The sequence below is a fragment of the Peromyscus californicus genome, unplaced genomic scaffold (assembly GCF_007827085.1).
Source record: "Peromyscus californicus insignis strain IS unplaced genomic scaffold, ASM782708v3 Scaffold_20__1_contigs__length_68692818, whole genome shotgun sequence".
NCBI lineage: Eukaryota > Metazoa > Chordata > Mammalia > Rodentia > Cricetidae > Peromyscus > Peromyscus californicus.
The window spans coordinates 54,275,277-54,546,770 of record NW_026294503.1 but is presented as its reverse complement, the minus strand read 5'-3'; the positions used below and the strand labels follow the sequence as shown (position 1 = coordinate 54,546,770).

The following is a 271,494-nucleotide window of genomic DNA, read 5'->3' as shown; positions in this document are numbered from 1 at the left end:
TTTTGAATACCTTTAAGTCATTGTTCTTAATGTAACTTTTCAAGTGAAGTTTGTGATTTAATACTTAGCCATTGTTTAAGACAGTATCTTTGACTTCTACATTATAGAAGAGAAATTGAAGTCTTGAAATTTGCGTCTCTAACTTTTGTACATGGTGACCAGTCATTTGTGAACCTTGACATCTTATAATCATATTACTTAGAGCAGATGTTTCTGTAAACCCTCTGAAAGATGTTACACATTGTATTTTGGTATTTTTACTGTGTCTTCTTTAGAGTGTATGAACATATTTGTCAGGATCAGATGAATTATGTAACAAAGAAACCTCAAAGCTGTTATGAAGGATAGTTCATAATTACTTTTGTAAAAGAAATGGAAAAGCACTTGAAATATAATTTTACTGTTTCATATGTATTTTAAAAAAGAAATAAAGTGATTATAAATAATTTTATCTGTTACTAACGAAATCCCTTTTCCAGATTTAATTTTTGCAAGATAAATATGAAACTTTTCTTGAATGTGAATTAAGCATAGTTTCCAGTTGCCTTTAATACTCACAGAGGGGGACAGATAAGCGCAGCCCACTTCTGCGCCATCGTAAGTGCCTCTTAACAAAGCGCATTTTACTGAGAGACAAATATAACAGGTTGACTGAATGGTTTCCACGGTTGGAATGTAGCTCAGTCATAGAACATTGGTCTAGAAACCTTGAAGTGGGCTCCAACATCAACAACACAACAATGAAAACTGTGACCTGGGATAAAAGCCTTCTGCTACGAACATCCAGAGACACAGAAAAATGGCTTCTGTGGTTAGCTCGGATGAATGGGCAGCTGTAGAAATATGGTAGGACTAGAAAGACATGCTTGATGATGAAACAACAGGAAACAAAATTAAAAAATCTAGACAGAAACCCCAAATGGCACGGGTAAGTTTCCCTGGCTGTCACTGCAGCTGACAATATTTTAAAATATGCTTTTCTTGAAATTAAAAATAATCATCCAATTCTAAAATTACCATAAATTTTAGTAACAGAAATCAGTTGCCATCATTAATATATTTAATGAGTCTGATTAATAAGGAGAAAGGCTTTGGTGTAACACGAATTCCTAAATGGTCTTTTAATAAAAAAAAAACCCGGTACCAGATATTGGTGTAAATGCTGAAAGATGAGAGAGGCAAAGGATGAGCCACCTCTTACCTCTAGGACTTCCCAGCCTGAAAAACTTTAGTTCCTGTCTCCTCATGCCTTATACACCTTTCTCTACCCACCATATTACTTACTTCCTATTGCTGGAACTGAAGGTGTATGACATCCCACATACTGGGATTAAAGGTGTGTGTCACCACTGCCTGGCTCTGTTTCCCTCCTAGACTGAGTCAATCTCATGTAGCCCAGGGTGATTTTGAACTCATAGAGATCCAGACGGATCTCTGCCTCCTGAGTGCTAGGATTAAAGGTGTGTGCCACCACTGTCTGGCTTCCGTGTTTAATCTAGTGGCTTGTTCTGTCCTCTGATCTTCAGGCAAGCTTTATTTGATATACAATATATCACCACACTTTCGTGTGCTCAGTTGGTTCTCTGGGGAAGTATCTTTTTAATATAAATTTCCACATATATACTAATAAAATGTTTTCCTTACACAAAAGGGCCACCAGATTGCACAGCTCCAGCAAGTGTCACTCACAATGTACATGGTCTGTCTGAATGGTGCCACCAGGAAACACAAAGGCAAACACCATTGCTTAGTAAATAGTAAGGTACAGAAGACACAAGTGAAACCATAGAACTTCCTTAACTAGAGGCTATCGCTGAAAGTTCAAATCAACAAGAATTTAAATCCAGGTTATTTTCATTGGTGATAGTGCCTGGAACAAACAGAACATAAGTCATGAATCAAGTTTGATGACATACCTTACTCCTACTCTGTATAAAACTTTAAAGATGATATGACCATTTTTAAAAAGTGGGAGAAAGTTGTGTTGATACACAGTAGTTAATGGCAGAGAACGACATCGCTCTAAACTTTGAACTATATTCAAGTCTGAGCTTTTATCCTACACAAGTCATGAACTATGGGAGTACATACTTCAAAATACTTTCACATACACTTTCCTTAATCTCTAAAACAGTTCCTCACTTTCATTTAACAAAGACGGTAATCGCAATCAAGAAGTGAAATGAAAACCCAAGGTCACGTAGTTGGAGTTGGGTTTCAAATCTAGGTCTTTCACCATCAGGTACACATACATGTTACAACCTTGTGCTTTGCCAGGGGGGTTCATTAAACAGACAATGAGATACAAGAAGATGGTTTCCTCTTGGGTAAATCATCAGACTCTCGCTTGCAAATGAAAATCAACTGTGCCTGGCTGACCTAGCGGTTAGTTAATGTGTGTACCACTGTGTAACCAGCACCACTCCCACTGGTAACGGCTAAAACCCACAGATGCCATAAATGGTTTTGAAAGTCAGAAGATCAATGTCTGTGTGCATCAAATGGCAAAGAACTAGACAACCGTGATCTGACCAACAAATGAGAGAAAGAAAGAGAGAGAGGGGGGGAGGAGGGAGGGAGGGAGGGAGGGAGGGAGGGAGGGAGGGAGGGAGGGAGGGAGGAAGGAAGGATGGAAGGAAGGAAGGAAGGAAGGAAGGAAGGAAGGAAGGAAGGAAGGAAGGAAGGAAGGATAGGAGGATTGGCTTAAAAACTGTTCAGTGTGCTGAATGAAATCAAATCCAGACACCCAGTTAGTCACTGTTTCATTTTAATTTTCTTATTTCAGTCTTTGCAACCCCTTTTCTGTATTTTCTATATAAGCCTTGATAAGTATTATTAAAACTTCTGGATTTCCATAGAAAGGTTCTGTGATGTACAGTTCTGCCTCTTTAAATGTGTTTATGGATGCCCTATACTTACTCACAAGCCTTTAAATGAATTTTAAATGAGTAAAGCGGTAGCAGAACAGATGGAACTCTGTGAAAAGTAAAAACAGTTTGAATTTTGACCCTACTCTAACAGACACAAAAAAATGGATTCCATGTATATACCCTCTGCTCTGCTCCTCCAGTCCCACCCATGATTCCAAGCTGATCCTATAGTAGATTTCCTCTTGCAGGGGCTTTGGAAGACCAGCTTGGCCCCCACCCTACTCCTTCTCATGGCCTCACTATTCTCCTAACCTCCTGCCACTTTCTCAAAAACTCAATTCTTGTTTGTTTACCTAGATCTTCCATTTTGGAACACATTGGATCTCCCTGGGAAGGGGAAATAGAATAGATTCTTGTGGGTAGACTGGGGGAAGGTGAAGATGGGAACAGGAGGGATCAGACGGGGGGGGGGGGTTTACAGGGAGAATTGACTAGAATTTGAGGGGCAATGTGGAACAATTGCAGTGGGAACCCCATGGATCTATGATGGTGACCCTAGCAAAGATAATAGGGGATATGGAGCCTGAACTGGCCATCTTCTGTAACCAGGCATGGCTTCCAGTGGTGGAACTGGGACACCAACTCAGCCACAGGAGGTACTGGGGTAATGGTGGCATAGAACTTGTTTGAGTGGCCAACCAATGATTGGTCCAACTTGAGGCCTATGCCATGAGAGGGAGCCCATGCCTCACACTACCTGGATGACCAGGAACCAGAGGCTGGATAGTCCAGAGACCTTGAATAGAACCAAACACAACTGGCAAAAAAAAAAAGTAAGTGAAATGACTCCTAATAACACTCATAGATTGGTGCCTGGCCCAGTTGTCATCAGAAAGGTACCACCTAGCAACTGATGGGAGCAGATGCAGAGACTCACAGCCAAAGACTAGGCAGAGCCAGGGGAACCCTGCAGAAGAGGGGGAGGAACAGGAGCCAGAGGTGATAAGGATACTATGAGAACATGACCCCACTTAACCAACTAGCCAGGACTCATAGGGGCTCACAGAGACTGAACTGACAATCAGAGATCCAGTATGGGTCAGCACTAGGTCCTCTGCATATATGTTATAGTTGTGTAGCTTGGTCTTCTTGTGGGACTCCTAACAATGGGGTGTCTCTGACTCTTTTGCCTACTCTTGGGACTCTTTTCTTTCTGCCGGATCTCCTCGTCCAGCCTTGATAGGAGGGCTAGGTGCTTAGTCCTATTGTAACTTGTTTTGCCAGGTTCGGTTAATATCCCTGGGAGGCCTGCTTTTTTCTGAAGGGAAATGGAGGAGGAGTGGATCTAGTGGGGAGGAGGGGTGAGGTGGTGGGGATGACTGGGAGAAGTGGAGGGAGAGGAAACTGCAGTCAGAATATAATGTATGAGAGATGAATAAAAAAGCCTCACTTCTTGCAGGACAGTCTCTTCTAAAAAAAATTTTTAAAAAATTAAAAAGGAGGGAGAGAGGACAATTGGGGCTGGGCCTGTGAGGAGCTGGGAGGAGGAATGGGTGTGAATATGATCAAAATATATTGTATAAAATTCTCAAAGAATTAATAAAATATATTATTAAAAAACAACATTCAATTCTCAGGTTTCTACAGACTTTCCTGTTTAAACAGGAAGCAATCCTTAACAAGGTTGTAATGGTCAGGGATATCCTTCACGCTCACACTCCTTTCTCCCTCTCTGACCTTTCCCAGATTGTAGAATGATTTGATGCTGGTACTGGGGCAACACACCAAGGCATTGCAGCACACCTCACACCCCTATAATCTATCTTTCCAGAACATTGATGTTATTTGCTCCTCTATCATGCTGGAATGAAAAACCCACATCTAGGCACTAGTTTTTGTAGACTCTCCATATCCAGGATGTCTACTACACACCTCTGGAAAGAAGGCAGCCTCTTCTACCAACTCTAAGTAGGATCATCTTGACTACTCCCTGATCCGGTGCTTGTGCCCCATTTCCTTGCCTTTCTGATCCAGGGTGTCTCTCAAGACAGGATCAGATCCCAGAAATTACCCAGAAGCTTTCATGAAATGCCTTACAGATTATTTCCTTAAAAATTCTAATCTAGAACCTGCTTCTAAGGCAAGAAGACTGTACTTGTGTGCCCACTTAATCTCTCAGTCCTCCCTAAACATTAGTGGGGTCAGGGGAAGACCTCTAAGAACTAGAGGATGTTAGACTGGTGTCTTAGGGTTTCTACTGCTGCAACAAAACACAATGACCACAAAGCAAGTTGGAGAGGAAAGGGTTTACTAGGCTTACACTTCAGCATTGCTGTTCATCACAGAAGGAAGGACAGAAACTCAAACAGGGCAGGATTCTGGAGGCAGGAGCTGATGCAGAGGCCATTGAGGAATACTGCTTAATGGTTTGCTTCCCATGACTTGCTCAGCCCACCTTCTTGTAGAACCCAGAACCAGCAGCCCAGGGATGGCACCACCCACCATGTGCTGAGCCCTCCCTCATTGGTCACTAAATGAGAAAATGCTTTGCAGCTGGATCCCAAGGAGGCATTTCCTCAGCTGAGGCTCCTTCCTCTCTGATGACTCCAGCTTGTGTCAAGTTGACACACAAAACCAGCCAGTACAATTGGTTCTGATGGAGGTGGTATGGAAAGAAAAGCAGACAGTCATCTCCGGAAGCAGAATTGTCCTTTAATCAGAATGAAAATCCAGACTCTCTCTGTGGAAGGAAGATGATGCACATGTGCTGTGGTGGTGTTGGGGTTTTATAGGATGGAAAAGGGGGAAATGTGGGGCTAGAAAAGTCCATCTGCAGGTCAGTTTCCCTGCAGTGGGAAAGTGGCTGATCCCAGCTGGTTTGCTATGTGATTCTCCTGATTAGAAATTTTCACAAATGTTTTCTGTGAAGTCAGCTTTCCTGTCCAGAGCTTCTCAGTCCACCTGAGGTTTTTAGGTCATCAACCCTTCATTCCAGACCCTGAAAACAAATTAAAAGAAGAGGGATATTGTGTTCTCTCCACAAAAAAAAAAAAAGCTGGGGGGTTGTCAAGTCTCATGGTATCAGGGAAGACGAGGGTCAATTGGACCACAGAGAACTAATTCCTTTGAAGCAAGCCTTAGAGGGAGGCTGCTTAATCTCAGTGGAGAAGGTCACAGTCATAGGTCTCCTGTAGCTCAAGCTGAAAATGACTCTGCACCTCTGGTCTCTCTGGAATCTTGAGAATACATAGAATGTGGGCACAGATTTCCAAGAGAACCTAGGGAAGAGAAGTCTGTGCCTCTTGTTTCTGGGCCCAGCTCTGGGACCTGAGAGCCAATGCTCTCCAGGAGAACCCCACTTGATGGCAAGTCTTGGGTGAACTCCTACTTTCAGAACTCTGCTTGCTTTCTCCATGCATGTGAACTGCATGACTTAAGCTTAACGGTACATCTTTTACATTTGTTTCATATTTTAAAAGTACTTACTTAAAAAAAAAAAGACAAGAAACTAAAAAGCAAAAATTGAAAAGAGATCAGTCTAAATACTAAATAATTAAAGTCACTGCATCAATGTCACATGAAGGAATTAAAACAAAGCAAATTCCTCTCAGATTAGGTTGGCCAAGAGTGAGCCCAAATTTGAATTCTCTACATCTTGGCCAGTGTCTTTCCTCTCTCTGTAGTCTGTGGTTACTGTCCTGTCTTTGCTTCTTGTCTGCTGTGTGTGTGTCTGATCTGTCTGTCCTTGTGCCTCATCTGAATCTGTGCAGAAACCATGAGAAAAAAGATAAAGAATTCTTTTTTTTTTTTTTTTTTTTTTTTTTTGGTTTTTCAAGACAAGGTTTCTCTGTGTAGCTTTGCGCCTTTCCTGGAACTCACTTTGTAGACCAAGATGGCCTCAAACTCACAGAAATCCGCCTGCCTCTGCCTCCCGAGTGCTGGGATTAAAGTTGTGTGCCACCACCACCCAGCTAAGATAAGGAATTCTTTACAGAAATGTTAACAGAATTTTACAACCAAAGAACTTACTTAATTGACACCAGTTGACCTGGAACCTTGTGTTGGACCATTTCCACTATCATCATGGTATTTCTTCAAGTTATTCTAATTCTACCACTTTTATTATATTGTGACCTAATAATAACTGTTACTTTGTGGATGATAATTTAGTCCATATAATTCAAAATAATTTAGATTATCTTAAGTACCAACGATTGTCCAGCTAAATTAGTTCCTTATATTTTAAGAGCATTTTATTTCTCCAATGTGCTGGGACTACACACTTCATTTTTCTTGGAGTCCAGAGGGTCTGGAGTTCTTTCTCAAGCACAAACCCTGTTCCAGATGTGGCCCTGACGGTGGGAAACACAGCCTAGAAGGAATGTCCCCTAGTGTAAAGCGAGCCCACAAGGGCAGGGAGTGTAAAAGGAAAAATTCAGATAAGGTGGTCGAAGATACTGTTTGATCAAGCTCTGCAGGCCATGATTCCTCTGGTGTCTAGCTAAACAAAACATAAGCAACAGTGGGAAAAATAAGAGTTGTTCATTCTGGAAGTGAGCCAGGGCCTTTTGTCTTTGTCTACTATTACCCTCCTTTCCAGAAGGTCCCTGTGGTGCCCATGGCTGCACTGGCCATGGAAAGTGGCCCTAACATGGGGCTTGAAGGATGTTCATCTATTCAAAATGCAAAGCCGTTTAGGTTTAGACAAAGAGTGTGTAAGCTTGGGGAACTCACTGATTCATGACCCATTAATACCCAAGAACATGAGGAATTCTGAAAAACCTTTGGAAACATTATGTCTCTTTACTTAATTATATGTTGAAGTTAAAAAAAGTTAAAATTAATGAGGGTGACAGATCAAAGTTTAGTCACTAGTACTGAGCATAATACCTGGTTTCTAGAAAAGGGAGTTTGAGATCCTGAGAACTGGCAGAAAATAGAAAAAAAAACCTGTAAAACAGAAACATGAGCAAGGTGAATTAAGGCCTGTGAAATCCTTTAGCATTTGGCACGCTGTTACTATTGCTTTGGAGGCCCCAAGAAACAAATCTAAGTTGCCTGCCAGGAACCAGATAGTAAACAGATTGCTGTCACCTTATTTGTTTTGTTGGCTTATGAAAAGATAAATTCTGGTGAGGCCTCTAAGTGTTTCAAATGTAAAAATGAGACCTTGCCTTTTCCTAGAGCTAACAGGCTTCCTACTGTGATAAGTAAGCTCATAAACAGATTTTTTATGGGGGGGGAACACTCAAAATTACCATGCTGTTATTACAGACTTAAAAATTGCTTTTTACTATTCCTTTGTGCTCTATTGGTGATTTTTAAAAAGACTTACTTTTTCAAGGACTAATTTCAATGATCAAATACCTATGTCTCATGATATTAAGGAAAAAACCAGTAACTAAAGGTTAAATGGATATGAAATATTGAAGATTTTTTAATGAGAAAGGATTTACATATGAAGGTTTAAATCAGTGGTTCTCAACCTGTGGGTCAAGACCCCTTTAGGGGTCACATATCGGATACCATCCATGTCAGATATTTACATTATGATTCATAGCAGTCACAAAATTACAGCTATGAAGTAGAAACAAAATAATGTTATGTTGGGGTCACCACAATGTGAGGAGTTGTATTAAAGGGTCACAGCATTAGAAAGGTTGAGAACCACTGGTATGGTATGTCCAGGTTTAATATATTTATATGTTATAAATGTTATATGTTATATGTGTGTTTAACATACACACACATATAGTTTGGGAAGTTGTAATAGAGGTTAAAATGACTGGATGTTTTCAGAATGGAAAGGAAAAGAAGGTTTATAGAAGTTTTGAGCATGTTGGTTAAGTGATTCAAGGTATATAAAAGTTAAGACTTAAAGATGATAGATATAATATTAAAACTTCAATGTTTAGCATATTTATGCTAAACCTCTACTTAAATTAATGAAGTTCTTATAAGTTATTAGCCTACCCTTGGTAACAGTTATAAGAACTGGCTAGTAATGCTTTACAAAAATAATTAAAATCATTATAGATAAAGGCTCAAAAATTTAAATCTCCCTTGTTTGAGTTAGGCTGACAACTTTCCAAGCCTTATTTTTGCTGCCACTTAAACCTATGAGTCTGATTGAGCTGTTGACAGAAACTCATTGGACTGCTGTTTTTATTGTGAGGATCTCAAAATAGGTTAAAATAGACATCGATCCTGTGGATACCAATAAAACTTGTATTTCTTTCACCAACTTTGGGAAATTCGTGTCTCTCACGGCATTTTTTTATAACCCCCAAAGACAAATCATAATTGAACAAGCTCATTTATTACTAAAAAAATTAAATATATAAACAAAAAAAGGGGTAATAATGATTAACTACTCAGGAACAACATGCCAAAGCAACTGTCTTAGTTAGAATTTCTATTGCTGTGAAGAGACACCAGGACCACGGCAACTCTTACAAAGAAAATATTTAATTGAGGTGGCTTACAGTTTCAGAGGTTCAGTCCATTATCATCATGGTGTGATGTGGCAGCATGTAGGCAGGTATAGTGCTGAAGAAGGAGCTGCTACATGTTGATATGAAGGCAACAGGAAGGAGACTGACTCTCTGGGTGTGATTTGAGCATATAGAGACCTCAAAGCCCACCTCCACAGTGACATACTTCCTCCAACAAGACCACACCCACTCCAACAAAGTCACCTCCTAATACTGCCACTCCCTTTGGAGGCCATTTTCTTTCAAGCCACCACAGCAGCTTATACTTTAAATTTTAAAAATGTTCCCTCTCAGTTTTATCCTTACACCTACAGAAAAGCATCCCAAGAAACAAAAAGTTTTATTGAAACTCATGGTTTTATACAAGCTCCCTCAAGGACCCAACCAAGGTCTGGGTCCCATTCCCTTCATAACTTGGAGCTTAGACCTCATGTCTGCACTTTCCTATAGGCTTCCTCTGGATTCCAAGAGGACTGGTAATGCCAAACAGTGAACTGACACCAGAAGACAACTTGGTAACAAAAGAGAGACCCTTTCCTGAATTCCAACTGCACATAGACTGTCACATCACTTCTAATTCTTATGCCAGTTACCAAACTTCTTTTCATTTCACTGAGTCCCTGAACCTTATTTCATGGACTTGTTGCAGTACTCAATGCATTAATACCCAACTCTACTTTTATGATATTAAAAAAACCCTCCCTTATAATAAATCTAAATATCCAAGAAAATTGGTAAAGAACCTATCACTGGAGTATAGTCTCAACACAACTGTTGACCTTGGACAATTCTATTTGTTTAAACATTCTCATTAGTCAACAGTTTGCCAATAGTTTGCAGGTGAATTACCAAGCACCTTACAAAGTCTCAATTGGTTTAATAGTTCACATGATCAAGATAATAAAATCCTAATAAATTAGGTATTTATTGCTTTTTAATAGTCCATTTCTGCATCCAAAGAATCCAGAGAAGATTTTTTGCCCAAGAAAAAGCTGATTATATTATCAACACTACAAAATCAGAATGGGGGAGGTGCTGTGGTCCAAGTGATCTGCAGTTCTTTCTTTCTCAAGCACAAACCTTGACCCCAATGTGACCCATGACTGTGGAGACCTGTCCTCCAAGGCAAAACAGAGCCAAAGGGGCATGGAAGTATGGAATAAAGAACTCAGATGGGAGGGAGGTGTCAAAGATTCTGTTTGATCAAGTTCTCCTTCCTGTGCTATCCCTAGTATCTAGATAAATAATATAATCAGCAGTGGGAGAAATAAAAATTGTTCATTGAAGTGAACCCAAAGTCTTGTGTCTCTGTCTACCATTATCCTCCTTTCCAGATATGTAGTTTGAATGTAATATAATCTCATAAGCAGTGGCTCTATTAGGATGTGTGGCTTTTTTGGATTTGGTATGGCCTTGTTGGAGGAAGTGTGTCACTGTGGGGGCAGGTTTTGAGGTTTCCTATGCTCAGGATACCACCCAGTGAGTCAGTCAACTTGCTGTTGCCTACAAGATGTAGGACTCTCAGCTACAGCTACAGCTACAGCATTATGTCTGCCTGCATGCTGCCATGCTCCCCGCCATGATGATAATGGACTGAACCTCTGAAATTGTAAGCAAGCCACCCCAATTATATGTTTTGCTTATAAGAGTTGCTTTGGTCATGGTGTCGGTTCACAGCAATAGGAACCCGAAGTAATACACCAGGTTTCTGTGATGAACATGGCTGCCCTGGCTGTGGCACATTTTAATTATAATTTAAATGCAACTATAGTAATAGCAGTATTATAGTCACAACTTTGCCACAAAATTGGAATTCTATCATTAATTGAATTGACTTTAGATGTATTTGATAGTCATATCTTTTCTGATAAGTTCAAATCTATGTCTAGTTTGCCTATAGCAATGGTACAACTTACAAAAATATGAAACATACTCATCATATACATATTTTTTTCATTTAGCTGTAGACAAGTAACCAGAGCTTGACAATCATTCTTTTCCTTACACTGTCAGTGCTCCTAGGATTGACCCATTTTCACTCCCAACATATAGAAATACTATATGAAGTACTATATAAAATGCTATATGAAATACTAACTTCTAGAAGGCCCATTATAATAGGGGTTTAACACAATAAATTATGACACATTGCATTAAAAATAATTCCTTACTGTATATGTACCAAACATTCTTTACTTATTTGTAGCAGGAATCTTAACAGTTCTTATTAATAAAATCAAACCTGAGGCCAGTTATTGGGGTGAACACTGGAAGATCAGAGAGACAGAACAGGCCACAGCCACCTCACCTCGCCAGTTCCTCAGCTGGTCCTGTTTCCTCAGACTGGAAGCTTCTCAGTCCTCATCCAAAAGAATCTCAGCTGAACTGTGCTGCTCAAAGCCTAAAAGCTTAACCAGCCAAATGCTTCTAGTTTCTGGTCCTCACGCCTTATATACCCTTCTGCTTTCTACCACCACTCCCTGGGATTAAAGGCTCACTTTCTGGCATTAAAGGTGTGAGTCACCACGCTTGGCTGTATCCTTGAACAGATGGATTTCTGCCTCTGGAATGCTAGGATTAAAGGTGTGTGCTACCACTGCCTATCCTAAGTATCTAGTGGCTTTTCTGTTCTCTGACCCCAGATAAGTTTATTAGGGTACACAATTTTTTGGGGAACACAATACCACCACACTTATTTATTCTCAGCTGACTCGTAGATTGTTTCCATGCCTTGGCTTGCGTGGCTAGTACTGAAATGAACATGGGGAGGGCAGATATTTTAGGAGCTGAGGATATAACCTTCTTTGTGAATATACCCAGAAGACAGATTACTGAGTCATATGGCAATTCTATTTTTTAATTTCTTAAGAAACTCTGTTCTCTTTTCTATAGAAGCTTCACCAGCCTACATCCCACCAACAGTGTATCAGAGTTCCCAACACTTATCTTTTTGATCACAGCTGTCATAATGGGAATGAGTTGATGCAGCAGATGAGAATTATGATGTAAGATACAGGAAATGGGGAGGCGTAGACCTCAGAGTATAAAGTAGCAGGTATGCAGAATGAGCCGATCTGGAGCTCCAGTGCACAGCATAACACTATAGATAAAACTGTAGGGTAGTGAGAGAGTCTTGTTAAATAAGTAGTTTGGAACTATGTGAGATGAGAGATTATTCATTTTCTTTATTGTAATAGCCATTTTACTACCTATATGCGTTATAGACTATCACGTTTTAATCCATTCCCTCTCTAGCATCATGTTTTTTCCTGGTTTCACTGTCATCACTAACACAATATACAAACATCTTCACGTCGATTGTCTTTCTCTTTCTCACTGCTATCACTGGAGAAGAAAACAAAGTGGCCACTAGAAAAGAGGGCCACAAGGGAAGTATTCAAAGTATGCAGTAAGAAAATGTACAGTTTTCTGTAAAATATGAGGTCTAGAGATGAACGTTAAGTGGGAGTGGAGGTGGGGTGGGGGAGGGCTGTGTTTCCACAGGACAGTAGGTGGCAAAGCTGAGAACTGGAGCCCAGCTGGAAGGTCACTGGCCCCACTCTGGACAAATCAAGCTTCCTCAGGGAGAGCAGTAGAAACTTCAAGAGAAATAATAACACTGTGCCTGCAGGAAAAGACGTAAGGTCTAGAGAGTCCGGGGGTCAGAAGGACTACCAGGAGAAGACTTACAACTTTCCCTGCATCCTAGTCTATAAAGTGTATGAAATATAGGAGGTACAGAGATCAATTGCTCCCATTGACCCCCTCCTGCTGTAAGAGCCAGAGGCATCTGGGAGATATATCATGCAGTTCAGGGCAGCTGGGCCAGAAACAAATCCCTATACTGTTCATTTTATCTTTGAGTCTATAACTTACTCTCCACTCTTGCATACATGTCTCTTGTTTTTTTAATTTGCAGTTATGTCTTAGAATTGTTGTTTCTCTGACCAGTCTACATAAGGTATCATTTCTTTTAATTTTTGAGTTTTATAATATATTTACAACATCCCTTCCTTTCTTCCCTTTCCTCCCTCCAATTACTTCCATAAACTCCTCCTTTCAAATTCATGGACTCTTTTCTCATTACGTGTTATTCCATCCATAAATGTATATGCATATGCATACATATACCTAAATATAACCTGTTCAGTACATACAATGTTACTCATATGCATGATTTTTAGGGCTGACCATTTGGTATTGGATAAACAATCGGTGTATTCTTCCCTAGGGCAGACTGTTTCTCTTGCTGCCAATATTCCTCAGTTGCCTATAGTCCTTGGTGTAGTGCTGAGGCCTCCTGGGCTTTTCTCTTTCCACTTTGGCATGTCCAATAACATCATCCTTGTTCAGTTCACATTTGGGCAGTCATGTTGGAAAGACTTGATGTGTGCAGGATCTGACATTACTAGGATGCACGATCTCACAGCAAACTCTTATCCTTATACTCTCTTCTTTTTGCTTCTTAATTTATACTCTTCCGTAGATGTAATAAGATAGACCACATGTTAGGAAACAAAGAAAGTCTCAACAAATTTAGGACAATAGAAATCACATCCTGCATTCTGTCTGATCACAATGGATCAAAGCTGGATATCAACACCAAAAAAAAAAAAAAAAAGACATGAAGCACATAAGTTCACAGACAGTAAACAGTACTGCTAGCCAAAATTGAGTGAAGGAAGAAAACAAAATCAAAATTTTTAAATTCCTAGAATCGAGTGAAAATGAAAACATAACATACCAAAATAAAAGCAGGCATTAGCAGGAAGTTTATAGCACTATGTGTCTACATTTTTTGAAAAAAAAATGAGAGATCTCAAATTAATAACTTAATTGTGCTCATGAAGGCCTTAGAGAAATAAGAACAATCAACTCCCAAAAACATAGATGGGAAGAGAAAATCAAACCCTGGGCTGAAATGAATGAAATAGAGATGGAAGGAAGAGAGAGTGTGAAGTTGAGTGGGTAGGGAAGTGGGGAGAACCTGAGAGAAGTTCGAGGAAGGGAAAACATGATCAAAATTTTTGTATGGGAAAAAAATCTTTGAAGAAAAAAATAATGGATCAAGTAGTTGATACTTTGAAAAGATTAGCATGCTTGACAAACTCTAGCCAAACTAATCAAAAGAAAGAGACGATCCAAAATTCAAATCAGAGATAAAAAGGGAGACTTACAACAGATGTGGAAGAAATTCAGAGAATCATAAGGACATACTTTTAAAATCTGTATCCCACCAAACTGCAAAACCTAAAAGGAGTGAATGAATTTCTTGACATAGACAACCTACTAAAGTTAAATCAAGAAGTAAATAATTTAAATAGACCTAGTGAGATAGAAGTGGTAATTAAAAATCTCCCAATAAAACCTGACCAAGACAGGTGACAATTCAATGTAGAATTCTCTCAGACACCCAAAAAAGAACTAATATCAACATGGCTCAAACTGTTCTACAAAACAGAAAAAGGAAGAGACCTTCACAAATTATTTTTAGGAAGTCAGTATGACTCTGATACTAAAACAAGATAATGAACCAAAAAAAAAAAAAAAAAAACCTACAGGACATTATCTCTCATGATCATAGACAAAAAAGTTCTAAATAAAATATTTGCAAACTGTATTCAAGAACTCATCAAAAAGACTATCTGAAATGATCAAATCAGCTTTATCCCAGAGATGAAGGATTATTCAACACACATAAATTTCACATATAGACTAAAGGACAGAAATCGCATAATTTTTCTCAGTAGATACATAAAAGCCTTTTATTAAAATCTAACATCCATTCATGACAAAAATCCCGGAGAGACTAGAGATACAGGAGACATGTCTTAATACAATAAAAGTAAAATACAGGAAGCTCACAGCCAACATCATCTTAAATGGAGAAAAACTCAAAACATTTCCACTAAAATTAGAAACAAGACAAAGCTGTCCGCTCTTCTCATTAGTGTTCAACACAGGACTTAAAATCGTAGCCAGATCAATAAGACAAAGGAAATGAAGTAGACACTGTGGTAATATATTGTGCACCCCAATAAAGCTTGCCTAGGGATCAGAGGACAAAGTCAAAGCCAGCCACTATATTAAACATAGAGGTCAGGAGGTGGTAGCACACACTTTTTTTTTTTTTAATTTATTTTAATTTATTTTGCAATACAATTCAGTTCTACATATCAGTCACGGATTCCCTTGTTCTCCCCCCTCCCGTCCCCCTCACCTTCCCCCCAACGCCCCCCCCCATTCCCATCTCCTCCAGGGCAAAGCCTTCCCCACAGACTGAGGTCAACCTGGTAGACTCAGTCCAGGTAGGTCTAGTACCCTCCTCCCAGGCCAAACCAAACAATCCTGCATAGGCCCCAGGTTTCAAACAGCCAACTCATGCAATGAGCACAAGATCTGGTCCCACTGCCTGGATGCCTCCCAAACAGATCAAGCCAATCAACTGTCTCACCCATTCGGAGGGCCTGATCCAGTGTGGACCCCTCAGCCATTGGTTCATAGTTCATGTGTTTCCATTCATTTGGCTATTTGTCCCTGTGCTTTATCCAACCTTGGTCTCAACAATTCTCGCTCATATAAACCCTCCTCATTCTCGTTGATTGGACTCCCAGAGATCCACCCAGGGCCTAGTCATGGATCTCTGCATCCAGATCCCTCAGTAGTTGGATGAGGTTTCTAGCACAACAATTAGGGTGTTTGGCCATCCCATCACCAGAGTAGGTCAGTTCGGGCTGTCTCTCGACCATTGCCGGCAGTCTGTTGTGTGGGTATCTTTGTGGATTTCTGTGGGCCTCTCTAGCACTTTGCTTCTTCCTGTTCTCATGTGGTCTTCATTTACCATGGTCTCCTATTCCTTGTTCTCCCTCTCTGTTGTTGATCCAGCTGGGATCTCCTGCTCCCCCAAGCTCTCTTTCCCTCGACCCTCGCCTTTCATTACCCCCACTCATGTCCAGGCTGTTCATGTAGATCTCATTCCATTTCTCTGTCATTGGGCGATCCCTGTGTCTTTCTTGGGGTCCTGTTTTCCGGGTAGCCTCCCTGGTGATGTGAGTAGCAGACAATTCATCCTTGTTTCATGTCTAGTATCCTGCTATGAGTGAGTACATACCATGTTTGTCTTTCTGAGTCTGGGTTACCTCACTCAGGATGATTTTTTCTAGATCCATCCATTTGTCTGCAAACCTCATGATGCCATTGATCAGTGAGTGAGTTCAAGGACACTCAGGGAACTGAGCTAGGCATCGTGACACAAGCCTTTAATCCCAGCACTAGGAAGGAAGGAAGATGGCAGGGCACAGAAAGGTATATAAGGCGTGAGTAAACAGGAAGTCTCTCTCTTGAGGCTAAGAATTTCGTAGAGGTAAGCTAGTGGCTGGCTGTTCTGTTTCTCTGATCTTTCAGTTTTCACCCCAATATCTGGCTCCGGGCTTTTTTATTATTATTATGATTATTATTAAAAGACCTTTTAAGATTCGTGTTAGAGGAACCAGATAGGAAAGGAAGCAACAAAGCATCTTTGTTTGCAGGTAATATGATTCTTTATATGAAGGAGCCTGAAAAACTCAACCAGAAAAATACTACACCTGATAAATACATTCATCTACATAGCAGGATACAAAGTTAACCCTCAAAATCAATAGCCTTCATATACACAAGTGAGAACCCATTGAGAAAGAATACACCCAGTCGCTTAAAAAAATAAATCTTGGAATATAGCTAACCAAAGAAGTGAAATTAAACTTTAAAACACTGGAGAAAAAAAGAGAGAGAAATGATCATAACATGGAAAAACTTTCCATGCTCACAGACGGGCAGGTTTAATGTAAAGATAGCCACCCTACCAAAAGCAATCTACATTTTCAATACATGCTACATCAAAATCCCAATGCAATTATTCTCAGAAATTGAAAAATATTAACGCTAAATTTTATATGTGATTACCAAATATATGGGAAAGGCAAAATCATACTAAACAACATCAACAGCAAAATCACTGGAGGCCTCATCATTCCAGATTTCAGGTTATACTACAGAGCTATAGTAAGGAAACCAGCAGGGTACTGGAATTTTTTTAAAGGCTCATTAAATTGAAGACTCACTTATAAACCTACAATTCTGGTATCTCCTCCCCTTGGCACTGAACAAAATTCTTCGATGACACTGTTGATTAACCATTTGGTGGTTGGTTCAGAAACACAATGTTCGAGAGCAAATAATACAGTGTGGAAGGAAACATTCCATGAATTGTTTCTTTAAAAGAGCAAGGTTGGCGGCCCCAGGGGCCTAGAATGACCAGCATGGCTACCAACCAGGCCCACAGCCAGGTCTTTGGCTGACCCACCCTAGCATCTACCCCATCTAGGACCTGCTGCAGCAAGTGAAGGGACTGGTCCTGTGGAATGATACCCACAAGATCTCCAAAACTCATGGCAGCCACAGGATATCCCAGAGGAGTTCTGGTGAGGATCCAGTAATGATGGTGTACCAGAAACCAGAGGCCTTGAACCAGAACAATGACTCATTGGAATAAACACTTGCCAGTAAAACTGATGGGACAAAGATGTCTACTATATGACACACTGAAGCCTCCATTGCCACCAAGATGAATGAAGAGATGTTGGAGAAGCAGGAAAGAAGGAGATGCAGAGATTTTTCTGTTGTGGTGGTTTGTGGTTTGGTTTGGTATGGTTTTGGTTTTTTTGTTTTGTTTTTCTTTTTGCTTTTGCTCGCTTGCTGGCATACTTTGATTTGTTTCCTTATGTGGGGGCAGGGGTGACAGGGATGAGGAGAGGATATATAGGGGTATGGCAGGTGAACAGAATTGGGATGTGTGATATGCAACTCCCAAAGAGTCAATAAAGAAGTTAAATTTAAAAAAAAAAAAGAGCAAGGTTAGGTGCATCTGTGTGAATGGGAACAATTTTCTTAAACCTCCATAAACCACAATCTCGTAGACTATCTCTTCCTCAACTTGGATGCTGACATGGGTCTTTCATGTATTTTTTAACCTCAGAAAGACAAACATGGTATGTACTCACTCATAGGAGGATACTAGATGTGGAACAAGGATGACTGGACTGCTACTCACATCACCAGGGAGGCTACCTGGAAAACAGGATCCCAAGAAAGACACGGGGATCGCCCAATGATGGAGAAATGGATGAGATCTACATGAACAGCCTGGACATGAGTGGGGGTAATGAAGGGCGAGGGTCTAGGGAAAGAGAGCTTGGGGGAGCGGGAGATCCCAGCTGGATCAACAACAGAGAGGGAGAACAAGGAATAGGAGACCATGGCAAATGAAGACTACATGAGAATAGGAAGAAGCAAAGTGCTAGAGAGGCCCACAGAAATCCACAAAGATGCCCCCACAATAGACTGCTGGCAATGGTCGAGAGACAGCCCGAACTGACCTACTCTGGTATTTTTTAACCTCAATGGAGTTCACTAAGCTTTTCAACCTAGTCCAGGAACAAGTGGAAGTGGGGTGATACTCTGGCCCAATGTGCCCATTGCTCAGGCAGGCCCTGTATTGTCTCTCCTTCAGTCATGCCCGGCTGCTAAGAAAACACTGCGTTGAGCAACAGTACTGGTTCATTACTTTTATAAAACTTACATGCATTTAACTTTGTAAATTTGTATTCTATATACCCATCTATACACCTATCTAGTCACAGATACATTGAGCATTAAATGTGCTAAAAAAAAATCACTTTAAAATAATTACTTGCAGAGAAGTCATTGAAAAGACTTTAACAAAGATCAACTCTTAAATGAACCCTGGCTTTGTTAAAACAATTTCCAAAGTAGCCAAAGTGTGAAATACAAAAAGCAGAAAACATGAAACAGTATGTTTAACAAAACCTAAAATCTCAGATCTTAAGATAGTCATAAAATGTCACTACTAGCAGACATTCTATAAGAATGTCTGATTGCTGTAGACACAGAAATTTGCTTCTGGTTTTACACTGGTGTCTTTAAACTGGAACTTTCTAAAAAGATGAACTCACTTTATGTTTTTGTCATTGAGATGAGAAATTAATTTCTCTTATATTCATATCAGCTTTGATCTAAGTAAGTGTTAAAGACAGACTCAGTTCTCAAAACTAAAATAATCCAAAGAGCTGAGAGTCCTACATTGTGAATGAAAGGCAGCAAAAGTGAACTTGTTTGAGCTTCTGAGACCTCAAAGCCTACTCCCACAGTGACACACTTCCTCCAACAAAGTCACACCTATTCCAACAAGGTCATGCCTCCTAATAGTGCCATCTCTATGGAAGAAATATTCAAACACCTAAGTCTATGGGGGCATTCCTATTCAAACCATCATATATGCTGACAGGATTGAGTCTGAAAGTTGGATATGGTATGGACAGGATAAAGTCAGTTGTATACAGGGGACTAGGTTGGCATGAGGGTTTTGTGTCCTTGTCCAAATCTAAGATTAGGGACAGCATGGATGGGGTTGATCAGAACAGGTTAGGGGCAGTGGATGTGGGACCCAGGATAGATCTAGGGATTGGGGATAGTATGTGGAAGGAAGGATCAGGGAGACTCACCTGGATGGGACCTGGTGGAAGATACACAGGACCTAACAGGACACAGAGGTTAAATGTGGCAGAAGAGGAATGAAATCGGGTGGTAGGAGCATGAATATGAGTGTTTAGTTGCATGCTTGTCTTTGTAACACGTGTACTTGGTGCAGGTAGATGTCAGAAGAGGTTGTTGGACCCGCCCTGGAACTGGAGCTAAAGACAGTTGTGACCCTGGACCTCTGTAAAAACAACTGTTCTTAACGACTGAGCCACCTCTCCAGCCCTATGAATATTTTTAAACTACACAGGTAAACTCAACAGATCCAGATCCTACCAAATTGAAGCTTAGTCTGCAAGCAGAAAATATGTATCAATCTTGAATGTGGCAGCATTTTAATATACTGTGTAACAGGAAGGCCTAACCTGGTCTAGGAGAGATCTCAACCAGCAGAATGTGTGTCTTAGCTGAGAGTGCAGAACAAGAAGGTCTAAGGTCTAAGACAATGTCCAACTATAACCGTGTCATGGTGTGAATGTGACGTGTCTCCCCAAATCAGCCCATTCACTGAATACTTGGTCACCACCTGGCGGCACCCTTGAGAAGTGGTAGTTTGACAGGACATCCATTTCTTCAACAGACTAATCCAATTATGTGTTTATACTGAATATGTTTATCAGGAGGTGGGGGCCACCTGATGGTGGGAGGTGGGTGGCTGAGTGTGTGCCTTTGTCCATGACTGACATATATCTGCTTCCTGGTTGCCACGAGCTGAGTAGTTTTCCTCTACCATGCTCTTCCACTAAATTGTTCCTACCTTTTCACTGGCCTTTAAACAACAGAGCCAGTTGGTCATGAACAGAGACTTCTGAAACCGTGAACTAAAATGCATAGCTCATAAATTCACTCAAGTGTCTTGTCACTGTGATGATAAGTAACTAACACGAGCAGTACCCAGCAGTGAACACCGACTGGGCAGAGTTCCCGGGAACTTCAAAATTGCTGGTTGTGAGTGGAACATAAAAACTGGCAGTGTGAGGAGCAACAAAAGATGAGGAAGGGAGCTAGGTGATCAGCACACAACATGAGGAACAAACTATGATGAACTTGGACTGCCTTCTTTTTGTGTGTATGGCCATGCATACATGTATAGACATCAGAAGAGGATGGACATGAGTACACATGTGTATGCAGATGTGTGTGCCTGTGAGCACATATGTAGAGGCCAGAACAGGAAGAGGGGTGTCTTCTCTTATCATTCTTCCTTATTCTCTTGAAACAGAGTCTCTCACTGAACCACAATTTTGCTGTTTGGGCTAGACTGACTGGACAGCAAGCTTATGAGATCCACCCATTTTTCATCTCCTAATGCTGAAGTTATTAACGTGCACAGCTATGCCTGGCTTTTTAATTAATTAATTATATTAATGTGGGTGATAGGCACTCAAACTTGGGTTCTTACACTTGTTATAGCAAAGGCTCTTACCCACTGAGTTATCTTCCAAGTCCAACACTCGGACTTTCTAATAGGAAAATGAGTTGTCCATAGACAGAACTTCTTGGTTACAATTCTAAATACTTGGAAAATTACAGACATGACTTAATGAGAAGAAGAGGGTACAAAAGAAGAACACTATTGATTTAGGAAGAAGATTCAGAAGAGCTTTCCCCACATACTGAATCTAAGTAACTGAGAATCTAAATAGCTATGCCAGGCAGAAAGATATCAAGCTCAAATCATGAGTAGTTCAGAATAAAGAGATTAGGTTATTGGGTCTTGAAAGGAAGGTTTGGAAATAGTTATAGGAACAGTACATGACCTAAGGTTGATACTGAAGAGCCAAATCATAAAAATAATAGTTATGCTAATCAGTTATATATGACAACATGAAATATACATTTCAATAAATGTATGTCCTGGGGCTTTAAGGACAAAAGGGACAAGTCACATTCATGAATAGGGAGGACCTTGGATGAAGAAAAGAAACCCTTCCAAAGCAGTTGGCCTGGGAATTAGCAACCTGAAGATGGCCATGATCTGACCTAGAGGTGAGTGTGATGTGACTAGATGAGCAATCCCTGATACCTTTGAGATGCCGCAGGAAATTGGGGCAAACATTTAGAAATATCTGAGGCTGTTTAAGGCTTCTGACCATCCCTCTAGAATACAAATGTCACAGTGGAAATGTTTAGGAAAACAAGAAGAATGAAAGACTTAATCAGAGAAAAGGTACCCCAAAGTGTGGTTCGATTATAAACCTGGGATTTATTGATCAGGTCTAAGCAAAGCAAGAAAACAGTAGATTCTGCTTTACATCTGGCAGGAGGTGAACCCCAGCTCCAGGGCTGCTGCAGACTGGAAAGGATGTCTGATGTATAAGGATGAGAGTGAAGCAAGTTTCCAGATCTCTGGATGACAGCAACAGGATGCTCCCAAGGAGTTATCTTCTTATTCAATTGCATGACCCAACATGCATAATTATGCTGAATTTCTTTGACAATGTTAACAGCTTTCTGAAAATGGAAGACTAATAGCTCTTAGTCAGGGCTGGGAGCATGAGTCAGTTCATCCCTAAAGTGTCACTCCCATCTTTTGTGGGCCAATCTTCAAAGCAAGCTCTCCAATATAAACTATGTGTTTTTATTTCCCTCTGCTCAATGGCATTTAACTTCGGGGGGCCGGGGGGATGGTGTGTATTCCTACCATACACGGAGACTTCAGATGAGATAGCCAGCCTTCAATTAATCGACTCTCTTCTTTTAAGTCGTTTCTGACAAAAGTCAATTTATGCCACCCATTTGGGCTCAGTGAATCATTGCTGCACTCTTTTAATATTTTCCTATATCAGGAAAGCAAGGACTTACAGGATTGACAGTGTTCAACATTGCTTTACATAACAGCATTTGTTCGCCTCAGATAAGAAAAGTTTCATAATGTCAGACAGCAAAGACACTGAGTTATGGAGACTATCAGAAGAAAGTGATCATCCAAGCTTCTCAAGAGAAGTAGCGCTAAATGAACTTTGTCCCAGGGCTCAGTGAGTCCACTAATGCAAAGAATCTATCTCATTTGAATAATAAAAGTGGTTTAAGGAAGGAAGGGGCTATTTCATCTCACAATTCATCGTGGTGGGGAAGTCAAGGCAAAAGGGGGTTGAAGCACTTGGTCAAACTGCATCTACCATCAGAAGAGAAGAATTCATCTAGTTCACAACTTCTTCACCTTCTACAGTCCAGGATCCTCCTGCTGAGGGAATGATACCACCCACAGTGGGCAGGTCTTTCCACTTCAATGAGTATAATCAAGATAATGCCCAGAAGAAATGCTCAGAGGCCCATCCGTCAGCTGATTCTAGCTTCTGTCAAGTTAACAACACTAGTGGCCACAGACACTCACACCAATTTCAATTCATCCAGGACTCCTGATGCTTCCCTGACCCAAGGGGAAGTCAACCAAGTTGCACACAAACCTCCCAAAATACCCAATACACAAAACATTCATGGTCCCAGAAATTCTTACATTAATCATTTTTCTTGAAGACTTCAGCAAGCATATTAAAAGGAGAAAAAGAAGTTGAATGAGACAAATTTAGAACTAAGGTAAAAAAAACGAAGAGGTACAATATGTAGAACAAGATCCTGAGAGGCATAAAAGTAGAGGCTAAAAATGTGATGGCAAGCAGGAGTCATGTAGAAGGAGCAGCCTCAATCTCTTAGTGACCTGTGCAGAAGAGAAGAGGAAAGGAATGGAGTGTATAACTCAAAGATCACTGGAATTTTACCTGAAAAATGGAAAAGCAGGCCTAAAAAAGTACAATAAGAGGTATTGGTGGGAGGGAATGACAAACATGAGAACCTGAATACACCAGGTAATGACTTATTCAGAATTACTAAATTAAAATATGGTTCTGTTAGAAGTTGAGAGTTAAATGAACCAGCTATTATGGTTGATGTACTAAGGGGGAAAAGTTGGACTAATTTCATGGTCTGCTCTTGGAGCTAACACATTTGGGGAAAAAATAGGATAAATATGAAGGCTTAAGCATCTATAAATTTTAACTTTCAGGAGAGATATTGAAGGCATTACAGCTTAGTGAGAAAATACATTCTTAATAGACAATCCTCAGGTAAACAGTAGTAACCACATGACTGAAGATACCCCCATGCCCTAGAACCATAAATGATGGTGAATGATCATAGTACATCACAGGAACTTTTGGTGTCACAAAATACACTTAAAAGTGATGGTGCATTTCACTTGCCCTCAACTTGTTCAAAGTAGAACATTTTTCTGACCTTTAAGCATAATAATTTATTCAACATATTTTATAATTGTTTGACAGGAAGGATCAATAAGCTCAATAAGAATCAACAAGTCCAGTTGCTTGATAATAGTCATTCTACAAACATTTCAGTCACATCTGCCTGTACAATGTTGCACCTCCCAGTAGAAAAACTAGTGTGTCTGGTAGATATGATACACACAAAAAGGATCTGGTAAATGTAATATACACAAAAAGTGGGTGATTTTTCTTTCACCCAGAAAAGATAGATGCCCAGCTTTATCCCCTTATTGTAGTTCACATTAACATTGAAATTGTTTTGCATGGTACAGAACAACACTTTCCAAATTCCCCCAAAGCCTCAATTTAAATAGCAACTGTTCACATCCATAGTTTCTGCTACCTGAAAAACTTAAGAGCCCTACCTTTCTTCATGCATACCTTGGTGTTAGACCAAATCTTTTTCAAGACTTTCTCTCAATACCATTTGGACATTTGTTGTATCAATGATCAGCATTCAGCTTCTCATAGTTTCTGTTCTCCAGTCCCGACATTAAGGATCTTACAAGCACAAATGAAATAGCCTAATAAGCTCAAGGCCCACTTATTTATCAGAAATGGGCAGCACAAATTATTTTAAATAAGAGATAGAAATGAAAAGGTATGACATCAAAAACTGTTTTTCTTCATTTCTACAGTATGGTTATATACAAAATAAAAAGATTCTTAAGAAGAGGAGGAAGAAAAGGGATAGTGAGATAGAGTGTCATACTCATAACATTCCTAAGAATAGTATTCATATTCCTAAGAATAATGTAAGAATTTCAATGGACTTGGGTGTGGTTCATTGGTATTTGTAGGCTCAACTTTTGATCCTTAGCAACACAAAACTTGTTTTCTCTTGGTGTGCTCACCATGTATGTCCTATTACAGTACTGCCTGGTGAACTGTGTGTTTGTATCAAAAATTATTTTTTGAGATAATCAATAGCAGAGTAGAGTGAACTATAATAGATTATTTTTCCAACATGAAGTTAATTATATCCACAAAATTCATTCACAGAGTTTCCCTCGAAAATTTCCTCAGGAAGACACCTGGTGACTCTGGGTTCCTGCTATTTAGAGAGATTGCTTCATACTGTTATTTAGGTTCTGAGCCTTGGGAAACTGCATATATTTAGACATGTTTTTATAGCCCTCCATTATTTGCGTCTAGAGTAACTGGCACATGTTTGGATGAGAGAGATTGAATGAGATTCAGTTTTGATATTTTCCAACTTTGTTTCTATTACTTTTCTTAAAGGAGGAAGGTTAGCATGGGCTTATGGTTTCAAAAGGTTTTTGTCCATCATTCTGGGGAAGGTAGAGAGTGGCTCATATGCCAGGAGCAGCTGGTGGAAGAGACTTCATATTGCCTGGACTGGAATAAGACACTGGCAATCATCATCTTCAAAGACATACACTCAACAACCTGCTCCTGCCAACCAGTCTCCACCCCCTCTGAATAAACAAACCAATCATCAGTCTTGAATAAAATTAAGACAGGTTTTTCTAGCACCTAGACATTGGCTGGTAGAGTCACTTAAAAGAAAAAGTTCTGAAAACAATTTTTTTTAAATAGTCCTCTATCTGCTTTTTCAGCCTATCATGTACAGAAGGTTATCTTCACTGGCATAACATTGCTACTCTGAACTTCTTTGCTGTCCTTCCAGCCTTGTCCCCTGCTGGAGATAGTTGCTCCAAACCCCAGTTAAATGAGTAAACACCTCTTTCTGAAAATTCAACAAGTGCAGTTATTCTTGCTGGGACTCCTTAGCTCTTACATACTTTTGGTTTTGCCTGCAAAATCTTTGTGCACAAATGATTTGTGGCATTTTATGCTCTTTGTGGATTCTTGGCTCATTATTAGAAAGCCCTCGAGGGAGAGAGCAATAGATATTCCTAATAAATAGTCATGCATTTTTATCTTAAACTTTGTACCTATACTCAACAAAATGCTTTGTAGACTTCCTTTGACAAGAGGTTACATTTCATGTTACTGCTCTGTCACGTTCTTAGAATGCATCTGTGAAGTGAAGATCTCACTTTCTGGTGGCAAACGTGATCCAGTAGTGACAAGCACTGCCAAGCACCCATGCATTCTGCTGCACTGTGCTGAGCCAGTTAAACACCAAATGAAGTGTAATGCAATGCCTAAAATTTTCCATTCCTTCTGGCTTAATTCACATGCATCTGCAGAACAATTCACTTGATGAAATAAGTGCCATTCAAGTGTAAAATATTTTGAAAATAAAATTACTCGGAATTACCCAAACTGAATCCACAGTTTTTCAGCATTTATTATATACCAAAATTGTGCTGTGTGCTCTCAAGAACACATTATTTTTTTTTCTTCCAGGAACTCAGAATCTAGTGTAGAGGAGAAATATAAGCCATGTAAGATAAACTCAGTGAATTGTACAATAAGGTAGAATGAAGGAGTTCTGGGAAAGGACAATGGTGTCCTGCCCCAAGAGTTTACAAAATGTCTTGACAGAAGTCTACTGGAGCTAGCTCAAAACAGAATGACTTATGAGTCCATTACGAGTCCCAGGTTCATTTGTTTCAAGTATACACATTGCTAAGCTTTTGTTGTTGATCAGCATCTATGCACAAGGCTGGAATATTCATTAGCTATTTAAATGCAAAGTAACATTAATTATGAGAAAAAATGAAATATCAGGTAGATATAGAGATAAACTAGTACAGATGCAACAAACATTCATAATTCTGGTCACCTGGCCTGGTTTGTAGAATTTCTGTTTTCCAAGGAAGATATCCAGGATCCACAGGCATCAAGCCATTACCATGAACACTGTTGGATACTTCGACCCATCAACCTAAAAAAAAAAAAATGAGAATCATACACTAATGAGGATAACCAAACACAAATTTAGTCAGTATGAAAGTATTTCCAGCCTTAAAATTTTAATTATTCTACATTTTGTTTTATACATTGACAGCCATGTTTATAGATGCACAGATTTTGGATCAGGGTTTGTTTAAGTCTGTGGCAGATATTATCAGATCAACAATCTACCCTAAAAAATGATCAAAAAAATATAAGTCTAAATAAAATATCTAAAATCTTTGGATTTTAAGTCTATCTTCATGTATGGTATGTGCAACTATGTGTTGTTTCTATGTGTTTATGTTATTATTGTTTATATATTACCAAATTGGAAATAAGTGAGTGTTCATATAAATTCAAACCACTAAATCAGCCCACATTCCTTTTAGCTCATAGTCTAACAGGAATTTCAGGGTGGAGAATGCTCTAGCTATTGCTGACCCCACAGCTTAAGCTTGGCCAGGAGACCAAACATTCTTAGTAAAGAGACAGTAGTGGTGAGGGTCAGGGAGACTAATTCAAATCAGTGTGAACAAGTTGGAGAAAAATCGATGAATTATTGCAGGCCATCCTTTGGGCGCACCAACGTAGCTGTTGTTCTAAGATGTGTTTCTAGGAAACAAGGCTAAAGGAAACAGGGAAATACTTCCCTAAGATTAGATATTGCTAGATGCTTGTTTCGGTAGTTCACATGCTCTGGACGTTACAGGGAAGCTATAAAAGAAGACAATGGGAACCAATCACAACCAAGCTAAATTTGGAATTTTAGTTTCTCAACAACAGAAATAAAAACAGTCCAAAAAGCCAAGGAGACTTTATAGTCACAACGACAAGCACAGTTAATAATGTTAATGCTAGGAATAATACATTTCCCACACAGATAACAACCTACCACCTCAGAGAACCTGGAACTCTCAATCACCCTCAACTATAAATAATTAGGCATATGAACTTTACAACCACAAACCAATGAACATATCACCACCCTAATATTTATTTCTCTAGCAATAAAATTAGGACTAGCACCATTTCGTTCATGATTATCAGAAGTAGAGGATCCAAAAGAGGCAATGTATGTCACAGGTGTGGGAAATCATACCCTGGGAAAGAACTAACTACAGTAGGATTCTAAGAAACAAGGCTTTGCCCATCTGCCCCACCCCCACTGCAAAAAGGGAAGTCACTATAAGAAAAATGTCTCATTCTCTGGAGAGGATGGGTCTTCAGTTCCAATGATGGTAACCCTTAAAGAATAGCACTTCCCAAGATCTCCTAGGAAAAGTCACCCTTAAGTCATTACAATGGCTGCTATAGTGTCTCATGACTCAACATGACACCTAGCAATAATAAATTTTCTTTCAAATAATTGACTTCATTCTCTACCTTAATTAATAACCTAGGATTCCTCCCTAAGTGAACTTAAATAGGAACCAATTTTGCTTAGAATTCTTGAGAGCTAAAGAACTTAACTCCAGTCCCAGCCTTGAGGATAGCTCCAAGTATGGAATAGTAACAAGATATAACTTAGGAGCTAAGAAACATTCCTAAACCTGTAGCTTATTTCTATAGAACATATAGACATCTAGCTTGCTTATAAATTATAGAAGTCAGGGTAATGCTGATATATGAGCTTTAAGAAGATTATAAATATCTTCAGATGTTTATTGACATTCCAGGGTGGATAAAGACCTACCCTACCCATGTGAAAATACTCAAAAGTTATTATCAAAAACAAAACTTTTAGCTCTTTGAGTCCCCACAGCCTCAAGAGTATCTTAAAGTCTTATAGCAGTCTGAGTATCATGAAGTCTTAAAACCAACACTTCATGATACTCAGACTGCTATAAGACTGTAAAACTTAACAGTTCTCAAGAAAAATGTCTTAACTCTTAAATACAAAGATGACTTCATTTATAAACCTAACAGTGTGACAACCTTACATAATATCTTGTATTTCTTCATTACTTTTTTTGGCACTATTGATACTCATTACAACCTCATTCTATTTTCCTTTTAATCTATTCTACATTTTGATACTTTCTTAATGTTTTTATTTTATAATCCAAGGGATCTCACTCCCAAGAGCACAACAATTGCTCGCCTAGAACAACCACAGTCATGGACTTTACTTGCCCTTGTCCTTTCTGAGCCCATTGGTTGTCATAACCACATTACTCTTGCTTAGACCTTGTATTTTTATTTTTGTGAATTATCTGTCTTGTAGGCTATTATAATTTCAATTTAAACTCCTTGTGACTGAGAGACTCCAAAGAGCTCATTGACAGAGGACCAATGATTCCTTCACAGTTGATGGATGAGGCAGGGAGAAAGGTTCATAAGCTTTCTAGGCAGGTATTTATACCCCTGCTGTGGGATGGTCTGTATGTCAAATGCTCTGATTGATCAATAAATAAAACACTTATTGGCCAGTGGCCAGGCAGGAAGTATAGGCAGGACTAACAGAGAGGAGAATTGAGAGAACAGGAAGGTGGGAGGAGACACTGCCAGCCGCCGCCATGACAAGCAGCATGTGAAGACGCCGATAAGCCACAAGCCACGTGGCAAGGTATAGATTTATAGAAATGGATTAATTTAAGATATAAGAACAGTTAGCAGAAGCCTGCCATGGCCATACAGTTTGTAAGCAATATAAGTCTCTGTGTTTACTTGGTTGGGTCTGAGTGGCTGTGGGACTGGCGGGTGAGAGAGATTTGTCCTGACTGCGGGCCAGGCAGGAAAACTCCAGTTACAAATGGCGCCCAACGTGTTGGCAAGAGTTTCCACCTAAAACCTGAGTAAAAAGATTCTAAAATGGAGCTAAAAACAGTTCCTAGTTGTCTCTTTCAAGCTAGTGGCAGCCTGCATGTTTGACCTACTATGGCGGGTTCCTGGCATGCGTGCTTGACCTGCAGTATGGCAGGAATGAGGCCACTGCAAGTGGCACATTAAGCTGCGTGGTGGATTTAGCCTTCGCTAGTATAAAACAAAAAGAGGTTTCTGGGCTACACGCTGCTTTGATAGAAGCATAGACCCACTATTTCTGAGAGTTGATGGCTCCCAGAGCTGGCGGAAAATGTACCACCGCCATGTTAGGAAGCTGAAGTGGGAGGAGCCAGCAGCCACAGTGCCCGTTTCAGGCTTAGAAGGCTGCAATTTAAAGCAATAGGCTCAAGGTAATATAAAAATTAAGCCATGTAAAGATGGCTACCACACAGAGAATCTGGATTATGTTCTCTTTGATATTCGTAACTGAAGAAAAACATTTGATTGCAAAAGCTGTTGAGTTATGCCAAAATGTATATTTTAAAGGTACCTTGACTTCAAAATTTGGATGTAAGGATATGTTGCTTTGGAAAGGAGGCTCTGCTTTTATTTCCACAGAAAGCAAGAGGCTCTGGATTTGTTCCAGATTAAGATACATCAGGTTTGACCAGCCAAGACCCCCTGAAAGGTCTCCGATGACACCAAGGCCCAGATGATCCAACATCCAGAATGGTTTCAAGGCAACTGGCTCAGACAATACACCCTCATGGACTACTCCAAAATCCTAAATTTTTCTTTGTGTCCCCATAAGATACAGTGCCCCCCTCCAGCAGGAAGTAGTAAGAGAAGCTACACCCAAATTCCCAAATATACCAAGCTGGCTTTGGAGATTTGCAAAAGTTAAAACCTTCCTTTAAAAAAAAGAAAAGAAAAGGGGAAGTGCTGTGGGATGGTCTGTATGTCAAATGCTCTGATTGGTCAATAAATAAAACACTGATTGGCCAGTGGCCAGGCAGGAAGTATAGGCAGGACTAACAGAGAGGAGAATTGAGAGAACAGGAAGGTGGGAGGAGACACTGCCAGCCGCCGCCATGACAAGCAGCATGTGAAGACGCCGATAAGCCACAAGCCACGTGGCAAGGTATAGATTTATAGAAATGGATTAATTTAAGATATAAGAACAGTTAGCAGAAGCCTGCCATGGCCATACAGTTTGTAAGCAATATAAGTCTCTGTGTTTACTTGGTTGGGTCTGAGTGGCTGTGGGACTGGCAGGTGAGAGAGATTTGTCCTGACTGTGGGCCAGGCAGGAAAACTCTAGCTACATACCCCCTTATCTATATTTAAGATATTATGGAAGTTTGATTATTAACTCATGGATCCTCTTAAAGATTTCTATGACCATAGCTCTTAGGGGGCAATTGTGACAAGAACATGGGGGAATATTATAAAATTAATATATATAGGATACCACTGACAGAAAAAACTGGCAACTACTCCACACCAATGTTGACTTATAACAGAACACACAAAGAAACAAAGTACCACACCACTGTCCCAATATGCCCAGCATAGGTGCTGTTCAGCACATAACTTAACCACAACTCTCCAGCCCACTTCCTTGCTCAGAACTGCACTCACTCTCAATAAACCAACTCTGTTCCTACCAGTATCCACATTCATTATTCTGGAACTTAAGAATCTAGAAGTTACAGTAGGTACCCTGCAGACCAAATTATTACTTAAAAAACTCCTATTATTCAAATTTCTGTGTAGTTCTTTACCATACTGAGTTGATCTGATGTATGAGATCATCAGGATACTGTGAAAATAACATTGCAGCCTCTAAACTTAAATATGTATCTGTAAAAAAAAAAAAATGGCTTCCACCTTCTCTCATCATGTCCTCAGTGGGAACCCATCTTCTACTTTTACAAAACAATCAATTTTATGTAGGAAACTATGGGATGACAAGATAACATTTTGTTGCCCATAAGACTGCCTTTCAAGACCTATGCTTTTATCCCATACAAACCTTGAGATGACTGTAGCATGGGATGACACCATGACTTTACATTCAGGAGATCAGAATAACAACATTTGAATTCATATCCCATAGGGACATTGCTTTGTGTTTATGAATTAATTAAAACAGTGAAAGTTAGCACATATTTGGTTCATAAATGTACAGTCCTGCTATAAAGTATGGGGGGTGACATTGTAGCAGCAAATGAAAGCTAAAATGCTGATGAAAGATCTAGCAAGACAAAGGCTTTAAAGACATTACTAAAATATATCCAATGGTCTTTCAAGATATGAAGATGTAAAGAATAGCATTACATGGTGTGTATTGCTATTAATCTCTTTATTTAAAATTTTTTATTTTACATATCAATCACTGTTTCCCCTTCCTTCCCCTCCTGCTAATAATCTCTTTAACAACTGCAACCTCTATTTTAGCACATGAGTTGGTCCCAGCACTAAGCTTCCTCGTGATCTATTCCTCTCCAAGCTACATGGTTTTTATTTCTTTATACACCACTTGTTGTTCATTTTCACTATAGACCTGCATAGGTATTCTCAGTGATAATCATTCCACAGCCTTAACATTAACTCTCTCTTCAAATTCCTCTTCCAAAAAACTAGCCCACCATTTTTAATTCAACTTTATGCAAGTTCTCAGAACATGGATAGAATGCAACCATATTCTCTGCTACAACATCACATAAATGACCCTTAGCTCTGCTTCTGATACAGCCCTTTTCCTTCTCTGAAACCTCACAACCTAGGCTTCTACCTACCATATTTCTCTCAGCAATTTTTTTTTTGGTTTTTTCAAGACAAGGTTTCTCTGTGTGGCTTTGGTGCCTGTCCTGGATCTTACTCTGTAGACCATGGTGACCTCAAACTCACAAAGATCTGCCTTGGCTCTACCTCCTGAGGGCTGGTATTAAAGGCATGCACCACCACTGCCTGGCTTCTCTCAGCATTTTTATCTTCTAATTTCTCACTAGAATGACCCATTAAGTTCTACTTCCAATATTTAACACTATTTCTATATTAAAATTTCAACCTCACCTACAAAATAGTCCAGAACATAAAGCCACATGGGTAGGTTTGGCATATCAATACTCCATGCCTGGTACCAATTTCTGTATTACTTTCCTGTTGCTATGTTAAAAATAGCATGAATAAAAGCACCTTAGAGAGGAAAATTGTTTGTTTTAGCTTATAGTTCCAAAGAGATAGGGGCCATCATCACAGAAAAATATGTAACAGGCAAGAAAAGTATGATGTCAAGGCAGAGAGCTGGAAGCTCACACTCAATCCACACTCAGAAAGCAGAGAAAATGAGCAGGGGGTGGAACAAGGCTCTAATCATCAAATCCCACTTCCAGGGATGTACTTTCCTTAGCAAGGCTCCATCTCCCAAACATTCATAACCTTTCAACACAATGCCACAAACTATGGAACATGTGATCAGATACGTGCACCTGTAGGAGCCATTTCTTTTTTTTTTTTTTTTTTTTTTTGGTTTTTCGAGACAGGGTTTCTCTGTGTAGCTTTGCGCCTTTCCTGGATCTCGCGCTGTAGGTGGCTGAGTGGAGCCATTTCTTATTCAGACCTCCACAGACTTACTGGGTCCCTTTATGTCTTCCTCTACTGGAGGTTGACACATTTAAATTAATCCCATCTGCCTGCTTTTCACCACTACTCCTTTCTTGAATTGGTGTATCAGCAGAGTTGCCTATACTAGCCTGTTTGGACCACCAGTGGCATGAAATCTGTCCTAAAACTTGTTACAAATATTCCGGTGGGATCGAGGGAATGGCCTTTTGAACATCATCTGCTTAGAGCATGTTGATCCTGGATGGGAGAAAAGACTGAGTGATCAAACAGAGATAGTGGGACAAGCATTCACTGTTTTCTACAACTGTTCAATAAGGCAAAGGAATGAGTGTTTGGAGTCTACAGTTCCTGAAATCTGACCCCCTGGAAAATCGTCCTGTTAATGTAGTACAGACCTTGCCCTTCCTTTTCCCTGTCAGTGTAAACAAACGTTCTTAGAAACAACTTCACCTTACACTAAACCTGCAAAGCTGATTAATTGATTTGAAAGCAGTATTTCTTGAAAGATTAGAATGTTTCAAGCCCTGAGCATAATTTCAATTTATCTTGGGATATCTTTAACCCCTTACCCATTTCTTGCCCACCTCTGTGTCTGACCAAACAATTTTGTGACCATGAAGGAGAACTGTAAAGAAGCTGTGGATGTAAAGAATGATTAGAACTGAGGTGCTATGGAAAGATCAGAATGTTGCAGGTCCAGAGCTTAATTACCTTATCTCAGCCTAGCCTTAGCTCCCTAAATGGTCGCTTCTTAACCATCTCAGTGTCAAAACTAACATCCTGCTACTCACTAGTGTGCTACTTAAAATGTTTTGGAATGTGTTAACTTAGCAGACTAAGTTAGCTAGCTTCCACCAACTCAAAAGCTAAGAATGTCATCAGACAACATCTGATGCCTATAGGAGAGCTTCCTCTCTGTGTGTGTAACTGCCTTTCTGATGTACCCAGTGATGCATTTTTAAGTTGTTTAGTTATGGTTGCCTTTATTATGTTGCTATAAAACTTCATGAAACTTCCTTCACATGGGAACATGGAAACTGGGGAAATCTAGCTCTGTGTTTCCTAGAACATGATCACTCAAATTTGGCTCCAGAATAAACTTGTAAGAGCTGTGTTTTTTTGTGTTGACATAACTAACAGGTGAAATATTTTGGAATGTATTAACATACTGTGGCAGGCCAAGACAGTGCAGAGATTCCTCCATCTTGTATTCTTGCTGAGGCTGTTTCAGGTTTAACTAGAATTTGATCTCCTTAATGGAGAATCTCATGGAAAACTACCCAATTCTACTCTGAGGTCAAGATACCCTAGACAATTTATCTTGACTTCTGTTAAATTGCTTGCTTGTGCAAATCTCCCCCTCCAGCTAACTGCTTATCTGGGCTTCTGTTAAATTGTTTGCTTACACGAAACCCTCCAACACCTGCAAGCTGCTAAGTAGATGCCAGGACATGAATTCTGCCTTCAAAAACTCTGTGCTCTGGACACTCAGTGCTACACTGGGGCCCCAAAAACCTAAGTATGGTCCCAGCCATCTGGAAAAAAGACTTTCAGTTAGTTAAAAACTGTGTCTGAGTGGTCATCTCTGGTGGGCTCCCCATAATAATACCATGAGCTTCCATCAAGCAAAAGGCTAAAAATGTGATTGGATGAGATCTGAACCCTATAGCAGAGACTTCTTCCTGTGACTTCCACTTAACTGATAGTCCTATCAATGCATTTGAAAGGTAAATTGATTTGTAACTTTGTTTGTTCTGTGACTATAAAAACTCCATCAGACTGATACCACATCGGAATTTAGGGTGACCCAAATCTATATCCCTGGTCTATGATCATGCATACTTGATTCCAGAAAAAAACTGTCTTATTTTCTTTGAAGGGACAGTTGCATTGCCCTGTCAACATCAGTTTGAGGCTCTTTTGAGATATTTGACCTCTTTGGGAGTCATCTGAATTGCTGCCTTTAGGGTTCTTTTGAACTCCTTGTGAGTCTGCTGTTCTCTTAGGGAAACTTACACTTTGTAATTTTATGTTAGCAACCAGCAGCAGTGTAACAACCCCTTTAGATGAGGAAATATTCTAAAAAGAAACATGTATCTTTTCCTTTTCTATCAGACTACTGAAACAATGGTTCCCAAAGAACCAACTTTCCTTTAGAATCCTATGGGGGTTGAGGGGGGAGTGTTGGAGAAAGACTATTGAGTGCTTGTCAGAGTAAAACCTAAATTAACATATTTCTATATAAACTAAAATTTACATATTCTCTCTTTCTCTCTCCCCCATCTCTCTCTCTCTCTCTCTCTCTCTCTCTCTCTCTCTCTCTCTCTCTCTCTCTCTCTCTCTCTCTCTCTATTTCTGTGTGTGTGTGTGTAAAATTATAACAATACTGTAGGAAAGTAGAGAGAAACCAAGAATCTTCTCTCCCTGATTTCATTAAACTATAAATTATCCCCATTTTCCTTATGAATTTGTTTTAAGATGTGATAGGTTTATGAATCTAAGTGATTTATGTAATAACAGGTAAGAGATATAAGGTACACAGAAAACAAAGATATTAGTGTTATCAGTATTACTTGATGTAACCTTGGGAAGTACTCAGTCTGTGTCATATCGATGATCCCTACAAAGACATTTAGCTGACAAGCATTTCCTAAATTTACAGTGATTTTTGTAAATATACTCTGAATTAGTGTATGTATATGTATAATTTTATATTAAAGCAAGAAGAGGCGCTGGGCAGTGGTGGCACACACCTTTAATCCCAGCACTCAGGAGGCAGAGGCAGGCAGATCCCTGTGAGTTCAAGGCCAGCCTGGTCTACAGAGTGAGGTCCAGGACAGGCTCCAAAGCTAAAGAAAAAACAAAAAACAAAAAAAAAGCAAAATGAGACAAACTTTTATTTACTTTCATAATTCCTTAAAATAATTTAGTAACAAATTTGTAATCACTTCATTTCTTCACTTTTAAAAAATACATTGCAGATGAGCAGTGGTGGCGCACGCCTTTAATCCCAGCACTCGGGAGGCAGAGCCAGGTGGATCTCTGTGAGGTCGAGGCCAGCCTGGGCTACAGAGTGAGTTCCATGAAAGGCACAAAGCTACACAGAGAAACCCTGTCTCGAAAAAAAAAAAATTGCATGTTGCATTTGCTATTCACAACATGACACATTTTAAATACATCTACATGGTGTGTGTGTGTGTGTATGTGCATGTATGTGTGTGAGTACATGTGTGTGTGTGTGTGTGTGTGATAATTTTTCATTTATAAAATACAGGTCTATTATTCCTATCATTCCCTCTCTTTTTCTGCTGCAGCCTTTTTTCAAAAATAAGTTATTCAAGTTCCTTATCTTAACCATGCCGAGATGAAATGCAGGAATTGGAGTTAATTAGAATTGAGAACTGAATAATCAGTCATTTTACAGGAAAGCTGCTTTCACCTTTTAAAGGCCCACAGAATGCCTCCAAAAGACTAGCCACAGAGATGGGAAATCTGATCTGTTTCATCGCATCATAATTTGCACTAATGTACAAAATGCATGAGTTTGCATTCAATTCTCTTCTGCGGTGTATTTGGAACTATTAACGAGTCAGTTCTTATAAACTGTCAAAGCCAAGTCTAGCCTGTTTGCACTGCTGGAGCAAGGGGTTTTGCCCTAGAACTCCAGCTACAGAGCTCCATGAAGACTTCAGATTTCCATTGTTAGGGTAACTCCTATTCTCTACTCCTTTATCGCCTTTGGTTTGCCAATACGGTACATTGAAGAATTATAATTGGCTGTTCCCCCTGACACTCATATTAGTTTATCTCAGATTTTTTTAAATCCCTATTCACATTGTCGATCAACAGAAGACAGACATTTCTCTTGTATCATCTGTAAGCTCTTGACATTTATTTGCACCTTCTTTATGATGTATCAATCAGCCATATTTGCACCTTCTTTATGACATATCAATCAGCCACTTCAGCCTGCCCTACTTTGAACAGTCCCATGTCCTAATCTTAGAGACATAGGCTGAGGGGTTCATTTGTTGTTGTTTTGTTTTGTTTTGTTTGTTTGTTTTTAATTTCTTAGCATATGAAAGGCAATCTTCTATACACAAGTAACTTTACATTTCAATTTTACATCACAATGAAATCTTTTCTGACAGCTCAAGCAAAAGTTAGGAATCCAGAAATAACATTGAATTTGATTGCCTGTGGGACTGTTAGTGTTTCTCTATTCAGGTGACAATCAAAGGAGCTGGAGTCTTTAAAAATCTGTATCTTCACATGTAAAGCAATGAAAAAACTACTCCTTGTCTTGGGGACCTTTACATATTTATATCCTGGATCATGCCTGGCTTTTCATAGTCAAGCCTCTTTATTCATCATTTTTAAAAAATCTCCTTACATAGACAACTTTTTTAAAAAATTTCTTTACATATACACTTTAAAGGGAAATTTCCTTAAACAAGATTTGTCTGATATTTAATTACATGTAAGTTAATGTGTTTAATAGAAATATCATGGATACCATGTTAGCCAGGTGATCAACATATAATTACACATGGACTGATGTAAGAGAACAGATTGAAAATTACACAGAGAAAATTTAAGTTCATTTATAAGGAAGGATTCACACCTCCCCAGGAAGGAACAGCCTACCACTCGGGGCTTTGATAGTAATACGAATGGAGCCCTGCCAATACAATGTGTTTTATTATTAGTTGATAAAACAGTTTCCTGTGTTTTTTTCAAACATCCTTAGTGTTAACAATCTCTTCTCCTCCTTCTTTCTCTCTCTCTCTTCCTCTCTCTCTCTCTCTCTCTCTCTCTCTCTCTCTCTCTCTCTCTCTCTCACTCTCTCTCTCTGTATTGACCTTTCATTCCCCTCTCCTCCTATCTCTCTCCCATTTTCTTCTATTGCCCTTCATGGCAACCGTTTATTTCCTACTATCTCCTTCTTTTGAATCCTTCTTTTCCCTCCTACATAACCCCTTTCTACTCTCCTGGATTGTATCCTTATTTAAGGTTATCTATACAAATCAAAATATTTTAATCTATCAAATATAGACTGTGAATATATTTCTTGTTACAGCAATTTTACATAAAGAAAAATACACAGTAGAAATGTGCTTCCCATAATACTGCTTTCCCAGCCCCAACTTAATTTACAACAAATTCTCCATCAATAGTTTCATGAGTAATTGCCCCCCTCCTGCCACAGCTTACTTTCTATTGTTTGTGATAAAACATCATGACCAAAAGCAACCTGAAAAGGTCAAGGATTATTTGGCTTTGGTGTTCTGATCGCAGTCCATCATAAAGGGAAGTCAGGATAGGAACTCAACATGAGAGCCTAGAGGCAGGAACTGATACAGAGATCATGCAGGGATGGGTGCTGCTTACTGGCTTGCTCCCCATGGCTTGCTCCCCATCCTGCTTTCTTTTTTTTTTTTTTGGTTTTTCGAGACAGGGTTTCTCTGTATAGCTTTGCGCCTTTCCTGGAACTCACTTGGTAGCCCAGGCTGGCCTCGAACTCACAGAGATCCGCCGGCCTCTGCCTCCCGAGTGCTGGGATTAAAAGCGTGCGCCACCACCGCCCGGCAGCCATCCGGCTTTCTTATACAATCCAGAGCAACCTGCTCAGGATAGTACCGCCATAGTGTGCAGAGCCCTTCCACATCAATCATTTAATCAAGCAAATGCCTCATGGGCTTGCCTCAAGCTGATCTGATTGGGGTGTTTTCTCAGTTGAGGTCCTCTCTTCCCAGATGGCCCTATGCTTATGCTGAGTTGACAAAAAAAAGGGACCAGCACAACCTGGGTAGGAATGTGTTTCTCAAGATCTGGGAGGTTTTTATATATAATTTTATAGAAAGTGTTTTTGTTATGCCATGTGGATGCTGAGAATAGAACCAGAGTCCTATAAAAGAGCAGTCAGGCATATTTCTTAACTGCAAAGCCATCTTTCCCATCCTGCGCACTCTACCTGTTACCACCATTGTTAGAGTCAGAGATTAGGCCTTGGCAGCCCTAAAACTCTAGGCTTGGCCACTTGTCCTCTGTTAGCCAATGGAAGTTGACAAATAATGATGAAAAGCAGAGAGGTGGACAGACAGACAGACTAAGATGGACTTAAGTGTCACATTATAGAGACAGGAGAAAAAGAGGTTTAATGGCCACTGCCCACCCGAGTAAGTCTTTAGGTTCCTGACATGAAATTCAGGTTTAAATAGAAGGGAAGACACATAACTAAGCAGTCATGCTCAAGAGGGTCCCACCCATCATCATTGTTTCAACATCAGTTTCTCCTGCAAGACGATCTAGCAAGTTGCAAGAACTATGAGAAATTTCTTTGAGAGAAATTAGCTTCCTCTCCATATGACAAAATGTCCCAACTTGTTCTTCCTCCCAGCGTGAGACTCCTGGAGCAGTTCCAATTTCTTGAGATCCTTTGTTTCAGCAGTCCTCCAGCCCAAGGGGGCGGGACCTAAATGTCTGTAGAATATCTTCCTTCCCTTGGGGACAACTATAGACTTCCTAGCGATACCAAGCTGCTTTGCGAAGATAGTACAAATAAATCTCTACAATTTCAAATCACTGATGTGAAAACCAGATGTTACTGATAAAAAAGTATGTGATGCCTTTAAAATAGTTCACAAGTACAATAGACCTAGCATGACTTCCTGTGATGATGATAACCCTAAATAAAAAAAAAAAAAAAACCCGTCATCTACTTCCCAATTACTACTCCAATAAAATAAAGAAGCTAAAGTTTTAATGCTACTTGTAAGATAATAGATCCTGATCTATAGTTTTCCTGGAGACAACATATCCTTCAACTGCTGTATTTCAGTAATTTCTTATTACTTTCTTTGTGTTTAGTTTCATTTTACTTGACTTATGAAATCAAAATTCCTAAAGTAATTTTATTGCCAAAATTAATTTCAATAAAGCTAACCACTATGGAAAAATTCAATTTTTAATCTTCTCATGAAAATTAACTCAAATTGCAGAAGCTAATCTGCAAATTGGGAGGAGGCAAAGCAGACTGAACAAGCCAGTAAGTAGAACTTCTCCACACATTTGCATCCAGGTTCGGTTCCTGTCCTGACTTCCTTCAATGATGAACAGTGATTTATTTATTTGGTATAAGCCAAATAAACCCTTTCTTCCCCACCCCCTTGCTTTTGTTATAGTGTTTCATCACAGCAATGATAACCCTAACTAGGACAGACATTATTAATGTTTTCTTTGGTACATATTTGGAACTGTTTGCTCATTGATAATCTGCATTCTTTGACCACATTTATTCTCTTTATAAAGCTCAGGCCATTCTCTTTGATCATCAGCATTCCACTAAAGTGCACACAGAAGTTCCCAACTTGAAGTTAATGCACATAATCTGATAACGTCATCTTCATGCTCTGTGCAAATGACAGGTACCACTGCTGGAATTCATCATCCATTCCTGTTGGGTAGCCTATACATCAGCACTAGCTCATCAGTGAATGTTGCTACTTTGAGCATGTTTCAAAAACAAATTTCTCTTTCAAAATATCCATGTGTTCAGTTTAACCATGATCTCATTATAAGCTTTCTACATTTCCTGATTCTGGTTTCTTGGCTTTCTTTATTTAACCAAAACTCAGAAGTATCATTTATTGGCAATGCCAGAGTGCTAGACAAGCCCCAAGAGATAACGGCAAGACAAGATACAAATCAACAGCAAAGCCTAGATTTTTTTTTATGTCACTGGTTATGACACAAAGTTACTAGTATTTAAAAAGAAACATTTCACATGAAATTTTGAACTTTAAATGGAATATCTAGGCCCTCAGCACCATTATTAAGCAACAGTAATGATGGACTTTCATTTGGTAGTGCCAAGAACACTTTTGATCACATACTTTCTACTACCTCCTATTACAATATCATCTCCACCCTTTCTTTATTCACCTACCACTCCAAAAATGTGGATTTCAAGCCTCAACGAAAAAAAGAATAAAATGACAGCTTAAAATGGTTAGATGAAGATCTACCCATCTTGGTAGCTAGGGATGACTTTGTGAAGTGATCATTTATCGCTGCCTGGGGATGCCAGCCTCCAGCAGTGCAGGGCTCAAAGGGAAGCCACAGAGTCTGCATGTACTACACTTTTCTATCTGAGGGGGTTGAGGGAAAAAGACACTCACACTCTCTCTTGATGGTTTCCTTCTTTATTTTCTATTCTCCTACGTTCTTCTGTGTTCTTTCTACTGTATACTTTTTTCCTACAGCGTTATACCCCAACAAAGTTTTTCAAGCGATATAGGAATTATAATGTGGTTACATTCTGTTTATCAAGTAAATGATTACAATGAATACAAAACAAACAGTAAAAACAGCATGTTTTCCATATCCCTTACATGATTAAACATTTTACATACTATAGATGAAAAACAAATTATCCCAAGAACCTACATGCATTCATACCCAAGCAATTTGCTATGGATTAACTGTGTAGGCAAGCAAGATATTTTCAGTCAGGTCTTTTACTGGCAGACTGAAGTTTTGCAGTTACAAAGAAAGGGCCAATTACTTTATTGCTTATCTTGAAAGATAATCTTATAAGAACTCTTAAAGGAATCATAATCCTAAATATTTATATATGAAAAAGAATCAGTCAGCTCTACTTTAAATCTTTAGGGTACACACACATTCATCAATTGTTTTTTGTATCAGGAGGTTGAGGGCAGAAATGGGTATAAGGAATTAATTATCACCTTTTGATCATCAACCAATCCTATCCAGAAAGGTTCATCAGCCAATGATAATTGGGCTGCTTTGTTTCTGTTCCCTGACTGTGATGAGTTCCACATTCAACTATGTGCCTTTATAAAACTTTAGATTATCTTCTTGGGTTTTTCACCTCAAAGCTATTTGACAAAAACATTTTAGTCTAACTTTAAGTTATTTTCAAAGCTCTGTTTTAGCTATGATGAACTCTGAAACCTGTGGACATATCTCCCAACATTAAGATTAAAAGAATTTAAGCTAGCTGGGCTACTAGGACTCAACTGTTTTTCTTAATCATTAACCTAAGCCACAGTCTATACGGCTCCTCAATAGGAACTCACGTGTTCTAGCTGTGTGACACTTCCTTGTTTTATTTTTATTCATCAAAACTCTGTATAAAGTAACATTATTATTATCAAACACACAGTACAGCTTAGGAAAAAATCGTCTTCATAATAATCCACAGGTAAGTATATCCAGTAGAATGGGATGTTTCCGAGAGATAAAGACATCACTTTACAGGCAGTGGGGATCTCCCCTCACCCATTCCCACCATACCAGATAGCAGAGAAAGATAGCAGCAGCAAACATGTAAAGGTCCAGCAAAATCAAAAGACATTCTGAGGCCTAGGCCCCAAGGCACAGACTGGACTCCCCACCATCACCCACTGCAGCCCCAGTTACAGGCCAGCAGGCAAGACTTCTGTGGGCAGATCTTTCCACCATCACTTCCTATTGGACTCTATAATATACAGGTCCCACTCTGTCCCCCAAACCCACCCACCCCACACCCAGGACTCATCAGCTCCCTGAGACACAGACTCTGCCAGCTCTAATTGGACCAAGAAGTAAGTGACTGTTCTCTTTGCTGGTCAGCCCAGTCTCTAGGCCCTAGAGCCCAAGGCACAACTTGTGCCCCCCTACCCCCACCCATTGCAGTCACAGCTGCAGGCCAGCAGGCAAGACTCCTGCAAGAAGGCCTTCCCACCACCACCACACATTGGATCCTATAATCTACAAGTCCCACCCCGTCCCCCAAATCCACTCATCCCCCGAGATCCCAGTGGTTCCCTGAGACACAGGTGATTTTTGACAAAGAGAAGCCAAAACTGTACAATGGGGGGAAAGCATCTTCAACAAATGGTGCTGGCATAACTGGCTGTCAACATGTAGAAGAATGCAAATAGATCCATATCTGTCACCATGCACAAAACTCAAGTCCAAGTGGATCAAAGACCTCAACATAAATCCAGTTGCACTGAACTTGACAGAAGAGAATTTAGTCTTGAATGCACTGGCACAGGAGACCACTTCCTAAACATAACACCAGTAGCACAGACACTGAGAGCAACAATTAATAAATGGGACCTCCTGAAACTGAGAAGCTTTTGTAGGGCAAAGGACACAGTCAATAAGACAAAATGATAGCCTACAGAATGGGAAAAGATCTTCACCAACCCCACATCTGACAGAGGACTGATCTCCAAAGTATATAAAGAACTCAAGAAACTAGACAGCAAAATACCAAACAATCCAATTAAAAAATGAGCTACACATCTAAACAGAGAATTCTCAACAGAAGAATCTCAAATGGCTAAAAGACATTTAAGGAATTGCTCAACATCCTAGTCATCAGGAAAATGTGAATCAAAGTGACTCTGAGATATCATCTTACACCTGTCAGAATGGCTAAGATCAAAAACACTAAAGACAGCTTATGTTGGAGAGGATGTGGAGCAAGAGGAATGCTCCTCCACTGTTGGTAGTGGTGCAAACTGGTACAGCCACTTTGGAAATCAGTATGGTAACTTCTCAGAAAATTGAGAATCAATCTACCTCAAGACCCAATGATACTTCTCTTGGGCATATACCCAAGGCATGCTCAATCATACCACAAAGACACTTGCTCAACTATGTTCACAGCAGCATTATTCATAATAGCCAGAACCTGGAAACAACCTAGATGCCCCTCAACCAAAGAATGAATAAAGAAAATGTGATATATATACACAATGGAGGATTACTCAGCTGTAAAAAACAATGACATCATAAAATTTGCAGACAAATGGATAGAATTAGAAAATATCATCCTGAGTGAGGTAACCCAGACTCAGAAAGGCAAACATGGTATGTACTCACTCATAAGTAGATACCAGACATAAAGCAAAGGATAATCAGACTACAACCCACAACTACAGAGAAGCTAGTTTACAAGGAGGGCTCCAAGAGAGTCATATGGATTGCCCTGGGAAGGGGAAATAAATGAGATCTCTGGAGTAAATTGGGGGTGAGGGGGGCAATAGAGAGGAGGGGATGGGGAGTGAGAACATGAGGGAACAGGATGGTCAAGCTGGGGGAGGGGAGGAATGAGAGAGCAATGAAAGAGGTATTTTGATAGAGGGAAACATTATAGGGTTAGGGAGAAAACTGGTGTTAAGAAATTTTCCAGGAATCCACAAGGATGACCCCAGGTTAGACTACTAGCAATAGTGGAGAGGGTGCCTGAATTGGCCTACCCCGGTAATCAGATTGGTGAATACCATAATTGTCATCATAGAGCCTTCATCCAGTAACTGATGGAAGCAGATGCAGAGATCCACAGCCAAGCACCAGGCTGAGCTCTGGGAATCCAGTCAAAGAGAGGGAAGAGGAATTATATGAGCAAGGGGGGGCAGGGTCAAGATCATGGTGGAGAAATCTACAAAGACAACTAAACGAAGCTTGTAGGAATTCACAAACTTTAGACCACAGCTGTGGAAACTGCATGGGACCAGACTAGGCCCTCTGCATACAGGAGACAGTTGTGTAGCTTGGCCTGTTTGAGGGGCCCCTGGCAATGGGGTCAGGATCTATCCCTGGTGCATGAGCTGGCTTTTTGGAGCTCATTACCTGTAGTGGGATGCCTTGCTCAGTCTTGATACAGGGGAGAGGGGCTTGGTCCTGCCTCAACTGAATGTACCAAGCTTTGCTGACTCTCATGGGAGGCCTTACCCTTTTGGAGGAGGGCATGAGGGTTAGAGGGCAGGCAGGGGGGAGCAGGAAGAGGGATGAGAGGGGGATATGTAGTTGGTATGTAAAATGAATAAAAAAATTCTTAAACAACAAAAAAAGACATTCTGGGGTCTGGGGTCTCAGGGCCTTGCCTATCTGAGATTCACCCATCAGGGAGTTTCCTTCTGATGGGCTGACTCCTTGAACTTCAATTGCCACCTGCTGCTCCTCTGACACGGCCACTGGCCACCAGCAATCTTTACTTCATGAAGATGTCACTTGATGTATAAATATAGAACTAATATCTGAAGAATAAGAACACTTCTTAAACGCTATACCTTCCACAAGGATTTTTAGAAGCCAGTTTCTTCTGAGATAGACAGGTCTAGGGGCATAATGACCCAGATAGCAGTATCTTCCAGAGTTTGGGGCTGAATGTAGAAGAACTGAGGTTTCAGTACATAAAGTGGAAAATCAACTACGATAGGATCTTCACCAGGTCTGCCATGTCAGAATCAAAGTAAAATCTGTCCCATTGAGTTAAGCCAAAGGGGAAGATTATCAGACACAATACACAATCTAATTTAAACAAGAAACTGTGAGGAAGTTACCTATCAGCCTTGCCAACTCATTGCATCTGAAAATGTGTATAAAAATTAAAGGTATGGAAACAAAAGGTGGTGATGGCACACACATTAAAACTTAAATGAATTTTGTTTGGCCTAATATACTTTCAGGGTGATTTCAAACAGAACATCTGTCTAATGTTCTTTATGTGGAATAGGTTTGGGCCAGGGGATTTACCTAAATTGAGAGATTTAGCATACATCAAGTCCTGGGTTTAATCACCAGCAAAGCATAGATTGGGTATGGTGGCACATGCCTGTAATCCCATCATGCAAATTCTAGCACTCAGATACCAGGAGGACCATAAATTCAAAATCATTCTTGGCTATATAGTGAGTTTGAGACCAGCCTTGGAAATATTAGACCTTACTTATTTTTTTTTAAATCAACTCACAAAAACAAATGCAGGAAAAGACAGCCAAATCCCTAAGAATCCCAGTTTGAGGAGTAAGTTTAGTAAAAAACTGGTTTCTCTTAAGAGAAAGCACATTAAAATGCTGTGACTGTATTTACTAATGTTAGCCTATACCACCTGGGGAAGGGTATTTTTATGTATATAAAGGGATGACACATCCCTTGGGTATGGAGGGGTTTTTTTTTTTTCTCCTAACTGCTGTGGGATAATGCTCTTGTATACTGGTTTAATAAAACACTGATTGGCCAGTAGCCAGGCAGGAAGTATAGGTGGGGCAACCAAACTACAAGAATGCTGGGAAGAGGAAGGGTGGAGTGAGGAGTTGCCAGCCAGACACAGAGGAAGCAAGATGACAAGGCAACACTGAGAAAAATTACCAAGCCACATGGCTAAATATAGATAAGAATTATGGGTTAATTTAAGTGTAAGAGCTAGTCAGTAATAAGCCTGAGCTAATGGCTGAGAAGTTATAAATAATATAAGCCTCTGTGTGTTTACTTGGGTCCAAGCAGGTGCAGGACTGTGGGTGAGAGAGATTTGTCTGGACCGCATGGGGCCCAGCAGGACCTGAGTAAACTTTCAGCTGCACCCAATGATGTAAATTCCAAGCCAGCTGCAGTCTGTCTTCACAACTAGGTTCCCTTTACTCTGAAGATATTTAATGCTGCAGCACAGGAACTTACCTACAGCACATCTCTAAATGTTCAGACTTGTCTCTTTTCTCCCTTCCAAAAATCTCCAAATTGAGTGCTGTAGTCAAATACAGGCTTTCCTCTTTCTGATGTGGATTGAATTTTAGACTGTAGATCAGTTGCCTACTTCCTCCTTTCCAGTTCTCTGATGTTGTAAAATCAAGGAACTGAAACTTGGTCAAAATACAACAGAACAGAACAGCCTTCTAAGTCAATTTTATTTTACTAATAGGAACACAAGATTTGGAAAGTAGCTGCCTACAACTCAATATACTTCAGAGCATTATCTTAGTTTCTACTGGTCTCCATAAGGAATGATACAAATGCAAATAACAGTGAGTGCTAAACTAATTATCTCATTTATTTATCTGAGAAATAAACATGGAATACTGTTTGTGTGTCAGATACTAGAGATAAAGTGATGAATAAGAAAATACTATAAAATTACAGGATTAAAAACTACTGCAAGAAAGTAAAAAACATTCAGGCATGTTGCCATGCGCCTTTAATGTTAGCACTTTGGAGGAAGAGGTTGGTGGATCTCTGTGAGTTCAAGGCCAGACAATGTTTCATAGGGAAACTGTGATAGATAGATAGATAGATAGATAGATAGATAGATAGATAGATAGATAGATAGATAGATGATGGATGGATGGATGGATGGACGGATGGATGGATGGAGAGAGAGAGAGATTACCAAGAAGAACTCATGCTCCATCAGGAAGGAACTGCCATTTCTTTGGAGGGATTTGACGTATAATATCAACAAAGCCCTGTCAGATCTTTCTGTCATTGCCAGTCACTCTCCTCACTTGCAAAACTAATCCCTCTCTCCTAGTGCTTAATTCCATGGAGACACATCCAGCAATATTCACCTCTTCCTTTGCCTATTATTACTTTTCACTTCAAAAATTATATGTTATTAGAGACATAGATAATTGGGCCTGAGGAATTTCAAAGGAGAAAAAAATGAGTTGGTCTCTGTCATTCAGAGAACTTACAGAGCAAAAAACTTCTCCAAGTAGGAGGGTCTTCCATCCATGGTCCCATTGAAAACTCTGAGACTATTTCTCCTTTCAAAATCTGGGAGCATTTTCCCGAAGGCATAAATTCTCCCTCGTTTCCTCATATAAAACTATCTCCTCTGAGAAACTCAGAGATTCCACTAAAATCAGGGCCAAGACAAGGCTGTCCACTCTCTCCATATCCATTCTATATAGTATGTGAAGTTTTAGCTAGAGCAATAAGACAACTTAAGGAGATCAAGGGGATACAAATGGGAAAGGAAGAAGCTAAAATATCGCTATTTGCAAATGATATAATAGGATACATAAGTGACCTCAAAACTTCTACCTGGGAACTTCTACAGCTGATAAACACATTCAGCAAAGTGGCTAGATACAAGATTAACTCAAAAAAATCAGTAGCCCTGCTATATACAAATGATAAACAGGCTGAGAGAGAAATCGGGGAAGCAACACCATTCACAATAGCCACAAATAATATAAAATATCTTGGGGTAACTCTAAACAAGCAAGAGAAAGACCTGTATGACAAGAACTTCAAGTCTTTGAAGAAAGAAGTTGAAGAAGATATCAGAAGATAGAAAGATCTCCCTTGCTCATGGATCAGTAGGATTAATGTAGTAAAGATGGCCATTTTACCAAAAGCAATCTACAGATTCAATGCAATCCCCATCAAAATTACAACACAATTCTTTACACACCCTGAAAGAACAATACTCAACTTCATATGGAAAAAAAAAGATAGCTAAAACAATCTGCACAATAAAAGAATTTATAGAGGTATCATTATCCCTGGTTTCAAGCTAGAGAACAATAGTAATAAAAAAATAAACACATTGATCAATGGAATCGAATTGAAGACCCAGAAGTAAATCCACACACCTATGGTCACTTGAATTTTGACCCAAAAAAATGCCAAAATTATACAATGGAAAAGAGAAAGCATCTTCAACAAATGGTGCTGGCATACCTGGATGTCGGCATGTAGAAGAATGCAAATAGATTCCTATCTATCACCCTGCACAAAACTCAAGTTCAAATGGATCAAATACTTTAAAATAAAACCAGATACACTTAACCTAGAGAAGAAAATGGGGATTAGCCTTGAATGCATTGGCTCAGGAGACAAATTCCTGAACAGAACACCAATCTCACAGGCACTGAGATTGACAATTAATAAATGGAACCTCAAATTGAAAATCTTCTGAAAGGCAAAGGACACTGTCAAAAGGACAAAACAGCAGCCTACAGAATGGGAAAAGATCTTCACCAAACCCACATCTGACAGAGGGCTAATATCCAAACTATATAAAGAACTCAAGAAACTAGACATCAAAAAACCAAATAATCCAATTTTAAAAATGGGGTACAGATCTAAACAGAGAATTCTCAACAGAGGAATTTCAAATGGCCAAGAATCACTTTTAAAATGTTCAACACTCTTAGCCACCTGGGAAATTCAAATCAAAACAACACTGAGATTTCATCTTATGCCTGTCAGAATGGCTAAGATCAAAAACACAACTCATGCTGAAGAGGATATGGAACAAGGAGAACACTCCTCCATTGCTGGTGGGAGTGCAAACTTGAACAGCCACTTTGGAAATCAATATAATGGTTTCTAAGAAAATTGGGAATCAATCAATGTGAAGACCCACTATAACACTCCTAGGCATATAAACAAAGAATGTTCCACCATACCACAAGGACGTTTGCACAGCTATCTTCATAGCAGCTTTATTTGCAATAGCCAGAAACTGGAAACAACCTAAATGCCCCTCAACCAAAGAATGGATAAAGAAAATGTGGTACATTTACACAATGGAGGATTACTCAGCTGTTAAAAACAATGACATCAGGAAATTTGCTGGCAAATGGATAGAACCAGAAAAGATCATCCTGAGTGGAATAACCCAAACCCAAAAAGACAAACATGGTATGTACTCACTCATAAGTGAATATTAGCTATAAAGTAAAGGAGAACCATGCTACAACCCACAGACCCAGAGAAGCTAAGTAACAAGGAGGGCTCAAGAGAAGAGGTATGATTCTCACTGTGAAGAGAAAAATAGAATGGACATTGCCGGGGGGAGGGGGGTAGGAAAGGGAAATCGGGATAGGAATAGGAGGAGAGAGAGTATTGGGAGAGACAACTGGAATCTGGGAACATCTCTGGAATGAGCTAGAAACTTAGAGCAATGGAAATTCCCAGGAATCTATGAAAGTGACCCTAGCTAAGACTCCTAGCAGTAGGGGATACATAACCTGAACCAGTCATCTCCTGTAACCAGGAAAGACTTCCAATGGAGGGACTGGGACACCAAAATCTTCAGCCTACAATTTGTCCTACCTACAAGATGTGCTGGGGTAAAAGTGGCACAGAAATTATGGGAGTGACCAACTAATGACTGGTCCAGCTAGAGACCCATACTCAGATAGGGAGTTCATCCCTGAGGGACAGGACCCAGAACCAGATACCCTAGAGACCAAACATGAATGGCAAAAAAAAAGTCAATGAAATGATTCCAAATGATATTCTGCTATACTCACAGACTGATGCCTAGCCCAACTGTTGTCAGAGAGGCTTCATCCAGCAACTGATGGAAACAAATACAGAAACCCATAGCCAAACATTAGGCAAATCTTGGGAAATCATTCAGAAGAAGGGAAGGAAGGATTGTAGGACCCATTGGAGTCAAGGGCACCACAAGAAAACCCACAGAACCAACAAGATTCATAGGGGCTCATGGAGACAGAACAGACAACCAGGCAGCCTGCATGGACTGACCTAGGCCCTCTGCATATATGTCACAGGTGTGTAACTTGGTTTTCCTGTGAGATACCTAACAGGAGCTGTCAGTCTGTTATCTACTTTGGAGACCCATTCCTCCTACTGGATTGCCTCATTTAGCCTTAAAAGAAGAGGAAGTGCTCAGTCTCACTACAACTTGATATGCCGTGACTGACTGATGTCCATGGGAGGCCTGTCTGTTATCTGAAGAGAAACAGTGGAGGAGGAGTGGGTGGGGTGGGAGGTGGGGAGGAACTAGGAAGAAGGAAGGGAGGGGAAACTCTGATTGGGATGTAAAAACAATAAATAAACAAACAACAAAGTGATTTGTTTGTGCATCGAGTTGACAAGGGGTAGAGTTTCGATGTTTGATTATCAACTTGGCAGTTTAGAATCTCCTAAAATAGCCTCTGCATATGTTTTTGAGAAATGATCTTAATTGGATTAACTGATGTAGGAAGACCTTATCACTGTGACACCACCACTCTCTGGGCCTGGGGTCCTGAACCGGATGAAAAGGAGAAAGCTAACTGGCTCTAGCATGCACGCTTTTCTCTTGACTGTGCAGGCAGCGTGACAAATCGCTTTACATTCCTCCGCCTTGACTTTCCCACCATGATGGCCTGTAACTGTAAGCTAACATAACCTGCTTCTTCTATGAGCTGCTCTGGATTGTTTCATGCCACCAGGAATGACACTGACATAGCCATCCAATTTCTTTCTCTTGGAATTTAGAAAAAAACGTATATTTCCAGACAAACGCATATTTGAATTTTTCTGTCTCAAAAATCATCATTTTTCCTGTGTTGGTTTGGGAGAAAAGTAAAGGACATAAATATATATGTGTGTGTGTGTGTGTGTGTGTGTGTGTGTGTGTGTGTGTGTGTGTGTGTGGTTTTGCTTTTGTGACTCTCTCTATATAGATTCTAGTACAAATATTTGTTTTCCGAAATAATATCTCACCATGCCTATTATTCTGTGAAAGCCACTTGTCCTTTCAGATATCCAAACACTGCAAACCATTAAAAACTATTTCGAAGTAAAAAGTTGATTGTTCTAAATCGTTAATCTTATTATATATGTATGAATAGGCAGATGGAAGACTGGATATGTAGATGATTCAGCAAATAACTGGACAGATAAATGATAATTTTACATCTCTGAAAAATGTTATGTGTTAGTGTTGCATTATGCTTTTCAACATGTTTTTAATGAAAATATTATTAGTAATTAGAATATAACCAAGAATATGTTAATATTAAATGAGTCATTCAACCCAGAAGGATATACATATTTATACCTTTTAATGTAGTTGGACAAATCTCTCCCACCCACCTGTTCCCAAATATCCAGTTAGAGGCTTAATATTAATTACAAACTGTTTTGTCTATGGCTCAGGCTTATTGCTAGCTAGCTCTGACATCTTAAATTAACCCATTTCTATTCATCTATATTTTGCCACTTGACCATGGCATTGCCGACCTGCTGGCATCTTGTTCTTTGGGCATCTGTGTAGTGGGTAGCTGTTTGAGCCATGTCCTAAAGCCCCACCCCTACCTAGTGAGGCAGCTGTAGCTGTTATACCTGCCTATGACCTTGAGGTACCAGCCCCTGGGGCATGGCTACCAGGGAATCTTAAGACTTGGGATGCACATACGCCCTCTCTTCTTATCTACCTTGTGGTTCTGGATGGTGAGATTGTGGACCAAGCCATTCAGCGTGGGACATAGCTCAGCTTTCCTGGACCCTACAATAAATCTCTCATGGTTGTGAGTTTACCCTCAAATAAATTCCTTTGATCATTAAATAGACTCTATGGATTAATCCCAATACATCTGGATGGCACCTGCCCTGACTCCATCCTTCTTCCCCCTGTCTCCCTGCTTGGATTTCCCACCTGGCTCTTATCCTGCCTTACCATAGGCCAAAGCAGCTTTAGTTATTAACCAATGGGAGCAACATATATTCACAGCATACAGAAAGACCGCCCCACAGCATTTTAATCAGAACACCAGTGACTTAATTTTTCTAATATATTTAAGACACGACCTGGAATAGAGAAAACACAATGTATGTACTTATTATATAAATTGTTCTTTGAAATACCATGAAAGAATACTAAACTTAGTAACTAACAAGAATTTTTATATAAAAGATCATGGTTGACTGAAGAAGAGTAAGTATTCCCCTCCAAAAAAGGTAAATTAAACTTTTTAAATTCTTTAAATTAGCATCTAAGATGCTAGATATCATGACACTTTGGATAAAGTATGTTTTGGTGATTCCCCTGCATCTGCCTTACACCCCTAAGAGCTCTCTTTCCTTGTGTACCTTCCCTTACCCTAATCTCTCTCGTCTTTCATATCCTACATGTCCTTTGGCCAACTCCTCATCCTTCCTCATTATCTATTATCTATATTTTATCTTATTTATATTATAATAATGTTATATAATATTTTATATATTATCACTTCATCTCCTTTCTAGTTTTTTAGGCTTTACCTACATATCACGGGAACTAGCAACAAGACAAATAGTTTTAAATATCTCTGAAGATCCTTCAAGCAAAATCTCAACAAAAATCCATTCCCTTTCATGAGTTGAAGTATAATTTTTAATATTTCTTAGGATAAAGATGACATCAATAAAACAACATACCCCAAGAGAGGTTCCAAAATACCTCCCACTGAATATGAAGTACGATGTGGTTCAATCTTACCAGGAGAGGTACAGTATGAGTTAGCATACCACGAGTGTCGTACTGTACATCCTGGGCATTAGTAATACATGATTATGTTCATTGGTTTACCGAATATCAGAACACTATTAAAGCTTGAAGAACTATGTATGGAATAAATAAAAAGAAGACACCATTGATTAGGTCTGAGTGTAGTCATATTTGTATTAGGAGCCTTAGGAAGAAAGTCACTAGCAAAAAGAAATCAAAAATTTCAGAATATTCTCCAATTTCTTCTACCTTGGAGACAGATATAGAGGCACGGTATAATTTTTAATAGTGGATAAGTTATGAAAGTATCTACATAAAAAATTAAAGCAGGATTTCTCTAACACTGATTTTCATCTGGTAGAACCTCTACCAAAGGAATTTTGCACAGTTCATTAACAAGTAAGTACCACCTGGGGCTCTACTGGGAAATGATAATGCCAAGATCCAGCCAGACACTCAAAGAAGCCAGGAACCAAAGGCCTCAAATTTTATCCCCGTTGGCTACACCAGCATTACCAGCTTTGCTTGTACATTATAGCAGCATTCGACTCTAACAATAAACCACAGATTGGGGGCAAATTGTAAAAGAAGCGTTTACCTCCTCAAAAACACTAAAAGTAACATTTTCAGACGGTCCAGCTATACCAGTCCTGGGTATGTAGTCAAGGACCCTATGTCAGCATACCACAGAGATACCCAATCATATGTGCTTTGGGCAGCACGATCCATAATAGTTATGGAATCATCTGATACCATCTAAAGACAAGAGATTAAAGAGTGCTGTTGCACAATGGCATTGTATTCAGCTGCAAAGAAGAATAAAATTATGTAATTTTTCAAAAAGAAATGTATGGAACTGGAGATAATCATGTTTAACAAAATAAACCAGACTCAGGAAGATAAATGTTGCATGTTGTCTCTCATACAAAAAAAAACCTAGATATTCAAAAGATGTGTAAATAAGACTTGAAAACAACAGGGTAAGTTCTTGAGAAGAGGAAGAGACCCAAAGAGAGAGAGTCGAAGGGAAAGGGTAGGTGGTCAGCAGTATGATCATGTAAAGTACATGATGTACATGAATGAAAATACCAAAATGAAATCCACTTTGCATAATAATTATACATTAATGAAATATTTAAAGATATGAATAAGTTAATAAAAAGAAGCCTCCTATTTAGTGCCTGCAGCAGCTCCCAGAGGACAGATTCAAAGAGAGGGACTTGACAAGACACCAAGTTCTTCCCAGGTCTCAGTAAACAGCCCTCTCTGTGGGACCCATTTCCCCCTCTGTCTTGCCAACAAACCCCTAGAAGTATCTGTGGCAACCTCATCCCCACGTATTTCAATTCCAAGCATAACTGCCCTTTTCTCCCTTTTTCTGTCAAACTTCTTGGGCTTTTCTTTGGGCTTTTCAATATTCCCTCACAATATTGTTGCTTACTTTCTGTTGCTGAGTGATCTATTTGCTTCCTATGTTTTCAGACCTTCCCTCTGTTCAAAGGACTTGGAGGCTGCTTCTATCAAAATTAGGAATAAAGCTTAGCCTCCATTTCTACCTCCACTGAGTCTGTCTCCCTCACAATCTTAAAACTTTGGGCCAAATGGAAGTAGAATTGAAACTTCCTAGATGAATACAGATTAGCAAAAGTAGGGCGGAGTCCTAAGAGGAAAGGTGGGGAGGTATTGGGAGAATATGCATCTGGACTTCTTTCATTGGTGGTGTATTGGGGATGAGATTTGAGCCTGCCTCTGTTGAACGAAAGTTTAGTTTAGTTCTCTTTTTGCTGTTGCTCAACCTTGGTCAATTTCAAATTAGGTATGAAGAGTTGATAGGTCAGTCTATCAGACACTCACGTTGAATTTTGATTGGAGGAATGGGCTCATTCCAATTTAGCAGTCACCAAGAAAGCATGGGACAGATTATCTGGTATACAAATTGTGCTACCCAAGCTAGACCTGGGAATGTAAGGATGATGCAGGTGGGTGGGGATCTGAGAGGCCCCTCATGCTCAGGTCACATGATCTTAATTAGGCCAGGGCTGTGGGGATACTGTAGAGGATCCGGGTCTAGGTAACTCACCAGGCTGAGCAGGTACTCACGAATGATGGTGTTGGGTAATGATCTGGGGCACTTATCTGGCTAGACTGGGCAATGCCAGCTAGGCTTCAAAGTATGGGAACCACAGGAATAGGTAAGGTTTTGGGGAACTCAATAGGATGGGCTGATGCATAGGGTACTCAACCTAAGCTAGGCCTTCCGGGAGTGTGTGGATAACACAAGCAATTGGGGATCCTTGGAAGAACTCAGAAACATATGTGTCTTTATAAACATCTCTCTTTCTCTCAAAGGTAGAATTTATTCTATAAATATCTGACCACCAAAATTAACATTTTTGTAATGTAAGGAGTTCATTATTGCACCTACCATGATATCACTCTCCCTTGTACAACCACAAATGTATTATAAATTTAGAATCGGTGGCAATGTCCCTTGAGGGACATTCTTTTAGTATTTCAAACTTAAATATGATAACAACTGATATTCTCTTAATCAATGTTACATTACATGATAAATAAATCAAGGAATGAAAACACAAATATCTGTGCAAACACATTCTTAACAAAATATGACAGAAACACTCATGTCAGTTATGATCCTCATTTCTGCAACTGGTCCTGTGGCCTTAGCTGGGATTCATAATTATCTTCCTCTACTCCCCATTCTGTAATTCTTCCACCCTAGCAAGCACCACAGCAGGTCTTGTTGGTTCTTTTCCTGGAGGAGTGACCCACACCTTCATTCCTGAAGGGTTTGTTGTAGACGAATTTCTAAGTGGTCTTATTAAATAAAAAACACAGAGCCAAATATAGGGATGAAAGCCTTACAGATCAAGGAAATAGGAATAGCCACCAGCTAACCTTACCTCACCACACCGTAGCTTCCAAAGTGAGCTACTTCCTGTCTACATGCACCTTTATTTATTGCCTTGCTGTTCTGCCCTCTCATTGGCTCTTAGCCCAGCTACCTCACTTCCTTGTCACTGCCTGTCTGTACAGACCTCCAGGTCTCTATGGTTGGTACTGGGATTAAAGGCGTGTGTCACCACGCTTGGCTCTGATCCCTAGTATGGCCTTGAACACACGGAGACCCTGCCTGCCAAGTGATTGGATTAAGTGTGGGTGCTACCACTGTCAGACTTTTGTGTTTACTTAAAATAGCTTGCTATTTCCTTTGATCTCCTGGAAAACTTTATTTATTAACATATATATAAAATATCACCACATCTCCCCTTTTTTGTCTAATAAAAATTTTTAAAAAGTTATAATTAATATAAGAAAAACTATATACATTAAGCACAATAACTATATGTAATATATAGAAGCAATAAATACATCAACAATGTCTAGTCCATTTGCATTTGACAAATTCAGAGGAAATATTCCATTATCTATTCTATTTTGGTGAGTCCAAAATGTACCTAATTCACTTTCTATCCTAATTTGTATTACCAACAGAAAACTATCTTATAATGTCTTTGAAATCTAAACACTTTACACTTCGTTGGTGAGTTTCTTTTCTGAAATTTCTTAACAAGGAAAACTAACTACAACTATCTAATCTTCAACTCCCTCAGAGACCCAAGAAGGAAATAATATTACCTAGTAAAACAAAAAGTGCAAACAAGCAACTTCCAAAAAAAAATGTGAGTTGACAGAAACAGCTAGCTGCCTGGACAGTCACCCAAAATTTCTCTGCATGTTGGGGCATCATCTTCAGCCTACAGGCTTAGCATATCTGACAGACTAATTTGTGAAGTAGGCCTACAGCTCGACCTCACATTCAGTGCAAGTATTCCATGTACCAGATAAACCTGAATTCCACCAGTGTCCTGTCGTGATTCAGGATTTTAAATTCTGGAAATTGCTGGTGTTTTTGGAATTCGGCTGCCTATTCTTCTCAGTTTGTGGATGGCTTCATCTCAGCATCCTATTCTTCTCCACATCCCATGCCTCTCAGCTTGTGGATGGTTTCATCTCAGCATCCCATTCTTCTCCACATCCCATGGCTTCATCTCCTTTATTAAATGCCAGTCTACCATTGAGAGGTGAGACTCTGTCAGCCTAGTTACTCACAAATAAAATTCCACCACAGTATGTGCCCTTCACCTTTACGTGGATTCTGGAGATCAAACTCAGGTCACTTGGCTTGCAGAGTAAGTGCCATTATCTGCTGAGCCATTTTGTTGTCCCTCTTCTGATTTTCATATTAAATTTATTAGGTGTGATCATCTGTCCTACTTTCCAGGATAATAAAGCAAGAGAAGTGAAGAAGCCTGCCAAGGACCACAAACCTTGTTGGTGGAACCAGATCGCAAGTCAAATTTCAAGATACAAAGAGCCTGTTCTTCTAACTACTCCCAGATTCCACTCCAAAGAGCACATAGGTGAGTCTTAAATGAAGGAAATTCAAACAGATCATCAAAAAGACATTTTAAATGAACTCACATATATGTGATTCTATTAATAACATTGTTAAGAATATACGCAACATATATGTTAAAAAATTATTTATTCAGATTTGGAAGGAACATGGCAAAAATCAAAATTCAAATCAGTTTGAGCCAGGTTTGGAAACACATGCCTTTAACCCCAGTACTTGGGAATCAGAGGCAGTTAGATATCTGTGAGTTCAAGGCCAGGATGGTCTATATAGTGAGTTCTAGGCCAGCTAGGTCTACATATTAATACCTGACCTCAAAAAATTTAAATAGGGCCTTGCCTTGGAGGAGGTGAGAATGGGGGATGGGTTGGAGGGGAAGGCTGGGGCATGGGAGGAGGAGGAGAGGGGGATCTGTGTTGGTATGTAAAATAAATAGAAAATTTCTTAATAATAAAAAAATTTAATAGGAATAGAAAGATTTGATTAGCTTCTAAATTCAGGCTTTAAAAATCTATAATTCAGAAACTAGTAATCATAGCTATTTAACATCAAAGCCAATAAAGTATCACATAGTTAACATTTAAAAAAAGGACATGGACATCATTGATCACTAATTCAACAATGCTGACTGAATAACCATTATGCGCCATAAAGTCATGACCCTGCTGAGTCTCTCCTGCCTAGAAGACATCTAGAATTTTGTATTTGACCTTGAGTGGACCTTCTGAGAAGAGGTCTGTGCAAAGGTGAGACTGAGGTGACTAAAGACTAGACATGAAAAAGCAAAAGGAGCTACCTTTGCTATTTGAGAGGCTGGTAGCAAAGAGGGGAGTCCAAACAGCATTGTTTCAAATACAAAATGGACTAAAATCAATAAAATGTTTAAAAGGGTGGGCACCTCTAGACATAAACCATTCTAGATGGAAGACCAACATAAATACCAAAACACAGGCTGGTCGGGTGGTAGTGGCGCACGCCTTTAATCCCAGCACTCGGGAGGCAGAGGCAGGCGGATCTCTGTGAGTTCGAGGCCAGCCTGGTCTCCAAAGCGAGTTCCAGGAAAGGTGCAAAGCTATACAGAGAAACCCTGTCTCGAAAAAACCAAAAAAAAAAAAAAACACAGGCTGCATAACTGAAGAGGTAAACAGATTCCCAGCACTGGGAGACTACCGGAGCAAAATCCCTACAGAGTTTCTTCCAACTTTACTATTATAACTCTTAAAATCTAACAACCAAAAAAATCATAAAGATATTACAGTAACTACAATATCTAATTTCATTAGACACTCATTAGTTGCTTCCACTGGGAAATATTTTAGTGACATTATGTTTGTACAATTTTGCTGTAAAAGTAAAATAAAGCTTTAAGCTCAAAAAAATAAATAAATAAAAGCTGCCAAGCCTTCCAATAAACTCACTTTATTCAGAAACACATTAAGACAATTCTGCTACCCTCAAAATATTGTAAAGTAGCACTTAATTAAAAATGATCCAGAACTTAGCAAAATAGAAGGAAAAGCCCAAGTTATAATATAAGTAATCCTTCCTGAGAGGAATAGGGTGATCAAAAAAATTTATGAGTAACTTTATGATGTTTTAATGGGATTTTAATTAATATATTCCAAGATCACTTTTAAAATTTTTCATCATGTCTTAAATTATACTATCTATGTTTAATCAATGGCAAAAATAACATTGCCATTGTGAAACTAGTTTTTAATTGGTGTTGAACCTTTATATCTTTTGAAATTATTACCCTTAGTAAATAATATATTAAAGTGTTGCCATCTATAAGAATTATTAATGTTGAAATGCTTTTAGAAGCAACCAGAATTACTATACAAAGGACTCAGAAATTCAAAAATATTCTACCTAGTAGGTTTGCCATTGCCCCACCCCTACCCCAACAGCAGGAAATAATTCTAAGAACATGACACCCACTTTCCCTATAGGTGAGGTGAGTGATTTTTGGGTTTTTCTCGGGGTTATGGATAATTGTCATCTGTAGGTGGTTGGTAACAAGTTGCTAAAGGGTTGGAGGCAGAACAATAGAGATTAAACTCAGGGGTTTAATTTGGAATAGAAAAAAGGGGGATAGGAATGATAGGATTAAAAGGTAGACTATCAGTTTTAAATAATTTACATTGGTATGGATTCTTGTATATTTATACAAATTCAAAGTTATTTTTGTCATATGTTTCTACTTCTGTTGGAATATTTTTGTGTGTTGATGCAAATTAAGGTTATTTTGTCATGTTATATTTTACATTTTTACCTCTGGTTAAGATAATTTTGCATATTGTCAAAATTGCAGTGTTATTGTCCTTATACTGCACATCTGTTTCTACTTTTGCATAAGGTATTACCTCTACAGCTTGTTTATTTTTATAATGTGAATCTTTGTTTCTTATGCTACATAGTTTAATAAGAATTACAGGTTAATAATCAACCATGTTTGTCAGACTTATAGTCATGTTAGTTAGGTTTTCAAGATCATACAGAGATACATTTCAGATAGAAAGGCCATCTTCAAACACTTCAAAGACCTACAGAATATGGCATTTAAAATATTTTAATAACCTAGAATTCTTTTGACATGAGACATGTTCACTCCTGACAGCACTGATCTACTCCCAAGAGAATGTTGGGCAGCAAAAACATTCCACATGGAGTTTGTTTCCTTTTGGTAAACTGGCCTCTTGGGCAAGAAACTGCCCTTGCCTCAACTGCTGACAGTAAGCACACTATCCAATATGAACAAGCAGGAAAAAAAGAAAAGCAACTGCTGAACTTTGCAAAGACAGGATAGGACTGTCCTTCAAAATTTCCTGCTTCTGAAAAGGGTCTGTCAGATATTCTAGGCCTGTAAGTCGAAGTTTGTAGCCCCAATGTTGCAGAGAAACCTTGAGTGACTGTCCAGGCAGTCAACTGTTTCTGTCATTTCTCGTATTTTTTGGAAGTCACTTGCTTGCACTTCCTGCTTACTCAGGTAATATTATTTTCCTTCTCAAGTCTCTGATGAAGTTGAAATCTAGGTAGATACAGTTACAATCCTCCTGTACCTTAGCTAGGGACAGATTAGGTACAAAACTCAGATTCTTCAGGAAAGGACAACTATTGGAGTTATCTCTTAAAAAATGTCTATTACCTATGATCTGGACGTCTAGGATGTGTTTCTTACTTGATAATTCTTATTGTTGTATATAGTTTCAGTTTTTGTTAGGATTATCACCTCTCCATCCCTCTGGACAACCCATGTTAATAGTTCTTATTGTTATTACTAGGTTGGGATTAGAACCTTCCTTTTTATTTCAGACAAAAAAGGGGAAATATTGTGGGAATTCCACCATTTGGCTCAATGACCAATTGGATGGAGCATTTTGGTCTTATGGGTGTGGTCTGCTCTGAGGATACATGACACCTTAAAAACTGTGAGACAGGAGTTATAAGCTCTTTTGAGTGGTCAGAGCGGAGCAAGCCACTGAGAAGCGAAGCTTGCAGTTTAGTTCTCATTGCCCTTGGGCAGAACGTCAGGACAAAAGCTGGATCAGCAGCAGCATCTACCTTGTTCTATGTCATGAGTGTACCTTATAGATTCCATTCCTTAATAAGTCTTACCTGGCCCCTTACCTCAGTGTCCCTCACTAAAGAACAATACACCAAAGCTCTTTATTATTCTATTGTAATTTCATTAATCCTTACAAATAATGTTACAAAATAAAACTCAAACAATAAATTTGAATAAAAAATTGAAATCACTTGTGTACATTATTTGACAAGGTATGGGACTTATAGGATGCTACAAACCAGTTTCTCTCTTGAAAGATCTTATATTCCTATGAAAAGTAAGAACACAGATAACTATGACAAGAAGGTAAAACAACTTTCTGGAAACGAAGAAGAGAAAGAAATGGTACTCCAGGTTTTCAACAATACTTCAACCATTGGGGAAATGATGGGGGCGGGGAATGTAGAAATAAAAGAAAAATCTAAACTAAGGCATGGGGCAGGAGCATAGAGGACTCTCCACTCTGGCTGGAACACTACTGTGTCTGGTGAAGAATGTTTGAAAACTACTTTGCAACATTTTAATAAAGGATTTCAACATAAAATGTATGGAACTACACTTTATCCTTAAACTAGTATAAAGGGTAGGGGTGTGAAGCCCTGCCCCAACCCTCAGATTCTGAGTAACTCTTTAGCTATAGTGCCAGGTGATGGCCACAAATTGCCAGTGTAGTAAAGTGTATCCCAGAGTTAATTCATAACAATTAGCATTTAATGTTGTATCTGTACATTTCTCTACATTTCTTTAAGCTATAAATGACACAATGTGTTTGTGTGCATGTTATAAAATTTCAACTTTGTAATAGATTTGCTTTTATGTAAGTTAGTGATAAAGTGGATTTCTATTGTCATTTATTTAACAAACTTGTGATTTTTACTTACTTTTTTCCAGTATCTCTGGGCAATGAAGTTTATCTGTGAGCCTTGAACTTACTATAAATAATTTCTCCTCAGGAACTGGAGGTCAGTAGTGAAATAGTAAGACAGTGTTGGGTTTATCAAGAATCTAAAAAAAGAATATTTACAATAAACAAAGGAAAAGTCACAGGAATTAGACAGCAGGATGAACAGGAAGCTTGATGGGCCCTTGAAAGGAGGAAGCACAAAACCCATTGTCTGCTGTTCCCACTTCAAAATAGAACAAAGAAAGGCATCTTGCCGCATTTTTTGGAGAAAACTTGGGACAGTTTGCCTTAAGATGTAATAAATAGCACATTCATTTGGAAATACTGAGTTCTCCTTACTTGGTTTTTTTTTACTTCCAAATAGTGTAACAGCATTTTAAAATCAAATGAGCTTTTCTACATGGCCAGCAACTTACATCAAAGATTTCGTTTATGCATTTTACATTATTATTTCTGAACTTTATGGAAGTATTGGGGTATTTAATTTTAAATTTAAAATTACAAATTAAATAGAATCCGAATCCTTCCACAGGAAGAAAAGTAAACAGCTCAAATGATAACATCTTCTACCACAGTCTGTTCAGTCGGAACTTTAGTCAACATGAGAACCAGGACTTTTTATTTAGGGGAGTTGTTTCTATTTGGATGGGGTTTGGATTTTTCTGTGATTTTATGTTATGTAGGTTTTAACAGTTCTCCTTGTTCTTGTTGTTATTATTGTTGGTTTTGGTTTTGGTTTTCTTTAATAATTGTAGCCTAGGAAAAAAAACTGTATCTTGAAGCTAAGAATACTATTGGTCCAGTGGCATAGTATTCTAGGGTATCATAACTCACTCACAAATGAGGAAGAATCTGCCTGATTATTTTTGAGCAGGTGAAGATATACCATTGTGAGTGGGTCTCCTGCAGCTAGTTATAGTTAGTACAGACTAAGGTAAACAATAGTGTAGCATAAGTCCTTTGGACCCTCAATAGTCAATGTAGTTAGTATTCTATATGTTTTCAGTTATCACAAAGGAAATAATGTAATCTCCACAATGGGAAATTCTGTTGGTTAAAAACAATATTCCAATTCAAATGCACAATTTGAGAAATAAGAGTACATGGACAATAGGCTAATACTTCATATTTAAAGAAACTAGAAAACCCATAACACAAAAACATGGAGCTGAGTGAATTCTGGATTGAAATAAACCCAGAGAGGAGAGAGAGCAAGCAGGAAAAAGAGGGAGAGGGAGAAATGGAAAAGGAGGTGAAAGAAGGAAGGAGGGAGGGAGGGAGAAAGAAAGAGGGGATGGGGGAGATGCCCATACCTAGGCCGTGTATTTAGGAGACATGAATTTGGGTGTGGGTGTTGTATTTAAGGATACTGCAGCTTACAGTTCTCTCTTGCTGCGATCATGCTCTATGATTATACAGCAAGCGTGTGTTAAAGGCTCTTAGATGAAGGCCATGCGCTTTACAACTTACAGCTTGATTTAGCAGGTAGACAATAGCAGATTTAACATCAGGATGTTATGGCTTATCAAAATGCTTTAATCTTTTTTAGATATCATTTAATCTTTATCTTTTATGTTTATGCGTGTTTTGCCTGCATATACGTCTGTACACCACTTGGTGTGCCAGGTTCCCCATAGAGGCCAGAAGAAGGCATCAAATCCCCTGAAGCTGGAGTTACCAATGTTATGAGCCACCACGTGAGTGCTGAGAACCAAACCTGGGTTTTCTGGAAGAGCAGTCAGTTCTCTTTACTGCTGAGTCATCTCTGCAATTCTAACATTCCAATATAGCTTTAATCCTAAACCATTTATTCTTCTAGGTTCCTTACACAAAATATTGTGCGTCTGTGTGTCTCTGTGTCTGTATGTGTGTGTGTGTGTGTGTGTGTGTGTGTGTGTGTGTGTGTGTGTGTCTGTTTCTATGTGTGTGAAAGTGTTTGTGTGTGAGTATGTCTGTGTCTGTGTGTGTATGTATGTGTACATGTGTTTGTGTGTCTGTGTGTAAGTATGTATGTGCATGAATGTGTTTGTGTGAGTGTGTGTGTGTGTGTGTGTGTGTGTGTGTGTGTGTGTGTGTGTTATGATAATCATGTGCTCAAAGAAGCCAGAGGTCGAAAACAACCTTTAACAAAACAAATAGCTCAAAATTTTGAAAGCAATGTATAACCCTGGCATTATGTCTTTGGTCATGTGAAAAAAGCCAAGAACATTCCTCCCAGGCCTTTGCCCTTCCCACAAAGATAATGTGGACTGACCAGGACATTTCTTTCATGACCTTGCTTTCAAGCTCATTCACTTATCATAGTTGATGCAATTCTTTCTAGAAGACCACTTGGTCGGAAGAACATCCTGTACTCTGCTCCATCCTTAGTTCACAGCTTTCTTAGGCAGGCTCCCACAAGTCCCCCTTTCTGTTTTGCAGAATGTCAGAGAACGAAACATATGCATACACAGGTTGAATTCACTTTAGCGCCCAATGTTGTATACACTGGATAATTATTTGTTATGGATTACAGATACATAATTATGAATAATACTAACAAGGCAGGACCCACAAAGGGCATGGGCCCTACAAACCATCATGGCCAGTACATATGAGTTACAGAAATGTTACTGAATTCTTCATGTATGAAACCTAACTGGTCTTGTATGTTATGTGAGAAGTTGGAATATTAAAGGAGTACATGTCAGGAAATTGTTTATAGCCAATGTAGCCTTGGAAGCAGTAAATAATAGCTGCTTGATTTTTGAAGGACTGCCCCTCTCACTTCACACAGTTCCTGATTTATCTCTGTCAGTATGGTGACATTAATGTTTAGTAGTTTTGCTAAAGACACATGCAATTGTCCATATCTCTTTCTGCATCCCTACTACAAGTCCAGATACAGAGTGGAAGAACACTACAGCACGCAACAGCAACCACAGTGGTAGTAGGATCCAACACATGAAAATTATCGTCAAAACCAGCAGGGACAGCTCATGAGTGCCACGGGTGATACACAGGCTGTTCAGGCAAGATGTGCAAAATACTACCACATGTGCAAAAAACCACAGACTCCTGCAAATTCCTTTTTATCAAAGCTGCAAAACAATTATTACAAAGGAATGCCCAACCTGCAGGAAGCTTTTTCCCAGCCTTCCCCGTAACATTTACAGTCGAGCTACAATTATTAGGCACATCATTGTTGCACGAATCCTAAATGGTCTTATAATAAAAACCCAGAGTCAGATATTGGGGTAAATGCTGAAAGATCGGAGAGACCAAAGAACAAGCCACAGCCACTTTTCACCTCACCAACTCCACAAATTCTCTTACTGAATGCTTCTGAGTCCTCAGCAAAAAGAGCCTAGTTCCTGTCTCCTCAGGCTTTATATGTCTTTCTCTGCCCAGCCATTTCACTTCCCATCTCAACCTTCCTAGTGCTGGGATTAATGGCCTGTGTGCTGCCCAATACTGGGGTTAAAGGCGTGTGCCACCACTGCCTGGCTCTGTGTCTTTCCTAGACTGGATCTATCTCATATAGCCCAGTGTGGCCTTGAACTCACAGAGATCCAGATGGATCTCTGCCTCCTGAGTGCTAGGATTAAAGGTGTGTGCCACCACTACCTGACCTCTATGTTTAACTCTGTGACTGGCTCTGTCCTCTGATCTTCAGGCAAGCTTTATTTCTTAGATTACAAATATCACCACACATCATTGCAGTTTATATATATATAGGCAGTGACTGAAAAGAGTCATGGATACTATGGGCAAATGATGGTATCATCCATTGAGGAGCCACCATATCTGCTGAATGGCTAATATCATCTCCTATCAGAGTATAAAAAGCTGTTCTCACACCCAAGGCCCATTAAGTTGCCTTGGAACAATTCATTAATGTTAAATGTCCATTGTAGGTTTTAAAAAAAAGTTTCTCATTGGAGCCCTAGTTGTACCAGTGTCTAATAAATCTTGAAGTTGACATTCTTTTATCAACACCTTACACTCAGGTTTCTGTTCAGAAATTAAAGTATTATACCAAATTTAAGTGTTAGTACTGCCAAAGCTCTGACCCATAAGTACAGCATGGTGTTAGAAATTATATAGGCAATAGAAGCAGTTGCATAATTCTTTCTATAGCAGGTAAATGGACCACTTTATCTACTGATGCCAAATTGACCTGTATAATTTGAATCTTTGGTGGACATTTAACCCTTTAAGGGTACAACTACTTCTTCCCAATAGGATCCCCATGGGTACTTCTGAGAGAAGACCAAATATCCCAGTTTGTATAATCTGTACATTTTAATCATGAGTTAAAATTAAACTTATATCATTTTTAAATCAGCAGCTGCATTGCCAAAAGTCGCTGCAAGACCTCCTAATTTAAAATCTGTTGATTTCCCTGCACTGTTGGCCAGGGCCTTTGGAAGGGACCTGTCAACAAGTTTTCCAGATCAGTTAGAGGCTTGCCTTGCTTATCAAATTTATCAAATTTAGAATGACATTGATTACCCAGTGCCTTCCTTTTTTACAGTGGGGGCCAGATCTTGGTGCTTTTTTACATTATTCTCTCTCTGTCTCTGTCTCTGTGTCTCTCTCTCTCTCTCTCTCTCTCTCTCTCTCTCTCTCTCTCTCCAATCTGTTTTTATGTGACCCGTTTTGCCACAATTAAAGCATTTTATTGTTTTTCTTTCTGGTTGAAAACAGCAACTAGAACAGTGCTGTGGTAGTTTGAACGTAATTGGCCCCCATAAGCTCATAGGGAGTGGCACTATTAGGAGGTATGCTTTGTTGGAGTAGGTGTGGCCTTGTTGGAGGAAGTGTGTCACTGTAGGGGTGGGCTTGAGGTTTTATATATGCTCAAGCCACACCCCGTGTGTCAGATCACTTCCTGTTGCCTGCTGATGAAGATGCAGCTCCTTCTCCACTCTCAGCTCCTCCATCATCATGTCTGCCTGCATGCTGCCATATCCCACCATGATGATAATGGACTGAACCTCTGAACTTCAGGCCACCCAGTTAAGTGTTTTCCTTTACAAGAGTTGCTGTGGTCATGGTGTCTCTTTACTACAATTGAAACTCTAACCCTAAGACAAGTGCATTATAAGTGGGGGAGCCCATATCTGTGCAGGCCCTGATATATTCCTCCAAAGATCTCCCTGCAGCCCATAGAGGGTGCATAACCCTTTGACATTCTGAATCAGCCTTATCAAAAGCCATAATATGTGGTACAATATTTTGTTTGTGTTCTGACAAATAATGCTTGCCTGGATATCAGAGGGCAGCGCCAGTCACTAGTTAACCATAGAGGCTAGGCAGGGGTGGCACACATATTTAATCCCAGCACTTAGAAGCAGGAAGATCAGGAGTTCAAGGCCACTCTGGGCTACATGAGATTGACCCAGTCTAAAAGAGAAACAGAGCCAGGTGGTGGTGGTGCACACCTTTGATCCCAGCACTAGAGAGGTGGAAACAGGAATATAAGGTGGGTGGAGACAGGATCTTGGACCTATTCAGTCCGAGGATTCATAGAGACAAGACTGCCTATTCATTCTGAGACTTCATAGAGGTAAGAATATCCTGACAGCTGACTGCTCTGCCTCTCTGATCTTTCAGCTTTCACCCTCAACATCTGACTTGGGGTTTTTATTGTTAAGACTAATTAGGATAATGCTTCAAGAATATTTATGAACATATCACTGAGTTTGGCTTGAGATACAGTTTTCCTTATATTTTTTTCACATAGTTTAGCCACAAAGTCCACATAAGGTTCTGAATTGCCCTGCCTAATCTTGCTAAGGGAAGGTGGATCTTTTTTGGTGCAGTAATTTTTCCCAAGCTGTAATGCAACAAAAACGAACTTGATTTATTTCTAAGTCATCATACCAGAGTTGTCTCTCCATTCTCGTCCAATCTCCTTTCCCTGTAAGCTGCTCTGATCCCCGTAGCAAATACAGAAATCATCTTGTCAGCGGTATTTTCTTTGGGTGGAATCTCAAAGTACTCCTCAGGCAAACTCTCATCTGATTTCAGCTCAAGCTCCTCCATTTTCTGTTTCCTAGATACCTTGCTTCTTTTCTCAGTTTTACTTTCATTAGTGGTGTCTCCAACTCTGAAGCTGCTGAGGAGGGGAGTCTCTGCAGCAATAAAGACATCGAATCACCAAGAGACCAAATGTGCAGTGAATGGCCTCTCCCTTGGGGTGAGTGTGTGTGAAAGTCCCACCACCTCTTTCCAGTATTTTTCCCTTAATGTCCCTTGTGGGGGTCAGAGGAGCCAATAACAGACTTTAGTGTATTTCTTCAGGAGTTGAAAGTTTGCCCTAGAGGATCATACTCCAAAAGTCTTAAGCAAAGCCCTTAACAATTTAAGATAATTCTCAAACTTAACTTCTACACTTTCACGGTAATTTTGCCCCATTTTTGCTTCCCTGACGATCTTGGTACTCAACCTAGGTAGGATTTCCATATTTGGGGGAATCTCTACCCTGCTCTTCAAGCCCCATGCTGGGTACCACTTGTCCACCTGCCCCATTAAAGTTTCTGTGGAGCAAAGGATGTGCCAAAGACCTTGGTTGGGTACCAGGGGACTCCAGGTATTTGAGCTTGAGTAATGCAAACGAAGCCCTTCTCATTTTTATCATTAATGAAAGCAAAACATGAGGTGATGGATGCTCACAGTTAACTTCATCAAACACAAGTAGAGCCCTTGCTTACACCTTGGTTACATCTTACCATCTTTGGTCATCTGAAAAAGAACTAAAACTATTCCTCCCAGGCCTTTGCCTTTCTCACAGAGATAGTGTGTACTTACCAGGGCATTCCCTTCATTCCCTTGCCTTCAGGTGCACTCAATTATAATTTATGCAGTTCGTTCTAGAAGGCCACTTGTGAGAAGAACATTCTGCACTCTACCACACCCATAGTTCACAGTAAGTTCACAGCTTTCTTACACAGGCTCCCCCCACCCCGAGTATTTGTATGTTAAGGATATACTCACATAAATAATATGTTACATTGAACATAGTACATTTGTCTCAGAGGCAGGAAAAGTAACAAGGGCTATAGGTACCTCTCTAGTCAAACAAAACCAAAAGGATAATAAAGATTTTGTTTAACTTAATATGAGATCACCTAGACAGAGAGAATTCATTCACTAAAGATACTTTCTCTCAAACTTTCCGAAAGCATTTATAAATTTAAATAATTTATAAACATGGACACTAAAATAAAGGAATAAGTAAATTCTTATTGTAATACAAATCCCCATTTCTGTAACAACATGTTAATGCTAAATGGTTCAAACAATGATGCCTTGAGGAACATTTAAAGTAATAATGCACTGCCACCAGCTCATGCTTACAGTCACTGAATGAAGCATAGGAACAACTCCAAGATAAAAGCCTATTATTTTAAGGGTGACTGTCCCTTTACCTACTACTCTCTGAATGAAAGTGACTGTTCAGTATCCATTTCCAGAATAGGAAAACACTCAAAATAGATTGCTAATGCCCAAATCAAGGCAAGAGACCAGAATATGTATTTCTTCAACAGGTCCAGGCTGCTATGAAGGCTGCTCTGCCACTTGAACCACATGATCCAGCAGACCCAATGGCACTTGAGGTGTCAGTAGCAGATAGAGATGCTGTCTGGAGCCTTGGTCAAACCACTATAGGTGAATCCCAGAGGATCCTCTTGGGACTTTGGAGCAAAGCTCTGCCATCATCTGCAGACAACTATTCTCCCTTTGAGAGACAGCTCTTGGCCTGCTATCAGGCCTTAGTGGAAAACTAAATGTTTGACAATAGGCCACCAAGTTACCATGCAACCTGAGCTGCCCATCATGATCTGAGTATTCTCTGACCTACTAAGCCCTAGAGCGGATGTGTATAGCAGCAATCTATTATCATATGAAAGTAATAATACCTGGTTGGACTAGAGCAGGTTCTGAGGACATAAGCAAGTTACATGAAGAAGTTGTCCAAATGTATCAGTTTCTACTCATAATGCCTTCTGTTAACAAGCTTTATCTATAGCTTCATTGGGTGTGTCCTATGAGCCACTGATTGAGGAAGGGAATGCTAGGGCTCAGTTTACAGATAGTTCTATACATTCTTTAGTCACCATCCAGAAGTGGACAGCTGCATCATTAGAGTCCTGTTCTAGGACAATCATAAAAGACACCAGTGAATGGAAATCTTTAGTGTGCAGAATTTTGGTTAGTATACATGGACTTACATTTTGCTTGGAATGATAAATGGATATATGTGTTATTTACTGATTCATGCTCTGCAGTCAATGGATTGCTTGGGTGGTCAGGAACTTGGAAAGGGCATTGTTGGAGAATTGGTGAGAAAGATATCTGGAGAAGAAGTATGTGGACAAGGATGTGGAGATACGTGTGTCCTATGTAAATACTCATCAAAAAGTGGCTTCAGAAGAGGAGAGATGCATTAACCAAGTAGATAGGATGTCCCATTCTTTGGAGAGTCAGCTTCTTTCCCCAGCCATTTCTGTCATCACCCAGTGTGCCCATGCCATGGTGGCAGAGATGGAGGTTAAGAATGGGCATGACGACATGACATTAACTCACCAAAGCAGACATGGCCACTACTACTGCTGAGTGCTAGATCTCTTGGCAGCATAAAACAACATTGAGTCCCTAAAATGGCACCATTACACTAGTTAGTGCTTGATGGTTGGTTGACCACACTGGACCAAGTCCTCCTCAGAAAGAGAAAAACTGTGCCCTTACTGGAATAGAAGTTTATTCTGGTTGTGAATTTGCCTTTCCTGAACATAGTGCTTCTGCCAAAACTACCTTCCTCGAACTTTCAGTATTCCTTATCCACTGCCATTGTATTCCATATAGCTTTGCTTCTGACCAAGGAACTCACAGCCAAAGAAGTACTCCAGCAGGCCCATGCTCATGGAATCCACTGATCTTACCATGCTCTCTCCAATCTTTAATCAGCTGGCTTCTTAACATGATGGAATTGTCTTTTGAAGACAGGGTTACAGAGCCAATTAGACAGCAGAAGCCTGGAGGGGTTGGGCAGGGTTCCCTAGAAAGCAGAATATGCTTTGAATCATCATCCAGTATATGGCACAGTTTGTCCCATAAATTCACAGGCCCAGTAATCAAGACATGGAAATGGGAGTGGGTTTTGCTCTCTGTCACTCCTACTGATCCACTAGGAAAATGTTTGTTTCCTGATCCTTTGAACTTAAATCCGGCTAATTTAGAAATTTTAGTGCAGATAGGGGAATACTCCTATCAGAAAACACAAGGGTCATGCCTCCAGGAAAACCTGTTGATGTTCTAGCTGAAGTCAAGTATAGATTGGGTAGTAGAAGAATGTAGTTGTAAGTACTAACAAAGGCCACGTGACTAGTTGCAGAAATGTAAGTTATAACTGACAAGAGTGTTTCTATCCTATTTTATTACAAAGGTGTTTGTTCATATATAGACATACTTTAAGGATGTCTGTATTTTTCTTTCCTCTATTTCTTTATCCTATACCACAACATCAATTTGGATAATATCAGTGGTTTTCAGATTTAAGTTAGGAGGCACTAAAAGAATATCTTTCTAGGGATGTTGCCACTGATTACAATATATAATTTTTGAGGTTGTACCTGGGAGAGTTATTTCATGTTAGGGGAAATTATGGCCTAGTTATTTTTTTGTTTGAAAATTAAACATGACATCATGAGATGTGATTGTGTGTTAAACTGACATTGGACATGCAATGGCTAATCTTGATTGTCAAATTTACTACATCTGGAATTAACTAAAACTAAGGAGCTGGACAGGCCTATGAAGGCTTTTCTTTTTGTTGTTATTGTTGTTTTGTTTTGTTTTGTTTTGTTTTTCAAGATATCGTTTCTCTGTGTAGCCCTAGCTGTCCTAGAACTTTGTAGATCAGGCTGACCAAGATCCACCTGTCTCTGCCTTCTGAGTGTTGGAATTAAAGGTGTGTACCACCATACCTGGCTGGATTTTCTTGACTGGATCGCTTGAAGACCCAACCTAAATCTGGGACACACTTTCTGGTGACAGCCTACATAAAAGGACATGGAAGAAACTAGCTTTTGCATTTTGGCTGCTTGCCCTCGCTATCACTGGAAAGTCTGTGACTCAGCACTCCACTGGTATTAGAGCTTTCTTCTTTGGGATTCCAATGTAGACTGAGACCAGCAGATCTCTAGGATCTCCCAGAGATGCTAACATCATCTGATTTATCACTGCTAATTCATCATTCGTTACTGCTGAGTCATCCATTCTCACAAACTGAACAACTATGGGATCTTTGATCTTTCTGTCAGGAGATCTATTGCTGGACTACTCAGATCACAGCTTATAAGCCACCCTAATAAGTCATAGACACACACACACACACAGTCACCTGTTCCTTTAGAGAACTTTGACTTATACACACATTTAGGTCTATTCTCTAAAGATGATTTTGGAAATCTTGTCACCATGATGTGAGTTCAGTTGAACTTTCATCAACAACTATTCATACATATCTATGTCTTTGAATCATTGTCTGGCATATGGCACTCACACTGTTACATCTTCACATGCAAACAGAAACACAGTCTCTGCCATCCTAGGATTTTTCCTCTTTCAGGAAGTAACAAAGAAGTTCAAGTAAGAAGACAGTGTTTATGGGGCCCAACCTGAATTGAGGTTAGTTGAATGTAGGTGGACACAAAACAAACAAACAAATGAAAAAAACCCTAAGGCAGCCTCCCAGGGATGGTGGATTCTTGTTCCCAAAAGACTCTGAAAGGAGCAATTTCAGGAATACACAGGGGCACGTATATAGACAGGACCAATAGGGAAAGAGAATAAACTATGAAATACCCATATTAAAAAATACTCAAGCCAACATCTGTTTAAGGGACTTCCAGCCTTAGGCATCTTCCATGCCAAATATATAAAGCTGGTCCTTTTTTCTTCTCGGTGACTTGTTCTTCTGCCTTTCCCAAGTGTTCATGTCCTTGTTTGAGCCAGAGAATGAACTCAACATTCCACTAGACAACGACCAACATCCCACTTACATTTCTTGGGATCTCTGGTCAAAGATTTAAGAAAACTTCAACTCAAGGTCATTTGCCTGACTGAAATTTAAAGAAGGACTTTAAAGTGGTCACGACTTAGCCAGTACTCCATGGGCCCCTACCAAGGGAAGGGACACTCCAACCATAGATTGTAGATGTAACCAACCGTCTTATTAAATATGAAACACAGAACCAATGCAAAGAAGAAAGCCAAGAGGTCAGAGCTAAGAGCTAAAAACCTTACCCTTCCTCTCGCGGTGGTCCTGCCTCTCCAAAAGATACCTACTTCCTGTGTCTGTCTTTTTTTATAGAGTTTCTGTTCTGCCTTCTCGTTGGTTGTAAACCCAACCACATGACTGCCTTGTCACTGCCTGTCTGTACAGACCTCCAGGTCTTCTATGGTTGGTATTGAGATTAAAGGCGTGTGTCTCCATGCTGGCTGTATCCTTGAACACACAGAGGTCTACCTAGCTCTGCCTACCCAGTGCTGGGATTAAAGGCATGCACCACCAATGCCCAGCTTCTGTGATGGCTTGCTATTAGCTCTGACCCCTGGGCAACTTTATTTATTAACATACAAATAAAATCACATTTCAGTACAAATAAAATATCACCATAATAGATTAACATAGTAGGAAACCCAGTTAGTCCCCCCACCTCACTGGGAATAGAGATAGTAAGGGCGTGGGCCCTAACAGATCAAAGTGCTTTTAAGTTTTGATGCTTAAAGTGAAATTTCTCCTTTAATAACCAGGATAGTGGCTTAGGCCGCCACTCCAAAGTAAAGGGACAGAACAAACCACACTGAAAGAAAAAAAAAAAAACCAGACCCCCCAAGAGTTCCCACTCAGTACACCAGAAAAAGATCCATTGGGACAGACCCTCTGTGCAACAGCTTCCTCACCTTGTACCTGGCCCCTAAGCTGTGAATAGCTAAGCAGAGGCAGCTGGGAGCAGGCTGTCTGCTGGAAGGGAAGACTCGCTCAGTTCCCTTGGATGTTTTTCAAGCTCTTACAGCATGTAGGCAGAACCTGAAGTCGTCTTAAATTCTTCTGGCTTGCTCAAATTCAAATGGAGGCTATGAGTGAGGTATGAGGGCAGGTCTGTCTCTGCATGGGAAAGCTTCATTTGGCACAGGCATCACCGGGGGCTTTGTCTGGTTTCCTAGAAGCTACGTGGCTACTAGAGGCTTGCCTCTGCTTTTCCTTGGAGCTTTCAAGAGGAGAGGTAAAAATGTTCAGCCTCAAGGAGTTGTCACCATCCGTCTTAGTCAGGGTACAAGGGCCATGGTGAAAGATCATTACCAAAAGCAAGTAGGGGAGGAAAGGGTTTACTTGGCTTACAATTCTGTACCATCAATGAAAGAAGTCAGGACAGGAACTCCAACAAGGCAGGAACTTGGAGGCAGGAGCTGATGCAGGGGCCATGGATGAGTGCTGCTTACTGGCTTGCTCTCCATGACTTGCTCAGCCTGATTTCTTAATAGAACCCAGGATCACCATCCCAAGGATGGCACCACCCACGGTGGACTGGACCCTCCCTCATCAATCACTAATTTAGTCTTGCCTACAGCCCATCTTATGGAGGCATTTCCTCAACTGAGGCTCCCTCTTCTCTGATGACTAAAGCTTGTGTCAAGTGGATATAAAACTACCCGGCAGCCGGGCGGTGGTGGCGCACGCCTTTAATCCCAGCACTCGGGAGGCAGAGCCAGGCGGATCTCTGTGAGTTCGAGGCCAGCCTGGGCTACCAAGTGAGTTCCAGGAAAGGCGCAAAGCTACACAGAGAAACCCTGTCTTGAAAAACCAAAAACTACCCGGCACACCATATGTGAACTCTGAGGCAAGGGCCGAGGTGGCAGACAAGGAGTCTTCATTAGCTGACTGCAGGACAGACAACAAATGGCCTCTTCACAAAGACACTCCTTTGCCAGCCTACACACACTCTACCCACTTATTGTTTGTGCAGAGCTCTCTGCTGGCCTTGTAGAAGACTGGCTCTGGTCATCTCTGGTCTGATGGATGACATTAGATTTGAGGCTAAATCACAGATGTGATGTTCACTTAAACTGTAGTTGTATCCCTCTAAAGGACTCTAGCCTGCTTATCTGGGAACTAGCAAGGAATGTGATGAGTACCAGAGGCAAACCCATGGGCTGCCTGTTAGCTGTGTCTGAAAATGTACCAGTAGGCCTGGCTTGTGAAAGTTCAGAGAGAAATTTGAAAGTCCATTAAAGACTCTACCAGGGCCTTTCATGTAATCTATGGTTCTGGTCATCTGGGACCAAAGAAACAGCTGCATAATTCTTAATAGAAGAAACTAGGACCACTAAGGTGCACCCTTAAATTTACTGGGACAATGGATACTGGTAATCTAAGGCTGAAGAACCAGATATGATTAGTAAGAGAGAAATACCATTGAAGTAAATCTTCTGGGAAGTGTTTCTTCAGGGTTAGTACACAGAGGTTGTCATCCAGAGATGGCCAAGGATGCATCTCCTGCTGGCAGTTAAACTTGGTAATATGGAAGATTCTCCCACATGATGCTGACTTTGGTGGCATAAAAGCTACAGGAAATGCCAAGACCATGGGATGACCACCAATGACAGCAGCTATGGAGCAGAGTAGGACTGAGTAGATGAGATGTACTGTGGAGGGCAAAGCCAGAGAGATGGAGCTCAGTCCCTCTAGAACCAGAAAATCATGTGTGAATCACAGATATTAGACATTGAACTATTTACTTTTGGATTTTTTTTTCTGTGGTGTGATTATAATTATGCCATGGTTCTTCCCTTCTGGAATTAGAATTGTCAGCTGATCTCTAAAAAAATGACTAGAATTTCTGAGTTGGTGGGTCAATAGGTCCCAGAATGAGCAGATACGTTGGCTTTCAGTCTCCCCGCTGTGTATCAATGGGCTAAGAGATGGAGCCTGCCCAGCTCCCTTCTGTGTGTGTCTCTGTCCCCAGTTCTGTAAGTGATTTCTAAATCATATGAGGCTGGAGCAGAGCAGCACCTATTGCATAGGTGAATGGGGCTTCTGGTTTGTACTAAAGGAGGAAACTGGGAGAAGTTAGGGGGATAAGGTGTAGAAATCTCACTACTTACTCTAACTTCTCCTCAGGACAGGTAATACCACACTAGCTGCTCACCAGTGTCAAGCTAGACATGCCCATCTGGTGGACTAGGGAATGAGGGTAAGAAGAGGGTAACCCAGACTCAAGGATTCTCTCTTTCATCCTAAGCAAATAATTTTGAGGATCTTGAAATACAAAATGGAGGAATGGGGGATGGTGGGGTACTGAGTTGTGGGTAAGTTGTGGAAATCGCAACACTTAGTCCTCAGGACAGACCAAACCACACTAACTGCTCACCACCAACAGGCTGGAGATGCCCACCTGGCAAACGACAGAATGAGGGTAGAAAGATGGCAACCTGGCTTAAGATTTCACTGTCTCTTCTCCGTCTCATGGGATACACTGGTTCCAAGAAAGTCACCACTCAGCTGCCTTCCCAAACTCTAGGCAGAATTAAATCATCTATACTCAAACAAAAACCCCTTTCTTTTTCCAGGAAGCATGACCCCAATATTCCACAAGATGTTTCCTTGCAGGAATTCAGACCCACCTATATTCACTTCACAGAATCTCCTTCTTAGCATAGCCTAAAGAAAAACAGAGGGTAATAAGCTTTTGGGGCTAATTGCCTCCATTTGCACACATACACACAAGCAGACTGTGAAGACAGCCATTGGTCACCCCAAGTCTAGCCATGGTCTCAGGTTATACATTGGTAGAGGCAGAAACTTGCTGTGGGATGTTCTGTATGGCAAATGTGTTGCTCTGATTGGTTGGTAAATAAAACACTGATTGGCCAGTAGTCAGGAGGAGGAAGTATAGGCGGGACAAGGAGGAGAATAAAGCTGGGAAGTGGAAGACTGAGTCGGAGACACTGCCAGCCGCCACGATGAGAAACAGCATGTGAAGATGCCGGTAAGCCACAAGCCATGTGGCAAGGTATAGATTTATAGAAATGGATTAAATTAAGCTGTAAGAACAGTTAGCAAGAAGCCTGCCACGGCCATACAGTTTGCAACCAATATAAGTCTCTGTGTTTACTTGGTTGGGTCTGAGCGGCTGTGGGACTGGCGGGTGAGAGAGATTTGTCCTGACTGTGGGCCAGGCAGAAAAACTCTAGCTACAGAAACTTCTGTAAGCTTGATCTTTCTTGATCTCACCATGAACTTATAAAGCCAAAAGGAAGGCTGTCAGTCCATTTCCAGTACATGACCCAATAGATTAGACTCACCTTATCTACAGTCTCCCAAAACAGGGGCACCAGCTGGGGACCAAGTGTTAAAACACAAAAGCTCATGGCGGTCAATTCACAGTCAAATTATAATGGGGCAAGTCAGGACCAGAATCTGCTGAAGAGCTTTTATGGACTGTCCTGCTCATGCTTCCTTTGCTCACTGCACATCTGCATTTTGTTCTGCATTTTGTTCCCCTTTTCTCTGTAATGAATTAAATGACTTTTTCACAATGAATTTTTTTCTTCTTTAAGCTTATCTCCAACATGTCAGCAATAATTCATCACCTTGTCCCATTATGACTTTTTCACCCAGAAGTCACTCTGAACCCATATTTTCATTCAATGTGAGTCTGAGTGGATTAAGAGGACAAGTTTTATGCAATTCAACTATATTTTTTATTCAATGTAAGTTAAAGTTATACAAAGGCATGTACATAAACCCTACACTGAGGCCAGATGGCCTTCAAGCATGGATTTAAATCACAGTCTTGTAACAAAGTTCATGAACAGCATTATGTGTTTTGCATAAAACAGAGAAGATACAGGGCATAGGCTTCTCAGTGTATCCAGAAATTATTAGCTCACAGAGACTTCACAGAGAAGGAGCTATCACTGTCTTACTAAAAGTACACAGTTCGGTATAGCTCATGTTGTCCCTGATGACCCTGAGCAAATAAGGCAAGGAGAATGAAATGCCTACTGTTCTGTTTTCCACCTCAGGCCACATGCTTCTGTCTGGTCCCAACATTGCATTTTAACCTTATGTCTAAAAGAAGCAAACAAGGTATAAAAAAAAAAAAACACAATGTGAGAATGGAAGGAGTATAAAAAATAAAAAAGAAAAACCATGCTTGCTGTTTTATTCTCCTTCTCTGTCAAGGCTCCAAACTCTCCAAGTCCTTAGGTATACCCCTGTCCTCCACAGGAGGATACACTATTCTGAGCTTCACAGAGAATCAATAAGGCGTGAAATTTAGAAATGATTTATTCCAAACACAAAAGTGTTTAAAGAGTATCTACAGGAAAATGACATCTACAAGGAAATATTAGAAAACTGTGCTTATTCAGGAGGGAAACAAAAGTCTGTGGACAAATATAACACTCTTCTTCAAAGACATTAAGGGCATTTGTTATAGTCTACTTTGGCTGCTGTAGCACATACCCGTAGGCTGAGCCACTTTAAGAACAGCCCATATATTTCTATCACAGAATTTTGGAGGCTGGAATTCTGAATTTAGGACTTCTGCATGGTCAGACTCTAATAAAGAGTCTTCCACGTTTGAAATTGCCCTTTTCATGTATCCTCCTATGAAGGCATTGAGAGTCCCTTTTGTTACAGCATAGATCTCATAATGAAACCAGCAATTTTCACAGCCTGCTTAGTTCCCCAAAACCAACTTCCCAATACCGTTTCTTTGTGAGCCAACACTTCAGTATGGTAAAGAGAAGGGGAAGGGAACGGAAGTAAGGACAGCCAACCAACAAGACAGAGTGAAAAGTTTGCTAACTCACAGCAGTTCAACATTAATTGGGAATTCTAAGAAATTCTATTTTTCTCTTTTACTGGGAGTCTTACAAAACAAAATAATATCATATTTCAAATAGGATTTGCATGGTCCTATCAGCAGACCGATTAGTTGAATAGATGTCCTCCTTTGTTCCCTTCAAACCTTGGGATTTTATCTTTTATAATATGATTTAGAGGCATGCTGTGGGCAAAATTGATTTCTGGAAAAGGGTGTATCTCTAAAGGGCCATTTTTTATAGCTTTGTACACAATTTTATTGATGCCCTAATCTTGAAAACCTGCCGAGATGGCTCAACTTGTAATGAAAAATCCTTAACTGCTGTACCTGTTTGCTTGGAAATATCAACATTTCTGTCCTGTTTAAAGCTCATAACTCACTGTGACCCTAAATCTAACACTGTACAGATCAGCTTAACCATTAGAGCACTAGACTGTGGTGATGTACATTTGGAATAGAACTCAACTATACAACGCTTGAAAATGTTTTCATTGTATATGATATCAAGTTTTTAAATTTTCTCATGTTAGTTTATTTTCATTCATAATAATTATAAAGATTGGATAAGCTAATAGAGAGATAAGAAAACTAGATCTGTCCTTGGATGTCTCATATATGTTCTTACCACCTTGAAATATAATTATCCAAGTATGAAAAATAAGGAGACAAAGTGATGTGAAAAAGATTAGCATCAATCCATTAGTAGTAGGTGATTTCAAAACCAAGTTTTTCCAATAGACAGGTCATCTGGGCAAAAAAATAAACAGAAAAACATCAGAATTAATTGACATCATACATCAAATGAGAATAGCAGGTATCTACAGAATATTCTATCCAAGCACCAAAGAATATACCTAGAATACACAAGAATACTCAGCAACACATGAAATTTTCTCTAAAATAGACCACATCCTGGGACAAAAATAAATCTTTATAAATTCAAAAAGATTGAACCCACTCTGTGTATCTTATCTAACCACAATGCAATTAAACTTAAAATTGACAGCAAAACAAAACAAAAACCTTCTAATAAATACATAAACTCATGAATATTAAACAACCAATTACTGATAATGAATGGGTTAGGGAATAAATCAAGAAAGAAATAAAAAAGTCTTCCTGGAACTAAATTAAAATGAGAACACAACAAACAAAACCTCTAAGACACATTGAAAGCAGTACTACAAGGGAAATTTATAGCTCTAAATACCTACATCAAATAACCAGAGTTAGCCTGTTCCCATTCCTTTATGTCAGCCATGTCTACCTAGAAACACTGTCTGGGACTCCCAGTGGCCACACCAGGCTGGGACTCAGGCAATTTTCACTCTCCTTCCTGTTCTCCATTACAATCTCCCCTGTTTTATCCCAAGTCTTGTAGCAGCCTGCCTGCAGATGCCCCTCTACTCACCCTACCTCCATTCCTTGGGGACTCAAATGAACTGCTCAACCATCCCTTCTAATCCATCCAAATTCCTTTGTTTCAGCCACTGTCCTGGCTAGTTTACGTCAACTTGACACAAGCTAGAGTCATCTGAAAGAAGGGAACCTCAATTGAAAAAATGCCTCCATAAGATCATAAAGGCATTTTCTTAATTAGTGGTTGATGAGGGAGGGCCCAGCCCATGGTGGGTGGTGCCCTCCTGGGCTGGTGGTCCTGGGTTCTATAATAATGCAGACTGAATAAGCTGTGAGGAACAAGCCAGTAAGCAGCAACTCTCCATGGCCTCTGCATTAGCTCCTGCCTCCAAGTTCTGTCCTGACTTCCTTTGATGATGGGCAGCAATACATAAGTACAAGCCAAATAAACCTCTTCCTCCCCAACTTGCTTTTTGATCATGGTGTCTCATCTCAGCAATAGAAATTCTAACTAAAACAGCCACCCGTAACTAGAAACACTTTCTACCTACGACTCACAGTGGCCACATTGAGTTGGAACTCGGGAAGGCAAGTCACACTATTCTACCTGTCCTCCTTTACAGTCTCACCTATCTCACCCCCAGCCCTGTAGCATCCTGCTGACGGGTGCCCTCCTCCCTCCTCAACTCCATTCACTGGAGAACACAACTCTTAGTACAGAACAAGAGTCCCCCCAGTCCTTTCACCTTTGTCTCTTCAGACATATTCTTTGTCTTACTATAACCCACTTGCACCTTTCCCACACCACACCACCAACTCCCTGGGGACCCCACCTCTTGGTGTGGCCAGGATTCCCTTAGCCCTTTTGCACAACCACTCTCAGCCTTTCCTCTTAGGCCATCTCTATTCTTCTCTGCCACCCACCAAGCAGCAAAAGCACTCTCTACCAGATGACCTATAGACACCACACTTTCCTGAGGTCCAGCGAGTGCAACAGAAACCAAGGAATGGAACGCTCACCCAACAAAGGCAATATCAGACATCAACGCCCCAATCATCATGATTCCACATACTCAGTTACTAGTGCAAAAAGACCAACATTAATACCCAAGACAATTTACCTCCACCAGAACTCAGCAACCATACTAAAGCAGGCCTTGAGAAGTTTAATATACCTGAAGCATAGAAAAAAAAACTTCAAAATAGCAACTATGAATATGTACAAGAACTTAAAAGAGAATATTGATAAATCACATAGTTAAGTCTGTGACATGAACAGTGGAATGAGATAATTAAAACAGTTCAAGACATGAAAGCAGAAATAAAATCACAAAAGAAAACCTAAACAGAAATAAAACTGGAAGTGAAAATTTGGGGAAGTCAAAACCCTCAGAAGCAGTCCCCACCAAGAGAGTACAAGACATGGAAGAGAGAACATTGGGCTTCAAAGACAAGGTAGAAGAAATGAATGCCTCAGTCAAAGGAAATGTTAAGTCTTAAAAAAATCCAGGCACTAAACATCCAGGAAATCTGGAACACTATGAAAAGATCAAATCTACAAATAATATGAATAGAGGAAGGAGAAGAAACCCAGGTAAAGATATAGAAAATATTTTCAACATATTCATTGAAGAAAATTTCCCCAACCAAGAGAAGGAGGTGCCTATCAAGGTATAACAAACATAAAGAACAACAAATAGATGGTATCATAGAAGAAATCCCCCATGACATATAGTAATCAAAACATTAAATATGCAGAACAAAGAAAGAATATTAAAAGCTGCAAGAAAAAAAACATATAAAGACAGATCCATCAGAATAACACCTGAGTTCTCAATGGAGACTCTAAAAGCCAGAAGGGCTGGACAGATGGTCTACAAACTCTGAGAGATAAAGATGCCAGCCTAGACTACTATACCCAGCAAAACTATCAATCACAATTGACAGAGAAGAAAAATATTGCACAATAAAACCAAATTTAAGCAGTCTCTATCTACCAACCTCACTATACAAATGGCACCAGAAGAAAATCATCAATCTGAAGAGGTTAACCGCATGCAAGAGGACACAAGGGATGAATAATTCCCCTGAACAGTAAATCAAGAAAGGGAGGAAAACCCACACTGGACTAACAAAGTAAATACTGCTCATTGATAATTCTCAATACCAATGGTCTCAACTCCCTAATAAAACAACACACATAAACAGAATGGATATGAAAATAGAATGAAGCTTTCTGCTGCATTCAAGAAACACACTTTGCCATCAAGAATAGACATTGCCTCAAAGTAAAAGGATAGAAAATGGCATTCCAAGCAAATGAGCCAAAGAGTTAGCACATTTAGCTATCCTAATATCTGACAAAATAGACTTCATACCAAAACTAGTCAGAAGAGAGAGTGAAGGACACTACATACTAAGGAGAAACCTAACAAGAGGATATTGCAATTCTAAACATTTATGCAACAAATGCCTAGCTATTGGCCAGTCAGCTTTTTATTACACCAATCACAGCAAATACATCTTCACACTGGCGGTAGTGCAAATTTGTACAGCTACTATGAAAATCACAGTGATAGTTACTTAGGAAGCTGAGACTAGGTCTCCCTCAAGATTCAGCTATACCACTCTTGGGCATGTACACAAAGGACTCTATATCCTACTACAGAGACACTTGCTCATCAATGTGCATTGCTGCTCTTCATAATATAGTGACCTTGTTCCAAATTCCTTATGTGCATCTAAAAATATCATAATAAACGTAGTGTGTGTGTGTGTGTGTGTGTGTGTGTGTGTGTGTGTATTAGTATGTGTATTTGTGTATGTATGTAAAACATCTTAAAACTCTTAAGTGTCTGGTAATCAGCTAAAGATGTTTTCCTCAGCTTAGTCTTTGGGGTTCTCCCAAATGTGATCCTGCTGCTTCCTCAAGAATTGTCTTCTCCATGAACCTCATCTACACCCTTTCTTCAACAGAAATGTTATTTTGCATCTCCTGACACACTCAGATTTCCCATTAATCTTTCATCCTGAAACTATTTTACATCCTTTCAAGGACTCCTGGAAAGCTTAATTTTCTACCTGATCCTCTGTATATGGAGTTTTCCTTTTTCTCTACTCTCAGTACATGCATTCTCTTAGTGGTGCTTAGCATATTCCAAGTAGTGTAGGTGAGTATTCCTCAACATTCTTGATAGACTTGTAAGACATCTTAAGAGAAAAACTTTGTTCAGGACAGTATGTTTCTTTGATCTGCTATCTAATTATTATTTAAATGTTTCAAACATTATTTATTTTGCTATAATAATTGTTTTAAAACAAGTGGCCATGTTCATTATTTATTCCAGATAAATATTTTATTAGTGAAAATGAGCCTTCAAAAATTCAATATGGTTTGTTTTCATCTATGTTTACAAATTCAGCTGTCCCTCTCTACTAGGTGAAAGACTGATATAAACCACGTGTGAATTTGATATTTCTGTATTGGATTTCTGACTTGAAAGAAAATGGTACCTTTCCACCATTTATCATTTGAACAGAATCAAGAAGCACAGACAAAAGATTTTTCCCTTATGTATTGGCATAAAATGTTTGACCTTATGTGTACATAAAACAATGTTCTTCTGTAATTCAAGTACATTAACAACTTGAAAAGTAACTTGGTGTAGAAATAGATTTCAAAATCTTAGTGTTAACTGCCTACTTTCAAAGCACCATTCTGTGCCTGAGACATAGATGGCTTAGAGGTTGAAAGTGCATGATAGTTTTGTAGAGAACTGGTGCTCAGTTCCTAGAACCCATGTTTGGTGGCTCACAACCACCTGGAACTCTAGCTCCAAGGGATCTGATGACATCTGGCATCTGCAGGCACCTGCACTTATGTGCACATAACCACACACAGCTATAACACATTTAAAATTAAATATAAAAACTTTTAAATGTTTTGATAATCACTATTTATTATCATTATGAATAACCAATTTTTAGTTTAAACTCTGTGAAATACAATCCATTGACATTTTGACCAACTGCTAAATGTTACATGTAATTCAGATCTCATCCATATTACTTCCGAACCGGTTTTCGGGCCACCTGTATTTTTTCTCTCTGGTTTTCCTTATCTTAATTTCATAAGACTCAGCTTCCTCCTGTGTTTTAAACTTTAAAAAAAAATAAATTCACTCACACTAGGATTGTGGGCACTGGGCTATTTCTCTGAAGGTGAAGGTTTTGCTGCCATTTAGCATAAAGTTTGTTATGGCTTCACCGATATCATGGTTCTTTTGCTTTTTTCTTTCTCTTTATATCCTGCCTTCTCCTAAAGGGAAGTGAGGTGCCTTCATTTGTCTTTGTAATCTACATTGTAAAAACATTTTAGTACTAATCTGTAGTAACGAGGATGTCCTTCAGGTGATGTCATACGTCAATTATTTATTTATATTTATTTCCTTATTTGCCCCTGAAAACACCTCTTCTGAAAAATAATCCTGGAAGGTAAAAATCATACATATCTTATTATGTATGTGCATTTATTTTTATTTGTACTATTGCTTGAGGGAGGTTAATGACTATGTTGGTGCTGTAGAAGAATTTACCAAAAGAAATAAAGAGTAATGTTCCCTCACAAAATGAAGACAGAGTTTGATTTTTTTGCATTTTTTCAAAAATAAAAGAAGAACTTCAACACACTTCAAGATTATCATATGTGTTCTCTATCTATCATCTATCATCTATCGATCTATGTGTCTCTCCCTCTCTGACATGAAATGTGCCGCTACTGTATGAAGTTCTTGATTTTAGCATCAACATGGTTCACTCCTTGGTACCTTCAAAACTTCTCCTGAAAGTATAAATATGCTAATTTTATATATTGTTTTGCAACTAAATATTTTAGATATATCAAATTTGTTTTTCAAGTGAAGTATAAGGTAGGTAAGTACACACACATTTATTGGGAAATAGGAAATAGCATTGGATTTTTCTGTAGTCAACAATAGCAATTCTGATGAAATTCATTTTGCTTAAAGGTTTCCAGGGAGCACAGAATAAAGTGTAATCCCCTTGCCCTTTGCTGGGCTCCCCAGGAGCTACCTGCTTGTGCCTGATTATTAGAACCTGTTCTAAGCACTTACCATTCCCACCTTATATGCTCTCTGAAACAACGGTGCACATTCCAGCTTTGAGTTCCTTCTTAACTTCATTTTTCCTGCTCGGAACACCACTACCTCTCACCGTTCCCCAACCAGATTGTTCATTGTTAGGTCTGAAACAGAAGTTCTGTGCTTTATGCTATTTTAATTTCTTATTCTCTCTGCCTTCTCTCCTGCTGGGGTGCACAGTTATTTTGATGACTAAGGCCATTTTTTGTTTAATTCACATTCTGTCTCTAGGGATTAGCACAGGACTTTGCCTTAGCTGTGGAGACTAGCTCGAGTTATAGCTGTGGTACTGCCAGATGTGAATGACAAGACCCAACAGGATCACATGATCTTCAAGGAAATTAATGACATCCCAGACTAGAGTACAATAATAAAGGGACAAAAATCTTTCCAGACAACAATATAAAAATCAAAATATCTGACATTAAAAAAACCAAAAAAGGCATATAAAGAAACAGAAAATACAACTTAGAATGAAGATAAACATTGATCAGTTGAAAACAAAACAAACCACAATGATATACTACATATACCCACTTAATGACTAAAATTTAAAAAAATCAAAAAGTCAGCACATTTTAACAAAATGGTGGAAAATTGAAACTTTTATGTACTACTGGTAGGAATGTAAAATAGTATAGCCACTTTGGAAAACAGTCTGGAAATTCACTAAACAATTGTGATAGTTTGACTAAGAATTCCCCTAGTAGGCTCAGGTATTTGAACACTTACTCGGTCCCCAGTCAGCAATGCTGTTTGAAGAGACAATGAGGAGATGGAATATTGCTGGAAAGGGCATCACTGGGGGCAGGTTCTTATGGGACTCATAACAAAAGGAGCAGGGGCTGTCTCTGGCTCTTTTGCTGGCTTTTGGTACCCTATTCTTCATACTGGGTTGCCTTGCCCAGCCTTAATACAAGGTGAGGTGCCTAGTCTTACTATAACTTGATATGCCATGTTTTGTCAATATCCATGGGAGGCCTGCCCTTTTCTGAATAGAAATGGAGGAGGAATGGATAACAGGGGAGGCAGAAGGGAGGTGAGGAGAGGAACTGGGAGGAGAGGAGGGAGAGAAAACTGCGGTCAAGGTAAAATAAATAGATGGATAGATAGATAGATAGACAGATAGACAGATAGATAGATACATACATACATACATACATACATACATACATACATACATACATAAAAAGAAATAGAGAAAAAAAGAAAAGAGTTTATAGCCTTGCTCCTCTTCCTATCTGTTTCCTCTACTTTGTATTTGTGGTTGAAGATGTGATCTCTCAGCTTCTTGTTCCTGCTGCTGTATCTGCCACAGCTTATTGCAATGCTTGCTAAACAAAGGTTAGCAACAGCCTTCATGGGCAAAGCAGTGTTCTATGCCCCTTTTCCTTTCTGAGTTCTTATTTTGAAGAACAGAGATATATATTATTCAAACATAGTCATTTATTTATAAATTAGTCCATTTACAATTCTGGAAACCCTGTCACACATCATTTTAGTAGATTATCTGCAGGAATATAAATTCATACGCCTTATTTGCTATTAAGTGGAAATGCAAACCTTCCTTTCAGTGCTCTTCCCACTAGTCACCTACTACAAGGGGAAAATCTAGAAAAATATAGTCTGCCCGGACTCCAAGAGTTTATAGTTTGGTATTGGTAGAATCAATTGATAGGTTCACCCCCTGAGTTTTCCCCCATCAGACACTCTACCTTTTCACCATAAAGTAAAATGACCAGTAACACCATCTGGCTCCAGCATCAGTAATAGTTTGTGTAGTTTGACATAATCTGTGATTTTGAAAAGCACTAAAATAGAATATAAAACATTTCTTAACTCATTTATAAAATAATTTATTCATAAGGATGAAAATGATACTAAATAATGATCTGGAAACCATAAACAGAGAGAATGATTGTTCATTGTTGACGTAGAAAGAAATTAAAAAAACAGCAACAAGAATTCTGCCAGGCATGGTGGTACACACCTTTAATCCCAGTAACCAGGAGGTACAGGCAGGAGGTTCAATAACAGTTCAAGATTGGGCTGGGTGGTGGTGGCACATGCCTTTAATCCCAGCACTGGGAGGCAGAGGCAGGTGGATCTCGGTGAGCTTGAGGCCAGCCTGGTCTACAGAGCGAGATCTAGGACAGGCACCAAAACTACACAGAGAAACACTGTCTTAAAAAACCAAAAAAAAAAATAAATTAAAAAAAAATTTAAAAGAAAAAAAAAATAAACAAACACTAGTCGGGCTGGCAAAAAAAAAAAAAAAAAAAAAAAGAAGAGTTCAAGGTTATCATTAGCTACACAGTGATTTCAAGGGCTACACAGTGATTTCAAGGCTAGCCTTGGCAACTTGGTGCCCTGTCTCCAAGCACACACACACATACAAACACACAAACACACACACATATACAATTGAACAGTTTTTATGATGTGCTTTTTTCCTTTTTAAAAAAGAGTTTTTATTTTTATTATTTTATTTTATTTTATTTTTACTTTAACAGTAGTTTTTTTTTACTAGTGTTGATGACATCCCTAGCTATGGGCTTCTGACTGTGTTTAAATGCTGGTTGTATCCATCCCTCCTGTACAGAGAACATCAAATATAATAAGAAAGTGGTTAGTTACACCCTGTTTGAGTCAGTATTCTATTGCTGTGAAGAGACACCATGACCATGGCAATTCTTATAAAAAGAAAGCATTAATTTAGAGCTTGCTTACAGTTTCAGAGGTTTAGTCCATTTTCATCATAATAGGGAGCATGGGAGCATGCAGGCAGACATGGTTCTGGAGAAGTAGCTGAGGGATCTACATCCAGATCTGCAGGCAACAAGAAAAAAAGCCACTGGTCCTGGCTTGTGCTTTTGAAAACCTCAAAGCTTACCCCCCAGTAATACACTTCCTCCAACAAGGCCACACCTCCTAGTCTTTTCAAATAGTGCCACTCCCTGATGACCAAACATTCAAATCTGTGTGCCTATGGGGGCCGTTCTCATTCAAACCACCACATCCCCATAAAATACTTTGCACTTTTGCACCACTGGGTTTATCCTGCCTGGTTAGTAGACATTGTTTGACCCAGGAGCTACAGGTAAGTAAAGCTATTCATAGTAAATTCTTCCTCAACAGCCTACACAGCATCTTCTGGCACTATGCAAGCTCACTAGCATGTAGGAAGCTTCCAACCCGGTTCCTGCTTGGTTTTTCTGTTTCTTTTTGGGTTTTTTTTGTTTTGGTTTTGGTTTTGGTTTTGGTTTTTTGGTTTGGTTTGTTTTGGTTTGGTTTGGTTTTTGGTTTTTTAAGACAGGGTTTCTCTGTGTAGCTTTGGAGCCTGTCCTAGAACTCACTGTGTAGCCCAGGCTGGCCTTGAACTCACAGAGATCCGCCTGCCTCTGCCTCCCAAGCGCTGGGATTAAAGGTGTTTGCCACCACCGCCCCGGCTGGTTTTTCTATGTTTCTATCACTGAGGTGTATGGTGTTTTCAGTAGTAGTATCTTAACATCTAGCAAGGGTGCCCCTGGAGGTAAGAATAGGGTGTCATAAACCTTGGAAATACAGTTCAGTTGTTTTTGAGCTACTCAGTGTGGGTGATGTGATCTAAACTCCAGTTCTCATTATTGACTACCAAGTGCTCATAACTACTGAGCCATCTCTCTAGCCCTCTCTTGCCTTTCTAAAACAAAGTATTCCCTAGAATTTTTTTCTTCCACTTGGCAGGATTATTATCTTACTTGTCAAACAGAAATTGAGACACTAAATTGTCTATGTTTTGCCACTTACAAAAAAGTATTTCCCACAATCATTGTTTCTCAGTAACTATCAACAATCCATGTTGGAACAGGTTTGGTAAATGAGCAGATAGCCATTTCTGATTTTGCCAAGACTTCAACCAGTGTGCTTCACCACAACTGGCTGAGGGTAGCTCGGGTCTGAGCAGGGGCCCGCAAGGCCACAGGCAAGCAGCTTTTTCATGAGTTCATACCACGAACATTGGGCGCCAGATGTAGCAGGAATCTCAAAGAGTCTTATTAATAAAATCAAACCTGAGCCAGGTATTAGAGTGAACTCTGGAAGATCAGAGAGACAGAACAAGCCACAGCTAACCTCACCTGGCCAACTTCTCAGCTGATCTTGTTTCATCAGACTGGAAGCCTCTGAGTCCTCATATCTGAATGGCTCTCAGCTGAACTGTGCTGCTCAAAACCTAAAAGCTTAACCAGCCAAATGCTTCTAGTTTCTGGTCCTTATGCCTTATATACCTTTCTGCTTTCTACCACCACTCCCTGGGATTAAAGGCTCACTTTCTGGAATTAAAGGCGTGAGTCACCATGCTTGGCTGTATCCTTGAACACATGGATTTTTGCCTCTGGAATGCTAGGATTAAAGTCATGTGCTACATGACTATCCTGTCCTAAGTATCTAGTGGCTTTTCTGTTCTCTGACCCCAGATAGGTTATTAGGGTACACAATATTTTGGGGAACACAATACCACCACATACAAGAATCAATGCATTTTATGGATCTACATAACAGTCAAATAATGCTGTGGGATGTCTTTGTGTACACTGTAACTATGTTTTACTACCATTGGTTAATAAAGAAGCTGCTTTGGCCTATAGCAAGGCAGAATATAGCCAGGCAGAAAATCCAAGCAGAAATACACGGAGAAGAGGGCAAAGTCAAGGAGAAGCCAGTGAACCATCCAAGAAGCAAAATGTAAAAGTACCAGTAAGCCACCAGCCACATAGCAATACATAGATTATTAGAAATAGGTTGCTTTAAGATTTAAGAGCTAGCTAGCCAATAAGCCTGAGCCATAGGCCAAACAGTTTGTAATTAATATTAAGCCTCTGAGTAATTCTTTTATAAGCTGTTGTGGGATTGGGCAGGACAGAGAAAAGCATCCATCTACAGTGGCCATGACTTCATCATTCTAAGGATGATGATTTAAATAGTGATCAAGTAATTGTCTCTGAACAGGCTTCAAGCTAACCAACAACAACAGATGAGATGTTTGTGAGTGCCATGTGGTTCCTGGGAATCAAATCTGGGTCCTCGGGAAGAAGAGTCAGTTCTCTTAACTACTGAGTCATATTCCCAGCCTTTGCATTCTGTTTTTATTTAGTAGGTTGGATTTTTTGTTTGTTTTGAGACAAAATCCAGCTATGAAGCCTAGAATAACCTCAAACTTGGATGAGATTTAAGAGAAAAAAAATATAGCAGATGTTCATGAGTACTATTCACTTTTATCATGGAAATATGCAATCTAATATCTTTAAAATGTATTTTGAGATCTATAATAGTTATCATTTTAAATGTGCAAAGATACTAATACAGTAAGGAATTACTGGCAACTGTAAACATTGTTCTGAAAAATGTACATTCCCAAAGTAATAAATTTTACAGATTTAGTAGTTTTAATTCAGTCAGAATGGACCTATTTTCTTCTAATTCAGAAATCAAGTATCTGACCTGCTGGTAAAACTTTTAGTTATAAACATTTATTGTAAATCTTAAATGAGCTCTTCTTTCACATTTAAACCAAAAATGTATATTCCTTAGTGTTTGGATGGAGAGTTCTAGCAACACATCCAGGTCCATTTGATTTGGATGTCATCTAACTCCTGACTTTCGCTTTTTTTTTTTTTTCCTGATAAACTGTCTATGGGTAAAAGTGAGGTATTGAAATCACCCATTGTCACAGTGTCGGGGTTGATGTGTAGTTTTAGAGTTAGTATTTTTAATGAAATTGCGTGTTCCTGTTTTGGTGCACATACATTTAGAATTTTATTTCAGCGGTTTTTTTCCTTTAATGAATATGAAGTGTGTCCTTTCTGATCTCTTCTGATTATTTTTGTTTTAAAGTCTGTTTTATCAGATATTAGAATATCTACATCTGCTTCTTTCTTTCTTTTTTAGTGGTATTAATTCGGTTAAATTGTTTTTTTTTTTCATTTTTCTTTATTAAGAAAATTTCTACTCACTCTACATACCACCCACAGTTCCCATCTCCTCCCTCCTCCCACTCCCTAGCCCTCCCTCCCAAGCCACCCCACATTCCCACATCCCCCAAATCAAGGTCTCCCATGGGAGTTAGCAGAGCCCGGCACACTGAGCCTAGGCAGGTCCAAGCCCCTCCCCACTGCACCAAGACTGTACAAGGCGGCACACCACCGTCACTGGGCTCCCAAAAGCCTGCCCATGCACCAGGGACGGATCCCGATCCCCCTGTCTGGGTAACCCCCAAACCGTTCCAGCCAAACAAACGTCTGCCTTATGCAGAAGGCCTAGTCCAGTCCCATGGGGGCTCCACAGCCACTAGTCTACAATTCATGGGCTTCCACCAGTGTGGCCGGTCATCTCTACATGTCTTCCCATCATGGTCTTGAGGTCCCCCGCCTGCAGAATCCCTCCTCTCTCTCATCAATTGGATTCCCAGAGCTCATCCTGGTGACTGGCCATGGATCTCTGCATCTGCCTCCATCAGTCACTGGACAAAGGCTCTGTGATGACAGTTAGGGTATTCACTAGACTGGTCACCAGAGTAGACCAGTCCAGGCACCCTCTAGACCACTACCAGCACTCCCAGGTGGGGCCATCCTTGTGGATTCCTGAGAGCCTCCCCAGCACACTGCCTCATTCTATTCCCATGATGTCCTATCTATCATGGTATCTCCCTCCCTGTCTACCACTCTGTCTCTGTTCCAGCTCAACCCTCCCATTTCCCTATGTTCTCATCCCCCACTCCTTGTCCTCCACCCCACCCCCCATTCTCAGTCCGCTCATGTAGATCTCATCCACTTCTCCTTCGCTGGGCCATTCATGTGTCCCTCCCAGGGTCTTTCCTTTTTAGCCAGCCTCTTTGGAGCTGTGGGTCATCGGCTTCTTTCTTAGTGGTATTTGCTTGTAATGAATACCTTTCTCCATCCTTTTAACCTGAAATGGTGTCTACCACTGACGATGGGGTGTATTTCAAGGAGACACTGATTTCCTTTCAAAGATCAATCATGTTTACTAATTCAGTCTATTAGCCTGTGTCTTTATACTACAGAATTGAACCAGGGATATTCAGTTACTACTGAAAGACATGTATTAGTTCCTGTCATTTTATTGTATTTTTGTGGTGTTTTCTCAAGTCTCTTTTGATTACCTGTCCTATCGTTTTTTTATTGTCTATGTTCTCTTGAGTATGTTTCTCCTTCTCTGCAGATTGAATTATTCCTTCTAGGATCCTCTGTAGAACTGACTTGGTAGTCATGAATTCCTCTAATATGTTTTTATTACAGAAAGTTTTTAGTTCTTTTTCAATTTTGGTAGAATTTTTTTCTGGATATCAGATCAGAGTTGACAGCTTTAATCTCTCAAGACATGAAATATATCTTTTCAGGCCCTTCAAGATTTCAATCAAGTGATCAGGTATTATCTAATCGGCTTGGCCTTGGAATTGACTGGCTCTCTTCTCTTGCACCTTTAAAAAACTTTTCTTCTGTTTTCCTACTATTTTAACTCTAATATGTTGTGGAGTGTTTGTTTTCTACCTCACTCCAGTCAAAATAGCTATCATCAAAAAAAATGGCAATAAATGCTAATGAGGATGTGAGGGAAGAAGATCCCTCATTCACTGCTGGTAGAATGTAAATGTGTCTTCAGCAACAGATATTTTCTTCTACCTCTGGTTGGCGGTGACCATGGGCAACAGAAATAGGCTGTGTAATATTTACCCAAAACCTGGATTTTTGTAATTAATGTGGGTACTTTGCAAAAAGATAGGACTTTGTGTATTAAGCAATATATTTTGATCTTTTGGGTTCATTTCTTCCAGCTGTGCAAGAGTCGTGTGAGAATTCTATTCTTCATTGTGTAAACAACAGCATGAAAAGCCACAGCATCCTGAAACTTCTACAGTGTTTAACATGCGGTTCAGTTAAAATGTGGAATAATATAAAAGCTTAATTCAATAAAATATTAAGTACAGACTTCATTTTGGATTACTTCAGGTTGAATATCAAAAGATATATCTTTCATTCTCTAAAAGTTTGAGATTGTTTAGTTTCATGAGGTCGAATTTATCAGTGATTGATCTTAGAGCCTCTACTAACAGCTTTCTGTTCAGAAAGTCTTTCCCTGTGCCTGAGTTCAAGACTGTTTCCCACTTTCTCTTCTACCACACTCAGTGTGTCTGACCTTGTGTTGAGGTCTTTGATCCATTTTGTTCAGTTTTGTGCAAAGTGATACTTATGGACCTTTTTGCAATTTTCTACATGCCGTCAGTCATACAGTTGAAAAGCACCTGTCTAGGAAGCTGCTTTTTGTTTCCTTTGGGGTTTTGGGTTTTTTTTAACATGGTGTATTTCTGGCCTCTTTATCAAAAATCAGGTGTGCATATATGTGAGGACTTCTGTCTGGGTCTTCAATTCAATTCCATTGATCTACTCATCTGTTGTTATACCAATACCATGCTGTCTTTGTTACTGTAGTGATATAGTATAATTTAAAATTGGGGCTGATGATATTATCACCAGTTTTTATTATTCAAAATTGTTTTAGATATCTTGAATTTCTTTGTTTCCAAATAAAGCTTCTGTATAGCAAAGGACACCATCATTTGGACAAAGAGGCAGGCTACAGAATGGGAAAAGATTCTCACTAACTAAACATCCAACAGAGGGGGCTAGTATCTAAAATATATAAAGAACTAAAAACAACTGGACATAAAAAAATTAAAAACAGGGTACAGATCTAAACATAGTATTCTCAAAAGAAGAAACAATACAAATGGCTGAGAAGCACTTAGACATGTTCAACATCTTTAGTCATCAGTAAATGCAAATCAAAACACTTCGAGATTCCATCTTACATCAGTCAGAGTGGCCAAGATCAATAAAACAAATGACAGCTCATGCTGGTGAAGATATGGAGTAGGGGGAACACTCATCCATTACTGGTGAAAAGTGCAAATTTGTACAATCACTATGGAAGTCAGTATGATTCCCCAGGAAAGTGAATCAATCTACCTCAAGATCTATCTGTATCACTCTAAGACATATATCCAAAAGACTTTACATCCCCCTAAAGAGACACTTGCTCAACCATGTTTACTGATGCTCTATTTGTAATACCCAGAAATTGGAAGCAGATAAGATGTCTGTCAATAGATGAGTGGATAAAGAAAATGTGGTATATTTACACAATGAAATATTACTCAGCTGTTAAAAAATAAATTCGATCATGAAATTCGTAAATAGATGGATCTAGAAAAAAAGCATCCTGGATGAGGTAACCCAGACCTAAAAAGACAAATATGGTATGTACTCACTTATATGTGGATGTTAGCTGTTAAATCATTGATAAGCAGGCTACAATCACTATACCCACAGAGGCTAGGTAGAGACCCTAGAAAAGGCAAATGGAATAGATAGTTATAGGTGCGTGGGGAAGGAACTGGAATGGGAGAATCAAATAGTAAAGGGGAGGGAAAAAGGACTGAGCAGGATAGGGCTCGGAGGAACAGTTAAAACTAAGGGACATTTGAGGGGTTATATGGAAATCTAATACAGTAGAAATTCCTAAAATATATACATATATTAAGGTAATCTAAATGGAATCACCAAATAACAAGAGAGATGAAGCCCCAACTGGACATCTCTCATCACCAAATGGATTACATCTAATCAAGTTGTTGGCCAAACTCCCAAACAACCTACGCTATTGCCAAGGCTATTGGTTACTCTCCACAAACTTATGGTAAGGTCCTATTGCTGAAGACCACACTTACACAACTCACTGGACACGGAGAAGTTGAGCTGGTGCCTACCTACAGCCTTCACCCCTACTGACTAGTGTTCAGGGTACTGGAAGGTATTCTGCATGCTACCAAAGGGTTAAGAGTGAGCACAAGCCTACATTCATAATCTAGAAGCTATCACCAATTGATAACTACTCGAAAATGAAAAATCAGTTTTCTCTCAGTCACACTGGGGAGATAAACCATTCTTAAGGCCCAGCAATAGATGGCCAACACAAAGCAAACTCAATAATATGTTTTTTGGAGATTTTTATTTTGTTATTATTTTTGTCTCATAATACTCTGTCTCTGCTTTTTCTTTTCTTTTCTTACCCTACAGGTCTTTCACTTGTATATTATGGTTTTTGATTATGATTTTTTTTTTGGTTTTTCAAGACAGGGTTTCTTTGTGCATCCTTGGCTGTCTTGGAACTAGCTCTGAAAACCAGGCTGACCTCAAACTTTCAGAGATCTACCTGCCTCTGCCTCCCAAATGCTATGGTTAAAGGTGTAAGCCACCACTGCCCAGCCAGATTACATATTTTTTATGAGACTCCAGTGTTTGCCTATGTGTGTGTGTGTCTGTATATGTTTCTGGTGATTTTTCTTTGGCTCTTTGTTTTCCCGTTCATTTATTTGTTTTGCCCTATTCTGGTTTGTCTGTTTCTTGTCATTTTATTTTTATTTTTTAGATGCCTGTTTGTTTTCAAATGAAAGAGAGCAAAGAGGTATGTGGAATTGGGTGGTTTAGGAGGTATGGAGAATCTCAGGGGAGTTTAGAGAGGGGGAACCATCATCAGAATACACTGTATGAAAAAAATTTTTCAATAAAAAAGCAGGGGGAAAGGCTTGATATTTTATCAGTGTTAATACATATTGCAATTATGGAGTAACTACTTTTTCTTGATATTAAAATGATAGGAGTCATGTTCAATTTGTCTCTCATGTTAATTGAAGTAAGTGACAACAGAAAACACAACTAAGAGCAACGAGGAAAGTCACTAAAATCTGACTTCATATGGTCTCAAAAGTTCACAATAAAAAAGAAAATCCATAGCTATTTTCCATTATGTGTCAGTTATATACTAATTTTTATTTCATAAATTCATTAATACTTTTGACATTCATTTTCTCTTCTAACTTCCTCCCAGCTCAACGAAGTATCTACCTATTCCAGTGAATTGTTTCCCCCCAACCAAAAATGAATACAAATATAGGCAGAAATCTGTTTAGCATCCACTACTCAGGAATGAAGCAAGGGAAAATTCCGAGTCTGAGACCTATGTCAGCAAACTTCCTGCAGAGTTGCATATTTTGCTTAAAAATCATCAATTTTCTGGTTATCGTGTTCTCCTTTACCTCACTAGCACTCAGAGTCACACTGCAAAAGACAGAGCAACTGTGTCCTCGCCGTCGCCGCTCCCATTACTTCAGACGAAAGCACTGTGCCATCCAGTGTCCAATTTGTTCAAGTGAAGACGTCTTCCTTGTACTAGGTAAGTGCACTTTGGGATACTTGAGCATGAAGTCTGAGAGTTGCTTTAAAGAAGGTCTGCCTAAAAGGTACTATCAATAAATTTTAACTTTTCCCTAGAAATATTTACGAAAATGATAGCTAACTATCTCTCCTACTTCTTTCACGCTAATATCTGGTTTATAAAGCTATGCGAATGAATATTTACAAAGAGAACTGTCTATTTGTGGGATTCACACAGCCTAAGATTTTTTCATTTCCTATTTTCCTGTTCATGCTTCCCTTAAAATTTGCTACTAGCTAAGAAATCTTCATATTGGTAGAATGTCTTGTTTTTCATTTACATTTTAGGGAAAAAAACCTGAAGGAGGAGGAGGAGGAGGAGGAGGAGGAGGAGGAGGAGGAGGAGGAGGAGGAGGAGGAAGGAGATGGATAAGGAGGAAGACTTAAGCATAGAGGGTGCAACATAGCGAACTTCCTTTGTCTGGCTCCACTTTCTAAAATGACCCTTTTATCTGCCACAGATAAAAGGAAGAACTATGCCTCTCCTTCCTTCCTTTATTTGGCCAAATGCATAGAAGACAGTTTCTTTCACAGTAAATGCTATTTGGGTTTTGTTTGAGTCGCTTTTTCATCAACAGCAAAATCTGACATTTTTCCATCAGTGGGGAGAGTCAGCCTGGCAAATGCCTCCCTTTGAGGTTGACTCTGGCTTGTTGTTTACAGTGTTTGGAAACCAGGTAGGGCTCCCCACTCAGGGAGGTAAACCTCTTCTTTTCAAACACACATGGGAGTATACTTGGTGGTAGCCACTGACTTTTCCTTCAAATAACAAAACTGTTCACACAAATGTCGTTTGTAATTCACTACAGTCAACCAAGTAATGGTTTTGTCATTTTTCTGTCTGTGGCCAACAGTTTCATTATGTTTCATAATGGCACTGGAACATTAATCGCTGCTTGTCCCAGTTTTATTTTAAATGAGACAGCAGAACTGTTCCATGAATGCTTGACCTCATTCCACCCAGTCTGCACCATGCTTGCTTGCAAACACATTCTAATGTATTTCAGTTGAGGGTACTGAAGCTTTGTCTAAAAGGGAGTGCCTAATAACATTTCTGTTCAGTTTGAGCCCTTGGCCCACCTTCCTTCTCCATTACTTATCTTCCTCCATTGCTCCTCATGTTTACAGTAGCAATCAAGTTAACAGTAAAGCATACTTTACGTTATATTTCCTCTTTTTCAGGGATTTCTCAAGCAGCCATTTAAGAATATCGATTTCAACTAATAAAATCTGTTTCAACCAAGCATAGGGATTAGATGACTTCAATGGACTAGAGCATTTTATAAAACCAAAGAACAAGAAATGAAGACTAGCATCATAAGGGACAGGGATCAGGCCAAAAATCCCAATAACCTTGGTCACCTCCTTGCTCTAGCTTTGCCTCCTTATTTCTCTACAACAATTCCTTTTTCTCCTCTTAATATTTGACTTCGTGGAGTCATGCTGTGCATACCTCAAGTGATACTTAAACCAAATTCCAATTTCTGTGCCCAATTCCACCACACAGGCCCATTCTGGGCCCATTAGATACCCATGACATTGCCTGTGAACAAGAAGTTTTCGTTATTGTGATGGCTATTCTTGGTGGTCGACTTGACTATATCTAGAATGAACTATAATCCAGAAATGGAGTGCACACCTGTGATCCAGATCTTGAGGCAGGAAAACAACATACCTTTGATCCAGATCTTGAGTCTGGATGGCACATGCCTTTAATCCAGATCTTGAGGTGGGAAGGCACATCTGGATTAATTTAATCTGGGCCACATCTTCTGCTGGAAACCTATATAAGGACACTGGAAGAAGAAAGGGTTCATTCATTCTTTGCCTACTTGCCCTCCTGTCAGCAAATACATTCCTTTGGATTTCTAGCACATACAGCTAAGACACCCAGCCTCAGGGGACTGAGCAACTACTAGATTCTTGGACTTTCCATTTACAGCTATCCATTGTTGGACTGCAGCCTGTAAGTCATTCCAATAATTTGTGTGTGTGTGTGTGTGTGTGTGTGTGTGTGTGTGTGTATGTGTGTGTGTGTAGAAAGAGAGAGAGAGAGAGATTCATCCCATAAATTCTGTGACTCTAGAGAATCCTGACTGTCTTAGTTAGGGTTTCTATTGCTGTGAAGAGACGCCATGACCACAGCAACTCTTATGAAGGAAAACACTTCATTGGACAGCTTGCAGTTCAGAGCTTTGTTGTGCAGTATGCTGTATGCTGTATGCAGTACGTTGCTAACATTTCTGCACTTACAGCATTCTGTGATGCTCATCATTGCAAATGTACTCGTAAATATGTGTAGTGTTTGACACTGTAGACTTATTACAGAAGATGCTAGCTTGATTTTTAAGGAAGCTAAAGAAATAAATGATAGGCCCAAGTAATTGCATTGAATTAAATATTTTATATTGAAGCCATAGAATTGAAAACAAAAGATAACCTACTATGATTTAAACTATTGTTTAATAGATTAGCCCATTTACCAAAGAGGACAGCTACAGAGAGACATTGGATAGTGGAAAAAACTACAGAATTAAATCAGCCTATATACTTTAAGGATGTGCTGACCTCAGAATGGAAACCAAGATATGTGTTACATTGGGGACAAGGTTTTGCTTTTGTTTCTACAGGAGAAGATAAGCTGTGGGTACTATCAAAATTGATAAAGGTTCTATTTGAACAAGAGAGACCTCTTAATTAGAAGAGGTGATAGTTCATCAACCAGCATGACCATCCTGTTTAAACTAACTTATACCACTAACAAATGCTTTTCATTTAATCAGATATAGCTTGCCAAAAGGGAACCTCCCCTTGGGAGTCTTGGGGAAAGGTTTTTGTTTTTGTCTTTCAGGAGAATGAAGGCTAAGGAATCTAAAGAACACTGTACAAATGAGGCATCTGAAGAAAAGGGACAAATCATTTAGAAAAAAATGTCCCAAGAAAAAGAATAAATTGGCCTATTGGTATATCACATATAAAATTTCATAAGTCTTCCTAAATATTTGTTTCTGCTCTTCTCTACAGACATTTAACACAAATGGTCTTTTTGTAGTCACAGTACAATTAAAATTTAAAGCTGGCTTTGGAGTTGGAGAATGGCTCTCTCCTTTTTAAACCCAAGCATGTTGTTAAAAGGAAATTGCAAAATCTCTGTATCATGCCAGAAGAAAGAGCCATCTTCTGATATGGGACAGAAGAAAATGAAAAAAATTAATGGACTATTCTATTGCTACTAATCTCAATTCTCTGGTTCTATTTTGATTCTTTAAACTTTTCTTAAGGTATGAATTTTATATCAAAATTTATAAGATTAATATATATTAAACTTTCATTATGATATTAATGGTCATATAGAGTACTAATTCTAGAAAAAAAGGATTCAATTAGCTGCCTATACATGTTTTTGTGTTCAAGTCTCTATCAGTTTTCTGCAGGGAATCACGACCAGGCCTCATATTGAATTTGAAGTCTCCAGAAAGATAATGGGGCCCTACAACAACGATTCCACGTGGACAATAATAATAATACCACTAAGCTGACAAACATCACCCAAAGATCAGCATTGGACTACAAACTGCTCAGAACAATTTTGAGATGGCTAGCTGAGATGATCCAGTTTCACAGACTACTTGAACAAGGACTTGAGATAAGCTCTGAACTTTGGCATTATGCAGAAACTGAATAACAAATGATATAGCTACCTTCCCTAGAACTTGACAATTAATCCAAAATTTTTCTTTTCAGAATCCCTTAAAGATGCCTTTGCCCACAATTAGCAGGAAGTAGCCTAGAACACTACGCCCACATTCCCAAAAAAAACTGGATTATGGATATTTGTCTTTGTTTAGAGATTAGTTACAAATTGTTATTGGTCATAGTCAATATGTTTATAAAAAAGGGGGAATAGAATATAGATATGACAGGATGAAAGGGTAGATTATTGAATCTACTTTTCAAGAGCAACAAACTTGTTTAAAATGTTTTACATTGCTGAACAACAACTTGCTTAAAATGTTTTACATTGCTGTAGATTTTAGTTTATTACAAATTTAAAGTTAATTTTGTCATACTGTATGTATATTTCTACTCTTGTTTAAAGTATTTTGTTTGTGCAACTCATTTGAAATAATTGTGGTGTATAGTTGAGAAATACAGATAATTAATAATTAGTCATCTATGATAATCAAACTTAGAGTCACATTAGTTAAGTTTTCTAGGTATACATAGATATATTTCAGTTAGGTAGGTGATCTTCAAGCACTTCAAAGACCTACAGAATATGGCATTTAAAATGTTTTAAAAACTTAGACTTCCTGGACAATGAGACACGTCTGCTCCTGGCAGCACCGATTCACTTCAAAGAGGAAGATGGGCATTGAAGACACTCCATACGGAGTTTATCTTCTTCTTGGCAAAAGTTAGCCATTTGGGCAAGAAACTGTTCTTGCCTGGACTGCTTGACAAAATGTTGTATTGACTGGACATGCAGGACCCATGGAAAAATGACCACTGAATTTGCCCAAAACAAGGTGAAATGGTCCTTCAGGTTTCTGCTTTGCAGAAGAGACTGCCAGACACTCTACAGGACACAGAGAGAAGCGACTGAGAGACTCTAGGACTATTGGCTGAAGATGGATGCCCCAACGTTACAGAGGAACTTTGGGTGACTGTCCAGGCAGGCAGCTGTCTCTATCATTCTAAATTTTTGGAAGTTGCTTACAATGCATTTCCTTTTTACTTAGGTAATATTATATCATTCTGGGGTCTTTGATGTAATTGAAGACTAGATAGTTATAATTATAATTTTCCTTGGTTATGATAAAAGTTTAATTATATATGAAACTTTAGACTCACAAATAGAAGATAAATGATGGAGTATTTTCTTTAATTTTGCCAAATACAAAGAGACTAGTTATTGTAACTGCAATTCTTGCTTGATAACTGTTCTATGATATGTAATTTTACTATGTTAAAGTTAAAACCTTCCTTTTTGATTAGACAGAAAAGAGGAAGTGCTGTGGGATGTCTTTCTGTATACTGTGAGTATGTGTTGCTCTGATTGGTTGATAAATAAAACTGTATCGGCCTATGGCAAGGCAGCTTAGAGGGAGGCAGGAAATATAAGCAGATAGACAGGAAGAAGAAAGGAGAGGAGAGAGACACCAGCTGCCACCAAAGGAACAACATGCCAGCAGACTGGTAAGCCACAGAACACGTGGCAAAACATAGATTAAGAATTATGGGTTAATTTAAGTGTAAGAGCTAGTCAGTAATAAGCCTGAGCTAATAGCCAAGCAGTTATAATTAATATAAGCTTCTGGGTGATTATTTTATAAGCAGCTACAGGACCACAGGGGCTGGGCGGGACTGGAGAAAACTTCTGGCTATAATTATCATGGTGGGACATGGTGGCATGCAGGCAGACATGGTGCTGGAGAAGGAGCTGAGGATTTTACATCTTGATACACAGGCAACAGGAAGTGAACTGGGACACTGGGTGTGGCTTGAGTATATATGACACACTTCTTCCAGTGAGGCCACATCTATTCCAACAAAGCAACACCTCCTAGTAGTGCCATTCCCCATGAGCTTAAGGGTGCCAGTTACATTCAAACTACCACACTGACTAATAGTTATCAAGATTCTGCCTTGATGACAGGGGAAATTGTCAGAGAAATTAGAAATGCTAGAAAGGTCAAAAGGATATTTCTACTAAGATATAGGTTCTGTTACCCCATATGTAGACATCAAACCACGTTATACTATAATGGTCTTGTCATAGAAGACTACTACAACTTGATATGCCATGTTTGGTTGATATCCATGGGAGGCCTACCTCTTTCTGAATGGAATGGAGGAGGAGTAGATGGGGGGGGGAGCAGAGGGGAGGAGAGAGGACTGACAGGAGAGGAGGGAGAGGAAACTGCCATCAGGATGTGAAAATAAATAAGTAAACAAATAATAAATAAAAGTGGCTCTCTACATTTCCAGGTTTAAATGACTAGAAAGGCTTCAGATTCAAGGCATGACCAATCCTTCCTTCACATTTCAGGATATTACAGCCAAAACACAGCTTGCAAGACAGCACTGAAAGGGCATATCTAAAAACCAGCCCCTGTGAAGTCTCACGGAGCCATGCTCATCCTGCCTCCCAGTGTTCCAGTGTTTGGATCATGTCGGTTCCAAACAATGTGTTTCTGCAAGCTTCCTGGTCCACTCAAAAGTGTTATATTTGGGAAGACAAAAAAAACAGTTTATAGAAGGATGTGAGAGACTTAGAACCACTGCCAGTCTTCATATATCTTTTCCTACAATTGAATTTGGAACAGTTCTTACCTTTATAATAAAGGCATTTTACTCTATATTGAAGGCTGAATAATTCCTGATTTTACAATATTTTAGTGCCTATCACAAAGTCACCACCCTCCCTTCATTCACTACTTTCTGCTGAAAGCAAACATTTTCTGCTTTATTGCATATTTTATTAATTCCTATAATTAAAAATTCTCTTCCTTTTCCCATCTCTTTCATGGCAACATCTTTCCTTTTCAAACATCCCTCTTTCTTGTTCCCAAATTGCAGACAAGGGGTGGGGAGAAGACAGTTGAATAATGTTGTGAATTTAAATGCATCTGTTGCCATAGGAACAGTAGCCACTGAGTGTGGAGAACCACTTGTGGCTGCAATATATGCAGGAGACCTATTACCAAGCTGGAAACTAATTCCATAAACAGTGACAAGAGTGTGCACATTGAGAGAAAATTACTTACTCTGTTGGGAGGAGGCAGGAAACCCAAAGGAGGTACAGGTGGCCATGATCGTGCCTGTTGCCTAACAAAATGGCTGTTTTTCAAAGAGTTCTCTGAAAACAATTTGTAGCAACCTTGACTACAAGAAAATAGTCAAATGATTATTTCCTAGGATTCCTAGCCTATGTCCCTGTGGGCTAGGTGGTGACCGCAGGATAAATATGGTGCCAACCTTGCCTTTGGCAAACCACTGCCAAACTGCTGACAATTTAGCACCACAAAATTCCGAGTGGCGTGCAACTCCAGGAGGTCTTGGCCACTTCAAAAACAAAGAACCTCCATTAAAATCTTGGCACCGTGGAAAGAAAGCTGTAGCTACATTTCTCATTCTTCTCATTAAACAAGATCAGTCATTATTGCTTACCCTCTGGGTTTAAAAAGGTGGGAGAATATCTTCACGAGCATTGTTTTCCTCTCATCTTAAGAAAAAACGTTGGCAGAGAGAAAGCTAATCACATCTATAGCTCTGATTTTCCAAATAAAAGCTGAGGATGGGGTACACCACCAACAGAGAGTTGGTGGGGCAGTACTGGCAGTGCTACTGTGCCTGAAAGGCAATGGAAACCAAGGACTGAGAATTTCCAAAAGTGCCCTAGAGTGACAAGCCTGACAAATACAGAGTTCTCCAGAAACAGAACTGATCAAATGAAAACACACAGGCACACATGGGATTGATTACAGTGGCCTACAGTCCAGCTACTCCAGAAATAGCTGTCTCTTGAAGGAAATAGTGTTTGATCCACATGGCTGGATGTCTCAGCTGGTCTTCAGTATACATCAGAATCCTGAAGAAGTAGACCCTAATAATTCCAACGAAGGAACTTGCCATCGAGAGCGAGGGCAAACAGGCAAAAACACAAAAGCTTCCTTCATCCATGTCCTTTATATAGGCTGCCACCAGAAGACTTAGGGTGGGTCTTCTGACCTCATAAGATCTGGATTTAAGGTATCAAATGATCCAGTTAAGAAAAACCCCTTCACAGGTGTTTTAAGCCCATCTGCTTAGGTTTTAGTTAATTCCCGAGGTAGTCAAGGTAACAACCAAGAACAGTCATCCCAGAAGTGACAGCATAGGAAGAAAACTGTGCTGAACCTGATAGAGCCTCACAGAGCCAAGCATTCTCAGGTACCAACTGGGACACTAGTGAATAAAACAGTCAGAAGCCAAGCAGGGAGAGAACACGCAGCCAGAAAGAGTAAACAAGAGAATGGCAGCACCTTCCACTCACCCTCCAGGCCCCAGACACTGAAATCCCTAGAGGTGGTAGCCGGCATGTGGGTGTCTCAGAGTTGGAAACTCTGTAGAACACTGAGTTCCACGTAGACTGACAGCTGCCTTACTTCTACTGCCCACTACACACTCAATGGCACAAGACAAAAGAGAGGTGGGGAAAACACATTTCACTGGTAAGGAGGAAATGCTAAGTGGTGTTAATGTTTGGGTGGGAGCTCCACCTCAACCCCTGGCACCCTGGCATCCCTATACCCAAAGAAACTGGAATGTTTGGAAGGAGTCTGGTGGAAGATCCACCTCAACTCCCCTCCCCTGTCCCTTTCCCTAAACCTACCCCTTTAAAGCCTGCCAAACACAGCTCCTCCCCCAGAGAGGCTCAAGACCACTCCCACAGGGTATATAAGCTGCATCCCAGAAAACAAACACATGATTCTTCCAGTCTCATGTCCCCGTCTCCTCTCTGTGGGGCCCCTTTACCCATTAAACCTGGGCTTTTCCAATGCGGTCTAATTCAGTTTGCTGAGGGGGGGGGGGGGGGAGGCCTTCAGGGTGCAAAGACCAGTTAAAACATCTTCTATTTCATTTTACTTCCTCCTCTTTATTTTACACATTTGCATTTGTATTGTTCCTTTTGTTTTAGCTTGCACTTTGCCTGAATAATAATTTATGACTGTCCTTTCTTTTTCCCCATCTCTAAAAGGAAAACCCCATGCCCAACAGTAGATGGCCAACACAAATGAACTCAACAGCATCTTTGGAGGTACTTTGTTAAATCAGGGCTTTATTTTAAAAAAAAGAAAGAAAAGAAAAGAAAAAGAAAAAGGAAAAAAAAACCCAACCTTATAGGCCCTTTATGTGTATATTATGGCTTCCAATTTTGTGTTTTTATGGGATTCCTGTGGGAAATATGTGTATCTTGTGCTTTTTCTTCGGTTTGTTTGGTTGTCTTGTCCTATTACAATGTATTTGCTTTTGTCTTATTTTATTTTATTATTATTCCTTAGATGCCTGTTTGTTTTCTAACAAGAGACAGAAAGGATGTGGGTGTGGGTGGGAAGGAGGTAGGGAGGAACTGGGAAGAGTAAGGGGAGGGGAGACCATAATCAGAATATATGCATGTAAGAAATGTACTTGCCAAAAAAAAAATAAAGAATAAAGCTATAATTCGTGAAGTGAGGCAATCTATCAAATAAAAATGAGCACCAACAGCTGGGCAGCTGGGCAGTGCAGACAGTTAATCCCAGGACTTGGGAGGCAGAGGCAGGTGGATCTCTGTGAGTTCAAGGCCAGCCTGGTCCACAGAGTGAGATCGAGGACAGCCAAAGCTACACAGAGAAACCCTGTCTCGAAAAAAATAAATAAATAAATAAAAATAAATAAATACCAACAGAAGCATCACCTTTTGTTGACACAATGCCAAGCAGAAGAAAGGTTATCAGCACTAGGGGAATATTGCTGACTCTCGCTGAATATCAGCACTAGAGGAATGGGTGAGCATCACTATATGTCCAAGATCTCTGGAGTAAATTCAGTAGACCAAGCATAAGAATCCATAAGGTATACAAATGAGGTGAAATAAAAACTAAAGGAACAGAGCATCCATTCAATGAGTTTATATCAGAAATTTCCTAAATTTGGTGAGTCATCCAAGCAAAAAAAAAAAAAAAAAAAAGAATCTTCAAATAGACATGATCAAAGAAGAACATCTCAAATCATATCATAGTCCAAATGTCAAAGGTACAAAGTAAACGAACAACATTAAAAACTGCAAGGAAACACAAACTCATCTTTAAAAGGCAGATATATAAAAATGATGCCAGACTTCTCCTCAGCAATCCTAGAGTCAGGGAAAGAACAGGGTGATAAAGTCCAAGCCTTTAAATTAATTTACTACCATTACCACCCAACAATGCAAGACACAGAGATTGCATTTAAAATTAATAGAAAAATAAAGGATATTGAAAGATAAGTACAAACTAAGACAGGTCCAGACAATCAAGACAGCACCACAGAAAATGTGCCTTATCTATGGAAGAGGAAAAATAACAGTATTCAGAACATAGCAAAAAAAATTTAATGCGAGAAATAGATGAATATAGATGAACTAAGAAAAATTCACCAGTGTAGAAAACAGTTAACCATCCATATTAATAGAGTTTAATGAACAGAACAAACACTAACACATCCAATCAGAAAAATAACTCCCAAAGTATTGGAATTACCGAAGTCCCTCAGTAATAATCTTACATGCAAATGTCCTCAATGCCAATTAAAAGACAGAAACTAGTTGACTAGATGAAATGCAAGATCCAACAATCTCTTATCTTTATGACTCACTGGCAATGATACTCCCTGAAATTTTTTTTCTTTATTTATTTTATTTTACATACCAACCACAGTTTCCCCTCCTTCTTCCCCTCTCATTCCCTTCCCCCACCTCCTTTCTACTGCCCCCCCCCCATTCATATACTCGTTCAGATAGGGTAAGGGCTCTCTTGGGAATCCACAAAGCATGGTATATGAAGTTGTGGCAGGACCAAGCTCCTCTCCCCTGCATCAAGGCTGAACAAGGCATCCCACCATAAAGAATAGGTTCCAAAGAGCCAGCTCATACATCAGGGACAGGTCCTAGTCCCACTGCTAGGGACCTCACAAAAAATCAAGCTACACAACTGTCACCCAGATGCAGAGGGCCTAGGTGGGTCCCATGCCAGCTCCCTATCTGTCCATCTAGAGTCTGTGAGCTCCCACAAGCTTCCTTTGGGAAAGCTTTGTTTCTGACACCTCCTTTCTCATATAATCCCTCCACCCTCTCTTCAACTGGACTCCAGAGCTCAGCCCAGTGCTTGGCTGTGGATCTCTACATATGCTTCCATTAGTAACTGGATGAAGGATCTATGATGACAATTAGGATAGTCACCAGTCTGATTACAGGCAAAGACCAGTTCAGGCACCCTCTTATACCTATCAGAATGGCCAAGATCAAAAATGCTAATGATAGCCTATGTTGGACAGGATGTGGAGTAAGGGGAACATTCCTCCACTGCTGGTGGGAGTGCAAACTTGTACAGCCACTTTGGAAATCCGTATGGCAGTTTCTCAGAAAATTGGAAACCAATCTACCTCAAGACCCAGTGATACCACTCTTGGGCATATACCCAAAGTATGCTTAACTTTACCTCAAGGACACTTGCTCAACTGTGCCCTGAATTTTTTTAAAAAATAGCTTAGTAAGGTAGTAGAAACAAAAATCAGTCTAGCATAGCTATTCCAGTATATGATAAAGTATATTTCAAATCAAAATTAAAACAGAAAGGCCATTAGTAATAAAAGCAACAATTCATCAAGAAGAAACAACAGTTGAAAATACATACACATCAAATTATGGGGCTCCTTACTTCATTAAACATGGTCAAAGGGGCATGAAATGTCATATAGGCCCAATACAATGAGACTGGGAAATTTCAAGATCAAACTTTCCAGAGAAGGCAGGCTAAAAAAAAATTCAACCTATACAATGAGACTGGGAAATTTCAAGATCAAACTTTCCAGAGAAGGCAGGCTAAAAAAAATTCAACCTAGAGTCTCCAAAGTTAATATCATATGTCAGTTGGATTAAACAGATGATTAAATATTCCATCCAACAGATACAAAATACATATTCTTCCAAGAAAACAATGGTACTTTATCTAAAATAGATCAGTTCCTAGGTCACAAACCAAGTCTTAACAAATACAAGGTAATCAAAATAATTTTGTGTTTTATCAGATCATAGAAAAATAAAGCTAGACATTTTAACAGCAAGAAAAACAACAGAAGTGTAAGAGTACTTGGAGAGTGAATAGCACATACTTCAATGAAAGGAGGTCATGAGCGGTAGTGATGCACACCTTTAATCCCAGCACTCGAGAGGCAGAGGCAGGTGGATCTCTGAGTTCGAGGCATACTAGTCTACAGAATGATTTCCAGGACAGCCAGAGCTACACAAAGAAACCCAGTCTCAGAAAAAAAAAGTAGAAAGCAGGTCATTAAAGACATCAAAAATGAAATTTTAAAGTACCTAGAATAAAGTACTAAATTAATAACACCCCTTTTCAGAATCTCTGGTTTATGGCTAAGACAGTTATAGGAGAAAAATCTGTAGCTATGAGAAAGAAATGAAAAAAATGGAGATATTTCAACTAAACGACCTAATACAAAATAAGAACAAATCAAATATAAAAGAAGTTAATAGCTGGAAATAATAAATAATGGCACAAAATAGAAGCAATATATAGAATCAATCAAACAAAATTATAGTTTTTTGAAAAGATAAACAAATTTGACAAACCTTTGCCAAACTAACAGAAAAATAGAGAAGACTCAAAGTAATAAAATTAGAGTTCCAAAGGGAGCAGGTTCCAATGAAATCCAAAAGAATATAAAAAAAACTCTGAAAAATTATATTTTTAAAGGATAAAAAATGCAGAAGAAATGAACAGTTTGCTATGAACATGTGACCCACCAAAATTAAATCAAGTGTATATAAACAACTTAGATATGTAACAAACAAGGAGTCAAAGTAATAATAAAACATTTTCCAGCAAAAACTAATACCCAGGACTATATGGATTCACTTTTAGATTCTGTCAAACCTTTAAAAAAAAACTTACCCAAAGATCCTCATAGTGTTCAGGAGACTAGAACACTGCCCAACTCATTCCATGAAAGCAGTATTAACCTAACGTCAAAACCAGATAAGGATACCACAAAGACCAAACTATAGACCAACTTCTTTGATGAACACAGATAAAGATATGTGAATAAAATACTGGCAAACTGAATTCATAAACTGAGAAAGCATATGTAGCTGGAGTTTTCTCCAGTCCTGCTCGGGCCTGAGGTTAGAACAAATCTCTCTCACTCACCAGTCCTGCAGCCACTTGGACCCAAGTAAACACACAGAGACTTATATTACTTATAAACTGAATGGCTGTGGCAGGCTTCTTGTTATCTAGTTCTTATATCTTAAATTAGCCCATTTCTATTAATCTATAAGTAGGCACATGGCTTGTGGCTTACCGGTACTTTTATATCTCACTTCCTCTGTGTCTAGCTGGCAACCCCTGACTCAGCCTTCCGCTTCCTAGAATTCTCCTCTCTCCTTATCCTGCCTACATTATACTTCCTGCCTGGCTACTGGCTAGTCAGCATTTTATTTATCAATCAATCAGAGCAACACATTCAGAGCATACAGAAAGACATCCCCAGCAAGTATACACCATGACAAAGTTGATCTCAGCCCAGGGATGTAAGGTTGTTTCAATACACATCAATAAATGTAATATGGTATATAAATAGACTGTAGGGCAGAAACTACACAAATATCACAATGGAGACAGAAGAGGCCTTTAACAAAGTTAAACATCCTTTCATGATAAAAAGGCCTAAGAGAAGCTAGCAATAAAGAGAAAATATCTCAACATAATGAAGTCTATGTGCAATGAACATATAACCAATGTTGTACTAACTAGGGAAAATAGAAAGTATTTCCTCTAAATTCAGGAGTGTGACAAAGGTGTCCACTCTCTCTGTTTTTATTCACTGTCTTCACTAGAGCAGTAAGGCAAGAAAAAGAAATAAAAGAGGAATGAACAGAAAAGGGAGAAGTCAAATTATCTGTATTGGCATGACAAAGATCCTAGAGATTCTACAAGAAAACTCTTAGATCTGATAAATATTTTAGCAAAGTAGCAGGATACAAAATCAGCATATGAAAATCAATTGCCTTTCTACAAAGCAATAATGAACGTGTGAAGAAAGAAACCAGGAAAAAAATCCTCAGTAACTTTTTCTAAATGCTTGGGGATATACATTTCCAAGGAAGTAAGAGACCCTTAGAAGGATGAACTAGACACACCAACAAAAGACACTGTAAGTTTGAAAGCCTTTCATCCTTATGGATCAGTGGAATTAATATTGTGAAAGTATCTATTTTTACAAAAAGTTATCTACTGACTGAATGTGACTTCTGCTGTGGGATAATGCTCTTGTACACTTGTTTAATAAAACGCTGATTGGCCAGTAGCCAGACAGGAAGTATAGGCAGGGCAAGCAGATGAGGAGAATTCTGGGAAGAGAAAGGACAGAGTCGGGAGTTACCAGCCAGACACAGAGGAAGCAAGATGACAAGTCAGAACTGAGAAAAGGCACCAAGCCACGTGGATAAACATAGGTGTAGCAGAATCTTAAAGGGTCTTATTAATAAAATCAAAATTGGGGTGAATGCTGGAAGATCAGAGAAGCATAACAAGCCACAGCCACCTCACTTTGCTGATTCCTCAACTGGTCTTGTTTCCTCAGACTGGAAGCCTCTGTGTCCTTATCCAAATGGATCTCAGCTGAACTGCTTCTTGAAAGCCTAAAAACTTAACCTAATCAAATGCTTCTAGTTTCTGGTCTTCACACCTTATATATCTTTCTGCTTTCTGCCATCACTGCCTGGGATTAAAGGCTCACTTTCTGGGATTAAAGGCATGAGTCACCATGCTTGGCTATATCCTTAAACACACAGAGATCCAGGTAGATCTCTGCCTCTGGAATGCTAGGATTAAAGGCATGAGTGCCACCATTTTCTAGCCTCTGTATGTAGTGGCTGTTCTGTTCTCTGACCTCTGATAGATTTATTAGGGTGCACAATATTTTGGGGAACACAATACCACCACACATAGGCAAGAATTATGGGTTAATTTAAGTGTAAGAGCTATTCAGTAATAAGACTGAGCTAATGGCAGAGTAGTTATAATTAATATAAGCTTCTGAGTGATTATTTTATAAGTGGCTGTGGGACTGTGGGGCTGGGCGGGAACAGAGAACCCTTCCGGCTACAGACTTCCATCAGAATTCCAATGACATTTTTCACAAAAATAGTAAAACAATCCTAGAATTCATATAGGATCACAGAAGACTTCAGATGGTTAAAGCAACATCAAGCAGAAAGGACAATACTGGAGCATTTACAATACTTGGTCTCAAATTATACACAAGAGTCATAGTAATAAAAAGAATACAATACTGGCACAGGAGCAGAAATGCTGAGCATGGAATAAAACTGAAGGCCCACAAATAAACCCAGAGAGCTTCAGATACCTACTATTCACAAAGGTGCCAAGTTTCCAACAAAAACGGGGCTCTTCAACAAATGGTGCTGGGAAAACTAGATTTCTGCATGCAGAAGAATGAAACTAGATCCTTGTCTCTCACCTGTACAAAAAAATCAATTGAACATGGGTTAAAGATCTTAATTTAAGACATGAAATTGAAGCTACTAGAAGAAAACATGCGAAAGCACTCCTGTGTCTAAACAAAGGCCAAGGCTTCCCCACAAAGTTCCCTCATCTCAAAGGAAATAATCCCCCAAATGGATAAATCAGGTTCCAGGAAATTAACATTGTTCTTCTGCACAGCCCAGGAAACAATCAACCAGAATGAAGGGTCCATTTACATAATATGAAAACTCTTGGCCAACTATGCATCAGACAAGGAGTTAACATCTAGAACCTATAAAATCGAATTCTAAGAATAAAACAGGAAAACTATCTAGTCAACAAATGGACTAATGAACTAACAGAAAGTCCTCGAAAGAGGAATCGCAAATGGCCGGTAAGTATTTGAAAAACTGCTCATCATCTTTAGGCACCAGGGAAACACAAATCAAAACTGCTTTGAAATCCTAGTTTACTCCGGGCAGAAATGGCTATCATAAACAAAACAAAGGACAGTAAATCCTGATGAGGAAGTGAAGAAAGAGAAACCCTTACACATTATTGGCAGCAACGTAAACTGTTTCAGTCACTATGGACATAAGTCTGGAGATTCAAACACCTAAAAATAGGATTACCATATTACCCTGGTACAGCCTGGGTACAGCCTGAAGGACTCTATATTGGCATATCACATAGGTATTTGGGCACCATGTTTATTGCTGTACTATTCTCAATAACCAAGAAATTGGACCAGGCTAGATACCCATTAACAGATGGATAAAGTGTGGCATATACGTACACAGTGGAATTTTATTCCACTGTAAAAAAAAAAATGAAATTATGGTATTTGCAGGAAAGAAGATAGAATGGAAAACCATATGTTAAACCAAATATCCAGTCTCAGAAAGAAAAACAATAGAGGTTGCCCCTAAGATGGGGGATCTATATTTCAATTTATACGTGATCTAAAAGTAGAAAGAAAACCATCAGAGAGGGGGAAACAGTCTAAAGGGAGGGGTGAGGAGAGAGGATAATGCAGTAGATGTGACATGAAGACACAGTAGGATTGACTATCTGGGAAGTGGGAGAAGGCTGGAAAGAGTGGGGGAAGCTGGTCAATAGAGCACAGCAAGGAGACGAACAGCAAAAAAGCACCCTGAGTAATGAAACCCCTGACTTCAAATGCCAACACAGAATTTTAGTTAAAAGAACCGAGCCTACGCTATACCTAAAGAGATAATAAGGAATAAAATGGCCTACATCCTTTATGCAATACCCAGAACTAGAGCCCTAAATGAGAAACTAAAGGGCCTCATCTGTCACAACCAGAAAATGATTAATGACCTTTTTGTGGGCTTATCTCATTATACTAGCTTTTTAGTATTTTTTTTCTCTTGTTCGCCAATGGAATAGTTTTGTGAACACATAGAGGTTCATAAGAAGATTTAAAGAATTGAATTTAAGTTGGAAAAAGATGCACATTACTAAAGCAATTCATTGTACCAAATTTAGCAACTGAACGTGCTCTGAATGTGATCAACATTTCCAAAGGCTGTGATTTCTACATCTTTAATTAAAATGCTAAGTTACTGAGCTGAATTGCTAAAGTACTCATCCTGGTTTCTATGAACCCCATAAAGATGTTCAGTCATGGCTTATAGTAGAGTTTGTGTGGTAGAAACAATTACGATCAGAGCTTTCTGTTAAGTTTTGAGTCCAGCTTGACCTGTAACTGGCTGTGTGACCGTAAACAAATCCCTAAAATCCATCACTTTCATCATTGGCTAGGCTCCCTGATTTGGTGCAAAGGGGCTCAGAATGACAAACGCAATTTCAAAATGCAAGTAAGCCATAAGGTGACTCTACAGACCCAACCTCTCTGGTGTCTTATCACTGTTACCTTCCTAGCGAGACCTTGTCTAGGCCACTGCTGTGCCCAGTTTCACTGTGTCTTCTTAGCTGTGAGCCCCACCCAGCACAGTACATAGCCCACTCATTGGCTTTCTGTGTGAATTCACTGGTGGTAGTAGTATAAGCTCCACAAAAGCAGAGCATTTTTCAGTGCTTTCCCTTAGATATAACCACAGACCTAAACAGTAGATGTTTATACAAATTTTTAATTCATCAATGCATCAGAACAATTCATTGCCAGGTTTCTTTGTTGTGGATTTATGTTTCATTCATTTGTGTTTTGTTTTGTAGCAGCAGGGAGGATGTGGTGTGGGTTTTTGCTTTTGCATGGTTTTTGTTCTGAGACAAGGTCTCATGATTTAGAGTTAAGGCTGTCCTTAAACCCATTATTCTCCTGCCTCACCCTCCCAAGTACTATGTTGACAGGTATGTACTACTTCACCCAACTTATTGCCATTAAAAAAAAAAAAAAAAAGAACTTTCAAAAATTATAGAAAACCATTAAGGCTTCTGATGATAATTGGTAAAGTTAGCAGAATCCAGTGAGACAATCCACAATTGAGTCCATACATGCTTATACATGCCCATATTCCCTGCACTCAGGACACTGAAGCAGGAGGATGGACGGTTCAAGAGCAGCCTGGACTGCATGTAAGACTTGTAGTGAAACAAGCACAAAATAAAAAACAAAACAGAGCCTAGAGTCATGCTTTTAATCAGAACAGCGGAATGGCCACCGTCTCTCTGAAGAAGTGGAGCCTACACACTGTGGCACTCGGAGCTTGAGGTTTTGTAGGGCTTGAGTTGGAGAAAGGGCATATGAGGGTTTGGGGCCCAGTGGATTCTTTTCTGGCCTTAGCTCTGCCTCTGCAGTTACAGATGGGAACTGTCCATGCTGGCAATTTTTCTTGAGTCTGCAGGGAGGTGAGGAGGTGGTTCTGGGCAAGTGTTTGCCAGGATGAGATCTTTTTACTCTTTGGTCTCCTGTCGTCACTTCCTGTCAGGGCATGGGAAAGCACGCTACAATGTGCATCAGCTTTCATCTTCAGCCTCACTGGCGTCTCTCAAACGTCTTACAAATTAACACTGTCACTTGAAACCTGTAAGACTATTGTTTTCTCTCATTTTTATTTTATTTTTTAGTTTACACCGTTTCCTTCTAGCGTTTTCTTACTTAGTTTGGTTGCTACTTTTGACTCAAAATGGTGCCAGTGTTATGAGCAAGCCCCAATAAAAATCAATTAGTCATGACCTGCCTGGTCTCCTCAACAAATTTGAAAACCAAAACATCTTGTCATGAGGTCTCATCATTTCTTATGGTCTATTGTGCTATTTTTAAAGCCCCTAATATAGTCTTTACAAAGAGACTGTAGGAAAAGAAGTTAGAAAAAAATTCAATCTCAATGAAAATCAAAATAAAGCCAAGCAGAATAAAATAAAAACTCTCCCAGAAGTCTACCATAGATGGCCTTCCAGCTTCCCCACTGCGGTCAACCTTTATATTGTCACGATCATATCCTGAGTCATGCATCATACAGGAGTGCACAACATCTGATAGCTATAAAATCAAAGCCACCAGTTTCACCTGGATTTCTATCTGTCAGTCTGTGTACTTTCCAAGTAACATGAGTTTATGAAATAGTTATCGATTATGATATAAAAATTCAAGTCATTTCAGTCAGACAATTCTAAAAAATTGCTGTGTGCTCAAATGACAAAGAACTCCCACGTGAATTAAAGTGCACAGTGTTGTGTATGTGGTCATAAAAGAGCTTCCGGGTAAGCAGTACCCTGTGTTTTCCTTGTGAAACTTTTCCCTCGCTGCTAACCGACTTATGTTACAGTGTAGAATGTGTGGATACATGAGAACTTTAACAGCCCCCAGCCAAGCACTGGTGTGCTGATTCGGGGCCTGTGTACACACCATGTGTCCTCATCCATGCAGAAGCCATAGGATGATTCCAGGTGTCTTCCCTCAGTTTCTTTCCACCCTATCTTTGATACAGAGTCTCTTACTGAACATGAATCTCACCAATTAGACTAGGTTGGCTGGCCAATGAACTAGAGGCATCCATTGACTCTCCAGAGCTTGGATAATAGATGAGCGCCAGCACACCAGCTTTTTACATGGATGCTGGCCATCTAAACCCACATCCTTAAGCTTGAACTGTAGGCACTCTACCAGACTGACCTATCTCCCTAGTCAACAATACTTCATTTTAAGGATGAGAAATTTAAAAAAAAAAAAAACAGTAAGTACAGTCTTTTTAAATGTTTCTGCCATCACAGAACTATTTCAGAGATGCAGGAGGCATCTCTAAGGATTCTTTCCACTCAGAAAGAGGCCTGCAAAGTGATTCATTTCTGCCGGTGAGCAACAGGGAGTATGAGGTAAAGAGAATATATGTATGCCTCTCTAAGACACAGTGAATTCTTCAAGTAAGCGAATTATAACCTAGCATTGCTGTACCTTTAATGATGATCATAAGAGACATTAAATAAGCATGAAAGGTTAACTATGTGTGAGGAATACCAAATTAAGCCAGAGTAAAAGTTATTATTCTATCCTATTTCAAGAAATATTCATCAGTTCTTCCACAAAATTCTCCCCACTCAAGGGATCAACAGCAGATTCCAAATGTCACATGTAAATTAATGGTGTGAAAGTATTTTTAGGGCTGGCAAAATGACTCAGTAAGTAAGAGCGCTTGCTGCTCAGGCTTGACAACCTGAGTTTGATCTCAGGACCCACTGTAGGGGAGAACGGACTCACACAAGTTTTCCTCTGACCTCTACATGTGCATCATGGCATGTGTGTGGCCCACACACAGAGAAGATAATAATAATCAAATAGCAATAATAATATAAATAAATTTAAATACCAGCATGCAGGAGACAGGGACAGGCAGATTACTATGAGTTCAAGGCCAGTCTGACCTACATATCAAGTTTGGGGCCAGCCAGGGCTACATAGTATGACCCTGTCTCAAGAAAGAAAGAAAGAAAGAAAGAAAGAAAGAAAGAAAGAAAGAAAGAAAGAAAGAAAGAAAGAAAGAAAGGAAGGAAGGAAGGAAGAAAGAAAGAAAGAAAAGAAAGGAAGGAAGGCAGAGAGGGGGGGAGAGAGAGAAGGGAGGGAGAGACAGACAGACAGGCAGACAGACAAACTGGGAGGCTGGTGAGATAGCTCAGCAATTAAGACCTCTTCCTTCTCTCCCAAAAGACCTGAGTTGAACTCCTAGCACTGACATCAGGTGCCTCACAACCACCTGTGACTCCAACTCCAGGGTATCTGATGCCCTCTGCTGGCTTCTGCAGACAATTGCATCACACACACACACACACACACACACACACACACACACACACACACACCACACACTTAGAGTAAAATTAAATCTTTTTAAAAATTTTTAAGCATTTTTAGCAGCTGTGGTGTTTTGAATAAGAATTTCTCCTAGAGGTACACATTTTAAAGCTTAATCACCAGGAAGTGGAACTCTTTGACAGGATTAGAAAGACTAGGAGGTATGGCCTTGTTGATGTATGTGTGGCCTTGTTAGAGAAAGTGTGCCATTTGGGGTTGGCTTTGAGGTTCCAAAAGCCCATGCTAGGCCCAGGTTATCTCTCTGCCTATAGATTAGGATGTAGCTCTCAGCTACTGCTCCAGCGCCATGTCTGCCTGTATGCTACCATGCTCCCCACCATGATGATAATGGACTAACTCTCTGAAACTATAAGCCAGCCCCAATTAAATGCTTTCCTTTATAGGAGTTGCTGTGGTCACGGTGTCTCTGCACAGCTATAGAACACTGACAAAGACAGAAGTTGGTACCAGGAGTGGGGTATAGCTGTGACGGCCCTGATCATGCTGCTTGTTGGTGGAATGTGGACTTTGGGACTTTGGATTAGTAAAGCAGTTGAACATGTTAAGTGGGTCTTAATGGGCCATACTAGTAGGAATGTGGAAGATAGTGGTGAAGAGAGAAATATAGATTATGACAGCCTGGTTCAAGAGGTTTCAGAGGAGAAGAATATTAGTAAGTGGCCTAGAGACCATTCTTGTGATATTTTGGTGAAGAATGTGGCTGCTTTCTTTCCTTGTCAAAAAAAAAATCTGCCTGAAGCTAAATTGAAGAGTTTTGGATTAACAGCATTGGCAGATGGGGTTCCAAGACAACCTAGAATTAACTGTTGCGTGGTTATTAGTGGTCACTCTTATGCAGATCTATAATGAAAAGGAGCAAGCTGAGCAAAGAAAAATACAAAATGTACAGTTTGAAGAGAAAAGGAGCACCAAGAAGTGTAATGGAGCTAAGTCCAGTGCTCAAAAAGCTAAAAAATAAAAAGTAAATTTAAAAAAGCCTGATGGTAAATAGAATAAAAGGAATGGTGACCTCAGGGCAAGGCCCCACCTAGCTAAGCTTCCAATTTAATTACTTCTGTGAAAAGTAATTAAAGAAATATTTAAGCAGTGAAGGAAATGATCAACAATAGAAAGCTAATGCAGATATAATTGAACCAAAGGAGCCATGATCCAGCCCCAACAAGCAGCAGAACCTGGCAGCTTAGACCACATGGTTCTGGCTCTAGAGTCAAAGATACAATAAAGGAGTTATGGAATCTTCCTCCATGGTTAAGGAAAGCTGGTGAGGCCAAGTGTGTGTCAGGAGTGCATGGAGGCGCTGAGAAGCCATTTCATGAAGCTGTAAAGGTGAAGCCTGGATTGCCTTGAAAACCACAAGATGTTGGAGATGCCAGAGTTATGGGATACCTACCTAGGAAAGCTGTTAACAGGGTGGAGAACCAGCCCAAGAGAAAGAAGTGTGTTGCAGTCAACAAAGTTGAAAGGAGTTAGAGATCTGAAGAGCGCTTTGACATCAGACATGGAGATGCAGAGTTTGGAGTTTGTCCTGATAGTTTTAGGTCTTGCTTTTGTCCAGTATTTCTTCACTTTTCTCCCTTTCCTCCCTTTTGGAATATAAATGTATATTCTGTGCCACTATATGTTGGAAGTATATGATCTGCTTTTTTATTTTACAGGGGTTATAGTTAAAAGATTCCTATGAGTCTCAGAAGAGATTTTGAACTTTAGACTTTTAAAGAGTGTTGAGATTGTTATAGACCATGGGGACTTTTGAAGTTGGGCTGAATGCATTTTTGTATTATAATGTGATCAAAAGCCTAAGGGGACCAGGGAGTAGAATGTGGTGATTTGAAAAGGAATGGCCCCATAAGCGCATATATTTAAATGCTTGGTCATTAGGGAGTGAAGTTACTTGAGATATATTAGGAGGTGTAGCCTTGTTGAGGTAGGTATGGCTTTGTTGGAGGAAGTGTGTCACTAGGGATGGGCTTTGGGTTTTTCAGCAGCCCAAGCCAGGCTCAGAGGCGCTCTCTCTCTCTCTCTCTCTCTCTCTCTCTCTCTCTCTCTCTCTCTCTCTCTCTCTTCCTCCTTCCTTCTCTCCTTCTTCCTGCTGAGTGCAGATCTGGATGTAGAACTCTCAGCCCCTTTTGCAGCTACTATGTCTGCCAACATGCCGACATGCTGATAATGGACTAAATCTCTGAAACTGTAAGCCAGTCCCTAGTTAAATGTTTTCTTTTATAAGATTTGCCATGACCACAGTGTCTCCTCACAGTGATAGAACCCTGACTAACCCAATGTCTCTACTGATTAAATAGTGGCAAGTGCTATTGTGGAAGTAACCACTTTTTTATTTGATTTGATTTGGTTTCTGCTCTACAGAAGATTATTCACATCTAGCACTGTCAATCCAACCATGATATTTAGAGATATGGCCTTTAGGAGGCAGTTAGAATTAGATATGGTTATTCTAGTAGCATTTCGTGTTTGGATCCTACTGGTTTTATGAGAGGAGAGAAACAGAATATGTACACTCTCTGCCTGTCATCATGTGGTTGCACCAGCAGACAAGCCATCACCAGATGTAGTCCCCTAACACTGGATTTTCATCCTCTAAAACTGTGAGATTTTTAAATTTTAAAAAAGCCTCTTTTCTATATCAAATACCTAAATACCTACTTCTGACATTTCTTTATAGCAATGAAAAAACAGAAAGATGCACAAGAACTCTGTAAGCTGCCCTCTCCTATTCCAAGGTAGCCAGCCAAAGTTCTTTTTCTTTACTACTGATTTAGTTATTTTACGTGATAGCTAGTTTCAATTGTCAACTTGACACCATCTAGAATGATCCTGGAAAGAGTATAATTAAGCTTGGTCTAGGTCGGGTTGGCCTGTGGGCTGACTTTGGGAGATTGCCTTCCTTATGTTAATTGGTGTAGGAAGACCTAGCCTGAAAATGGGCAGCACCTTTCCCTGGGTTTACATTCTAAATTATATAAGGGTAGAGAGCGTTAGCTGGGTGGTAAGCATGTGTGTGTTCATCCACACTCTGCACTCTGTTGTGGATGTGACTAGCTACTTCACCTTACTGCCTTGATGCGGGACCTAAAACAAGACCTCTCTCCCTGGAGCTGCATTTTGTCTGGTACTTTATCACAGCGATGCAGATGAGACTGGACCACTTACAAAATGACGGGTTTCACACAGATTTGCTCATATGCATATGCTGTGTAGATATGTGGAACTTCACTCATTTTTGCCCCCATTGTCCTTTCTGGTCCCTTCTCCCACTCCAATTAGTCCTCTTATTCACAAATCTAGATCCTGCCTATGAGCAAATATGTTCTTCCCAAGCAACTCATCTTCTACTTTCATGTTATATAACATATTTTAATCTAGATTTTTTTTCTAAGTCTGTCTCAGTTTGATTAATATGATCTCCAGTTCACTCATTTGTCTATAAAGGATACAATGTAATTCTTTATGACTGAATACAATGTCATATTTTCTTGTCCATTCATTTGTTCGGTGAACATCTAAGCTTAACTAGTCAAAGCTCTAATGATGCCCCTTGTCTCTGGCTATAACAACCACAAATCCCCCTCTTCTCAATACTTGTGAGGGGCTGTGGATCTATAGAATAAAATATAAAACTCATGCCACATTTCTGTCTATGTGTAGATCCTGATAAATGATAAATATCAAGACATGTAACTATTGTCTAAGAGAAATTGGAACCTTCTATCCACTAGTACTGGTTGTTACAATGGAACTCACTTGAGACTAACCACCAAACTAGATTAGAAATTCTATACCCAGTAACAGTCAGAACTTACTTTTAAAAAAAATATTTAACCTACATCCTGACATTTGGCATATAAGTACCTCTCCAATTCCTCATCCCTAACTAGAAATGAAGGAGATCATTCATGAACCAACTGACCATATTAGATGCCCATTGTTCTTGGTACTGCTTCCCATGAAACCTTCAAATTCCATCTATTGACCTACAAAGTCTTTATTCTCCCTCTTTGCAAAGGCTGCCTTAACTTCATCCATAGATCTCATCCTCATTGCCCAACTGTCGAGAATTCACTCTATATACAAAATATGAGTTAGCATGCCACACTAGTATACATACTTTACAGAAGGCCTTGGGGCTCCCAGGCCAGAGTCAAAAGATTCATGAGGCAGAGAAAATGAGTCTACAGCGAAAGAAGTGCCTGCGATGAACACTTGAGGATTGTTGAAGTGAAATCAGCATTTCCAAAGGAGCATCTCCTTAAGTTTTCAGCCTATTTATCTCTTTAAATTTTTCAGCCTAAGTGTTTAGTACCAGTTTAACCTTACTCATTCCACAACCCTGCAAAAAAAATTATTACAGTGATAGCAATCACCAGAGTATCAGCGTTTCCTTCCGCAAACTCCCCAGTTCCCACAGTGAAACATGAAAATCACCAAATAACATCTGCAGGAATGGTGGGTTGCTTTGCAGGGGGCTAACCAAAGCGCAGAGGATCTGAATTCTTATCATCAATAGTAAGCATATTGGCTCCTTGCTCCAAAGGAAGATGCTATCTTTATATTCCACCACTGTTTTCTGTACAAACACTCATGAAAGGATAGACCATAACAAAGGCAGTGCGTACCTCTTCTCACATGATGTTCAGAAACATAAATCCATGGAGAAATATCAGAGTGCTTCATGGACACATGCACACATACATGAAATACATATGTGAATACATATGCTAATAACCCTTTGTTTCTGTATCCTGGGCTTTTTTTTTTTTTTTTTTTTTTTTTTTTTTGGTTTTTCGAGACAGGGTTTCTCTGTGTAGCTTTGCGTCTTTCCTGGAACTCACTTGGTAGCCCAGGCTGGCCTCAAACTCACAGAGATCCACCTGCCTCTGCCTCCTGAGTGCTGGGATTAAAGGCGTGCGCCACCACCGTGTCCTGGGCTTCTTTAAGAAAAAAAAAATGATGAGGGATACGAGGATTAAGTCAAGACTATCATTGCAAATTTCGTCTCCCCTCCAAAGCTCCTACCCCCACCCGGAGCTCAATCACATAAACCCGCACGGTGGTGCACGCCTTGAATTGCAGCACTCGGGGAGTAAAAGCAAGAGGATTGGAAGTTCACGGTCATTCTCAGCTATAAAGCTAGTTTGAGGCCAGCCTACACAAGTCCTTGTCTCAAACTTTAAAAAGTAAATGATTTCAAATATTTAAATGTAACAAGAAACAGTACTTGAAAATAATTGTAGAATAAAGATGATAATTTTTGGAGGGGGCATAATCACATTAAATGATGTTACTTAAGTGTTCGAGACGCTTTAGTTTCTGAAATACTTAAAAATTCAAGTTTTTATTATCTTAGCATACACACACATACCACATATTTCCTTTTTTTCACTGTGTTCACTAAGAAAGACGTATGCTTAAACACATAGATGATATTTCTCTGTATTGATCCTGCTTTCTTACTCATCTGACTAGGAGGCCAAGTTACAAATATTAGGATTGCCTCTTCCCTAATTAGTACAGAATCATTCAAGTTGAAGTTTAATACTGAGGACCCACCTGAATGTAGCATGAATCTTAAAGAGTCTTATTAATAAAATCAAACCTAGAGCCAGGTATTGGGGTGAATGCTGGAAGATCAGAGAAGCAGAACAAGCCACAGCCACCTCACCTTGCCAGTTCCTCAGCTGAACCTGTTTCCTCAGACTGGAAGTCTCTCAGTCCTCATCCAGAATGAATCTCAGTTGAGCTGTTGCTCGAAAGCCTAAAAGCTTAACCAACTCTAGTTCCTGGTCCTCACGCCTTATATACCTTTCTGCTTTCTGCCATCACTTCCCAGGATTAAAGGCGTGAGTCACCATGCCTGGCTGTTTCCAGTGTGGCTTTGAACTCACAGAGATCCAGATGGATCTCTGCCTTCAGAATGCTAGGATTAAAGGCATGTGTGCCACCATTTTCTGGCCTCTGTATCTAGTGGCTGTTCTGTTCTCTGACCCCAGATAAGTGTATTAGGGTACACAATATTTTGGGGAACACAATATCACCACACCTGAAGGACCACAGATGGTACCCTGCACAGAACACAACTAAAATTGACCTGTTGGAGGCTCACTTGTGCAGTATGTGCATCTACGTGATTAGATTATGGCAGAGCGCATCTTCTCTAAGCGATTGTTCTGACTTTAATCAGGCTTAATCAGGAGGAAGAGCAGAAATGAGCCCTAAGATCAAAGTGAGCAGCAGGTGAGTCAGCCAAGTGAGCAAAAGAGCGTGCTTCTAAAGTGAGAAGCAGAAGAATCTTTTGGCGCCAAGTAATAGAATCATCAAAATGAAAAGAATATTTAAAATTGCCTAATTGACCCTTCCAGAAGATTTCTCACAACACCCAATCTCAACTATCTGTGACGGTCTCTGCATAATGTATTTTCAGAAAATATGGGCTCAAATGTGCTCTTTCTTATTTTTACTTTATTTTTACTTTGTGTGTATGGGTGTTTTGCAAACATGTATGTCTGGGCACCACATGTATGCAGTACCCATGGAGCCAGAAAAAGGCATCAGATCCCCTGTGACTGGAGTTACAGACTGTTGTGAGCTAGTGTGGGGGTGCTGGGAATTGAACCCAGATCCACTGCAAGAGCAGCCAGTGTTCTTAAGTGCTGACATCTCTCCAGCCCCTCAAATGTGTTCTTTTTTTTTTGTTTTGTTTTTTTGTTTTTTTGTTTTTTCGAGACAGGGTTTCTCTGTGTAGCTTTGCGCCTTTCCTGGAACTCACTTGGTAGTCCAGGCTGGCCTCGAACTCACAGAGATCCGCCTGGCTCTGCCTCCTGAGTGCTGGGATTAAAGGCGTGCGCCACCACCGCCCGGCAAATGTGTTCTTTATATTGAGCCAAAATATAAAGCCTTCTGCAGGTGGGAGGAGAGAGGTAGCTCTGCCCCACTGGGCTGGATAACACAAGGCTACCATTTCTACCACCTGACTGTCCTCTAAGCCAGTGGTTCCCTGATTTGGGTTGCTTGGCAGCCATCAAGGAAGACTGAGTGTATACCAGCAAAGTTCTGATCCTCCTTGTCTCAGATGTTGCTTGGACGTTGGAAACTGTAATGTCTCTCCCATACAACCGGAGTTGAGAATCATCATATTTGAAGAGTTTTCTTGCTTGCAATAGGTTTGATCCCTTTACCAAATAAATCCTTCCTTCTTTCTTTTTTTTTTTTTTTGTTTTTTTTTTTTTTTTTTTTTTTTTTGGTTTTTCGAGACAGGGTTTCTCTGTGTAGCTTTGCGCCTTTCCTGGAACTCGCTTTGGAGACCAGGCTGGCCTCGAACTCACAGAGATCCGCCTGGCTCTGCCTCCCGAGTGCTGGGATTAAAGGCGTGCGCCACCACCGCCCGGCTCTTCCTTCTTTCTTAGTTGTTCCTCACATAACATAATTTCCAGACGCCCTTACCTTGCTTATCCTGAATGTTAGCCACCGTGTAAATTTATTTTTTTTTAATCCTTATCTTATGTGTATGGATGTTTTTACTGCACGTGTGTCTGGAACTGGAGATGTCATCGTGAGCCTCCACGTTGGTGCTGGTAATTGAACCAGGGTCTTCCGGAAGAGCAATGTGTATTGCTTACCATCTCTCCCACAACTGGCATGTTCTCCAGAGGACTTACCATCGGGAAATAACTTCTCATTCTTTGCTGTCTGAGTTAAGCTCATGGTGAAATAACTAGACAGCACTTGGGAGACCACAATCAGTTTATTCCCAAAATCCTTTTCATGTGAGTCAGTGCTGAGCCATGAATCCTTAAACACAAACAGTGAAGTTTATTTTCTGATTCGCTTTTATCCCACATAACTTTCATCTTGTTAGCCTACTTTCATTCATCCCTGTCTTATTAATTTCTAAATTAATCACTATTTGGTGTTTCTATATATGTAATAACCTAGGGCTGGTATTAGTTTAAAGCAAATAGCATACTTCTCTTGAGCACAGACTCTGAAGGACACCAAAACACTCAGGAATCAAAACAATGACATTTCAATGCAATCACTTAAAACTTAAAAATCAATTCAAATAAAATCTAGAGTAAGCAAAATTATCAAAATTGTAAATGTAACCTTTCTTTGCTTGTTTCATGACCTGGTGCTATCATGCAATGGAAGAGTTGTTTCTAAGCAGCACAAGCTAGGCCCATCAGACCTCTGGACATGTCTCAAAGAGTCTATTGGGCTGACGACAACAACATAAGACCTATGGACAAAATGGTGTTTCATAGCACTATCACGATTTCTGTTTTCAATTTATTTGTTTCTTTTTCCATTTGGTCTGTAATATGGGAAGATACTTTGGTATGCGTATGAGGTGCACACACTTTTCCTTTTGCTTAGCACTTCAATAAGGTACCTTGTGGTACCAAAACAACAATTTTCCACACTCCCAGATTCATTATTTGCAAATATTAACAAAAATTAATTCATTATTAACACCCACAACAAATGCTGGCAAGGTTATGAGGAGAGAACCCTCATTCATTCTTGGGATTGCAAACTGGTGTGGCCACTATGGAAATCAGTGTGAAGAATTCTCAAAGGGCTCAAAATAAATCTACCCTATGACCTAGCTGTATCACTCGTTGGCATATGCCCATGGGACTCAACATCCTACTCCACAGACACTTGCTCATCCATCCATGATCATTGCTGCTCTATTCACAATAGCTGGGAAATGAAAACAACCTAAATGTCCTTCAAACAGCAAATGGGTCATGAAAATGTGGTGCGTAGAAACCTAGAATACTATTCAGCTGTAGAGAAAAATGAAATTGTGAAATTTTCAGGTAAGCGGATAGAACCGAAAAATATTATACTAAGTGAAGTCAGCCCAACACAGAGAGACCAAGGTTTTCTCTGATTTGTTCTCTTCGATTTGTTGTCATGTTTTCTTATTTGTGGTTCCTAGCTCGAAATCTTCAGATGTGAGTATATAACCTGGAGTAGCTGCAGAAACCAGGAAAGCAAAAAGAAACATGGGGTGGGGGAGAAGGGACTCTAGATCGGGAAGTAGCAGGATATAGGTGAGATAAAGGGGGAGATGAGGGGAACTTGAGTTTGGGAGATAGAGGAAGGATATTACAGAAGGAGAGGGAGGAGGGGAATTACAGAAGGAAAAGGAGGTGAAGGGTAAATAGCACTAAGAATGCTCAAAATAGACATAAGGAAATATTATTTTATACTGACCTAAAATTACATGTAAGCATATGCATGTATATATGAAGTTATACTACTTTGGGTGACAATCTAACAAAAACTCCTGTTCCAGGCATGAGAAATCTCCTTTTGAGTTGCTGGTCAGAGTAGTCCAAGGAACATAGGATATTACTGTTGCCCTTGGTTGCTCCAAAGAAGATGGAAGTAAGTTCCTATTGCTAAATATTCCACATACTTTGGACACAGGACTTAGAGTAATTGATCTTGATCTAATCCATAAACCTCCTCCCAATGACTAGTTTTTATAGTACCAGAAGATGCAATGAAAGCTACCCAGCTATGACACCCATGAACCACAGCAATGGCCATTACGGCAAGATGTCCCTAAAGGGGCAACAGTGGCATTCGTATATTGGTGGAAGCCAACCGCTCTCTCCCTGGACTTAAGATTCAATAAACAGAAGGGAAATAATGTCTAGTACTAGAAACCTAGCCAATTACTGAGGACTAGTGAGGCTGTGGATCGTAGAGAGGAACACACTACTGCCACTTCACTAGACCATAATAATTCCTAACTGCATGTAAAAACATATCCTTACACTGCTGTGGGATGTTCTGTATGGCAAATGTGTTGCTCTGATTGGTCAATAAATAAAACACTGATTGGCCATTGGCTAGGCAAGAAGTATAGGCGGGACAAGGAGGAGAATAAAGCTGGGAAGTGGAAGGCTGAGTCAGAGAGACACTGCCAGCCGCCACAATGAAACACAGTATGTGAAGATGCTGGTAAGCCACGAGCCACGTGGCAAGGTATAAGTTTGTGGAAATAGATTAATTTAAGCTATAAGAACAGTTAGCAAGAAGCCTGCCATGGCCATACAGTTTGTAATCAATATAAGTCTCTGTGTTTACTTGGTCGGGTCTGAACAGCTGTGGGACTGGCAGGTGAGAGAGATTTGTCCTGACTGTGGGCCAGGCAGGAAAACTCTAGCTACACTACACTCTCAGGTAAGTGTAACTCTCGCTTTGTACCTCATTAAAGAAGCTTCTCTTTGCAGAAAACAGAGACCATCACAGAAAACCACAACTAATCATGGGATGCCCAGCTCCATTGGATTCATCTATAACGAAACTCCTATACTGAAGTCTTAAGACACATTTCAGAAGAGGAGGAAGACCAGAAAGTCTCCCGCAAAATCGTGCTCCCCTAGAAATGACCAGGAAGCTCCATCCATAAAACCTCAACGGAAGGTATGACTCTGAAACAAAATCTGAACAATGACAACACCAGTTGACTGCTGTGGTGGTTTGAATGAGAATGGCCTCTGTAAGGGCATATGTTTGAATGCTTGGTCCCAAGTGGGTGGAACTATTCGATAAGGATTAGGAGGTGTGGTCTTATTGAATAAGGTGTGTCACTGGGGGTGAGATTTAAGGCTTTAAAAGCCCACACCATTCTTCTTAGCTCTCATTCTCTGCCTTGTGACTATGGATCAGATTTAAACTCTCACATACTGCCCCAGTACCATGCCTGCCTGCTGCATGGCCCCCTCCATGATGATCATGGACTTAACTCACCCTCTGAAACCATAAGCAAGCCTCAATTAAATGCTTTCTTTTATAAGTTGCCTTGGTCATGGTGTCTCTTCACAGCAATAGAACAGTAACTAAGAGTAATAAATGTAGCACAGCTCACCTTAGAGCCAGTGTTGAAGAAACATACAAAACACCCTACTACCCACCCCAACAGAAGTACCCAGATTCGGCCACTGTAGACATGGAGGTTAACGCTATGCAGCAAATCTGCTCCAGTGCCAGTGAAGTTCACGCTGCACATAGCAAGCTGTGGTTCCTCAAAGGCTATATGGGATTTGCCAATCTTCCAAATCAAGTATACAAAAAAGTCAGTGAGGGCTGGAAAGATGGCTCAGCAGTTAAGAACATTGACTGCTCTTCCAGACGACCCAGATTCAATTCCTAGCACCCACGTGGCAGCTCACAACTGTCTGGAACCCCAGCTCCAGGGGACCCGACACCCATGGCAAAACACCAATGCAAATAAAATAAAAAATAAATCATTGAAAAGAGGATTTGAGTTCACCTTGTGGTAGTAGGTAAATCTGGACGGGGAAAGTCAACATTAATCAACTCATTGTTCCTCACAGCTCTGTAGTCTCCAAAGTATCCAGGGCCTTCTCAGAATAAAAAATACTGTACAGGTGAAACAATCCAAAGTTTTGATCAAAGGAGGTGGTGTTCAGTTGCTGCTGGCCACAGTTGATATCCCAGGATTTGGAGATGCAATGGGTAATAGTAATTGGTAATAGTAATTCTCGATGCTGATAACAGGGTGCAGTGTTGTTTATACTTCATTGCTCCTTCAGAACATGGACTTAAACCACTGAGTTTACAAAACTCTTGCATGAAAAAGTGAATCTCATCCCACTAATTGCCAGAGCAGACACATTCACACCAGAAGAATGCCAGCAGTATAAAAAACAGACAATAAAAGAAACCAAGGACATCACATTAAAATACACAAATTTCCAGAAACAGATAATGAAAAAGAAAATAAGGCTGGCTAAAAAAAACATCAGGTACCATTTACCTCCTACTGTGATAGGTAGTAAAGGTATCATCAAAGCCAAAAGAGTCAGAGGAAGACAGTGCCCTTGGGGTATGGCTAAAGTTGAAAATGGTGAAGATCGTGATTTTACAACTCTAAGAAATACATTGATAAGAACACACATGCCGAATGTTACTAATGATGTACACTATGAGGGCAAAAAACTAGCAGGGGTGACTTACAATGGAGCAGATAACAAGAACAAAGGGCAACTTACTAAGAGCCTTTTGGCACAGACGGAAGAAGAAAGAAGGGAACATGTAGCCAAGATGAAGAAGATGGAGATGAAACAAGTGTTTGAGATGGCGGTCGAAGAAAAAGTTCAAAACCTGAAGGACTCAGAAACAGAGCTCCAGCGGCGCCAGGAGCAAGTGAAAAGGAATTTAGAAGTACAAAAAAGACATCATCAGTTTGAAGTCAAAAAACACAACCTGGGAAGCCCAGCAACATCTTTTAGAGCAACAGAACTCTTCAAGAATGTTGGAAAAGAACAAGAAGAAAGGCAAGATCTCTTAAACTCTATTGACCACCAACTATGTCTTAGTTGCCAATATGCCAGCTTGGACATTAGGGTTTGCTGTCCACTTGACCACTTTGCACCAATTTTATCCATATAATGGATTTAATGGCATGACAAAAATTAGTCTCTGTTGTTGTTCTTAAAGGAGATAAAAATGCCTTAGATTGTCTGAGGTGTTGTACACTTAGAAATTAACAGCTCTAAGTACCTTTCTACATTTTCTTTTTTTTAATTAAAAAGATGTCTTAAATTTAATACAAAAAAACATTTTACTGTTGTATAATTATATACTGATAGTTTGATTGTTTATAGAATATTCTAAAATAAAAAGACTCTGGAAGGTTTTCATGTTTATAGAATATTCTAAAATAAAAAGACTCTGGAAGGTTTTCATTGATATAGTGCCATAATATGGTACAAACTACACTTCTCTGTGATAATTATAATGCAGAGGTTTCATTCAACACAGACTATATACTTAGTCTAACACAGTGGTTCCTTTTTTTTTTTTTTTGACACTTCCATTATTTGAAAGTACACATGGAAAAAAAACTATGTACTTACAGTGCAGCTAGAACTTTTTTAACAGTCTTTCTTGCTGTGTTTGTTTGTGTGTTTGTTTGTTTGTTTGGGGTTATATATAATGTGTGTGTGGATGGGTGGGTGGGTGTGGGGGTGCTCTTTTAGCCAGAATCTCATTGATGCTTCATTTTTTATTAATTATTTTTCTTTACATCCCAACTGCAATTTCCTCTCCTTCCTCTCCTTCCATCCTCCACCCCCTGTGAATCCACTCTTCCTCTCTTTCTGTCCAGAAAGGGACAGACCTCCCATGGTGTCAACAAAGCATGGCATATCAAGTTGAGATAGGACTAAGCTCCTCCCCTCATATTAAGTCTTGGTAAGGAAACCCAGTATGAGGAATAGGTTCCCAAAAGCCTGCCAAAGAATCAGGGACAGGCCCAATTCCACTGCTAGGAGTCCCACAAGTAGACCAAACTACACTATTGTCACATATGTGGCCTCTATGTCACATAGAGGGCCTAGGTCGGTCCCATGAAGCCTCTTTAGCTGTCAGTCCAGTGTCTGTGAACCCCTCTGAACCCAGATTAGTTGTCTCTATGGGTTCCCTTGTATTATGGAATATTATTTTAACTAGGCAAAGATGTGTTATATTTGTTTATGCTGCAGAATATTACTTTAACTGTGTTAAAGGCATGTTACTTTTGTTTATGCTGCATTTGTTTAATTATGTAAAGATGTGTTGCATTTGTTTCAGCTTGCCTGCCTAAGGTGAAACAAGGTGATTGGACTAATAAAGAGCTGAACGGCCAATAGCTAGGCAGAGGAAAGGATAGGCAGGGCTGCCAGGTAGAGAGAATAAATAGGAGGGAAAATCTAGCTTGAGAGAGGAAGAAGAACAAGAGAAGAAGAAGAAGAAAGGAGATGCCCTGGGCCAGAAGCCAGGCAGGCCACCAGCCAGCCAGCCATAAAGACAGCAAGAAATTAAGAAAAGGTAAAAAGCCCCAAGGCAAAAGGTAGGTAAAGCGAAACAGGTTAGCCGGGCGGTGGTGGCTCATGCCTTTAGTCCCAGCACTCGGGAGGCAGAGGCAGGTGGATCTCTGTGAGTTCGAGGCCAGCCTGGTCTACAAAGTGAGTTCCAGGAAAGGCACAAAACTACACAGAGAAACCCTGCCTTGAAAAGCCAAAAAAAAAAAAAAAAGCGAAACAGGTTAATTTAAGTTAAAAGAGCTAGCCAGAAACATGCCTAACTTAGGCCAAGCATTCAAAACTAATAAGTCTCTGCATCATGACTTGGGAGTTAGTTGGTGGCCCAAAAGAAAAAGCCTACTTACTACACCTTTGTGATGGTCTTGAGCCCCCTGGCTCATATAATTCTTCTTCCCTCTCTTCAACAGTATTCCCAGAGCTGGGCTCAGTGCTTGGCTGTGAATCTCTGGATCTGCTTCCATCAGTTACTAGATGAAGTCTCTCTGATGACAATTAGGGTAATCACCAATCTGATTACAGGAGAAAGTTAGTTTAGGCACCCTATCCACTATTGCTAGGAGTCTTAGCTAGGGTCATCTTTATGGATTCTTGGGAGTTTCCCTGGTACCAGGTTTCTCCTTAACCCCAAAATTCACCCTCTATCAAAACATCTCTTTCATTACTCTCCTCCCTCTATCCCACCCCCAACCCAGTCTCTCAAGTTCCCATCCCCACCCACCTCCAGTTTACCTAGGAGATCTCTTCTATTTCCCCTTCCCAGGGAGATCCATGAATTTCTCTCTTTGGGCCCTTCTTGTTACCTAGCCTCTCTGGGGCTGTAGATTGTAGGTTGGTTATCCTTTACTTTACAGCTAATACCCACTTATAAGTGAGCACATACCATGTTTGTCTTTCTGGGTCTGGGTTACCTCACTCAGGATGATTTTTTTCTAGTTCTATCCATCTGGCTTTAAATTTCCTGATGTCGTTGTTTTTAACAGCTGAGTAATACTCCATTATGTAAATGTACCATACTTTCTTTATCTATTCTTTAGTTGAGAGACATCTCGGTTGTTTCTAGGTTCTGGCTATTATGAATAATGCTACTATGAACATAGTTGAGCAAGTGTCCTTGTGATGATTGAACATCCTTTGGATATATGCTCAAGATTGATATAGCTGGGTCTTGAGGTAGATTGATTCCCAATTTTCTGAAAATCAAATTGACTATGAGATACCATCTTACACCTGTCAGAATGGCTAAGATCAAAAACACTGATAACAACTTATGCTGGAGAGGATGTGGAGTAAGGAGAACACGCCTCCACTGCTGGTAGGAGTGCAAACTTGTACAGTCACTTTGGAAATCAATACTGCTTCATTTTATAATAATATTTACTTTAGATATCTTCATAAAATAGAATGCTAAAATAGAATATAGCATCTTTCATATAGTAGGAACCAATGAGGAAACTTTCCTTTAACTCTATTTTTATGCTTTACAGTAAGTAGCAGGAGGAGAAATGCATTTGTAGATCATTTCTAGGCAAAATGTGAAGCTACCAACAAATCTGTTACTACCAATACTCAGCCTCTTTGTTTTACTAGAAATGGGAACCATGGCCTCTTGAAGAGAAAAAAAAAATCACCATTCTGCACTTAGCTGCATCTATATATCACATACCTGTATTTTCTGTTTGTACTGTACTGTCATAAACAATGTTGTGACCTAACAGGTAAAAAAAAGAAAGAAAAGAAAAGAAAGTAAGACACTCTCCAATGTGGAAAAGAGAAGTCTCACAGGGTTCTGTCCTTAAATAAAGAGCTACTGGCAATTAAAGACTGTGAGAGGGAGAATTAGTCTTCCCCATAGGTCTGAGCCTCCTGGATTGTTATTTAATTCCAAGGGGTTGACCCTAAAAGCATTCACATATAAGCAACACTAAACATACTCAACAGGTTGCATTTATGTAGTTATTCATATAAATGTGTATGTATGTGTGAAGAGAGAGAGAGAGAGAAAGAGAGAGAGAGAGAGAGAGAGAGAGAGAGAGAGAGAGAGAGAGAGAGAGAGAGAGAGATGGAGAGATAGATATGGATATAGATATAGCTAGGGATATAGATGTAGATATAGATATAGAAAGAATGAGAGGCCATGAATGAATTTAAGAAGGAAAAAGAGTGTGGGACATGGGAAGAGTTGGAGGTAGGAGAGGGAGTGGGAAATGATGCAATTATATTTTAATTAAGTAAAAAAGATTTTAAAATTTCAAAATATATATTGGTCCAAGAAATTCAAGTATAAAACTTAGTTCTGTGATTGAAAGAGTTTGGTTGAGTGAGAAAAATCTACACGTGCTGGGGATGTTGTACCTCAGTCAGTAGTGTTTGCCTGGCACACAGAAGTCCTGGGTTTGATCCTCAGCACTTCATAAACTGTAAGTGATAGTGCATTCTTGTAACCCCAGAACTTGGGAAGCTGAGGCAGGGTGATCAGAAGTTCATGATCATCCTCAGTTACACAGCAAATTCAAGGCTAACCTAAAACTCAAGAGACCTTACCTTGAACAGAGAAAACTTAAATGAAAAAGTTAAGATACATTTCTACATAGTAACTTACATCATCCCTTCTTTTGTATGTAGGAAATACTTATTATTTACAAAGTTAAATTATACTCTTAACTTTATAACTTGTTATAATAACTCTTCACATACAGGATAAATATCAGGAAGCTTACAGCATTCTGTAATCTATATTGTCTCTATACTTCTCACCTACACAGAGAAAAAATTACTAATGGTTTTATTTATTTCCTTACAGCAGTGCCTCTACAAGAAGTTTTTTTTCTCCAGAGTGCCACACAGAATCAAGATGTGGAAGTTATAGAACATCACACTTTTAAGAGAAACACTGAAGAATTTTCTATGTACTGCAGATGGTCAGACTCAAACATGAGTCAGTGATTTCTCTATAACTAGAAACATCTAAGCAAAAGATTACACACTTCAGTGATATACATCCTAGCTGATATTCTAAAGAATAAGAGAAGTGAAAGTTAGCTACAATGGCAAGTTTTGTATAAAATGTTAATATAATGCAGAACTAGAGGGGTAAGAGCATCAGAGGAACCTGGATTCTGTTGCTCTGGGAGTCTTCCCAGCTCTGGAAAACTGTGTAGCAGAATCATAAATTTCTATAGAGTAAAATCAGTGGCCCTTTCAGCCTGTTTCTGTTTGTTAACTTGAGCAAAGAAAGACACTTGGGAAAGAAAGATCTACTTATTTTCATGATTTCTAATCCCAGAACCAAACGTAGTTGGAATGGCCCCAGCCTCTTTCTAAACACATCTTATTGTCTACCCTGCAGAATTCACTCTGTCTAAACTACCTTTTGAACTGTAAATTCCATGAGCTGACTACATACATGTAAATAAGATATCATGTTATTCTATTTGTTCCAAGACTGCCTATTTCTTACCAGAGGGAAAATTGAAAGTCATTTTTGTCTCCACAATTCATTGGACAAATTGAATTTAGAGACAAACAATAATAAAATATTAATAAATCCTACAAGAAAAAAAAGTATTCACAGAGATCCAAAGGAGGTCAACTAAAAAGAAGTATTGGGGGTTTTGCTAAGTGGTCTTGGCTCTTGGAGGGAGAATTTTCAGCCCAGATGAGAAAAGTTCATTCAAACTATATTTACATAATACATACACAGAATTATGTGTATTATAGGTTTTTGTAGATAAGCAGTTACTAGTATGATTTCTAACTTATTTTATACTCCTCCCTCCTTCTTCTGTACTAACCACCCTTCTCCCCTCCCTAAAGATTTTCTCCATGGCTGATATGAAAAGTTAAATTATAAAATTTTTAAAAAGGAAAAAAAAAGCCAGGCGGTGGTGGCGCACGCCTTTAATCCCAGCACTCGGGAGGCAGAGCCAGGTGGATCTCTGTGAGTTCGAGGCCAGCCTGGGCTACCAAGTGAGTTCCAGGAAAGGCGCAAAGCTACACAGAGAAACCCTGTCTCGAAAAACCAAAAAAAAAAAAAAAAGGAAAAAAAAAAGATTTTCTCTTTCCAATGTTCCCAGTCAGATCACTTGTACCCTGCCATTCCCATCTCTATTGCTTCCCAATTCCCCTAATCTGGTATGGTCCCTTTTCCCTTGTCTGATTTCTGCAGTTACTGCAGGATATGTATTCACATTTGAAGACTTGGAGCTAAGGGCCTCCAATGAGGGAGAACATGGGACATTTGTCTTCCTAGATCTGAATTACCTCACTTAATACGACCTTTTCTAGTTCCATCTGTTTACCTGCAGAGTTCATGGTTTCTTTTCTTTACAGCTGAATAACATTCCATAGTGTATGTCTAACACATTTCATTATCCATTTATTGGATGAAGGACATTTAGGTTGTTTCCATGTCCTAGCTATCGTGAATAGAGCAGCAATGAACGTGACTGGGTGTATCTCTGAAGTAGGTTGTCAACCTTGCCATATGCCAAGGAATAGCATAGCTGGGACATATGGGGGATTTGTTTTTAGCTTTTTGAAGACTCTCTACACTTATTTTCATAGTGGCTGCACCAGTTTAACGGCTCAGGACACTGAATATGGATTTCTTCTTCACTGCATCCCCTCAGCATTTGTGGTGAACTGTTCTGTTGATCTTGGCTATTCTAACTGGGGTAAAATGAAATCTCAAAGTTGTTTTGATTTACATTTCCCTGATTACTAGTAACAGTGAAAAGTTTTGTGATATTTCTTAGCCATTTTTTTTCTTCTTTTGAGAACTCTCCATTTGGGTCCCATTTTTCAAGTGGGTTATTTGCAGTTTTGTTTTGTTTTTTTCATTCTTTGTTTTTTGAGTTCTTTGTATATTCTGTGTCTTAATCCTCTGTCACATGTATAACTGACAAGGATTCTCTTTCATTCTCTGGGTTTCTTTTCACCCAGTCAATTGTTTCTTTAGCTGCCCACAATCTTTTTAGTTTTATAAAGTTCCACTTGTCAGTTGTCAATTGTTGGCCTTAATTCTTGGGAAAATAAAGTCCTATTCAGAAAGTCCCTCCCTACACCCAATATGGGGTACTGCCTATGTTTTCTTCTTTCTAGTAGTTTCTGTGTTTCAGCTGTCATGATTAGGTCTTTCATCCATTTGAAGTTAGTTCTTCTGTAAGGTGATATACACAAGTAGCATTATTCAGACTGAGCAGGTCATATTTAGGAATACATATGTGTATACATACATATATGCATATCACAATGAGAAGAGAGGCCATTAACTTGAAAAAGAGCAAGAAGTGGTATAAGGGAGGGTTTGGGGGGAAGGGAAGGAAGAAATAAGGAAATTATACTGTAATCTTAAAAACAAGAAAATAGGCCGGGCGGTGGTGGCGCACGCCTTTAATCCCAGCACTCGGGAGGCAGAGCCAGGCGGATCTCTGTGAGTTCGAGGCCAGCCTGGACTACCAAGTGAGTTCCAGGAAAGGCGCAAAGCTACACAGAGAAACCCTGTCTCGAAAAACCAAAAAAAAAAAAAAACAAAAAAACAAGAAAATAGGAAGAGAATACTCAAACGTTTAAGTGGTTACTGTTTAATATCAGTTGACTTACCTACTGGTTATGATAAGCAGAGGTGGGGCGCTTCTATCCCTGAATTTATTTGTTCTTTAAGATTAACTTCCAGGATATATTTAACATAAATTTTATCTTCTGTTATAATGGAAAATCACAACAGTGTTTTTTGAAAGTGATGTAAGTTTGTAAGTGTTTAGCCAATTGATCTGTCTTTAGGACATGTCTGTTGTTTGAAAGTTAAGAGTCTGATGGATATAATACAAGGAAGTTCATATTATGAAGTCTATTTGCTGAATGAGGTATTTTAAAGATTATCTGGAAACACCAATCCCTGAGAGCGATCACTTCACCTTATTAACTTTCCTTAATTAAGGAGACTACTTACAACATAATCATGTCTCTCCACGAGAATTTATTTGGCACCCTGTCTAAGCACTTCCAGATTGGTGATCCAACAAAGCTTAGAATATCAATACTTAAAATTAAGCTTTGGAATTAAATTCTCAAGTGAAGCAGGAAGACAGGAATGAAACAATCCACCCTATTTCTGGGACAGGAGCAGTAATTCTGAGATTGTTTTCTACCTCAAAATCGAGACAAAGATTCCCATGCTTATCATTGATCCCTCTTCTTCAACCCTTTTTTTTCTGTCTGTAAATCTCCTCAGACTAGGTTTTTCCACAGGTCTCAGTTCTGTTCTCTACAGTGCATCCTAGTTATCACTACAGAGGCTCTGGCCATCTGCACACAATGCTGCAATTCCTTCAGCCTTGCAAAGGCTCTTTTGACCTGGACCTAAACTGACACATACTTCATGGCTTTCTGAAATGCGTTCACTCTGCAGCTCACTTTATTTAAACTACTTCAGAGATTCTAAACATTACCCCTAGCAATGTTTCCTCCAGTGAGACTGACAGTTTGCTGGAAACATTGGCTATTTGATTTTATGACTCCATAAGAAAGATATACTTTCTTCACAAGTAAAAGAAACAGTTGTTTCATATTTAAGTTATATATTAAATCATTAGATATGTGGCCACCCACTCCTTTGCCATCGTGCCAAGCCTGCTGAGGGGTCACCATGAACAAGGCCCACCCTCCCGAACTGGAAATTTATGAACCAGAAGTTATCGCTGAAGTTAAATGGTGGCAGACATGGATAAGGAATACCACGGGGCTTTGATCTTTATGAATCTTGTGATTGATGAGTGTGTGGAGATGGGCAATAAAATAACATCGGCATGGTGGTCACAAGAGGAAACAGCATCATCATGTTAGAAGCCTTGGAAAAAGTCTAAACAATGGCTGTTCACAATGGCTGTTCAGCAGAGGAGTCCACATGCCTCCCCAAAGGGCCTCTTTGACTGGGGTATAGAATTGGCTCATGTACATTTTCATATGACACTTTTTGATAAATAAACTTTTGTGATACTCAAAAAAAATTATTGGATGTATAATAAATAATTCTTTGGAAATTAAAAGCAAAAGTCAAGGTGACTAAATTGTAGAGCTTCCTGAATTTAGATATATTCCTTCACTGCGTTAATTGCATTATTGGAATAAAAGACTTAACCTCAAAAGGAAAAAGAAATAGTAGCAAAAACAGTGCTAGGACTATTAACCAGTGGTAAAGCACTGGCCTAGCGTGGGTAAGGCCCTAGTCTCAGTCCCCAGCACCAGGGACACGTCAGAGGTTTCTTGCATGTGAGTGACTCTATGACACTATGACTCTATGCTAGTATCCAAGACAGATTAGCGGCATTGACTTCCAAAGGTTTTTCTCACTTCCTCTAAAGAAATGAAACATGTTTTAAATGCCTCCTTTCATCGTCAAGCTGAAAATTAAATATTCTGACTCAAAACAGAACACTTGCAACCTTTTTGCTATAAAACACTGTTGAGAAGAAAGTTAACTATAGCATGGGAAGGACTGGGTCACGGTCATTCTGTCTGACTTCAGACTGATTACACCAAGCAATACAATCAGTTAGTGATGACAAAAAAATGGTAATATATCTCTATATATAGATATAGATATAGATATAGATATAGATCCTTTTATATGTTGAATGATCTTAATTTTAAGCACTCGGTTATGATTTGATTGCTGGACTTTTTAAAAACAAATGTGTACAAGAAGGAGCTGGAAACGGATCCTTCTACACCATAATGCTAAGAAACCAAGGCAGTGGGCAGCATACTAGAGCTGACCCTGTTGGTGGGGGAGGCAGGTGAGCCAGCCCTGAGGTGTGAGAGCAGGAGAGCTGACTCTGCCCCCCACTCTCCGTATGCCATTTGGTGGCATGGGTGGAGGAAAGATGCCCCCCACCCCGCCCCTTGCCACCTGCAGCAGACTGGAGAGCTGGCCTCAGAGGCGTGAGAGGGGTAAAGCTGGTCCTGCCCCTCACCAACTGCAGCACTCACCCTGGGCAAAACAGTAGAGCTGGCCCTGGTGGTATGGGTGCACGTGAGCCAGGCACGAGGGCATGACAGCAGGAGAACTAACTGTCCCCCCGCCCCACCCCTTGATGCCTGCTGCATTGGGTGAGCTAGCCCCGGCAGTGCTGGAGAGCTCGCTGGGGTGGTGACAATAAGGGAAAGCTGGCAGGCTGACCAACCCAGCTACCACCCAGGCCCAGAACCAGGACTGCAAGGTAGCCCACCCCAACACCCACCTCATCTATGAACGGCTGGAGCATGTGAAGGGGCCAGACTTGCAGATCCAAAACTGCAGGATCTCCATGACACAAGGCAACAATAGGATATCCAAGAGGAGTCCCAGCGAGGGTACAGATAGTGTAGCAGAAGCCAGAGGCCTCAAACTAGACCAGACTCATTGAACACTTAAAAGTAAAGCTGTATGGACTAAAGGGTAAACTGTGTGACTCACTGTCACACAGCTTCCATGCTGAGATTTTTTTTGGGGGGAGGGGTTGTTTTGATCTTGTTTGTTTGGTTTGATTTTTGTTTGCTTTTTGTTTGTTTTGGTTTGGTTTTAGGGTTTTTCTTTTAGATTTTATTTTATTTTGAGGAGAGTTTGCAAGGGCAGAGAGTGGATACAAAGGGATGGGGAGATGAATTGAATCGGGATGCAGGATGTGAAATCCACAAAAAATCAATAAAAAGTTAAAAAGAAAAAATAGCTGAGACAGAACAATCATGCGTTCAGAGCCAGCTTGTACTACGTAGTGAGAGTCTGTCTATATGGCACTCAGTCTGAAAGTCCAACAATGGCAGGATGGTTAAAATAGATAATGAATAAAAATTGAAGATATACTTAAATATACTAATGCAATGTACAAAAATGTTCAGGTTTCAATATAGTGTTAATGCTGTAAGCCCAATGTAATAAAAATATATATTTGTAAACCAAATGTAAACATACATTAGCTCTTAAGTTTGTCTTCCATATATAGGTAAACACAGGTTCATTTATGAATAGATATGAGTTGCATTATACTTATATATCTACATGATTTTCCATGTGCTTGCTTTATATCTTGGAGTTGAAATTACTGGTGCTTTTTGCATTTTTGTTCCAATTTTACATTTATTTTTATTTTCTGCATGTTACACAATGAATATTATATTAATTGTATAAGTAACTAGAGGATTTTATAAACCCATATAGCTTGACGTTTGCACCCATTTTTCTTATGTGGTGTACCAGATACAGGAAACTGCTGGTGTAGATTATTTTCAGAGGCATGAAAGGACACAAGTGTTGGTACTAACTTAATGACTTTTCTGCCTTCTATCTGTTTTCGTCAATAATGAAATCACACGCTAGTTTTTAGGTGAAGCAGTCATTTTGTTCTATTAATCAAAAATGGGAGTGACAATGCAGTGTGTCAGGAGTGCTTTTAGGCACAGACTAAATTACATGCACAAATTCTGAGTGTCCGTTATCTAAAATGTTAGTGATCGGAAGGACTTCAGACTTCAGAGTCTTGTCACCCTGAAATATTTGCATATACATAATGATTCAACTAGGGAATGGAACCCAAGTCTAAATATTTTTTAAATGTGCAAGATTATGAGGAAGTCGGATCTCTCATGGTTTGAGTGTAACCGAACAAGCTTCCTTGTGAAGATGCCGTCTTCTCAATTTTTATATACCCATAGCCTCAAGGATATTCTATGTAATATTTTCAGTAATTTTGTACATGAAACAAAGTTTCATGATGTACGATTTTTCCACTGGGATCATCACTGTGGTACCCAGAAAGTTTCAAGTTTAGGAACATTTTGAATTTTAGATTTCAGATTAGGGGTCCTTTACTTGTATCATGTCTAAAATCATCACCAAGATACTAAAAGGATTTGAGTAAAGAGAGGAGAATATTACTGAACTCGAAGTCGAATGTACCCACTTGAAATCTTAGTTTACTTCTTACAGCTCTTACATGTTTTCCTGTGACCAAAGTATATCAAACAATACACTATGCTTTCCCTCCTCTGAATTCTTCAGATGTTGTTTATGTAACTTAGAATTCAATCCAATATTTGCCTAGGGCTGGTCTTTTGTTTTTTGTATGTGTTAGATGGCCTTTTCCAAAGATAACATAAACAAAGCAGGGTCCAGATAATATTATGCATAAGCTGCTGACACAATGATGTGTGCAGAGCTGGCTGGTTCCAGGGGTGTAAGTGTGAGAAGATGGTTCCATGGGTACAAGTGTGAGAAGATGGTATCCTCACAATGGAACTTGTTCGGTTACACTCAAATCATGAGAGATCTGACTTCCTCATAATCTTTGCACTTACGCCTGAATCAGTTCCTTCAATCATCAGTCACAGCATGTTTGACAATGATTCTGATGTACATAATCCATTGTTATTTATAATAATTATTGAAGGGCTCTAGCATGCCCAAGTCTGGCAAACATGGCTCAGGGTGGGGGGATTGCCCTTCCCCTCCCCCCTCCCTTGCTAAACTGTTACATTATATTGCTAAAGCTAGCCACCAAGGTCCCTTATTTGGCCACTTTGTTATGCCTGACTCATTCCTGTGACTGATCACCAAGGTCCAGCAATCAAAATTAATTATTTTGGCTAACCTCATTAAAATACCCAATCAGAACTTACCAAGACGTCCTAGCTCATTCTTACACAGACCTCCCCCTTTTCCCTATAAAATTAACACTTTGCAAATCTATTTGCTACTGTTTCTGCCCAATTCTGATTCAGCCACCTTGTCTCTTTTCCTTGCTTAATAGAGGATCTCTTTGTATTTGGTTTGTGCTTAGAAATTGGTGTTTGGGTATGGTATGTTCCCAGTCCCGGGTCCAGAAGGGAGCACCCCACAGTACATGGGTCCCTTCAATTATGTCTTATCTGATCATGTGCCTAATGCTTAATTAAGCATGGAATGCTTTATTTAGGGAGCATATGTGAAAATCAAAACTAAAAGATAAATTTAGAGCAGGTTTTCTTGACATTTGTTTTGAATAATATGGGGCCATTAAAGTATTCTGTTTAAAAAAGCAAGGACGGCTGGGAGACAAAGTACTTGTGTGAGGTCCAATTGTCATACTAGGTTCAATTACAATATCAAAAAAAAAGAAGATGGGGTGAGATGGTTCTGTGGCTAAACGCACCTGTCTAGCAAGCCTACGCACATGAATTTGAGCCCCAGAAACCACGTAGTAGAAGGAAAGACCCAACTCATGAAAGCTGTCATTTGATCACTATGTGTGTGTGCACACACAAACAAAATGAATGTTTTCAAGAAGAAGATGATGATGACGATGATTTCCATGATAAAAATAAGAATGAAAATTGTTGACTATTTCAGCAATTCTTGGGGCTTCACATTGAAGCCATGAATAAATGAGCTGAATTTTGACTAGTGTACCATTTCTCAACAAAATTATTTTGTTGTGTAACATTCAATCTCATCTATCAAGCATACTTTAGGGATTGTGAAACTCATAATTGCATTTCCTCTTTCTTAAAGGTCATACCAAATATTACACTTTGTTGTCAGGTTACTACCATATGGTTTAGGGTTTAAATAAAGCAAATTAACTTCCTCAGTCTGTTGTGTCTACAGTTCTCCTTTGGGATCTGTCGCGCAGGTCTTCCTAACCTTCAGTGTCTAGGAAACCAACTATACAATTTATATATCTTGATGTTCTTAACCAAGAGTCATTTCATTTGCCGGAATTTTGGCTGGCAGCCTTCCGTTGACTCATATGTGTCTCAGATGTGTGCTGCATTTCTCTGGCTCAACTTTAGAATGGTAATACTTAAAATATTCTACCCAAGAATGCATCTATCAACACCAAAGGATGCTGTAAATTACCCAGTGATACTGCTCACACACTCAAAAAAAAAAGGAGAGAGAGAGAGAGAGCAATGGAAAAGAACATCTATTTTGATAAAGAACAAAACCTCCTGGCCATACTTAAAACATTAAAGTCTGATTTGCAGCTGCTTCTTTCTATTGCTCTGCAAAAACAGAAAGACAGTAAAAGCATAGAGCTGGAATAAGGTTCTGGATGCCATAGCAACGGCATATTCCATGATGGCATTATGTACCACCTGGCATGCTCCTGACTAAAGTGAAATATTTTGTCTCCGGATTAACCAAAATGGGACAAAACATAGACATAAAACAACAATCACATTAAAGCAACCTACCGTTGGAGCATGAGGCATCAATCACTTTTATTTTCCTAATAATGTCTTTTTGTGCTACCAGATGTTAGCACCATGTCAAGATTTATGAGTAGAACCAAACTCTGAAGTATTCAAAGAGTAAAAGAAAAAAATGTGTATTATCAACCTGCTAAGAAGACCTTACTGAAATGGATCTCAGTAAGAAATTCTAGCTAAACCCTCAGTGTATGCATTCAACAGAAGGCTGAAATAGAGGAAACATAAAGGAAGACTGGCTATGACCTTGGACTAGACAATGTGTCACCACTCTCCTACCTTCAAACCCAGTGCTCTTGTGACAAAGATGCATGGCATTTCACAGCATTAGTATTGAACCAACCACAAAAATAAAGGTCTTGATAATTTCTATCTTCATATCAAAAGTAGGTTTGGACAATCTACCCAAGTAGAGAAGTGTGGACTTAAATTCAACCCCAAAAATATTGGTATGTATCACTAAGCATCTATTGACTGAGAATATGACCTATATAGAATACTACAAATATTGTAGGGTATATATGCATTGTCTATCAGCAAACATCTCTGGCTTTCTCCTTTAAGAATGCATGGAGTTCACACTGCTTGATTAATTTGAAATTAAGCATGGACATGTGCCTTGTTTGGACCGAGAGAATGTGAGTAATAAGGAAGTGTGTCACTGTCAGGCAGACATCATAAGAGCCAAAGTATCATTTGCCAAATCGCCTCTCTACTGTTCCTGACATCAGAGAAGCACATGCAGAAATAGTCTGTATCACTTTGGGTCCTTGAGTCACCCCTTGAGAACTCAAAGCCCTGCTAGCCAAGGTTAGACCTGAAATCCAAAAGGAAAAATCTTTGTACATTCCAAGGAGTTGGGCTGTTGGTTACCACAGCATAATTTAGCCTCTCTTGTCTGATAACCCCTTTTAAAGCACAAAGTACAAGCCACATTAAGTATCATTCCACCTTTGCTTCAGCATAATCGCACCATCAAAATGTCTTTCATTTCAGTTAATAAGAAAGAAAATCATGTGTCACAAAGGTAAAGCAACTTGTCCAAGAGGGAGCAGATGGAAAATGACTAAAGCTGCAAGCCAGGCTCTGAATCATGCTTTTCCACCATCCATACAGCCTATTCTTGAGGAGGATTCTAGCCAGATTAAATTTTAAAAATATGTAACATAAAATTGTGAAGAAGCAATTGTGTAGTTTCTACCAGAAAAAAAGCTCAGTTTAAAGAAAAAATCTTCCCATAAATGCAAATATGAAAACAATTTGTTGGTTATTTGTAGCCTTTTGTGGTCCCATATGAATTCTTGGATTGGTTTTTAGATCTGTGTAAAATGCCATCAGAATTTTGATGAGTATTTCATGGAATCTGTAGGTTAAATTTGGTAGTATAGTCATTTTCACAATGTTAATTCTGCCAATCCAGGAGCATGGAAGTTCTTTCCATAGTCTTGTGTTTCTTTTAATGTCATTTTACAATGTCTTAAAGTTTGCAATGTAGAAGTCTTTCACTTCTTTGTTACCTTTTATATTTGTTGGGGCTGTGTAGTAGATAGCTGTTCCAGCTTTGACTTTGAAGCATTGCCCCTAGTGAGGCAGCCGGGAACTGACATGCCTACGTATGACCTGCCCCTGGAGCATGGCCAAGATAGGGACCCTTAAGACCCTGAGATCCATACATGCCGCCCCTCTTGGCTCCTGGTGATCCTGAATGCTAGATTGCAGACCAAGTCAGAGTTCTCCAGAGAACCACACTGAACTGCACCTCACCTCTCCCGGACCCTGTAACTGACCCGTTTACTGGTTGTAAGTTACCCCGAAATAAACCTCCTTTTAACTACCAGATAAACTACGTGGAGTTGCTTTGTTAAATCACTGCATTAGGGGAATTTTTTTTTTTTTTGGTTTTGGTTTTTGGTTTTTTGTTTGTTTGTTTGTTTGTTTTTGGTTTGGTTTATTGAGACAGGGTTGCTCTGTGCAGCTTTTGGAGCGTATCCTGGAACTCGCTCTGTAGACCAGGCTGGCTTTAAACTCACAGAGATCCGCCTGCCTCTGCCTCCCTAGTGCTGGGATTAAAGGCGTGTGCCACCATCACCCAGCTTGTTGGGGCTATTATTAATGATATATTTTTTTCTAATTTTTTTCTCTGAGCACTCATTGTTGGTATATATGAAGGCTGCTTTTGATATTGATTTTATATCCTGAAATGTCATTGCAAGTGAGAATTTTTTGAGCAGGAAGAGCACAGCTGGGGATATGATAGTAACTGACTTTAATTTATACTACAAAGTTATAATGACAAAGACAGCATGGTACCAACATAAAAATAGACAGATCAGTAAAAAAATAATAATAATAATAATGATCCAGAAATAAACTGACAAAACTGTGTCCATCTTATTTTTTTATCAAGATACAAAACCACGAAGTGGGATAAAGACAGCCTATTCAGCAAATGGTGCTGGTAAAATTGAAAACCAAATATCTACCTACAGAAGAATCCAACTAAGTCCATGTCTTTCGTCCTGTACAAAATCAACTCAAAGAAAATCAGAGACCTTATTTTAAAACCTGAAACACTGAAACTTCTCGAGGGAATATTCCTCAAGATGTTGGGGTAGGAAGACACTCTGAAAAGAACCCAGGAGCTACCCTGTTTGTGAGGTACTGCCCCGACTCCCATCCGCTGCTCCCATCTCTATAACCACAGGCCTAGCTCCAGAGCCGTGGTTTTGGAGACGTCTTTGCCTGTACAATTCAATGGCTCATTCACAGCTTTATCTGACCTTGTTCTGATCCTGCAGCTCCTCCACTGGCCCAGTCTGTGGAGTGACAGGCTCTCACACCAGACACACAAGCAACGAATAAAGTACACATTCCCAGGTCAAGTCATAAAAGCAAAAATAACATGAATAATGAAACCTGCCTGTCTTCCATCAAAGTGGTCCCTGAGGAGAACTACCAAGACGAACCCCGGGACACGGAATTTATTTTTAAAAAAGAAATCATTAAATTTATCAAAGAATTCAAGGAATTTAAGGGAACACAAACAAAAACTTAGTTTAATCCCAAGAGGATAACAAGAAATGTCTTTGTGATGTTTAAGAAAACACCAATACACATCCACATTAAATGACCCCTGACAAGCAAATTCAATAAATAGGTGAGCATTCAAAACAATACAAGCTGAAATGAAAGCTGGGTGCTGAAAAACTCAGTATCCCAATTAGAAACTCAGTTGAATGAATCAAGCAAAAGACAGAATATGAGGACCTGAAGATAAAGAAGATACAGACCAAATGGAAAAAGAATGTAAAAATGTGTTTCAAGCACGGGAATGGAGCATTGAGGAAATGTGGAACACTGTGGTAAAATCAAATCTTTGTCATTTCAGAGGCTACACCCATAAAGTCTCACCAACATGACTGCCTAAACATGAGGTAAACCAGGAGAACGACAAAAGCCATGCCGAAGTGGACAGAGGAAAACAAGGAGGCCCCGTCCCTCCACACCGAGAACTACAAGAAACTAAGGAATGCCAAGAGTGGGGGAAAAGGTGTATTCCCCAGGGAAGTGCACATCACTTGATTATCCACTGTCAAATGGTCATCGGTGAAAACATCCATACATCGATGAAAACATAACATTATACAGACTGAGCAGGCTATACTTAGGAGCACACATGTGTACAAACATACACATATGCGTGTAACTACAAAAATAAAAAAGGAGGAGTTTATGGGAAGGCTTGGGTGGAGGAAAGGGGAGGGGGAAATGGTGTCATTATATTACAGTCTCAGAAATAAAGAAAAAAATCAAATCTTTGAATTGGACATAGAAGAAGGGTAAGAGCTCAGGACATTGGCAACAAGATCACAGAAAAAAATTTCCCCAAACTAAAGAAAGAATCACCCATAGAAATACAAGAGGCATGCCAAACCCTAACTTGACAAGACCAGAAAAAGGTCTCCTAAGACATATTATAGTTAAAACACTAAATATACAGAACTATATGTGTGTGTGTGTGTGTGTGTGTGTGTGTGTGTGTGTGTGTGTGTGTGTGTGTGTGTGGTGGTATTGTGTTCCAAAAAATACTGTGCACCCTAATAACCCTAATAAACCTATCTGGGGTCAGAGAACAGAACAGCCACTAGATATAGAGGCCAGAAAATGGTGGCGCACACACCTTTAATCCTATCACTTGGGAGACAGAGATCCATGGGATCTCTGTGAGTTTAAAGCCTTACTGGAAACAGCCAGGCATGGTGACTCACGTCTTTAATCCCAAGAAGTGAGCCTTTAATCCCAGGAAGTGATGGCAGAAAGCAGAAAGGTATATAAGGCGTGAATACCAGGAACTAGAAGCTTTTAGCTGGTTAAGCTTTTAGGCTTTTGAGCAACACAGTTCAGCTGAGAGCCATTCGGATGCGGACTCAGAGGCTTCCAGACTGAGGAAACAGAATTAGCTGAGGAATTGGTGAGGTTGAGGTGGCTATGGCTTGTTCTGCTTCTCCGATCTTCCAGTATTCACCCCAATAACTGGCCTCAAGTTTGATTTTATTAATAAGTACCTTTAAGATTCATGCTACATATATATCATATATATATATATATATATATATATATATATATATATATATATATTGAAACTTGCAAGAGAAAATAATGTCACAGTATATGAGGCAGACCCCCAAGGGTTTTCTTCTGACCTGTATACACCATGACACATACCATGCCGTGCACGTGACCACTTACCCCCTCACACTCACAAAAAAAAAGTCTTCTGTGTCTACCATCACCTCAGTACGACATGTGTTCAAGAGGGAGCTGTATTCTGAGTCAATAGACAAGCAAGAAGATGTCTGTCAATCTCACTTTGAATCTGTGACCTTCAACTCTGAAGGCAACCTATTCACACCTAATTATACTAGTTTTTAGAAGTTGTTAACCCTCACAGCACAGATTGTCCTTGTCACGATGCAGATTGTCACCATAACTTCACCTTTGTTCTTCAGTGGTATCTTTGAGTATTTTTGTTTCATGAGGCTTTGTTTGGGCATTTTTTTTTACCTTTTTAGTCTTTTGCTTATATGCTATGGTTTCCGATTTTGTGTGTTTATGGTATACGTGCATGCACGAGTGTGTATTGTGTGTGTGTGTGTGTGCATGTATATGTGTTTCTCGTGCTTTTTCTTTGATTTTCTTTTCCTGTTTATTATATTTTATTCCTGTTTGTTTTATTGTTTGCCTGTTTGTTTTCTAAAGAAATAAAAAAAAAAAAAAGTGTGGAGTTGGATGGGTAGGGATATGGAGAGGATCCGAGATTAAATGAGGGAAAAGAAACTAGTCAGAACATACTGTATCAAAAAATTTTACAGAACCGAGAACCGTTCCTATTTAGTTTGGAACCCACACCAGGGCACAGGACAGGGTACTGCTGGTGGCTAGTGTCAAGAAAAAATCCCCCACCACCACCGCCACCACTCCGTGTCCAGTGTCATCAGGCTAAGAAGCACACTTACATACAGACTCACCGAACCTGAACGATCTTCCTGCAAAAGTGATCCTCCTCTGCCCTCTCGTGGCCAAGTTCCGCATCACACATACTTTTAAAGCAGAGGCCAACGAAGAAGGCTATTTGGAGATGGTGTTGGTCAGTGACAAAGCAAGGGGCAGAGGGGTGTTCACCGTGTGCTGTCACTGTGAAGAAAGTCTGGGATGGCTAGCGGAAGCTCTGCTTGGGTCTGTGGAATGATGGAGATCCTAGAAAGACACCAAAGTAATCTTTGGAGCAGGGACGGGCACAAGGGAAAGGCACGGTGGGCGAGGGGCCATTTCCAGGGCGTATGTTTTAGAATTTAGAATTATGGAGCTGGAGAGATGGCTCAGGGGTTTAAGAGCCCTTGCTGTTCTTGCAAAGGACCCCGATTCAGTTCCCAGCAACCACATGGTGGTGCACAGCCATTTGTAACTCCAGTTCCAGGGAACCCAACACAAAAATAAAATAAAAATTTTAATTGAAAGTTGGGATTACACACACACACACACACACACACACACACACACACACAAAATCATGTTACATTTACCAAAGTCAACTTGAAGCAACTTCTCCACATGGAAATAAAATGGCTCAGGGCATCTTCTGAGCCACTGGGAACAAGGCTTTGGAAGGACAGAGTTCTGTGTGCAGGTGGCAGTATGTTTTAAGATCTCATGATACTTGTATTCATTTGCACCATGGGTGCAAACACACACACACACACGGGGATGGGGGGAGTAATGATAAATATAAATTTTAAAAGTAAAATGCATGCTATCATACCAAATGTAGATAAAAATGATTTACCTCTTTTTCTGTTCTTATGCTCCTGTATTAGGAAGTATTAACTAAAGATGTCAATACAACATTGCGACATAGAATAGGGTCCCCATGCCAACTTCTAATTCATGCTTAGTTACAGGCACTAAAATGTCACCTTCCTCCCTTCTGACCACAACTGTGTGTGGTGTGTAAAGACGGTCTGTTGTGGGATGGTCTGTATGGCAAATGTGTTGCTGATTAGTCAATAAATAAAACACTGATTGGCCATTGGCTAGGCAGGAAGTGTAGGCGGGACAAGGAGGAGAATAAAGCTGGGAAGTGGAAGGCTGAGTCAGAGAGACACTGCCAGCCGCCACGATGACAAACAGCATGTGAAGATGCCGGTAAGCCACGAGCCATGTGGCAAGGTATAGATTAATGGAAATGGATTAATTTAAGCTGTAAGAAGAGTTAGTAAGAAGCCTGCCACGGCCATACAGTTTGTAACCAATGTAAGTCTCTGTGTTTACTTGGTCGGGTCTGAGCGGCTGTGGGACTGGCAGGTGAGAGAGATTTGTCCTGACTGTGGGCCAGGCAGGGAAACTTAACCTACAACGGTCCCCACGCAACAGGTAGGGAACTGGAGGGTGGTGTTTCTGTGACCTCTTCCAGTCAAAGGTATTCATGTGCTTGTCCTGGGGGAAATGAGGATATGCACACCAGACCTGTGTGTCACCTTGTGAAAGTAAGAATTTGGTGCATCTGAACACACGCCAAGAGTGGAGACAGACCAGAGTCCCTCTCAACACAAGCACATATCTTCACTCAAAAAGAAAGCCAACCCCCACCAAGAAGGAAAGAGTCATGCTCACCCCTCAACCTGGCAAAAGTCTGAAGGTCTTCTGGACCCATGATATGGCTAGGGATGCCAAGGGCACTGATGTCACTGAGCAACTCAGGCCAGTGTCTTCTATCTAGTCAAATGGGGCATTGTGTAGGGTACATAGGAATATGTAGGGTATATAAGAATAAGATAGGAATATAGGAACAAGGTAGGAATATAGGAATAAGATAGGAATATAGAAATAAGATAGAAACATAGGACTAAGATAGGAATATAGGAACAAGGTAGGAATATAGGAATAAGATAGAAACATAGGAATAAGATAGGAATACAGGAATAAGATAGGAATATAGGAAAAAGGTAGGAATATAGGAATAAGGTTAAGGGATGGAAACTGACAGCCATCAGCTTGGCCAGCACAAAGGGATTAACCTTTAACTGGACCCTTCCATGTTTTATGATGGGCAGATCTGCCAACAACCCAAATGTTAGTTTTCTTTTACTAAAGATTGCCCTTTGTAGCCGTGGGGTTAGCTATTCTTCCACAACCCCCTACCACTCACGACCGAAACCGAAGTTAACTTTTAATGAGTTCTCTGTGACAATCTATCTGCCTTGGGTTGTTTCGTATTCCACCCCACCCCCCATGAGAACCCCGCTATGTCAGGGGGAGTTGCAGGTTTGGGCAAACATTAATTAACTGAGTCAGGGAGGGCTGCAGGGATATACAAATATTGTTTAACTGAAACCTTGTTAATGGGAAATTCTAAAAACCTAAAAACAATTTGTCTCCAAAAGTTTAACTTCAAAATTGTAAAAATTCCTTTGTCCATGCCTAATGCTTTCCCCTTACTATAAAAAGGGGCTCTAACCCCCCTACAGCTGCCGCAGCCCCAGAATCCCCAACACTGGCTATTGTCTCAGCTAGCTGATAAGCTTTTGTGCCCCACGGTGATATTTCCCACTTTTTCCCCCTCTTTGGTTTCTGGAATAAAGTCTGCTTCTGGTTTAACAGGCTTTGATGGTCTGTCCCCCATTATTGCATGACCCTGGACCCAACAATTGACCTCCAAATACCTCGATAGAAGTTCTCATTCTACAAGCCATATCATGTATCATAGAATTCAGTCATTATCCTGAATCCCATAAACAAATGGCAATTTTTATAGTGAGATCATAGGAATTTAATCATTTGTGGTTGTGTGGCCTAAGAAGAAACCACCCGGCATGGTGATAGATGCCTTTAGTCCCAACACTGAAGGAGGAGGTCAAGGATAGGCATATTTCTGGGAGTTTAAGACTAGTCTGATCAGCCAGGCGGTGATGGCACACGCCTTTAATCCCAATACTGGGAGGCAGAGGCAGGTGGATCTTTGTGAATTCAAGGCCAGCCTGGGGTACAAAGTGAGTTCCAGGAAAGGCACAAAGCTACACAGAGAAACTCTGTCTCAAAAAACAAAAACAAAAAAACAACAACAAAAAAGATTAGTCTGATCTACATAAATAGCTCCAGGCTAGCCATAGTATGACCCTATCTCAAAAACAGAAACATGCCGGGCGGTGGTGGCGCACGCCTTTAATCCCAGCATTCGGGAGGCAGAGCCAGGCAGATCTCTGTGAGTTTGAGGCCAGCCTGGTCTCCAAAGCGAGCTCCAGGAAAGGCGCAAAGCTACACATAGAAACCCTGTCTCGAAAAACCAAAAAAAAAAAAAAAAAAAACAGAAACATAAGCATAAAGAAACTGTTTTTCATTAAGTGGAACCCCACATGAAATTATAAACTGCTGGGTCCCTTCTGTGTGCAGAGTGTAAAATCTAACTTAGTCATGCCAAAATAATAATAATAATAATAATAATAATAATAATAATAATAATAATGATAAATTCAGAAACCTACTAATCAAATAGAAACAGAAGTGAACAGACGATTAACATAATAAAGCCCACAAAAACTAATAATTTTATGTATAATATTTTGTAAGCCACATTAAATGAATTTATAATAATATTAGGAGAAATGAGCAAGTTAGGAAACTCTCAAGCATTTTGATTAATAAATTAACCTTTTACCTGCACTCCAGTACTATTTCACATAAAGATCCCAACTGTTCCTACTCACTAAAGACTCTACAAAGGTCTCAAGTTCCTTTTGGTTTTTTTTTTATCTTATTTTGTTTTTGTTATGGTGTCAAAAAACCAGGAGCTAACACCAAGATGTGGCAAGAGGAAAAAAAAAATTATTTTAGAGCCAGGCCAAACTTACAGGCTCCTTGAGAGTCGGAGAATGAAGCAGCCAGGACTGAAAAGCAAGGGAGCCTTTTCATAGTCAAGCTCACGCCTGAGGTGCAAATGATTACAAAAACAGAATTTTTGCAGTTAGTAATTTAGTTAGCCATCAGCCAGTTCCCTTAACAAACCATGAAACATTTTACGGTCAGCTAGTTCTCTTAACTTACCGTGAAACAATGGAAACAATTTACGGCGTGTAAATCACGAGATTATAGAGGAAGAACAAAAGAGCAAGCTGACTGACCTTTAGCTGAGGACATGATTAGAGAGGAGAAAAAGGAACAACAGAGAAATAAATCAAAGTCTAACACTGTTGAACTAAAAAAGGAAGAAAAAATGGAATCAACTGGCCCTTACCAGTTTTGTTTTGTTGTGGGAGCCTGCTGGAGTACAGCTCCAACCTGCTCCTACCTTTGGAAGGGTTCTGGGGTGGAGGAGAGAGGAATAAGGAAATACCAGGTAGAAAGATAGAAAGAGACAATAAGAAAGACAGAGACACAGGATAGCTTCGGGAGGGTCCTGGGTCAATACCCAGTCGCCCAGAGCTTTATTCAAAAGAACTTTTTATAATATGCCAAGGGGCGAAGCAAAAGACCTCCCTCTATCAAGATCAAAGCACACTGAACAGCCAAGTAGAGATCCTTTTAAAACACTTGGTACCCACGCACACCTGGTACCCACGCCTGTGGCCAAATCACCCATTATGCAGCCCTGCTGGGTAAAGCAAGCTCAGATTCTTTGACCCTGAGTAAGACCTCACTAGGAAGCCTCTGTGGGCCATCACATTTTGTTTTCTTTCTTCTTGGGGTAAATGTTGTTTAGACTAGGAAAGACTCTAACCCACAGTTACTACTGCCTTTCACCCAACTTAAAGGTTTATCATACCAGGGCACAAACATTACTTTTGAAGTGGCTGTCTTCATGGTTGAGCACACAAGAAGGGCCCTCTTTGGGTTGGGGTAAGCCACTTTGTATACTATTTCCAGGAAGGCAATTCTGGTTATGTAAATGAGAGCATTTATGTGGTATCAGGTTACAAGTACTTCTGATTAGCTGTCTAATTCTGCCACTCCGTGGCTCGAGTTGGGTAAAGAGGAACTCCAGCTTTTCTGCCCAGGAAATGCTTTATGAACCTTGATTGAAACTGGAACCTGTACCCTATCTGCCCATCTGTGCGCTCGCGCTCTCTCTCTCTCTCTCTCTCTCTCTCTCTCTCTCTCTCTCTCTCTCACACACACACACACACACACACACACACACACACACACATTTTATTGTTTTATGCCTAGTCTTTTGCTGGCATGTATGTCACTGGGTGTACCACAGGCATGCCAGGTACCCTAGGAGACCTTGTAAATCCTGGAACTGGAGTAACAGTTGGCCATTAGTTGTTTTGTGGGTAGTAGGAACCAAACCCAGGTCCTCTGGAAGAGGATCTAATGCACTTAACCACTAGGATATCTTTCCAGCCTCCACTCCCTCCCTTCCCACCCCCCAGATGTTCCCATGCTGTTCTCCGAATCACCAGCTGTGCAGAAGAATATATGTAATGTACATGAACTCTATCCTACCAAAATGATCCTGAGTTGCACCATCCATTTAAAAACATAAATGAAACATTCCTGTAACTGCAGGCTCCCTCCAAACATATCTATGGCTGTGAATACCTCCATTCCCTTTTCTTATGTTTTACCATGGTTTTGTCTGCTTGTATGTCTATGCACCACATGTGTGCCTGGTGCCTGCAGAAGTCAGAAGAAAGTATTAGATATGCTGGAGCTCGGGGTGCAAATGTTTCTGAGCCATTGTGTAAGTACTAAGAGCTTAACCCCAGTCCTTTGGAAGAACAGCCAGTGCTCTTTGGGGTTTTGAGACCAGGTAACTTGGGGTGTAGTGGTATTTGCTCCACCTATGACCTTGGGCTATATGGATCAAAAGAGGCAGTGCTTCCTGCCTTCATATGTGACCTCTTAAAAGGAAAGGGAGAGGGGTCACATTCTTCTTGACTGTCCTGGAATTCCCTTTGTAGACCAGGCTGACGTCGAACTCACAGAGATCCACCTGCCTCTGCCTCCTGAGTGCTGGGATTAAAGGCGTGCACCACTACCGCCCAACTGTTACAGGCACGGAGTGTGGTGCTGGAGTTTCTGTAGTAGAACCGGAAAGAGTAACGCGGGGAACCCTGTGTCAGGAAGAGCGAGGTAAACAGGATAGGGGATGCTGAGCACTGCCGGTGGAGCAAGATGTAATGGACCACAGGTAACGCCACGAAGCCACATGGCGAAACATAGATTAATAGAAATGGGTTGAATTAAGTTGTAAGAGCTAGTTAATAATAAGCCTGAGCCATAGGCCAGACAGTTTGTAATTAATATAAGCCTCTGAGTGATTATTTTATAAACAGCTGCGGGACTGTGGGGCCGGGCAAGACTGAGAAATCTTCCGGCTACACTGGGGTGTCCTTACTATGTAACTGAAGGGGTTAAAGTCTCCCACTCTCACAACTGAATTTAGGTTTCAGGTCCCTGAGAGGGGCAAAACAGGTGTCTCTCACAACAAAGGGCCATTTATCCACAACATCCTCGAATTCAGGGATGAGGAAGAGAACACATACAAGGTCTAAGTCAGCCCCACAATGTCTCAAGGACAAATCCTGCAGCTCCCATCTGAGTCATATCCAGATTTGCCCACACTTGTGCAAGTATGTCCAAAAATTGGTAAGATTAAACCTCAGCCCATTAAAAGTATACTAGTGTAACTGCTGCTTGCTTAACCAATTATGTTTGAGATGACCCAACTGTTCCTGAAACTCCCCTAAACTATGCTTAAAAGGACCTGTGTGCCTTTGTTTGGGGTCACCATTTTGTACAAGTGGCTGACACCCCCTCCTCCATATGCTGGCTGTTTCTGCAGAATAAATGCTCTTTGCTTTTCCATACTATTTGAGTCTGGGGTCTTCTTCAACGTTTCTGGACCTTACATAACCATGATAGCTAATCTTGGTTTAGGTTAGGTCTTGGGTTAACTAAAAGACAGCATGTCTGTGAGGGATGTTCTTGATCTGCTAAAACTGAAGTCAGAAGATCTCCCCTAAAACACAGGTGACACCACCTGTTGGCAGCCCACGTTAAAGAAAGCTCAAAAGAAAAGTCTCTTGCTGTTTGCCTGCTTGCTTTCACGACCCACTGGCGCGTTCTTCTACTGTGTTTCTGCTACAGTGGCTACTACTGCTGCTTCTTCCTTTTGCCGGCATCAGAACCCTGCTCCTTCAAACGTTCCAGAATGTACTGAATCCTCCAAGCCTTTGGTGCCAAATGGTGGCAGCTGCCAAAGCACCTAGCTTCATTAGCTGAGCTGCCACTGGATTCTTGGCTTTTCCAATGTGAAGAAGGCCATTGTTGGATGACCCAGCCCATATTGTGTAAGCCAATCAACCTCTCTTTCTGATATAGATATATATAGATATATAGATATATATATATATATATATATATATATATATATATATATATATATATATGCAATGGCACAGAGAGACTACTGAACTAGACCACTCCATGGACAGAGAGAAAGATTTATTGGGGGGATCATCTGTCAAGGAGGGGAGGGGGGTGGGGTTTGCAGAGAGAAAGCAAAACTTTGGAAAAGCAAGCAGATTTTTATATGACAGTCCACGGGGCATGAACCTGAGCTGATGTAGGAATCCGGGAGTGAGATAACCTTACCAGAGGTAGCTGGCCTTTGGGGGGAAGGCTAAGGGGGACTCCTGGAGAATTAGTTCTTGGTGAACAGGAACTACTTTAAGAGATCTGCTTTTCAGAAAATTGGGAATAAGTCTTCCTCAAGACCTAGTTATACCACTCTTGGGTAAATACCCAAGGAATGCTCAATCTTACCACAAGGACACATGCTCAACTATGTTCATATCAGCATTATTCATAATAACCAGAACCTGGAAACAACCTAGATGCCCCTCAACTGAAGAATGGATAAAGAAAATGTGGCACATATACACAATGGAGTACTACTCAGCAGTAAAAAACAATGACATCATGAGGTTTGCAGACAAATGGATGGAACTAGAAATATCTTGAGTGAGGTAACCCAGACTCAGAAGGACAAACATAGTATGTACTCACTCATAAGCGGATACTAGATGTGAGGGAAAGGATGGCCAGACTGCAACCCACAACTACAGAGAGGCTAGCTAACAGGGAAAGACCCTAGGAGGGACACATGGATGACCCTGCAAAGGAGAAGTGGATGAGATCTACATGAGTGGACTGGGTGTCAGGGGGTGACAGAGGGCGAGGAGTGGGGAATGAGAACATAGGGAAATGGGAGGGTCAAGCTGGAACAGGGACAGAGTGGGAGGGCAGGGAGGAAGATACCATGATAGATGAGGACATCATAGGGATAGGAAGAGGCAGGGTGATGGGGAGGCTCTCAGGAATCCACAAGGATGATCCCACCTTCGTCTACTGGCAGTGGTCCAGGGGGTGCCTGGACTGGTCTACTCTGGTGACCGGCCTAGCAAATAACCTAGCTGTCATCATAGAGCCTTTGTCCAGTGACTGATTGAAGCAGATGCAGAGATCCACGGCCAGGCACCAAGCTGAGCTCCGGGAATCCAATTGTTGAGAGAGAGGAGAGATTCTGCAGGCAAGGGATGTCGAGATCATGATGGGAGGATGTGCAGAGATGATGGGCCACACTAGCAGAAGCCCATGAACTGTGGACTGTTGGCTGTGGAGCCCCCATGGGACTGGACCAGGCCCTCTGGATACAGAAGATGGGTGTTTGGCTCGAACTGTTTTGGGGGAGAACCCAGGCAGGGGGATCGGAATCTGTCCCTGATCTATGGGCAGGCTTCTGGGAATCCAGTGCCTGTGGTGTGATGTCTTGCACAGCCTTGGTGCAGTGGGAAGGGGCTTGGATCTCCCTAGGCTTAGTGTGCTGGGCTCTGCTGAGACCCCATGGGAGACCTAGATTTGGGGGATGTGGGGTGGCTTGGGAAAGAGGGGTGGGAGGAGGGAGGAGGGGGATTTGTGGATGGTATGTGGAGTGAGTAGAAAATTTCTTAATAAAGAAAAATGAAAAAAAAGAATAATTTAAAAAAGAGATCTGCTTTTCTAATAAACAGAAGCCTTTAGGCTCCTTTACCCAGTAGCAATCCTTCTGTTTAACTACCCAGAATCCTTCTGTTTAGGATGATGTCACCTGCATTGTCATTTGAGGGGGAGGGGTTTGAACCTGACAATATATATTCATTCCATTGCTTCTGTTCTCTAGAAAAATCCTGATTAACTGAGTAGCCAATCACAACCTTGAACTCTTGATCCACCTTCTCTATATTCTAAGTACTAGGCAGACTTGCAGGTGTGCACCATCACATCCACTTCATGCAGTACTGAGGCTTGAACCCAGTTCTTCATACAAGCTGCGCAAGCACTCTCCCAACTGAACTACGCCTCCAGCCCTGTTTATCTTGGTATGTGTATGAAGTGTGTATGTATGTAGGCAGGTATGCACACACGCCCACGTGCATACATTTGGAGGCCACAGACTGGCAGCAGGTGTGACAGGGTGAGACAGTGCAGAGTTTCCTCCATCTTGTATTCCTGCTGAGGCCATTTTAGGTTTGACTAGAATTTGATCAGGGATGCCCCATGGAAAATTACCCAACTCTATTCTAGGAACTTGAGGTCAAGATGCTTCAGCTAACTTAGCTTCTGTTAAACTACTTGCAAAACCTCCGCCTGCAGCTGCCAAGCAAGATACCAAATATGAGTTTTACATTTAAAAACCCCTTAATCTAAACACTCAACATTACACTTTGGATCCCAAAATACCTACATGTAGTCCCAGTGGCTGGAATAAAGTTTTTCAATTGGCTATAGACTGAGTGTTCTTCTCCAGTGGGCACCCTGTAACACAGATATCTCCTTCAATCACTCTCCACTTTATATACTGAGGCAGGGTCTCTCACTTGAACTCGGAGCTCACCTATCTGGCTAGGCTAGCTAGCCACTTTGCTCCCATGGATCGCCTGTCTCTGTCTTCAGCTTCTGGGATTACAGGTGAGGTGAGCCACCACACATGTCCATCATTTATGTAGGCTCTAGAGATCTGAACTCTGAGTTTTGTATCAGCTGTACTAATCAGGGTTATCTAGATGAACGGAATTTATAGAATGAACCTATATGGGGGTGGGGGGCGGTATTACAATGGTTTACCAGCTCTGTTCCTGCTAGTCAAACAATGGCTATCTACCAACGGAAGGTCCAAGATTCCATTAGTTGTTCAGTCCACAAGACTAGATGTTAGCTCTGATGCCAGTGAAGGAATGGACTTGCAAGAGTGAGAGCAAACAGGCAAAGAGAGAGCAAGCTTCCTTCTTCCATGTCCTTTACATAAGCTGCCTGCAGAAAATGTGGCCTAGATTAAAGGTAGATCTTCCCACTTCAAAGGCCCAGATTAGAAGTGGATCTTCCCACTTCAAATGATTTAATTAAGAAAAAAATTCCTCACAGGTGTGCCCAGCCTGGGTTTTCCTTAATTACAGATGTAGCTAAGTTTAACAACCGAGAATAGCCATCACATCAGCTGAGCTGGCTCCCAGATCTGGTTTTGGGTTTTGTTTTGGTTTGGGTTTGTTTTTTTTTTTTTTTTTTTTTTGGGGGGGGGGGGGATAGCCGAAGCTGGTTTCTGACTTTTAGCAATCTTCCTGCTTCAGCCTCCCAATGGCTGGTATTACAGGCTTGCACCACCGTGGCTATCTGAAAATATGACTTTTTGAAGAGAAAATAAAGAAGAGCTTTGCCACTGGGGTCATAGTGTCTGCTTAAAAGATGTCTGGTAAAAATAAATATCTGCTTGTTTTACCATCAAAGAAAGCCTGCTTCTCCGGGCACCTGCAACACCTGAGTGAAGCAATTAGTTGCTATCCTATACCCACTACACCCAGGCGTTCCAAAGGGCTGGTGTCCCTGCTGCTCAGTGGGAATTCCTCACCGACACAAGACACACACACACACACACACACACACACACACACACACACACACACACACACACACACACACACACACTACCAGGCAGCTGTGGGGAACTGTAGCTAGAGTTTTCCTGCCTGGCCCACAGTCAGGACAAATCTCTCTCACCTGCCAGTCCCACAGCCGCTCAGACCCGACCAAGTAAACACAGAGACTTATATTGGTTACAAACTGTATGGCCGTGGCAGGCTTCTTGCTAACTGTTCTTATAGCTTAAATTAATCCATTTCCACAAATCTATACCCTGCCATGTGGCTCGTGGCTTACCGGCATCTTCACATGCTGTTTGTCATCATGGCAGCTGGCAGTGTCTCTGACTCAGCCTTCCACTTCCCAGCTTTATTCTCCTTCTTGTCCCGCCTATACTTCCTGCCTAGCCAATGGCCAATCAGTGTTTTATTTATTGACCAATCAGCAACAGGGAATGTTTTACCTAAACAAGAGAGGCTGAATTGTACAAGACAAGTTTACAACCCAGGGGGGAGGAAACCAGCCCCCCCCATCCCCATGGCTGCACTTGGGTGGCAAAGGTATGCAGGACTTCCTTGCATTTTACTAACAAAACTGGCAACAAACAGCCCTCTATAGACTTCAGAAAGTGCTTGCTCTCGTTCAGAAGCTCTGTTTATAGGCTGAAACAGCTGTTAACTGGAAGACTCAGAGGGAGATTTCACTTCCTGAGTTGGTTGGGATGACTTTCAGAATGTTGTGGGGTCCCCTGCACCCTCTGTGCTGTGGCCCGCTGCTCTTGACCTCATCTACGACAGTACAGTTTCCACCGCTGTGTGTTAGGATCTGACTTTGCTTTGTTAAGCCTGCAATTGCCGCAGATCCGCCTGTGAGGCTGGGAAGAGGGCTCAGTGGGTAAAGCGCTTGCCATGCAAGCGTGAGGACCCTCAGCACCATGTGAAAAAGCTGGACATGCCTATAACCTATAACTGCAAATAACTCCGGTGTTGTGTGGGATGGGGGCTAGACAGGAAGATCCATGGAGCTTGCTGGCTCCCGGCCTAGCTGGATAAACATGAACTCCAGGTTCAGAAAGAGACAACTGTCTTACAGGAATAATTTGGAGAGTAATAGAGGGATCTTCCCCCAGGTGCACACACTGTGTGCTCATACTTACATATTCCCATGCACGCGTGCACGTGCACACACACAAACACACACGCACACACACACACACATGCACACATGTGTGTAGTGCAAATTCTAATTGGTCTTAATAATAAAAACCTGGAGTCAGATATAGGGGTAAATGCTAAAGATATAGGGGTAAATGCTAAAGATCAGAGGAGCTAGCCAAAATCACCTCTTACCTCCATAACAACTCAGACCAAAAAAAGGGGTGAGCTCCTGTCTCCTGCCTTATATTCCTCTCTCCGCCTAGTCATATCACTTCCTATCTCCACCTCCCTAGTGCTGGGATTAAAGGCATGAGCCTCCACCAACAGGCTCTGCTTCTCTTTTAGACTGGATCAATCTCGTATAGCCCAGGGCAACCTTGAACTCCTGATCTTCCTGCTTCCTCCTCCCAAGTGCTGGGATTAAAGGTGTGTGCCACCACTGCCTGGCTTCTGTCATTAACTAGTGACTAGCTCCACCCTCTAATCTCCAGGCAAGCTTTATTTGTCAGAGCACAAACAAAATATCACCACATACGTGCTTATTAAGGTAGAGAGGGGTTGAAGACCCCTGACACAGACCTCTAGCCTCTACATTCATGCATATTCACAAGCACGTAGTCCCTAAAATAATCTGCAACTTTTAATAGAACGTTTTTGGTTGTCTATGACAGAAATTAAGCTAGTTTCAAGGGGATGAAAGAAAATTATTGACATAATCAAAGAGTCAACAAGGTATCAGGTATGGCTGGATCAAGAGACTTAAGAGCATCAGGAAGCCAGCTATTTCCATCTCATGACTCAGATTTCTTTGGAGTTGATTTTATTCTGTGGTTACAGCTCCCTGAGGTGATGAAAAAGAGCCCAGCAGCTCTGGATGGCATGCCAATGGTTCAGAGAAGCTGTGAAAGTGATCCTATTCAGTGTACTAGTAAGAATTTTGGTGGTTCTGGGGACAGTGGGGGTCATTTGCTTTTGACATGCTAGACCAGTGGTGGTACTACATACCTGTAATATCAGGAGGCTGAGGCAAGAGGATCAGAAGAAGTTCAAGGGTATCCTTGTCTACATTGTGAGTTGGAGGCCAGCCTGGGCTACAAGAGAGCCTGTCTCAAATCATAACTAAAGACAACAAACAAAACGCAGAGTGGGACCAAATGCCCTTGTTCTCAGCACTTGAGAGCAAGAGACAGGTAGACCTTGCAGTTCCAGGATGATCTGGTCTACATGGTGAGTTTCCAGCCAGCCAGGGCTACACAAGTGAGACCTGTCTCAGAAACAAAACAGCAGCAGAAGGAAATGGGGAAGAGGAGGGTGGCTTCTTGCTCCTACAGTAAGAATTACATTTGGCCAGGGGACCATGCTCAGGTCACTTGACTCTTGTTATGTTACTTAATGTTGCCAAAACATCTGTTTCATACAGTGTTGGGAATCAGTCCTAGGGCTTCCTCATGTGTACTGAATTAAAGTGAAATCTCTAATGCTCATGACTAATTCTTGTTTTGTTTTTCATCACAGCACCCATCACTTTGTGCTATAAAATGTTTACATTCTTTTACTTCTTAAAAAATTTTCAATTTAAAGGCTAGAAAGTTGGCTAGGTGTTTAGGAACACTTGCTGCTCTTAGAAATGACCTGGGTTCAATTCCCAGAACTCACATGGCAGCTTACAATTGACTGTAACTCCAGTTCCAAGGGATCTGAGGCTTCCTCAGGCACAGCACACTCATAGTACACTTACGTACATGAAGGCCAAATATTCATAAATGCATGCATAAAAATAAATTATGTATGTATATATAATACATACAAAAATTTAAATACCTTAAAATTCCATTCACACACATAATTTTATTTTATTAAAGTATGTTTGTGTGTGTGTGTCTGTAGAGATGCAGAGTTAGAGGACTACTTTTTTTTTTTTTTTTTTTTTTTTGGTTTTTCGAGACAGGGTTTCTCTGTGTAGCTTTGTGCCTTTCCTGGAACTCACTTGGTAGCCCAGGCTGGCCTCGAACTCACAGAGATCCACCTGTCTCTGCCTTCCAAGTGCTGGGATTAAAGGCATGCGCCACCACCGCCCGGCTGAGGACTACTTTTGAGTATCACTTCTCTCCTTCCATTGTGGGTTCTGGGTACCAAATTCTGGTCATTGGCTTTTGGCACAAGCTCATAAAGCTTATTTTGCTGGATAAACCATCTCACTCACCATTTTTTACTTCTTGCAGTAGCATGTTTTAAGCCATCCAGGGTTACACAGAGAGACATTGTCTCAAAACAAAAATTCAGCAATCACAGGCATAGTGGTGCGCACCTGTATTACCAGCACTGAAGAGGTGAAGGTGGGAAGATCTGGAGTTCAAGCTAGCCTGCACTACAAGAGATATTCTCTCAAAAATAAGGAGAAACCCATCCACAGTATTTACCATTTACTGAAGTATTAAAACAGAAACAGAAGGAAAACATCATGTTCTTTCAAAAGGAAAAAGAAAATGCCAATGATCACCTTGTAACACTGCCCCATTACCATACTCTCTTGCCGGCTGATGAATAAGAATTTCTCTTGGGTTCTGCTTTCCCACATCAACCTTGACTCTGCCCCGCATGCATACCCATTTAGATTCCCAGACCTCAAAAGAAACTGTGGATTAAATGGCTGGAGAAGAGTAGGTAGGGTTAATGCAGCACATTTGGACAGAAACTGTGTTTGGCAAGTATCAAATGTCTTGAGTTTCTTTTTCTGGGCACCAGAGTTGACAACTTTATTTATGACCATGGAGATTATAAAATTGGTGCCATCTGGCCAGAGCTGTAACATCCCTGATGGCACAGATTTCCCATTCTTCTGTCAGCACAGCAAAACCAAAATAGTGGCACACATCTGCAGTCCCGCTGGGGAGATTGAAGCAGGAAGACCAGAAGGTCAAGGTCATCCTCAGCTGCACAGCAAGTCTGAGGCTGGAATACAGGAGGCCCGGGAGAGGGAAGGTGACATCGGAGTATAAACCCCTGATTTATTTTGTACTTGCGTCAATCTGTAAAGGCAGGTGACTGTGAACTACAGCTCTTAGGCTCTATTGCCACCTAGTGGTACACTGCTGTTATCTTGAGACCCTGTCATCCTCAAGGAGCTATTGCTGTAAAGAAACACCATGCCAAAGGAAACTTGGGGAAGAAAGGGTAAATTTTGCTTACATTTCCATACACATCAATCGCCAATTAAGAAAATGCCCTACAGCCTTGACTACAGCCCATTCTAATGAAGGCGTTTGTTCCCTCCTCTCAGATGACTTAGCTTTATGTCAAGTTGACATGAAACTAGTCACCACAGCACCTAAATGGGTAATCTTGTCCTCTTTTGTGGTAACTGCCATGGTGCCCCCATTTCAGTCTCTGCTTCTTCAGAGAGTCGAAGATCTCGTCCACACAACGGTTTTATGTCTTTCCTTTCTGTTGCTCAGAATATTACAGCAGCCATGCTTGTCCTGTTGAAAGGAAAATGGGATTCGAGTCAGTTTCACTGGGGAACCATTCACTATGTTGTAGACAAGTTATCCACACTCTCCGGCCTCAGTTACCTCCTATTTTGGATGAGAATAGTAACATCTGCCTTATAGAATTGTTACTATTAAATCAGTTAATATAAGACCTGGGGAGATGGTTCATTGGGTAAAGTGCTTGCCTCGAAAGCATGAACAGAGATTGGCAGCACCCACATAAAATGCTGAGCTTCAGGGTCAGCAAGAAAGCCTGTCTCAAAGAATAATATTGTGCACTGGAGAAATGGCTCATCAGAGAGAAGTGCTTGTCTTACAAGTCTTGTGAGCTGAGTTCAACCCCCCGGAACCCACAGAGAAAGCCATGTGCAGTGGTATACATCTGTAATGCCAGCACTTGCACAGCGAAATGGGAGACAGACACAGGAGGATCAGGCAGGAGCTTATGAGCCCGCTAGCCTGGAGTACACAACACAGCAGAAACAAGGGAAACATGGCAAAGAAGGTGGAAAGAGAGAGATCTAGTTCCTGAAAGAAGTTATTCTCTCTCTGTCTTAGTTAGGGTTTCTCTTGCTGTAAAGAGACACCATGGTCACAGCAACTCTTAGAAAGGGAAACATTTAATTGAGTTCACTTACAGTTCATTAGTTCAGTCCATTGTCATCATGGTACGACATGGTGGCATGCAAGCAGATGTGGTGCTGGAGAGGTAGCTGAGAGTTCTACATCTTGTGCAGGCAACAGGAAATGGTCTCCGACACTGGGCGTGGCTTGAGCATATATGAGACCTCAAAGCCCGCTTCCACAGTCACATGCTTCCTCCAACAAGGCCACACCTCCCAATAGTGCCACTCCCTTTGGGGCAATCTCTCTCTCTCTCTCTCTCTCTCTCTCTCTGTCACACACACACACACACACACACACACACACACACACACACACACACACACATGCAAGGCAGGGGATGGAAAGAAAGGGAGAGAGGGAGACAGAAAGGCAGAGAGAAAATAAGCAGCTAATAAACTTAAGCTCACAATAGTATCCAACACAAACATTAAATTGTTATAAACACTATAAATTTCTATCACATGCTTCCTATCACGATAGCAAGAGCATCAGTGCTTAAGTGGAAACCCAGGGGTTCAAGTACTTCATACTATTTTCTTTTTTTTTTCTTTTTTTTTTTTTAGTAAGGTCTCATGTATACCATGTCAGCAGCAACTCACTATATCGCTAAGGATGGCTGTTGTTTTTCATTAAATTCAGTAGCTGCCTCTTAAGCAACGGCTGTCCTAATTGGCAATTGCAACTCTGAAGGTACCAGTTGTGGTTTGGCCACACTGGCCTTAGCCAGGCGGGAATTCTGTTCCCTCAGGCACTGGCTCTATCACAGTGCTAACAGGAACTTTATCTAGATCTCTATCCCTCTATAAAACTTAGGACTCAAAGGTTGAGGTGAAATTCTGCTCACTCAGAGAGGATGAATAGCAAGTAGCTAACTTTCTCTCCTAATTCGCACTCCCCAAATACAGGGTGTCCTTCTGTTCAATCCCCACTTAAGAACCCTAGCTACACATGGTTCTTCTCCCTACCATTTCCTGTCAGCTAGTTGCTGACTCAGCCTCCTGACCCCAGATTAATTTTAATCAAACAAATGTAACACGTCTTTGCATCACTAAACAAATATTCCACAGCATAATCGAATGTAACACATCTTAAATTAGTATTCCACAACAGATGACCTTGAACTTCAAATCCTCCTGCCTTCATTGTGCACCACCGTGACCAGTTTTTGCAGTGCTGGGGATGAACCCCAAGGATTCAAGCATGCCAGACAAGCACACTTCCAAGATAATCTCCAGTCCATTTTCTCTTTTTGTTTTGAAAGGATTCTTCTATATAACCCAGGCTGGCTCCAAAACTCTCCGTCCTCCTACCACAGCTTCCTGAGGATTACAGATGTGCAGCACCATGCCCAGCACTAAATAACCAAAATTCACTTTATGATGTCACAGTGAAGCATTGTGATATAGTATTTGAAGATTGTGACGTCATAAGGAAACATCAAATGCTACAATGGGATTTTGCTTGTGTCAGAATAATGATTTATGATATCCCAGGTCAGCTTGGTAGTATAATGGTACACTGTGATGTCATAATTTAATATTGTGATGGCATAGTTCAGCATTGTTGTGCCATCATCACATGGTGATGACATGATGGGTCATTGTATTGACTCAGTGGAATAGGGTATTTTGACGGTACAATGCATATACGGTGATGCCCAGTGGCACATTGTGGAGCACTGTACTGTCACAGTGGACATTCTAGTGTCCATTGGGGCACTGTGAGATCACCTCACAAGAGCCCTGTGGTATCATAATATCACATGATGGTACAACGGAGCCTTGGATTATCTCACTTTACCTTTGTGACATAACAATGAGTCATGTGATGTCACATTCGAGTGTTGTTTTAACACAATGGTACAATGCAATTGCCTAACGCAATGCTGTGATGGCAAATGGGTAATACGATTCCACAATTCATTCTGTGGTGTGCCTGTTTAATTTTACATGCGTGAGTGTTTGCCTGTGTGTATGTCTATGAACCACATGTGTGCCGGGTGTACTCGGAGGCCAGAAGAGGGTGCTGGATCCCCTGGAACTGGAGTTACGGACCATTGTAAGCTATCATGTGGGTGACAGGCTAGAACCCAGGTCCTCCAGAAAAGCAAGAGCTCTTAACGTCTGAGCCATGGCTCTACCTTGTTTTATGTCAGATAAGTATAAATGCCCACCTTTTAGTTTTTGGAGATGTGAGGGTGTTTCTTGATATCCAAATCACCGGTAGGCATTGACCTGTTGATGTCTGTGGTGGTTAGAATAGGAATGGCCCCCATAGGCTCATATATTTAAAAGTTTGATCATTAGGGAATGGCACTACTTGTTAGGGATTAGGAGGTGTGGCTTTGTGGGAGGAGGTGTGGCCTTATTGGAGGAAGCGTATCACTAGAGGTGGGCTTTGGGGTTTCAAAAGCCCAAGCCAGTCCCAGAGTCTTTCTCTTCCTGCTGCCTTTGGATCGGGTGTAGAACTCTCAGCTCCTTTTCCAGCACCATGTCTGCCTGCACGCTGCTATGCTACCTACCATACTGATAATGGACTAAACCTCTGAAACTATAAGCAAGCCCCAATTAAATGCTTTCCTTTGCAAGACTTGCTGTCATCATTTTGTCTCTTCACAGCCATAGAACACTAACTTAGACGATGTCCATCTGTAAGACATTGTTTCTCATCGCAGTTAAGTACAGGTGTCGATCCCTGAACATGACCTCAATGAGTGTATGTCTCACTCAGAAGACTTAATAGCATGGTGTGTGTGCACAGATTTCCATGTGCTGTGGACAGAGGAGGACATCAGAAGTACATAAAGTGTATTGATGTTACTTTGTGAGTCATCTGTTAGATATCAAAAACCACATTATAGAGTTGAGAATATAGCTTGGTAGTAGAGTGCACAGGGCCTAGGTTCAAACCCCAGAATGGGGTGGGGTGGGGGAGGTGGTACCTAGCTGGAAGCAGATGCAGGAGGAGGGTGAGGAGCACAAGGTCATCCTCAATTACATAGTGAGCCTGGGCTACATGGGACTGTCTCAATAAATTAAAAAATGGGGCTAGGAAAATGACTCTATAAAGTACTTGTCACACAGCTTGAGGACCTAAGCTTGATCCTCAGAACTCATGTAAAAAAGACAGACTTGGTAGTACCCGCACCCCTCCATGAAGAAAGTGGGTCCCAGGGTCTTGTTGGCCAGCTCCATGAGAATCTGTCTCCAAAAGTCTGTTCTGTCCATGGCCTGTGTATGCCTCTCCTCCCCCAACATCACACATAAGGTGAAGTAATGGAAGAAGAAACAGTCTGGTTTACACACACACACACACACACACACACACACACACACACCATATACACAGCATACACACACACACCACACACACACACCATACACACACACACACACACACACACACACACACACACACCACACACACACACACACACACCTCACACACCAGACTTCATGGGCATTTAAGCTAGGACATTATGACTTAATTCCAAATTGTCTTCATTAGCTTAAACAAGCATTAAGAATCAAGTCTCTAACTGAAGCCAAGCCCTCAAGTGTCTAGTGTTTCTTGGTGACTGGGAACAGCTCCTCACATTCAGAACCTGTTCACCTTGGTCCTGAACTCGCTGCCAGGTCATCGAGCTGCCCTGTGTTAAGGTCTGAAATCAGGTTCACCAAGAACCTCGTCTCCAATGAGCGAGGTACTGAGTGGTAGAGGACACTTGAGCCCCTGATCTCTGCCTCTGCCTTCTGTACGTTCACACACAAGCATATACACTCACACCCCACAACTGGATGAAAGGATGCTTAATGGTGATTGCTAGGTATCGTCCTTGATGTTTGTTTCCTCCAAAGTTCCTAGGTTCTCCTTTCGCACAAATAAATTGTAGAAAGGTTTGTTGGTTGGCATTTGACTCCTGAACGCAATTCAATACTGCTGATACTGACTCATCCAGCCTACACTAGCCCACCACAGATTACCGGTGATGGGCGAAAACAAGTCATTTTGGACTCCACACCAGCACTTGAATGTGTGTATAAATCTGTGTCCACACTCGGTATTTGACCTCCAGTTTCAGCTGCCTGACTTTGAAGCCTGACAGACTCTTTTGGGTTCAATGTGCACCAATCACCACACAGATAGTTAAACACTGGCAGGAGCAAAAGGGATTTTTTTTTCTCCTTTCCCAATTAGATATTCACCTGGATACCCTGTGTCTGCACTCTTACTGGTTAGATGCGACCCTAGGCACAGCTGTCTGCCCTCTTTCTGATTGGCTGTGCTCCCCCTGGTGTTTATGATTTCCTGATTATCTGCCAGCCTGAATACAGGTGTCCTTGTTTTTCCTAATTAGTTGAAGCCCTGGCACAGGTGTTTTCAATTTCCTGATCACCTACAGCCCTGAGCGCAGGTGTCTGCAGTTTCCCTGATTAGCCACACTCCTGAACACGTGCTTTTGCTGTTCCAGATTAGCAGCCCTCAAGAGCACAGCTGTCTGCACTTCTCCTGACTAGGTGTGACCTGGGGCACAGGTGCACTGCTTTATGAGAACATACGTGATCACTCCTGTAATACTGAATCCATGCACAGTCCTTTGCCTGTATTTTCATGTGTGCTGCTTGACTGGGAGAAGGAGAGAGCGCAAGAGGAGAGAATGAGAGAGAGAGAGAGAGAGAGAGAGAGAGAGAGAGAGAGAGAGAGAGAGAGAGAACAGCAAGATTATATATGAGAAGAGGGATGGAGATCAGAGATACAGGAGTTGCAGAGAGGAGAGAGACACAGAGAGAGAGAGAAAGATGGAGAAAAGAGAGGTAGGAGGAGGGAGAGGAGAGAGAGAGGAGAGATGAGAGACACTAGAAGGAAAGAGAAGAGAGTGACAAGAGAAAGAATGGAGAAGAGAGAGAGAGAAGAGCAAACGAATGAGAGGAGGGAGAAGTGAGGTCAGGGGAGAGGAGAGAATGAACAATGAGTCAGAAGAGGGAGAGAGGAAAGAGAGAACAGAGTGAGGAGAGAGGGGAGACAGGAGGAAGTGAATGTGTGGAGAAAAAGAAGAGGAAACAGGGAGGGTAGATAGAAAAGGGAAAGGATGAGAGCAAACAGAGAGAAGAGGGATGAGATCAGAGAAAGAGGAGTGAGAATGACGAGAGAGGAGAAAGAATGTGAGGAGAGAGAGACAGAAGAGAGGTGAAATCAAACGAGGGAAGAGGGACAGAAAGTGATGAAAAAAGGAAGAGAGAACAAAGAGAAGAGAGAGATCAGAGGGAGGAGAGTGAGAGAGAAGAGAGCAAGGCAGAGAGGAGAGAGAGCGGGAGAGGAGGGAGAGGGGAGAATGGAGATAAAAAAGAGAATATAGTGAGGGCAGAAAGGAGGAGGGGGTAGAGACAGGAGGGAGAGGGGAGACACAGGAGAGCAAGAAGGCGAGAGACACGTTCACCATTTTATACATTACAGTAAGAGCATAGACCCGGGGGCCCAATTAAATAAGTCAGAAAAGCAGGGTTGCTCTCAGAGAAGAAGCAGCAGCCTCATTCCTCAACCAAGCAGAAGGAAAGACAGAGACAGGAAGTACTGGGACTGTGGAGACAGGAGGCACTGGGACTGTGGAGACAGGAAGTACTGGGACTGTGGAGACAGAAGGATCCCTATGGTTCACTTCTAGCCAATCTAACCAATGGGTAAGCTTCAGATAAAAGAGACCTTATGTCAAAAAACAAGCTGGAGAGTGAATGGAAAGATACTCAGTGTTGACCTCTGGTCTCCACACACATGCACTCATACCCAAACATACATATACACACAAAAATATATGAGAAGGAGTTAAAAAAAACAGAAATAGGGCAACTGTACAGATTTGGGTAAAAACCCATCATTTCTTCAGACTATGGACACATTGTGTGGTCCAGAATGACCAATAAAGCTCATAAGGATGCTGCTGTTTTTCTGCCCCATGTTGAGCACCAAAATGTTGTTGGCTGTTTTTGCTCTTGGGGGGGGTCACCACCCAGCTCCCAAATAAATCGCACATGGAGGCTTATTCTTAATTATAAATGCCAGGCATTAGCTTGGCTTGTTTCTTGCCAGCTTTTGTTAGCTTTAAATTATCCCATCTACCTTTTGCCTCTGGGCGTTGTTTCCTTTTCTTACTTCTGTATATCTTACTTTCACTCTTACTCCATGGCTGGCTGGGTGGCTGGGTGGCTGGCCTCTAACATCTTCCTCTCGTTGTTCTCTTCTCTTTCTTCTTTTCCTCCCAGGTTTCTCCTATTCTCTCTGCCAGCCACGCCTATCCTTTCTCCTGCCTTGCTATTGGCCATTCAGCTCTTTATTAGACCAAGCAGGTATTTTAGACAGGCACAGCAACACAGCTTCACAGAGTTAAACAAATGCTACATAAAAGAATGCAACACATCTTTGCATCATTAAATAAATGTCCCACAGCATAAACAAATATAACACACTTTAAAATAATATTCTACCACATACATTGTTTTTTTATGACAGCCTACTGAAGAAATGGAATGAGCAACTGAATGTGGGTTTTCTAAAATGGGGCATTAAAAGCCTTAAGAATGAGCTCATGTATTTCACAAGCATGCTAACACTCAGCATGAGTAGGAATCAAGAACTAACACTGCTACCGCCTTCTGTCAGAATTCTTTTTTATTTTATTTATTTTATTTTTATTTTTATTTTTTATTTTTCGAGACAGGGTTTCTCTGTGTAGTTTTGGTGCCTGTCCTGGATCTCGCTCTGTAGACCAGGCTGGCCTCGAACTCACAAAGATCTGCCTGGCTCTGCCTCCCAAGTGCTGGAATTAAAGGCGTGTGCCACCACTGCCCGGCTCTGTCAGAATTCTTAATGTGAACATGGGTTGTGGCTCCATTTATTTAATAAAATTGGCACTAACAATGAACACAACTAGCTGCTAGCCTGATCGTAAAAGTAGACCACCAGCTCAGCACCCTTGCAACCCTAACCTGAGAAAATGGGAGTGGCTAAGGGGGAAGTAGTTGCCAGATTAATATAGCCTGATCTTCATCAGCAGATTCTGAGCAACATATTCCCCCTGGCACAAACAAACAAGAGAGCTTTCGTGGAGAAAGAAAAAGTGTCAAAGCTTTGGCACGGAGCACAAAGGTGGTCCAGCAGCACTGTGTAGAAGGCATTTCTGTCCCAGCAGGAAGCGGAAGTCTTACTACCTCAAACACACAACAGTGCACCCCATTCAGTCATTAAGAACAGCGTAATCTACCATCATACGTATGAAAATGTCTCTTAGGGCAAGGCTGCTTAAGCTGGTGGGCTTCCCATAGCAAAAGTGGACCTTGCCAGGAAGAAAATAGTTTCTTTTATTCATTTATTTATTTATTCCTTTGTGTAGACAGTTTTTGTTTGCATGCCTGGTACCCACAACAGACAGTAAAAAGGTGTCAGGTCCCCTGGAACTGTAGTTACAGATGGTTGTGAGCCACCATGTGGGTGCTGGAAATGGAGCTCAGGTTCTCCAGAACAGCAGTCAGTGCTCTCAACAATTTATCCATCTCTCTAGCCCAAAGGAAATATAATTCCTTAACAGCCATCAAAAGGTCAGAGTTGGGCCAGGAGGAGTGATACACACCTGTAATCTTAGCTGAGGTAGAAGACTGTCATAAATTTGAGGCCATCCTGGACCATAGAGTGAGACAGTCTCAAAAAAAAATTGTTTTAAACTCACAGTTGAAAAAGCAATCTCTAACAAAAGACAGAATGCAGGACAACAACCAAGTAACTTAAAGTGGCCTTGAGGTCATAGAAGTCACACAGCCCCAGCGAATGAGGGTATCAATCCATCAACTTGAAGGACCACAACCCGCAAGTCCTGCCTAGTGCCCCCCACCTCTAATATTACAGGAGGCAAGTAGCCAAACAACAAGTATGATATTTACCAGACATCTAGAGTCATCCTTGACATCACACCTCCCTGGAATTTTACCTTTAAATATCTTTCAACCCCCAGCCTCGGGAAGTAGAACATGTCTGTCTCCCAGGACCCCAAAATACAGATCTGGTCATAGGCTCCTTCCCTTCATCTTCAAGGAGCATCCTGATCTCAGGATTAAAATGGAGATGCTATGGTGGCCAGGTGTTTCTTCCCACTCACTTGGAACAATTCTCCCCATCCCCCGAGAGCCTTTGGTTACAAAGGCTTTTTAGCCAAACTGTCCATGTATGCTATGTGTCATGCTCTGTTGTATCTCATCCAATCCTCCAACCTTCTCAGAAACTGTGATCACACAACCCTATCATTGTCCTAGGAGGGCCCAGTAGCAGCAGATTCGGGGAGTCCACAGCATTAAGGCCTGCTTTCCCAAATACCTGCCAGATAAACCCAGAACTGCTAGAACAGGGTGGGGCTCCTCTCCTAACTTCTGTTCACATAAGGCTGTCTAGGCCAAAGCTTCTTACATGGTTTCTTCTCATGGCCTCTTTCACCCCAGAAATTTTTAGGTATACTCAGGTATACAGGTATATAAAATAGGTACATGACTCAAACATTTACTGATAATAAATCATATAGAATTGTGTTTTAACTTTATTTTACAACAATTCTCTGATACACACATAAATTTTAACATTTAAGACAAAAAGCAAAATCTGGATGTGCTTGTTTAATTTTAGTTTTATTTAATAAGATATTAAGTCTTGGCTGAACTTTGGATATTCCATTTTTCATAGTTGATTTCACAGTTTAGATATTATGATCAATGCTAAGAATGTTGCTATAGCACAAAATGGCAGAAGTATGTTTGTCCTAATCCCAAGCCAAAATTTAGTCTTTTTTTTTTTTAATGAAACTCAAGTCAACCCAAAACCTCCCTCCTCTCACCACATGCACCAACCCAGGATCATGTCCACTCCTACCTCTAGCTATGCTCTCCCTTTTATCAACAATAAACTTTCCCCACCATACTTAGGAGCAGTCATCTCCTTCCTTTTTATTTCTTTCTTTCATTCAATTGCACGTTCAGAGACTTTATACAGTTACCAAATTTTTCCCCACAACCCACACATTCATATGACCGCATAAATAGAATACAGTGACAGACCACAGATGATGAAAGTCGAGAAACTTGCTTAGATGTATCCTATCAAGGGTATCACAACCTGTAGCAACCTGTTGCTGGTCAGATGCCTCTCTAACCTGCGGTTCCCACTCCCAACCCTGGCCAGTCGTCCAGTGCACCCACTCTGTGGTGCTCCGGGCCAGTGGACCAGATGTGCATGCATCCTTGGAAGGCGCCAGGCAGCCAGGCACTGCGCTAGCCAGCCCGCGCCCCAATGGGGTCCTTCGGGCCATTGCCGGACAGCCCAGCTCGGGGTCCTGGTGCGGTCGCGTAGCAGCGGCAGAGACGCGGCCAAGCCGCTACCGGAGTGCGGTCGCCTGTTAGCGGGTAAGCCGGCTGCCTTTGTGGTCCAGGGGCTGTGGTGGGCGAGCGCATCGGCGGTGTCCCGGGTCCCCCGAAGCCGAAGCGAGGACAGAGTGCCTGGAGAACCCGCCTGAGAGGTGGGGCGGAGGGAAGGCGGGGACCGGGCCGAGGCCCGACCGCAGTTCGCGAGTCCTTTAGGGGAGATGGTGGTTAGGCCTGGTGGGCGCCTAAAAACGTTTGTCACACGAAAGACAGTTTGCCCCCCTAGACCGTGAGGACAGTGACAGTCACTGAGGGGTTCCTTCGCGAATCGATAGATGGGGTTTGGCTTTCGAACGGACCACTCCCTTTGCAGGATGGAGGTAGAAGGGGGCAGAGTCCTCGCGATGCTCCTGCGTGAGCTGAGGCCGTGGCTGTGCGGAAGGAAATACAGTCAGCCGTGCCAACGCGGGACCCTGTTGTTGTTGTTGTTTTATGCCAGGCTAGTGCCCACGCCTGTGTCCTAGCCCTCACTGCAGCCAGTTGAGCCCGCTTCAGTGTCTGCTCGAGTTAATGATCAGTGAGTGCGAATTCCTGCCGCTGTGCCTTGGTGTAATTGCAGTACGCCCAGTTAGCGAAGAATCTGGATTGTTGTGCATTCCTGTTGTGCAGTTTTGTTTGCCGAGTCTTATTTGGGTGTGAAGCGAGTGGACCAGGCTAGAGATGGTGTTGCACACCAGTGTTGACGTTGAGTGGTAGTGCTGTCTTGTACTTACGGAAATATGAGGAGTGTGAGTTTGTACAGAACTAAAGTACTGTTTATGTTTAACATGTAACATTCCTATATGCCCTAGTCTCCTATTTACAAACCTAATGAGCAGTTAAAGATCAGAGTTCAGGCAGTGAAGGACAAAATCTTGGTGTGGGTGTGGTTTGTATCATCTACATTTAAGAAACGGTTGAAACTACTAGAGCAGCATTTCTCAACCTGGGGGTCATGACCCCTACGGAGGTCAAACGACCTGTTCGTAGGGGTCTCCTCAGAACATCGGAAAACAGAGGTATTTGCATTACAATTCATAACAGTCGCAATATTACAATTATGAAGTAGCCATGAAAATAATGTTACGGTTGGGGTTCACCACATCATGAGGAACTGTATTAAAGGGTCACAGCCTTAGGAAGGTTGAGAACCACCGTCCTGGAGGTTAAAAATAACACCTGCAAAAAAAGTTTTGAGGAATACCAAGGTGACGGGAGTGTGAGGGAGCTACTGATGTCAGCAAGGTGGAAAGGGAAGGTGGGTCGAGAGTGTGGGCCAGGCACCATAGATTGTGTGGTTAGTGTCATCTCAATTTTACCCGATATCAGCCTTACCATGTGACTTAGGCACTGTTTGCTGTAGTTTGTTGCTTTGCATTTTACAAGTAAGAAAACTTGTATGTGGAACTTGTATATCTAGTATGGAAGGTAGGAGGGGAGGTGTGGCCCGAGCACACCTGCAACAGGAAATGACGGGAGAATCTAGAGGCAAAGCTCCAGCCCTAAGACTCAGCAGATGGTGGCCAGGTTGTCAGGGTGGGTGTCTTTGGGCGTGCGCCATTGGCTGTTCAGGAAAAAAAAAGAAAGTAGATTTAGTTGAAGGGAATAGATTTAGTTGAAGGGAGATCTCATCTCTAATGGTGGCCTCTTGTTGACTTTTCCAGACAGTGACAAGACTCCAAGGCTGGCTCTTGTCTACGGCCAGGAGCTAATGGCAGGGGACAGAAGCAAGCATTGTGAGCTGGACCAAGAAAAATATGATGCTCATGACAACGTGAAGATCATCTGTCTGGGAGACAGCGCGGTGGGCAAGTCCAAGTATGTTGGGAGATTAGGGAAGAGAAAACGATCCCAGAGTGGATTGATTAGAAAAGTCCTCCAGAGATGAAGAGTGTGGTTTCTATGAGCTGGTGAGGGGGAGCCTCGACTGGAGCCCAAGTGTGTGTGGCTGAAGAACAGCCTCATGTCTTTAACCATATTTATGAGGAAATGGGAAAGAGTCGAAGGGACAGAAATCAGGGAGTTTTCTGAGACCTGATGGAAGTGGTAGAGTGGGTCACCCTGGGAATGGCTGGAACAGTACAGAGTGCGGAAGTGGAAATGTTACTACATGTGTGAGGTCGAAGGATGGCTGGAGTGGGACAGTGGGAATGGAGAGAGGAATGTGACCAGTAGAATAAAAGTGGTAAAGATGCTTTCTTGGAGGGACTCCCTGAGTTGAAAGCACAGATAGCAACGATGATTGGCTGTGATGGTGTTGAAGGATTATTCTTCCTTCTTCAGTGCCTGCCTGTGCAGGTGTAGAACTCTCCACCTGGAGAGCCGAAGAGAGGTTCTGCAGTCCTTTTGGCTTATCTCCATTGGGCATCCTACCTCTCACCCATTTGGGGTGAGGAGGTGAGGGTGCATGCCCATTTCTGCCTTCAAGGAATGAGGATAGAGTTGTTCCTCCGTAAATGTCTGATTTAGTCTTCCACCCCACCAGTTCCCAGATCACCTCACATTGTACTTCAGACTCAGCTGTGAGGAGTTCCTAGAGGCCTTGCTAGTTTTAGGCCAGCTTCATGGATCCACATTCATTTCTCCACCTTACATTAAACTCCTCTGTCATATTTTACAATTGCTTTAACCTCAACAACATCCCATACAATTAAAGTAAGGATATGGAAGATTACCCTTGTCCACACTTGAATTTAGAACTGCTACAGGAGCTCGGCGGTGGTGGCGCACGCCTTTAATCCCAGCACTTGGAAGGCAGAGACAGGCAGATCTCTGTGAGTTCGAGGCCAGCCTGGGCTACAAAGTGAGTTCAAGGAAAGGTGCAAAGCTACACAGAGAAACCCTGTCTCAAACCCCCCCCCCAAAAAAAAAGAACTGCCACAGGAAACCAACGTGGCAGGCAAGGGGAGACCAGATTGTTGACTTAATAACTGATAGACCTTTAGAGAAATGGAACTGGAGAGAAGCCCAAGGAGCACCTCCTCGGTCAGCTTTAGCCTAACTTAATGCAGTTTAAAAACAAACTAAGTTGTTAACAGACCATCAGAAGACTAACACAGTTCTGGCCTCTAGGACATTTTTTTTTTTTTTTTTTTTTTTTTGAGCTGAGGATCGAACCCAGGGCCTTGTGCTTGCTAGGCAAGTGCTCTACCACTGAGCTAAATCCCCAACCCTTAGGACATTTTGAAGACAAGTAGTTCCCAGCCCCTTTCAGACCTCAAGCAGAATGTTAGAGAGACCATGGTAGAATCTGTCTAGAGGAAGCTGGTAGGGAAGAAAACCTCATTTCAGTTTCAATGGGACTCAAGAATTCTCCGCCAGTTTTCAGTATTTCTAGGCCCCAAGGCCCTTCTCCCAGGTGGTTCTAGACTACATCATGTTGACCTTTGAAATTAACAATCATAAGAGTGTTAAAATCTATTTGTTTGTTTTTATTTAAAACGTATATACGCTGTTATATAAATCATATATGTGTATGATTTTAATATCTTTCCAGGAGGTGGGAGGTTTGTTGTTTTCTTCTTTGTTTAGATTTACTGTATGGTCTGACTGGGAGTCAGTGGCTGTGAGAGCAAGAAAAGGTTTCAAGGCTATCCTGTGGCTCCAAAATGTATACTAAGTGAAGCGTGTTAGCTGTGCTCACCGTCAAGTGTTCAGATACAGGCTGGGCACCAGTGCCCTGCTGGGACGTTGGAAGCTAGCAGTAGACTAAGGATTCACACACTGCTGTGCTGCATACTCTGTTCTGGTTGATAGAGGCGTTAAAGGACATCCACTAGTGTTTCTGTTGGGGTTCTGTACAGGACAGAGAGGGATGGAAGAGTACAAGCTGGGTGGAACGTCTTTCCTATTACAGAGTCGCCTTCCTGCTCAGGTGACATCTGAGCAAAGCCTTAAGGAATGACAGAGTCTTGAAAATAACTATTGATTGAAGAATAGTCTTCTTGGCCTCAGTTTCCCCTGCATAGACAGGGATAATTCTATGTATAACAGTGTATGAGATGGAAATAATAGATCAGAGAGCCTCATGCAAATTGACCCCTAGAGTGACACCAGCAGTTTGGTTGTGTGGGCTTGGTAATGGTGATTCCCATGGTGCAGGCTTGACTAGAAACTGTGGCTGAAAGTTCACAAGACCTAGAAAGTCTCAGGTAGCTTCGAAGTTGTCAGACAAAGGGTGATAAAGCAGGGACAAGAAGATAGAGATGCTACGTGACCTGTGACCTCACACATTTCCCTTACAGACTCATGGAGAGGTTTCTCATGGATGGATTGTATCCTTAAAGACTTGAAATGTCCTTCGTTCCTGTGGCTTTTCCCACTCTCGTGCATCATAACCTCCAGTCCGCCCCTTTAGAGCAGCAGCCCAGGAAACACTCGTGGGCTTGCTTCACACCAGTTCCTCACTGGCTGACCCAAACTGCATCATATAATCCAGGCTGTTACGTCCAGAGTTTACTTATATTGGGGTTTCTACCAGGGAGGCAGGAAGAGTAGTGGACAGTACTTAGTCTGTATCAAAAGCCTGGATGCAAATCTTACCTCCTTCTTAGTAGTTCTGACTGTGGGAAAATCATTTCACCTCTTTCCTGAGAGCCTAACACGTCTTTGGTAGGAATAAGCTTTAAAAATGTGGGGTGTCAGCTTTTCCCTCATCCTGTGCACTGTCCCGTTGTACAGATTTGGAGTAAGGAGCTGTAACTGAGACTTCTTAAAGTTCCCTAAGTGGACCCCTGAGGGCTGCGTGCAAGAAGTGCAGGACCTATAACCCTCTCCCCTGACCTTACCCCCAGAGCCCCCACAGACTCAGACCTCAGTCACTCAGTCTATACCAAGGACCGCTCGTCTTGCTTCAGCTTCGCCCATTAAACTGTCCACCATATTTCACCTTGAGAGATGCTGTTCCCTAGGTATTCTGTCAGTGTTTCGCACACAAGTAACTTCAGTTTGTAAATACTTTGTCAACTGCCTGGCCTGTGGGTGGTTTTTACTGTGGGACAACCATGATGCTCTAGCCTATCAGAACTCTGTCCATGAAAGACTCAAAGTATCCACAGTTACATCTTCCAGCATCATGACACCACTTAAGACAACTTTTCTGTAAAATCCTGCTCCATATTACCTCACACTTAGGTATCCAGGACATTCTCCAGGCCCTGTCTTAGACCTTGTGCCACTGAAGCTGGATCTGTCTGTCGTAGGATTCATTTAACTTGAAATCTAACTTCTTTATAGGGAAGACAGAGTCAGGGGGATAGCCACAAATTTGAGGCCACCCTGAGCTATATTGGAAAAACTGTCTCAACAAAAAGAGCACCAGGCATGGTGGCACACGCCTTTAATCCCAGCATTCAAGAGGCAGAGGCAGGTGGATCTCTGTGAGTTTGAGGCCAGCCTGGTCTATATAGTGAGTTCCAGGCTAGCCAGGACTACAGAGTGAGACCTGTCTCAAAAGATTAAGAAAAGCTAAGTAAGGAGGGGGCCCATTCTCTCACACAGACGCCCCTTTCCCCATTCCCTTGCCTCTTTTTATTCACCTTTGCTCCTTAACCTGCATCCAGTCAGCCACAGCAACTGTCCACATATGCTCTGACTCTGTATAAACACACGGCCACAGTAGACGGCAAGACCATCCTTGTGGGTGAGCAGCATGGGCCCCCAGGCCACGCTGAGTGGGGGGTGAGGGTGGTAGGAAAGGAGGCTCATGGGAGAGTGAAGAAGAAAAATGGGAAGTCAGAGCATTTATGGAGGCACACAGGACGTACAGTCTCCTAACACCCAGGCCAGGACTAGTGTGCAGGCCAGGATGTAGAAAAGCAGACACTGGAAGACTGTTCTGCCAGAGGGAAAAGGAGTGCAGATACCTTTGACAGGGAGTAGACTTCCCCATTGCCGGGATTATCATTCAGCCAGTATCAAGAAATATATCTGTGGCCTGACCACTTCTCAAATATAGGACATGACCTTCCCATGGGGTCACTAGGCCACATATCCTGACTGTCCACCATCTGTGGAAACTTCCGTCTTGGGGCCCCATATCTTCAGTGTAGGGACAAAGGGCACCTACGTTCTCCCTTCTGGGACTCTCATCTGCACTGTCCTTCCTTCCTTCTGGGTCTGGGTCTTCCTACACATAACACTGCATACACACCTCACAATACATGCATGTTTCTGCATAGAGACCTGCATGGAAATGCTTGGGGCATGTGGGGGGTCTCTCTGCCCTCCAACTCCCCATCCCCATTGGGCAGACAGAACTGTGTTCATGTTGCAGACTTCTGGGATACGGCAGGCCAGGAGCGGTTCCAGAGCATGCATGCCTCCTACTACCACAAGGCTCACGCCTGCATCATGGTATGAAACCAGCGGGGTGGTTAAAAAAAAATGGTGCTAGGCAGTTTGGGCCCAAGGGGTAAGGAGACAAGGGGCTCATCAGTCCTGAGCCCCACTACCAAATAAAGATATATAGGAGAGGGTTCAAAGCCACCCAGGCGCTTCTAAAAAAGAATATGCCAGAGGAACTGCCCTCAGATGGGGGCAGATAAAAGAAAGGCAAAGAAGCTGGGCTCCTGTAGCCATTGTAGTGTCCAAAGAAAACATGGCTGAGACAAAGCCGTAGCTGGTTACTGATGGAGCACACCCACAGTGAAACTTCAAGACTACCCTCAGCCATTACCCACTGCTTCTGAAAGACCTTTCCCTCTCAGACCAGCCCTCGCCTCCCTCCCAAGCACTCACTATACTATCTAGGATAGTTACCATGGGTTCCCCCAATAATGGATGGCTTCAGGTAATAGACAGCACAAAAGTCCCCAAAAGTTGGTGTGCACAGAGCTCAAGTGAGATTGAAACTCTGTTTCCTGGGAGTTCCTGCTTCCCAGCTCCCGGGCTCATTTTCTAGGCCACCGCTCTTATATGCTTTGAAGAAATGTGTTTTTCTTTTAATCCATGGAGAAAACATTCTCATGAATACCATGCTAAGCATCTGTGGCATGAGTCAATAGACTATTTAAGGTTTGATTCAGTTTGGCTTGGATTGGGTTTGGTACTAGGGAATAAACCCGGACTTTGTGCATACTTAATGTGTGTTCTAAGGAGCTGAACCCCAGTCCCATAGTCTAGTTGTCTGAATTATGAACCCTAGGGATTGTCACCAAGTGAGAACACTTTGTCAGTAAGAGCTGGTGTGGAATGGCAGCTAGAAGTCAAGGTTGGGTGCCAAAAGAGAACCAGGTAGGAGCTGATTGGGTTGGTGACAGCTCTATAAGTCACTCTGGCTCTAATCACAAAGGAAGGAAGCAGGTGCTGCATCTCTGATAAGAACACACGGGCTGGATAAGTTGACACCACTGCTGTAAGTCTGCCTACAAAACGTTAAGTTTGCCCTGGCATTTTATAGCATTTGACACCACCTAACCCATCTAGCCCTACCTCCTACGATACACATACCACTGCTCTCATTATGAATGGGTACCATCTCATCCATAAGGAGTAGCACAGGGGGATACAGAGAGGCTGATCCATTCTTCTCACCATCCCCCAACTGCTCTTCCTTCTGCAGTTTATACTCATTCAATGAAAATGTTGCTTGTGATCAGTCTCTTCTTAGTTGCCAGCATCTCCATCAGCCTCCTCTGATGGTTTAGAGTTGCTCTTTCCTGTCTACATGCACAGGACTCTTGACTACTTGTGGTACATAGACTGATAGTGGTGTGCACATAAAGGCCACCTGGAGGAGCTTGTCAGCTAGTGAATGAGGACAGTGAGGGGGTCACAGAAAGGACTCATCACCTCTTCTTCCACAGTCCCTTAAGCACAAAAGCCCTTGAGAACCTAAAAATTCTTAATTCTAATAACCCAGGGTACTAAATATAAAAGATGGTGAAATAAGGCAAATGGAGCAATGTAACCCCAGAAATCACACACACACACACACACACACACACACACACACACACACACACACCGAGTTGGGGGCGGGGGCATCAGCCATTTTAGTTTCAGTCCTGCTCTGGCATTTGGTATTTGAGCTTACCTCTTTTCTATCTGGGGCTGACTTCACCTGTGGTGTGTGCCCATTGGTTTCTCATGGCCCTCTTCTGGTGCTGGTCTGAGTTTACATACACCTATTTGGGTGCGTGTTGTCTGGAACTGATAAAGTACTTTGACACATCTAAACTGTCTTTTACCCTCCGTAGGTATTTGATGTCCAGAGGAAAATCACCTATAAGAACCTGGGTACCTGGTATGCAGAACTTCGGGAATTCAGGCCGGAGATCCCATGCATCCTGGTGGCCAATAAAATTGATGGTGGGGCCACCCCTGCACCTGGGTGACAGTAATTCCTGGGGACCCAGCCTCACACATTTCCTTCTTTCCAAGGATGGGTAGCCTTCAGTCATTTTTCATTCCCAAGATACTCCCTTCCCAGTGGGGATGCCAGCAGCAAAACCTGCCCTCCCAAGACACAGATCTCTGTCAACTGACTGCCCCTTCCCTGCTTCCTAGCACAGAGCCTCCACTGACCCTCCTTCCAAACTCTCCCCTTTCCCTGGGTGGACGGGCCAATGCCCTGCTTCTTTCTGCAGCAGACATACAGATGACTCAAAAGAACTTCAGTTTCGCTAAGAAGTTTTCCCTGCCCCTGTATTTCGTCTCAGCTGCCGATGGTACCAATGTTGTGAAGGTAATGGCAAACGAGAGGCGGTCTGCCGAAGTGGCTTATGGGTCCTGGAGTTCCAGGGAGGAGGGAAGGGAAAGGAGGAAAACAAGGACAGTGGGTGGCTGGATGCAGCAGAGAGGACCACATTTGGTGAGCCAGAGTCCACTGACTGTGGGATCAGGGTGATGAGAAGGCACAGTGAAGATTATAAGGTGGTCCAAGACCCTGCCCACTGCTCTACTTCTGCCATTTCTGCCTCACCTTCAGCTCTTCAATGATGCGATTCGATTAGCTGTGGCTTACAAGGAAAGTTCCCAGGACTTCATGGATGAGGTTTTACAGGAGCTTGAGGTAAGTCAGGCCCAGTTTCAGGTACGATAGAAAAAGTAGATGATTTCTTCAGAGATGTAAACGCATAATCCAGCAGACGAGTCTTGCCTGCCTTTGCTACCACTCAATGCCTTAGAACTGTAATTGGACAAATGCAGGATCAGCCCTCACCTATGACCTTGTTCACAGAACTTCAAGTTGGAGCAGAAAGAGGAGGATACACCAGACCGAGAGCACAGTGGCATGGTCAAGAGCCCATCTCCTTCTTAATCAAGAGGACACCCACACGTGGCTGAGTAGGGGTATCAGGGAGCCATTTGGAATGCCCAACATCTCTGGAGAACCTCTCCAGGCTACCCCTGCTCAACTTCCTGCAAACCCACTGTTCTGTGGTCCATGATGAGGTCAACACAAACACACTAGATAGGCATGATATCCCACCAACTTCCTACAGCAGGATGAGGGATCCATGTCTTTCGAATCTCCCCACCCCACCAGCAGCCTGGCAGTGTAGAATCAGTGAACATGCTCATGTTTTCTTCATGTAATGTTGTCTTTCATCCCAAACTGACCTCAGGGATTCTCCTTGCTGCTGACAGGACTGCTGACCCCTAACTACGCTGTGTCCTGCAGAATCTGTGACCTCTGTCCCTTTGCCCTCTGAGTCTCCCAACCAACTTTTTCAACAATATTTGGACAGACGACTGTTGATTCCAGATTTTTTTAGTGCTGTTTCAGGAGCTGTTCTAGGTCAGGTTGAGAACACAGGAACAGGACTCTGTTGCAGTCACATGAAAACACGCCAAGTCTAGCCATATCTGGTCATATCCGCACATTACTATTGCCCACCACGTGAACAACAGCTTCTTTTGAAGCCTCCATCTCAGGGTAGAAAGTGTTCCTCCACTTGTCTAGCATCTTCTGTGGGTGGCAGGAAATGGCATGGGAAGAGCTGCCCTGCTTCCTGCAGCTTGCTAGCCTGCACTTACGATTGTCTTCAGCATCATTTCCATTGTCTTTATTATTTTGTTTGTATTGTTTCCTTTTGTACAATAAAGATTAAATTTCATAAACATTAAGTGTCTTAGTTACTTTTCTGTTGCTGTGACAAAACACCATGATCAAGGCAACTTAGAGAAGAAAGCGTTTAATGAGGATGAGTTTCAGAGGGTGAGTCCAGGGCCATCATGCTGGGGAGCACGGCAGCAGACGGAAGGCATGGAGCTGGGGCAGTAGCTGAGAGTTTACATTTGACCCACAAGTACAAGGCAGAAAGAACCAATGGAAATGGTGAGTGGTCTTTTGAAGCCTCAGAGGCCCATCCCTAGTGACACACCTCCTCCAAGGCCACACCTCCTCCAAGGCCACACCTGCTAATCCTTCCTAACAGTTCCACCAACTGGGGACCAAGCATTCACACATGAACTAATGGGAGTCATTCTCATTCAAACCACCACACTAAGTATCTTTGTGTACTTTGTGGTCTGAAATATACAAAGAAAAACATCAACCATACTGGTGAAGGAAGACTGCCTTGATCTGCTGCCATGCTGTAGCCCAAGTCTTGATTGACTACAGGAGACCATTTCAGTGGAATTTATTGTTTGTGTGTTCTTTAAGTAAATATTGATTTAAGATCTCAGCCACAAGTGTGTTTCCCCTTTAAGTAAAATGATACATGTTCAACTTCGACTTCTGATCAGGGATTTTCAGGAATGCATTACTCAGATGAGGTAAGATTTCTAGAACAAAAATAAAAACTTGTTGCTGAGCATGGTGGAACATGCCTTTAATCCCAGCACTCAGGAGGCAGAAGCAGGTGGATCTCTGAGTTCAAGTCCAGCTTGGTCTACATAATGAATTCCAGGCTATCCAGAGCTATAGAGTGAAACTCTTCCTAAAAAGAAAAAAAAATAATTACTGTAAATGATTAATAAGCTGGGTGGGTGGGTAGGTGTGTATGTGTGTGTTGCACATGTGTGTGTTGCTATTTTGGGCATTGAACGCAGGACCTCATGAGCTAGCTAAGTGCTCTACCACTGAACTCCATTCTAATCCAGTAACTATTTCTTTTTATGTAAATAGCTTTGTTGAGGTAGACTTCATGTACTAAAAAAAATGTACCAGTATTGATTTCACATAGTTGAAAGCAGAGCCTGAGAGGCAGTTTTTAGATGGCCTATTGGGGCTGTTTTCTCCGACGAGGGAGGGGAGGACTGAGGGTTTGATCTTGGCTAGAGGCCAACTTTACTACCATCCCCAATCCCAACTCTGAAGGACAAACTGTCCCAGATTTGGTCCTGCCTGAAGACCAGAGGACTGTCAGCAATTGCATGAGGCCCAGGAGACAGCTTGTATCCTCCAGGGCCAAGTGGCTCCTGCTTTAGCTCAGACACTTCTCTGGGGAAAGTGCCTTTATCCACTAGCACTGGAGTTGGGGTCAGGAGGCTCATAAGGTACCAACTACTACACACCAGCTGTCATCAGACTACGTCTTGGTAAGTTTTAGGGGGTCCATTGTCATGCTTTATGATTTAGCTGGTTTTTGAAGGGACCAAATTAAAGAGACTAAATAGGGACATAATGTCTGAGATGAAATTCACATGACTAACCATTCAGTGCATTTCATAATCACATGTGGTATACCTGCCAATTCTGTGTGGTTCCATCACTCCAGAGTGAAATCCTTACCAATGAGAAACCTGTGTTCTGTCTCTGTGGATTTGTTAATTCTGAATATTTCATATAAGTAAAAACATACACTATGTGACGTTTTGTATCTAACTTCTTCCACTTTCATCCAGAGCAGAGTGTAGTGGTGTGCCTTTAATCCCAGCACTTGGGAGGCAGAGGACTCACTACATGGTGAGTCCCAGGACTATAGAGAGAGACCGTGCCTCAGATATAGATAGATAGATAGATAGATAGATAGATAGATAGATAGATAGATAGATAGATACAGAGAGAGAGAGATTCATCTATGCATCATGTACTTTGTTTCTTTTATGGCTGAATCATGTTCCAAAATGTATATATTAGACAATTTAATTGTTCATTCACTGATAAATATTTTCAATTTTTATCTATTGAGAATACCATGGAGCCAGGTGTGGAGGCACACACCTTTAATCCTAGTACTCAAGAGTCAGACACAAGCAGATCACTGTGAATGATCAAGGCCAGGCTGGTTCATATAGTGAGTTCCAGAATAGCCATGGCTATACTGTGAGCCCTTGTCTCAAAACTTAAACAAAAATTGCAAATTTTATCACAAGTAGATCAGTATAATCTGAGGAATTTTAGTCAACTATTATCATCAAATATATATCACCCTGAAGTCCCATTCTCCACAGACCTTATATAATTTATTCAGACCTTCCATGACTTGGCTTTAAACTTCAATGGTTTTGTACTCTCTGTGCTTTGAATGAGAATGGCCTCCACAGGCTCATGTATTTGAAAGCTTGGTAGTTGGTAGAACTATTTGGAAAGGGTTAGGTGTGGCCTCATTAGAGGAGATGGGTCACCAGAAGCAGGTTTTGATATTTCAAAAGCCCAGTTACCCCTCTCTCTGTCTGCCTCCTGCTTGACAAAAAGGGATATAAGCTCTCAGTTACGGGCCCGCCATGCCTGCCTGCCTGCTGCCATGCTCCCTACTATGACGGTCCTGAACTCACTGTCTTAGTCACTGTGGCTGTGATGAAACCATGACCAAAGGAACTTGGAGAGGAAAGGGTTTATTTGGCTTATGCTTCCACATCACTGTTCATCAGTGAAGGAAAGGAAGTCAAGAAGGGCAGGAACCTGGAGGCAGGAGCTGATTCGGAAACCATGGAAGGGTGCTGCTTACTGGCTTGCTCCTTATGACTTGCTCAGCCTGCTTTCTTATAAAACCCAGGGCCACCAGCCTAGGGATGGCCCCACCCACAATGGGCGAGGCTCTCCCCCATCAATAACTATTTAAGAAAATGCCCACCTGCTGGATCTTATGGAGGCATTTTCTCAATTGAGGTTTCCCTCCTTTCAGATAACTCTAGCTTGGGTCAAGTTGACATAAAACTAACCAGTACACTCACTCTCTGAAACTGTAAACCTCCAATAAAGTCTTTCTTCTATAGATTGACTTGGTCATGGTGTCTCTTCATAGCAATAAAACAGTAACTAAGTCTTCATCTTCTATTTTTCATTCCAAGGACAAAAATCTTGTTTTATTACATAAAATTGATCCTTATCTAAAGTACCTCTTTTTTTAAAACACTTTTTACAAAAAAATATGAACTCATACTTACATCCTTCTCAATAATTCCCTTGTACACATTTACTATTTCTTTCCCTAAATAAGAATCAAATCCAAATAGCATACATGGCACGTTATAGCAAATTAAGATTACCTATACACATACTTTTAATCACCAAGCTTTTTTCCTGTTGCAAGTCTCAAGCAAACTTTTTCTCCCCTTGGACTTTTCTGTCTTTTTTTTTTTTTTCTCCCTGTGGTTAGAAAAAGAAAAAAAAACATTTTAACAAGAGCCATGGGCACATTATCAAAATGATCTGGATGTGAGGGCATACTCCTTGAAAACAAGGCAGAAAAGAAAGCACACTCAGAGCCCAAACTCTCCACGTTAGCCCTGGAACTGCAGTTTGAGACAACAAAAGATATTTAGCAGAGTCTTTTAATCCTCTGCAAAAGTCATGCACGATATTACTTCATGTTTTCTTTTCCGTCTCTTCTTCCTACGTTTCCCTGCATGTGTAGCATTGATCTGCCTCTAGAATCTTCTGTCCTTTCAAACCTCAATCTTGTGTAACTTTTTACTGTGTTTGGCCAGCTGTTCGTTACTAAGTGTAGCTTTACCATCCCATGTCCCAGTCACTCTTTGGTATTTAAGCCCAAATACTCCTTCATCTGATCTTTTAGCCTTTCTAGAAACACTGTAGGCCCTTCTTTTCCTTACTGTATATTAAAGGTTTTATCTGTAGTCTAGGAGTACTGGTTTTCCAATCCCTCTTATGGCCAAGTTTCAAAGATCCCTCATGTGGCCTCGATGAACCTCACTGTTATTATTCCAGGTGTGTTGTTGATTGAGTTTTTCTTTTTTAAATCTCTTTTCATCACACCCTACTCAGCCACAGCACTCCTTTTTTATCGTTAATTTTTGTGGTTTTTTTTTTTTTTAGGGGGAGATGTTAGATTTATGTGTATGAGTATTTTGCCAGCATGTATGTATGTGTACCATGTGGGCTTTGTACCTTCAGATTCAGAAAAGGATGTCAGAGCCCCTGGAACTGAAATTCACAGGTGGTATTGAGACACCATGTGGGTGCTGAGGACCAAATCCAGGTCATCTGCAAGACCAAAATGCTTTTAGCTGCTGAGCCATTTCTCCAGCCCCCAAAAGATTGTGACCTCCACTTGAACAGGGATCTTGTCTTTGTGTTTTGCCTACATGTAAGTATGTGCAGACAGCCCTTCTTACCATCCCCTCTGTTGACCAGAGAAGGCAATACTCAATGCTGACATTAGGGGCTGGAGAGATGGCTCAGTGGTTAAGAGCACTGATTGTTCTTCCAGAGGACCAGGGTTCAATTCCCTGCCTACATGGCAGCTTACAACTGTCTGTAACTCCAGTGCAGGGAAAACACCAATGCACATGAAATATAATAAATAAATTTTTTTTAAATACTGACATTAACTCAGGTCAGGTACAAAGTTGGGGCCCAAGGTATTGATCCAATTGACCAGACATCGCATATGGATGTTCTATCAAAAGCCTTAGTTCCCTTTATGAATTTAAGACCTCTGAACTGGGAAGGGGGATGTTGACAATACTTTTCTTTTCCCACCCAGGAGAATATTGCTGAATGAGAACATCAGTTGAAGAGATTCCTTTGTTGAGAAGGAAAGACTTGGGTAGCCTGTTACTGTTTGAGGTTCACTCTTAATTTAGAGATGGCGGGATAAAGAGCACCTGGTACCGGAGCTGGCCATTCAGAACTGGAGCTCCCAACACAGATGAAAAGAGAGGTGATCAAGAGGACCCCACTTACAAGGAGCGCTTTCTATTCTGTTTACTTTATTGCTGTTGTTTCAGAGAAAAGAGGGCCCCAGGTTCCTTTCTCCAGCAAAGATCATAAGCATCTCCTCCACACTCTTGGTCTTTTATCATTAACATATTCTATAAGTTCACCTACCTAGTGTGCTAGGTAATTTTTGTCAACTTGACACAAACCTACCTATATCTGAGAAGAGGCAATCTTAAGAAAATGCCTGCATAAGATTGCTCTATAGGCAAGCCTATATGGTATTGTCTTAATGACTGATGTGGAAGGACCTATGATCTCTGTGAGTGATGCCATCCCAGGACTGGTGGTCCTGGGTAGTGTAAGAAAGCAGACCAAGTAAGCCATGAGGAGCAACACTCCTTCCGGGACTCTGCTTCAGTTCCCACTTCCAGAGTCCTGCCCTGCTTGAGTTCCTGCTCTGCCCTCCCTCATGATGAAGTATAAACCTGAGAGCTGTAAGCTGAAATAAACCCTTTCCTCCCCAAGTTGCTTTTGGTCATGGTGTTTTATACAGCTGTCGAAACCCTAAGACACCCAGTCTTAACCTGTTATCTCTTTTCCACTTTTGTTCTAATCCTGGAGCATGTGCTTTAGATGACATTTTATTCTTATTGGTCTCAGATCTTTTATCCTTCTGCTTACCCAGAAAGGGGGCCTGGTTTCCCACCCTTATCTTGGACTGGGATGCCTTGATCAGAGGCTCAACCGCCTCTCTCTCTTTTCCCATAGTGAAGACCTCGAAAAACATCAGAGTTCATGTTTAACTTCTGGAGTTTTTATGGACACCCTCATATCACCTGAATGAACTCTATGCAAACCGCTTTTTTCCTCACAGGAAACTGGAGCTGCAGATCGGGAGTCCACACTTGCATCCCACTGGGTTTAACATTTCAGTCACACTCACACAACCTCCAGGGTGTCCCAGCCACCAAAGCAGGATTAACACATCCAAATTTTGTTGTTCTACGTCTCTTGGTTCAGAAGCTGTCTTCTCAGAACCTCAAAATTCACCCTAATGGACTAAACGGGGAACACCAGACAACCATTTCTCCCTTTCCCAAGTCCTCCCTGGAGTTACTTAAACACACACACACACACACACACACACACACACACACACACACACACACACTCACACACACACACACACACAACTGCGCACACACTGGAGGTTTCCTGTGCTCCCCCTGGACCTTTGGTTTTCCACTTTGAAGAGCCTGTGACTGACATCTCAGCCACATTCTCACTCTCTAAAAAAGAAAAAAAAAATGCCCCAACCACATGACAGTACTCTATAGTCCAATTTTCTTACCTTAGTTTGGGCACGGAAGTTACCAGGTTGCCACCATGCTCATTTGAGGCCCTTATCTCGACAATGCCGATTTGTTTTCCAATTTGGGTTTCCATTAGTTCAGGAGCTTGGGAGTGTATCCATATCCAGAGCCACTGCAACAAGGCAGCAGGATGCACCTCCCAGGATGGCAATCAGTTCCCAGGACCTTTGGTCACAGAGAAAGAGCCTCTCACATTGGGTGCCAGGCTTTTAGAAATAGGTCTGGGGGTCCCAAGAAGGTGATCATACAATCCAAAGTGTGTCAGTGGGGCAAAAAGTTTCACTTCTGCATATGGGTACACAGCTGGGCCAGATCAAGCGGGCAAGCACACCCAGCAGAGGTCCAGCTGGACTCTCATTCCTAACACAAAGGGGTAAGAGCATGGCCTCACACTCCTACTAATTCCAAACAACACAGCTGAAAAGCAAAGTACAGCCTTAAGCACATGCTGATTTCAAGGGGTGTTGCCTCTCTCTGCCCAGCCATCTTTAATAACCCAAGGAGTTCATCCAAACACCAGATTTGATTCTTGACCCGAGTAAACCGCAGAACAGAGCCCATCAGGACATCCTTCCCAGGACTTTGGAAACAAATGTGATCTGGCTGAAGACCGGCCCCAGCCTCAGGCAGTATGGGGCAAGTCTGACACCTGGACTGAGCATCCAGCAGCCGCTCTGAGGAAACTTCAGACCTTGTCCGTGCCTTGCTGGGCTCTCTCATCCTCGAGAATGCTTCTGGCCCTTTCCTGTTGATCCTGCATATCTTTGTATCATTAAAAAGGTTCAAACTGGTTTCTGTTCCTTACCATGGATATTCTTATATATCTAATGATGGTAAGAAAGTCATTCCAAACTCAGGTGCATCCGTAAGATACCCCTTCCCCCACTGTTGTTCCTGGAAAGCTTTAGCAAATAAGTTTTTATGTGCTTGAATCCAGAAACTAATAGATTTAGCTACAGGCCAGTAATAACCCTGAACAGGTGACATTCGAACAGTCACAAGTAAGACTATTTGGTGGCAGACACTTGTTTGGGCAGCCTGGTCATCCCTTGTGCTCTGAGGAGCCTGGCCTTTCACACAGAAGCCTCTCTGTGGGCCAATCTCATGGTAGCATTAAGAGAACATGGCCTCCTAGTGGGAGCCTGTACCTTCTTTTCTGGTCAGTTCAGCTGGTAGAGGTTTTTCATCCCACCCTCCCATTCCATAAACAGAGGCATATAACGCCTGCCAGGATCAATAAGTATGGAATAAGGACCATGCTTTGGCCTATGGCCCTAGTTTGCCTTATTCAAGTGTTCAAATTCAATGTCAAAAAGAACCAATATGAATATATAAGCAATTCCATTTTATTGGAGGGTGAAGGAGGGAGGGGATAAATTTGATGGAGGGGGATTTGGGTTGAGTTGGGGAAGGCAAGAAGTCCAGAAGGCTTCTATATTTATATACAAATATATGCTTTATTTCATTTCTCTTTTCTCAGGAATGGAGGCGCCCATGGGGTTTGTTGGAAAAAGGATCAAAAGTGGTGTATCGGTGGTAGTTCATGGATCCGCTGTAACGTGAGGAGTCATGCACAGGGTAAGTCCTAAACTTCAGGATATCTATGAGTTGCTGGACACGTTGGGCAAAGGAAAGTGTCGTGTAGTATTTCGTGTCATGTGTACCGTAAGTATAGGATACGGGATGGGCTGGGGTTGGGGGTGGAGGTAGGGGTTTGAGTGATGAGTGGCCTTGGCCTAAAGATGGTCGATGTAGCAGAGGCCGGGGTGGTCGTGGCCGAGGTGGCATATGCTCGTAATACCAAGGAGGGCGGAAAGAAGAAGAATGGAAAGTGACCGGTGGGTGAGTAGTAGGCTGGTGAGGGGTGGCTGGCTGAATCAAGTGCAGGGCGGTAGGGCCGATCTTGGAAGCAATCCAATCCAGGTAGTCCCAGGTGGCTGTGTAGACTCCAGGACGCTTAGCACGGGCACAGCCTACCCCCCAGCTCGTGATCCCCACGACCACAAAGGGGCTGTTGACGTTGTCTCTGCACATGAGAGGCCCACCACTGTCCCCCTGTCCAGAAGGACAGAGGGGTCACTTTCAGCCTGAGCCACTCCCCCTTCCCAGAAGGGTCATGGGGCTGTGGGAGAACAATGTCTGTAGCCACATAATTTTCCTGCTGCCTTAGATGCAACTGGTAAAGTTAGAACTACCAATATCCAGTGGAATGTGAAGGGCAAGGCCTGAGATGCCTTTCGATAAGAGGAGCTCACATGTACATGCATGTGGCTTTCTGCATTCATGAACACTGTGGCCTTGGGTACTTTGTGTTCTGGGGAAGAGGAAAACATTATCTTCCAGGACTGGGCTTGGGCAATGCATTCTGAGTGCTTATGCTGGGATCAGATGCTAAAGTGTGATCACTGGTTCTCAGTAGGGACAGATGGTAGATATCATCCCCATCTTAGCTGTGATGGTCAATGTTAAGAAGAAGGTATCAGGGGAGGAGTCACTCAAGTGGGCCCTTGGGTAAGGGGAGGAGAGGATGGAGATCAGGGACCTAAAATGAGGTTTTCTCGGGGGCAGGGGGGCTAGGATCCCTAGAGGAACCCAGGGGTCTGGGCACCAGAAGAAAGTTACCTGACACGTGTCAATCTTGCCTTCAGGATACCCTGCACACACATTAGTTGTTGTGACACGCCCATTGTACCACTGGGTTGAGTTACACAGGTCGAGGTCAATGAGATCCACACGTGCCTCCATCAGGATAGGTGATGGCCTGGGGGCTGCAGCCAGGCCACACAGTGGTCAGTGCTCACCAGGGATAGGAAGGAAGCCCTGCCTCCTCCCGCCCTGAACTTCCATCCATCCTACAGAATGCTGTGGTTAAACAAAGATCCCTCAGGCTCACCTCACACTCGAGGGGAGGAAATGCACAGTGAAAGGGCAAATGGGGGCAGAAGTAAAAGGATTTTGCCTGGAGGAAGAAAGGAAGGATAGATGATGTCTATATTAATGAGAGATGAGGGGTTGTGGAGGTTAGTTGTAGCTCTAACAAGCACACCTAGTATATGCCAAGTCTTACTGCTCCCACTGTGGATGAGGGACTGGAGCACCACCCACCTACAGCAAGAGTTTGGCCAGGATTGCCCCTCTCCACGCCATGACTGAGACACACCTTTCTTTCTCCACTGTGTGTCTAGAAGTCACCCCTCCCTGTTTTTAATCCTCCATTAGGACTCCTCCACCCAGCTTCAGACGGGATCCTCCCATGTGTCTCAGATCTGCCTTGAGGAGATTTTTAGAAGAGGAGAGCTGAGTCAGGGCCTCATTCGCTACCACAGACTCTATCGTGGGGTTTAGGAAAGACACAGTTACACTTCAGCTCATGCAACCAACATGCAACTGACTTAGACACCTCCTCAGAACCAGCACAGCTGTGCCCCGTCATCACATGCAGCCAGCAGCACCTCTGATAGCCCCCTCCCATAGCAGTGTGGGTTTGGATGTTATGTGCAGCACAGATGTGGTACACCCTGACACAAGGCACACACAAAACACAACCATGCAAGTGCCGGTGGTAAGACAGGAAATGCATGCAGTCTGTACATGCATGGAGTCCACACATGAAGGACTAAACATTCAGCAGGCAGGCTCTAGGGATCTGCCTAATACATGTTTCCTGAGCTTTGGATATTTAAAGGATTTTTTTGGTGGGGAGCTGGGGATGTTTTATTTTATTTTCTGTTTTCAATAGAACTTCCACTTTTCCTCATATCCAAGCATCAGTGAGAGGTTTGTACAAGCATTGTTTCCTGAGGTGGGAATGACACTAACTCGCTAGTCATTAAGATAACTTTTTAGGTCTATAGCTGAGGTCATAGTCTTAAAAGTCATGGACCTCACTGTGAAAAGCCAGGTGTTCTGAAACAGAATGTTCTCAATACCAGACAATTTAAATATGAGGGCTATCAGAACTCAGAAACCTGGGGAAAGGAACCATATCTAGGTACCTCTCCCAGCCCCAAATCAGAGGCAGAACCAAGCATACATAAACAAGCTATGGGAGTTTGGGGCCTGGGGACTTTTAAAGACTGAGGCCTTTATAGGAGGTATGTGTTAGCAAGACAAAAGTGAGAGATACCCTCACTAATTTAAGAGGATTCGAAGAACCAGAGACCAGCTACCCAAGGACCACAAGAACACAAACTGTGTATACAATCAGAGGGAAGGCAAGACAGAGCTGAATAATGTGTGTCCTCATGCTTAGGACACCACAGGCACCAGCGGATGGGATGAGGTACCCATCCCCAGCTCAAATAGCTACAGTCACATGCCAGCAAAGGCCAGTAAAAACTAAAGTAGCTAGGGTGAGACCCCCTTCCCTGAAGAACAGGACAGGTAGTAAACCTCTAAAGCAGTAGTTCTCAGCCTTCCTAATGCTGCGACCCTTTAACACAGTTCCCCGTGTTGTGGTGACCTCGACCATACAATTATTTCATTGCTACGTCATAACTGTCATTTTGCTACTGTTATAAATGTAACAGTAATGTAAATATTTTCAGAATGTAATATTTTCAGAGATAGAGGTTTATTGGTGGGGTCGCGATCCATGGGTTGAGAATTGCTGCTTTAAAGAATTAGATCACCTCTAGGAAAAGAGGAAGAGTGAGGGGAGCAGGAATTCCAAATTTGAAAAAAAAAAAAGGCTGAGTTGTGCACCCCAAATGACTAAATTGCCTCGAACTAGACAGCCTAGCCTTTCCAACATCAAAGAAGAAACTGACTCGGCTAATTTCAGTCACATTTCCACATCCCTAATGTGACAATAAAAAGCTGTACAACCACTTAATGAGAAGATGAAAGGACTGTCCATGAGCAGGGAACAAGTTCTATTTAGTCTTGTCCCACTGACAGTACCCTGCTGCCTCTTGATGTGACTTAAGGATATGACATGTTACTTCTGGTACCAACAGTGGCCCTTGACTTTAAGGGTATGGGGAGGTTGTCTGGGAGTCAGGCTATGACTCTGGAGTCATTAATGACTCTAGAACATTTCCTGTACCCCTGTCAGCTTGTCTACTACAGAAGACATCTCTCTACTCACTCTGTGCCATGTGGGCCAGGTAACATTGGTGCATGAAAAGGTCTGAGCCAGGGAAAGCGCAGACACTTTGAATAAGGACAGAGGGCTAGAAAGGCACTTATATTCATCTTGAATGGCAAAAAAAAAATCTGCTAGACAATCCTAAGGGCCTTGAACTAACGACCCAAAGAAAATTATACCCACCACCTACATCCTTCCCAGTCTACATAGCGAACAGCAAGTAACTTGGAAGGATATGGTGAATCTTGGTGCTATGACTATCCAGGGAAGAAAATATGCCCAGGGACCTGCTGCTGTTGGTGAATTAAGACATCCCTGAGACCACAGAAGTTAGAGATGCTCAACCCCGGAGGCCAGTCCTTCCATGCAATAGTGAGGAAAACACCATGGTAACAAAGCCATATCCAGAGGTCTTTTGCAAATACTGCTTCAGTTTAAGTTTCCAATGCCCAAAGTCTAGCAATTGGGCCTCCAGTTGATAGACTCACACAGCTTTGTTACATTCTAAAGTATGTCAAGGTTCTACTTGTACCTGCCATTCAGCCTTTCCATAGGTAGGCTATTGCCAGTCATGCCCTCAGACAATCCGGACTCAGCTTCTCTCACACTGAACTCTCTGGTTATGAAAGGGCCTATGGGAGGCTCTATTCATGATTCCATGAGAACTGAAACAGCTCAGCCATGCATCAACACATGACCCCTGCCATGAAAAGACTGCAAGGAAAATGGGCACCAGTGCCCACCAAGGGGCTCCCACCTATACTCACCCTTGTCTTTTATGTATCCCCACCCAGTCACGTAGCAGGTCTGGGGAATTTTGGGAGGACCAGCCTTAAAATGAGGTAGGCAGCCAGGCCCGACGTAGCCCCCACAGGAAACTGGAGGAGTGATCTTCAAGAGAGCAATGTCGTTCCCCTCTGTCACAATGTTGTATTTTTCATGGATGACAATTTTCTGCACGTATCTCTCCTGCAGAGGCTCTTTCACTGGCTTGTTTCTTCCATATTCAATTTCCTGTGCTCCAAAAACCAGTCTCCAGTCATAGACTTTTCTGTGGGCACAAAGGTAAGCCAGTCGTTCTCATTTATAGGCTGGCTAGACAAAAGCCTGTGGTGAGAATGCCCCTCAGAGCCCTGTCAGAATCTGGTTACCATGTGGCCCCAGAGCTCCACAGAGGTCCTGGGCATAGCCCCTGGGGAATGTCCCTTTCCATTAAGAGTACTCTGCAGACCTCCCTCTTTTGTGTCCCACACGTACTTTTTGTTATCGAAGCAGTGAGCAGCTGTAAGCACCCAGTGGGAGTTCAGTAGGCTGCCTCCACAGGCGTGGTACCTGCGGCTGTTATGGGGCATGAAGATCTGTAGGCTGACCATCCAGGGCCAGGCCCCACGCTGCGCATTCTGCCCGCCAACAATCCGGATACCTGCTTGTGGATTCTGCCTGAATCGTAACCCACAGGGGCCACTGAGGAGAGACCAGGACACTGCTCAAACCAAGAAGAGGCATCCAGTCTTTGTACCTCACCTGGGGGGAGGCAGGGACATAGGGTTGGGAAAGATGGGGAGGAACTTCTGAGAAAAAGGGTAATCAAGGGAGGGTATGTAGGAGGCCACAGTCTCCAGGAAATATCTATACAGGCCCTAAAGCTATTGAGGGATCCCAGGACACAGTGGTAGTTCAAAGTGCTATGGAGGCAGAGGGGTGTAATTGTTTTCCAGGACCAATCTTGGATGGGAGACTCAAGCAAGTGTCACGTGATTAAGGAGGTCTTAGGGCTATAGCACCAGGTCTGGAGAAAGCAGCTGCAAGCTGACACAGTGGCTCACAAGCATTGGGGTCACTCTAGACGCAGGGGGACTCCTGAGTGGGAAGCTCTGGGAACTGCGTCACCGGGGACAGGCTACGGATAGTTTTTGAGCTATTTGCATTGTGGTCCACTAGGAGTGAGTCCTCAGGTAGACCGCGGTGCAACGGCATACAATGCCTTTGGGGCCATGCATGGGTGATTTACCTCGGTTGTCCATAGAACAGCGGCTCCTAAAGTTTAGGACCCACTGCTTGAGAGGCAATGAAGCCAGTTACTGGAGAAGCAGTAGGAAGAGAGAGAGGGAGAAGGGATCTCTTTCTCTGGGAAACCATGGGCAGCTGGAAACCTAATGATTCTGGGATCGTGGTTCTGGAAGCAGGAAGGGTCTGAATTGGGGGTGCGGGTCACAGGAACTGAGAGTCTGCTATGGCTCAGCTTACTACTGATCCCAGCACTGGGCAAAGGGAGTCTAGGTGGGACCTATTATTCCTAAGATGCCCTAACCCCCACCAAGTTTCCCCCAACACTTACTCACACGTGTAGTTATTTCTGGCAAACGCGGACATTGCCAAGACCAGCACAACGACAGTTGGCAGCATCTCTACCATACTCCTGCCCTAACCTGGCCTGCAAGCTGTGACCTCACAAAGCTCCACAGCCTTCTGGCCAATCAGCAAGATGATCTCCCACCCCCACCTCAGCAGTTAGACCAGGCAGGCCTCCTTGATTAACTGATTCGTGCTGAGGTGACATCCCAACTTCCTGCGTAAACTCTCCTGACCTTGGGGTGGTGAGGGACTCTTGTACAACCCACTTGCTCTGTCCCAAGACCTTCATTCATCCCACGTCTCCTGAAGTCTCACTTTATGAATGTTCAGGATGTGCTCTTTGGGGGCTGAAACCACTACACTACAGAGTCGTGGACTGAAGAGCAGCTTGGCCCTCCTGTAATGAGGTAGTACAGTGTGTTCACAGCTAAAAAGAAGTCAGGTTCCACTGACTGAGAGATCCTTGGTACGTGGTGGGGATGGGAGAAGTATATGTCATCAGAACACTTTCAAATAGCCATTTTGAATTTTCTTGACTTATGACTTCAAAGCCCACCTTCCTGTCCATTGCTGAGCATCACAACGTTTCCCGGAGGTCTCCAGCTCTCTTCTTTTGAACCTAAGTGCAGCCACATGTGATCATTGCCTATACCTGCCCCGCAGGAATTTTCATCACAGCTATCTGCCTATCATCGAGTGTTCTTTTTAATTGTCAAAAGATAGTATGACATGAGCAACACATACTATGATATTCCACTGTCCCTGCAACGATGTCACAAGGCCTTGTCTCCTCTGAGTGTAAGTCCCCACCAGCGTGCCATAGGATAGAAAGGTTACATCTCCTCTAAGGGGTGTCACAAGATGCCACCTCTCCTACCCAACAAGACATTTTTTTTTTTTTGAGACAGGGTTTCTCTGTGTAGCTTTGCGCCTTTCCTGGAACTCACTCTGTAGCCCAGGCTGGCCTCGAACTCACAAATAAATATCCGCCTGCCTCTGCCTCCCAAGTGCTGGGACTAAAGGCATGTGCCACCACCGCCCAGCTCACCAAGACATTTTTATCTCCTCCTGTATGTTCAGTTCTTGGACTATGGGATGATCTTGATTTCTCCAGGTCTCTTCTCTAACTAAATGTCATACTTTCTTATATAACTTTTTAGGACGTCACATCTCCCTAAGCTAGCCATAAAGCCTTGAATATCTTACCCGAGCATCAGAAAGCTATGGTTTCCTCTCCCCAATGTGAAAACAACTCTTCTTTTCCACATCAGGGCCCAAGGTCTTATTTCTTCCATGAGTGGCACCTTGTCACATGTTCTCTACCAAAATCAAGAGATCTTACATCCTCTAGCTGAATATTGGAAGAGTGTACCTTAACTGTTCTCAACTCCATAATGAAGTTTCAGAAGTATTCATTTCCCCTACCAACAAGTCTCCTCTCCCCGAGTTCAGGCTCATCTCCTACCTAAATGTCATATGCTTTCCCCTCCTCTCCAAGAATATCTCAAAGTCTTCTCTACTCTGTCCAAAGTTCTCATCTCAACTTCATGTCTGCCTATCTCAAGATCCTATCCCCACTGCCTATAAGTCACAAAATTCCATATCTTCTATTTGAGTGCAAGAAGGTCTTACGTACCCTACCAGAGTATCAGATCACAGGGTATCAGGGCATCCAGTCTTTATCTGACAATCAGGACTCATCTCTTTGGGCATGCATCCGGAGCAGTGGTTCTCAACCTGTGAGTCACAACCCCTTTAGGATCGCATATCAGATATCCTGTATATCAGATATTTACATTACGATTCCTACCAGTAGCAAAATAATAGTTATGAAGTAGCAACAAAGTAATTTTGTGGTTAGGGGTCACCACAACGTGAGGAACTATATTAAAGGGTCACACACAGCATTAAGAAGGTTGAAAACCACTGATCTGGAGGTTCATCTTTTCTCTGTGAGTAACCAGAAGGTCTCACCTCTTGAGCTAGAAACATATCTCCTCTACTAGAATACAACAAAGTATTATCTTTCCTACCTCAACACCAAGTATTCTCATCTCCTTTGCTAAATAATCAGAGTATCCCCACCCCCACCCCTCCTTTAGGGCTGTGTTCTAAAGTCTCAACTTATTAGCCTTGATGCTTTTTTAAAAATTATTCTTTTTGTTTAAAATTTTTTATTTTTACTTATGTGTATCTGTCTATGTGACTATATGCTGTGTGTGTATGGGCACCATGAGGCCAGAAGAGGGCTTATCTGTCTATGTGACTATATGCTGTGTGTGTATGGGCACCCTGAAGCCAGAAGAGTGCTTATCTGTCTATATGACTATATGCTGTGTGTACAGGTACTGTGAGGCCAGAAGAGGGCACTGGATCCACCAGAACTGGAGTTACAGGCAGTTATGAACTGCCAACATGGGAACTGGGACTCCAACTCAGGTCCTTTGGAAGAGCAACAAGCACACTTAATCACTGAGCCATCTCTCCATCCCAGCTCTGATGTTTAAGAGCCATGAGTGCCTACTCTCCCTCCAGGTCAGATGTCCCAGGTCAGGACATCTCACCTTTTTTTACCAGGAATTGAGGAGACCTCATTTCCACTGTCTGAGTGGCAGATAATCTCATTACTGAGATAAGAGTTAAATCACCTGCTTCTCTCCTTATAGTCTAATGAGAGGTCATTTATTTCCCCTAAATAAAAGTGAGATCTCAGCTTCCAAAGTCAGTCAGTAGAACATGGCCTCAGGGGCCTGAGAACCTCCTCCCTAATGCAAACAGCTCTCACCTAGAGGCTCTGCCCTGTCATAGCCTCTAAACTGGATTAAGAACAATGTGGCCTATGAGAAAGGACCTGAGTTCTAACATCTACTCTTTAACCACAGGAAGGAGTCTCCTTTCTCAGTAATATGCACCTGATCCCACACAACGGCCAATAGAACAGGGAAGGCATAAGAAATACATAACCGAATATACAAGATAGCTATAATCTCTGGCCATGATTAACTTTCCAAGATTCCTCATTAATCTGTAAGAATACTTAATTTCCAAATTTACATCTTTAGTGAAAATTTTAAACCAGTGCTCAGCCTTCAAAGAGTAAATACCTCAAATTCTTTTACATGACTGTAACTCTTTTGTAATTCTCATGTCATTTACATGACTCTCAAATTCTTTTTACATGCCTTCTACTTGTTAAGAACTAACAACAAGTTGTGACTTAAATATCCGTATGCTAGCAGAACCTCATGATGAAGGCTTATAGGCCCAGCTATTCAGGAGGCTGCAGCAAGGGGGGGATCACAGGTTCAAATCCTGCCTGGGCTACAGAATGAGTTCTAGGCCAGAAAGGGGGAGGGAGATTACAACTACTGGAGGACCATGAGATTTTTATCTCTGTATGGCATAAATCAGCCCCTCCTCTACCTGAACGGAAAAGGAGTACTTAAGTCAACTTCAGGGTTCTCAGCAATCTGGGAGCTCTCATCTGAATCACAAAAGTATGTTTCTTCTCTGCATCACGGTCCCACTTTCTCAACCTTAATGTCAGTAAGTCTCACCTTCCCTGTAGGAAGGTTAGATAGTCCTTTCCTCACCAACATGAGAGTTTATAGGTTAATAGGTTTCAGCTTAACCACTGAGTATTAGAAGGCCTCCCGTACTGTAAACGGGTGCCAGGTTTTACCTGAGAAGCATCCCCAAAGGCTTGGGAAATGGCCAAGAAGTGGGGAGCAGCCAGATGGATCAGCAGGGAAAGGTACCTACCACCAAGCCTGATGGTCCGAGTTCAATCCCAGGACCCCCATGGTGGTAGGAGAGAACCCACAGCCCCAAGTTGTCTTCTGACCCTCACACGTACAACACGCACACAAGCTCACACGCATACACACAAAATAACAAAAGTGCAATAATATGTTTTACAAACAAGAAATGACACCAGGCAGTGCTGGCACACGCCTTTGACCCCAGCACTCAGGAGGCAGAGGCAGGCAGATCTCTGAGATCGAGGCCAGCCTGGTCTACAGAGTGAGTTCCAGGACAGTCAGAGCTACAGAGAGAAACCCTGTCTCGAAAAATAAAACAAACAAAAGAATGAACTCATTAGTATAGCAGATAACAAATCAGTACAATAATAATAATAATAAAAGTTGTACAAATAAAAGGTTACTCAGGCATTTTAAAAGTATTTTAATGCGTATAAAGTTGCAAATATAACAAACACTTAGAAACTGTTTTTGCTTTGGGCCCACGAGTGTTTACTTTGGGTCAGACACCTGCCTGACTCTGCTCAGGGAGTGATACCAATGGATGTCTAAAAACGAGTGGTATCTATCCATCTCATCTCAGCCTCCAAGGCTGAAGGCACAAATAGTCACTGAGCCTTTATCGTGTGTGTGTGTGTGTGTGTGTGTGTGTGTGTGTGTGTGTATGTATGTGTGCGCGCGCGCGCGCTATATTCCTACGTGTATGAGAACTCGAATGCCCCAGTACATGTGTGAGTATCAGAGGACAATCTGGGGCACCAATCCTTGCCTTACCTTCTCGAAGAGTCTCTTTGCTGTTTGCCACTGTGTATGCTGGGGAACCGGCCAGCCAACAAGCTTCTGGGAACCTGCCCCTGCCTCCCATTTCTCATTCTAGAAGCATTGAGATTACAAGCACATGCTACCGCACCAGCTCTGCATGGGTTCTGGAGGTTGGAATTCAGATCTCTCCCTGCTTGCATGGCATAAACTTTACCCACGGACTCATCTTCCCAGCCTCTTGCTGTCAGTTTTATATTATCTAGCTCCAGGCATTTCGAGTATGACTTTAGGACACCAGACCTTCATCTGCTCCTTGAAGCCACTGGGCCACCTTCTTGCCCTGGGTAAAGAGGCCTGGGGCCTACCCCCGGCCCCCCAATTTCCTAACCAGCTCCTCCCTAGCCCCCACCCTTGACTCCGAGATAACTTCAGAGTCTGTCATCTGTGTTCATAATGCCTGAGCCTCTAACCTACTTGCCTCTCTGGAGCGCCTCCCTTCAGGCATGTTCCATCTCTTGATCCCTCCAAGATTGCTCCAACTTCTCGCTGAGTAGGAATCTGTCTGCCTGTTCACCTGACTGTGCTCCTGGCTAGACACCTGTCTCAATGCCACCAAGTGTGGGTTCCCTGCTATGTGATTGGCCAGTGATGACAGCTGGCCTGTAATGTGCCTGTAAACGTGCTCTTGAAGGTCAGGTCTGTGTTCAGGGCATGGCTTAGGGTACCAGAAAAAGGTAAACATCACAACCTTGAGAAGCTAGCGCTGGCCTTTGACGGGGGACAACCCAAGGTGAGAAGCACCAATTTCCTCTCATTTGAGACAGCACCGGGGGCTGCGAGGATCCAACCTGAACTCTGGAAAAAGCAGAACACGGGGAGTCCCCAGGAAGAAGGGATGGGGACCACAGCCACGGAGGGTGGTAAAGGGTGGGCAATCTAGGCAGGAAGCAGAAGTGAGCAGACGAGCCTTGAAGTGCCACCACAGTAGTCTAGGACTACAGGTCCTGATGCTGGAAGCATCATCAGGTAGGCCTGCGCCAGGCAAGAGAAAGTATAGGAAAGGTGAGCAGGGCATAAGGGGGCCTTCACTAGCTTCGTTTGCCATCTGGGGGTGCTGGGGACAGAAGGTAGGAATGGAGATAGAAACCACTGCATCAACCCTGAGGGAAGAGAGGCCAAACACGGTCAGCAGCCAAGGATCAGCACGGTGGAGAGGGACATGGAGTTTAAAATTCAAAGCAGATTTTATAAAACGACTAGACACTGGAAGGTTTCAAATCTTAGGTTTAAAAGTGGGGTGGCTGTACTGTCCAGTGGTAAAGTACCGGCCTGGGTTCCGTCCCCAGCACCAGAGGAAGAAAAAAAAAAGTGACGGTGATCTTGGAGGACCATGGGTCTAGAGGTGGTCACCCAGGGCTGCAGAGATGGCTCGGCCATTAAGAGCACTTGCCGCTCTTGCAGAGGATCGGAGTTTGGTCCTCGGCACCCACATCAGAGAGCTCACGACGGCCTAAATGCCAGCTGGCTTCCAAGGGCACCCTCACACAGGTGGCAGGCACTTACACAGACACAGACAGACATAAAAATGAATAGTTTTTTTTTTTTTAAATGCTACCCAGTGAGGTGTTAAACAGTCTGCAGAAAGCCTCAGCCAGGGTCTAGCAGTCTTAGGTCGGTCTTAACAGGAAGGTCTACAAGTAGGATTGCTCCAAAGACATTGCTGAGTCAGCAGCACCCTGGGTCAAGGCTGTGGGGCTTGTGTGACCTGTCTGAGGAACAGGATCTACTCCCTAACCCTAAGCAAGCAACTGAGACATGGTTTCATTTCTTATAAATTTATTACATAATATTATAATAATTATTATTAATAATAATAATAATATAAGAAACATAGATCTCTGTGGGGTGTATCACAACGTCAGGGTCAGGAGGCCTCAGGACTGGAGCAGGGGGTGAAAGCCCCCAGATGGAACTCCATACAAAAGGAAGGATGAAGCAGAACTGACCCTGTAAAGTTAAAAACCCAAATTGAACAGAACCAAAAACCCACAGGTAAATGTGAGACTGTGTTGTATGTGGCAGTCTGTTACAGTGACTGCTGCTGTGTGTGTGTGTGTGACCTGGTCTGTTGGTGAGAGGGTTAGTGGGTGTGACTCTGTCTAGGGAATGGGGCAGGTGGGCCTGCACAGACCGGCGTGCCGAGCCCCTGGGCCATGAAAACATCTGTTTTCTGTCTTTTTTATTTTTTTTTTATTAAAAAAAGCTAGAAATAGAAACAGAAACTTGTGAGTGACGTGGATGGAGCTTAGTCCAGACTCCAAACCCTATGTTTAAAAATGCCCCAGGGCCCCCCACCCCACAGGTCATTGCTGAGTGTGAGGAGTCACAGTAAGGGGGCCAGGGTACCCTCAGGAGTCTTTGCCTCTCTCCAAGGGCTGTTGTGGCCTGATTTTTTTAGTGGTCCCCACAATCCCTTTAGAAGCCCAAAGGGGGGTACTGTCTGCAGGGGGCCCTCGAGGCCTCCTGAAGCTGAAAGGATTCACCAAGAAACCCTGCTTAAGCTGGGAGAGGCTCAGGGAGAACAGGCTGAGAAGACAGCGCGACCCAAGAGCAGCCTTTCTTTGGAGAAGACAGGGCACTTTCACAGGTACACACCCAAGCATGCACCCTGTGCAAGCTTCCACAACCTCCCACCCATCCAGAACAGCCCCCCAGGGACCACTCCACAATCAGGCACATACAGGGCACCCATGCGCTCAGCCACACCCAGTTTTCACAAGCACACAGGCGTGCACACACATAATGTGGCACACACACAGGGCAGGAACGGGGAGTCTTTGGGGTGCGAGGCAGGGAGGCTTCTCTGCTGTAGTTGCCCAAGAAGTGGGAAGGTTAGACCCCTCCTTTGGGAGAGACCCTGTGAAGATGATGGCTGGGGTTGGGTTACCGGGGGGCCCAGCCCCAGGGCAATAATCTCCCAGGCCACCTGGCCCTGCTAGTGCCCAGCAGGCAATGCCTGCCACCCTCCCCCCGAGCAGCACCTAAAGGGTGGGTGGGGCATACTATAGCTCAGCGAGGGAAGGGGGCTGAGCCGGGGTCCCCAGGGTGGGCTGCCAGGACCCTGGCTAACCCCAGGCCAGCTGGAGTGTCCCCTGCCCTGTATGGGGTGGCAGTGAGGGGCCGGAGATGGAAGACTGGGCAGCTGTGGCGGGACCAGCGAGAGGACTAGAGGGGAAGAGGGTGAGAACTGTTACGGACAGAGATATTTGTTCCTTTTCTCGTTCCAAATATAGAGTGGATTAAAATATGTAAAACAGGGGGCTCCTTGGCCCCCATCGAGAACCCCAATGTCTCCCCCCTCCCCCCAGTCACCAAGGCGTGTCCTGACCTCGCATGCTGGACTAGGTTCCCCCTCTGGGAGAATGGCCACCAGGAGCTGTGAAGGAGGTGGTCAGGCCAGAGCACCCTGCCCTAACCCCCTTCCACCCAGCCCCCCTGGTCCGCGCCCTTACTGTGTGCTGGGTGGGGTTCAGCGGCAGGGGAGGGCACTAAGCAATGTACAGGGCAAGTCTCCAAGCAACAGCAAACAGGACGATTCATGCAACATTCCTGGCCCGGGCGCCGTGGTAGGGGGCGAGCCGAGCCTGCGGCCTGGAGTAGGGGTGGGGGCCCTGCCGGCAGGGCGCAGCAGGAACGGGAGGGGGCGTGGGACGTCAGCTGCCATCCAGCTGCCTGAGCGCACGCTCGATGTTCATGCGGTGGCCAACGCGTGTGACGCCCAGCTCCACGAAGTCGTCCTTGGTGAGCGCAGGCAGGTGTGCGCCCTCGATCTCATGGTCCTCGAAGCGGTCTCGGTGCTCGCCTAAGTGGATGCTCTCCAACCAGTCGCCCACATCGAACTTGCTCCAGAGCTGCAGGGGCTTCTGCTGGAATGGCCTACGCGGGCCGGCACTGGGGCCAGAGCCGGGAGAAGGCGAGGGCAGCGGAGATGGCGAGGGGGAGCGGCTGCGCGCACTCACACTTCGCACCACGAAGCGCACTTCCTTGGGTTCGTGCGGGATGGAGAGGCTGGACGACTTGAGGATGGTGGGAGGCGTGAGGCCGAAGGGCCGCCCCACGCCTCCCACGCCCGCCCCCAGCCCCTCCACCCGCTCCAGCGATGCGGGCTTCACTGGGCTCGGGGCTCGTCTCGCCACGGGGGTACCGGCCGCTGGGCCGCACCGAGTAGGAGGCCCCTCCGCCCGGGCCCCCGGGGCTGCGCTGCGCTGAGATGGTGCTCAGCTCACCGAGGCTGCTGAAGAGCCTGCGGAGGGAGAGTGGGTGAGGGCCAGGTGAGGGGTGGAAAGTCAAGTCGGGGTGGACAGAGGGGAGCAGAGCCAGGAGGCCTAGGGCTGCAGGAATATCCTGTGGTCACTCTTTTTTTTTAAAAAAAAAATCAAAAACAAAACACAAAAACATCCTGGCCTGTGCCTTGCTCTGGGGGGATTCTTTGACTGACTGGACTCCAAGAGGTAAACTAGTCCCCCACACAGCTCTCCACGGAGGCCCCACGGGCAGTTCACCACCGAAGGAAAGAGTTTCTCATGGACAAGAGCGGCTGCTTGCCCCTCACTGCCAGCCTCTAACACAGTCTCCGGGTATGGGTTCCATCCACAGACGCTCTGGACTGTAAGGTTAGAACAGTACCTTGACCGCTACTCCCCACATCCAACCCTGTTCTCAAGCTCGAACAGACCCAAAACACCTAAGCCAGTTTCAGGGACAGCGGAGTCATGGTAAAGGCTGGCAGTGGCGCAAGGTCAAACAGGTCCATGATGAACACTGGAGACGAACATCAGGTAGGGCTCACACCTGCCCAAGAGGCTGAGGCGACAGCACACCATAACGGGAAGGCAGTCTCCCTGCACAGAAGAGCAACACCACAGCAGCAATGGTGACCACGTGTTGCTGCAGACATGCAGCAAGAATGACAGAGATGCACTAGCAAAGAGACAGACACGCAAGGCAAATGGTACGTCCTCAAGTCCCAGCCTCGCCTGGCAGGCTCCTGGACTTCCAGCCCTGCCCCAGGGGGGGCCTGCCTGGCTGGAGGGAGGAGGCCAGCCTTGAGGTGGCCGCTCTAAAGGAAACCTACTCCCACGGCCCCTCGTTCCCGTCTCGACCCCTTACTATGGCCAAGGATAGTCTCAGTCGCCGCCGTCGGTAGCACCCAAGCCCCACACAGCCATGCAGAGCAGCCAGGGGCAGCCAGGCACACAGCATGTGGACTGCGAGAGGCATGGGATGGGCATGCTCACTTACACAGCCGGCACTCGGGACCACCGCGCAGCTAGACAGAGCAGCCACATGCAGATGGGCGGGAAAGAGCAGTGAGAGAGAGTGTTAGCAAGCCAGGCCCACGACGCCTTCGGTCACAATCACACAATGGGACCCCTGTGGGACGCTCTATGGAGGTTGGAACTCGGAAGGTAAGGCCCATCTACTTTAGAGCTACTGGGGAAGAGGAAACACCCCGGAGAGCTAGGCTAGAAGACAGCTCATTTGCCCGCCCTGGGGTAGCAGCTCTCCGGCTGGCTCTCTCCACCGTACCATACAGACCGTTAAGTGTCGCTCAGCAGTGCCCTGCAGTCTGTCAGTCTTTCTGATGTCTGACAAACCTCTCTCCAGCTGCCATCTCATCCCCCCAACCCCCACAATGCCTTCTCTCCCAAGCTGGCCCAAGTTCCTGCCTATTCCACACCAGCCGGAGTCCCCTCAACGCTTCTCTCTCCTCGTTATAGTTCAACTATGCAATATCCCCCTAAGTAAGGCTTGCATTTTGAAGGTAGAGAGGTGGGTCCAATCACTGAGACATAACTGGATCATGAGGGCTCTGTCCTAATCAATAAATTTAGACACTGATGGGGGCCGGGTACGGTGGTCTCACACACCTTTAATCCCAGCACTCAGGAGGCAGAGGCGGGTAGATCTCTGTGAGTTTGAGGCCAGCCTGATCTACATAGCAAACTCCAGACCAGCCAAGGAGGATACATGTTGAGACTTTGCCCCCCTCCAAAAAAGAGAAACAGACAAACAAAAAAACAATAATGATCACAAAACACACTGATGAATTAATAATTTGATGGTCTTATTCCTTCCCCTTCCTTTCCCTTCATTCTTCCTGGCTGCCATGAAATGATTCACTACATCCACGCTCCCCATTATGATGCTCTCCACAGCAATGGGGCCAAGAAACCATGAGCTGAAATCACTGGGAACTATACACCAAAATACATCTTTCCTCCTCAAGTTGTTCCTGTGAGGTAAAAATTCTCTCACAGAGAAGAGAACGCTAACTAACATGTTCCCTTGAAGCAACTTTCAACGTCTACCTCGCTTTCAACGGAACTACCTAACTTTCAATGGAAGACCTCATCTGCATCCCTTTCAACGGCTTTCTCCTCAGCCTGGCCCCTGGCCCCGTGGCTTCCTCCCAACTGCTCAGACCCAGCCAGGGCAGAGCTTCTTGAAAAAGCCAGAAGAGTGCCCCCAACACAGAGATTCCAAGGACATCGGAGGGATATACAAGGGGACAGGCAGAGCCCCCAGAAGGAAACCTTCACTCCTATGGAACCTGGCCTCACTGAGACATCCTTGGCTTCGGGGGCAAAGTGGGGAGGCAACAGAGGTGAGGTGGTGGGGTCCCCTGGGAGGTGGTGCCAGAGGCATAACTATGAGGTCAGACTGTGGTCACACACAGAGCACAACAAAGCTAGGAATGTCACCTCGTCTGTTTCTTCCCCTGAATTCATGCTGACCCTAGCCCGGGGAATCTGTGTCAGAACAGACATCCCCGCAAGACCTCCCCCAAGGGTTAGGCTTCATTCAGCAGCACACCGCTGCACTGGAGGGTGACAGAACAGCTGGGAGGCAGTGCAGTGGGAGCTTCAAGCAGAGCTCAGAGACAGTCTGGGTCCCAAAGGTCTAAGCTGGGTCAAGTAGCTATACCTGTCTGGATAGCATCATGCCTTCCTGGCGGGGGTGACCTGGAGGCCTGGGCTGAGGACAAACTGGCTTCAGAGGTGCCCAGGGTCCGGAAACAAGAGTCTGTAGCCAGTGGACTGGGAGTAGAGAGAGAAGGCCAGTCATATACCTCAACAACCTCCACCGGTGTTGGAGATGTTGGGAGGCCTAGAAGAAAAGCCCAAGGAGGGGTATGTACAGGAAGGAGTAGCCAAAGGATTAGCGTCTGTTCCCTGCCCACCTCTTGGGGAAGAGTACTACCCACCTTGTCCCCCCAGGGCAGAAACCCCAGCAGTGTGCAGATCTGATTTGAAGATGTTCACACACGTCTCTGCATACCTATTTCTGGCTATTGCCATTAATAGCTGGCTGACTGACCACCTAATCATCAGACTTCGTCCACTACAAGGTCACCCCACAGCATCTGCTACCCTCCCAAGTGCTCCTGGCTGGCACAGCCTCCAAGGTCTTGGCCCCAGGAACTCCGAGGCAGTGAAATCGGGCATTTGCTCCTGGCCATCACCAAGGCTGTAGGCAGGGCCCCCTGGCTGACCTGTTCATCGGTTTCCCTGGAGGAACCCTTTCCTCCGCACCTTCCTTCCTGGGTGGATTTTCTAGCCCACACTCTGTCATAATCTGTACTTTCTGAGGCCATATCATCTACCCCCATCGTTTGCTATGACTAATAAGCCCAGGAATGCCATATGTGAGAACCCATCAGTTTCTTCTGAGCTCAAGGTTTCTACTGGGATCTCCTAACACCTCTTAACATACGGGCTGCCCAACCCTGCCTCAGTGAACAGCACCCATATGAGAGAGGCCTGGGAGCTCCTCTACCTTTTGAACCTTTGGCGAATGTCACCAATTCCTCACATTAACCCAGGTCTTCCTCATCAGTGGAGCCCAGGCCACTCACAGTTCCAGGTTCTTTCCCCATCCACCCTCCTTTCCTTTCACCTATCTCTTCCTCCCCTTCTCTCCCCCTCCCCCTTTCTCTCCGCTAGGGATAAAAGACAGACCTTATGTATAACAGGCAAGCCCTCTGCCACTGAGCTACATCCCAGCTCCTTCGAAGCTTTCCTTGACCCCTGGAACCTGGCACAAACTCGGGACTATTAACACACACTGACAAAAAGACATCATCCTACAGAAACACCACAGCATCTTCCTCCTGAGACTGCCTTACTAACTCTGTCATCCCACTGGTACCAACCGGCAAGAAAAGGTTCATCCTCATGCCTGCCGCCTTTGCACTCCTGTGGGTCAGGTCTAGGCCTGTGGCCTTTGGCCATCTGGAGGCCTCATGACACGACGATTCTCAGTAGGAACACAGAACAAGCAGGGCTCTGAAGATTCTCCAGGAGTCCTCTCTGCTGCCTTGGCCTCATGCCTGGCCTGCCTGGCCAACACCACCATGCCCAGTGTCCCTAGGTCTTCTCTTTCTGTTCCCTAGCAGAGTTTGGGACTTTTGAGAATGCATCTGCATGTGACCTCATGCATTTGATCCGCAGGGACACAATGCATCCTGTCCCCCACCTCCCCAGGATCCAACCGGTCTCAAGAACCTTCACATATGATTGCCCCAGCACACAGATTTTGTCCATACCCTTAACATGCAGGCAAGGGCCTATATCAAAGAGACAGGGCTTTGTAGAGCAATCTGATTGGAAAATGGGTCTCCTGGGAGATCTCATGAATGACCTCAACAGGTCTCAAGAACAGGGCACACTTTAACCACCCCCACACACAAGCATTGGATGGGGGGAGGCACTGAAAAGTACTGTAGCAAATACTTTCAAAGCCATTTCACCATGCTTTGTTTTTTCAAACAGATGTGAAGATCAGCCAGGTATAAAATTGAGTCAGCACACACCTGTGATTCCAGCACTTGGGAGGCAAAATCAGGGGGCGGGGGGGGGGGGGGGGGGGGGGGGGGGGGGGGGGGGGAACGGACACATATCTCTGGCTTAAGGCCAACTTTGGCTACACAGTGAGCTCAATACCCGCCTAAGCTATATAGAAAGACTCTATCTCAGGTTGGTGAGACGGCTCCATAGGTAACGGCACCTGCAGCCAAGCCTGATGACCTGAGTTCCATCCCCGGCACCCACAAAAGTGCAAAGTGCAACTGACTCCCACAAGCTGTCCTCTGACTTCCACATGTATACCACAAAATGTGTACACATGCACACACACGCACACATACAATAAATAAATGTACAAAGAAAAAGGGTCCCATATCTCAATAAAACAAAGCAGGGGAGTAGCTCGATGGTTCACCATCTGCCTAGTATGCACAAGACCCTGCCTTCGGCATCAACCAGCATCAACCCCTCCCTAGAAAGCCAAGGCAAAACAGCCTTGCTGTAGGTCTCAAACCACATGTAAGATTAAAGTCCAAACATGAGACCCGGAAGACAAGTGGAACTTGGAGACGGGTGTAGGTCTCAAGATAGGTAGGTGGAGCTCTACACCCAGTTGTGGAGCCCAAAGTTGGGTTTTAAACGATGAACAAACAGCATGCAGCCTAAGTCAGGCCCTCTCAGACATAAGGACCTGTCCAGGAGAGGCCAGACCTGCCACCTGAGGCGAAGGACCAGTGAGAACACAGACCTCAGCCGTGGGACCAAGAACAACGCAACTTCTAGCTTCGACCCCCAAACCATGGGCCAAGTGTAAATGGGCTGATCTACAAGTTACTGTGCTTTATCCCATGACACACAGGAACGTTTAACTTGTTTTCAACAAGCTCAGGTTGTTGAGCACCTGTGGCTAGACTGTATCACTACCTGGACTGAGCCATCTGCAGAGAAGGTTGACCAAAAAAAAAAAAAAAAAAGGTCATTTCCCTTTTGGTGGAACCCATCAAGAGACAGATGAGCCTGGTAGGTAAAACTTGGGAACCATGCACAGACCAAAGATGTGGCTCAAGGGTGTGACCTCTGCCAGGACAGATCCTGAGAAGGACACAGTCACACCCAGACATCAGAACATCACACACTTTAGACACTCCTCTAAAAGAAAGGTTCATTAGGGATTTTATCCCAAAGTCAGACATGAATACTAGATTCCAGCCCCCACTGGCTACAAGGCCAGTGCTGAGGTATAGCCCCAACAGACATCAAAGCCAGAGTGTCCACAGAGACCAGACAAAAGACCAGGTCTGAAATAAGCTAGATGTACACAAAGTCCCAAGTGCCCCACGCCTGGGGCCAGAAAAGAGAGCTCTATGGTAGGCAGCAGGACACACTCCAGATGACCGTTGTTACACCCAGGGATGATGATGTGATCGCTCCCACTGAGGAGACAGAGAGGTAGGAGGATCAAAGCCAGCTCACACTGCATAGCAAGACCCTGTCTCCAAAACCAAAACCAAAAATAAAGAGCCCCAAAGGGAGGAGAAAAGTGAGTGGGAACAGACTGGAATACAGAGGCAAAGGGAGGAACACAGGGTACAAGGTAGTTTAGCAATGCTAAGCTGACTGAACACTCAGTCTAATTTATTACTTATACATCTAAGAGATGCCGTGAGTAACAACTATAAAGCAAAAGTCTACCTCTGCAGTGTGAAATTACTGAGTACAAACTCAATGTGTGACAGAAGATGCTACTAGAAACCTAAGAAATCTTTGTCCATCTGTCCTTCCATGAAATTTGCCTTAGGTCACCCTTTTGGATTTCAAGTAACAATGTAACACTTGCATTAAGCTTCCTTCTTTTACTGGCTTAATACATGTTTATTGAGACCCTAAAATGGGCTAAGCAGTATGCTATGTACAACTTTCATCAAGAAAAGAGGCGGAGCTGGGCAGTGGTGGTGCACACGCCTTTAATCCCAGCACTTGGGAGGCAAGGCAAGCAGATCTCTGTGAGTTTGAGGCCAGCCTGGTCTACAGAGCGAGTTCCAGGATAGCCAGGACTGTTACACAGAGAAACCCTGTCTCAAAAACAAACAAACAAACAAAAAAAGGCAGAAAGAAACGGAAGGGCTGGTGGTGGGCAGAAAGACAAAGAAGGAAGAGAAGTTCCAGCTGAGGCTGTATCAGGATACCTCTATCTTGGAGGATCCAGTTCTGTAGACAAACCTGGGACCTCAGCCACTCATCCTGACTGGTCCATATTCACTGCTGCCCTCTCTAAGGGTGCCTCCATCACTGAACTACTGAGAAGGGCTTTCAAATTTGGCTGAGAGAAGAGGCCAAAAGGGGAGAGAGCCTGAGAACAAGCCCCTAGAATGTCAGGAACATCCCTGAACCTCTTTAGAGAGGCAATGGGAACTTCGGAAGCTCCCATTCATCTTTGGGACCCTAAACTGAAAGAATGTAAAATGAGCAGGCCCTTTGCATAAGACCTGCTGTTCTTAAGCTGTGCCCTGCTCGCTACTTTGTGAACCCTGTCTTCCACAACTGACAGCGAGGCGCACCTAAGAAGCAAAGAGTGGGCAATCAGGAGGTGGCCTCCCACCCGAACCCAGCACTGGGGAACCTTGGGGAAGAGGCAGAAGCCGCTGGAGAAACCCAGACAAGAGGCTGGCAGCTGGCACCAGAACCCATGCAGTCCACATGGGAGCCCCGGGGAAGGTTCCCAAGAAAGGACCTGGAGGACCCACACAGGGCTCTAGCAGCCTCGACCTACAAAATGTGAGGAACAACCTTAGCAGCACTCAGACCCCAGATCAGCACCTCCCCCAGCACCCAGCACCCAGCACCACTTCGGGGAGGGGACAGACAGGACAAGAAAGGAGAAAAGCCCCGAGAGGAGATGGTGTGATTTCCAACTCTTCTTGATGGAGCGTTCTAAATCACATCCAGGACTCTGTGTAAGGGTCCTACGAGGAGGTGTCCCCAAGACACATGTTTCTAGGGCAGAACCCACGGCATTTGTATCAAGTGGTATCAAGGAACCAATGCACTTTGGCCTGAAAAGGAAGCAAGCCTGGAGGCTGCTCCGGGAGAGGTGACACCAGCCATGTGGGCAGCCCTACTCTCAGGAAGAGAAAGAAAATGGAGCCGTGAGGCAGTAAACTCGGGGCCAAAGAGCTGCTGAGAAGGAAGAAGCCGGGCTCCAGAGTACAACCTGAAAAGATCCTGAATGGCAGAGGCCTCTTGAGTCACAAGTCAGAGCACAAAGCTGCAAACGTGTAGCAGAGCCCCCAGCGGGTCCTGGGAGGTCTCATGACATACTTAAGGCTCCGAGGTACCCAGACCCACTGCCTGCACCCAAAGCTGTCCTAAAGAACCTTCTACCTCAGACAGCAAAGCAGGACCAGACGAAGATAAAGAGGTGGGTAGGTGGGTAGGGGAAACCCGTGCCAGGGACAGATGAGAGATAGGACAGAATGAGGAAGAACAGAGGGAAGCCTGCAGATGGACAAAAGGAACAAAGACAGGGGGGACGGGCCCCTCCCCACATCCCCCTGCTCACCGAGCTGCTGCAATGGGCGACTTCTTAGCAGGGTCCAGCAGGCTGCCCAGGCCACCAACTGGTTCCTCCCCCAAGGAGCGTGTGTCTTTGTTCAGCTGCTGCAGGCGGGAGCTGAGCTCACTGATCACAGTTGGTTTGTCATCTTCAGGCCCCGGGAGCCCCCGACTCTCCACGGGGTCCCCCCACAGCTTGGACCTTCTCTGGAAGAGGTAGCGAGGGCGGGCGGGCCCAGCCGCAGAAGCCAGCCCGGTAGAGGCAGCGTGGTGCTGCTGGGCCATGAGCTCACTGTCCGAGGATTGCTTCAGCAGCGGGTCCCGGAAGGTCACCGGCCCCTTCCCCAGCGGGGACTTGAGCTTGGGCTTGGGAGGCACTGGAGGCTTCTCGAGTACAAAAGTGTGCCCGTCGGCAAAGGAGGTGTGGGTGTCGGTGAGTTCCCCACTCTCCGAGCTCAGGGTGGACATGCTGGACACTGTGGAAATGGTGCTTGTGGTCTCCAGGTGGGGGTCACTGGAGCTTCGAGTGTCCGCCTCCTCTACTCCAGAGTCCGCTGCAGACTCCGGGGCAGGGGGCAGCTCGCTGCTGGGCTTCCCTGAGGCCGGGCTGGGTACCGTGGTGGGCAAGGGGCCCGGTCCAGGGGGTGGGGTGGCCAGCAGGATCCCATTGGCAAACTCTTCAGGGGGTGGCACGAGCCCAATGCGGGCCAGCTCCTCCCTAGTTTCTTCATCGCTGGAGGACAGCTGAGCAGGTGGCAGGTTCACAGCAAATACCAGCTCCGGCTCCTCCTCTGAGCTACCTTGGCCTGGCCCGGGATCGGCGGGGATGCTGCCAGGGGGCTGGGGCTGGGCCCGGGGGCTTGGCATAGGCTCTGCCACAGCTGTTGCCTGCATGGGGGCTGGGGCCAGCTCCGGAGTACCCGGGCGCTCCTCTTCAGCCCCCAGCCTGCTGGGCTCCTGTCCATTGCTGGTAGCATGCACAACAATGAGACCAGCTGGCCGCTGCAAGGACGTGTCCAAGACGCTGAGGATCATGGATTTCTTGTCCTCTGGTGACTTCCGCTCTTCCCGAGGTGGCTTCTCGGCCTCTCTTCGAGCAGGCACTGGAATCCAGGCTGGGCTCCGAGGAGAGAAGGCTGGTGAAGCCATCGGCCCTCGCTCGGAGTCTCGGGTCTGCACATCCACAAAGAGGGGTCCAGGGCGGTCAGCATCAGGGCTGTGCACAGGTGTGGGGGACCGGGAAGGTGTTTGCGAGGCCAGAGCCCGCTCTCGGGCAGCCAGAGCAAGGGCTAGGGGTGAGCTAGGATCCAAGGGTTTGCCAGTGAGAGGGTGGATGAAGGTGGAGCCTGAGGGCCCAAGGCTGGGGCCACTGACCAATGGCTTCAGAGCAGAGACAGGGGAGGGGAGCAGCAAATCGCGGCCAGTGGTGGCGCCTGTCCCCAGGAGGCGCTCATCAATGGAGCGGGAGGGCTGCAGGGATGGCAGATCTGCGCTGGGAGGGCTGCCCTCGATGGCACCCACAGACAGGAACACAGTGGACCGGCGTCGCTCCTCCAGGCGCCGCTCCTTGCCGGGGCCAGGGCCAGGGCCGCCAAACGTGAGCCCCAGGCCTTCTCCAGAGCCGTAATCAAGGCCACCCGGCCGGGGCCCGCGGTGCGTTGGGGAGGGTTCTCGTGCAAAGCTTCCACCCACTGGGCCCGGGCTACCCACGGCCAGGGCCGCGCGCTCCTGAGCATCCTCCACCTGAAGCTGCTTCACCAGCGGGCTCTTGCGGCGCTGGGGTTTCGATGGAGCAAAGAGGCTGGCACTGAAGGCGCCCAGGTTGGCATAGGGGCTATCAGGGCCAGACGGCCGAGGCCGGCGCTTGGGGCGCTCAGGCGGTGTAGCTGCAGGCACGGGCCGGGGGACGTCGCCCACTTCTGGCGCAGAGTCCTGCAAGATGATCATGGAGCGTGCGCGCTTCTGACGCTCAGGGTAGGGCAGCGGGCCCAGAGGTGCTCCAGAATCATACAGACCGGCGGCCCCCGCACCCAGGCGAGCCTCCAGGCCTGGCTTGAAGCTGGAGCGCACAGTGTCGTAGGCCCGGCCCGGCGGCGGCGGCGGTGAGAATGTGGGAGGTGGCCCGGAGTCGAAGTAGTAGGGCGCGGGTGGGGGTGGTGGGGCGGTCTGCGGCGGGGGCGGAATGCCACGACCTTCACGCACTGTGTCCTGCATTGATGTGCTGCGTGGGAAGCGCCCTTCCAGTAGAGATGCCAGCTTCTCGTCCTCCCCTGGGGACGGAGGGGCCAGGTAAGTCTGGCAAGGATGCTGGCCATTGAAAGGCCTCTCTGGACCCAGTGCCACGGGCTAGTGCTATCCTGCCTGCACCCCTGAGTGGCCACAGCCCCACCAAGGAAGATGGGGTCAGGGCCCACGGAAGGCCAAGGAAGAGAGCAAAAGCTCTGAGCAGGACACCCATGCTCTGTGCCAAATCCTGTACAGGTAGGGAGAGCTCTGTTGAAGCATCCAGGAGGGACCCCACCCACAATGTGGAGGGCTGTTCCTGCCGAGGAACTGGGACAGGACCCAAACTCTGACTGCCTGGACGGAGGCCAAGATCTCCCAACCCTTGTGGGCATGGATGGAGCAGGCCATGAGAAGACACCAGGAGGGTATAGGCAGCCCGCCCCCAAAAAACTGTTGAGAGGAGGGAGGTTGGTTAGGGGCTTCCCACGCAAGGATGAGTAAAGCAACCCAGAAACATTCACAGTGTTGAACAAGTCAACGGAGACCCTGGTGGAAACCAGAGATGGGAAGAAAGGTTCTCAGAAAGGACGGACACACACACACACACACACACACACACACACACACACACACACACACACCAGTACCCCTGAAATAAACCATCAACGAGGGGATGCAGGAGAGTGGTAAGGGATCCATGCATCTGGAAGAAGTGGCTCTGACACCCAGGGTAGGAGGCTGGGAAATAAGCCCCACTGGATCCTTGGAAAGACTCCCTAGGACTGGCCTGCAGGATACTAGGAAGTATCTAAACTTTAGAGAGGCTGGCTAGGTAAATGGAAGGAAGAATGGATGGGTAAACTAAATTGGAATTGAAGGCGTGTTTCAGTTTTATCCCTACGGTCTTGTGTTGCCCCCAAGCCAGGGTGTAAGTCCCACTTGAGCCTGCCCTCTCATAGGCTACACTTGACTAAAAACCTAACGACACCCTCTCGTCTGGAGATGTCATTAGGTAAGACCCTTACAGAACCTCCTGTGTCATTTCAGACATAACGCAGACACCTGTGCAGAGTTCCATACCATGAGACTTGCAAACACTGAGTGGCCCGACCCAAGAAGGAGCAGACAGGCTTGGCAATGACACACTACGTCCCTGGCTCTGTCAGGAGCCCACTCAGAAAGAGTATAAAGAGTAGGTCTATTACACACTTAAGGCTTGAATTCCAGCTTCACACAAGTCACTTTTAGGACTCTGTTTCATGACAGGACCTTTCTTGCCCCCATCACAGGGCTATTTACAGTTTATATAGTTCCAAGCCCCTATCACAAGGTAGCAACACCAAGAAAGATGACTGAGGTCATCCCTGGTTATCTCAAGGTCTGCCCAGCTGGCCTCAGGCCTCCTCCTGACACCGTTCCTACACAGCACAGGAACATGTACAGAACATTCACAAGCCTGTGTGCTAGGTGGAGCTATGTAGGAAGAACTCCCATAGACCTTAAGGTTACAGAAGGCAGGAATGATGTGTGACAATGAGAGAGGGGGTGGAATTTAATACTAAAGGCATGGTAGGCTGTGCCTGAGGGTAAGGAAAAAAAATCACCTGCCTCTAGCAGAAGAGGGGTCTGTTCGAGACCCCTAGAATAAAGAAAGACCTTCTCCGTCTGCCGGTCTGCAGCAGGACTGCTTCCTGGGGACTGGCTGTGTGCTCAAGACACAGAGCCTGAATCAAAGGGCTGCTGCAACTATTACGGCAATGTTCAAGGAAGAGCCTGAACTGTCCTTACTGGCAGGATCCACGTTTGCAGACTAGAATCCTGGGGTTCCAAGAGTTGTATTATATGCCCAGGGACAAGCAGCCAGATCTGAAGTGGGAGTCCCAGGAGCCTGAGAACTCAGCTAACAGTCATGCTGGCAACTGGCAATGTGCTAGCCACGGAGAGCTAAAGTTGAGCACCTGCTACCCCACTGGTCAGCTGTATTCAGGTGGGAGGAGCTGGTAGGCTTGCCAAAGAGCTTGAGCCTCTATGACAAGTACATAGGTCTGGGTCTACAGTAGTCAGCTCTGGGAAAGACCATTCAGGAAGAGTGAGGACAGATAGGCAGCCGTGAGTATAGGAAGACTCGAGTCACAGAAAGTCAGCAACAGACACCCCAGATGAAGCAGGACAGGGCTGTTGCTCTGGGGACCCTGAGACCACAGGAGCCCACACAGGACCAGCTGGAGGGATATCAGGTGATAAATAGGCTGCAGAAAGCCTCCTTTGCCAGAGAGATGGGCTGGAGAACAGATCCACTGCAAGAGGACATGGGGAAGACAAGTCTGTGGACCCGGGACAAGACAAGCCTGCCCTCAATAGTTATAAGACAGGTGAGGCAGGAAATAAACCACAGAGGATGCCCAGACACTTGGTCTAACACAGAAAGTAGTATCTCTTGGTTCCAAAGTAACTGCAGTCTCTCACCAGCCGCCCTTCCCCACCTTCCTCACTGTCAGCCCATGAAGGACTCTCCCACACATACACCCCGACCTCCATCAGACATTTACCCCACCATCCCCAGGAAATTTCTGCATGCCTTGCTATGCCAAGTATAAATGCTAATGCTGATGTCTGTCTGGACCTCCCCAGTCAGTCTCCATTTATAAATGTACTTTGACACCATATCATAACTGCTCAACTGACCTAACTGTAGACACGTCACCTTCCAACTGAGACCCAGATCTAGCCTAGGGCCAACTTACAGTAAGCAGGAATCCCAGGATGGGTAACAATCAGAGTTTGGATAGCTGTTTGGCTTACGAATGGATAGGAGGTATAGGCAGAGCAGCTATGTGACTTTGAGCAAGTCATTTTAACGCTCTTTCAGCAAAATGAATAATTCAGGCCCCCTCCCCCTGCAATGTGGTTACTGTAGGTAGGTAGGTATTAAATGAACCAGTGTGCATATAAACATCTCATGCCTGGCCTGTCCTTGGGCTGAGCAGGAGTTTACTCTGCTTTGGAACAGACAGTGGGTGTGGTAGGGTATATATGGACAAATGGATGGAGGGTCAACATGTCAAGGAGACTAGATGACTAAGAAACACGCAGTAAGCAGCGCTTGTTAGAGATCCTGGCCTGGGATTGATTAGAAGAGGCAGCCAAGTGTGGAGCGTGATGGTGGCGAGGGATTGAGGAAGCTCCACAGTACGGTGGACAGAAGAAAAGGAGGCCGAGGGCACAGGCTTGAGTTGGCCTACTGTTGGGCTATGCTGAGCAAAGGCAGCCAAGGAAGGAGGAGCGAGCAAGAAACTCATTCCCACAATACAAGGAGTTTCACAGAAGAAGGAGAAAAAAAAATGTCAACTGAGATCAGTAAAAGGAAGGCTAATAGTGTCTGCCACGGGGAATGCCCCGAGGCTACTGATGACCCTAGCTGGAGCAGCTTCAATCTAACTGTGGAGAGACCCAGCTGCTTCAGATTTATGAGCATATGGGGACAAGAGAGCAATTACAGGTGACCTTTTGGGTCTGACCATGAAGGGACAGGGAGAGGATACTACCTGGAGAGATGGAGTAGGTTCAAGGGGAGAGTAATTTTAGGATGAAAAGCTGGACCTGCACTCTGGCTGAGAGGACAGGAAATAGCTGTCCTGGCAGCAGCTGTTATCTGTGTAAGGCAGAAGTGACGGACAGGAAGAGAAGGACTAAGGGGTGCCCATGGATGGAGAGAAGCAGACTGGGAAAAGAATCTCAAAGGTGTCTTCCCACGGCACATCTCTGAGTGGAAGAACAAACTCAGGTCCATACACAAAACGGCACCCTTGAACTTCGCAGAGAGAGATGGGGTCCTCCAACCCTGAAGCCACCCAACCCCAGCCCAGCCATCCCAACCCCAAGCAGTCCCTCAGCCCAGCCATACCTACAGATTTGGTCCGTGGAATCCCCTTCCGCAGAGAGCCCGGCAGCTTCTCTGGGCCTGGGAGGCCCTGGCGCTCAAACAATGACTGTGGGGTCAGGGAGGAACATGGAAGTTCCGGGGCACCGGAGCACCCAGTTCTCCATCCAGCCCCACCCATCCTAAGCTAGACCAGACACCCACTCACCAGACACCCTAAAGGCACTGGTGCCCATGCTCGGTTGGGGGCCTTCATTATATGGGTGGTAAAATGAACATAGAAGTACAGGCCCTGGGCAGAGTCAATAGAGACAGAGGAAGAATCCACAGTGCCAGGCGTATGAATCCACACACAGGAATATGCTGTGCCAGCGGTTCAGCAAAGCTGCCGACCCCAGCAGTCCCAGGGTGACACGGAATCTGACTGACGTCAGAGGCACTAAACCCTGTACCCACAGAAGTGAGCTGAACTACAACACAGACTAAGACGGTCCCAGACATCTCCCCAGAGAGGCTGTGGAGAGCTCCACCTCCTCTGGAGAAGGGATCCAAATAAAGAGCTCTTACCTCAAAAGAGAGGCGCATGACCCTCTGATCCCCAGGCCCTGGACCTGACCATCCCAGAGCCCTGGCCCAAGGCCGGCTTACGCTGATCTCGGCAGGGGTAATCCTCCGGCTGGTGGGCCGCTGCTTGACCGTGGCTGCCCTGGAGTCAGCATCTGCAATGTCTGGCCTCAGGGTCGGTTCCGCGGCAACTGCCAGGATCTCATCCAGCTTTTCTGCACAACCAAAGAAAGAGATGCAACCTCAGCCCCAGAGCTGCCTCGGCCTCCCTGCCACACCCACCGATGCCAGCCCCTTGGCACCCATGAGCCAACCAACCCTACCCACCCCTAGGTCTCTCACTGCCTGAGGCCCTAGATCTTGTGTCCCATCAGTGCCCCCTCACACCTCAGGACCCAGTTCTTGAACCAGCCAAAGTCTGTCCTTAAGGAGACCCTGGGTATCTCTGTGGCCACTGGGAGTGACCACAATGACCGACCATAGGGAGACCAGACTCGGGAGACAGACCACTCAGATCCATTTCCCTCAGTCCCTCACCTCCAACGCCTTTTCTCAGCACATGGCCTATCCTCCACCACTCCCCACGGGACGCTATCTCTAGTGGGACCACTGCTCCAGGGACAGACACGAATGCTCAAGCAAGAGACGCTGGCTGAATGGGTGAATAAGCTTATAACCAAGGAATGAACAGGCAGATGGGAAATACCTCCTAAGAACAAAACTCAGGCTGGGGATCTCAGAGTGGTTCAATACGAAACAGGAGGCCACAGCTCCTTCCTCCCGCCCGTACAGAAAGGCTGTTCCAGTGGGATGGGAGGTAAGGAAAGAGGAGAAACGGGTGTGGTACGGAAAGGACTCTCCTCACCGAGAGCCTACCCACCCGAATTCCTCAGACTTCAGCTCCATTTAAGGCTGACGCCTAAGAAGAGCTTGGTGGGGAGACACCAGGCGGCCTCAGGCATATTTCCTGTCACAGCCGTTATCAGATGAAAAGCTTTGTGCAGTCACTTTCTATTAAAGTGACTGTTTTTGAAAAATGGGGCTTTGGGGGGCTGTGGAGATGGCCTGGTGAGTCAAGCATTTGCTGCCCAGGTACGAAGGCCTGAGTTCGGATCCCCAGCACCCACATCAAAAGCTGAGCCTGGGAGTCCATGCCCGTCACCTCAGCACTCGGGAACAGCGACACACAGGTCCTAGGGACTCACTGGCCCCCCCCACTCTAGTCCAAATGTAAGCTCTGGGTTCAGTGAGAGAACCTGTCCCCCAAAATAAGACGGAGAATGACTGAGGAAGATACTCAGCAGATAGACCTCTGACCTACACACACGCATGGACAGGTGCACGCACACACGCGCACATACTTACATACACCACACCTCCCCTCCAAAGAGAGAAAAGTGGTACTTTCGCTTATGGGGGTGGGGGGAGAAGAGATGCCGAGAATCCAGTGTGATGGCACATTGTGAATGACGGTTACTGTTGTCAACCTGACACAGAATTCAGAATCACCTAGGAGACAAGCCCCCAGACACACCTGTGAGGAATTACCTTGACTATGATAATTGATGTGGGAAGGTCCACCCTACAAGTGGGGAGGACCATTTCCTGAGCTTGGGTCCCAAACTGCTTAAAAAGGGTGTGGGGGAACAGCCTCGCAAGAACATTCATCATGCTCTCCTTCCCAACTAGGGATGGAAAAACCCTCAAAGTGGGAGCCAAATAAATCCTTCCTTCCTCAAGCATTTTATTTCACTGCGCTTTATCCTAGCAGCAGGAAAAGTAGCTAACAAATCCCTGTAATCCCATTCTTTGGGAGGCTGAAGCAAGATTACAAGTCTGAGATCAGACTGAACTACAAGGGAAAACCATTTCAGTGAGGGAAAGGGCTTCTGCAAACCTTAAAAGTACCCAAAGGCTGTCTGAGATGCAGTCACCTAACTCCTACCCAGAGTCCACTCTGGGGCAGTGTTCAAGCATCCGCAGGAGGTTAGGGCCCGTGCTTTTATGTGCGTATCCTCACTCAGCAGCCCCAGGCTCCACCTGTCCCCCAGACCATATTTAACTCTTGAAGTTTGTGCCCACCTTCAGGGGACACTTGTCTTGGAAACCCTTCTACTCTCAAAGTACCATTGCTGGAGAACTCCTATGGTCAAGTCTGAACATCCATTCCTTCCAAACCCAGCTGCTCACCAGCACCTACTGTTTCTACCTCATTTCTCAATTGCTGTGTAGAAGTAAATTAACTCCTGAGTAAATTAACTCACCAAGTAGCATATTGAGACCCCCTCCTTGCACACTGATTCTGTTCAGGTGTACACCCTCTGAGACCCAGGTCCTTCACCCAACAAAACAGTCATAAATGACATCTATGTGGTGTAGCTCTAGGGGAAATGACCACAAAGGTCTAGCCAATGCAGAACACACTGGCCAACGCAGATGCTGAAGGCACCAGCCAGGACATTTACCTTATCTTCACCAACAATTTGTGGGTTCCTCATACTCTGCCCCTTTGGAGCCCTGAACAACACAGTACTTTGCCAGCAAAACATGCTCCCGCTATAGAGAAATTTGTAGGGCCCAAGCATGGCTTCCAGGACCACCAGGTAACAGTATAGAGACAACAGATGAACAACTTCCTTTTGAAAGGTGGGATCCCTACCCTGGCCAAGTCCTTGGTGATGATATACAGTACATGCCAAGTTTTACATGACTACCACAGTAACCACCTCAAGATCCTATCATCATCCTCCTGTTTCCCAGGAGCAAAATGATGCACAAAGAGCTCTATGCCAGATCGCAGATCCTTGCTGTGACACCATTCAGAAACTGCAGGAGTAAAGACATAAGGAGAAAGAGATGTTCATGACACCGTGGTGACATGTTTCCTACCAAGGCACACTGTCACCTGAGCCATGGACTTAGAGAAGGTGTCAACAGAACCTGCTCCAAGAGATCCAAGCAGTGTGCACACAGTTCAGCAAAGCAGCTGTTTAGGGTTACGTTGCAATAGTACTGAGGCCAAGTGAGAATTGTTTCCAAGAGGAGGAAGTCAAGAATTCTACATATGAAAAGTTGAACACTTCTTCCCAACATAAATCCACAACAAAATGAGAAAACATATTTACTCTAGATATTTAAAAAAATGAAATAAAATCCCTTAGGAACCAAGTGTTGTCATTTCCACCAGCCTTCCAAGGGGCCAGCCATCTGGGTTCAGGGCAAAGTATGTTGGGGATCCAAGCAGGGATGAAAAGAAGGGTCTGGGGAAGTGACAAACCAGCCATTTCCCCCACAGCTGAAAACTAGAGAGTCCCCCTGCCCAGGCAAGGCCCAGTGCATCAGAAGTGAGAGGGGGAAGGGATGTGGGATGCACAAATCCATACACCCTGGGCTATGAGCATATCCAAGCCTGACTCCCATCCACTCAAGAGGCAGAGGGAGCAGTAGAGGCCGGGGAAAACTCCCCCAGATGCTGGACCTCAGTACCCAGTCTAGGCCCTGATGTCTCTAGCCCCACATGGACCCTGTGTCCCTGATGCCATGCTGGACACGAAAGTCACATGAGAAAGAGCCTCCAAGGACACCGGGGTGGAACCAGAAGAAGGGACAGTGAAGTCAATAGCCTGGGGGCAGGAATGTTTCTGAGCAGGGGAGTCCAGCTCCCTTCCCAATGCCAACAGATTAAATAAATCCCTATTCTGAAGCAGTTCTGCTCTACGCTCAATCCTCGAACTCATCAGTATGAAGTTGGCTTAGGCAAAGAAAAGGACAAAAGATACAGCACAAGGCAGAGCCTAAAACCCTAACACCACCATCCCAACACAGCCTAGGCACCCGGCTGCCCTAAGCTCCACGGCCTGACCCTCACAGACCCTACCCTACCCCCCCCCCGGGCCATGACATTTGCAGGGGCCCCCACCAGGAATTCTCCCACCTTCTCCCCACCAGACTATCTCCATAGGTCACATCCCCAAGCTCACCTGAACCCACTAGGACTACAGTTGTACTCCCTATTAATCCCAGTGAGACCCCAGGGAATGCCCCATCCATCCTTCCTTCACCACGTCTCTACCAAATCCCCAGGCAGCGACCAGAGAGTGTGCCAGATTCCAAACCACTCTGACTTGGACTGGAGCCTCATCACACACCAGTACCAGTACCCCTTGGTAGGGACAGGCAAGCCAGGCCTAAAAACAGTAGAAGACTTACCCCCTTTCCTTCTCCGAATGGAAGCTTGGAATTGAGAAACAGAGCAGAGCGGGTAAGAAGAAGGCTTTATTCCATGGCACCTGGGCCATTTGCACAATGGTTTCCCCACCCCCACCTCCCAAGAACCAGGCCTTCATAGGTCTGTCCCCATCTATACCTCCTCCTTCTTAAACCAGGAGCACAAGCCTACCAATGCTCTAAAACTCTAGAAGAGAACAAGCCAAAGCAGGAATACACGCTGCGTGGACATGCACACTCACACACATGCACACACATACACACACAGGTGCACACATGCACACACGAAGGAGGTGCACAATTAAACGGCACTTGGAGCAGCCAAATGTTTGTTCGGAACGAAGACACAGAACCACGAAAACGAAGTTCAGAGTCTGCTCTTCACCAAAGTGGTCACCTATGAGTACATTCTGTACTGACATTTCGGTTGGGTTTTGTTTTTTTTTCAGTCCTGTAGATGGAAGGCAGGGCCTTGAACATGCCAGGTAAGCACTCCACTACTGATACACACCTTCATGTTCCAACGCAGATTTCTAGCGGCAGGCAGATGTAAACAGCAAAGCAAGCAGTACATATTTGGTAAAGGAATCCTTTCTGGACTAAGGCAGTAGCAGAGACCTACCCTGACCTCATCACAAAAGAAAGACCCAGAAATTAAAGGACATCTTAAGTCTGCCTAAATAAATGAACAGGAACAGTCTGACCACATTAGGGTCCTGACGTGGGTCCCCATTAACCCACGTCCCTGATTCACGCTGAGCATATACGTACATGGTAAAGGGATCCCAGACTAGAATGAGAGTGGAAAGGGGGTTATCTAAGCTTCTTCCCTACCCCCCACCTGCCCCGCCCCCGATTCTTACAAACAGCCCTTCTCTTTTTGAGACAGGATCCTGCTACATAGGCCAGGCTGACCTTGAACTCACTCTGTAGCCCACACAGGCCTGGAACTCACAGCAATCCTCCTGCCTCGACCTCCTGATTGACAGGTAGAGTTCTCCCACTGATTTCTGCCAGCCACCACCACCACTTTCGTTTTATTTAATTCATTTGCTTAATTTTGGATCAGCCTCTGCTCACTCCATCAGTTCCCAGGAACTCATCCCTCTTCTCCCTCCTGCATCGCCTTGCCTCACCCTCTACACGGCACGAGCCTCCACTCTGCGCCCACATCCCCCTTACCTCACAGTTTTTCCCTTTCCAGGTGTTCAGGTCATCTTTTTTTTTTTTTTTAAAGATTTATTTATTTATTATGTATACAGAAGAAGGTGCCAGATCTCATTACAGATGGCTGTGAGCCACCATGTGGGTGCTGGGAATTTAACTCAGGACCTCTGGAAGAGCAGTCGTAGCTCTTAACCTCTGAGCCATCTCTCCAGGCCCCCAGGTCATCTTTTTGATAAACATGGCTCCCTAAAGGGTTCCATCAAGTGAGTGGCAGGATAGACATGTTTCTAACAGTGGTGACTCAACATGTCTTATTTCTACCTTTTGAAAACACAAGCGGCCGGGCGGTGGTGGCGCACACCTTTAATCCCAGCACTCGGGAGGCAGAGCCAGGTGGATCTCTGTGAGTTTGAGGCCAGCCTGGTCTACACAGCAAGATCCAGGACAGGCACCAAAACAACAGAGAAACCCTGTCTTAAAAAAAAACACACACAAGCAAACCATCCAGACATGTAATCCCAGAACTCAGGAGGCATGGGCAATTAATTCAACAGCAGCCTGGGCTATAGAATGACCCTGTCTCAAACAAACAAAAAGAACAAACACTGGATTGTGGGATGTTCTGTTGGGTACTTGGAGAACTCTATGTTGGCCTGGCTTCTTCAAACCATGCATTCCCAGAAGGACCAGGTCACCTCCTAAGACAGGTGTCTTTGAGTCAGGGCAGCTCACTGGGCTCCCAACTGTTGGGTCTTTCTCTAAACACAGCCCCATTTTGAACCCGGTTCCAGTTTCAATAACTATGATCCTAGGCCCAGAAGGGTAGGCAGAGGCTCCTGCTGAACTACCCTCACAGCCCTTTTAGACTCTACTCAGAAATATGATACCCTACTCCTCTGGCCCATCAAGGTCTATAATGTAACAGGAGTGACCCTCTCCTAAAGCTTCTGGAGCAGAGGGGAAGACTCAACTCTCCGGCTCCCATTTCTACAGGCAAAAGCCGTAGCCAGATGGAACTCTTCCACTCTCACAGGGATGCCCCTCGGTTACTGGAGTGCAGAGTTCAGGATGATGAACACCTCTTTGTGCAAAGTCCGAAGGGCCTTTCTGACCTGGTTATGGGACTGCTTCTAGTAAGAAGCCATGGCCATGCATTAATGCACTCCAGGGTCATGCATTAATGTCCAATCAGCCCCAGCTGTCTACTCATATTGGTGTATTGATCCATGTCCCGGGTCTGCTCTCTGAGACTAATAGATTAGGTTAAACCCTAAGGCCAGCAGTCTGCTGGTGCCTCTGCTCAGTCTAGTCAACAAGTTTGGCTAGTGTAACTAGTTGGGAAAGTATCTGCACCGCACTTTTCACCATCCCTTCTATCATAACTGAGGAAAGTCTAAAAGCAAACCATCATTCATTTCTAAGCCAACTGGCTCCCTCTACTGGCTCTGGGAAGATCTTTCTGCTTTTCTATGGTATTCTAAAGTTTCACTCTGACAAATCTTCTTTATTTGTGACATACTTCTTCAGAATGAAGTCTTACACTTCTGTTGACTTTGGGGAAATCCTTAGCCTTTCTATTATTTTCCTGTCACGTAGATGTTTGAGGTCTCCTCGCTTGTCCTCATGTCCCCTAACTGGTCCTTGATGTCTACCTCGTCTGCTGATTCTGGGTAGGCTCAGACCTAACTTCTTACTCACTGCTATGTTTTTTAGTGAGTCCTGGATACTGTGTATCCAAGCCACAGACTCTTCTCATTTGTAGCTTTTTGTTCGTTTGTTTGTATCAATAAGTTAAAGATTCCCTAACGTGCTTATTACTGTTATTCCTCTTATCCTGTTAATTTCATTAATTCTGTTAGTTTTCTTGCCTGTATAGTAACGTAAACTTTTTACTTTACTCTCATACTCTTTTTTTTTTTTAAGATTTATTTATTTATTATGTATACAGTATTCTGCCTGCATGTATCCCTTCAGGCCAGAAGAGGGCACCAGATCTCATTACAAGTGGTTGTGAGCCACCATGTGGTTGCTGGGAATTGAACTCAGGACCTCTGGAAGAGCAGTCGGTGCTCTTAACCACTGAGCCATCTCTCCAGCCCACTCTCATACACTTGTCTCCAGTTCTTTTTAAATTTTTTTTAGATTTATCTATTTTGAGTGTATGCCTCTGTGTGTGTGTGTGTGTGTGTGTGTGTGTGTGTGTGTGTGTGTGTGTGTGTGTGTGTGTGTGTTTGTGTGTGTGTGTGTGTACGCACACACCACATTCATGCCTGGTGCCCTCTCCCCACCCCGAGGTCAAATGGGTTGGATCCACTAGAACTGGAGCTACAGATGGTCATGAGCCACTATGTGGGTGCTGAGAACCAAACCTGGGTCCTCTGTAAGAGCAACAAGCGCTCTTAAGTACTAAGCCATCATCACTCCAGCCCCTCCAGTTCATTTTATGCTAATCCCAGTGCCTGTGGTTGTCTCTGGCTTTCACAAGTCCACAGCACATCTTCTAGCCTTATTGAGAACCTCCATCAGGAGTTGGAAGCTCCAGTTTCCAATTCCTCTGGCTTTGATTTCCTGCTTTATTTCTGAAACAAGAGTCCTCCTCCTTCTTCACACTATCTGTAGTTTTTATTTATTTTACTCAGAGTTTGATCATGGGAAATCTTGATCATGTCAGCCCCTTATATCTTGGTAACTGTTTTCCAAACTTCAGTCAAGGCACCTGCTTGGAATGTGGCAGCTCAGCCTATGGCTGGGACACGGCCAGCACTCAGTCTATAAACAAAGACAGGGATAGTTCTGGGAGCCAGAATAAGGGTTTCCTTTTATGACTGAAGCCAGAGGAAAGTCTGGGATTGAGACTAGGCTCAAACCACAGAAGCAAAGTGTGTTTCAATCAGTCACATGTGTTGGAATATACCTACCGTGGAACTGTTAACCCATAACCACCCACAGTAACGCTCTTAACAGTCAAAATATATTAGCACATGCCCACAATGACAATAGAATCACATACATCAGTACATGCCTAGGATGAGACTGGAAACAGTCCTATGTGTCAAGATGTGATCATGCATGTAGGACATACCTATGACGAGGCTGGTAAATGTCACATGTCAGGACATGGCTGTGAATATGAGACATGTCCATGACAAGGTTAACTGGCATATGTGTCAAGATACAGTCACGCATACGAGACATGCCCATGACAAGGCTGGTAACTGCTACGCCTGTCAAGATGTGGTGGTCATGTACATGGGACATGTCCATGGTAAGTCTGGTTAACTTTTACACATGTCAGAACATTGTAGTCATGTACATGAGACATGCCTAAAACCAGGCTGGTAACTGCCATACATGTGCACATGCAAACAGGATGGCCATGATAAAGCTGGTAACTGTCGTATGTCAGGACGGGGTCGTGTATATCAGGACAGGCCCACAATGAGGCTGTCTGAAGTCAACCTGTATCCATCAGAGCCTAACATACTTTGGTCCGCCTCCCTCCTGCCGTTCACCGGGCCCCATCCCTCACGGAGTTAGAGGCGCTCACAATGCCTCTGTTAGGTCAGTAGACTCACTTGGCAGATAAGTGAACAGTTACCAACCGAGCAAAATAAGCACAAACTATGACCCAGCTCGTGCCAGTCAGATCCAGGAGCCCTACCACTGCTCTTTGCCAGCTAGGTTGAAACGTAAGAGCGAAGTCTTAGTGGAAAAGCACAGAACCAGGGAAAGCACTCACACACATGCATGCGGGCATGCTCCAGGGCCAGACCTTGTTCCCCTGCCATCTGTCCTGCTTGTCCCTGCCCGACTGCAGCTCCTCGGGCTGCCCCGAGCCCTCTTCCCTCCGCTGGCTATCTCATTCCTCACCACACAGGTATGCAATCTCCCCATCACTCCGGTCCGTACCCCGAACTGCTGACCTGTCTCCTCAACCATCTGTTCCTCCTTCTGTCTCTACCTGGCCTTAGCCCCAGCTCGGCACCACTGCCCTCCCGAACTGGCTGTGTCCATCCCTCTTTGGCCAGCCCGCTGTAGACCGTCCGTCCACCCGCCGTCCACCCGCGAGGCTCACCGAGTTCCTCCAGCTCGGCCGTCATGGACTTGGAGCGCAGGGTCAGCGTGGTGCTGGGGGCCCTCTTGGGGGGTGGTGGGGCTGCAAAGAAGAGGGAGGCCTTGGCCCTCCTGTCTAGCAGCAGGCGGCGCGGCGTGGCCAGGTGCAAATGCCACTTGCGCTCCACCGCCTGGATTTCCTCGTACTCCCTTGAAGACGAGTCACACTGTGCCAAGATCTTGTTCAGGCTGCGGCTAGACGCAAACTTCTTCATGGCGTGAGGAGCTCAGGGAGCAGTAGAGCCAAGGGCAGTTGGGCCCCTAGGGCCCTTAAGACTCCCCGGGGGCCAAGGTTTCAAATGGTAGTAAGAGCACTAGCAGAGGTTAGGATGCTGGCTGGCACTGATCTGAGCATCCACCCTGCGGGCTCCAAGGCCCCAGTGAGTGGGCACCACCCATGGGGGGCTGGGTGGATCTCCTTCCTGCCAGACTATCTCCTGCTGCCTGAAGCAGCCAAGGCCCAGGGACCACTGCTATTTACGAGACCCACAACGTGGCCTGGCGAGCGGCACACCTGGGCTGGGCCGGCGGCAGAGCCTCTTAGGCCCAGGCTGTGCCGCGTCTTTGGCGTCGGCGCGGGGAGAAGACGCTTTTCCTCTTCCCTCAGGTGCCGCCTCCCCCTTTCCCTGCACAATAAGCAGCAGCAGCAGCAGCGTCAACCTCACAGTTGCCATGACAACCCGGCCTCCAGGCAGCTGCTGGCGTCGGGAAGGAGGGCTCTGCCACACCAGGGCTGGGGGGGATTCACAGAAGAAGGGGACGGGGATCTGAGGAAGAGGGCATCTAGGACCAGGGGTCAGAGGCCTGGTCAGGGGGTCAGGCATCTAACACCACCACGGACCTGTGCAGCAAATAAGGGCAGGAGTGTGATATCGGCAGTGCAGGGTCAGAGATGGGGAGAGGGAGGTGGGCCTGAAGTCCAAGGTCGAGGGCCAAGTACCAAGGGTTAGAACCTGGAAGGCAGCAATCTGAGCCCTCACCTCTGCGCCGAGCACCATCCTCTTCCGGTTTCCTGGTCACGGAGACCACTTTCATGACCAGGCGGTTGCCACCCTGACGGATGAGACCCACTACTTGTTTGTGTCCGACCTTCACGACGTTCACTCCGTTCACCTGGGACAGAGAGAAGCAGCTAGGTAGTACATCCGTCCCGTCCGAGTGTCAGGGAGCTCAGGAGTTAGGAACCCCCTCCCCTCCTGCTGAGCAGGGACAGGATGGGCCTCACCTCAATGAGAAAGTCCCCAGTTCGAAGCCCAGCCCTCCAGGCCACACCTTCCACATCTACAGACTCAAGGTACTGGAGTGCAGGGAAGGCAGGTGTGGGTGTAAACTCTTCAATGGGGGTCTCTGCTGCAAGGAGAGCAAGATAACAGGCACTCACGAGCCTAGATCCTGTCAGAAAGCTCGGCAAAGCAACCTCAGCCCACTCGAGGCACCTAACTTCTAAGGCATAGAAATCTGCTTTGGGGTGGGCAGCCAACGGGGATACCCAAGCAGTATACATGCCTCTGTGAAGTCCCCCATTTACCCTCACCCAAAAGATCTCTATTCTGTTAGACTCCCCAAAAGGGAATGGGAGCCAAGAAAGAGAGGGACCTGTTGCCTTGTCCTGGGACATTCCACATCAAGACATACAACCACAGTGGGGGAGGGGAGGCTTTAAAAAGGGCGGAAAGGGGCCCAAGGCAGAGCACAGAGGACATCCCCAACGACGCAGTATCCCCCTCATGAAACCCACACCCATTACCTTTGGCTCCCCGGAGAACGAAGCCAAAGCCCTCATGGTCCCGTTTCTGCAGGATAGCTACCTTGTCATCAATGACGTAATCACTGAGAGAGGAGAGCAAGGCTGAGTGAGGGGGGCTTGCAGGGAGCCTAGCAGACAGACAGGCTGACCCCCCTGGGTAGCTAACCACCCACTGCCTGCCCACCTCCCACCTCCCCAGACCCTGACTTGCCCTTTCATCGGATACACGAGGCCCAGCTAGTGTCCCTGTGTGTCCAGACCCTGCCAATACCTGTGTGAAGTGAGGCTGTCATAGGAACCCACAGTGTAGTGGCGGAAGAGACGCTTCGTCCGGTCCTCTCGGGTTTCTGGAGGGAGCATCAAGGACCAAGAAATGGTCATAGCCTCCACCTAGCTGACTTTCCCCAAACTGTGCTGATCAGTCTATGTCCCCATGCACTCTGAAGTAGAGATGTAAGTGGCGAGAGGGGTGGGGGTGGGGGGCAAATCCTGGGGCTCCGGGGCCAAAAGTCCTAAGGTAGGAAGGTTCAGATAACCATACAGGCAATTCTGGCCTCTAGGAGTTAGGGCCCCAGGGGAAAGCAGCCCCCCACCCCTTACTTGTCATACAGCTAGACACAGAAACCCATACAAGGCCAGACTGTTCCAGTTGGCAAGCCTTAGCGCTGGGAGGACATGTATGGGTCGGCGCTTACGTGTGTCTGTGACCCATCCACACTGTGAAAGTGAGAGCCATATCATCTGTTATCTGTACGTGACTCCAGGCGTTAGTAACAGACACGGGTCTGTATAACCCACCGTGTACGCAAGTGTTGGCTTCAGGCACATGCATGTGTCCATCGGCCTATGTGCCCCAGTGTGGAGGCATCCCAGTGTCCACTACTTTCCTCACAACAGCGAGATACACAAACGCAAGGAATGAGGAATGGGATTACAGAAGGCTCTGTCCCCTGACTTCACTGTATTCCGCAGAAAGGCATTAATAATTAGTAACTCTAATAACTATCACTGCATCCCACGGAACTATATTAATAAATTCCATAGACTACATCAATATATGTCCTTTGATCTCAAAGTTCTTCGAGGCCACTATGGAGCTGGTCAGGACATACCTCCTGCTGAACCTCACTTAGCCTTGCAGATGTCCTGAAGGGTTCAATCTTCAGCCAGACCTCAAGGTTCAGAACGGCAACTCCACCTCCCCTTGCAGTGCCGCAGAAGGCCTCGAGGTGGCACCACCACTGTTTTCAATTTCCTCCCGCAGCACCTCCCTCCCTCATTCTCTGGCCATAGCACTTCTCCAGACTCAATTTTTTTTTACTTCAACAACCATGCGCTAAGCTTCTACTACATACCAGGCACTGTTGATTTTAGGACAGGGCAAAGTCTCTGCCTTTGAGGAGTTAATAAGCTACTCTAAGAGCTGGAATAAACAAGCAAGAAATACCTAACACTAGCTAACAGGAGAAAAGCAAGCAGGAAAGGAATGCAAAAGTACAGTTCTCTGGATAGCGAAGGCCTCAGCAGAAAGAAGAGCTGAGCAAAGGTCCAGACAGACGAGGGAGCAGCCTGTAGATGGGAGGGTGCAGGGCTTCTGCGAGTGAGGCGGCCAGGGAAAAGACCATGCAAATGGCATTTAGTGTGGAGCACGCAGGAGCAGTGTGGAGTCGATGCAGCAGGAGCAGAGGGAGAATAACTGATAGAAAATGAGATCAGAGCCGGGCGGCGGTGGCACTCGCCTTTAATCCCAGCACTCAGGAGGCAGAGCCAGGCGGATCTCTGTGAGTTTGAGGCCAGAGTGGTCTACAGAGTGAGATCCAGGACAGGCACCAAAACTGCACAGAGAAACCTTGTCTTGAAAAACAAAAAAGAAAAAAAATAAGATCAGAGGGAACCGATGAGTTTTTGAGTTAGGTTCTCTATTGTTTGGGGTTTTTAAGAGATTTTTATTTGTTTTGACTTTATGTGTTTCCCTGCATGTCTATATGTGTACCACGTATACGTCTGGTGCACTTAGAGGCCTGAAGAGGGAGGTGGATCCCTTGGGTTATAGATAACCATGTGGCATGGGTGCTGGGTTCCAGAGTCCTACAGCACCTGTTTTGATTTTTTTTTTTTTTTTTTTTTTTTTTTTGAGACAAGATCTCACTACATATAGCCTGAGCCTTGAACTCAGGAATATCTGTCTTGGCTTTCTGCATGCTAGGATTACAGGCATGTGCCACCATACCCAGCAAAAATATATAGTTTCTTATGACCTGTCTTGTCAGTAACTTTGAACTCTTTTTGTTTGTTTGTTTGTTTGGGTTTGGTTTGAGACAGGGTTTCTCTGTGTAGTTTTGGTGCCTGTCCTGGATCTCGCTCTGTAGACCAGGCTGGTCTCAAATTCAGATCCACCTGTTCTGCCTCCCAGTGCTGGTATTACAGGCATGTGCCAACACCGCCCAGCAACTATGAACTCTTTTAAAGCAAACGATGAGATGTAATTACCCCTGGGGTCCCAAGTGCTCATTACAGCACCTGGCATATATAATAGATTGAACACAACTGGGTAGGTGAGTGGGTGAGGGTATGATGCATGGACAAACAGATGAATGAGACATAAGATAATGCAAAAAGTGTGTGTATGAATGGATGGGTTGATGAAGGCTTAAGGGAATATATGGATAGGTCAAAGGGTAGATAGATACGTGGACGGACGGACGGACGGGTGGGTGGATGGATGGATGGGTGGGATATGTGGGTGGAGAAAGGGGGAGCTAGGTGGGCTGGGTAGGTTGCTGGACAAGTAGGTGGTTAGATGAATGAGTAATTGAGCTATAAGACAGTTGGTCACAGACAGGAGTGGAGCAAAGGCTGGATGATCGTCATCGAATGACATGGCTATCGAGAAAAGTACTAGTCCGGACTTCAGGTCCCTGCCACTATGTGTGAGACTCTCAGTAAGTGACCTGTCACATCTGAACCTCCCTTTACACAGCAGGGCAAGCCATGCTGGAAGATCCTGGGTTCTAATGGCCTGTTAGACGCTAGCCACATCAGCTCCCTTACTTACTACTTCCCACCTGTCCCACTCTAAGTGACAAACACACACACTCAGCACCCCTGTTCCCAAGACCAGTGCAGGGGAAGCCTCACCATCAAGCAAGGAGGGCCTCAGATTCCTCCTCACCTCCATCACATCCTCCTTCAAGCTGACCCAGTCACATACATGCTATGCTAGCTGAACCGTGTCTGGAAGCCCTGCGGTTGACAGGAAGCCTCTGGTTCCATCACTCTCGCACCAGCTACTCTGCGGCCTGCACCCTCCTCTGTGACCTTGGTGAAACCCTACCCACCTCTCTGCTCTACCCTACACCCAGATCGTAACCCTGACCCTAAAAGATATGCACCAGTGAAGCAGCCCTATCCTGGTCAGCTCCTACTACATAGCCTCCTGTTTGGTACATTTTCATCAACCAAACAAACAATTTATTATATAACACAAATTCATGTTCTGGTTTTATTAATCACACGTGGGAAAACCAGCTGAAAGGAAATGTGCCCAGCACCAGCTCCCAAGTGGAACATTCTGGAAAGGAGAAGGTAGACAGCATGGAAAGGTATGTTAGGCCTGGAGATCCTTGCACTCGCTGGCCTCAGCATTTCCTACTTTCAGCATTCCTCAAAGGTTGAGGAAGCTCAACTTCCTCAACCTGTTATAGTGCTGCAGGAGGCCAATCTTCGCTGCTCAGTTAATGGCCAGGACCTGTGTCCTACTAGATGCTGCCCTAACCTATGTACCTCAGCACAGCTTCTGACCTTGGTCTTTCAAAGTCCCTTCACTCCCACTCTGGAATTCGAGTTTGGGGCAGGGGGTGAGGGGCTGTTGGAAACAGGTTCCTGTTGCTAGGATGCCCTCTGCTCTCTGGCACAACTCAGCCTAAATCCCAGACAAGAAGTTCTGCCAGCAAGATGGGCATTGTTGTAACTGAGGTCAGAGAGAAGTCACGACTGCACCTACCCCCTCCCAAAAGACAGCCAAAGCAAGGCCCACAAATGTAGCTCCCATCCACCTAAGTACTTTTGAATCCCGCTCCCTCGTGTCATCTGTGATAGCTGCGGCCCTGCTAAGGAGTCCCGTGCTTCTAGAAAGCCCCCAGATTTATCACTCCTCTGGTGAACTCCTCCTTTTCTCTGTGACCTTGACACACCCTACTCACCGCTCTGCCTTGACCAGATCTTGATCTTGACCCTAAACTATCTGCTCAGTCAGTTCCTACAGCAAGATTATTCTTTACCTTGACCCCAAGGACAGGTGACTAGACTCATGCTCCTCACTCCACCTATGCCATTCCTCACAAAGCTAACTGCTCCTGTAGCAAACTAAACACATACATACATATGTACATACATACATACATACAGTTAAACATCCCTGCCCCTTGCGGTTAATCACATCCCAGAAACATACTAACCACGGGCCCCACCTCCCAGGATTGCTAGGATAAGTCCACCACTTCATTCACATAAAAATGCTAAAATCATGTCTGGCACCGCTCAAATACGGAAGTTGGAACCGGCACAGTTCTAAAAGGCTGTGCTGGATTCCTATAAACATGGGGGGCCCATCTGCAAACTACCCAGAGAATTCAGCCTAAACAACACCTCTGCTTTGAAGCCCTCCTTAGCTTCCTCAGGCTAACTGGATCTCCCACTCTCGATGGTCTATACACCCGATTGGGGGGCGGGGGGTTTACAGGACACGGATGGACACTTGCCATCACCACTGACGGCCAGCACAAACTGACAAACATCTGCCCCCCCCCCCCCCCCGAGACTGACTCCAACGCTCCCTCCTGAACTTCCAACCAAATGCCCCTGGAGCCAGAGTTCTCAGAACCTTATTTATCCCCACCCTCATGGCAAAGCACAAGACTAGCTCCTATTCAACAGGTGTGCAGCCCCTATCCCTTGTCCCCTGCTCTGTCCTGTGGGAACTAGGGCCTAAAGCTCTGAAATCATTTCCACCGGGATCTCACTCCATCTACTCTTCACAGGCCATAAGTGAGACAATCCCCTTCCATACTCCCAGTCACTAGTAAAGCCATCAAGGCAGGGCAGGGATAAGCCACGTAAGAAAGCAAGGCATCAAGCCAGCAGTAGGGCAGAAACTGAGCTCCCGTATAACCTAGGCCTCCATCAAGTCTGACACAGAGCCAAGGTTCCTGGCCACACGGTTGTGGGCTCCCCTGGAAAACTGCCAACTTAAGGTAGAGGCCACCACAACCCAGGGCCCAAACCTTCTATGTACAGAGAAAGGGACACGTGTATGATGATCCAGACATACCCCTGATAATCTCCCTGGACCACTACTTAGGAGGAGTTAATTGTCATATTCACTCTCTGGACTGGAAATAGTATCATTGATCTTGTGGCCTCCCAGGATACCTGAGGGCTCAATGAAGGGGGATACCCTAGATATGTAATCAGCCCACACGGGGGCTCCAGAGGACCAGCCACTGTCTTCACCAGCACCCAAAGGGATCCTTCCTAGAAGTCCAAGCGTTCAGCAAGATTGGACCACAGCTGCTCAGCAGCCCTGGGAACTGTATACCTCACCTTCACATTTCTGTAAGATCAGGGGCCATCCTTCATCAGCTAGCTGCCCTTAAAACGTATCAACCCCAGGGTACCCCGAACCATTCCGTGGAGCCCAACTGGCCTCATTTCCTCTTAGCCGGTCCAGGCCTCCTGCTCTGCCCACTTGGACAATCTGTCCACTTTGGAAAAACGCCTCTTTTCTCACATTGACCTCCTTACTTATCTACCAGCCGCTCGTGAACTGGGAGCTCCAAGAACCTGGTATCTCCGTGAAGACTGTGCCAGAGGGGGTGGTCGCCATCCCTGGAGACTCACATGCCCACATGCAGACAAAGGATGGCCATGAGTGTGTACCTCCTGACGGCACGGCCAAGGTTCTTCACTGTTTAGAACATGTCGGGGGTCACACATTCATGTTCCTAGGGACATGTACGCTTACCCACGGTGTGTATGTACAGATCTGTATATATATATCTCGAGTGTAATTGAGTCTTAGTGAACGTCCAGACTTGTTACCAAGAAGACCAAAGGGACACTCGAGGCATATGCCCTTTGGGGGCCACCTGGGCAAAACGGGGGGTCACTTACCATGCCGTGTATCATACTGTCGCATCTGCACTTCCTCCACACAGTCAGCTGGGAACCAGCCAGTGCGGCCCTTCACGGTTCCCTCCCAGAAACCGCCCTCCCCAATGCTGAGCACTAGGAAGAGAAGCCAGACAGGTTGTCAGGGCAGAGCAGAGCTGTGGGGTACCCGCTTCCCTGCCCACCTGAGGCTCTGGGGGGAGCCCCAGCCCCAACCCTTGCTCTCTTCCCAAACCCACATCCTCCTAGCATTTTTCCCCTGGGAAGATTCTGTGATCCACACAGAAGAGAGAATTGAACAGATGGCCTCAGTAAAGGATGGACATGTGGGAGACAGACAGACCCAGATGGACCCACTTGAAGAGGACAGAGGCAGAAGCAGGGGCCACGCTCCTGCTCCTGCCCACCGTGACCACTGTCCCCCAACCAGGGTAACTGACATCCACCCAGGAGTCACGGCCAAGAGCACAGGGTCATCGGGAGGCAGCCAGTGGAGTAAGCCACATGACGTACCAGGAGGGCTGATCTTCACAACTACTTCCACCTCAGAGACAGAGTGCCCAAGGTAGGTACCCAATAAAGACAGAGAGCCCCATGATGAAGGGGCTCGTCTCCCCCAAACAGTCAGCATCCTTGGAAGAAATGTGCACTGTACACAGACAACCACAACTGTTACAGATCCCCTGAAGGTGGCAAGCCCCCCTCACCTGTATCCCAAGGATTTCCAATGAAGAAGCCCCAGAGTGACACAGGAACCCCACATGGCGTGGGAGCTCTGTAATGGGTTAGGGTCCTTCCGACACAAGGACCCAGTTGTCGCTGGCCCCCATCATAACAAGAACCGCCCCAAGAGAGCCAAGCCTCTAACCATGACAGAGCTAGAGCTTCATGCCAGGAGCCCATAAAACCAGGGCCAGAGACAGAGACCCCGGCACAGCAGCTTGCTGTCATGACCCGGGGACACCCCAACCACAGAGACCCCCCCCAAAACGGCATGAAACAGGCCGCCTGCCCCGGGGCCCGCCCCCCCAGCCCGCTCGCGCCCCTCACCCCGCCCGCGCCCCTCACCCTTCACGGCCTCGCCGCGGTGCAGCGGGATCTCGCCCTCGCCCTGCGGGCTGTGCGCCTTCACAGCGATGAACTTGCGGCCGGGGACGGCACTGTAAAGTTTCCGCTTCGGGCCCCGGGGCGGCGGCGCGGGGGGCGCGGGAGACGCCGGGCCGGGGCCGGGCGCGGGGCCGGAGCCGCCGGGCCCGCTGGGGCTGTAGACGAACACGTAGGTGACGGACGCGATGCCGGGGGGCAGCGGGCACGCGAAGCCGGCGCCCGGGGCCTCCATGGCGCACGGCCCGGCCCCGCCGCCGGCCTCACCGCAGCCGCCGCCGCAGCGCCCACCGCCCGCCCGCCGCCCGCCCGCCCGCCGGGGGCCCGGCCCGGGGCCGCTCCATGGGCCGCGCCGCCGCGCCCGGCCCGCTCCCGCCAGCGTACGAGCCGCGCCCGCTCAGGGCTCGGGGGCCGCGGGGCTGCGCTCCCGGGCGCGCCGGGCTCGCTCCATGCCACGGCCGCTCCGCGCCCCGCCTCCTCCGCCAGCTCCTCCCTCTGCGGGCGGCGGCGGCCGGCGCGCCCTGGGGCCGCGGTGCCCCCCGCAGACCGACCCCACGCGGGCGGCTGCAAAGGAACAGCGAGGGCCAGGAGGTGGGCGCACGGGGGACGGCGGGCAGAGCTGCCAGGTAGGAGCTGGAGCAGGGCTGGCACCGAGGCTTCGGGCAGCAGGGAAGGGCAGGCGGGGCGCCGCGGTCCGGCCTCCTCACACCCTGACCACCAGCATGCACTGGGCGCCCCAATTCTCCTGCCTCTGGACCCGTCTCCTCCTCTCGTTTTAGGCACCTGTCCCTGGGCCCATGCTCCTTCTGTGTTGACCACCGTCTCCATACCACTTCTTGGGCTTAGGTATAGAGTCCGAGGTCTTGATTTTCCTTTCTGCCTAAAAGCCTGCTTGGGCTCCCTAGTACCCAGACAGGCCAAATTCACCTGCTCTGCCAATGACTTAGAAATATGGGACTTAGAAATATGCTACACTCTTAACACACCAAAACAAACTGTGACCCTGCCCTTTTGGCCAGAGATTAAGTTACTGACTCCACTTCAAATTTGCCCTTGTAGGCTCCACTGTGGTGCCGGGGCCAGAACCTGCAGACCGTATTTCTGGGCTCCATGCCAGACTCAGCCCACAGGGAGCAACAAGGAGCCACTGCAGCCCCACCAGGGTCCATAATACCATCGGTTTTGTTTTAACCATAGGCAACCTGTGCCTGAGGGTCTCTTCTTTTCTCAGTGCACCCAACTTGCTCTGCCACTTCCCAACTGGCAGACCACTGTCACACCAGGTAAGCCCCCTTAACCTGTATCAATCTATCCAAGCGTCTCTCAGCCCCAAGCCCAGCTGTCTACTTCCTCAAAAACAGTCAGGACCACTGCTGTGAGATTGGGGGGAGGCGGGGGGAGCAGAGGCAAGCTGCCCACACATAAGTGTTCACACACATACACACACATGCACACACACGCACGCATATATATCTGGCACTCCAGTCACCTAATTAACATGGAGAAGAAAGAAGTCTGCCCTCCCGAAGAGCAGGTGAGCTAGAGACCCTAGCACAGAGGCGTTTATTCTGTGCCTGCTGCAAGCGTAAACAAGCACCAACGACAGGGACCAGTGGCAGCCATACAGTTCCACTCGAAAGCAGCCCTCCTGGCAAACTGCGACATCCTAGAATGCGCTCTTTCAGCCACCAGCCCATCCAATTCTTAGAAAACCCAAGGGGCCATGCGAAAGCTCCAAGGGGAGAAGCAATTTGGAATCAAACAGACAACCCTGGAGGGGAGGGGAGGGGGAGGTCCAAGAAGTCTACAGCATGGAAATCCGGCTGCATACACACACAGGAGAACAATGCTTCCTGCAAGCTGCATCCAGGACCTTCTACCACACACCTGTACCCAGGTCAGCTGATCCCTACTCTCTGTGACTTTAAACAAGCCTCTAACCCAGCCGGGGCATCAGGACCCCAGCCTGCACAATGCTGTTAACAGACAGACACAAGCCTAAGTGATAGAGGTTAATGGAGTGGCAAGCATCTTTGCTGCTCGGCCCAGTGGTACATCCGCCCGTCGGGCTATAAGAGCTGGCCGGCACTGTGAAAACAACATGCTTATGTAACACTTCCATCCAACAGGCTTCCAAACACCTTCTATATACCTGGCTCCGGAGAAACGGCAGGAGGCAAGAAAGACAAGCTCCAGACCGCAAGGCGAATTTAAGACGACCACTGGTGCTTAACACAGACAGCGCACAAGGGTCCAAGAAGACGAACCCTCACGGGCACCCCGGAGGGCTTCTCAAAGGGAACACCTTGTACTGTACCGGTGAGGAGCCAGCACGGTGGCCACTCTTAAGCCTACAAAGCCTCCAGTCTACGCTTCCTACTCAAGTTATGGGGAAGTTGGTACTGCAAATAGCCTGGTTTCTCAGGGTCCCAGGACTCAGGAGGGAGGTTCAAAGTACTGGAGGTATGTATATAGGGCTGGGCCAGGGTTGGGGGAGGGGGGGGTGCTAACGCTCACCTGTAGGCTTGAAGCCTACACAGAAAGGCATTTCCAAACCAACTTACGACCAGTTGCCACGCTGCAAATAAGCTTTCTAACCACAAGTTGGACCACACCCTCTCCACCCACAACTCCCTCAGCCTGCCCACTACCATCACAGCAAGCCCCGGCGGCTTCTTCTGGAGATCAGCATGAGTATAAACCACCCAGGAGCTCCGCCGCAAGCCCCAGCCCATCACCTCGAAGGTACCATGAACTACCTTGGCCTGCCTTTCACAGCTCTGGGTTTTGGTCACAGCTCTCGACCCACCCTGACCCCTCCAGGACCCTCCCCATCCCCTCCTACCTGATCTTGTGGCTACCCCTGCCTGCCGCGGGGCCACTGATGTCGTTTTCCTGCTCACCATCCCTGTCCCGATCTTTCTCCTCCTGGAGCCGCTGAAGCAGCAGTTGGTGAGGGAGGCTTCGGAGAGTGGGCCCAGGAGAAGCTGCCGGCTGCGCTTCCCCTTTCAGGTTAATATCGCTGGCAGAGCGCTGTAAGGGCCGAGGGGATGCCAAGCCACTCGGGCCCGCCAGACGTCGCCGCTTTGCATAGCTGGGGGTTTCCCTGAATGGTACTGGAGTAGAGGGGCACAAGTTAGACTCTGGAGACTAACTGGTTTTTTAGAGATTTTATAATTACAACATTTCTCCTTTTCCTCCCTCCAAACCCTCCCACATGCCCTTCCTTACTCTCTTTCAAATTCATGGCCTCTTTTTTCATTGTTATTACATGCATATATGTATAGACATACATATTCCTAAAGATAAGCAGCTCAATACACATAATGTTACTTATATGGATGATTTCAGGGCTGGCCATTTGGTATTAGATAACCAATTAGTGTGCTCTTCCTCTGGGGAAGACTGTTTCTCCCACTCCCAGGATGCCTCAGTTGCCCTGTAGTTCTTTCTATAGGGCAACTGATCTTTTAAAACTAAAGTACTTGGCTAGAAGATAGCTCAGTCATTCAAGTGTTTTCTGTGCAAAACTGAGGACCTGAGTTCAATCCTCAGTATCCACAGAAAAAGCCAAGTGGAATGTTGGCATGCTCTTGTAATGCCCGCACTGGGGATGTGAGGACAGGCAGATCCCTGAGGCTCACAGGCCAGCCTGCCTAGCATAATCAGGGAGCCCCGAGCCTTTGGACAGCCTGTCTCCAAAATCATGGTGGGTAGCTCCTGAGGAACAATACCCAAGGTTGGCTTCTGGCTTCAACACACACACACACACACACACACACACACACACACACACACACACACACACACATCTACTGCATATACATAAACCTACACAGAGAGAGACAGATGAATAGATCTAAAATGTGTTCTAGGAAGTGGCCCCATCCCAGGAAATCAGAACAGTGAGCCACGTTAATGCAGTCACCACTGGGTGACCCCACCCCAGGCTTGCTGTCTCCAGCCCTAACTTTAAGGTTTGAAGCTTGCCCCTCTTTTCAGCCAGCTAAGGCCTGGGAATGCCCAGATCCGTTGTCAGAACTTCCCACTTTACAAGGCTAAGGATAAAGCAGGCGACATGTGACAAATCTCATCAGGCTACTGCTATGTGAGACTTTGTACTATTGACTATAGCCAAGGAAACTAAAAAAGACATTCTAGAATCAGTAAACACCCCAAAAGGAATCAGGCAGTAACTATTTCGGGCTCTGCAAACCACAGAGTCTCCACTGCCATATCTCAAACTCCGTCACAGCATCATGAAAATTGCCACAAACAGTATGTAAACAAATGGGCTTGTCTATGTTCCAATAAAACTTTACTTTAAAAACAGATGAGATACCGAACTGTATGTTATGTAGAAGAGAATCACTTTAGATCCAAAGACATAAATATATGGAAAGCTAGAATACTTTTGTTTATTTTGTTGTTTTGAGACAGGGCCTTACTATTTAACTCTGGCTGTCCTGGAACTCACTATGTGGACCAGGCTGGGCCTCCAACTCACAGAGAACTGCCTGCCTTTGATTCCCACGGGCTGGGATTAAAGGTATGTGACACTATGCCTGGCTGAAGTTAAAATGTATTTAAAAAAAAAAAAAAACACATGTAAATAGTAACCAAAAGAGCTGAGTAGCCATATTAATATCAGACAAAATAAACTTTAAATGAAAAAAAAGGCAAGCCTGAGAAGATAGCTCGTATAGTAAAATGCCTGACATACAAGCATGAGGACCTGAGTTCGATCCCTAGCACCCACATAAAGTCAGTGTTGTTGAATGCAATTATCCCAGAGCTGAGGAGGAAGAGACAGGAGACCCCCAGGGCTCATTGGCCAGCTAGCCTAATCAACAAATCAATAATCCAGTCCAGTGAGAAACCATGTCTCAACAAGCAAGATTCAGGATGACCCTCCAGGAACACCCCTGGAGGTTGACCTCAGGCCTATACAGTCATACAAACACACCTGCACACAGACATGCACACACACACACACAAACATATATGTAACAGGTCAGAAAGATACATTATACATCAGTAAGAAGGTCAGTTCACCAAGAATATTAACAATTATTAACATATATATACACCAAAGAACATAAAAGCAAAACATATGAAACAAATACCACTAATTAAAAAACAGAAATAGTACGGGGGGGGGGGGGGGGGGGGTGTGCGGTGTGCACACCTTTACTCCCAGCACTGGAGAGGCAAAGGCAGGAAGATCCATGCAAGTTCGAGACCAGCCAGGGGCTTCATGACAAGACTTTGTCTCAACAACAAGAAAAGCATCAGCACACTGGCCGTGGTGGCACACACTTTTAATCCCAGCACTGGGGGGAGAGGCTGTTGTATCTCTGTGAGTTCGAGACCAGCCTGGTCTACATAGTGAGCCCCGGGAGAGTCAGAGTTACACAGAGAGACGCTGTCTCCAAAAGGAAAAGGTGTGGTGTGGGGAGATAGCTCAGCCATGAGGAGCAGCTGTTGCTCTTGCAGAGGACCTGGGTTCAATTCTCAACACCCACATGGTAGCTTACAACCATCCATCACTCCAGTTCCAGGGGATCCGCAAAACCCTCTTCTGACCTATGCTGGCACCAGGCACTCACATGGTACACAGACATACATGCTGGCAAAATCTTCATACACATAAGTAATGCAAGAAGCCAGCACACTTTTAGCTAGACTGACTTTACAAAAGACTTTTAAAGGAGAGAACTGATAAATAATTGCTTTTTCTAATTCCTATACAAAGAAGAAATATGCACCTTATTGCTAATTTCAAAGATTAAACCCTGAATTGTTCAATTAAAAAAAAATTTAAATTTTAAAGACTTTTAAAAAGTCGCTGGGCGGTGGTGGCACACGCCTTTAATCCCAGCACTCGGGAGGCAGAGGCAGGCGGATCTCTGTGAGTTCGAGGCCAGCCTGGTCTACAAAGTGAGTTCCAGGAAAGGCGCAAAGCTACACAGAGAAACCCTGTCTTGAAAAACAAAAACAAACAAACAAAACAAAATATATATATAGGGGCTGGAGAGATGGTTCAGAGGTTAAGAACACTGGCTGCTCTTCTAGAGGTCCTGAGTTCAATTCCCAGCAACCACATAGTGGCTCACAACCATCTGTAGTGAGATCTGGTGCCCTCTTCTGGCCTGCAGGGATACATGCAGGCAGAACATTGTATACACAATAAATAAATCTTTAAATAAAAAAAAAATATATATATATATATACACGCACACACACACATATATATATATACATATATACAGCTAAAATCAGAAATGATTTAGGGTATTGTTGCCAATCTTTCAGAAATAAAATACAAAATGATATTATGCATAATCATTTGCCACCAAATTAGATAAGCTAAACAGGCAGACAGCTTTCTTTTTAAATCCACAAGTTACAAAAACTGACTTAAGAAGAAATAGAAAATCTCAACAGACTCCAAACAAAGAAACTGACTGAGAAGTCACAACCTTGCTACCAACAACAGAAAAGTGGTAACGGACAGCATTACCAGAAACAATCAACATCAGTCCTTCTCAAACTCTTCCAAGAAAACCGGAAAGAAAAGCATTCCTAACTGATTCTGTATTATAGACACCCAAGCTAGACAAAGCAATCCAAGGATAAAGACTTCAGTGACCAATGTAATGCCTCAATAGAACAAAAGAGAAAAACCAACATCTCTATTTGAGAAACCATCGCTAAAAAATCCAACATCCTTTAATGATAAAATATCAGAAAGCTCGAACAGAAAGGAACTTCCCCAATGTGTTAAGGGGGTCTTTATAACCCCTCAGCTAACATCACACTCAATGGTGAAAGGCTAAAAAGCTTTCCTCAAACATGAGGAGTAAGGCAGGATGCCTGCTTTTGTGACTGCTATCCAATATGGTAGAGAAGTTCAAGCCAGAGCACTAAGGGAAGAAAAACAGATGAGGCTGGGCACGGTGGCACATGCCTCTAATCACAGCCCTCAGTAGTTAGAGGCCAGCCAAGGCTACATGGTAAGACTACCTCCAAAAAGAAAAGAAAAGGGGCTGGAGAGATGGCTCAGTGGTTAAGGGCACTGGCTGCTCTTCAAGAGGATCCGGGTTCAATTCCCAGCGCCCACGTGGCAGCTCACAACTGTCTGTAACTCCAGTTCCAGGGGATCAGACACCTTCACACCAATAAATAAAAATAAATGCACATAAAGTTAAGTAAATTTAACAAGAAAAGAATGAGGAGGGAAAGGAAAAAAAATAAATGAAATGTGTCCAAATTAGAAGAAGTACATACATTTGCAGACAGAATGACCCTATATATAGAAAATCCCAATAATGCACCAAGAAAGCCTCTAAAGCTAATAAGCAAATACAGAAAAGCTTGTACAAGACCAGTGTACAAGAGGTTAGTGTTGCTATACACCAGCAATGAATAACCAATGAGAGAAGAAAATATCCTTCAACAAATACTGCCAAACAACTAAAGATCCACAAGAAATCAGATTCTGAACTCACGGTTCATACAAAAAATTAAGCTACAATTGATCGGTGACCTCAATATAAAAGCTGAACCCAAAAAAGTTAGAAGAAAACTCAGTGGCTGGTAGAGGGAAAAATGTTATTTGGATGCCATTAAATGTGATTCTCATACTTTACATTCCACCTGGGCAAACCAACATCTACTGTAAACTAAACTGAAACTAGAAATTGTACCAGTTAGTAAACACTAACTTTTAAGTAGTCAAAACTGTATTTCTTGTCTTGCTTCTACAAATACCTTAAAGTGTCTCCCTTCTGGCAGAGTTACTTGCCCTTATATTCATGAATTACAGACTAAAATTTAAACGTGCTTAAGTTTTTCTTTTATCAGAGCTAATATAAGAAGAAACAAAGACCTTACTAGAACCACACACAGGAGCAGTCACCTACTGAGCTGGAGGCCACCACTTCTAACCCTCTCGTGCTCTACATTTTGTGGGAAATTCTCTGAGTTTATTGGAGAGTATTTTGACTCACAGTGGCTCCTGAAGTCACACTGACTTCTGAAGTTGAAATAAAAGCTGTCCTGGGTCCTGAAGGGAGTCTTCGAGTGTCTTAACTGGATTTAATGAAAAGGTCTCAGTTGGAAATTCCCAGGAAGACAGGAAATAATAGGTTGTTTAAATCCAGGAACTGAGACTCTATCTCAGAACTTGCTCTTTTCTAGACAAAGGGTAAATCTTTGCGAGAAAAATTACCAGCTTGGAAACCACAGTGTGTGTGTGTGTGTGTGTGTGTGTGTGTCTTGCTTCATAGCCCAGGTTGGTCTCAATCTCTTATCTCCCAACCTCTACCTCCAGAATTACAGCATATATCACAATCAAATTCTTTAGTCTGCTTTTTAACCACTGTTAGACTTTGATCAAAATCTTGAGCTCAGAAATAAAGGTGTTCCTGTCTAAATTAAAAACATTTTGATGCCAGGCATGATAGCACACACCTTTAATCCCAGCATTCGGGAGGCAGAGACAGGTGGATCTCAGAGCAAGTTCCAGGACAGCCAGAGCTGTTACAGAGAAATCCTGTCTTGAAAAAAACCAAAGCACACACACTTTGCCTTTCTCACAGGTTCCAACCTGAGCTCCAAGGTAATCTAAACACATTGATAGGACCCGGGTGTCACCTTGAGGATCATCCCCATGGCCACATGCCCCTATGGAGTCCAAATTCAAGCTACAGATGAATTAGAAAAAGCTAGGAACCTACTGAAAATCATCCTAGTGTGTTTCTTACCCATGCTACTAGTCAACCAGACCTAAGGACAAAAGAAAAATATCTTACTGATTTCAGAGTGCACGAGGTAATGTGGGGGTTTGTTTGTTGTGGAGACAAGGTCTCACTGTGCAGCCCTGGATGGCCAGGAAGTCACTGCGCTCTGCCTGCCTCTGCCTCTCAAATGCTGGGATTGAAGGCCTGTGGCACCATGCCTGGCTCCTCAATTTGTTTTTAATCCTAAACTAACTTTGGGACAATCCAGAAGGCTCCTGTAATGCTGAAGAGGTACTGAATTAATTAAATTTGTTTGATGTGTTAAATTGTATGGAAAGCATTGTCACATAAGTAACACTAAACCTCTTTTGTGGTAGGGGGTGGGGATAAGCATAGGACACCCCTATACAGCCCAAGCTGGTCCCAAACTTGTCATTACCCCACCTCCAGTGCACTAAGACCATAGGCATATACCACCCAGGTACCAAATTTTAAACAATATTTTCACATAATTTCAAGATACAAATGTTCTAAAAGTGGTTAAAATTCCTGGAAATTGGGCCTGTCTTGGTACAATCCAATCAGTCGTAAATCTGGTTGTGGCAAACTCTTATAAGCCATATCATCAGATTTCAACCATAGCTGTTTTTGCCAAGTATTCAGTTATGATTGCCATTCTTCTCTAAAAGTGCGTGCAGTTAGCTGCAACCCAAAATCATTTCTCCTTCAAAGACACTGTTGGGCTTAGAAAAGTCCTATGGAATATAGGTTTCCAGTAACTTTAACATCATACCACATTAGCTTGGATAAGAATGTTCAGAACTGTCACGAGGAAATGAAATGAGATGAAAGCCAGGAATGGTGGCACGTGTCTGAAGTCACAAGTAGTTCGGAGGCTGAGCCCAGAGAGGCGCTTGAAGCCAGGAGTTCAGGACCAACCTAGGCAATATGGTAAACGCTGACAAGAGGCGGGGCCAGGAAGAGGAGGGAAAGAAAAAGGAAAAGCAAATGAGAGAGAAGGGAGGGGGGAAGAGGGAGAAGAGAAAGAAAAGAGGAGATCTGAGAAAGAGAGACTAAAGAGGAAGAGGAGGAAGAGAAAAATACCTGTTGGTTTGTTGTGACTACTAAGTAAGTCCCAAGCAAAACAAGAATTATGGACGTGAGCCTGGGATCATGCTGCTTCACACCTGTCATCCTGGCACTCTGAAGCCGAGCCAAGAGGATCACTGTAAACGCAAGACGAGCCTGGACTACAATTTTATGTTTAGTTGAATTTTTTTTTTCATTTTAATATTCTAAATTTAAGGAGCATGCTTTCCTTTTGCACTATCTGTGGCCTACTGGCTTTGAAAATTAAAACTGAAATGTTTGCTGAGCGGCAGTGGCACACGCCTTTAATCCTAGGCTTCAGTAGGCAGAGGCGGGTGGATCTCTGTGAGTTCAAGGACAGCCTGGTCTACAAAGTGAGTTCCAGGACAGCCTGGGCTACACTGAAAAACCCTGTCTCAAAAAATAATAATAATAAAACAAAACAAAAAACTGAAATATTTACTTCTTCTTCCCGCCTGATCTTTCGGCATTGGAAAAGCTGATCATGGATATTTTTATTACATGGTAATATATTATCTGCACAAGTTCAATAAGAAACTGTTCTGTTTTTAATAGAGTACAATTGGAAAAACTGACTCTATTACCAAGGCATTAGAATGTGATTTGAGAATCTGTATCGGATGCCAACCTGGAAGAGCTGTTCCAAGCCTTATTGTGAGTAAAATGTCATTTCCTGCCAGGTTTCCTCCAGAAACCTGAAGGTATTTGAAAGACCTAAAAAAACAATCAATTACTACAGGGAAAGTCTGAAGTTTGTCTTGATTTTATTTCTGAGCCTTGAAAGATTTTTAAAAGTCCAAACTGGGGCTCCTTACCAAAACTTTCAGCAAAACAAACTTAAGAGCCTATGTGGTTAACTACTTTTTTTTTTTTTTTTTTTTTTTTTACTAAATGTCTTCTTGTGTCGTTATTGTTGTTGCTGGGAGACAGTCTTGTGTAGCCCAGGCTGGCTTCAAACTCAATTTCGCTGAGGATGACTTTGAATCTCTGATCCTGTCTCCACTTCCAGAGTGCTGAGATTACAGATGTGGTCTACTGTGCTGGGATTACAGATGTGACTGCCTTACTCAGTGCTAGTGATAGAGCCCAGAGCTCTGCACAGCTGGGCAGGCACCCTACCAACTTAAGCTGCATGCCAAGCCTTTCCTACTAAATTTGTAGAAATAGGCTAAGGTTCAAAGACTGGCATGGCAAGAGAGAAAAAAATTATGCTTCAGAGAAAACTGCAGGACACTGTTCTAAAACTGTGGACCTGCTCACTGTTTCAAATTTATTATTATTATTATTATTATTATTATTATTATTATTATTAGCTATAAACTGAACTGGATAGTGATCTTCTATATTCCTCCATCTGAATTTTTTTCCCACTTTTCCAACTTAGAATCACTAAGAACAAGAACTGCTCATTCCTGAAATTCTGCAGCTGAGAGAGACACCTTGATGCAATTCCAGAGGACAACCGTACCGGAATGCTGGCCACCAAGGGAGGTCAGCTGTCTCCCCAGTGCCAGAAATATAGTCATGTGAGAAGCAAGCCAGGAAACACGCTTTGAGCTCAACTCTAGAAGTCTTGGCTAACTTCTTTCTGGACTCTGATTTTGTTTGTTTTAATGATTGCCCTTTGCTATGCTTTTGTTCAGTAGAAATATTATTTTGAGCTGGGTGGTGGTGGTGCACGCCTTGAATCCCAGCACTCAGGTGGCAGAGGCAGGTGGATCTCTGTGAGTTCCAGGACAGCCTGGTCTACAAAGTGAGTTCCAGGACAGCCAAGGATACACAGAGAAACCCTGTCGAAAGAGAGAAGGGGGGGGGGAAGGGGGGGAGGGAGGGAGGGAGGGAGGGAGGGGAAGGGAGAGAGAGAGGGAGGGGAAGGGAGAGAGAGAGGGAGGGGGAGGGAGAGAGGGAGGGAGGGAGGGAGGGAGGGAAAGAGAGAGAGGGAGAGAGGGAGGGAGGGGGAGGGAGGAAGGGGGAGGGAGAGAGACGGGGGGGGGGGGGGGGGGGGGGGGGCCGGGCAGGGAGGAAAGAAGGAAAGAAGGAAAGAAAGAAAGAAAGAAAGAAAGAAAGAAAGAAAGAAAGAAAGAAAGAAAGAAAGAAAGAAGAAAGAAAGAAAGAAAGACAGACATATCATTTTGAGCCAGGCATGGTGGCACACACATTTAATCCCAGAGGCTAGTGGATCCATAGTGAGTTCCAGGATATAGAGACCCTATCTCAAAAAACAAAACAAAACAAAACAAAACAAGCAATATATACATATACATACATATATATATATATGTATGTATATGTATATATTGGTAGAATCTCCAGCTAAGGACCTACTCTAATCTTGCGCATCTGCCTGATAGTCATCCTAATTCTCCAGTGTGCTACATTTTTTTCTAGGGTCCCAAATGTGTCTACACAGCCATCCACAGTATGCTAAGAACAAAAATGAGATCAACAACAACAAAAATCTTCCACATCTTAACAGTATGATCAGAGTCAAAGACATCTAGCCATGACACATTATGGTGGCACTTCTGCCCAACTTCTCGTCAAAGTGGACAACTGTTTTTGTTTGTTGTTTTTTAAAGTGCCAGGCATGGTGGTACAAGTCTTTAATCCCAGCACTTGGAAACTCTCTGTGAGTTTTAGGCCAGCCTCATCTACATAGTGAGTTCCTGGCCAGCCAGGGCTACACAGTGAGACCCTGTCTCAAAATAATAATAAATTTTTTTAAATCATCTCACTGGGATGCCGGTAACGGGAGTGGCTCTGGTACTTCACTGCCAAACAAAGCAGAGTCCATGGTGTCTCTACAAAGACTTGACCTCTCTTGCTCCGTCCTGCAGAGTACAGCCTCCATTTAGGAGCTGCGGAATACTCAAAACTCTTTAAAACTTAAGCATGCTTAAGTTTTTCTCATATCAGTGATGTGACCGTATATTTGGCAATGGATTCTTAGCTACAACATCAAAAGCATGAGCAATTTTTTTTTTAATTTTTAATTTAAAAAAGAGGGAGGAGGAGGATGACAAGGGCCTGTAGTCCCTGCTACTCAAGAGGCTGAGGCAGGAAGATCACCTGAGCCCAGAATTCAAAACCAATCTGGGCAAGAAACAAAGTGGTACATGGTAGCTTTTTCCTATAATCTCAGATGCTAAGGCAGAAGAACTGTCAAAGGAGTTTGAGGCCAGCCTGGGCTGTAGACCAAGGTCAACACCAACCTGGGCCACAGCGAAACCTTATCTCAAAAAATATATATGTATACAACGTATTTTTAATTTGTTACACCTACTTATTTGCGTATGTACATATATGAACACAAGCATGTGCCATGGCTCTATGAAGCAGGTGAAGGCCCTGAAGAAGTCAGCTCTCTCCTTCCACCATGTGGATTTCCCAGGCTTAGCAGCAAACACATTTACCCACTAAGCCATCTTGCTGGCCTTATATTCTATATATTCAGAATATATAAAGAATTCTTATGGTTCAACAATAAGAAAAAAAAATCTTAACGTGAGCAAAGGCTTCACTCTTCTCCCAAGACACACAAAAGACCCAAGAAAATATGCAAAATATCAGGGGGCATTAGGAAACCACAAAACCACAATGAAATACCACACCATAGCCAACAGAATAACCACGATTAAAAAAAAAAAAAAAAAAAAAAAAACAGGCAAGCACTGGGAAGAATGTAAAGAAGTTAGAAACTCAGGCACAGCTGATAGAAGTTTAGAGGAAAACAGTTTAGAAACTCCTCAAAAATGTAAGGACTGTCATATCGCCTAGTAATTCTACTCCTCGGGATAAACCCAAAAGTGTAAACAAGTATTCATATAAATACATGTTCAAACATGTTTGTGATAGCAACAGTCATAAATCAAAAAGTAGAAACCAGCTGGAGAGATGGCTCACCTGTTAAGAGTGGATACTAGGCCTGGTGGTGGCATACGCCTTTAATCTCAGCACTCGGGAGGCAGAGCCAGACGGATCTCTGTGAGTTCGAGGCCAGCCTGGTCTACAGAGTAAGATCCAGGACAGACACCAAAACTACACGGAGAAACCCCGTCTCGAAAAACCAAAAAAGAAAAAGTGGATAATAACTTGTAGACAGACATGGGTTTAAGTCCCAGTACCCACATTGGGCAGCTAACAACCATCTGTATCTCCAGTTTCAGGGAATCAGGTAACCCTCTTCTGGCCCACAAGGGCACCTGTATGCATCTGATACACATACAGACAAGCAGGAAGGCGCACACACACACACACACACACACACACACACACACACACACACACACACACATATATGTAGTTTGTTAAAACATATATACTCATATATGTGTATGTGTTTTAAAGTAGAAACAACTAATATATCCACCAACAGGCAAATGGATGAGCCCAGTACCATGCATACAGACAATAGAATACTTTTTAGCCATAAGAAGGAATGAAGTGATCTTCAAGGCAGATGAAGCTCCAAACCACAATAAGTAAAAGAAGCCACACACAAAGAAAGGGTCATATCATAATTCCATTGATATGAAACAGCAATAACAAGTAAATGCAAAGAGGAGTTATGTTCTCAGCTGACAAGTTAGGAGAAGAGGGTAACACTGAAAAATTGCTTACTATATTGGAGGTATTCTTTGGAGCAATGAAAACATTTTGGGATTCAACAAAACTGGCATACAATACTGTAAATGTAAGGATGCCACTGGATTGCCAATAAAAGTAGTAAGTTTTAAGTAAGAAACATTTTGCCTTAATTTAAAAACGAAAAATATGCCGTGGGCAGGCTTTGGCCTGCAGCACTACCTGCCACATTGGTCTACACCTGTTATAGAGAGTAGAGCCAGGGTCAGCAGAGCAGGCATCACCTTGAGCTGATGACCAGTGTAGATGCTCAGGCCACACCCAGGCCCAGACTCAGAACCTACACTGAACAAGCTCTCCAGGTGGCGTCACCATGTGAGAAGCATTTCCCGAGGCACTTCCCAAAAACATGAGATAGACCGTCTGAGAACATGTATACATAGAATGTTTTTGTGCACATTGGCGGTTGCCTGAAAGCGCATAGTCCACTAACAGAAACAGGAAATAGAGAAAGACAGTGAGAGAACAGAGTCCCACCCAAGGTCTGTTGGTTCACAAAGAAAAGCGAGGCTGCCTAGAGATAGGAAGGGTCTCTTGAAGCATGACACAGGTGCCTACCAGACACTACCCTGAGGAAGGAAGTGGAGGATGGATAGGCAGAGAGCTCCATACAACTCCTATGTGCAGGCCTCTGCCCAAAGACCCAGAGTGAGACATAGTAACTTACAACTGTCACGTAAGGAATGTCCTTCGAGTGACTATGTGCAGAGGGCAGTGGGTAACCCAGACCCTGAGTCCCCAAGTCTAAGGGTAGGTTTTCTCATTAACCCTCTGAGATTTGGTTTCCAAAAGTCTCTGTAAAAAACGGTCCAATAATCAACTTCACAAGAGACTATTAGGAAGGTGAACTGAGATAAGAGAGTTCATAGTAAATCTCATGACTACATCATCCTACACAGCGTTGGCTGGTTGGGTGATGGTTAGTTTTTTGTCAACTTTACACAAGCCAGGTCATCTAGGAAGAAGAAATTTCAGTTGAGAAAATGCTTCCATCAAACTGGCCTATAGGTAAGCCTGTGGGGCGCTTCTTTTACTATTATTAAATAATTGATGTGGAAACGCCCAGCCACTATGGGTGGTGCCACCGCTGGGCAGGTGGTTCTGGATTATATAAGAAAGCAAGCTGAGCAAACCATGTGGAGCAAGCCAGAAAGCAGCATTCCTCCGGGGGCTCCGCTTCAGTTCCTGCCTTCATTTCCTACCCTGACTTCCCTTCAGGATGGAGTGTGATTGGGACACATAAGCTGTAATACACCCTTTCCTCCCTAAGTTACTTTTGGTCATGGTGTTTTATCACAACAACAGAAACCCTAACTAGAACAACTGTAACCTTGAAATGCGTGATGGTGTACAGAGCAGATGTCTACATCAGGACCAGATGACACAGATGCCCACTATACTAGGCAATGATGTGCCTGACCCCAACTGAGCAAGCCCACTTGGGTGAAATGGACAGCGCGCTTCACTTGGTGACCCCCAGAATCCTAGGATGGAGGGCAGAGGAATACTCCTACCTCTCATCCTAGATATTATACAAGTCCCTCATCTTTTGCCAAATCAGTGACTGGGCCACTTCCTAGAATTCAGCCCCTTCCAGGATCAAAGGCTACAGGAGACCAAGGTGGAAAGAAGATGAGATAACTCTAAGACACTATCTTTCACGTATGACAAAGGGAGGCACCACAGATGTCAGCAGTTCTCTCAGGATTAGACGATCAGGCAAAACAAAGACACCCCCCCCAAACATCCATAAGCGGGGTGATCCCAGAAAATACCATCTCTGTCAGCCACCACCAAAGTGTAGCTATTGCTTGTGCCAATATCAACCCCAAAACTATACCCTGTTCTTTCTACCTGAACCTGGGCCCTGCTTTGTACCCATGGATCATGAAGTCACTCAGCGCTGCTGCAGTTATCTCTCTTGGGGAAGCCACCCACCCTCAGTTCAACCACCATCATGGCCCCACCTTTCACGGGGTTCAAGGGGTGCACACCCAAGCCTCATTAGCAGAGAGCAGCTAAGGAAGAACCCTAAACATGAAACGGACCTTAATCTTAAGCCCGTCCAAAGATGAAGCCCCAGGCCAGACTGTCATAGAACCGAGGCATGGTCTATCTAACTTTAATGCCAGCTCCAGCCCTTTGCTGCCCAATGTCACTGCAAATTGAAACAAGAAATGGGGACACTTCAAGTAACGCTCACAGAAGAAAGAGGAGCCTGGGGCTCCATGTTCCAGAAAGCATCACAGGCAGAAAAGCCTACCCAGAACATAAAGCCAACCCTATGGCTAGAAGACTTTGCTGTAGCCGGACAGCAACCCTTTACTGGAGGAGGGGCCTGCAGTACCCTGCAGACTTACCTGTACCCAGGATGAGCCAGTCTGGCTCCAGAAACAAACACGCATGCACACGTACACACTACCACCACCACCCCCATCTGTCTGTCTGTGTGTCTCTGTCTGTGTCTGTCTGTGTCTGTCTGTCTGTCTGTGTGTCTCTGTCTGGCTGTGTCTGTCTGTCTGTCTGTCTCTCTCTCTCTCTCTCTCTCTCTCTCTCTCTCTCTCTCTCCAGGCACTCACACACGCACACATGCGCGCACAGAGGCATAGGCTGGACCCTTCTGCCTGCCAGTCTTGGAGCTAAAACTACACATGCAGCGTCTGGTCCTTCCTCCTAGGGCTTATCCATATGCCAAGTCTCTTTTACGCACTGCCTGCTGGGAGCTCAAATCCTCTGGCCAAGGAGACACCCACAACCCTATCCCCACTTCATCTTCATCCTCACCATCCTGTTTTGTTCTCTCCACAGGTATGTTCATGGGATCGTGTCACACGGGAAAGCCATAGGAGGCTAAACACAGCCCTAGCACCTAATGGGAAGCACAGACCCTTATCTAAATGTCAACTGCTGGGCCCAGGGCTATCATAGGCTAGAGCCCGGACCTGCTCTAGGCCCTGACCAAAAATTCTGTTCAGTCCACACAGGCCGCTGTTCATCACGGTCCCCAGGTCTGCAAGGGTGACTAGCAAACAGTTGTCTTGGAGTATGGGGGCCCTGTTACACCTCCACTGCTTATGAGCACCACAGCCCACTCAGAAAGGATCGATGGGCAGGCAGAACTCACCGACATCCGAGTCTTTGTGGGTCTTGATGACCTCAGCGAGCTCAAAGTTCCCTGCAATGATGGCCACCTGAGAGAAAGAAGTCAACACATGGAGGACAAGGAGGGAGGCTCAGCAACCCAGATTTGAGCCCCACCCCAGGCGGTCCTGCTGGGATCCTAAGCCACCCGTCTCTCGAGTCACAGCAGTCAGTGTCTACGCGCACAGCGCTGCCAACGGACAAGAGATAGGATACCAGTAACCAAAGTTGGCCCGCTGCCCTCGTCGGCCTCAGTCCAGGGTGCTTCTGGGACACCAGGCTGAGAGTCAAAACATGAACAGATCTGCACACACTAGCAGAGCTTCTAATCTGCCCCTACATGCAGCCACGACTCCTATATCAATCCTGGCCCCACAGCTTTTCAGCCCTCGTTCTTCCTACCCATGTCCCCAAACCTGGCCAATAGACCCTGATGTATCTACTTCCAGATGTGCCCACATCTTCAACCTCTGCCTCACTCTCCCAGACATGACCATAGCAGCTTGCCTTTCTGACATTCTCAGGGCCCTGTGCGCCCATTAAGAATAATAAACAGGGCTGGAGAGATGGCTCAGAGGTTAAGAGCACTGGCTGTTCTTCCAGAGGTCCTGAGTTCAATTCCCAGCAACCACATGGTGGCTCACAACCATCTGTAATGAGATCTGGTGCCCTCTTCTGGCCTGCAGGCATACACGCAGGCAGAACATTGTATACATAATAAATAAATCTTTAAAAAAAAAAAAAAAAGAATAATAAACAGAGGCCGGGCAGTGGTGGCGCACACCTTTAATCCCAGCACTCAGGAGGCAGAACCAGGTGGATCTCTGTGAGTTCGAGGCCAGCCTGATCTACAAAGTGAGTTCCAGGACAGCCAGGGATACACAGAGAAACCCTGTCTCAAAAAAACCAATAATAATAATAATAATATAAACACTTCTTTCCCTGCTGCTTTCATGGTCCATAAATTCCCGTGATACCCTCAACTCCTCAAAAACTCCAGGCCACAGAGATGATAACTACCTGGCTATCCTATCCAGTGCCAACCAGCCTGGCGGACTAATGGCTCAGAAATATAACCTGGGTCAAGTCAGGTACAGTAGCAGTCACACACCCCTCTCAGCGTGGACCTCTGCACTCCTCCCTGCTTCTGGGGAATCAGGCCCACCACACCTGTCTTTCTGTCCTCTCCATGAGGCCCTTCCCCAGAGTCGTGGAGTCATATGACATTTACCCACAGGAGGAGGGTAGAGGCAACCACCACAGCAAACACTCCCTCAAATTCTGGGCACCACACTAGCCCCACTCACAGTTCCGCCTCCGGCGGCAGTCCTGAGAGTGAGCGCTCCCTTCTTGCCCTCTGAAGAAGAATCCGGGTTCAAAGTCAATAGGACACACAAGCAACCCCCCTGGGTCAGCCTTACACATCCTGTACCTGGAAGGCTGTCTGGCTGTTGTAATTGCGGACGTCCTTGTTGGCACCACGGAAAAGCAGGACACGAGCACAACTCTCCTGTTGGGAGGCAGCAACAATCACAGTGGGCAGCAGGAGAGGCAGGGCCAGGCCGTGGCAGGTGCACAGGAGTGCAAGGCCCAGGAGTCACTCACACTCACACACACACACACACACACACACACACACACACACACACACATCCCTAGGCTAGGTAGGACTACGTAAGTAGCTCTCATCTGAGAGCTAGTTGTTAAGAGCATACATATGGACGCATTGACACACGTGTGTTCGGAGAACAGATGTGTTTAAGTAGGTCACCCAGTAACCAGATCGGGCACAGAACATACACACGGGAGTGTCGCACAAGCTGGGGTGTGCGGTCACCTGCGTGCTGGCACAGACACACACGCAGTCACACTTTACCACATGCAGAAAATGTAGATGAACCGACAGAGGGGTGAGACGCAAGGTGTTACCTGGTTGTAGAGGGCACAGATGTGCAAGGCTGTGTTTCCCGAGGCATTCTGGGCACCCATGTTGGCCCCATAAAATAGCAAGTGCTCCAAGTGCTGCACATGTCCAAAGCGGCAGGCCTGAGGAGAAGAGAGGTACTGAAGCATCCCAGGTACAGAGGCATACAGCCTGCACCCAGCCCAGGCCCCCTGCTCACCTGATGGATTTCTTGCCAGCCATTCTCATCAGTGGTCCCCAGCTGTGCATGATCATGAAGCAGCAGCTCGCAGCAGAGGGCATCCCCGCCCCCTAGGGCACTATGGTACAGGGGCGTCAGGCCGCGGCTGTCCTTGTAGTCAGGTGAAGCCCCCAGGTCCAGCAGGGTCTGAGGGTAAGGCACCTCAGGATCCATGCCAGGCCCAGCTTTCTGCCTGAGCCCATGAGTCCCTCCAGACCAGGGTCCTGCCCTCACTAACCGTCAATGCCCCTGCGTTCCGCTGGCGGGTGGCACAGTGGACGGCTGTGAGCCCATCTCGGGTTCGGAAGTCCAGGTGAGCACCGCCATTGCGAAGAACCTTCAGGAGGTCAGTGGCGTTGTCCAACTGTGCCGCAAGGCTCAGAGGGCACTCTGGGTTTGGAGATAAATGAAAGTTAGGGTCCCAGCTACTCAAAAAAAAGAAAGGAAGGAAGGAAGGAAGGAAGGAAGGAAGGAAGGAAGGAAGGAAGGAAGGAAGGAAGGAAGGAAAGAAAAGGAAAGAAAAGAGAAAAAAACACAGCCCCTCTCTGCTCTTCTTACCTCCTGAGTCAGGGTCATGGAAATTGGGGTCCAGCCCCTTGTCCAGCAGGCGGGCCACCTTGTCTGTGCTGTGTAGCTGGACATAGTCCATGAACTTCTTCAGGTTGGCCTAGAACACCAGCCATCCCAGTCAGCTGAGTGCCACAGCCATGGTCATCTTACCATCACCCCCTTCCTCCAGCAAGCTCCCGACCACCTGGAAGGCAGACACTGTCCCCAACCCCGACCTGTCTAACCTGTCATCCGGCTTGCTCATCCTCAACCCCAATACTCTTACCTCAACTCTAGTTCCATCTTGGCTAGACCCATGTGCTTTCAAAGCCCTTCTCTGCAACCCCACAAGAGCCTGAGCAAACCTGTCGGCCTGAGCCTGGCCACTTCCATCACAGCCAGACCACCTTAGTCACAGACTCCAAATGACTCCCTTCCCTCAGCCTAAAAGAGCACTGAGTCCATTCTAACAGGCGCCAAATACTAACAGCTCTAGACTCACTCCTCTGGCCAGCTCCTCCTACACTCCATGATAAACCCCTGGAGCACTCATGACATGACTTTGCCTATTAGTCCTTCACCCAACAAAGCCTCGCTAGCCTTGTCTGGTGGCCTAAAAGCCACACACATAGGGCAAGGTGTCCCAGCCCAGGCATCTAGAAACAGCATGTATCATAGACAAGAGAGGGTGTCTCATGAACCAGTATCATGGGGTCAGGGTGATGAAACCAGAGGAAGGATCTATGCGAATCATCTAGGAAGAACCTTAGCCTGGAGGTGACAGGGGGAGAGGGTGGGGACAGCTGGCCCCCAGGCAAGCAAGAGGACAGGGCTGCAGTGAGGAGTTCAGATTCATCCCAAACACAGACAAGACTCACTGAAAAGCAAGTCACTCATGTCTTGTGGGCCCCTGAGAAAAGATCTAGAGAACCCAGGGTGACAGGGTCACACAAGGGCCAGTGGAGGGAGACAGTTACCTCTCTGACATGGTCTCTGCCCAACATAGAGCCAGGGCCACTGACTGTCACCTGCTCTGGAGCAGCAGAAAAGTCTGCCACAGAAGCCCAAGGATCTAGGACCATAGGGAGGGTCACAAAGACCCTTTCCTAAGCCCCAGGGACCATCAGTGAAGTATCCCACAAGCAAATTCCCATTGGCCCATGGAGCTGGGGGACTTGGAAAAGGGCTATGGCACCCACCTTGCTCCCTGGACACCCACAGGAGTGTAGTACCCCCTCAAAACAAAAAAGGCAAATGGCGTCAGGCCCACTTGGGAGCAGGTCCCAGAAGAATAGACACTGTACAGGTGTACCCAGACTACAGGGTCTACCTAGGCAGATCTGGCCAGCTTCACTAGCCAGTCAAAGCAAGTGACTCAACCCCTCTGCCTCACCTGTGAAATGAGGTAGTAAATCTCCTCCGGGAGAGAATTAATGAGATATCTAATTCTGTGTTCCTTGTACTAGGGAACACTAAACACTGGACCTCTTGCCCTCACAGCCAACAAACACGCTGGACGCTCATTTGCTTCCCTCTCCCCCAGCTTGAAACAAGGCAAAAAAATCTCATTTAGCTAGAACCTATCACTGAACCAGCCAGGGGCATGGAGCCTGTAGCCAGCCCCAGATCAGGTCCCGAAAGCCACTTCCGGGAAGGCAGGCTGGGCCAAGCCAGAACAGGAGCAGTGGTCATGGGGAGTCCCCTCCGAAGACGGCCTCCTTACCTTTGTGTGCAGCTTTGCAAACTGCTTGTCATCGATGAGGTTCTGGGCATAAACTCTCCGCTTGTATCGAAACTGCTCAGATAAAGAAAAGGTGGAGAGAAGGGACCCACACAGGTCCAGTGAGCAAGTGGCGGTGGCCACCACTGCGTACCGCTCACCGCTCACCACCCTCCTGCCCACACTTTCACTGCGACACAGCCATACAAGTCCCAGACACACACACACACACACAAAGTGGACAGACAAACACTGACAACTACTAACTACCCTCTACATTACAGAAACGATGTGTGGTTCCAGAGAAGACAGTACTCGGCCAGTTCGTGGCCTGGCAGGTCTACAGCCTGTCTGTCTCATTCCCACCACCAGGACTTGGAAAACTCCACGGCTCCCCCAAGATCTGAAACTAAGCTTCTATTCCCAGACACTTCCTCTCCTAGTAGAAATAACCCAATTCCTGGTGCTACCCACGAGGATCAGACCAACTCTGACCTTGGTGTACACACACACACACACACACACACACACACACACACACACACACACGAGACCTTCCAATTAGGACCCAATCTCCACCCCTATACCTGGAATGGCACTCAAATCACCCTTATATGTCATAAATGGTGCTAATATTTTGGGCCAACCTCAGAAGACTTGGGGGTGAGGGGAAAGAGACAAACGTGCACACAGATAACACTGTTCACACTGCATGACCCTTACGGCACTCACTCCTTCTCACACTTCTCCCTCCAGTGTTCAAACTGCTCACACCACACATGCTGAGTGCATGTGCTGCAGGTGCTCATTGTGTGCTTGTACGCATCGCTTGCTGCAAGCACTCTACACACTGCTCACACTGTTCTCCACGCTTAAGCTGCAACACAGCACTTACCACACATGCAGCTCACACTACGCCCTACCCGCTGCACTCAAATGTACCCACCTCTGGCTCTCAGCACACTGCTCAGGCTGCACACAGCCCCCCACCGCTCCTGTAGCCAACTCCTCCCGGCCTGCCCTTCACTGCTCCAGCCACGGAGCTCAAAGATCACACCCAGTGCGCTCCATGCCACCCCCACCCTGGTCTGCCCAGCACCTCCAGATAGGGCAGGGGCGTGTCCAGGTTAGGCGGGTAGTCCTGTAAGAGCCGCTCTTCATCCAGGAACTTGCCGGCGCGACCCCGGGAGGGCGGCTGGAATAGCCCGTAGTTGAGCGCGTCCTGAAGGCTGTGGTTGAGGGCGCAGAGCACACGCTGCTTGGCGGCCCACACGGGCGCGGTTGGGTCCAGACGCAGGCACTTCTGCAGCGGAGCGAGTCGTGAGCCCGGACCTGCGAGCGCAGGACACCGCGCCCCGGGCCCCGCATGGAGGGCTAGTTGGGGAGCAAGAGCAGGGACCCCGCGCCACGGCGCAGAGGCCGAGGCCCCGCCCCGGGGCTGGCCTTCCAGGGCCCCGCCCCGGCGATGGGGAGGGTCCCGCGGAGGCGGCGGGGGAGGGGCGAGTGGCCGCGGCCGGGGGTCCTGGCGCAGGGCGCGCCCGGCGGGGGTCACCGCTAGCGGGCTACACAGGGGTACGGCGAGATCGCGAGGGCTCACCGTTTGTTGCAGGTCCGGGATGCCGACGCGCACGACCACGGCGCTGGCCCCGGGGCCGTCCATCCCGGTGCTAGCGCCCGGGCCCGGACTGTTGCCGGCGGAGACAGGAGCGCACGGGGATTCCGCGCGGCGCCCTGGCCCCCCCTGACCCCCCGCCGGAGCCCCGCCGACCGCGCTTCGCGGGAGGGGGCCGGGGGGGGCCGGGGCCGGGGCCAGCGCGGGGGACAGCGGCTCCGGGGGCTCCGCAGGCGCAGCGGCGGCGGCGACGGCGGCACGGTTTAGCTGCATCGGCCCCGGCTTCGAGCGGCGCCTGCCTTCCCCGGGGGCGGGGGCGGCGGGGGGAGGGGGCCCGAGCCCGGAGCGGAGCGGAGGCGGGGAGGGGGCCGCGCCGGAGGCGGGGACGGGAAGCCCAGAGCCGGGAAACTGGGGTCCCCCGCGGGGTCGGGCGGCGTGGGCGTGTGGTGCAGAGGGCGGGGGCCGGGGGCCCGCGCGCGGGGGGGGGGGGTGGCTGTCGAGGGGGAGTGGCTGACACAGCGGGGGGATGGCACGCCGCGCTTCCGCTGCAGGCGAGCGTCGCAGACCACCGTGTTAGGGTGACGGAGGGTTCTGGAGCTGGATGAGGGACCTCTACGCGTCGGGGCAAGAGGACCACAGGCTGACAGGGAGGGAGAGACAAGCAGGAAAATCGGTGTCCCGGGGTGGAAATCTCCCCAGTCTGCCGACCCCACTCCGGACCCCGAGGAGGTGGTGGGATCAGCCGGGGCACCGTGCTGGGTGGGAGTCGGAGGGCCGCAGACCCCAGGTTCGAGCAGGGTGGAGCTGCTGTGCCACGGAAGCGCCCCCCAAATCAGCCCTTCTAACCGCACCCAGGGTGTTCCTTTCGGCCCCCGCCGCAACCGAGTTTGGGGAGTCTGTCCGGACTCTGCGGTCTCCCCCCACCTTGGCTGGCCCAACCCTGCAGCTGGTCGCCCCCTCCCCGTCACCTTAGCGACAGCAGGATGGGGGCGCGACCTACGAGGAAGGGCTTAGGGGAGGGGGCGCCACTAGTCTCCACCTGCGACGGGGAACTGAATTTTAGTTTCACACGTTGTCGTGGCAACGCGGGAGGGGGTGACGAGTGGGCGGGGAGGGGAGCGCTGCGAGTGAACCAACTCAGGCGCCGCCCGCGTGGCGTGCCAGCCTTAGCCCGGCGCTGCCTCGGAAGTGCCCAACGCGCGGGGGCCTCACTCCCGAGGCCCAGAAAGGTGCAGCCCCTGAGTGGATGATTTGCCCTGCTAACAGTAGGGTCTAGTCCTGCCTTCCACTGCACTCTCCCACCTACCTTGACTTATACCCCACCCCCTAACGGCCCCAGAGAGCCACTCATCCCTGGCGGCACACACTGGACAGCTTTTGCGGAGCAGTCTGGCCGGGAACTCTGCCAGTGGCAGAAAGCATCCCCTCAGCCCCAGCCTCCCCAACTCTCCCCATGAGCAGCCCTGGACCGCCCACAAAACTGGTTATTCCTGAGCATCCCAGGAATAACCTTGGACTGCCCTGGTCCTATACACCATACACCTCACCATATCCCACCTCCTGACCACCTTGGTTCACCTGAGACATGCCCTCACCCCACACAGACCAGTGATTGATTAGACTTCCCCCAAAAAACAGCCTGCACTCTACGGATCCACCACCTTCCAAAAGTGTTTCATGACTCCATAATAGGGCCTTCTGACCAATCCAAACCCCACGGGACTGTCCCCCATGGACCACCTGGCTGACTCCCACATCACTACCTTTGAGGAACAACCTCTCCCTTCTCAAGAACCACTTACCCGGCAGAGCTGAGTCTCCAGCGCTCCTGCGCCTCTGTTCCCTGCTGCCCTCAAGCCTGGGTGGACCCCTGAGTGCTGGAGGAAGTGAAGCCCCAGCAGGCCCTGACCTCCAAGCCCCTCCCAAGGTCTGATGGAGCGGGGCAACTTAGGGTACCCTAGGGGCTAGGGCAGGATGTCAGAGGGGCAGGAGCAGGAAAGAGTCTCTCTTATCTTCAGGAAGCACCTTGGGAAGCTCAGGGCTGGGTTTCCTGTGTCCCAGCCCAGAGAGGAAACGCTGCTTCCTGGCCCGGGAGTCTCCGCCATCTTCCTCTCTTGCCTCTTTCCTTTTCGCCTTGACCCAGGCCTCCTTTCCGGCTAAACCCAATCCCTCCCATCAAAACCTCCACCCACCTTTATTTCCAGCCTCCCTTTTCCCTAAACTAGCTGCCTGCTGGTGGGAAATGATGGCCAGAATCCACCAGGGATGAGGCTGAAATGGAGGAATCCCATGCCCTCAATCAGGCAGCAGGCCAGCTTTGGACACTCAGTAAACCTGTCTTGACCTGAATGGGCCCAGATCCCTGGGTATTGCCTCTTCGGGGCTTGCTGTCCACAACTGGACTTCATGGAAGGAAGCCTTTGAGCCTCCTGACACCTCCCTTGCTGGGTGAATCTAACTCTCCGTATAGGCCTATGACCTTTGTTGCCAAGCTTTTAGGGAGAAAGTCTCACATTTTGCTAACCAGCTACCTGCAGACTGACAGTCTCTTGAGCAGCCCTGGCCACCTTCCCTCAGGTCCACCAGACCCCATCTCCCAGGCAAGGTGACACTTTGCCTGGCCCTACCTTCAAATACCGGTCGGGTGCCTTTTGCTTACTTTCTTCCTTTACCCGGGGCCAAAATTCTAGAAAGATCTTATTTTGACCATGCACACTTCTTCCCCGCCTCCTAGTGCACTTTCAGCTACACAGCTCCAGGAGATTTGGGGGTGGAGGAAGATTTGTGACTAGTGCATCCAGAATAGTGTATGGCACGTGGATTGGCAGCAAATGTGTAACTATAGTCCTCAGCACGCTGCTGTGCGGCTCCAAGTGTCCATTGCTGAAGCATTCACTGGAGACATCCAAACCTCCAGTGACAGTCTCCATGCTCTTGACCCTTCCGCATCCTAAGCGTCCTCTGACCTGTGATTCGTACTCCCAGCCCACCTTCTGGCCCTCTGGTTGTCCTCGCTTGGCCTGTAGGCTCCTCTGTATGCTAGACGGCTTGCCTCACTTCCACCTGGGGAGGTATCCCTCCCTTCCATCCATCTCTCCTGGACACTTCTCGATCTTGTCACTCGGCTCATCCTGGCCTGTCCCCTAAGTTACCATTTACGGGGGACCTCTTGCTGAAAGTCTGACAGACATTCTTCTGTCCAGTCTAACCTGTGCCCTCCTGAAGCTCTTCCTTTGATTTCCATCCTATCAGGAGGTTCTGTACTCATCTAGAGAAGCGTCTCCTAGACGCCTTCCTCTTCCAGCCTGCATCTCTCCCTTTGAGGACCCACCTCACCCCATGCTTCTTCACTAAATACTCTGTTCTGCCCTAATCTGGTTTCTCTTTTGTAAAGCTGCCATTGTCGAAATTTCAACACACTGTAATTCCTTTATTTGTTGCTTAGCATCCCTTTCCCTGCCAGGAGGTGGGCTCCCTGTGGAGAGAGGTCTTAGCCTCTCTGGTTTTGCTGTGACCAAGCCCTGGTACACTGTGTAGCTCAGTTTGTTTACTATGTAAGTAAGCCAGAGATTAAACTGTCATCTACAGTATTACACCCAGCTTCAGCTCAGACCTCCTTGCTGTGGAGCAGCTGAAACTGGGAGTGCTAGGTTGACTGCAAAGCTGTCTGGACCGTGTGTGTGTGTGTGTGTGTGTGTGTGTGTGTGTGTGTGTGTGTGTGTGTGTGTAGTTTTTATTGCTCCTGGTTATATAATATCTAAAGGTATATGCATATTCCATCTCATCTTGAGTCTAATTTTTCTTTTTCCAGGAATAAGAATCTCTTTAGATTCAGCTTTGGTTTTTGCTTTGTGTTGTTTAGGATAGAGTCTGGCGGTGTATCCCAGGCTGCCTCAAACTTCCATCAGCGCATCAGCCTCCAAGTTTTTTGGGTTTGTTCATCTCTTTTTCTTCATTTTACACTATCATATTTCTCGCTATATTTCTTTTCGTTCTTGCTAAATTCACTGAACTGGATATTTTTCTGATTCATTTTCAGTGTTCTCCTTTTCTCTAAGTCCTTCACAAGCATTCAGCACTGTTAATCTCCAATTATCATTTGAGTCAGAGTGTTGATATATAATGACTTTATTTCCTTTTGTTCTGATTTTCTGATGTCATATATTTTGGCTCAGGTATTACAGGAATGTGCTTATTTACGTTTTCAAATGTTGACTATGTGTTTGTGGACTAACTCTTTATTAATGATCTCTTCCTGCATTGTGGTCGGACAAGATGGTCCAGACAATACTGATGTTTGTGCAGTTTGTGAAGATTTTCCTTGGCTCCTGGAGCTGAAGGAGGAAAAATGACAAGTTCTAGGCCAAATTGGACCACAGAATGAGATCACATTTCAAAAACTGAAGCAAGCCTGGCATGGGGGGTGCACAGGTAGTTCTCTGAGTTCAAAACCAGCCTGATCTACTGAGCGAGTTCCAGGACAGCCAAGGCTATGCAGACTAACCCTGTCTCGGAGTGGGTGGAGGGGAGGGACCCTAGAGAGATGGCTGAGCAATGGAGAGCCCTTACAGCCCTCGGAGAGGACCCGGTTCAGTTCCCAACACCAATGTGATGGCTCACAGTGATCTGTAACTCCAGTTCCAGTGGTTCGGATGCCCTCTTCTGGTCTCCATAAGCACTGCATGTATTCAGTGCACATACCTGAAGTGCCAGCAAAACACTCCTACACGTGAGATTGTTTAAAATCTTTTTTTAAGGTTTAATACATGTGATGTATGTTTAATACATGTAATAGACCTTTTTAAGCATTAAAAAGCAAAATAAAGCCAGTTTAACCCTTTGCATCTGTATATTTATTGGGATTAATGATCAACTTAACTAATTTCTATCATCCATTTTGTGCTGTCCTTTCTCGGTGTGGCTTTCATCTACATTTCCACCTTCCATTTAATTGATCAAGTTTTCTTCATTTCTCTGTCCTTCCTTTCTCATTGGTTTGGAAGTTGTGCAATCTCATCATTTTTCACAAGTGCACTTAAACTGCATCGCTAGTAAAAAGTAAAGCTAATTAGTATCTCTTTTTTTTCATATAATAAAAAGAATGTATAGCGAGTTCCAACTGATCTTCTCATTCTACAGTTCTTTTGCCCATTTCCTTCAACTTGAAAATTTGCCATTTTTGTTACTGTTCCCATGGCCGAAGAGTGAGTACTTCTTTAGTCTTCCTCATACGTTGACAGGTTTCTTTATTTGCTGTTCTTTCTTGCTGCTGCTCACTCTTTAAACTCTCTGGGGCTTAAATTATCTTCTTGAAAATACATCCCTTAGAAATTTCCTGAGACTGTCTTGTAATGAATGGCTAAGCTTTGTCTTTCATTAAGAGTCTCATTTTGCCCTTACTCTTATTTTGTTTCGATTTTGTTTGAAATTTTAAGATTTATTTTATTAATTTTGTGTATATATGTGTCTGTGTGTACATTTGTGCCTGTGAGCCTAGGTGCCCCAGAGACTAGAAGAGGGCTGTGAGCCACCCAGAACTCAAGTCCCCTGCAAGAACAGAACACACAGTTAATCACTGAGTCATCTCTCCAGCCCCATTAAGTTTTTTGAGACAGGGTATGGTGATTTGAATGAGAATGGCCCCCACAGGGTCATAGATTTTAATGCTTGGTCACCAGGGAGTGGCACTATTTGAAAGGATTAGGAGGTGTGGCCTTGTTGGAGGAAGAAAGTGTGTCACTGGGGGTGGGCTTTGAGGTTCTAAAAAGGCCAGTGTCTCTCACTTGGTGCTGTCTGTGGATCCAGATGTAGAACTCTCAGCTACTTCTTCAGCACCATGTCTGCCTGTCCCACCATGCTTCCTGCCATCATGGCAATGGACTAAACCTCTGAAACTGTAAGCAATTAAATGCTTTATTTTATAACAGTTGCCATGGTCATGTTGTCTCTTTACATCAACAGAACACTGGCACAGAGTCTTACCATACAGTCCAGGCTGGCCTCAAACTTGCAATCCTCCTGCCTCAGCAACAGGATTACAGATCTATACCATCATGCTTACAGATGTATGCTACCTTGTGGGGCGTTTACCCAACCACCCCCACAGTTCCCCAGAGTTTTCTTGAGTGCGAGCAGCAGGAAATATTAGATAGAAGGATTTATTGCGGAGAATATTGCGGAGATAAACAGATAGAAAATAAAGGATAGCCTCGAGAGGGCCTAGAACCTATTCCAACAGGCCCCGACTGTCTCTGCCCCAGGGTTTTTATAGAGACGCCAAGGGGTGGAGCAAAAGACCTCCTCCCCCAGCACAGCCAAGTGCAGGCCATCTCAGACACCTGCACTCAGGCCTGTGGTCTAATCATCCTCTATGCGGACCTGCTGGGTAAAGCCACGAGGAACCCGAGAAGGGGCTCCCACACTACCTTCACCTTTTGTCTTAGTTAGGGTTTCTATTGCTGTGATGAAACACTATGACCAAAAAGCAAGTTGAGGAGGAAAGGGTTTATTTGGCTTATACTTCAGCATTGCTGTTCATCACTGGAGGAAGTCAGGACAGGAACTCAAACAAGGCAGGATCCTGGAGACAGGAGCTAATGTAAAGACCATGGAGGGGAGTTGGCTTGCTTCCCCCGGCCTGCTCAGCCCACCTTCTTATAGAACTCATGACCAGGCATGGTACCATCCACCATGGGCTGGACCCTCCCCCGTTGATCACTAAATGAGGAAATGCCTTACAGCTGGATCTTGTGAAGGTGTTTCCTCAACCGAGGCTCTTTCCTCTCCGATGACTCTAGCTTGTGTCAAGTTGACACACAAAACCAGCCAGTCCACTTTTGTCTTTCTGAAGGACAACTTAGCCAATATACAATCCTAAACTG

The 271,494-nt window shown here is 43.7% G+C and overlaps 3 protein-coding genes, 3 long non-coding RNA genes and 2 pseudogenes across 14 annotated transcripts; 4 read left to right on the top strand and 4 right to left on the bottom strand.

Moving 5' to 3' along the window:
* Window positions 1-5,161: 5,161 nt before the first annotated feature.
* LOC128116967 (uncharacterized) lies at window positions 5,162-11,802 on the bottom strand. Its single transcript, XR_008220644.1, has 2 exons — window positions 11,673-11,802; window positions 5,162-5,868 (listed from the first exon to the last, which is right to left on the bottom strand). It is a non-coding gene; the product is annotated as an uncharacterized LOC128116967 (long non-coding RNA).
* Window positions 11,803-128,723: 116,921 nt separating this feature from the next.
* On the top strand, window positions 128,724-130,073 carry LOC128116175 (septin-7-like; annotated as a pseudogene).
* Window positions 130,074-138,235: 8,162 nt separating this feature from the next.
* Window positions 138,236-138,452, top strand: LOC128116321 (small nuclear ribonucleoprotein G-like; annotated as a pseudogene).
* A 25,382-nt stretch (window positions 138,453-163,834) lies between these two features.
* Window positions 163,835-174,726, bottom strand: LOC128116964 (uncharacterized). Its single transcript, XR_008220643.1, has 3 exons — window positions 174,634-174,726; window positions 165,556-165,812; window positions 163,835-164,905 (listed from the first exon to the last, which is right to left on the bottom strand). It is a non-coding gene; the product is annotated as an uncharacterized LOC128116964 (long non-coding RNA).
* Window positions 174,212-185,046, top strand: Rabl2b (RAB, member of RAS oncogene family like 2B). Of its 5 annotated transcripts, none has more exons than XM_052748667.1 (9): window positions 174,212-174,978; window positions 176,640-176,793; window positions 179,220-179,249; window positions 180,537-180,616; window positions 181,250-181,329; window positions 183,174-183,285; window positions 183,567-183,661; window positions 183,905-183,988; window positions 184,157-185,046. In XM_052748667.1, the coding sequence occupies exons 1-9, from the start codon at window positions 174,666-174,668 to the stop codon at window positions 184,235-184,237; spliced, it is 1,029 nt and encodes a 342-aa protein (XP_052604627.1). In that variant the 5' UTR covers window positions 174,212-174,665; the 3' UTR covers window positions 184,238-185,046. The 5 variants fall into 5 exon arrangements, with proteins under 5 accessions (XP_052604627.1, XP_052604626.1, XP_052604629.1 ...); XM_052748666.1 differs by having other exon boundaries at window positions 174,221-174,978; window positions 183,564-183,661; XM_052748669.1 differs by lacking the exon at window positions 174,212-174,978 and adding an exon at window positions 175,071-175,091 and having other exon boundaries at window positions 183,564-183,661.
* Window positions 185,047-191,544: 6,498 nt separating this feature from the next.
* Acr (acrosin) lies at window positions 191,545-205,036 on the bottom strand. Of its 2 annotated transcripts, none has more exons than XM_052748671.1 (5): window positions 198,795-202,942; window positions 197,714-197,920; window positions 197,224-197,507; window positions 193,990-194,135; window positions 191,545-193,422 (listed from the first exon to the last, which is right to left on the bottom strand). In XM_052748671.1, exons 1-5 carry the CDS (start codon window positions 198,869-198,871, stop codon window positions 192,844-192,846), a joined length of 1,293 nt encoding a protein of 430 aa, XP_052604631.1. In that variant the 5' UTR covers window positions 198,872-202,942; the 3' UTR covers window positions 191,545-192,843. The 2 variants fall into 2 exon arrangements, with proteins under 2 accessions (XP_052604631.1, XP_052604632.1); XM_052748672.1 differs by having other exon boundaries at window positions 193,211-193,393; window positions 198,795-205,036.
* A 117-nt stretch (window positions 205,037-205,153) lies between these two features.
* On the bottom strand, window positions 205,154-264,901 carry Shank3 (SH3 and multiple ankyrin repeat domains 3). Its single transcript, XM_052748665.1, is given in 23 exon segments — window positions 205,154-207,533; window positions 207,535-207,637; window positions 215,761-218,023; window positions 221,884-221,968; window positions 222,508-222,638; window positions 226,633-226,656; window positions 231,893-231,973; window positions 232,911-233,043; window positions 233,156-233,280; window positions 233,678-233,760; window positions 233,949-234,024; window positions 239,849-239,962; window positions 240,914-241,107; window positions 243,795-244,065; window positions 258,572-258,638; window positions 260,021-260,098; window positions 260,518-260,634; window positions 260,712-260,879; window positions 260,971-261,122; window positions 261,291-261,399; window positions 263,005-263,076; window positions 264,101-264,304; window positions 264,599-264,901. Coding segments are annotated over 23 exon segments (5,424 nt in total). The 5' UTR covers window positions 264,887-264,901; the 3' UTR covers window positions 205,154-207,047.
* LOC128116963 (uncharacterized) lies at window positions 241,406-254,464 on the top strand. 4 transcript variants are annotated; one of them, XR_008220641.1, is made up of 4 exons: window positions 241,406-243,412; window positions 251,359-251,457; window positions 252,188-252,556; window positions 253,192-254,464. It is a non-coding gene; the product is annotated as an uncharacterized LOC128116963 (long non-coding RNA). The 4 variants fall into 4 exon arrangements; XR_008220642.1 differs by lacking the exon at window positions 251,359-251,457 and adding an exon at window positions 245,390-245,498; XR_008220640.1 differs by lacking the exon at window positions 251,359-251,457 and having other exon boundaries at window positions 252,188-252,294.
* Window positions 264,902-271,494: the final 6,593 nt, after the last annotated feature.

Excerpts from the sequence above, each read along its gene's own strand:
- Rabl2b (XM_052748666.1), top strand. The coding sequence starts at position 174,666 with ATGTATCCTATCAAGGGTATCACAACCTGTAGCAACCTGTTGCTGGTC. Across the intron at positions 174,979-176,639 it reads GTGCGGTCGCCTGTTAGCGG|ACAGTGACAAGACTCCAAGG; the intron begins GTAAGCCGGCTG and ends TGACTTTTCCAG. Across the intron at positions 180,617-181,249 it reads CGGCAAGACCATCCTTGTGG|ACTTCTGGGATACGGCAGGC; the intron begins GTGAGCAGCATG and ends TTCATGTTGCAG.
- Acr (XM_052748671.1), bottom strand. The coding sequence starts at position 198,871 with ATGGTAGAGATGCTGCCAACTGTCGTTGTGCTGGTCTTGGCAATGTCC. Across the intron at positions 194,136-197,223 it reads GGGATACATAAAAGACAAGG|CCCCCAGGCCATCACCTATC; the intron begins GTGAGTATAGGT and ends GCCTGGCTGCAG. Across the intron at positions 193,423-193,989 it reads GCAAGATTGACACGTGTCAG|GGGGACAGTGGTGGGCCTCT; the intron begins GTAACTTTCTTC and ends CCTTCTGGACAG.